Source organism: Desmodus rotundus, chromosome 2 (assembly GCF_022682495.2).
Source record: "Desmodus rotundus isolate HL8 chromosome 2, HLdesRot8A.1, whole genome shotgun sequence".
NCBI lineage: Eukaryota > Metazoa > Chordata > Mammalia > Chiroptera > Phyllostomidae > Desmodus > Desmodus rotundus.
Genome location: NC_071388.1, coordinates 47,752,347 through 48,040,704, shown reverse-complemented (window position 1 = coordinate 48,040,704; position 288,358 = coordinate 47,752,347). Strand labels below are relative to the sequence as shown.

At 40.5% G+C, this 288,358-nt stretch overlaps 1 protein-coding gene and 1 pseudogene across 1 annotated transcript; both read left to right on the top strand.

Annotated features, from left to right (window-relative positions):
* The first annotated feature begins 9,306 nt into the window (after positions 1-9,306).
* LOC112301032 (U6 spliceosomal RNA) lies at positions 9,307-9,399 on the top strand (annotated as a pseudogene).
* A 101,357-nt stretch (positions 9,400-110,756) lies between these two features.
* P3H2 (prolyl 3-hydroxylase 2) lies at positions 110,757-257,987 on the top strand. Its single transcript, XM_045192071.3, has 15 exons — positions 110,757-111,471; positions 229,804-229,956; positions 230,894-231,083; positions 235,843-235,974; positions 237,287-237,429; positions 237,751-237,840; positions 239,722-239,762; positions 241,299-241,393; positions 244,804-244,931; positions 245,427-245,522; positions 246,138-246,288; positions 247,086-247,203; positions 248,114-248,189; positions 252,368-252,508; positions 256,983-257,987. Exons 1-15 carry the CDS (start codon positions 111,010-111,012, stop codon positions 257,073-257,075), a joined length of 2,109 nt encoding a protein of 702 aa, XP_045048006.2. The 5' UTR covers positions 110,757-111,009; the 3' UTR covers positions 257,076-257,987.
* Positions 257,988-288,358: the final 30,371 nt, after the last annotated feature.

Sequence of the window (288,358 nt, the reverse complement as noted above, 5' to 3'; positions counted from 1 at the left end):
ATTGTGTTCAGGTCAGGATGACATTTTGGTGCTTTTTTGACACGACCTGTTTAATAACTCTTTCTCTCAAATCCCTTATTCCAATCTAGTTTGATATTTACAGTATAACTATCTCTTCAGATACTGTGACATATAAACCTATATTATTACCTTCTTCTGACCCATAAATAGATAGAAGTGGAGGGTTTAGTTCATGTGAAATATCAATATGCACTAGGACGGTGAATCTTCTGGGAATTCAATGTTACTGGACCTAATAAATTGCACTACAAAATTAAAAACAAAAGTATGTGATTGTGCTGCAGTGAGCCATCTATTTATCTGTAGTCCTTTCAGGAACTGGAACAAATGCATCATATTATGTGCACTTAAATAATGTCTCCACATTGGACCATAGAGATATTTATCATTATATGGTTGCATTGTAAACTGATAAAGTTGGCTCAGCTCTCTTTTGCTCACACTGTTACTAAAGTTAACTTTTTATAAAAAATAATAACCGAAGAATCCGTTGTCAAGATTCTGGCTCCCTGCTGAGGACTTACCAGACAACAGCTTGCCAAGGGCAGGTCTGGTGACTGCTGAGCTCTCTGGGCCGCTCCACTTCACGCCCCTTTAACGCAGGGGCAACTGCGTGCAACAAGTCTGCAGCCTTTCATTTTGGCTCATAAATTCCTGTGCACCACACCCTAGTCTCCACCTTGTTTCTGACACTTGGAATTTAAAAACTGAAGTTTAGACGGGCTAATTGGCTCTTCGCAGAAATTCACAAAGTACTTGTCAAGCATCTAATGACACATGCATGCACACACACACACCTGGCAATTATTACCATAACTGCTTGCTGTGGTAGCCTTCTCATTTTTCTGAGTTAGTCTTTGTAACTAGTAAAACAATACTAATTTCCAGACTAAAGAGATAGCCAATAGATGGCTTATTGTGTAAGTCCTCTGTTCCTTGGTTACATAACTTGCTGTTCTCTCCTGTACCTCCTGATGACAAGAACCAAAAACAGTAACCATGGTAACCCACAGCAGCAGCCAAGCTCTTTCCTCCTTTTCCTCCAATTGCTGGCTACCCTTTCTTACTTATTAATAACCGGAGGAACAATTTCATTAAGCACTCAGGGGTTATTCTGAGTTGTGTCCTTAGGGTTCTGCAGAAACTACAAAACTAACTCAATCAGTTAAAATGATTGAAGTTGCTCACAATAGCTTCTTTTCTCTTAATTCTCAAATATAATCTGTCAGTAAGTCATGCTGATTTCATGCTGATTCTTCTTTTTCTCCTAAACATAGCTCAAATCAGTTATTTTGCTCTGCCACTACCTTGGTCTAAGCCACTGAACTATTTCAATACCTCCAAATATGCTCCTACCCTCCATTCATTCCCACTGTCTTTGCCAGTAGTAAGACTTAGCTCTCAGATCCGTCCCACCTTTTCATGTGCTGCTTGACATTGTAGGAGAGGCTAAACCTTGTAGCTGTGATAATCAGGCTATTTGTCAACTGACTTCCTGCTGGTTTTGCTAATGGGAGACAGTGGCAGGGGGCTGGAGGATGGAGGAAGAGAGAAGCAAGCTATTTCCTTCTTCCTTTTCTACCCGCAGCATCTCTGGCACTGTCTGAACCAGTTCCATCTCCCATGGTTCCTGCTTCTCCTAGGACACTCTGGACACCAGGTATTGGTTTACTACCTTCTTCCTTGGACCTTCTTCCTTGGTCCCTCCAGCCTTGGTGTGTTAGATACTTCCAGGTGTTGCTGACTATGAGTTACCTAGCTGTCACCTGTTGACATTTAATTACTTCATCAACTATCAATTGTCAACTGACTGTTCCCAGATTGGAACTGTCAGAGAGAGAAACCGGACAACTACAGGGTGAGGCAAAAGTAGGTTTACTGTTGTGAGTATACATACAAAACAGAGTTTATGCTTGTATTATTATTGTATGATTTTCCATACAAACAACTGTACTTTTGCCCCACCCAGTGGAACCAAGGAATTTCAGGGTCCAGCACCATTTCCTAGTTCTCAAGACCAAGATGAACTCCAATGGCACAAAATAACAAAGCTGTCATTGTGGATTATTTGATGGATGTTGTGTGAAAGAGCTAAGACTATAAGGCCACCAAGGAAACTGAATTCTGCACATCATCTAAGAAGGAACACAAAAAGTACGCTGGCTATGACCTGTTTATTCCCCACATAGACCACTAATGATTATTTATCATGTGGATTCTCTCTGGCTGTTTAACTCTTTTTTTTTTAATGTGATGATTGTTGGGAGCATCTGTATCTGGCTAGACAGGCTGCATGAGGACAGATGCAGACACAGCGATACACAAATGGGGTGAAGATGAAAGTCTCCGTGGAGGAGGGCCTTTTCTGTTCTGTTGTTTGTACAGTTACTGAGCGAAGAGTGCTAGCATGCAGCTCCTCTTTAATTGCCGGGTTTCTCTGCTGTGCACACAATTCCCTTTCTGCAGTCATAGCAGTTTCTCAGCAATGCTGGTGGCCAAAACTCCCTGGATGGTCTAATCCCTTTGGACCACGAAATAGGTTAAAATATACAGGCTTTTTATATTTATATACCATGAAAATCATACTTTGGGTCTGGCTAGGTCTCCTTTCCTTACAGACTTCATTTGCTATAAACTCATTGCAACTTAACTGAAAGAAGAAAAGAGGTTCCAAACTATATTTCGTATAATGTTTATAATTTGATACTTAGGAGAGAAAAAAAACACAGTCTTTTATAATTGGGGCTCTGCTTTTATTACTACCTTCTTTTCAAGTCGAGTTTTTCAGAAAAAGAAACACTTTTCCCAAGAGGTACTTGTATCATTAGTTTTCTAGGTGAAAATAAATTCATCCCAGTGTTTGCCTCTTCATGGTAAGGCAGTACGGGGGAAGAGCGTGAACTGAGTCTGAGAGACCTGAATTGGAGTCCGGGGTCCAAACATTAGCAGCAGTGTCAGCTGAGGTAAACTGAACTCCCAGTGCCTCAGCTTCCTCATGTCTACAGCAGGGGCAACAATAGAATTATCATGAGGAGTAATGGCATATTTGTCTAAAATGCTTACCAGAATGCTTGACACCTAAGGAGTCTGATATAGATTAGCTATTCTCATTGTTATTTTTATTCTTAACATGTCTACTTATTTTGTATGGATTTCATTAGAAAATGTCTGCTCCCATTCCAAATAAATTCCTCCTTCAATTACTAAGCATAAAAATCAAAATTAGGCTTTTTATAGTAATCAACTGAACGTCCGTACATAATTATTTTGTGAAGGTCATATACACTGAATCTAATATAGGAAAAATTATTACTCCTCTTCAGTAAATATGTACTTCAAACCAAAGACTCCCACCAAAATTCATTTTTTCCCCATTCCCCTGTGTGATTGATTTAATATACAGGAGAGCAGCCCAAAAAGGAATGAAACCGTCTTCTTTCCTGTTCTCTCTCCCCCACTGCAGGCAAAGTCCTCCGCGTCCTCTCAGCTAGCCACGTGTGTATTGTTTTCTCCCCAGTGACTCTCTACCTTCATCAGCTCCCATCTTCTCACTCTTCATTTACTCTTTAGTTTCAAATAATTTTATTCAATTTAATTAGTGTCAGGAAAATAAAGATATAATATTTCGAAAACACAGTTCAGCTTTTTAGAAGTTCAAAATTAGAAAACTTTACAAATGTCGATGCCCAATTATGAAACAAACAGTTAAGAAATACAAGAAATAGGTTGTGAAGTTGCAAAGAACTGAAAGAGATTACATCTTATTGGAGGGATTTAGAAAATACTTTATGGAGTAACTCTGGAAGATGATTATGGTTTCATCATGAAAAGATAAGAATAACGTACACAAAGATAACCCAGGAATGTCAGGGGTGTTTTGGGGGATCGTGAAATAATCTGATTGCCTCATAAGTAGAGGTGTAGCTAAGAGTGAAAAAAGATTATTTGGACTATTTGGTAGAACGTTTAAGACATTAGAATAAACAACATACACATGACTAACAATAAACAAAAAAAGAAAATTTTAAGGCAAGATAGCAGTGTTTAATATTGTAATTTTATATGTTGCCATTTATTTTTCTACCCGGATTCAAACGCTAGAAAATTACACATGAAATATAACTCCAGGCAAAATATAAAATTAAAGCATAAGCTCTAGCCAAATTCCTCTACTTAAAAAGCATGCATTTGTGTTATTACCTAAAGATTTCAGCAAACAGTGCTTTTTATGCTTTAAATTCTTTAGGTATGAAAATATATTCATACCTGTGTGTTTGCTATGTGCTTAGTCTCATTAGAAGCCACGAGATATGTCAGAACAAATAAATTGCATTCTCTTGCTTCTTGTAAACATAGGAAGAATCCAGGCATTTGGGTTCAATTCACTTGATAGACAGTTGGGGGATTTGTCCTTTTAGGAAACTTCAAGGATGAAAAAACTACTATGTTCTATATTACATGTGAGAATATTAAGGGAAGAAAAATACATATTTTATCAACAATTGAGAATTAATAAACAGTCTCATTAAAAAATCCAGTTGGTGTAGTAAATCCCTGCAAGGAAAAGTGGGTCATTTATATAAACAACTGCTTTGCAAAAACATATATTTGCTAAGCCATGTTTGCAGAGATGCTGCTATGATAGCAACCTTTTTCCTTCATTCTACCAGCACTACCTGTACAATCACTGAAGTCAAACAAATCTATTTTCCTTCATGCCTTTTCTTTCCCTTGATAATCTTATCAAAAATTAGCCATGTTATTAGTCTTTTCCAACAATCAACATTTGACTTTTTTGTATTCTCTCTACAGTATACTTGTTTCTTATTTCATTCATGTCCATATTCTTTGTTCTATTTAGATTTACTTGTTATTCTTAAAAAAAAAAAACTTCCTAATGAGCTAATGCTGATTGATTTTCTGCTTCATCTCTTTTCTAATACATGAATTTAAAGATAAAATTTTTCTCTAAACACAACTTTCCCTGAAGCCTCTAGGATTCAAAATGCAGTATTTTTGTTATCATTCAGTTAAACCTATGTTGTAATTTTAATTTTTACTTCATTGTTCTATGGGTTATTTTAAAGCTCATTCTTAATTTTAAAAGGTTAAAATTCTTGTTCTAGTAATTAAAAATCATTAATTTCTATGTAAATCGCATTTTAGTCAAAGGACACACTGTGATGCCAGCCCATTGAAATTTGCTGAGATGTACCTCATGGCATAGAATATGGCCAATTGTCGCAAATGTTCGGTGATTGACAAGAAAGTATATTCTGAAATTTGGAGTATAGTGGTTTAGGTATGTTAATCAGATCAATTTTATTTACATTTTAAATATTCATAGAGGAATTGATCTTTATTGTTTTGTTGAAAAGCTTCTACTTTATCTTATACAGTTTGAGTCTGTGTTGTTAGTTGTCTTGTTCTTTGCATACAAATTTAGAATTATAACTTCTTTTTGAATTAAATCTTTAATAATTTTGAAGTGACCCATTTTATCTTTAGAGATCCTTTTTGCCTTAAAAATATAGTTGTCTCACATTATAATAGCTAAACTGGTATTCTTTTGGTTAATATTTGCATTTGAGTAGTGTGATTTTTTACCATCCTTCTGATTTCATTCTTTCTATATCCTTATGTTTTAAATGTCTTTTGTCAACAGTATAAAACTTTTGTTTTTTTCATTATGATAATTTTTATCTTTTTGTTGGAATATTTAGGCTTCTAATTTTAAATGCAAATTTAAATTTAATGTCATTACTGATATATTTTGTTTAAATGTCTGTCTTACAATTCTAATTTTTTGCATTAATTTTTCCTCTTTTATTTCACTTGCATTAGTTTTTACTCTATTTTCTGTCTATATTAGCACAAAGTTATATACTCTCTTACTCTTCTTTGAGATACTGTAATATTCTTTTATAGATTAAGACATGATTCCTGCTTTATTGTCTAATACTCATTGGCTCTTTAACTTTTGCCTTTGCAAGAACCAAAGAACTTTTTAACTCCATTTACCCCTTTTCTGAATTAAATTCCATTGTTGTAATATACTGCAATCTAACTGTAAACTCAGGAAGACACTATTAATTAAGAAAAATATTCATTTATATTGATCACAATCTTTTTCAAATTTTTGTGCTTTTTTACTTGTATCTAGAAACTTTATCTTGAAATAATTATTTTTTTCTGTCTGAAGAATATCTTTTCATATCTCCCCTAGTACAGATCTGCTGATTTTTAATTCTGTAGGTTTGTTTTTGTTAAAATGTCCATATTTTTATCTTTATTCTTGAATGATATATACTTGCAGATTGGTAAGTATTTTCTTATAGAATATATTGTTATTAAAAAGTCAACTGTTAATGTCTTTAAAGATGATCTTTTCTTGGTGTTGTTGATTAGGTTTGTACTCTGTTTTTTTTTACCCTAAAATAACAATAGATTTAATTGTCAGTAATTTCTGATTTCAGATTTTAAGTGATTGAATGTTTTTCTAGTTAAACTCTTGAACCAATGTCAGTGAATTGTGAATAAATACCATAAATGTTCAATTGTGACTTTGCAATATTTTGCTCTAATGATCTTATATATAATTAATTTGTAGAAATGCTAAATGCTTATTCAAAAAGAATGCCTATTATCTGACAGTACAAATATCAGTATGTATCTGTTTAATCGTTTCAAATTATTCAAATTCTTTTTAGTCTCATTTAATCTTGTTTATTATATCAGACAAAGTCATCAGTCTTTCATTATGATCGTGATGTTATATAATTTTAAAAGGTTTTGCTTATGTGTTGTTCTAATATGATTCCATTCATAAGGGTTCAGTCTATTCACTGTAGATTTAATATTTTTCAATATAAGATGACCATTTTTGATCCAGTACAATTCTTTTTGACTTGAATTCTCTTTATTTTCATTATTATTGTTACCTCAGCCTCCTTGTTTGGTAGTAGTTGAAATGATTATCATTTTTATCTTTTTATTTTTATCTTTTGTATAACATGTTCCTTTAAGTTGCACTCCTTGTATAGTTGGACTTCAGTGTTGAGTCTTTGTTTCTTAATAAGAAATCAATCCATTCATATTTTTATTATTGCAAAAGCATATTATTTCCACATAATGTTAAATCACTGATAGGTTATTGTAAAGTAATATGAGTTCTTAAATGCCACATGCTGTTCTCAAAAGGGGAAAGGCTAAATTATTTAATGTCTAAGGATAAGTATTATCCTATATACAATAATACTTCTATATATTTGTATGGTAATATGTAATTTACAATGTATTTGTATAAACATATTAATAATTGTATAGAAAGCAAAAGGTTTGTTACATACTCAGTATTAATTACATTTTTATAACATTGCATTGAAATGTATCAAAAGTTCTTCCTAAAACCTCAGAAATAAGTAGAACAGATCTTATCTGATAGTATAAAAGAAGATGCTGTTCACAGAAGTGGCCTTATTAGTACAGGATTATACATCTTTTAATAGGAGAGATTGAACTTGAACCCAATTCCAAAAACTTCAGGTACATTGTTTTACCTTGAATTCTAAATTTCAGTTCTATTTCTGTAGTTTGCATTAATGCAAAACAATATACTAATATAATCTCATCATTCAAATTTAAAACATAGGGAAATCACTGTTTCAACAACATTATACCATAAAGAGGCCTAGATAAAGCTTTTATTGTTTCTTAAACTTCTATGAATCTAGATAAAATTAAGATATATTCTTTTCTAGCTTTTGTCTCTCTCAGTTGAGTGATTCCACTCTACTCCAAAACATTGGGAAGAATATAATGAGTTATAAATGTCATCTGGTTATGGCTTAAGGAAATAGGATGTCGTTTTAAAGGAAAGGACCTTTCTGAGCTGCATCCTTAGCCAGGCTATTTAGGGAGGTGACTGGAATCATCCAGCCTGATTACAGGGGGTTGGACAGGAACTGGCCTGGAGTTTTGTGAAAGGACAATAACAAAGTGGCAAGCTTTATGAAGCTATAGAAAGAATTCCATAATTCCATGCACTCTAATTTCCATAGGTCAGGCATGCACAAAATCATTCTAAAAATGATGAATTAGAGAAAACCTTCAGTGATGAGTATCAGCTAACTGCAATACTAATATATGTTGAACATATAAACAAGCAGATGTTCTAGTTGAAATATTTAAGGACATTAAAAGCCTCTTTCTTTTTAGTTCAGTGCTATTTAAAAAAAAAAGTTCTCTGTGACAGCTGGTCAGATAAATGGAGAGAAAAATCTTAGCTCTAAAAAGCATGGTAGAGTTAGAAAATTTCAATGCATTCTCGTTGGCACTAATGCTAAATGCATAGTGCATATAACTCCATTATACTGGTATTCCATAAAAGGTCCTTGAGGAAATGCTAATAGATATTCTTATAAAAATTTAATACTTTAATTTTAATATTATATTAAGAAGTATCAGACATATTTTGTTTCTTTTCATTATTTAAAAAATGCAGTATCTTACATGTTTGTTTTCATTAACTAAGTTATACAAAAAACATTTCTGTGGCTAAAAGGAGAAAACTAAAGATCTTGTGGTTTTCAACTATAACCAAGTGAAATTTTAAAAAGTCAGATTGAACAACTGTGCTTTGTTTTTAAAAAGTTAGTAGGGATAGTGATGATCTATACAAGATATAAGCCTAAAAACATTGGAAATAGCTGAATTCAAGATTAACAGTTTGTTACTGTGTAGTTTATTTTCTTTTTATTATAACGAATATATATAAAATAGGATTTTCATATTGAATAGCACACAAAATAAAATACAAAATATAAAATAACTTGAATTCTCCATTTTCATTTGTTATAAAGTTAAATGCATCACATTAGAAGACAAATTTTTATTATTTCTTATAACAATTCAGGTGCAAAATCATTTTTAGATGTCTACTACATTCAAACTGTTTATTATAGCTTTTGATTCTCTGTTGGTTTTCTACTAATGCATTATAACTTAAAAATATTTCTATGGCCTGATTAGTTAGGGTAATATACCTAAAATATTGAGAGGCATTTATATATGGATGAGAAAGAAAAAAATTATATCTACCTATCCGTCTGTCTGTCTATCTACCTATCTGTCTATCTATCCATCTATCTATCTATACTTTGGAATCAAAAAGCACTAGATTTAATTCTTAGTTCTTCTGCTAGTAGCTATATGGCCTTGGGAAACTAAATGTATGGACTTACTCAGGGACCCTTAACCGTACAAGGAACACCACGGTGCTGCAGCTCGCTTCGGCAGCGGACATGCTGGAACTGGAGAGGGTTAGCGTGGTCTCTACACAAGGATGATACACAAATTCGTGAAGCATTCCATATTTTTAAAAGAAAAAAATACTACAACTGGGAGCGCTGGCATGGATGCTTAGAACTGGAAGGAGCATCAAGATAAATATTCCAATACTATGAATTGTTTAAAAACACCTATGCTTCAAACAGTGCTGCTTGAAGTTTGTTAACAGACACTGTCAAGCATCTATCATATTGAAAGAGATGTGAAGAAGAGAGAATATTCGTGTGTAAAAGAATGAGGTAAGTATTCAATATATTATATTATCCAACTTTCACAAAAATGATATAAAATATACTTTTATTATTATGCCTGAGGCTCAGTAAAGCTAGAATACTTGCCAGAAATCACAAAAGTGATTTCTGAGACTGAATATTCAAATGGACAATGGGCAGACCGTATGAAAAACGGAACTCTGATCCACAACCTGCAGCAACCAGCTCAGGAAATCAACTTCATACCTACAGTAAACAGCCCAGCAAGCCAATCTGCATAACTGAAACTTCCAAGAAGCCAGATTTCTATCCCTAATATTCTAACAATCCAAAAAGCTAAACGGTAACTCCTGTAACAACCAGCCCCAAATGTCTAGGACTTGATTATTAATTGACAGCTTCCCTAATTTACTTTTAACTCAGGACTGGAGAAATTAAAATATGACTCCTTACCGATCACATAGGATGCCTTGCTTCCAGTTAACCTGCCTATAGCATCCTCAGGACACCAGCCTCTAATCATGGTGCCCCTGAAGGCTTCCCTGTTTCCACTGTACATAACTCTTTCCCACTCTTCTGCCTGCCTTTGAGTCTCTGCCAAAATACAGGTGATGGTGACTGGCCCCTTTGCTAGCAAGCTATCAGTAAGTGGGGTTTGTCTCTCTCATTCAGTTTAACTTATTTATATCTACAAAAACTGGTAAACATGGGATCTAAGAAATTATTGTATTGAGCAATAGGCCACGTGTACAAGAATATTCGTTGTGACACAGTTTATGACAAATGCCCATTGATAAGAGAATAGTGGCATAGTTATACAATGAAAATTGAAACAATGAAAAACCTTGCAGTGATAAAAATGAACAAATTACATCTATAGACAGCAATGTAGATCGATCTTCCTTTCACAGAAAGGGTATCTGTGATTATTGAAAGGGCCATGCAGGGGAGTGCGGCACACAAGCACCTGTATTTATTAACCTGGCTGAGAGGACATGGGTCTCCCTTGATTCTCAATCCAGACTCTTTTGCTGTAATATATTCCTTTCCCAGGATAAAGGTGACAATTGTTTACTGAAATTGAAGTTGATTACAATAGTTATGGGACACTTGTAATTTCTGTGGGATTGATTCTTGCTCTATGCTGAGGAAAAAAAAAATTTCTCTCCCGGGAGCATGAATTCCCTTTAAAATTCACTTATACATTTCTGCTTCAAGCCAGGTTTGTGTACCTCCTACAGGGACAGCCAGACTTTTCTGCTCACAGCTGCTGAGAAAGAATGACACTTACTTGCTCTGGAGTTTTACTGGATTTTTAATGGAATTCTTGCCCATGAATGCAGCAGGCAAGGAGTGAGGAGTCGTTCCTTAGTCTGTGACCAGGTTTCTCCTTCCTATCTAACCTCTTTCTTAACCCATTAGGAGTCAGAAAATTATCTCTGAAATTATATCAGAGAAGTCCATATCTCTATTATATAATGAAGACTTATGGGGAAAAGGACAAATGACTTCTGGTGGGGTCTTGGTGAAAGTTTCATGGAAAGATAACAAGAGGGCTTGAAGTTATAGCAAGTTTTTTATTTATTTATTTATTTATTTAAACATTTTAACATGTCAAATGGCCTCTTTAGCCTTTCACTGTTTTCTTTTTACTTTTTATGTTGAAATAACTTTAGACTTCCAGGAAAGTTGCAAAAATATTATACAGATTTTCTACAAAGCTTCATTCAGAGTTTCTTATATTAACATCTTAGGAATATATGCACGTATGCTGACCAAGCATATACTCACGTTATATTTACATTTCTGTATCTCTATGTTTGTGTGTGTGAAAAGCAGGAACCCATACTGATATCCCTGATTCTAATCCAACACTACAGGACTAAAACTTCTTGAGGTCGGGGGGAGAGGGAGGAGGGGAAATAGTAAGATTTTAATGGCAGAAGAACACTTTAAAGTAAACAAAAATATAGAGATTCAAAAACCTTAGTTCTACTGAAGGAAATGGTCAGGTTTTGCATTGTTTAGGTGGCAGAAGGAGGGTTACACTGTGAAAAATGCTGCCAGTAGAAAGGGCAGGGAAGACCAAAGACTGATAGGTGTACCGATATATAAGGCAGAATGACACAGTTAAACCCATATATCATATCTGTTTGACTTATTATTAAACATAGGACTGTAACTAAAGCTACATTCTAATATTGAGCAATACTTGCCTTATTGGGAATTCAGTCTCAATCATGCAAATTTTTTTCCTCCTTACCCATGATTCTCACCTCCCAACTGCATGTTTGCTGAACACTCAGAAATGTACGGTCCTGCTTCCTAAGAGCTGGAATGGGATCAGCTAGATTTGATCCATTTCCTCTCTCATGACCTTGGCAGCATCTGGGATGTTCTCTGCCAAAATTCCAGTCAGCTGTATAAAACCTGGTGCTTGGAAATGAGCAGACATGTGAATTAAGTGTGTGGGTGCTATTGTTTGGTGAAAATTTATAGGTTTCCCTTTTGAGTTTCAGATTTATAAACAGCATGAACAATAACCTGTTTGGCATAAGGTTGTAATTTTATTCAAGAATGCACATCTAACACTGCAAAATATCAGTATGCTTTTGCATTGAAGAAGTCTCCTTTATGATTTATGCAATTTTTACAGTTGGGAATGTTTACTGATTCTGCTGATTAACCTGAGTGTACCGGTTTCCTGATGTGTGGGACAGTTTGTCCTTTTCTAATGACTCAACACTAATATTTCACAGTGTGTCAAGCCTCTACACTATTCTGCTGGGCATAAAACTGAGAACAAAGTTGAACAAGGTACAGCACTCATGTGACTCTTCCCTATACCATTCCATATCGAACGACTTCTGGCTTCAGCTCTAATAATAAAAAAAACCTTGGAAGTCACCACTCTTGTCCTTGAAATGAGAAAAAGGTGGACAAGTTGAAAATCAATCATTTTTCTTGGATCCATTAGTGAAGTGAGATTGCAGGGCAAACCACCACCTTAGAGAGACAGATGGAAAAAAGATTACCAGTGCATTATTCCACTTGGGGGAAGGGCATTCCTCCTACTTCTGCCCTTCCGCTTCCCCACACTTGACCAGCACACGAATAGGCTCCAGCGTAGAAGCATACTCAGGGAAACCCGAAGTCAAGATAGGAGACAGAAACACTGACAGAGCAGGAATCTGAAGCCTCTAGCACTTACAACTACAGCAAATATTAAAAACAGCCCTACTCCCAGGCAGATTAACATAAATCCTTACACTAAAGTCTTATTTACTTCCTTTCCTATCATGTGATACCTCATATCCAGCTTTAAACAAAAAATTGTAAGATGTGCCAAAAGGCAAAAAAAAAAAAAAATACACAGGCTAAAGAGGCAAAGTAAAATCAGAACCAGACTCAGCTATAATACAGATGCAGGAAGTACCAGAGAATATAAAATAACTATGATTAATATATTGGGATTTTGATGGAAATGTAGATCACATGAAGGGACAGATGGGTAATATAAGCAGAGAGATGGAAATTCTAACAAAGAATCAAACGTGAATGCTAGAGATCAAAAATGCTAATGAAATGAAAAATGCCTTTGATAGACATTACCAGTACACTGGACAGGACTGAGGAGAGAATCAGCAGGCTTGGAGATATAGCATTAGAAACTTCCCAAACTGAAGAGCAATGAGGAAAAACAATAAAATAAAATAACAACAACCCCAGAATATTCAAGGCCTGTGGAACAATTTCAAAAGTTGTAACAAATACATCAGTGTAATACCAGAAGGAGACATAGGAGAGAATGGAGAAGAAGGATTCAAACTGTGACCTGGCAGGATGGGTTCACACCTGGGGAAGTAGATCGAGATGCACTTTAACTGCAACATAATCAACAAAAGAGAAAAGCAAACAAAATATAACCAGAGATGTTGAAGTTAAGAACAATCTAACAATAGCCAGGGGGGAGTGGGGAGGGGACAGTAGGGAGAGGGGTTTACAGGAGCTACTATAAAGGACACATAGACAAAATCAAGGGGGAGGGTGGAGGTGGGGGAGGGAGATGGGTTTGGCTGGGGTGGGTTGGAGGGATGGGGAGAAAATGCAGACAACTGTAAATGAATAACAATAAAAATTTTTAAAAAAAAGAAAAAAAGATGCACTTTGGGCTGGAGGAAGCCACAGAACCTTAATGAAACAGAAACAAGACAACAGGTCAGAAATGGGATCAAGAAACTTGATCAGATTTCTTCATTTTTCAAGCCATTCCAAAATCTAATTTTCCCAGCATCTGGGTACCTGGAGAGGCCTCTTCCTGTAAGAGTCAGAGATTCTCATCATGTTATTTAAAGGTCATCCCAGGCAGGTATGGGGCACAGTTTTTCAGCTCTTTTTGTGTCACCATCCTGCTACTTACATCTCTTCTCCTCTTGGATTTTCCCCAGGAAACCAACCTTCTCCAGAGACAAAATCACAGCACGGATGAAGAATAAAAGAAGCTAGAGCAACACATACCGTCTTTGGTCCTTTCTCAAGCACCTATGACATCCTGTCCTTGGTTTACAACACATCCTGAGGCATACAGTCCGTAAGAAAGCATGATGTTTTTCAATATTATGATAACCTATATAACATTTTTCTGTATCCAAATCCCCATCCTGGCTTTCAAGGCCCACTAGGCTAAATGCCTTTAACTTCAACTAGGAGGTTAGCATAGGTAAAAGGCTTTTCAGTGGCATTGCTGAGTGTGCTTTTAGGGAGACAAGACTGGTGGCAGATCAGGAAATATAGAACTAATTCATATGAAGATGAGGAGGGTCTGAACTGAGACTCGTGAAGTGGAGCAGAAGAAGACTAATTTGATGAAAGAGAGAGGACTTGGGGCCCAAATGCAGGTTGGGGAGAGAAAGAAAGAAAAGCTTATATTTGAGGAATATATGAATGGAATATAATGCCTAATGAAGGGACATTATTTTTATTTTCTGTGGGAAGCAAATTCACAAATATGAGTGGAACAATGAAGAAATCAGCCTAATGAAAATAGAGTCTGTGTTTTTAAGAGATAAGTTTTCAAAAAGTAAGGGAGGCAGGTTATGAAAAGCCATGCAAGTTTGACATATTTGGAAAGGATATCACAGACAAGAAGGAGCCAATGCAGATTCTTGAATAACATCATGCAAGAACTTGAAGGGTGCATGGGAAGGGGAGAAATGGAGGTAGAGATAAAAAGTCTTTGCAAGATCTCAGGCATGGTGTGAGTAGCACTAGAACCAGGTAAGGGCAATGAGAACTTGGAGAGGTCCCCATGTTGATCAAAGGCGCACAACATATACCTCTACCCTTGGGTTTCTCATCTATAAAGGAAGAATAGTAATCCTATCGCCACATATTTATCGCAAAGCTCAAAGCTGCCGTCAAGTATAATGGAGATGAGTACACAGTTTGAAACCAGACTTTGTGGATTAAAAGCCCAACTCTGCTACTTACTGGCTGAATATTCTTGTGCAAGTTGCTGAATACCGTGTGCCTCAGTTGTTCCATCTGTAGAATGGAACTTACAATAATACCTACTTCATAGGCTTGTGTGAAGGTTTATGGAAAACATACACACAAAGAACTCTATTCAGTGTATAGCAAATGCTATATAACTGTTTGCTATAATTACATATATGGAGTACCTCACTCAGTACCTAACACAATGCTCAATAAATAATATGACTTGTATTTTAAAAATATAATTGTTTGGAAAAAGTATAATAAGTGTGGACTTATTAAAGTCCATCTAATTCAATTCCATGTAAGACTCAGCATCTACAACTTCCCTTACTGCATCCTTGCCCTGTAGTCATCTAGCCTCTGCTTGAACAATTCCAACAGCAAGGAGCTCAGAAAGACATTTCATGGAATATGCAGGACTTCAAGGTAATATTTACTGTCTCAACCTCTCTCTAGCCACTGACAAATAACCATGAATAACGTTTGCTGGGGTATTCTCAATAGGAATCATAAAACCAAGGCAGTCAGCGAAAGGGCTCTGCCCTTCCACCAGTGGTGCACTCCTATTTTCTTTAGTCTCTGGCTCTCCATAAGGCACAACAGGAGCTGCTTATTTCCTTTTCTCTGGCCAAGTCTTTTGGACACTGGATTTTATTCTCTATCACTTTTCACAACTGTATGAGTATTATAGGCTTCCATATCCTTGTCCAGGTTAAGTAATTTCCTGCTGCAGTACTTGGTGGAAACATATGTTAAAAAAACACCCTAAAATTTGGTAATTCATGTAATTCAAAAAATATTTATTGAACATACACCAAATATCAGGCAGTAAGTTGGAAGATGAGAGTAAAAATAAATCAAGTATCAATCTTTACTTCTAGGATCTCAAGTCTGATTGGAAAAACAGACTCACATGAATAAATAAAATGTAGGACTGAGTATAAAATCATTTTTAATAATAATAGGCTACTAGAGTTTCCCTCCCGAGACTCCTGGTCTTCACTTCTTTTGGTTTATTCAAACAATGGCCATTCAAATCCCGGAATAAGTAAAGTTAACAGGGTTTGTCTGAGAATTTGAATATTGGCGAGAATATTCATGGTGGCTTTTAGCTTGGAACTTTTAGACATATGATTATAAAAATGATAATATATGTACAGATACCAAGGAATTTAAAAATTATAAGAAACTTTAACCATGAATTTGAAGGCTGCATTAAATACCTGCAATAATTTCTTCTACCATCTAAGTTAATTTGTGAGAAAATTGAAACCAAGACCAATGGAGAAACTGGCCTGAATCTGTGGAGGTTGCATGCAGGAGCAAGGAGAGGTGATGAGTTGACAATGGAGCATTTCCAAAAAGATGCCTTACGAATATTTGGAAATCTGCAATTAGGGTACAGGGCCAGCCATGGAGACTATGAAGACATTTCTTGAGCACTGACACAGTTATCCTGCTAATGGGTTAAATCTCTACAGGGTCATTGTTTAGAGAGAAGAGATGAGAATCAATTGCCAAGTCATGCAATAAATAATCATGGCTTAGTAAGAGAAGAAAAACCAAAAAAGTAGAGAGAAAATTTACTTGTAAAATAGAAGAGAACACTGTCATAGAACATCAAATAGGAGGGTTTCAATTGAAAAAGAATGGTCAGCAAATTTCTATCTTCTGGATTGGTCAACATAATTGGCCAAATGAAGCCCTTAAGAAAATTTATAAGAAGTGATTTCTGAAGAGTAATGACTGCGGAAGCCAGAATTCAAGGTACTAAATTGGGGACTGAGGCTTAATTGTCTTATTATCAAGTGCTATTATTTATTTTTGGGTGGGCAGGGTAACTGGTAAGACTGGAGCAGTACCCTTGACCTTCTGCTATCATGGGATGACTCCTCTAGCTCAAGGGGAGAGATTCAGACTTTATAGAGCTTGATACTGCTCTGAGCTCCACCTACTAGATTGTACAACCTTTTATTTTAAAAGATTCCTGATTATTGTGTCTAAAGTTAATGTGTTTTATTTTTCTTGGAGGCTTCCAGCCAGATGCATATTTTCCACCACCAACTGGTAGTATTTATTGGACATGGGCTACTTAATCTATGCTTTCGTACTCAATTAATAGCCCTGGGTTGAGCTCTGTGTGTTAGGGCCGATACCATTGTGTGTCACTAAAGATGGAGAATCACATGAGGTATATTCCCTGCCTCATGGGGAAATGATACACAACAAATATCCAATGAGTTTGCAGATACATACAAAATATTGAGAGAACACAGAAGAAGCCTAATTACCTGAAAGTTTGTCAATAGAAATTATATTTTTCTTAGAGTAGTTCCCAATCCTGGGCCCCTTGCCAGCTCCTCTTTCCCCTTTTCTGTCCACATTAAGCTGTATTAGTTTGTGGGTAGCAGGTGGGAAGACAACATTTTAGGACTATGTTCCTGATTCTCTCGGCTTGCCAGTTAAGGCTCCCTCTGACTCATGGTGCCGCGGTATTTATTGCTCAACAAGTCAGGTGTGATGGCCCTGGAAGATTCAAATCCCACAACCGTAATGAGGTTTAGAATGCTCATTTGGTAAACAACTTGGCCTGTAATTTTGGTTTTGTTTTCTTCCTTGATTGAGCAGTTGCCTGAAAAATATAGGCTTTTAGAAATACATCTTGTACTTTACATTTATTTCTAGAAATTGTGCCAGCTTAATTGTAAAAATTGGAATACATTTACCTTCCTTATTTTCTTAAATATCTAATTAGATCTGGTGTTTTTTAGAATCTTCTAATATTTTCATAGGAGCAAACCTCAAAAATGATCTAACCTGGGCTGCTTATCTGATTCTTGCATCAGCCCTTCATCACTCACGCCATGTGGACATCTAGCCTTCCAGACCCTCAACAGCGAGCATGTGACTATACTATAATCAGTCCACAACACCATTTTTTTTTGTTTTGTTTTGTTTTGTTTTGTTTTACGAAATGGCCTATTATATATTTTGTGTTATCTTTTCTGGTTTTTAAAGCAGAGACCTCATCATAACAACCTTATTATCCTAGCATTGCGCAACTTTCAAATTGCTTTCACTTGCATTTCCTCATATGATTCGTACATTGCTGTGAGGAAAACAGAACAGTTATTATCACCGTATCACCAGGAGATCAGCCACCCAGATCTCCAGTCCTGGGTTATATTTACTGCCTCAGTACATAATGACTATCAAATCTTTTTCAACACTCCCACATGACTGTCTCAGGGACCTTTTATTATCACTTAACTTACAACATTACCAATTCCTCAAGGGCAAATGTGTCATGTCCTAAAGTTCAAATTCTGTAGTTGTTTGGAGTCAAATGGAACAAAATTATAAACTAATAATACTATAGTGCTTCAGTATTGTGAGTAATATACTCCTATTAATTTTTCCACTTAGGAATAAATTTAGATCCTTCAAGATGTCGAATCACTTTTTTATTATTGATTGATTTGAGAAAGAAACGTCAATTTGTTGTTCCACTTATTGATGAATTAATTGGTTGGTTCTTGTATGTGCCCTGACAAGGAATCAAACCCACAACCTTTGGCATATCAGGACAAATATACCATGTCATAGATTCTGTTAGTATTTCTTCCTTTAAAAAATTCCTCACCTGTGGATATATTTTCACTGATTTATAGAGAGACAGAGCAGAAGGGAGTGAGAGAGTGAGGAAAATATCAGTCTGAGAGAGAAACATCAATCAGTTGCTTCCCATACGCACCCCAACCAGGGATTGGACCTGCAACCTAAGTATGTGACCTGACCAGGGATCAAACCTGCAACCTTTTTGGTTCATGGGATGATGCTCCAACCAGCTGAGCCACCTGGCCAGGGCTATGGTAGTATTTCTTAAACTGTGGCATCCAGACCACCTGCATTAGATTATATGAGGTATTCATCAATCAGTCAGTTTCTTGGACATTTTCCAAGGCTACAGAATGGGAATTTCTGGAGACCTGGCTCAGGCATCTTAATTTGGAGTGCTTTCATTTGGAACACTGATGTTTGAGAACCGCTGCACTCAGCCACCCTCCCTCACAGACACTTCGATAAGGGTGAGGTAAGGGTGTGGAAACGTTTTGAACTTCATTGTACGCCATGGGTGCTGCCAGATGGTAACTGCTGGAACCAGGGTTTCCTGATGCTTGTAGCCATCAGGAGGGTTGTGCTTGGCTGTTTTGACAACTGTGCATGGTGGTTTGAATCGAGAGTTTGGCAGAATTGGAAGGTGAGGGGCTTTTTCTGTTTTCTACCTTTATATTTAGAGATCCCGAGGATACATGAAGACAAAAATGCTCAGAGCTTCCTGTCTTAGAAAAAAGTTGTATAGATTTCTAAATAGCATCACTTTTCTCTGTTCCCAAGTCTCGGTATGTGTGTTATCTTCCTGGGCTGTTCCTGCCACAGTGCTTTCTCCATGAATGGCACAAGGACCATGACTAAACGTAATTGCACGAAATAATAGAGTTAATGCCAGATTCAAAATAGTGACTTAAATCTCCAAACTGATGGTATTTTCCCCATAAGGAAACCTCCACTGGAAAAAAAAATCTTCAAAGAGGTATGAAAAGTATAAATTCCCATTGCTACTGCTCTCCACTATTGATATAATTATGCCTCCAGTTGATCTGTTTGCCCCTTCTCAAACGCTGATGCTCTTTTCAGAGACTGCATGAAAATAAACTGTAAAAGATGTCTTGCTTCTTAATGTTTTGAGAATAAAAGTATGAAACCTGCTTGAGGGGCTAGATATTGTTTTTATTTCTTTTCTGTGTGGGTGGTCCACTGCCATTCCCAAGACCACCACCATTGTGGGGCTGGAATCCTGGCTAATGGTGCTCTAGGGAATTAGGAGCTATTGTTTTGCCTTTCAAAACAACAGCTGAGCTAGCCAAGTTCCAGGTCAGCACACTCACACACACACCTGCATAAAGAGATTAGCTGCCAGCGTCAACCTCACCCACTCAATCCTCTCATCAAAAAGAGCCCTCTTGCCTTTCCAAGGCTCCCACTTCCATCTACAGACATCTAGAGATGGAGGCATGTGGGATGTGAGACCCCCAGGGACAGCAAACAGACGGAATCCCCTATTCAGTGGTCCTGTTTTCTCAAACTGCAGCCTAAGCAGAGAGCCAGAGAATTTATTTTTCTCAGTGTGTGTCTTATCTTGAAAATTAATCTATCCCAGAATCAACTCCTGCCTCTCTGTCCTGAGGCTCCCTGTATGCATTAGGAGCAAAACAACAATTCCACTGCTCATAATTACATGCTTCTGCCTGGCTATTTTACATGTGTCAGGTATATTCAGCAAATCAGAGAAAGACTGGGTCTGCCCCACCTCTGGGCTCTAATTTTCATATTTCAGTCTAGAACTTTCAAAGCATGTCACTACGTTAAAGCAATCCTCTTGGTAAATAATGTCTCTCAGTTCCCAGAAGATTACCAGGTTGCTCTGGGAGTTAGCCACATTTCAACGTTTCAACTGGAGAATGACTAACCAAAGACTAGTGGAGGTACTTCAGATGTGTTGGTTTTAGATAAACTTGAATTGAAAAAAAATGCAGTTGCATTTTCCCTTCCTTTGTTTGCCCCAGTGAACTTTTGTTCCGTCAGAAATGTTCTTCTTCCCAATCTGGCATTTGCTGCTCAAACCACTCCCTCATGCTCAGACATGTTTACGAACTTTTCTCAAAAAGTTCTGATGTTACCTCTCTGAGACATTTTGCTGGAAGTTTTGCCTCGTGGCCATGCCCTGATGAATTCACAACTTCTAGATGCCCAGGGTCTCCTTCAGACACTGCAGTGAATAAGGTTAAGGTGGTCAATCTCTGCTCTTTAAAAAAAAATAGGTGTAGGAATGAAATGATCTTGCAAAATCAGCCTGGTGCCCATTTGTAGGATAATCTCCCATGAAAGGTACGGCCTGTTGCTTAGATACCCTCATCCTACATTTCAGAAATTCCCCTGGGAATGAGTAGAGGAGGAGAGTAGCCTCAAAAGGTCATACTAAGAGGCTACTGGGAAAGGTAAAGATAGAAACATAGCGAAGAGGAACAGATGGAAGTGTTTGGGGAAAAAAATTAGCAGTAGGACTTACACCAAACAAAAGGCAGAGAACTCATGCTTGTTAAATAGCTATTATATCTTAGGTCTTCAATAAAGTACTTTAAATACATGATCTTATCTAATTCTCATCTTATAAAGCAGATTGAATTGCGTCTATCTAAGATTCACATGGTGACGTCTTTTAACTCCTGGTCCCTCAGATTGTGACTTTATTTGGAAATGGAGTTGTGGCAGATGTAATTAGTAAGATGGGGCCATTTGGATGGACCTTAATCCATCATGACTGTTTCCTAATTTACAAAAAAGGAATCTGGACACAGACAGACACCCTTAGATGGGAAATAATATGAAGTGACACAGGGAGAACACAGCCATCTCCAAGCTAAGAAGAGAGGCACTTACTGGAACTCTAATATTTTTTGAGTCTTCCTGCCTGCCTGCACTGGCCCAGATAAATGCACGAGCAATACAGAAAGAAAAAATTAGTTTAATATTGAATTGGCCAATATGGAGGCAGGGAGCTAATGCTTCTAAAATCCCCACTCCTCAATGACATGTGGGTCACATATTATATTACAGAGAGCAAAGTCATAAGACACACTGGGTTAGAGGTCTCAGGGTCATGCTGGGAGCTGATTGGTCTAAGGAGAGGTAAGGGTATTAAGTCATTTCTTCAGGTCTTTAGAACAGGTCTGAGATCTTTTCCAGTGTCTCTCGGTCTGTTCATGGGAAAGCAGCCAGGGGGTATGTTCACTTTAGGACTCAGGAACTGAAACATAACTTAGGTCAAATGTTATCTTTATCCTGCCAGAGGTCCGGGCCTTGAAACCATAGTCAGGCCTGGGCTACTGTCTTCTGCTGCCTCAGGGGTTGCGGGTTACCAGGGATGAAAGGCTAGGTCTCTGATGGGTAGATATAGAGAGAGAAATGTCATTTCTAGAGGCAGGATTTAAAACTAAATGTAATCGAAGTCATAAGGGCTCTCCATTTCAAGACCTGGAATAGGTTCTTCTCTCACAGCCTCAGAAGGAACGAACCCTGCTGACACCTCTGTGAGATTATAAATCTCTGTTGCTTAAGCTCAGGGGTACTTTGCTGCTCTGTAACAGCAAACTAATGTAGAAGATGCTGTTATTACCATTTCATACATGAAGAAATCAAGGCTTGAAGAGGTTACTCAGGTTCATCCACCGCAAGTGGTCATGGGCGCGAACACAGACCTGCTAGAGGCTTTTACTTGCTACCTGATCAGAGCTTGTTGCTGGAATAAAATATGGACCCTTTTGAAAACAACATGATAACTCTGTAGTTTTCAAATATTTTGGCTAGAAGCTTTTTTGTCCACAATATCATGAAGAAGTTTACTGTAAAACAGATAGGGACGGAGATGTTCCAGCTGGAGCAGGGATGGACGGAGCCTGTGGTCTCACCCACTTATCCCTCTCCCCATCACCACACTGTGGTGTTCCTCAGAAGGCCTCTGAAACCCACTGTTACATGGAACATTGCTTGACAATCACTGTATATAAAAGGAAAACTACATGGGCACTAACAGAGTACTTACATTAGGCATAACACTAGTGAGCAAGAAATGGCCATTATCAAATGTTACAAAATGCATCATATAAAAAGCAGAAATGATACCCCTCCCTCTGGAGTGCATAATGGATGCAAAGCCTTGAAAACATATCCCCTGTCAGGTTGCTGGATTATGGCATAGAACAGCACTGGACAGGAGTATGTGCCACTTACTAGCCCCATGATTTGGGACAAGTTCATTCCTCTTCGACTCTGTTTCCCTGTCTCTAAGGTGTAGATCACTGTGTCTGCCCCACTTACCTCACAGGTGCAGTGAGATGACAAAATAATGGATGTGAAGGGGACTTTCAAATAGTGGAGCCAAGGGCCCCAACATGATGAGGATTAGTCTCTTGCTAAGTTCTCTAATCATACAAAAAATTACATAAAGGAAGATACTCAGTTAAACACGCTGAGGAATCAGGGAGGGACCTAGGGGTGAAGGCTCCATGTCTGGGAGAATCAGCGCCCCATGAAATTAAAAAGTGTGATCATTAACTGGGCCGTTCTGCACAGGCCTTCATCTCTGCATTCAGTGTGCTCTTTGAAGTCCATGACCTTCTATGTGTCACTGAACTGCTGAATGACTCCTCGGAGCTGAATTGAGCATCCCAGCTCACCCTGCTGATGTAATCAGACAGGGTTCACTCTGCACAGCCGGGTTTCGTGGTTAGCATTCATTCCAGCAATTCAAGTGAAGCACTCGGGGCTGGTGAAACACAAGGCCTGCATTCAGGCATTAGCCATTGACTTCGGGAAGAAGAATGAGTAACCTATGGTCTGTTTTTGTTCTTCTAGTCCTGCTGGAACTCTCAGAGACTCATTTGTTTTTAATGGGAAGTTCAACTAATACTCTGCTAATAACAATGAAAGGGCACAGTTTCATTTTATAGCTAAATTTCAAAAGTGCCAGAATGTCAGGAAAGGAAGGGGACTTAGAGATCAGTTGGCCCAACCTTCTCATTCTATAAATGGACGAACTGAGGCCCCCAAGAGGAATATTGACTTTTCCTTTCCAAGTTCCCTCCACGGGTTAGCAGGAGAGCAAGTGTTAGAACTGAGATCGATTGTCTTGCAGCCTGTGCTCTATTTATGGATTGCCAAAAGAATGGACATATTAGCACTAAAGGGATGCTGGGGAGATGGGGATGACATCCCAATTCTACAACGTATGGGAGGCCTCAACAACAACAACAAAGACACATGAAGTACTTAATTGTATGTCTCGGTGATGCACATAGAAATTGTAGGTTGTGTTAGCTAAGGTAGTTGTAAAATAATGTTCGCAACATGCATGTGAGGTAGATGCATACGTCAACAAGGTCAATGTAACATATGAAACAGCTTGATATCAATGCATGTATTTTCATAAACTGTCAAACCTGATGCCTTAGTTTGTAACTTCCAAACTTTGATAAATCACATGAGTAAAGCCTCTAAGATATTACAGGTATTCTACATGAATTATATAAAAATCACAGTGTGTAATTCATATCAGTAATAGCTTCTGTACATCTCTATAGCACTTCAGAAAAACCTTTATAAAATAAAGTTTTATGTTTTTCATATTTCATTCCAAGAAATTGAGATGTAAAATGACATCCAGTTCTCACACTTGCCGGTTGTGAAGGGGACGGTAGATTATTTAGCTGCTCTGTGCCTCATTGTTTTCATGTGTAAATAGGGACAGTAACTCCATGCACCTCATAAGATTCTTGTGCTAAGTGAAGTGAAATGAAATATGTGACGCACTTTTGAAGCATTAATTTCTGTTATCACCGTTCATCAGTTCACACAGAGGGGAAGCTGTGACGCTGGGATGAGAGTCCCTGGTTTCCAGCTGCAGTTCCTCTGCTCTCCCCATTGTTATTCTCCCCTTTCCTCTTTCTCCCACTCGTATTTTGAAATCCTCAGTGTTTTGTGGGTATTTCTTTTCCCAAAGAATTTCCTCTTTTAAATTTCAGGTGCCACTTCCTCCTCATTTTTATTTTATGTTAAATTTACTTTATTTTTAGGAGTAGTTTGAACCTTCCCAAATATCTAAATAATTAAATTTAGGTATTTTCAACTCTCATGGTGCCTTTATCAATCAATAATCTCAATTCTTGATATTTCAAAGGGAGTAATAGTTTACTGTTGTAGAGTACATTACCAATGCAAGAGTACAATACCAATCCATCATTTAATGTGATTTTCAGAAGAACATTGTGAACAGCACACATTGTATGGCTGAGTACCTGAGGCTCAGAAAAGGAAATAACAGCAAAATATCAAGTAATCATAAGTGGCAGAGGGAAGATGAGAATTTCGTTCATGTGTCATGAACTCAAATTCCTATAAAGGCTGGGCAAGAACACTACAACAGGGACTAAAGAAATTTGTGGAAAAGTAGGGAGGTTCAAATGTGGAAACAGTGGCCCAATATTTCCTAGCCTCCCTATTTTTTTCAGAGAAGCTGGAAGTATTTTTATGTGAGATCCAAATTTTTTAAATATTTCAAATTCCAAACAAAACCTATCCTCGGTCCGCTTGTTTGCAACTGTTGATTTAGATTAATAAATTTTGGGCCACATGTGCTTCTTTCTACTGCTCAGACTGAATTTATTTCCAAAGAAATTACGCTTGTCAAAATGTTTCTTTTTCTCTCTGGCTAGAATAAACCAAGTCAACGTTTTTCTAAACTCAAAAACTAGACTCTGATGTCTAACAACCAACTCAACCTTAACATAGTTAAAACAGAACTACAGACTTGTTTCTTCCAAAGCTATGTATTCCTAAATCCTCTTAACCTCAGTGATGATAACACTGTCCACCCAGTTGCTCAGATCCACATTTTAGGAGTCATCTATGATTCTTCTCCTGCCTCACATCCACATCCTATACATCAGGTGGTTTTATCTCCACTCCAGAGGTTTCTCCACTACCTAAACTGTCTGTATATATTTTTTCTTTTTGCCACCCTGTTTTTTACTCTGAGAAATGTCAAGGAAATGAAAAAAGGAGAGAGAACAGTGTAATGAATACGCTTAGCTCCATACACTAGATTGGATAATTGTTAATATTTTGCTGTATAAGCATCATCTATATTTTTGTTTTGAATGAAGTAGTTTAAACTAAATTACCCATATATATAATGGAATTTTGTCCCTGCTACATATTTCTAAAAAATAACTATATTCCCCTACATAACCACAATACCATTAGCACACAACAAAATTACAAATAATTTTTTAATATCACCTAATACCCAGATCATCTATATTCTGCCAAGTGCTACAATGATTTCATTTATATTGCACTTGGTTTGTCTAACTGGGATCCAATCAAGGCATTGCCTCTAATGGTTCTGTCTCTTTTATTTTAAAACATTGTCTGTTTAATGTCATTACATATTACTTTATTTATTTATTTTTATTATTTATAGTATTGACTTGTTGAAGAGACAGTCAGTGTCCTATAAACCGCCCATCCTCTCAGTAGCCTAAATTCTTCTTTATAGACCTTTGGTTTGTCCCTTTATCCACCGTATTTCCTATGAATTGGAAGTAAGATCTGAAGGCTTAATTACACTGATATCAAAGTGCCTTTATTTTTGACGATAGAAATTTGCATCCATTTTTCTATTTTAATTAACTGAACAAAATCCTGAAAATGGCCTTTCAAGGAATAGTAGGAAGGAGACAGGAAAGATCAGCAGGTGTGTGAGAAGGAGACGGGCCCACTTCTATCACTGCATCCCAGGATTTGGCATTTAGCGGTGGTCCTCAGAACTTGAATGCATTTAAAGAAACATCAAAAAAGTGTGAAATACAAACATGAATATTACCTTTATAATTTATAATGCGATGTTTAAGCATTAAACCAACTTGAATGTTACCATTTGTATGACTACTGTATTCTCCTCCCATAGACAGTGGTTTCCAAGCCTAGTTGCATGCATATTAGCGTCACTTGGCACTCTAAAAAATACCACCCCTATAGATTCTGATTTAATTGGTCTTGGGTGGGGAGTGGGCATTGGTATTTTTTAAAAGCTCTCCAGGTGGTTCAAAAATGCCAACAGGGCTAAGAAACACTGCCTTAGGCAGGTATAAACCAGAAGCCAATTTGTCATCAGTAAGCTGTTTTGGAAATACAGACCAGAGCTTGGGATGTTAGTGATATGAATAAAGAAAGGCGAAGAGTCAGTACCAGTCAACGTGTTCAAACATCTGTGAACATAAGAGTCAGTGGGATATACTTAATTAACAAGCAGTACTGACAATAACAACAACAAAAACACTGGATCCTTCCCTGCTTTCCACTTCACTCTCATCTTCACATCTCCTTTGAAATTGTGATTAAAGAACTCTAGGATGAGGATCTAGATGCGATTTAAATAAACAGCAATGGTGATTCTGACATAGTTATTCCATGGTCCCAGCGAAGGAATACTAGTGTACATCCTATTGGATACACTTGCTTTGAGGAGTAGACAGACTAGTGTTGCCCTGAAACAGTACACTGCGTCAGATTGAGCTACAAACACAGATGGCTTCACTCCCAGAGTTTCTGATTCAGTAGGTTTGGGGTGGAGCTCACAATTTGCACTTCTAGCAAGTGTTAAATCAGTGGTTCTCAGCCAGGGAAATTTTGCCTTCAAGGGAACATTTGGCAGTATCCAGAAAACTTATTTTAAGACTTTATTTTTTTTGGAACAGTTTCAGGTACATAGCAAAATTGAGAGGAAGGTAGAGAATTCCCATACACTTCCTTCCCCCCACACAGGCACAGCCTCCCCCATTACCAGCATCCCCCACCAGCAACTATTTTGTCATTTTAACCTCCTCTTTCCAATTGTTTCATTTACCTCTTAACTATCAGGGCACTTCGAAGATCACTCTTCTATTTCTTCTTCATTGGAATCCTTTAGAGAATTTTTAAATGTTATGAGTTTTGTTTTTCAGGTACTTAACTTTGCAAGCCATCTTCTTTATAAGTCTCAGCCAGGGAAAAATTACTAGTTTTTTTATTTTCAGAACTGTTTGAAATGCTTCATTTATACAGCAATATGGGAATTAACTTAAAATTATTTAGAGACAATAATAGAATGCATAACACTTTATTTTTAATTTTCATGAGTTTTTTCTTATACCACTTATATCACAAAACTAATTTTTTAAGATAAAAAATCTTATTAAAGTCTTGTACACATAATCTGTGGTATTAGAGCAGGATATTAGGTTTTATGAAATGAGAAAGGGAGGAACCATGTGAAGTGAAGAGCTCTTTTCATAGAGGCTGGAGAACAAGTCCTACAGGTTTGGAGGCAGCGCCTGGGGTATCTGACATGCGCAATGGCGGAGGACCACGCTGTTTGAGAGCTATAATTATGACTTGGCCTCGCCAAACTGCATAAGCAAGGCCTCACATTTCTTTCATAACCTTCAGAGAGTTGTTCCCATTCAAATGGTGATTTATTATCTCACCCATGCGTTTCAGAATGAGCAAGAAATCGTTATTATAAGAACTTGAGAAATCCCACAAACAACGAAAAAACAATCTAGTAAAATAGATCAATATGTGGCCAGCAGGAGAGACTGACAGTTACACAAATCACTCTCAAGCAGGCAGAAGAGCCAAGTGCTCTAGTAGAGACAGAGACTCTGAATTGTGCTTATATTTGATTTGAGTAATCAGAGAAGGATTCAGAAAAAGAAAAAGACAATCTTGAATGTTGCTCAAGGTTTAAAAAGGTAGAGTTGGTGAAGAACATTTCAGGCTGAAACAATACTATAGGCAAAGATCCTTGAGCCACTGTGGGTAGATAGAACAATAGTGCAAGAACTAAACAGATCTTGTAGGGCTTTGGGGGCTCCCATGAGGGACAGAAAGACCTAATGGAGAATAAAATGGAATTACTCATTAATAGGTACTAAACAGAAACAGTCATGTGGGCATTAGTTCTCATTTTGAGAATGACTCTTGAAGAGTTCCTCATGCTGAGGATTTCCATAGGTATCTTCACTTAAAGCTTTCTAGAGCTTGTTGGCATCTCCTGTGCTTCATCCTAAGAACAGACAGGAAGAGGGCGATATGTTGTGGGCATAGGTCTCTCCACTCTGGAAAGCCACTTGAGCTTGTTTTTAAGGAACATATGGAAGTCTCGTATCTGGATAGGATTGCAGTTGGCACACTTGGTATGCCAGGAGGACACAAAGCACAATCTCAGTGTCTTTATTTTTTTCTGTGAGCTTTTCATTTTTGGTTTGTATTATTTTTTAAATAATTTTTGCTCATGTATGCATATTATATTAAGGGGAGTGTGACTAATCTCCCAGTTCTCAGCTGTAAATAAGTCACTGCTAATGAAACTTTTCAAACCACTTTCTGTTGACTGCTATCCCAAACATGATTTCTGTGTCAAGGGTGGGAATCTATTAAGAAAGAGAAAGTTGGAAGACATCCAGCAACATATTTCAAGCACTTCTCATAAGTGATTGAATGAGGCCTTTACCTTATAACATAAGCAGAGTCTGTGTTCTGATACCACCTTGAGGTGCCCAAAAGAAGCCCAGTCAGCCACGAGGTTTGAGCAATTCCAAGGGTGGCACCGTATAATAGTGGTATTCTGATGATGAGATCAGCCCACAATGAACTCCCAGAAAGATCTCAGAAAGACTGATGTCATGAAGACCTCAATTATCAAAGTAAAAGAGGAAGAATGTGACGTGGGAATTTCCTCTGTCATCTCCTTGGCACAGACTCAAAAGGTAGAATGTACCACAAAAGGAAGCAGTTCTTCCTCTGCTTCTGTGCTGTTTCTTGCACCATGAGTCAGGGTTATGTGAGTGGAGACTTTAGATAAACTAGTGGATCTTTAAATCAGAATTACTGGCAGTTGGATCTGGCTTCAGAATAGGTCCTCATGTACGAAAATTCCAGAGAGAGAGAAATGAACAGAAGAGGTGTGTGTTGGGAGAAGCACAGACTTCAGAATCAGAAAGGCGACGTTTAAATCCCTCAGCTGCCACTCCCGGCTGTGTCACTCTGGCTGAACTTCTTCAGGTTTCACTGGAAAACGGGGTGTGGGGCAGGCAAGGTATTAACACTGTTTTCAACAGAATAGTCTCAAGAATCAAAGGGCATGTGTATCTGAAATTGTCTCACAGGCAAACGAGTCCCAAACATTCATATGCGTACAACTCACTGGGGAATCTTGTTCAAGTGCAGATTCTATAGGTGTGAGGTGAGGCTGGGGACTCTGCATTTCTAACAAGCTCTCTGGTGATGTCCCATGCAGGGGTCCCTATAGCACATTTTGAACAACACGGTGGTAAAGAGAAAATTGTCAGCCAGTAATTGACTATTATTAGTCTATTTTAACAAGTTTTCAGGGAAAGATATTCTTCAGTCTTTACATTTTAATTTTTCCTCTCCTTTACCAACTCCTACCCTGACCCTTCTCATCAGCCTATACATCTAATAATTTCATAACTGCTCACTTAATATAGTGAATCGTGCTCAAAAATGACAACCCATACTTTTACTGATGTGCAGGTTTAGGGGAAAATAATTTTTTCTGCAGGCTTTTACTTACAATGATTTAGTAATTATCTCTGTGTACATTGGATACTTGGGGATTGTGATGAGGCAAAAAACTTTTTAAAAGTGCTTGATAAGTTGCAAGAGAGAATTGGAGGAAGCTTTATAAAAGGATATCTCGGAAATAATTATACACCTATTTATATAATGTGTGAATTTCTATAATATTTTATATATGTAGCTATTTTTAGGACACTTTCATATGTGTGGTCTCATTTATTCTTTATGAAAAGGTCAGGTGGGCAGGTTCATTAAGTCCTGTTTCGCAGATGATGAAACTGGAACACAGAGAGAGGAAGTGAGTTGCTCGACGCCATAGTCTTGCAGTTGCTACAACACAAAGTCCAGTTCTTCTGATTCCTAATTCAGTGTTCTTTCCTTTGTCTCCTTGTCCAAAGTGCTGACCACCACACTGACTCAGAAAATGTCTTGGTTGAGTTTGTCAAACCCTGTTAGGCTCCAGGTACCAGAATGTGAAAGGTAGAAGAAATCACAGATTTCTTCTGGGGTTGGTTACTGTGGGCACACCATCAGCAAGGAGCCCGTGAATGTGAATATCCCTCAAACTAATCAGATGAAAACCTATTCCAACCCTGAATTTCCAGATGATTCATTTGCAAGCTTCATTTCCAGCCAAGAATACAATGTCCTATTCCTTTTGGAATGTTTACAGATGAGAGTTAGAGGCTGTGGGTGGAGGACATGTTGATTATTACAATCATCCCAAATGGGTGCCTAGTTTTCTACTCTCTCAAAATATTTTTCTTACCTTCTCTGTGATATGTCCCTGACCACTCAAACTCATAGTGATCTTAATCTCTCTTTTCCTGCTCCTACTAACTACCCTATGAGTAACACTTGTAAGGCACTTGGCATCATATACTGATATTTTGCCTGTAGTGAGGTTTCACTCTGCCATGTATGTGGGTTTTCCTTGCCAAATGAAATCGAGAAGTCTTTGAGGGCAGCAGCAGACATGTTCCATGCTTCATCTTATATATTGAGTGATGGAAATAAAAATGGAGGTGCAGAATGAAAATTGCATTCAATCTGGAGTCAGATAATCTGGATCAACTGCTCATTGGTTATGTGACCCTGAACAAGATCCTGAAACTCTGAGCTTTTCTTGCCTCATCTAAAAAATGAGAATATTAATACCTATCTCATACTATTGCCATAAAATGTAAGTGAAATAATATGTGTAAAAGTACTTTGCAAACTCCTCAGAATGTACAAAGGTAAAGAATGTATTTGTACTTTAAGAATAATATACATTAAATGGGAGGAGTTTGCTAATAAACTCTAGTCATATACAATTGTATCTGCTTCCTCTTCAAATACTTTACATTTCTATGTCCTGCTATGCAAAGTTAATATAACCACACAGAAACAATATTATTAATTTGTTTTTGCAAAAGTGGGACATACAAAATAGCATGATTCAAGAAAAGCTGATATAATCCAGATGCCAAAAGGTTCAACATTGTGGTCTCATGGAGCCGACACTAGGAAATTCCCTTTTAAATTCTCAGTATTTTTGTGGAAATATTAAGTGAAATGGCATAACTACCGAAGCTTCTAAGTGGAGAAAAATGATTCACTCTCTGAAAGGGGATGCTAACACAAGCAGAACACACATATCCACCAGCTCCTCTGAAAGTGATCCTAAAAACCCAAACCCAACCTTCCCTTCCTATTTATCCACTTTCTGTTTGTACCACATCAACGTGCTTCCTGTTTCTGGCTTCAAAACCAGTCCATAGCATTTCTCTCCTCTGATACCCTCATCACGCACATATTTCATACCTAGTGAGCATCAGGAGCTGCACTGGTGATAGTCATTATCTGTAATCTGCAAATACATCTTGCAAAAAGATCCCCATTGTTCTGATTTTACAGAAATCCAGACCTCGAGAACCTTAAGTACGCTGCATGCAGTCCTGTGGGTCGGGGAGAGCCAGAAGTCAAACTAGGTCTCTGTGGTGCTCTGTCTCTGCTCTTGTCAATCGGCAGCACAGCCCAAGGCTCCTCTCCTTCATTCTTTCAAAAATATTTTACTTTAATCATGTAAACTATTTTTAAATGTTTTTAATCATTTGGATCCATAGACATTTTTCAAATGAAAATTTAAAAATAGTGAACATCCTCCAGACAAATACTTTTGAATTACTAACTGAAAATAATAGATAACATGTAAATAAGGGTTTGAATAAGAATGTACATGATAAATTGAGTAGAACAGGCATGTGAAACCAAAATTTACTTTTTTAAGAAGGGCTTGATTTCATGAAAAAAAATTTACTACATTATGAAGCAAAACCCCAATTTGTAGTTGTTACTGTATAACAAACTTTCTGTGTGATAGTGGGCACTTCTTGTCTCCTGTAGACCTCAGATTTCCCATTTGTGACATGAGGAAGTTCTATAAAATATGTCACTTACATTTGGTCTACAATACTGTGACATCAGCTTGTCTGGCTTTTGTCCCCCACCTTTCCACACTAAATCCCCCTCACTTTTTCCCTCTTCTTCCAATCTATCTTTTCGTGTCAGAATCTTGCTTAGGTATGCTTTGTATTGTCTTCCAATCCACACTGCTTTAACTTAATGTTATTCTTTAAAATAGTTTGCAAAACTTTATCCTTATTCTAACCATGTTCATGAATTCACAAGTTTGAAAGGCAATTTTTTTGTTTTGTTTTTATTTTTTAATTATATTTTATTGACTATGCTATTAGAGTTGTCCTGATATCCCCCTTCCCCCCCTTGCCCCTTTCCACCCAGCCTCCACCACTCCCTCAGGCAATCCCCACAACATCGTTCATGTCTATGAGTCATGCATGTAAGTTCTTTGGCTACTCCATTTCCTGTACTGTACTGTACATCCCCATGGCTATTCTGTAACTACCTTATTTGTACTTCTTAATCCTCTCACCTCTTCATCCATTTTCCCATGCCCCCTTCCCAACTGGCAACCTTCAAAATGCTGTCCATATCCATTATTCTGTCTCAGTTCTTGTGTGCTTAGTTTCTTTTTCAGATTCAGTTGTTGATAGATATGTATTTATTGTGATTTTATTGTTCAGAGTTTGGATCGTCTTTTTCTTAAATAAGTGCCTTTAACATGTCATTTAGTAATGGTTTGGTGATGATGAACTTCCTTAGGTTTTTCTTTTCTTGGAAGCTCTTTATCTGCCCTTTGATTCTAAATGATAGTTTTGCTGGGTACAGCAAGTTTGGCTGTAGGTCCCTGCTTTTCATGACTTTGAATATTTCTTGCGAATCCCTTCTAGCCTGCAAGGTTTCTTTTGAGAAATCAGCTGACAGTCTTATGGAAACTCCCCTGTAGGTAAGTAATTTCTTTTCTCTTCCTGCTTTAAGATTCTCTCTTTATCTTTAAACTTTGGCATTTTAATTATGATGTGTCTTAGATGGGCTTCTTTGCCTCCATCTTGTTTGGGACTCTCTGTGCTTCCTGGACTTGCATGTGTATTTCCTTCAACAAATTAGGGAAGTTTTATGTCAATATTTTTTCAGATAGCTTTTCAATTTCTTGCTCTTCTTCTCTTTCTGGCACCCCTATGATGTGAATGTTGGACCATTTGATGTTGTCCCAGAGGCTGCTTATACTATCCTCACTTTTTTTTTATTCTTTTTTCTTCTTCTTGTTCTGATTGGTTGTTTTTTGCTTCCTTATGTTCCAAATCATTGATTTGATTCTCAGCTTCATTCACTCTGCTGTTGTTTCCCTGTAAATTGTTCTTTATTTCAATTAGGGTATCTTTCATTTCTCACAGGATCTTTTTTATGCTGCTGATGTCCTCACGAAGTTCTATGAGTATCCTTATAAATAGTGTTTTGAACTCTGCATCTGATAGATTTTTTATCTCCTTTTTGTTTAGCTCTTTTTCTGGAGTTTTGACTTATTATTTCATTTAGGCCACATTCCTTTGTCTCCTTATTTTGGCAGCCCCCCTGTGTTTGTTTCTAGGTATTAGAGAGAGCTGCTTTGACCCCATGTCTTGGTAGTGTGGACTAATGTAGTGGGTGTCCTGTAGGGTCCAGTGGCATAGCTGCCCTGTCACCCAAGCTGGGTACTCAAGAAGTGCCCTTTGGGTGGACTGAGTACACCCTCATCTTGTAATTGAGGCTTGGTTGCTGTTGGCAAATCAATGAGAGGGATTTACCCAGGCCAGTTGCAAAGACTGGCTCTGGCCACTAACCACAAATCCCTGCCCTCTGTGGAGGATCAGCTGAGCAGGGCCAGGGTGGTGGTGCTCCAGTGTGGTCTGTAGCTGTCCACTGGGTGTGTTGACCCTGGGATTTCCTGGGTGGTGCAGGCCAAGGTCAGCACCCACCTGTGTTTCACCCAGGGCTACCCAGCCTGAGCTGTAAAGCAATCTGAGGTAGCTGTTACTTGTGTTCGGATTGGAGATTCCCAAGCAAAGACAACTTGTGAATCTAGGCCTGCTTGCTGCTAGTACTGGGACTGGGGCTCATTGTGTCCAGCTATTGCTTGTTTGAGAGGATTTAGGAAGATGTGCAGCATGAACCAAGACCAGCCATTTATATGAAAAAGCAGTTTAGGTGGGTCTATAATATGGGTGGGGTAGAGTCTCTGGGGATCCCCAAAGTGGGTTAAACAGTGTTAGCCAGGTTGATGGAGCCACAGATAGGGCATCAGCTGGCTAGCTCTGTGGAGGGAGGATTTAGAAAAGGAACAATAGCCTTGCTCACCTTGATGTCAGACACTTCAGTTTCTCCTTTTATGCCACTGGTACCTTTTAAGCTGCTACCCTGGTGCTGGAGCTCAGAAGGAGTGAATCTGAGTAGGTGAGCCTGTGTGTGGGTTCTTCAGGAGGAACTGCTTGGGGCTCCAGAAATTTCTTCCACTGATTCAGTCACTGCTGGTTTTTACAGCCAGAAGTTATGAGGACTCTCTTCCTAGCACTGGAACCCTAGGTCGGGGGGCCTGGTGTCAGGCTGGGACTCCTTGCTCCCAAGATATCACTCCCAAATTTTTATGCACTACACATGGGTGAGAGACCAGCCTGTTATGCATCTGTGCCCCTCCTACCAGTCCGGTTGAATGTGGTTTGCTTGATTCCGTAGTTGTCAGACTTCCATTCAACTCATTTTCTGCCGGTTATGAGTGATGGTTGTTCTATATTTAGTTGTAATTTTGATGCAGTTGTGCAAAGAGAGGAGCCATGTCTGCCCACACCACCATGTTGACCAGAAGTCTGGCAATTTTTTTCTAATACTCATGAAATTTAATGCATGACTTAAAAAAATTTATCCCTGTACCCAAAATCTTGAATATCATCAATTATAAACAAATCATACTTTTCTCAAACTCAAATTTTCCAAAAGTTCTTGGACTCCACAAGGAAACCTGTCCTTACCACTGATCACTCTTGACTACCTTCACTCTCGACCTCTTTGATTTTTATCTTTACACTGTCCAATTCACCAGGACCACCCATCTACTGCATCCTAGAAATCTTCTACCACCATCCAGCCTCACCTATTTGAACCTTTTTCAATGTCTTATTTGTAGACAGATTCCCTTTCACCACCAACACACATAAAAGATTAAAAAAAAAAAAAGCAGCACATTAAGTAGTGGCTTAAAAAGCATAGTTTCAGTTATACTCAGTTCACAGTCTCCTTAATGAAGAAGGTACATTCTTATCTGGACTGAATACTGTTCTTCTGAATATAGAACATTTTTCACTGCTCAGCATGGTCCATCCAACCACTCCTAGAGGTCACTCTGGATTTGGGTCCACGAACATTGTGATGTTGAGAAAGACTTGGTTTTCTCTCTCTGGTTTCTTGGTTGTGTGGGGGAACAAGCACAACTGGGTTACAGTCTTAAATCTGGCTGTGTGCCACGAATAAGTGACTTAAGAGTTCTATGCCCCAGTTTATTTACACATAAAGGGGGGAAACAATACAAAGTGTTTTTTGTGGTATTTAAATGGGGTGATATGGGTAGTATATCCATTATAACATAGCCGGTATAGTGCAACATTCTTATAAAATATTACTTTCACTTCTAGTGTTTGAAATATAGTTATTACTGTCTGGGTGTTATTGTCAGCTCTACTCTTTAAGAACACTTGGCTTGTCCTGGCCGGCATAGCTCAGTTAGTTGGGGTGTCAGCCTATAACCAAAGGGTTGCTGGTTTGATTCCTGGTCAAGGCACACACCCACATTATGGGCTCCATTCCTGTTTGGGGAGGCAACTGAACAGTGTTTCTCTCTCACATCAATGTATTTCTCTCTCTCTCTCTCTCTCTCTCTCTCTCTCTCTCTCTCTCTCTCTCTCTCGTCTCTCTCTTTCCCCCTCTCTCAAAAGTGAATTAAAAAACCGTTAAGAAAAAATGAACACTTGGTTTGTTTAGGTAGAATTAAACTACATTTGTGAGAAGCACTGGCTATGTAAAGGCCTCTATTCCTCATGTCAGCTCTTGTGGCAAGCGCTTCATATAAAAAAACCTGACTCCTTGGGACCTTCCCACTTTGTTCCTGTTTCTGATGTGTGGGAAGCTGATTAAAAGCAGAACGAATTCTTTTCTGATAATCTGTTCAAGTATACACCACCACTCATAAGGACAAAATAACTCATATGTTCATTGAGATAGCAGTCATTCAAATATTGGGCAAAATGTTGATACTTATTAGCAGGTACATAACAGGCACATAAAGGTTCAGGACACTGCTCTACTTTGATGTAGGTTTAAAAATGTTTCTATTAAATGTAAAAGAAAGATTTCTTCCATAGGGTTCCAAATTGCCATTTGAATCACTCTGAAACTATAATTGCTTTTCATCGCTCTTATCTCCTACTATCAAAATACCTTGCTTTGCCCCAACTCATATTTTCTATTTTGACCAGAAAAATTACTTACCTTCCTATGTCAATAAAGCAGTTAAGCTCACACATTTGCCTCCCTTTTGCATGGCATGCTGCCCACTTTTCTGTCAAGTAAGTCAAGCCACTTTTCTCCTGAACATGCAGTAATGGTTGTTTCTATGAACCGAGTCTATCTCTGTGCAGTCACAGCTGTTTGAGGAGGTATGCAATGCTTCTGTGATAGCCTGTGTTCCTTGTCTGCCCAAAGGTGCTGGTTCCACCTTTAATTTAAGTTCCTCAGGAACAAAGATATTGTTTTCCACTTCCCTAATAATTTGCCACAAAGCCAAATGCAACGTCTTTTACAACGTCAGCCCTGAAGACCTGAGAATTCAGAATTTTATTTTTTCTGTTTAGAGATCTGGAGAATTCTATGACTTCTCTAGGAAATCAAAGTGATGAATTTTACATAATTAAGGCTAATATGAGAAGGAACATTTTCTGATTTTACCCTTCCTTTTACTTTAAGTGTGGAAAATTTTCAATTCTCTCGTTATGATAATCACCCCTTTTTTCTTCCTTTTGCTCCCTACTGATTTAATAGCTGTTAGCAGAGAAAAATAGCTAACACAAAATGATAGTACCCTGAAGGGGCTTAAGAAGTATTTGTAGAGCAAAGAATTGAATTACCATTACCACCACTTCAGCCAAAAGTCATTTTTTTCCTTTGAGGAAAGGTAAGAGCCTTGTGAAATAGCATTGAGAGGAAAAGCTATGTTCAGTCTATTGGTTACAAAGAGAACAAACACCCTTTTGAAGAGGAAGAAATCAGTAGACATAGTTTTAGAAGAGAAAGGAAAGAAAACTGCTCTTTCTCAAGGCTCCTGCTACATACCTAGTCAACTGAGAAAGCACGATTTCGGATGAACCCTGAAATACCTAAGACTTTGGTCCTTGAATCCCAGGCAGAAGGGACTAGAGACAACAACATCACCTTTCAAGTATAAAAGTCGTACTCTAACAATTTGGTACTAAAAACTTACATATTTCTGTAGTTTTTCTTTTAATTATGAAAGGAGAAAGAAGAAACAAGGAAAAAGAAACAAAAAAATAAAAGAGAAAGAAATATCTGAAGAATGGTATAGAGAAATTGGCTTCTCTGCTGAAAGAGAAGAGAGAGAAAGAGAGATGAATCTGCTTGAGTGATGATTTGTTTTAAATCAATTAATTAAGTTTTAAAATTGTGTTCAGGAGAACCAAGATGGCGGCGTAGGTAGACACACTGCGCCTCCTCGCACAACCAGAACTGACAGAGAATCGAACAACAAGGGGGACCAACACCAAGAAAATAGAAAATAACCATTCATCCAGACTGGTAGGAGGGGCGGAGACGGGCACCGGGGTGGAGAGGACTCGCGCGGCTGTGGCGGGACTGAGACTGGCGGAGTGTGGGACAAATGGCGCAGGCAGTCTGAGCACTAGCAGACCCTGCGGCCCCACATCTGCGCAGATAAACCGAGAGGGCCGGACTCAGAGTGGCGGAGAGTGGGGCAGGCAGAGCAGCGGGTAGCACCCTGCGCGGCACCAAATTCGCCCACAGATAAACCTGACGAATGGCGGGCAACAAAGCAGACTGTGCAACCCAGGGCTCCAACTCCGGGAAATAAAGCCTCAAACCTCTGATTGAAAGCGCCCCTGGGGGTTGGGGCGGCAGCAGGAGAGACTCCCAGTCTCACAGAAGAGGTCGTTGGAGAGACCCACAAGGGCCTAGAGTGTGCACAGGCCCACTTACTCGGGAACCAGCACCAGAGGGGCCCAGTTTGATTGTGGGTATCGGAGTGAAAGATTGAAATCCGGAGGAGAGTGAGGCGGGCGCCATTGCTCCCACTCGGCCCCTCCCCCACGTACAGCGTCACAGCGCAGCGACCAGCATTACCCCGCCCTGGTGAACACCTAAGGCTCCGCCCCTTAAAGTAACAGACGCGCCAAGACAAAAAAAAAAAAAAAAAAAAAAAATGGCCCAAATGACAGAACACTTCAAAGCTCCAGAAAAAATACAACTAAGCGACGAAGAGATAGCCAACCTATCGGATGCACAGTTCAAAGCACTGGTTATCAATATGCTCACAGACTTGGTTGAATCTATTCGAAAAACAGATGAAAAAATGAAGCCTATGCTAAGAGAAACAAAGGAAAATGTACAGGGAACCAATAGTGATGAGAAGGAAACTGGGACTCAAATCAATGGTGTGGACCAGAAGGAAGAAACAAACATCCAAGCAGAAAAGAATGAAGAAACAAGAACTTGGAAAAATGAGGAGAGGCTTAGGAACCTCCCGGACGCCTTGAAACGTTCCCACATCCGAATTATAGGGGTGCCAGAAGGAGAAGAGGAAGAACAAAAAATTGAAAACTTATTTGAACAAATAAGGAAGGAGAACTTCCCTAATCTGGCAAAGGAAATAGACTTCCGGGAAGTCCAGGAAGCTCAGAGAGTCCCAAAGAAGCTGGACCCAAGGAGGAACACACCAAGGCACATCATAATTACATTACCCAAGATTAAACGCAAGGACCTACATCCAAGATTACTGTATCCAGCAAAGCTATCACTTAGAATGGAAGGGAAGATAAAGTGCTTCTCAGATAAGGTCAAGTTAAAGAAGCTCATCATCACCAAGCCCTTATTATATGAAATGTTAAAGGGAGTTACCTAAGAAAAAGAAGATCAAAAATTGGAACAGTAAAAATGACAGCAAACTCACAGTTATTAATGGCCACACATAAAACAAAAATGAGAGCAAACTAGGCAAACAGCTAGAACATGAGGGTTGTCATTAAGGGAGTGGGAGGGGGAGAGAGGGGGAAAGGTACAGAGAATAAGTAGCATAGATGATAGGTGGAAAATAGACAGGGGGAGGGTAAAAATAGTGTAGGAAATGTAGAAGCCAAAGAACTTATAAGTATGACCTATGGACATGAACTATAGGGGGGGAATGTGGGAGGGACAGGGGTGGGCAGGATGGAGTGGAGTGGGGGGGGAAATGGGACAACTGTAATAGCATAATCAATAAATATATTTTAAAAAAAAATTGTGTTCATGTGGCTCCACCTAAAGGCAGAAACATTATCTCTTGGATCTTCAGTCATTGAGGCCCTTCCAGGGGCAGTTGGTTTCCCAGAGTTCAAGACCTGGGGTAGAGCTGAAGGGTTATATTATTCCAGGAAAATGTGTTCCAATCTGCCTTGAATAAAGAAATGAACTACTTAGCTTATAAATATTAGAGATCTGTAAAGGATCTTGTATTATTGAGATAGTAATAAAAATTTAACAAGACCATACACTGTAGAGTGCATATTAAAATACATTTTGTTATGATTTCTTTGGAGTCTATTTTCAGCTGGGCTGAAAATAACCAATAATCATAGATATATACAACAAAATTAGGTCTTTTATAGAATAATCATCTTCTAAAGAATTTTTTATTACTTAATCCATAGAATAAGACAGAATTAAAACACTGCAATCTTTTTAAATGGATAAATGTCAAAATCATGACACAGATATGGACTATTGTACTAATTTGAATGCAAATTAGTGCGCTGACTGAGGTTCAGGTATGACATTGAAGAATCTGAAGTTCTAGAATCAATCCCCTTGGAATTGCATGAGAATGCCTGAAAGGTTTCTTTCTTCCATTTCTGCTTGTGAAAATTCTAATGATACATCAAGCCTCCAATAAATTACATTCTTTCCATCACATTTTCCTGATTTTCAGCATAGTATGGTAAAGCCCCACATGAATGTTTTGGATAATGAATTAAATAACTGCTGATGCGTGAATAAGCCCATGAAGGAATAATTTCATCAAAGTTCAACTGTAAAGAAAGCAATTTAAGGCTCCGAGAAGGAAACTTAGGTCAAAGAAACAATAAAACGATACTGTATGAACTAAGTGGAACTCAGAGCTAAAAGAAAATGTGAAGGTATGAGGGAAGTAGGTTTAGGTTTACTCAAAGAGTAGGTCAGATCTGGGCCTGGAAGTGAAGGGCCTGAGCCAGGAAGGGCATTCTTTTGCTCAAACATTGCACAGCATGACCCGATTATCTTGTTGTAACCCTAAAACTGCTCTAAAAATTAAAGTCTCAGGAAAAAAAAAAACACTCTCTACTAGTAAATGAGCAGTGTGGTAGCAGTCTGTTTAGTCTCGGATTGACACAGTAAATCAAAGCATTTCCTTTTGGTATCTAATAAATATCTCCATGTTAATAGGTCCCCAAACATACCCTTCATTCTCCATGCCCCAAACCTATTTCTCCTCCATTTTTCCTATCACAGTAAACTGTATCACCATAGACTCAATTACTCAACTGTAATATCTACAAATTCTCTTTTCCTCTTGCTCTATGTTGTTTCTGATTAATCATTGAGTCCTGCTAGTTCTTATCTCTAAACCCATGTGCTTCTGTTCCTTCTACCATCATCTCAGTCCAGCATAGCACCATCTTATGCCTGGACCAATGTTATGCTCTCCTAACTGGTAGCCCAACTTTCAATTTGTCCATCTCTGATTTATCCATGGTTTATTGATTAAATTATCAATGATTTATCTTTATAAATCAGTTGTCTTTCTAAAATTATATCAGAGTTGTCATTCTCCTCCTTGCAACTTCTCAGTGTTTCCTCTAGTGATGTTGGAACAAAATCTGGACTTCCTGAGACATGGCCTGCAATTCCTATAGCAAATGACTCTGGCCTATCTCCAAAAGCAACTCTACCATACGTTTCCTACACTCTCCATAAGGCCCTACGTCTGTCCAGTGAGTGTATCAAACCCTTTCCCAACTCTAGGCTGCGTCATTTACCTAGAGTACTTCCCCCAAATCATTGCATGTGTGTTGCTTCTCACTTTTGGTTTTCTAGTTTTTAGTTACATGGTTAACCAATTTGATAATAAACTCATGGTTTGTATTTTCCTTCTACCTTGTTTATTTTCACTGGTCCTTCAAACTCCCTGGAATCAAACATCAATTTAATTTTTGACTGTACTGGTAGGGGTTCTCTAGAGAAACAGAAATGTTTTCATTTAATATTATGTCTTGATAACTTCAATTGCCATTAAATGTTCTTCAAATTTATTATTTTATTGATGATGCAATGTTGCAGTATGGCAATTTTTCATAATATCTTTAAACAATTTAGATATTCCTCAGTTTTAGTCTTATAATTGATTATAAATTCCACTGTTCACATTCTGGTGACATTTACAAGATAATTTTCTTCAGTAATTTAAATTGATTCTAATGTTTTAGGTTAAAAATTTTTGTTATTTTTATTTCATTTTGTTTATTAGGAAGACTGAAATTTCATTTTATATGTTTAATAATAATTCATATTCCTTTTTTGTGAATATGTATTTTTTATTATTCAGTTGAAGAGTTTTATATTGATTATATTATTATATCATCCATCATATGTGTGACAAATACTCATTTCTAGGATTGTTTTCTTTTTACTTGCTAAAGTAATTTAGTACTTTTATGCTTTGTAGATCTTCCTTTATCCTGTAAGAGTAAAGGCAGGACTGTTTTGAAATATGATTAAAGACAATTTTAAGATAAATTTAAAAGTTAAGTTAAATTTGAATAGTGTGGTATTTAAAAAAACAAATAGGTTAATGAAATACAATAGAGAATTAAGAATAAAACTCATGCATTAACATTTTAAGTCAATGGAGAACATATGGACTATTCAAAAATTTGTTATCTATTTGAAATAAATGGATTTATACTTAATTTAGTATTCAAGGACAAATTCCAGATGCAACTAATATTGAAGTAGCAATAATAAAAGTAAACTTTCAAGCTATTAGAATAAATTATAGTGAAGTTTATTATGCTTTGGGGTAGAAAATAAATCTTTCTAAATAGCCATAAAGATACATGTACTCAAGAGAGAATTGATATACTTGCATCAATTTTCTTTTTCTTCCTAAATGTTGTTTTATTGTAAAACCGTAAATACAACACTGACATGAAATCATTTAAGCAACTGATCTTCTCTAAGCATTGGAAGGATGTCTTTTTGCCTTGGTATCAGCCACCGGGGAAATAGTGTTGTAAGAATTCAGGGGGTAGAGGGATTCTGCATTCTGGGCTGGGGCTTTTGGCGATTTAAGGAACCAAGTGGAGCCTTCCTCTTCTCCCTGGGAATGTCCCACTTTTGGACAAGAACAGACAGTTAGAAACAGTAACATGTAAACAGCACAGTATTACTTGGTAAAAATCTTTTCTTCTGTTCTTTCCTCCATTTGACATCAGTAAAAGTTTGGAGCATAACGAAATCGATTTGGCTGTAAATGCAGAAACACTACACAAACAAAGCAAAACGAAAAACCCAAAGGACAAACATAAAACCCTTAAATAAACCCTCATGTTTGGTCCTGGGGGCTTACGCCTCACACATGAACCGTGAACTCAACCTCCCTGCAATGTGAGTGCTTGCAGAGCTGCAAACAAGGCCTTCTCTTAATTAGCACAGCAAGGGTGACACTGGGTAATTCCTTTTTTTAAAAATAAAGTACATGGTACACAGGGTCCCAAGATAGCCCTGAATAAACCCCTCGTGGAGACTTAAGCCAAGCACTGACTGTTTATAAAAATATTATGTTAGTACAAAAGTATAAATTAATGCAACTGGTCTCAAGAAATATTAAACACATGAAACTGATAAGGATTAAGAAAAATATTCATTAATACCTGTAGAGAACTCTGGCCTAAAAAGGTATTTTTTTGTGTGGGGTTATTTTTTGTAATTTTGGGGGGTACTTTTTAAAGATTACTTGATTGGGACTTACCATCCAGGAGACAGAAGCACTTGCGAGGCTGAAGGCTCAGTCCCACCAGGCCACAGGTCCAGGGCCGTTCAGATCCCAGGCATCAGGTAATCCTTTTGTTCAACCACCTGAAGCAGAGATGTATTTTCAAAGTATTAATTATTTTCATTTCTCTTCTGATCCTACCTTCTTTTCCTCACAACTTCGCATCAGTGATTCTTTCATATCAGGGAAATCTTGGGAAAGCCGTGGTGGTCCCTCCCTCCAACGCCTCACTCAGTAGTCACGTGCACGCACCCCCATCCTCTCTCTGTAGTTAAGACGTTTATCTAGACGATACCATATCCGACTGTGTCTCTCTGAGTGCAAGAAACTCAACATTTAAAACGTGAATATGGGAAAGAAACTATCAGTTGCCATATTTTTCCCTCCTAGCTGACATTGTTTTTCTTTATAGCTTTCTATTGGATTCCTCTAGTGCTTCTTTTAATTTTTCTTTAAATCCTGAAAGATAAATATTCTATTTTCTATTTTGTAGTATCTAACCTTAAATATTTTGCATACACATTTAAAACCATTTAAACAAAATCTTAGTCATCACTAGCTTTATCCAACCCTATGCTCATTATATTTAAAAGTTTACTTCTCCCTTGTCATTCAAAGCTAATTTTTAATCAAACAATACTTAGATTTACTGATTTCAGTTATGGATTTTTTTCTTGTGATTCCTTCTTATGTCTTCATATTTATTATTAATTTTTATTTTTGATGGACTATATGAATGAGTTGCCCTTTGAGAGGGTCAGTGAATTATAAGTTTAGAGTCCTTGCCTGTCTAAAATAAATGAATAATAAGGTTAATAAGCCAAAATAGGTGAGCTGGGTATAGAATCCTATACTCAAAGTTATTTTATCATAACAATATGAAGCTATTGTTATTTTGTCTTCTTGAATACAGTATTGCTGACCTTATTCTATTCCTCATTCCTTTGTAGTTTATTTTTCTCTTCTGCTTAAAGTTTATCTTTAGAAGTTAATTTCTTTTCATTATATTCTTAGGTATCATTTTGTTTTTTCAAGTTATGAGTATTTGTTCTTGTGTTTATTTTTTAATCTTGCTTGGAAGTTAGAGGGCCCTTTTAATCTTAGGAGTCATGTTTTTCTTCACTTTTGGAAAATTCTTGCTATGTTTCTGAAATATTATCTTCTCTCCATTCTCTCTATTCTTTCTTTCTGAAACATTTCTTTAAAAAGCTGAATATTAGGATACTTGACCTATTCTTGTTTTTACATTTTTAAAAATATTTTCAATATTTGGGGACATGTTTGGGCAATTTCTTAGCTTAGCTTATGCAGCACATTTTTTAGTCCTTCTAGTGAGTTTTTAAATTAAAGTACTTTTTTAAAATTTCCAGAAGTCTAGTTTGTTCTAGAATTCTAATGTGTTCTTCTTCTTTATCATAATATTTGGTTCTTGCTTTTGGAAGCAAGGTTTTTTGGTTTTTTTTTTTTGGAAGAAGTTACTTCCCTTGGCTCTTTGAGATGGTTACATATATATTACTTTGAAATCTTTTTTAGACTGCATTATTATCTCTACTTACTTGGTTATAAGTTTTTTGGTGGCTGAGTTTATTGTTTCTCTGTAAAGATACTGAAGTTAATTTAGCTATTTTGTGATTCTTGGATATTTGCAAAGGAATTTTTTTCACATGCTGTGATGAGAATTTCTTTTCGAGATGTGGCTTCACAATTTTGCAAACACTAACTTTGAGACTTATTTGATCAGCAGAGAAGCCTCAGACTTTGCTTCTGACCAGTACAACCCTAGTTCCAACTTTATGGTAGTAAAGCAGCAGACTCTGAGGTCATGTTCAGTTTGTTTAACCCTTTTAGGAATGTCTCTCTGATCCTGATTCATAAAGAGTTCTCTGATTTTGAGTGTGGCCAAAAGTTAGTATATATAATTTTAATGAGTTTTGTGTGGAGAGAAGATATTTTATCATATTTCCCACCTGCCATCTTGAACTTGAAAAGATTTACTTATATTTTTCGTTTTCTAAAAGGTTTTATCAGATAAGAATTACATTGAACACATATCCTTTCAGCCATAATCCAGGTGAATATTGCGTCCTCTGTGTGATATGTTACATCAGTGATCCTCAAAGAAGTATGAGCATCTCAGTAGCTGTTTGCCTGCTTTATGTTAAAGAATAGTTTCACAGTTTTTGTAGGGTGTTTCGTATTTTTCTGTTTTGTTTTCTACTTCCTCATTTTTTGGAAGTTCAGTCCACTTAAGTTTAGTATTAGAATTTATATAATATGAGTGGATTCCCTAGATCTGTTTTTATCTCCAACTAATTACTGGGAGAATATTTCTCCAACTTTAACCTTTTACTCAGACATTAGTCGGAAGACCTGGTTGATGTGTAAAACATTTAATTAACTTTCTAGAGTTTTGTTGTCATTTATCAAGTTTTTTTTCCCCTAAATTTTCTGGCTTCTTTAGAAAAAAAATTTTTTCTTGCTTTTCATGTAGGGAAATATGTTCCTGAAAAATTTAGAACTAATGATTATGTTTTAATTGAGTAATGTATTTTTTTAACTATGATACCATTTTTTAAAAGGACCATTACTTTGCTCTAGAAGTGTACAAATCTAACTTTTATTTACTTCTGTCTATGAAAATATTACATTTCTGTGTGTATAGACCTGAAATAAATGTGGAAAATGCAGAACTTACTAGGGGCCTAGAGTGCTGACCTCAGCCTGCAGCTCATAAAGCTTTGCAGTGATTTCTTTACAACCCAGAAATGGCTTTATCGCTTCAATTCAGCAAAAGTTCCATATCCCTGAGGAAGGCATGAAAAGGAGTGTTGAAATCTTACCACTTCCCTAATTCACTTTGACATTTTGCTCCATGGATATTGTTTTAATTGGTACTGCTAAAAATATCCAGTACCGAAAAAAGCACAACACAACTTAAATACAAAAACATTTATCTGCTTTTGTAAATTTCCCTTTTGCTTTTACTTTAATAAATGTAGACACATAAACGCATGCCCATGTCAGGAAAATAACCATTCTTCTTTTTCCTTCGATACACATGTAATCTTCTAAAACATGATTTAATAAATTATAACTAAGTTATATCTAAGAAATGTCCAGTTTCAGATTTTTAAAAAATACCTTTTAAATCCCCACCATCATAATGTGCTAGTAGAAGAGCCATTGGTTAGGTATTAAAATTATCCAAGGCTCTTCATGCTGCTAGATCAACACATGATCTACTGGTCACAGGCCTGTGGCTGTGCATTTATAAAGTTGTATTCTTTTGTCTGTGGGATTCTACTTCTCTATGTGTAAGCTGCGTCTATATTCTACCCATGGTTCTTCACCACAAAATTAGGAAGAAAAATGACATAATGTCTGTAAATGTTAAATTTCTAGAACTTACTTTCCAATGAGTATAAAAGACATCATTAGGCATGCAATATTAAACAAAAAATTGTTTCTAAATCAATGAAACAAAGGGGAGAATAAGGAAACAGACTATTTACTTCCATTTATTTATTTACTCATTAATTTATTCAAAATGTCATCGAAAGCTGACTGTATCATAGCCATTGTATAAAGGATTGCGTATGTGAATTGCAAAGATAAAAATGGTATGGTCCTCTAAGGAACATGGAAGAAAAACAGATGCAGGCACAAGGAGTTCTGACAAAGCACAGGAAGTGATAAAGGCTGAGAGTGACTATCAAGGGTTTAGGGTAGAAAAATGTCAATGTAAGAAGGAAAGAGGGAAGTAGGAGTTTTTGTAACTAACTTTTATTTTCATTAAGCTATTGGTAACATTCTATAGTGTTTACAAACTGCTCTAAGAAATAAAAAGTTTTAAAGATTATACCAGCACTATAATATCAGCATCTGTTAGCATTTTTAAATTGCTATTGCATTGTAATTACTCTTAATTAATTTTTCTTAACTAACATAGAAAGTTTCTATAAATGTATTTAATTATGCAAAGTTAGCAGAACAAAAGGGGAATCTTTTTTCTCATGCCCCTAGTTACCACCCTCCCCCCTCCTCAGGGGCACCCACTGGTATGGCTCGGCATGCATTCTTGCAGTCCCTTCTATGAACTGACACGCATGCTCAAGTAAATTACATGCCTATTTCAAAGACAAATGAGAAACATTGTTATGCATTTTGCTGTTTTTAATTAAAATTATTTCTTGGAAATTTCTGTTTCATATCGATTACCTCTTCTGTTAAATTACTATTGTGTAGAATTCTACAGTAAAATTTATCTTGAGAATGGAGTATGAGTGCGTACATAGCCATTCCAGGAATATATGTGAATAGAGAAAAAAATTGATTTCCAGATCTTCAACTTTCAAGTGTGTTTTTCCCTTCAATTGCTTTGCCTGAGAATGTTCCTGTAATCTGAATGATCTCCTTTCCTCCGTCCATTTTCATAATCAATGGATTATTATTCTCTTAATAGCAGAAAAGCATACTTCTCATCAATTCCTGTTATTTATCTAGAACAATAGTAAATAATAGCCTCAAGATATAAAAGATTTGGGGGTGCAAACCAAAGGAAAATTAGAGAATGAATAGCTTTGGGGGGAAGGGACCAAAAAAGAGGGACCAGATGCAGTTTTAACATATTTAGGGGGTAACACTGATTTTATGCAGGCAACTGGATTAACTTGGAATTAACTTTTGAAAGTGAGATGGTTGTCCTGGAACAGATATTTGACACAGTATTTTTTGACACAAATATGAGGATTGTCATTGCTGTTTGGATTCTACGGCAGACATTATCCATAAATTGAGTGAGCAAACTGACAGCACTTAAATTTGTATCAAAATATATTTAAAGCATGTGCATAAAACATTAAAAGCCTTAGAAGCTGCCTTTTTGCAATAAATCATTATGATTAAAATACAGTTGATGTCATAGTTTCTCAAAGTTCTTTTGAGGACTACTTGAAAAAAATTTTAAATACAATTGCCTTGTGATACTTTCTTATTGATGGATTTTTAACATTTCTTCATTCAGCAAATACTGAGAACCTACTGTATGCCAAACAACTCTTTTACGAGCTGAATGTACATCAGTATATAATAATAAACAAAATTATACAACTAATCAAACAAGAAAACTAGGCAAAAAATAATCTAGTTTCAGGAAGCATAAAATAAATATATGAATTCATAAAGCATAAAATATATACTACGTCAGATGGTAATGAGGAAGTGTACAATTTTAAATAGGCTGGTCAGGAAAGGTTCAATGAGAAGATGACAACTGAGTAAAAGCTTAAAATAGGTGAGGGAATAAGTGGAGAAGTACAAGAAGGGGAATGGTAAGTGCATGTGTCCTATGTCAAGGTTATGTCTCAGGGATTTGAAGATTTCAAAGGAGGGCAGAATGTCTTGAGTAGAGTGAGTCAGGACAGAGTGTTGGTAGGTAAGGTGAGAAACATTGAGGGAAAGGAGCTTTGGGAGGAGAGAGTAAAAATGAAAACAATGTTGAGTTATGATTTAAAAATTATTTTTAAAATTCTGGCTTTTACTCTGATATGGGAAACCAGTGGAGAATTCTAGGCAACAGAGACTGAATCTGACTTTCGTTTTAAAAGAATCACTCTTTCTGCTGCACACTATTCCATCGTGTAAATGTACCACAGTTTTTTGATCCACTCATTTGCTGATGGGCACTTAGGTTGCTTCCAGCACTTGCTATTGTAAATTGTGCTGCTATGAACATTGGGGTGCATAGGTTCTTTTGAATTGGCGTTTCAGGGTTCTTAGGGTATAGTCCCAGCAGTGGAATCGCCAGGTGTAAAGGCAGTTCCATTTTTAATTTTCTGAGGAAATTCCATACTGTTTTCCACAGTGGCTGCACCAGTCTACATTTCCACCAACGGTGCACTAGGGTTCCCTTTTCTCCACAACCTCATCAGCACTTTTGTTTGTTGATTTGTTTATGTTGGCCATTCTGACCGGTGTGAAGTGGTATCTCATTGTGGTTTTAATTTGCATCTCTCTGATGATTAGTGATGCTGAGCATCCTTTCATATGTCTCTGGGCCCTGTGAATGTCCTCCTTGGAGAAGTGTCTGTTTAAGTCCTTTGCACATTTTTTGGTTGGATTGTTTGTTTTCTTGGTGTGGAGTCTTGTGAGTTCTTTATATATTTTGGAGATCAAACCTATGTCCGAGGTATCATTTGCAAATATATTTTCCCATATGGTTGGTACCCTTTTCATTTTGATGTAGTTTCCTGTAGCCGTGACAATAACCACAGGGGAGGTAGGAGGGAATAATGGGTGGAAAAGAGGGAAGGGTTGTCAAGGAACATGTATAAAGGACACATGGACAAAGCCAAAGGGGGATAGGATCAAGGGTGGAAGGTGGGGATGGCTGGGGTGGGGGGAAAATGGAGACAACTGTACTTGAACAACATTAAAAAAAGAGAAAAAAAAAGAAGTCACTCTACTTGCTCTATTAAAAGCAGACCACAGCAGGATAAGGTGAGTGTTCAGAGACCAGTTAAAAGGCTATTTCATTCATTCAGGTAAGAGATGATGGGGGCTCAGAACAGAGTACTGAGACTGGGGGGAATGGGAGACAATTAGTCTTCATATATCTTTAAAGCACAGCCAATAGTAAGGCTGCGTAAATTGCTGACAATTTGCATGGAGGAAAGGACAAAATGTGATTTCAAATGTGTTGACATTTTCAGTAGCTCAGGATTTTGGCCTGAGCTACTGAAAAGATGAAGTATTTATTTACTAAGATCTAAATGATTAAAGTCAAGACCAGGTTTGGAAGAGAAGATCAAGAGTATTTTTTTTAATTGTTTGTGCGGTACATACTAGAAATAGAAAAGACGTCCACAGGCAGATAGGTAAATGGATCTAGAGGCCAGAGGAGGAATCTGAGCTAGAAATGGAAGTCGTCACGTGGAGAGCAGTGCATGTCAATCAGAGAATGCTGAGACCAGGTAAGGTCACCAAGGAAGTGACTACAGACAGAGCAGAGACGTCAGGACTGAGTCCTGGGGAACTATAACGTGAGGACGTGGCGAACATGAGGAGGAACCAAGAAGGGAGATCTAGTCTGGCTGGCCATAGAGGAAGGGAGAAAGCCAGGAGCATGTGGTGTTTTGGAAGACAAGTGAAGAAAACCCTTTCACTTTAAAGTGTTTTCCATTTTTCACTATTATTTTTAAAAATAAAGCAATGAACACATATGTGAATATATGTGAATATTTACTCGGGATTCATTCCAGACGTAGGATTGCTAGGTCAAAAATATGTGAATTTAACAATTTTACAGATTCTGCCAAACTGCCTTCCAAAACTGCTTCAACAATGTATCACTTCTAGAGTGTTTGAGAGTGCCTGTTTTCCCACATTATTACGCATTCTTGATATTACCAAACTTTAAAGTGAATAAAATATCTTATTTTAATTTGCATTTGTCCAAACAGTGTTAAATTTGAGGATCTTTTTTCAGTTTTTTGGCCACCTATAATTCCTCAGGGACTCCCAGTCCAAATCACTTGCCCAGTTTCTCTTGACTTCTTTTCTTACTGATGTGGAGATGTGGAAACACTTTTATATTCGGAATGTAATTTCCAGTCTGTCACTTGCTCTTCAGCTTTGTTTATGGTACCTTTCGTCACAAAGGAATCGAAAAGTTTTATGTGGTCGAGTGTGTCAAACCGTTTTTTGTGGCTCTGGGTCTGTGCTTTGTGTAGATTCTCCCTGCCTTAGGGTTGCAAACATTATCCTGCATTTTCTTTCGAACACTTTCATAGTTTTGTTTTTTGCATTTAGCTCTCTCAGCCATAAGGAATTTATACTGGGATGTGGCTTGAAGCTGAAAATAATTTTTTTTTGCAAACGTATAACACATTTTGACAGCACCATATACTGCATCCTTGCTCTTTTCTCCGCTGATTTGAAATGATGCCTTAATTAATCAACAGCTGAAGTTCAATACATTTCATGATTCTGTCTCTGGACTCCACGTACTATTCAATTGGTTTACTTATTTATTTCTACATGGTTTTATATCTTTTAATGACTGTTATTTTAATACTTCAAAAATAACTTAAGTATGTTATTTCTTTATCTTGTTCTTTTTGGGGATTGTTGTTTCAAATTTTCCTTTATTTAAATGTTAGAGCCAATTTATAATGTCACGATATACAAACAAAAAAATCTTTTGGGGTATTGCCTGGGATTTTTTGAATTTGTAACTGAATTTAGAAAGACAATGCATATTTGTAATAGTGAATATTTCTTCAATAAACGTGGAATAGCTTCATTATTCTGTGTTTATTGGTAGGGTTCTGTCATTTTCTTAATAACTATTTTTCATGTCATGTTAGGTTTATTACTAGTTAATATATATTTTTTTTTCTAGAATTGCATAACGAAAAATATTCTGAAAGTGTGCCCAATCTCAACTTTAAAAGGAAGGCTTGCCTCAAATTTTTATACCTATAACCCTATTGACTGGCCTCCAATATTCACATAGCAGGTACCATAATTAAAATGTGTCTTTGGGTAAATTTTGGTTTCGACTTTTCCAGCATGATAAAATTGAACACTAGATGGCGGAACAAGCCACCTTTCCTGGACTCGTGTAAACGTTCAGACTGGAAACTCAAGTGAGGCAAGACTTGTGGGGGGAGGAGCATATTTTGTAAAGTATGTAAAGGTCTAAGCACTGTGCCGTACACCTGAAACTAATATAAGATCGAATGTCACCTGTGGTCGAGAAATTACAAATTGCAAATAAATCTCCAGGTCACAGTTTCACTAAGAATAAACTATTTTATAGTCCACGATAAACCAGAACACACTGGTAATAATATTGATCTTCAAAAAGTCGGTATAAAATAGATCAATGGTTTCTGACTCAAAAACAATTGCCATAAATTATACTTTGGTAAATTATCATAAAAACATGTTTTTATGCTCTCTCTTTAATTCTCCTTAGTCCACTGCAGAACTGTTGTATTCTGCAGTTTATTTGATCTTATGCTTTGCTGTGCTTGTAACAGGGTGCAGCCAAGCGGGGGAGGGGGGGGGCAAACAGGGATTTGTAATGGGGTCCAGAACTCAAGGTGTCCAGGAAATATTAGAAAAATATATATAGGGTGTCCTCACCCCCACAAGCCTCAGCTGGGGGAAGGGACTCATGGAGCACGGCCATTAGGAGCTGTTTTGTACAGCAACAGCTGTGCAGCTAACCTCTGGCATGGTTATTTAACATATCTATAACCTTTAACTAGTTTCACAGGTATGTTAAAAAGCTGTGGCCTTGCTTTGAGCCAGGGGGATGGGAGTGACTTCCACCCAAGCTGTAACTGGGAGGCAACTCCCCCTGGTTACAGCGCCTGTGTGAGAGCTTGGAGATGATTGGCTCCACGCCATTGGGCCGCCTGTCCAGACCTACTATGGCAGCCCAGTAAAGCTGGAAGAATACGGGAATGCTGGCAGGTGTAACTGATTGTAGCGGGAGTCGGAAATGGGGCTGCAGAGGAAGACTGGTGCTGGGATTTAAACCCAGGTGCAACAGCCATACCCAGGGAGAACCACGTGGCTTTGGCAGAGTGGGGACCCAATGGCTTTGGCAGAGTCAGTACCACGTGGCTTTGGGGTGCTCCCTTTTGTCACGTGGCTTAAGAAGCAGGAGAGACTTTGCCTGGAAGAAAAGGGGTGAAAGGACTTTTTCTGGTGGTCCATGAGAAGGTGCCACATGGCTTTGGATTAACTGGAGATCGTGGCAGTGACACAGCTGATGGTGCCGGGAGCCTGAACCACGGACTTCTACTTTTCCTGAGATACGGTACCCCGGACTGGGCAAAAGGGAGAGGGAAGGACTGTACGTTTGTGGGTATTCTAAAGAACTTTAGTATTTTAATGAAGACATTAAGTCATTACTCTAAGCCTGTATAACTTTTAAATAAATAATTCCTTTCCTTTTCACCAATCTCTGGCATTGAGAGACATCTTGCCTCTGGCAGTGGGCAAAGCGAACCTAGTAGGTGGGGGGAAACCCCGGGAGAAAAAGAGGGGTCCTTTTGGTAATAGTATATCGTTCACCCCCCTGGGTCTGTTCTGTAACATGCTCATCTTGTTTTTCTCCCTCTGAACAACTTATCTAACGCAAAGTTTCAACCATCACCACTGTGGCCAGAACCCCCAAACTGCATGCATGCGTCTGAACTCACTTCAATCCTCAGGCCTGCTATTTTTAATAGTGGACTGACATGTCCCACAGGCCACCTAAGTCCTTCTCATCCTCTGGGAACACAGATTGGTAGCATGCACCTCTCCAGTGATCTCTTGGTCGATATTTTTCAAGCAACAAGTAGGTTGTGAAATCAATTTAGTTAACTGCATCCAGCAATATAAAATAAAATATAATGTAGTAGCAAAAGGTCAGAGTGCGATGCCTATAGTAAGGACAAATATTCCTTCTATGGGATATTAATATCAGCTAAATATGTGCATCTATATGAATATGTGTACTGGTTTTGAGAAAAAAATGTATTTTTTTACTGTGGGTCATAGTCAAAATATTTTTTAAAAAAATCTCACTAGAATCTCTCACTAGACCCCATTTTACCTATATAGTGGGGGATCCCACCTCTCCACTTTCAGAAAGGGAGACCAGCTCACTTTATACAATAGCCCTTTGGTCTTAGCACAAATATAAACTATTGTTCTATGCTTCTAGGCTGATAGGACTGTGAAATCTGTCTTAAGTGTTGTAAGTCCAGCCTCTCCAGAGGTGTGTAGAACCAAACGAAAATAGAGTCACTTACGTCAAGGACAAAATGGAGACAGCCAATGCAGGTGCGTGTATAGTAAACTTAATCTAACCTTCCAGGAGTTTACAGCTGTTCTCAAAAGTTAGCAAGTACACGAGCCAATCAGTCCCCAAATGCCAAGACTGTTCAGGCCGTCTCTGGACTTCCTTGCTCCTCTGACTTAGCTGCCCGCATCCAAACATGAAGAGACCGCTAGGCAATGAATCAGCTGAAAAGCCACTCACCATTCCGCTTTGTTTATTCAGTGTGCAGAGTTTGGCTTTTGATGGATGCTTATGGGTGTCATGTTCTTCCATCTCTCCCACCAGAATTAGCTTCAGAGTACCTGCATTCTCTCCTCTAAGACCTGCTGAAAGCTGTATCCTCGCCTGACATTTTTGCAAGAGCATGTCTAAGCTTTATCCATTTTTGAAATCCCATTGGACATCCATTTACGTGTTTTATTGTCATTTAAAAGTGAACACATTTGAATCCTCACCCATTTTCTCTGTTTCAAATCCATTCAGTTAGTTAGCATTTCCAACTCTCAGACTTCCTCATCTGTAAAAGGGAAGTGATAATAATGCCTATGTTACAGAGTCATTGAGAAGACAATGCTGTAACACTTTCAAAGCACTTAACTGGCAAATGGTTAAGAACACGATAAATGTGAACTATTGTTTTCAATAGTAGTAGTAATAGTTGTTATTATTGTACTAGTGGCAACATAAAGGAAAGAAATCAACAGAACCTTACTAAATACTTCACTCACTTTGATATGATCTGGATTCTTTTGAGTTTTTTTTTTCCTCCATAATACTTAGCTTAATGTCTAGTATTGGGTTGGTCAAACAGTGCATTTAGTTTTTTCTGTACCATGGCTCTAGTAGTGCTTAGTTGTCTTTAACTTCATTCGAAACAATTTTGTTAGATTGTATTGTGACAGCTGTCATATCAGTGTGCATTTAAAAAAACGTATCAAAACTGGTGAATTTTTGTGCAGCCATTTTAATATTGAAGATGGAAGAAAATACACACCATTTTTAGCCTGTTATGCTTTATTATTTCAGGAAAGGTAAAAACACAACTGAAACACAAAAACAAAGATTTGTGCAGTGTATGGAGAAGGGACTGTGACTGTTTGAACATGTCAAAAATGGTTTGCGAAGTTTCTTGTACTATTGACATTTTGGCCAAATAATTCTTTGCTGTGGGTCTGTCTTATGCATCGGAAGATGTTTAGCAGCACCCCTGGCCTCTACCCACTAGACACTAATAACAGGAGATAGCTGACATACTCAAAATATCCAAATCAATAAAGTTATTGGTGAAAATGAAAAATGTGTCTTTCATTTTATAGAAAATTTCTAAACTAACTTTTTGGCTAATCCAACACATAAAATTCACTCAATAGTAGGGTATGTCTGTTATCTGAACATTCTCCAATTACTCATTTTAGTTATCTAACTAATCTTTCGATATTATATTCCTTAGTACTTACATTTACCATTTATAGTGGAGAATGTATTTTTGCTAAAAATGCTGTTTCTACTCCACAATTTTGTAGTGAAATTGTGAGATATTAGTATTACTTTTTTAAAGGAGAAACTATGTAAGTTGTATGTTTTTAAAGATGAGATTAATAAAATCCATTATTCCTCATTACATTAACTTTGAGTTCATATTCTTGGTGTAAAATGGAAAGAGTCGGAGCCTGAATGTTGGGGTACTACTCTAAAATGACTTGAGGTCTCTTTTCTCAAATATTTCATGTTTGGAAAATTTAAATTATTTTTCCTTGACATTTTCATGATACCCTGGCAAGAATATACCTTTAGTGTAGTAGGGAAAAAATATGATCTTTAAAAATATTTTGTTCCCTGCTTTATTTCTATACTGAATCCAGTGCTTGGCGTGGTGCTCAACAATATTTACTAAGGGAAGGAAGGAGAGAGGGAGGGAAGGAAGGAAGGAAGGAAGGAAGGAAGGAAGGAAGGAAGGAAAGAAAGGAGGAAATAAATCAAATCATCACTTGCAAATTAATATCCGGTAGTCAGTCAGGTTATGGACCTCTAACCTTAGTTTTACTCTTCTGCAAAATGGGGAAAGTCTACCTTTGGCTTTGTCATCATGTAAAACAAGGATTACATAAAAGTGTATGACAGGTGAAATTGATGGAATAATAAAACTTAACTATCCAAATGTCTAAGTTAGTCTTTTTTTTAATTTATTGTATTTTTTCCATTACCCTTTAGTCCCCTTATACTCCTTATACTCCCTTATACTCCCTCAAGCAATCACCACACAGTTGCCCATGTCCATAAATAAGTCCTTTCTCCTTTTTGCTCAGTCCCTCCACCCTCTAACCTCTCCCCTGCCCTACTAGTTGTCATCTGCTCTCCGTCTATGAGTCTGTCTCTGTTTTCCTTGTTAGTTCAGTTTGTTCTTTAGATTCCACATATGAGTGAGATCATATGGTATTTGTCTTTCTCTGACTGGCTTATGTCACTTAGCATACTGTTCTCCAGGTCCATCCATACTGAAGCAAAGGGTAAAATTTTCTTCTTTTATTTTTTTTTTTACGGCTGAGTAATAAATATCCCATTGTGTAAATGTCCCACAGTTGTTATACTCAGTCATCTACTGATGGACATTTGGGCTGCTTCCATGTCTTGGTGATTGTAAATAAATAATGCCGCAATGAACATAGGGGTGCTTATGAGGTTTTAATGTTTTGGTAAGCATATAACTGTATAGGATACATTGTAACAAATGACTGCAAGTTAAACACTGAATACTACTGTGAGTTCTAAAAGGGATTTTAGGCCCTTTCAACCTATTGCTTCATTTTATAGGTGAGGAAACAGGCACAGAAAAACAGTTATCTTTCACAAGTTCCCACAGCAAGTCAATGTCTGCAGTGGGACTACATTCTAGGTTTGTTTTCTTTTAATTTATATTTTACTGTTTATGCTATTACTGTTGTCCCAATTTTCCCCTTTTGCCTCCTTCCACCCAGCCACCCAGCCCCATTCCCCCAGGCAGTCCCTACACCATAGTCCGCGTCCATGGGTCTAGGTATCTTAATCCCAGCACAACTCAGGGTAGTTTTCTTTCTCTCTTCCTCTCCTTCCCTGTTTCCTTTCTCTCTCTCTTTCTCTCCCCATCTCTCCCTTCTCTCCACCAGGCAGCTTTCCAAAGTTAGAGTCAGATGATTTTGGGCCAAGAGGGACCCACCAGAGAAGACAGCAAGACAGCAGGCAAAGTTAAGACACAGCATCTGTTGATGTTTTATTCTTATGTTCATCATCAGCTAGAGACTAAGGACGAGCTCTCTGGGGTGGCCAGAGTTGGGCATCACCTGCAGCACCGGCCATTCACCCACCCTGACCTTTGGGACGTGGGAGCACGGAAGAGCAGCGAGAGGGACATGCCAGAGTCAGCAGTTAATCAAAGGGCAAATCTGCGGTATGGATGAGAAATCAGGCCTCTCTTCTGAGCGATCAGGTTGAGAAATCTAACTGGCCCCACTTCATGGATCCCTGGCATCCTGCATACAGTAAATATTTAATTCTTGCATTGGTTAAGTACTTAGATATTTTACCAGCTATTTCTTCAAAAAGCATTTTATATTTACTTGTATAGATGTTCATTATTGTACCTATGTGTCCCTAAATATTTTCAAAATGTATTTTTATACATAAAAATAAAATTTACAAAGAAACTAGCAATTATTTCTATACATTTAAAATTTTAATTTCTTATAATTGCATTGATATTTTAATTGAAATATTTCACTGATTTAGCCAGCTCCCTTCTTCAGATTTTTTTTCAGAAATACCTTGGCCTTTGGCAAAAAGGTGTTAGTTAAGGAATAAAGTAATTTAACATTTCTATTTTAAAATAATCAATAGTTTATCATAGCTTTAATTGCTTGGAATAAGTAGATAAAATAAGTATCATGTTTTTGAGAACTTTTAATTTCATTAGGAACTGAATTTGTTCAGATCCAAAGAAATGGAATTAATTATATTTCAAAATGTCAGCCACTCATTCATTCAGTCATTTGCTGAGGGTTTCTACTCTCCAGCCCCATGCTAGCACTTTCTTACAGTATTACTGTCACAACGAAGCTTCGCAGGAGGTACTAGTCCCATACGCCCGATGAGTAAACCGGGATTTAAAGAAGCCCAAGTCATATTACTAGTAATGGGCAAGGCTGGAATTCAAATCCAGGGTATTTGGCGCTTCTTTCACTGTGCCATTAAGTCTCAATAAACTAACACCATTAGGACTTTTTTAGTGGTGGCCACATACTAGACATCATTACACACATTGTCTGTTTTCCTCACACCACCTCGCACATGGGCAAGTAATGTAACAACCAGAAACAGAATTCCAGGAAGCTCACAGCTGCTTGGTGCAGAGAGATGCTGAAATTTGAATCTCAGTCTGTTTGATTCTAACTCCCACGCTTTCCAGGGGTTCTTAATCAGGAACATAGGAATAGAATTCAAGGGGCCTATTAACCTGGATTCAAAAACAGTTGTCATTTCATATTAAACTTGAGCAATTTTTCAACTATGAATGGTGACAAAAATAAAAAATAAAAAACACAGTAGTGTTAGAGGCCCAAGGCAGCCACAGGCATCCAGCTTATAAAAGAAGGTTAAGATTCAAAAACTTCCATACTGCCTCTCAAAGTCAGGAAATGCCTGCCCTGTCCCTAGCGCAGTGTTTCATGAACCGACAGAAGAACACCACCCCTCGTGAGCTCAGGAATGTGTGAAGGAAATAGATAAACGTGTGTACATTAAATTTATATATACATAGCATTGAAAGGCCATGATAAAGGTGGTGAGACCAACCTTACCCAAGAGAGCTCCACGGGAATAGAGGCAATCAGGAGACACTTCTGAAAAGAAGAGCTACTTGAGCTGCATCTTCAAGAATAAGAACTCCCCTTGCAAGAACAGTTCAGAGAAGAAGAGCAAGTTGTCAAAAGAACAACTTATGCAAAAGCTGCAAAATAGGAGAGGCAGGGTGCAATTAGAGAACTCCAAACAGTACAGGCCAAGTGGGCTGCAAGGTTTATGTGAGGAGGTTCAGAGGCAGAGGCTACAGAGGCAGGCAGGGGCCAGTTTGTGTTTACTCTGCTGCAATATAATTCTGAGACCGGGGAAGAGGGGACACGTTTTGAAAAGTATCTACCTCCCATGGGAATAAGGAGCACGTTTAACAAATAAGTGATCAAGGGCTGACCTCTACACACCTTCATTATTTCCTGACTTCCACCTTTGGAAGGCTGCTCGCTTCAATCCCGCCTTAAGCACTGGGTAGATGATTTCTTAGGGATGTGGTAGACACAGCCGAGGTTGATGAGATGCCCTTCAGTGAGCAGGAGCTTCTCAGGGTGGGGCCTGGGCTCTGGAGTTTAACCTGTTGTTCTGACGGAGCCCAGCTTGTTTCCCTTCTGAGCATAGTTCTCACTTTACCAGGTTCACTCAGGTCTACGGCTTAACACAGAGAGGAAAGGAGGGCTTGCATGGGTTGTCAGAAACACGAATTCAAACCTTTACTTCTGTTCCAGAGACTAGGGCAGGTCTTCCCACACTGCTCTGAGAGGAGCTACAGCTTCACTTGGAAAAAAAATTAAATGACATTTTCTAAAACTTTTGAGCAGCACTGGCTGGACTAAAGTTGCAAGAGGATGGGCTTGAATACCAATAGGGGCCAGATAGAAAATTTATTACAATAATTGTTGTCGGTCCCTTTCTGCATGTCAAGCACTCTGCTAAACATTTTACAAACATTAGCTCATTTTTTCCTCACAGTAATCCCATGAGGTAGGAATTGCTTTTTCCTATTTTACTGATTAGAAAGCTGTGTTTAGTGATGTTGAGTGGTTTCTCAGACTTCACCTTACCGTCACCTGTGTAAAAGCCAAGATTTTTCACTCAGGTCGGGCCTATGCCAGGGCCCGAAGGACGAACTTTTAAGGGGTCAGTCTGTGCCTAAGTTCTCACTCTGCAATTTAATTTGCTGCAAAATGTGAGTTGTCATTTACTCTTTTTCTTCCTTGCATGCAAAATAGAATTAATTATAATTTTATTTACTACAGATATTTGTTGTACAGATTTACTGAGTTTATGTATATAAAAGGTTTTTGATGTTGTCAAATTTTATGTTAGAGAATTCACATATTTTTATTTCTTTCAAAGCCTCAGTTTTATTGCCTATAAATGTGGGATAATTCTGGTCTTGCGTAACTCACATAGATGTTGGAAGAAACAACTAAGATGATCTATAAGGAAGTACTTTATAAACTGTGAAGTATTATAGAAATGAGGTAATATGCAAGCAATCACCTTATAATTCTAATAGACCATAAAGAATTATAGCGATTACAGTCAGTTCCTCTGAGACTAATAACATGTATCACTACTCAATATTCTTTCACTTTTATTAGGTTCCTTCTATTGCTGTGGCATATATTTCCCAAGTAACTTGGCATAGAACTTTCTCCTATCCCTTTCTCCCCCTCCTAGCCCCTGTGCTGCTATGAAACACGGTGACACCATTATCACACTGGCAGCATGCTCTTTGAATGGCCTGCCCAAGTCACGGCCTCTGTGGGGCACATTCTAAGATCTGCACATGCATTAACACTATAAAAGAGGTTTTGTGCAAGACAAATACAAACACCATGAGGTCACTTCTTCCAGAGTATAACAGGATGCAGACTCTTGGAAGAAAATAGTATAAATGTCTTTTTGGAAAATTTTGTCTCTGAGCACAGAACACATTATAAGTTTTCCCAGAACCCTACAACATACAGTACATCAAACAGCGTGCCTTTTCTTTCATTTCTCTCTCTCTCTCTCTCCACCCCCCTCTATCTCCCTCTCTCATAGTTCTATTTTAAGAAAAAGGAGGAAAATAGTTCTATTTTCAGAGAAAGGAGGAAAATAGGTCTATTTTCAGAGAAAGGAAGAAAAAGTTGGGAGGGAGCTTTTAGTTACTAATGATTTTCAAAGTCCATTTCTGCTCTTAGGGCCCTGGTCTGTTAGCAGAGAGGGCAGGGTAGTGAATCCAGCATTGAGGTGCCAGTCCCATTTCCCCAGCTGGGTGAAGAGTTCCGTTTTCCAGTCATCTTCATCACCAAGGAGGGCAGTATGACACAGAGTTAAATGAACAACAAAGTAGAAACCGGGATATCTGGGCTCTTTAAATAATTGTACAAGTAATTTACATCATGACAAAATAACTACTTTTAATAATGTCTACTAATTCCTGGCACCACTTGGCAGAGGCTCAGTAAACAGTTGTTAAATGATGAAATATATATTAAAATATATACAAATGTATAACATATAATAATATGTATAAAATACTCAGTAACCAGTAAGCAAAATTTCACTGGAGGCATTGTGATCATTATACTTCTAGACTTCTGGAGGTGCTGGCAGTAGCGTGTAACTGGGTTTCGAGCACCAGGATAACTCCAGAAGCTGTGAGTTGAACTCAGGTCTGTTGCCTTCACTCAAATATTCTAGCTCTTCTGATGAATGAATTGCCCTCTCTGAGCTTCACTTCCATCTATAAATATAGTTAAACTAGATAATCCATAAGATCACCTCCCGTTTCATGAGTCCACTCCTATCATGTAGTACATAACAAGTAAGAACTCTAGACTTAGAGCCCTAGCTGGTGTGGCTCAGTAGACTGAGGGCCAGCCTGTGAATCAAGGGGTCGCTGGTTCAATTCCCAGTCAGGGCACATGCCTGGGTTGCAGGCCAGATCTCCAGTAGGGGGTACACAAGAGGCAACCACACATTGATGTTTCTCTCCCTCTCTTTCTCCTTCCTTTCCCCTCTCTCTAAAAAAATTAATAAATAAAATCTTGTAAAATAAGTAAATAAATATCTTAAAAAAAGAACCCTAGACTTAGAAAGAATTTTCAGTACATACCCAGAGCTAAGTCCCCATTCCCAGAAGAATGACATCAAGCACGCAAGAAGTTCTATGTCTCTTCTTAGCGACAGTAGTGCCATGATCTCCTTGGTGTCTTACTTGAAAGCTTGGCTACTTAGTTGACTGTTAACCCCACATCCAGAAACATTTAGTGGCTGCTTGACATCTTTTATCTGAACCTTTCTCTTTATTAAAAGCCTCAAAGACAACAACTCGCAAACCTGCCACAATTCTACTAAAACTTGGGGAAATTACAGCACTTTCCAGAGGAAGTCAGCCCTTTTTCCCACTAGCAAATTACAGCAGTTTCCAGCAGTTTCCAAGACCAATAATTAGAACGTCAGTTTTGAAAGTTTACTAGCCCCAAGCTTTCTCAACTTTTGCACTATTGACATTTTGAGTTAAATTATTGTATGCATTGTAGGATGTTTTGCAGCTTCCTTGGCCTCTACCTACTAGAGGCCAACCCCTCTTCCCCATTGTGACAACCAAAGATGTCTCCAGACATCACCAGATACCCCCCAGAAGGCCAAGTTGTGCCTAAACTAGAAGCAGTGGCGTAGATTCAGGAAACCAATGAGAGTGGTGAGGGTAGGAGACGAGGTTCATGGCTCTGACTTGGTTATTTGTGTGGAGGATGGTGGTACCTTGAACTGGAATAGGGAATAAAGGGGGAGTATAACCTTGAGAAGAAAGACAATAAATTTAGGTTTGTGGTGTGGATTTTGAAATATCCAAGGGCCTTCCCTGCATGGGTAGAATATGGAGAGTCATTGGAGGAAATGCCACCAAAAGACTAGAAGCAGAGGATCTCTGGAATCACTGTAACTCTGAGAGAATGTCACAGAACTGGGTATCAGAAAGAAATTCTTTTAATTTGTTTATTATGTTCCAGACACTTCCTAAGATCTATTATAAATGGCTGTCATTCTAGCTAGCATGACCCTTTTACTGATGAAAAACTAGATTGAGAGAAGCTGAGTAATTGTTCAAAGTAAAACAAACAAACCAAAAAAAAAAGAAAAACATCAAAACTCTTAAGTGGCTGAATTTGGCCTGTCTCTGGAGTCTAAGGGCTTTCTATAATTTCTTTCTTTCTTTCTTTCTTCCTTTCTTCCTTTCTCTCTCTCTCCCTCCCTTCCTTCCTTCCTCTTTCCTTCCTTCCTTCCTTTCTTTCTCTCTATCTCTCTTTTCTTTCTTTCTCTCTCTCTCCCATCCTCCACCTCCCTTGTTTTCTTTCTTTATTATCAACTATAAATGGTGCCATGTACTACATATACATTAAAGTAAGGAATAGGAACAGTTTTTGTTCCTTATGGAGCTTTCAATCTAACATCAAAGATAGAAAACTTAAAAAGGAATAATAAACTGTTAGTTATTATCCAAAAAATCATTGTGTCACAGGATGACAAGATCATTTCTTCCAGTCTTATCTCAAAAGGGGAGAACAGAAAAGGCTTCCAACAGAAAACGACATTTAAACTAAGATGTTACTGATGAGTAAGAATAGAAGAAGAGGAGGGAAAGAATGTTCTATGGGGTCTGTCTGGAAAAAGTCCAACCATTGTTAATATAATGAGAACAGTTTGAGGGACATCAATGTAACCTGGAAGCCAAGGAGAGTAGGCTGGACTGTGCATGTGTGAACAATGACAACTTCACTGTACTAGTCAGTGGGGCAGTACATGCTGTTGAGTGAGCCTGTGTACTGTGTGGCCATCACATTCAAAATGACAGAGTGAGTAGAACAATGAATCTGCATCCAATTTTGTGTTCAGTTTGAACATTCTCCACAGAAACTGTTCAGATGATTCAGAAGGCCATAGCTATGGGCAACTGGTGATTGGCAGCTTCATCATGACAGCGTGCCCATTCATGCATCATGTCTCATGCAGAGATTTTGGTGAAACATCAAATCACCCAGATGACTCAGCCCCCCTACAGCTCAGGTTTGGTGCCCTGTGACTTCTGGCTTTCCCCCAAACTAAAATCACCTTTGAAAGGGAAGAGATTTCAGACCATGGATGAGAGTCAGGAAAATACAATAGGGTAGCTAAATGGTGATTGGGAGGATCATGTGAGGTCCCAAGGTGCCTAGTTTAAAACAGGCTGAGGTGTCATTGTACTATGTACAATGTTTCTTGTATCTTGTGTCTTCTTCAATAAATATCTCTATTTGTGATAGTACATGGTTGGATACTTTACAGACATACCTAGTAATCTTAAGTCTGAATTTTTATTTTCTTTAATCTTTAAAACCAGCGATGTCTATATCAGTTTGTTAACAGATAAATTCATTAAACCACATAAGTATGTGATTGTATTTATTGAAAGTACCTTTATCTATATTTCAATTACATTGTACCAGGAGAGGCACTATAGCTTGGTGAAGCTCTGAAGCTTAGATTCAAATCCCAGATCTGTAACTTTCTAGGAGTGAAACATTAAATAAAGCATTTTCATCCTGAATTTTACTTTTTTTTCATTTGCAAAATGGCAATGGACTATTGTACATATCATAAGATAACATATATGGAAATGCTAGGTTCTTATTAATAAATGGACTATTATTATGCCACTCAAAGGATCAGCATAAAATGTGAACACAAAAGGGATATTCAAGAAAAAGCAAAAAATCCACATTAGCTGGAGCCTTGAGATTTTATTGCAAAAAGAGACTGAAAATAAGTTTAAGCAGTATGTAAATGGGCCTTAAATAGCGGGAGGAGTAGCTTACTGAATTTAGTAGGCCATTCATCCCATGCAGATTATGACTCCTCACTGCCTGACACCAGAGCAAGAGCCAATATTCCCTGGGGATCTTTATAGCATTTGGCAATTTCTATGAAACTTTTATAAATAGCAACATATATGCTGTCGATTTCACAACTGATTCAGGAGCAGTTTAAATATTTTTTCAATTTCTAAGTATACCTGGTTTGAAGTTGGGCTCCAGAAAGCTGTTTACAGATGGAATAACATTTCTTGGGTACAGAAAAAGAAATATAAATATTAGTCTAAATTTAGAAATGTCTTAGGATTTTCCGGAATATGGCATGTAGTTGTCCAGGCAAGAGGCTTCTGTGTGTATGGGGGAGGAAAGGGTCACAACAATCAGAGAGATGCCTCGAGGACCAGGAATGTGGCTTTGATAGATGTGCGCTGATGCAGCACAGGACCCAGAACTGAACACTGGCAATGGTCTTGAGAAAGCAACGGAGAGTCGTGTCTCTGGAGAGAGGACCCTGGGGCCATTGAGTGCCCTGGTGTCAGACACACACAGAGGATCCCACTTAGAAGACCACTTGAAAAATGTATAATTCAGGAGGGAGACATTGCCAAAGATTCTGGAATAGGTCTGAGAGGTCTTTCTGAAGAGAACAGGAAAGCCTCTAATTTGTATAAAAAGCCTGGGTCCAGAAGGCAGAAGACATGGTTCTGAGGCCCAGTAAGCAGCTATTGGATTGAATCTTCTAGAAGTCACTGCACCTCCCTTTTCATTATCTGTCAAATGGAATAAAGTTAGAGCCTTATTCATAAAGTTGCTGTTGGGAAAAACAGATAATATTACACTTTAAAATATTTCTATTTATTTATTATATAAAATATAATGCATAAAATGTTAGTCACAGACCAGAAAACTCAATAAAAATGTTACAGGCAGTGATTAATTTTTTCTTAGCTTTTAGATAGCATATATACAGGGGTAGACCAAAGTAGCTTTACAGTTGTGAGTACGAGAAACACAGAGTTAGAAATGCTCAGTGTGTATGTAGTCCTTGCACTAAGTGTGGTTTAGAATTTAGGGTTCTCTTCCTAATGGGAGAAGCAGAGAAGAGCCTAGAGTCCAGGGAATATTTAAAATTCACTTTAAAAAACCTTTCCAGTCCAGGGACCTACCTTCTGCTTCACTGCTTTCACTGGGAAATGAGTTTCTGGGACAGTCAGAACATGGGGCCACAGTATTTTCCATCTAGAAGCTAAATACCTGAAAGTGGATCTTCTGAGATAAAATGATATAAGACATTTATTAAGGTTTTACATACATAGTTAAACTGTCAGTAGAAAGCTTTGTGTATTTTAAATTCTCATTAGTAGTCAGTAGTACGGAATGTTCATTTCCTCACTGCATTGCCAGCATGAGATGTTAAAAAGCTTTCTTTTAATGTACAACATCTGGTGTGGCCCAAGAATTTTTAAAACATGCAATACCTGACTATTTAGTCAGGACACTGACGTCTTTTCCCTTAGAATGTCAAATAAAAATGACAACAGCCAACACAATAATAGTCGTCAGTGTGAATGAATCAAAATTATACCTATTTCTTTTCAGATCGGTATAGCATATAATACAGTTTGGGTGTGCCACGGAATTTTAGTAATTAATTAATGTGTGCCGTGAGATAACAAAGGTTGAAAATCACTGTTTTAGAGTATAGACAGCATCTTACTATTGCATTTGGCATTTCTTTGAAAATAGATAAATGGATTTTTTATCTTAAGAATTTTTCTCAATGATGTGAAAAAAACTACTTGATTAGCAGGTAGTTATATTTTCATTTATAAAATATTCACAAATCTTTCTTTATAGCCTTGCAAATTATATGAAAATGTCATTTCCATTAATACTATTATATTTTTCAACCTTCACCTCAAATCTTTAAAAATATTATAAGAAAATAGTTTAATTTCTTTCTTTAGTTGGTATTTGAAAAAATAGATAAACAGTTATAAAAATTAACTTACAAGAAACAATGAGGAAGAGAATTAGGCTATCTGAAGAACAAATTAATGTCTGGGGTGAATAAGGTAAAGGTAAAATTAGATGGGAAGTTCAAGCTGGATTTAAAAGCAAGAAAACTTTTTAAACCGAGACACAAACATATAGTAATATAAGGAGCAGAATTAAGGAAATACGAAAGCAGAATTAGGAAAAAATAAAACTGCTCATAGACAACTCCTATGTTATGTGCTCAATGACCAATAGAAGAAAGGCATTGCACAATATTTCAGGGCCTTTCCTTCTTTCCTGCCGGGTGCCATGCCACTTTCCATCTTGCACTTAACCCTTGATTTCATTTCCATCTTGTGGCCTCCCTTCTGCCCTTGGACTTGGCACAAGCACTTGGAATCCTTGGCTTTGAACTTTGTTGAACACTATAGACTTTGACTCATACTCACTTTTCCGATTTATTGTTCTTAGATCCCTTGGGTATTATCTTTTGGATCCTGACCTGGCCCTTATTTCAGATTGCAAAGTTCATGTGCAACACTCAACTGAGGTGCTGTTTGGGTATATGAGGATAGTTTGGGTAAAAGAGGTGGTGATGAGTAAAGGTATGGACATTCTTGATCTAAGAGATTACCTGAGCCTTACATCTTTTTCTCAGTCGTGTATGTGTGTGTGCATGTGTGTGTATGTATATATCAATGACTTCTAATAACAATCACCTGTTATAATCCCCAAGCATGGCTCTGCGTCTTTGTTACATGCTATTCCAAATGCAAACAGAGCCTTTAAACCACTCATCTACTCGACTAGCTCTTTCAAGATATAATTTGAACATTACCTCCTTTATGATGCCTTCCTTGATTCACCCACACTGCTTGCCAGTTGTTCTGTCCTCTGTCCTTCCATAGTAGTTTGAAGCAACAAACAGCAAGTTTCACGTTGTTTTGTAATGTTTCCAAGTAAATATGCATCCCCATGGCCATACTATGAATTCCCTCTGCTTCGCCAAACCCGGGGAACAGCTCTGCATACATCAAGCCCTAAGTAAATCCTTCCTAAATATACCCTTAGTGACACCCGTGAAGAAAGCAAAACAAGACATTTGACCTTCACTCTATAGAATAGATGAAGTAATTGAGGAATAAGAGACAAAAGCCCTGCCCAGGGGTGACCCCAAGAGGTAGTATCAAAGCTGGGACTCTTTGATACTCTTCAAGTCCAAATTCTCTGAAATTAATCATAGGATTCTTTCCCTTCAAAATATCATCTTCAAGTGAAAATGGGATGATAGACTTGAACAGAAGGAGCCAGATGGCCAAAATCTTAGCAATGTAGCATCAAGGTGTAAAGAGTTACGGGTTTGCAATCTCAAAGAAAATGTTTCTAAGGTTAAAAGGTGAAAGATTTGTACGTTCTGAAGAGAAACCAGAGTATGTTTCTAAGGTTAAGAATTCACTTTTTCTTTTTTTTAGTTACGTAAGAGGAAACATTATATTCTTCCTAAGCTTATGCTGAGAGATGGGCTAGTAAACAGTTTATAAAATTTGTGGCATCAAAGAAGTTCCAGGCTGGTGAAACATCTCACTGATTAGGATTTATTTTTTAAGTTTTATAAGTCTGTTGTTATGTGTCTATGGTCATGTTGAATTTGCACCATGTTTTATGTGTATTTTAAGTGGAGGTTCCTTAGGGCAGATGTGCAAAGTAGTTTAATATAATATTTCTCCCAATTTTCAAATCAAAAACTCAAAATACAGAGGCTATAGAGCAACTCAGGGGCAGAGAGTCCTCTGTCTGCAGACGTTTCCTTGGCTCACTGTACCAGATAACAGGACAAAGAGCCGTTTTAGGGCTAAGGCTTCTTCGGCAGACTCTGTTCTGCGTAATAAAGTTTATTTACTCAGAAATATCTGTGGAACATTCACAGCAGAACCGGTGGTCTCAGCGTGCCTTTAAAGAGCAACAGACTTCCAGCTTTCGGAAAGCATTCTCTCACCTACTGCTGAGAGGTGGTGACCCGTGACTCCCCCATCCCAATGCAAGTCTTAAATTCTCTGTCCCAGTGAACTCGCCATACCCAATGGTTGTCTCAAGATCCAAGTTAAGTGCTGTCTTAGACTTGTTTTTCCAACCCATATCCGATATTACATCAGGTCTCTTGCTTCTTAGTACTAAACTTCTTCAAGCTGTCCTTTCTTCTTCCCCACTGTGACTGGGTTCAGGTCACAATATTTCTATTGGGAGCCCCTGACCTCCATTCTTGCCTTATTCTAATAATTCATACATAGTTAAGCCAGACTATTCTTCTAAATAAAAATTAGACTGTGGCTATTTGGATGCTTTAACACCTTCAATTCTTTTTGGCTGACCTTTCTCTTCTCCCCTTACCCTTTGCCCTACTCCCTTTTACCTCTTTTCTAGGGTAAAGTTCAAACACCTTAATATGACTTAGAAGGCCCTCGCGATTTGTTCCTGTGTTTCACCACCCTCATCGTTCCGTTCTTGTACTCTATGCTCTACCCAGACTGAACGACCTACAGTCCCATGAAGGCGCCTGGCTATTGTACCCACCCGGTTCTCTGGCCCGTGTAAGTACAGTTTCCTCTAATGGACACATCCTTTTACCCTATTCTCTTCTCATTCCTACTCCTTCCACTCTTAGCCTGGATAATTTCTACTTGGGTTCCTGGCCTCAGTCAACTTACCAATTTCTTCAGGAGGCCTTCCTGAGCTGTTTAAGCTGGTTTAGGGCTCATGTGCTGGGCTGGTTGACAGCTAGTGTTTACTTCTAGCTAATACAAATGGCATTGTCTTAAAATTGCACATTTATTGTGTGTTTCCTCTATTATACTGTCAGTAATTTGAGTGCAAAGACTGTGCCTTGTAATATTTGTGCAATTCCACAATAGTTAGCATAATGATTAGACATAGTAGACCATCAATAAATATCCGTTGAGAGAATAAATGATCTAATCAGTAAATAAAGAATTGATATCATGAAGTTCTTTGTAAATGAAAGTTCTTTTATCTAGAAGAATTAACATATTAATACCTCCCTAGCTCTTGCCTAACACACGTTAATAATATAGAGCAGTTTGCTCACATTATGTAACCTTTGCATGTTTATTTTTGCTGTTTTTTTTCAGTGGGAGTAGAGCTAAAGGCAACAGTGGAGCTGTGATAAGCAAAGCAGATTTTAAAGGTTCTTGACATTTGTCTCAGCTTCGCCAAAGCTCAGGCTTTATTTTAGCTTTGCTTTAGATTTTATCAGTTAGTGGAACCCTGAGCCAAAGTGATTTGGCACTGATTAAATAACCACATTTTTGTTTACTGAAAAATGAGTCAGAGTCTATAAATCAGTTGCTGGTAATGGTTGAGGGACGTGCTTCTCAAACTGAAGTATGCATAAGAATCTGTAGAAGCCTGGGAATTCCCTAGTCCCTATCCTCAAAGATATTTGGGATGTGTTTCCAGAAATAAACCCATGCACTTATGGTCAGTTAATATTTGACAAAGGAGGCAAGAACAAACAATGGAGTAAAGACAGTCTATTCAATAAATGGTCTTGGGAAATTGGACAGATACATATGAAAAGTGAAACTGGACCATCTTCTTACACCCTACACAAGAATAAACTCAAAATAGATCAAAGACTTAAATGTAAGACTCAAAACCATAAATGTCCTAGAGGAAAATAGGTAATAAAATCTCAGGCATTCTCATAGCAATATTTTTTTTTGATATATCTCCTCAGGCAAGGAAAATAGAAGAAAAAAAATAAACAAATGGTACTACATCAAACTAAAAAGGTTTTGCACAGCAAAGGAAACCATCTACAGAATAAAAAGACAACCCACTGAGTGAGAGGACATATTCATTAGTGATACATCTGATAAGGGGTTAATATCAAAAATTTATAAAGAACTCATACAACTCATCACCAAAAAAGCAAATAATTCAATTTAAAAATGGGCAAAGGACTTGAATGTCTTCTTCAAAGAGGACATACAGATGGCCAGTAGACATGTGAAAATATGCTCAAGGTCACTAATAATCAGAAAGATGCAAATTAAAACCACAATAAGATATCACTTCACACCTGGCAGAATGACTGTCATTAGTAAATCAACAAACAACAAGTGTGGAGAAAACAGAACCTTTATGCACTGTTCGTGGGAATGCAAATTGGTACAGCCACTGTGGAAAACAGTATAAAGTTTCCTCAAAATATTAAGCATGAAACCGCAGTATGAACCAGCAATTTCACTTTCGGCAATATATCCAAAGAAACTCAAAACACTAATTTGAAATAATATATGAACACCTATGTTCATTGCATCATTGTTTGTACTACCTAACACTTGCAAGCAGCCCAAGTGCCCATCAGATGAGTGGATGTAAGCTGTGGCACTTTTACACAATGGAATACTACTCAACTATAAGAAAAGAAGAAAATCTTACCTTTTGCAACAGCATGAATGAACCTAGAGAGTATTATGCTAGGTGAAGTAATCCGGTCAGAAAAAGACAAATACCATATGACTTCTCTCATATGTGAAATCTAATTAACAAAATAAACTAACAAACAAAATAGAAACAGACTCATAGATACAGAGAGCAGACTGACAGCTCAGGGGATATGGGAATTGGCAGGCTGAGGGGAAAAGGTGAAGGAATTAAGAAAAAAAATCCCTAAAACTCATAGACACAGACAATAGTATGATGATTTCCAGAGGGAAAAGTGAGGGTGGGGAGCAGGGAGAAGAGGATAAAGGGGGGACAAACGGTGATGAAAGGAGACTAGACTTTGAGTGGTAAACACACAATACAATATACAGGTGATCTACAATAGAATTGGACGCTTAAAACCCATATAATTTTATTAACCAATGTCACCCCAATAAATTCAATAAAGATTAAGAAAAGAATTTGCATTTCTCACATCTTTCAGGCGAAGCTGGTGCTAGCAGTCCACAGTCCATTGCCTACAACAGGTTAGGTAACAGCAATCAACAGTTATTTACTGAGTTTTCAGTGTGAGAAACACAACAAGTAGGGACAGATCCTGCCCAAGGAGACACAATCAAGTCCACAAATACTTGCTGAGTGCCTACTGTGCCTCCAAGTGCTGGCTTATACACGAGGATTCAGACATACATAAGAAGACTCCTCTGCTCTCTGCAAGCTCCCAGGGTAGTGCCAAGCTCTGACATTGATGACTGAGATTGGGGTGCAGACTGTGGTTGTTGAGATAAGCACTTCGACTCCACTAGAGCATGCCTGTGTGAGATGGGCAAAGATAGGAGAAGGAAGTTCAGACAAGATCATGAAGGTCTTGGAATCTCATCTTAAGGAATTTGTACATGCTTTTGTTTGCCATGGGGAAAACAGTATGTTTTAAAGGACGTGATATTAATAGTTTCTTGGATCACTGATAGCAATTTGCATGGTTATATGCATGCGCTGAGATAAGGAGGCTGATAGAGAGGTGCGTGCTGTGGTTCCAGCAAGCAGTAATGAGAGAATAAAGTGGGGAGCAGCAGAGTTACATCATTAATACAAACACATGGTGGCCTGCAGGCACAGCGGTAGAGAGCCTGGGACTTTCATACTCCTCAGGAATACTGAAGGCCATATGATGGTCTCATAAACCAACTTGTTGGCTCTTTCTTCATGTTGAAATAAAAGCCTATTTTGTTTATTAATGTATTTCTAACACATAATAAAGTTCTTGGCACATATAGTAGGTGTTAAATAAATATGTAATGATTGATTGCTGAGCTGGAAAAGGCCCTGGGTATCATCTAAACTTATCCCTTTCTTATTTTTTAATAAACAGTGAAACTGAGGCCAAAAAGTGGAGTTGGCTAAAATCATACATTTGGTTACTAGTAAAACGAGGGCTAGAATCCACATGTCTTGACTTCTAGTCCAGGTTGTTTTTTTTTTTTTTTAACATCACACCAAACACCAATCAGGCTTCCATTAAAATTGATATTGTGTTAGAGATAATGAGTTACTTCTGCATAACCTCATTGTTGTCTGTTTGTCTGCCACATGCTGTGGTCTGGCAGACAGAAACTGAGTGAAGTCATCTTCTTACAGCCAGTGGCATCCTTGGCTAAGACAATAAAATGTGTTTTTCTCCAACCTATCCCTCTTCAAGTGGTTTGTTTTTCTGGTAGTTCACTACAAACAGATTGCAATTTAATTTTACATGCCATTCAAAGAGAGGAAATAAGCGGTTTAACAAACAGTAATTGCCAAGAGATATTAAATCCTCAAACCACATCTTCAGTTTAAAAAAAATGTATCACATGGAAAATGCACCAGGGTGCCTTGGCCAAACCTTGTAAAATGTCTCTGTTGTGAATGTTCCAGGCCATGTCCCCAATAAAGTCCCTCAACATACGCATTGTTTTGACTGCAGCATGTGTGTTCTGGAGAGAACAAAGAGAAAGGGAGCAGTAGTGCCAGGGCTCCCAGAGGGCAATTGGCCAGCTTTCTACCATCGCAGTCCCCCATCCGAGCAATGCCTTGGTGTTATATATGCTTCACAGGAATATTGAGCTTCTTGTGTCTAAGATAAGGAAAAGCACTTTGGATTTATATAAATTCCAAAGTCATAGAAGTCGGTCACTTGATTCACAGGGTACGTGGCCTCAAATCTACTTTAACTCTCTGTTTTAATTTCCTCATGTTAAAGGAAATAGTAATAACTTACTGATTCATTACGACAACTTAAGGAGAAAATGAATACAAAAGTAAATGGAACATCCAACACAGTTATGTATTTAAACAGTTAGTAAGAGAAATTGATGTCCCCTGGATGATTTCTGTATGGCTTTATAACCATATTGTGGGGTATAAAAGTGGGTGATCCTTGCAGGTCATACATGTATGTTTCTTTCAAATATAACAATGACCTTTATTTACTGAGAGCTTACCATATGCTAGACACTTTATATGGATGTTAACACAACAGTGCTAATAAAATGTGGTCGTTATCTCAGTCTCACAGTTGAGGAAAGCAAAGCTCCAACAGGAAGGTAAATTACCTAGCCCAAAGGCAAAAGTTTGGACATGATAGTGCAGAAATTCAAGCGCAGTGTGTTATAAAGTCTGTTATCTTTCTTCCACCACATGACAGCCAACCTAAACCTTGCACACTGCCACATTTCGTTTACGATCAGACAAATCTGGATGTTCTAATTTTCCAGAAATCACTAATTTACTGAGTTATCTATGAGATAAAAAGAATAACATGTTAAAATATTTAAATATTTTCAGTGATCATAATATTGGCGACATTGTCATTATGGTTTTCTGAGACAATAGAATGCATACTATGAATAAAATAAATGCATAATGATTATGTATTCTAATTATATCATTGCTAATGTACTTGACAGCCAAGCTTTTTGATATGCTAAAGAAAAAAGATAAAGGCATAAGATAGAATAAACTGAGTAAAAATCTGTACTCCTAAATTCTAATTTGACATAGCAATATGAAGAAATGATATATGAATGATGACAATGTTAACCAAAATTATTTTGGTGATCATTTTGCAACATACACAGTATTAAATCATTACATTGCACAACTGCAACTAATGCTTGGAAACTACTAAATAATGTTATATGTCAATTTTATCACATTTTTAATCCACTGTTCCATTGGCGGACACTTAAGTACTTAATGCTGCAGTGGACATGGGAGCGCATATATCTTTTCAAATAGGTGTTTTTGGTTTCTTCAGATTTATTCCCAGAACTAGATTGCTGGATTATATGGCAGTTCTATTTTTAACTTTTTGAGGACCTTCCACGCCGGTTTTCACAGTGTCTGCACCAGTTTACACTCCCACCAACAGTGCATGGTGTATCCTTTCTCCACAACCTCCCAAACACTTACTACTTCTTGTCTTTTACAGTCATTCTAATAGGTGTGAGGTGGCATCTCACAATAGTTTTGCTTTGCATTTCCTTAGTGATTGGTGATGTGGGGCATCTTTTCATGAACCTGCTAGCCATCTCTATGTCTTCTTTAGAAACATGTCTATTTAGATCCTCTGCCCATTTTTAAATCAGATTGTGTAAGATTATTTGCTATTGAGTTACATAAATTTGTGTTATTTCTAAACCATGCAGTTTTTGGTGCTTTGTTTAGCAGCTTTAAAAAATGAATACAGTACTGGATATTTTTGTATTTATATAAAGTCTTGAGTTTTGTTCTGTGATTCTGCTAAATTACTTGGAAACAGTTTGATCTTTTTGAATCTTGCTTTTAAACTTCTCTAGGACAGAGCAGTATTTATTCTAGAGCTAATTTTACCCTACTACCAAGACAAGGCCCTTTTTCTGAGCACTCCACCGGATGCTCCATAAATTAGTTTTTCTAGTCTGGCTGTATACAAAGAGGCACTCCTCGACCTTTTGTAAACTCCAAGCATTGTTATTGCCAGTTTATTCAGGTTGATCTTTCCCTGTCCTCAGGTAGTTTTCTTGTAGTTATTCGCGGATCATTACTCTGCTGAATACTTAAGGGAGACTTTTTGCAGATCTCTGGGGTGATTGTGGACAGCTGCGCTCTCTGGCACAGGGCCACAGAACCCCGGCTGCCTCTGTCCTCCCTGGCTTTCAGCCCGATCTGCTCCTTCACTGAGTCTGTGGGCTCCTCCTGTGGCACAGCCCCTACACGCTCAAGCCAGTAAGCTGGGGCAATTTTAGTGCTTATTTGTCTCTCCCTTTGTAGTGATTGATGCTCTTTGTTGCTTGATGTCCAGTGTGTTCAAAAACATTGTTCCACATTTTTGTCACTTTGTCCAGATTTTTAGTTATTTCAAATGTGTGTGGCATGAAGAAGAAAAGAAAATCCAGACACTGTGAGTCCACTGGCCAGAGGCAGAATTCAATCTTTACTCTAGCATGATGGATCAACATTAGTTTTCATTATTGAGGTTTGGTTTTTTTTTTTAAATCCTGGGTCCAGGATATGCCTTTTTTGTTTTTTAATTGATTTTAGAGCAACCGAAAGGGACAGAGAAAGAGAAGAGAGTGAAAGAGAGAAAACCAGTGTGAGGGAAACACCTCCTGGTTGCTTCCTTTACGTGCCCCGATGGGGGATCAAGTCTGCAACCTAGGCAAGTGCCCTGACTGGGAATCAAACCCGCAGTCTTTGCGGTGTATGTAATGATGCTCCAACCAACTGAGCCACCCAGCCAGGGCTTCATTGCTGAGTTTTAAACACTTTCTTTCAGCTTTACAACTCAGTATTGAATAAGTCATACACAAAAACAATTCAAATGCCTTTGAAATTGCCTGATATGTTGCATGAAGTTGCATACTTTTCTGATCAAATAATTACCATACTACATATAGTGACTTATTGATGGAAAATGTAAGGTATTTGTCACGGGAACACTTTTCTTCTTCAGGCCATTTCACTGTGTCAAGGGCAATTGTGCACGCTCTTTTATCTGGAAGATCCAGACTTGTCGGGGCAAGGGGAAGCAGGTCTGCGAAGACATGGCCCTGTTGGGATATATTTGACTTGAACGCTCACTCACAGACTTGCTCACTATTGTAGTACTGCTAATGATTTATCCCACCAAACACAGGTATTATGACACATTCTACTTTGCACAGTTCCTAACCAAATAAAAGAAGGAAGGATGATGTTTTAATTGCCTAAACTGTGATATTACATACATTTCTATCAGGAGAGATTTCCTTTTAATCAGGTGTTGATGAGAATTTAAATATCTGTTTATAGCTTTGACATCTGATGTTTGAAGGAATTTTTTACTCACTGTCTTCTGGATCAATTAATGCATTTCAAACCTCGTTTTGCCTTCCAGTGCCTTCCAGTTCATGTGCTGGCTGCTACGAGACCCATTTTTAGCACAAATGACCTCTGGCTCTGTGTCGTCATGCCACATTGCTAGACAACAGTAGAAGTATTCCTGCCAATCATTCCCAGGCGAAGGTTAGCACTAGCGTAGTTCTTTTAAGCTTTTAATTTATAAATAACTAAACTTACAGAAAGGTTTCAAATATAAAAATGGCAAATGAACAACTGTATATATATGCCTTTCTCTGGATTCCCCTATTGCTACTATTTTACCCTACTTTATTACTTTTTACGCTTTCTGTTTTCCCAGTTATTTACTTATTTATTATCATGTGGGCTCATAACTTCCCACTTATCCATGTTTTATAATTAATTACTTATTCAATTATTTTGGTAATTATATTTTCCCATATGTGGGTCAGTCATTAGAGTCTCTACAAGCTGACTCCTGTGTTCTTGTGCATGCCCCTATACTTTTTGGGGTGCCTTCCTTTCTGGACTAAAAAGTTGTTCAGCAGACTCACCTTGACCTTCTCTAACACTGGTTCCATTCATTACTTGAGGATACCCAATTCCTTTCAGTGGAGTTGGCATTAGAGACCAAGACCTGTGTGCTAGATGTGCTCATTGCTACTGCCATGTAGCATTTAAACCATTTTTAAGTAATTACATGCCAATAAATATATTACACTAAACACAAACTAAATGTGTCCCCAACTCAGCTTCCCTGTGGCCACTTCAAGGCCACACTTCATGAATGAAAGTGTAGCAGAAGGGAAGTTGGAGTGAAAATTTTGTAAACTTTATAACAACATAAGACTGTAGGGCTGTAATGGAAGGACTCCTCTAAGGCTTCAGGAGGGGTCTAGGGAGGGCTTATCTTCATTAGCTCCATGGTCAAAATCTGCCTTGATCTGTTGGAAAGTTGATTTCATCTCTAATTATTTGAAGGGGATGGGCCATTAACAAGGAACCCTTGCAAAATTAACAAAAATATATTATTTAACTGGGATTTTATAAAAGTTTTTTGGTTCACATTTGTGGCTTTTTAAAAACTCTCTAGCATCAGTTTTTATTGTCCACCATCTTGACTCTTTCCAATGGGTCCCATTTCATTCCAGCTTCTTATTTCCTGTACGTTCAAAATAATTAAGAGAAAATAGATAATTTAAAATTATTTTGTATTAATCCAACTCTATAAAAATATGCTTTTATGATATTTCTGGTGACAGGAATACAGGTTTTGGGAGCAAACAGGCCTCTGAACAATTGTTGAATACCTACAGCTAATTGGAATTGAGTAGTTCAAAGCCCAAGGTTCCTGGCTAAGATGTCCATCTCTTTGCCCTCTGCAGCCTTTAGCAATAGGTATTGTCATTTTTATGGCACTAAGGGAGGATCTATTCTTCTATAAGAGGAAGATACTGACTGTTGGAATAAAGTGGTCCCTAGTTTAATCAGAGGTGAGTTAGGTTTATCCTTGGTTTCTGGGAATTCTGGGCCCATTTAAAAAATCAGTACTTTCTGAACTCATATTACTCAACATCGAAATGACAAACAACCCAATTTAAAAATGAGCAGAAGACCTGAACAGACACTTCTCCAAATATGGCGTACAGATATCTGGCCAACAGACGTAACAAAAAAGTGCTCAAGATCATTAATCGTCAGAGGAATGCAAATTACAACCACAATGAGCATCACCTCATGTTTGCCAGAACAGCTGTCAACAAGCAAGCGCTGGTGAGGATGTGGAAAAAAGGGAACCCTCATGGACTGTTGGTGGGAACGCAGACCGGTGCAACCACTGTGGAAAACGGCATGGAGTTTCCTCAAAAAATTTAAAATGGAACTGCCTTTTGACCCAGAAAACCCACTTCTGGGAATATATTCAGAGAAACCCAAAACACTAATTCAAAAGAATATGTGCATTCTTATGTTCATTGCATCATTATGTACAATAGCCAAGATCTGGAAAAAGCCCAAGTGTCCATCAGTAAATGAATAGATAAAAATGATGTGTTACATTTACTCAGCCATTAAACTTTAAAAAAAAAACAACAAGAAATCTTACCTTTTATGACAGCATGGATGGACCTGGAGATTATATGCTAAGTGAAATAGGCTAGTCAGAGAAAAGCAAATACCATATGACCTCACTTATATGTGGAATCTAATTAACAAAATAAACTAATGAATAAAATATAAACAGAAGCATGGATACATAGAACAGACTGTCAGGGGGGATGGGGGTTGGGTGGCTGGATGAAAGTAGATGAAGGCATTAAGCAAAAAAATATGTATAGAACACATAGACACAGACAACAGTATGGTGACAGCCAGAGGGAAAGGGGGTGGTGGTAGGTAGAGGTGGGAAAGGGGGGTGAAATGGGGACAGAAAGAGACTTTGCTTGGGGTGAGGGGAGCATGGTGCAGTGTGCAGATGATGTTTTGTTGCGTTGTACACTTGAAACATGTATGGTTTTGTGAACCAATGCTACCCCCATAGATTTAATAAAATAAAAAATTAATTAATTTAATTAAATTTAAGATATTAAATTAATACTTTCTAATATGACTATAAATTTCTAGTATTCTTTTAGGAAAATATTATAACCCATGTATATTCTATATAAAATGAATCCATTTAGCTTGGACACTTTGAAATCATTTATAAACTTTTTTCCTATAAGAAATTACAAAATAAGGTAGAAATTTCTTATCTAGAAATTAACATTTGGATCATTAATATATCAACACACTGATTACTTAAAAACTAACTGAACATTGATTTATACCATATATAATTTTATGAATTATTTTAAAATCTATTCAATATTAACTTTTTAATTATTCTTATCTAACAATCAATAGTATGTAGACCAAGATACAACTTAAGAATTAGGAAGTTTACCTGAGCCCTGGCTGGTGTGGCTCAGTGGTTCAGTGCTGGCCACACCAGCACTGGTTAAATAATCTGTGAGTACATAGTGACATGTAAAACTTGTCAAGGTCAGTTAGGTGGTTAATTCCCCAGGGAGGATTCAAGTAAGAAAGCAAAAATAAGTGTCCTCAGTTTGAATATCAGTCTACATCCAGATGAAAAAGAAGAAATACACAAATCATACGGACTTGCTACGTTCTGAACTCCTAGGTGAAGTCAGATATTAAAGTGATTATGTTTGATGTGATTATTTAACAAAACTAATAATCATTTTTAAATAGAAATATAAAAGCTATATTAAAAGTTTTCATAGACTTTTCTATCTTTCAAAACGGGTTTTGTTTTGTTTTGTTTTGAGGAAAGAGTCCAGGAAGTTAACTCCTAAGTGTTTTGAAATTTATATAAAAGTGAAACATTGTTTTAATCCATTCGCACTCTGTTGGTGACTTGCAAAGGGGTTTGAACTATACACGTGTCTTCTAGGACCTCCGTATATCCTCACTCAGAGCTGGTAAAGGAGGCAGACGCTCTGAGACCGTGAGCACTGGCTTGCGCCTCAAAGGTCGTGGGATCGGATCCTGCCTGTGGTACCAGCTGTCTCTGCGATCAATTGAGTCACTTCTCCACCAGTGTCGGGGGTGAACTGCATTAGTGCTCCTCAGTGCATAACCCTTAGACTAGGGTTAATTCTTAAAGTTTCTGTTACTGGTCTGAGATGAGTACACACATTAACAGCAAATCTTTACAAACATTACACAGCCCCCTGAGGGAGTAATTTTTATTTGCTGTGAAGATCTGATAAAACTTGGGGCCTATACTTTGCATACCTTCTTTTCTAGTAATTCATTTTAATTTTGTTTTTCTAAAAGTGTTAATATGTAACAGTTGGGTGTTGGGGTGAAATAAACAAAAACCTGGTCCTTTTTGACAGAAACACAGGACCAAATGATCACCAAAGAGCCTTTCTGGTTTTAGTATGTTCTACCACTTTATGATTCTGATAGGGCTCATTAGAAAGATAGCCATTGCCCAGCTCTCACTTCCCTCTCAACTAAGCGATTTATAGGAGCACAGGAAAACACAGCTTTCGCCAAAGTTCTTGCCGTTTGCCAACCTATTTTGATTACGAAAGGCTGTCTGGGCTAGCCATGTAGTAGCTGATTTGGACTTGTCCAGACAAAATCAGAAAAGCATTTATGAGGCTGGCTTCGGTACCAAGCAATGACTAGAACACGTGCTATGTTTCCAGTTGTCTCAAGAGAAACATTCTTTAATTCTAGTTCAGGAAGCAATGCCAAATTTCCACAGGAATCTACTCCTTAATGTTTAATGCAGAAAGTGAAAAGATATTTCTGACTAAATATTAAGAGACCAAGATGTTCACATGATTTGGCTTTCAAGAAATTTAATGTATAGAAATTGATACATATATGGTACCTGCTCTGAAACCCATATAAAACAAGCTTATGACTAGAAATAGTATCTAGACTTCTAGTAGGCATATGTATTATTTAACAGAAAAATCACCAGGCTGGAATTTGGAAGACAAATTTGAGCTTCATTTCTGCCAGTGATACTTGATTACTTACCTCTCCAGGACACAGAGGAAACATATGTTAAATGAGGGAATTAAACAGATAAATCTAAAATGCTTCCATTTCTAATGACCTGTGTTCCAAAATGATCTTATTTTCTGCTTCCAAAAGGGAACATTTTATCCTTATTTTTACATGTGATTGACCTAAAATACATTAGAAACCAGCAATTGTTTAAAATAATAGCAAAAAAAGTAATAACTATTTTTAATCACTATTTTTAATTCTTCTACACTTTGAAACTCGAGATAATAATATCTAATAACCCTTTTAAAATTGCTTGTGGTACTTTTATATTGGAATGACTGAGGTCTTCTAATACATTTTCAAATTGGTCAATGCTTGTGGACTGCATCAGAATTCACTGGTGAAATTTTTTTTTAAATATAGATTCCTTCTAGTTGCAATCACCTTCTGTTGTTTTCAAGACTTCTATTTAGTGGATCCAAGAACTCGGTCTGTATTTTTTAAAAAGCTACCCAAATTTTGTTAGATCATTAATTTGTGGAATCTCTCATATAGTTCAACCATTCATCTGAAGGTGAATTCACCAGTGAATATTCAGTATGAAGTGGACTTTTACCTCTGCTTAAATACCTCTACTGATAGGAAATGCTTTTATATTTAACACTGGGCCTGTTAGGGAGTAAATACTCAACAAATGTGTGAGAAATGACTGTTCATATCCAGGAAGGAAGGAAGGGTGGAAGGGAGGGAGGAAGGAAGGAAAGGAGGGATGGAAAGATTAAGGGGAGTGGAATTAAACTACCTCAAACCACGGTACCATTGAATCTGTACTACTCTTTGTGTGTTAGGGTTTGCTTTTTCTTTTTTGTTTTGTCTTCTCCATAATTTTCACCTTTTATTCCTACTTTATACAATACATTTTTAAAATAAGTGATGTAAAATTTAAGGGTTTTTTTTACATACTGCTTTTGTATCCATTGTTTTGCTAAAACACCATAAAAAATATGGGCATTTTACAGAAGAGAAAATGGAGGCTGGTTCAGAGAGATTAAACTATATTGTTCAACCTCATAGATAATCAGAGAATAGTACTTGGTCACTTAGCATAGCTAAGATCAGAAGACGACTGCTCTTTCCACTAATAATTAGAACGGATGTATATGTAGTGTTTGCTATATCCCAAGTAGTTTTTTAAGGTCTTTACTGGTAATAACCCATGAGGAAGAGGCTCTATTATTATTTCTCCCTTATCTGTGAGGAAACTGAGACACAATGATGTACTGAGTCATTAATTAATTAATTAACTTCTCAGATGTTACCCAGTTAATTAATTTGGTAGAAATTGTAAAATTTATAATGTATGAATAAAGTCCTTGAAAAGTGAAGAGAAAATGGAATTTAGTGCACAAGTGAAAATTCTGATTTTGAATAGGACAGCTCATCATTTTAACAGAAAGAATGGCACAGAATATGAATTCTAATACATGGTTTGTTGGAGGGAGGATGGCCAAGCTCTATTTAGATGGCTATTTTTATTTGGATGCATGTGAACAGCAAAGTCATATGCATCAATAAGGATATGGGGAAAGGTACAAATGGATGTCTAAAGAGAGGAGACGGGTATATGGATTGATGGGATGTAGTTAGATTGCTCAGTAGTGCTGAGGTCACACGTGAGGTCTGTGTTGTGAATCTAAAGTAGGTTGATGGTATCTTATCTGTTCTTTTCCAGACATGTTTGATTACTCAAGTGCCAACACGAAGTAATCAGAAAGGTGACTTTTACCCAGAAAGATCAATGGAGAGAGAGATAAATAAGCCCCAGAGAAATGCATTGGTTTTTGAAGCACGACAAAAGTCGACGGTGGTGCCTGTCAAGGAGAGGGTCAGTGAATGAGAAAGTAAAATCACCATCTCGCCTCCCACTTCCATCACATTCTCTACCACTGTAACCTATTCATAATAACATTATCATTAATCTTAAAATGAACCTGAAAAAATGGCTTACAAAAATGCGATTTTGAGATTTGAGGCTGCTGCTGGAAAGCAATCACATTTCTTTTCTTGGTTGATTAGAAATGAGTATATAGTCACGTGAACACACTGAATACCTCCTTTGCTCCCATATCCCTTACATGAAGCTTCTCTTTCAAATGATCAGCATAATAGTTGTTTTAAGTGGTCATTTTGTCCTTGACTTTAATTATAAATAAATTGAAGATTTTGGAAGGTAAATAATTTGCCCAAAGTTTCATTGCCAGTAATAAAAGAACTTTATGAAAGCTTTTTCTTTACTGCCCCCTGCCACCCATCTTCCAAGCTGGGAGCTGAAAGCTCTTGGCAAGACTAAGATTAATGTTTTAGATTTTGCCTCTTCCAAAATCCCTCTTTATAAAGGAAACACAGACTTTACTAACAAAACTCTGGGCTGTGAAGATGAGTAAGAACTTCTACCTCATCACAAGAGAGATGAAAACTCTCTGATTGGGTGAGATGTTAGAAACAAACAAGAACTGTAAAAATAGTGCCAGATAGCAGCCAAGCACATAACTGGTACTTGAACAATTCTCCAGGAAGCCTTAAAAATGCCAGAGTCCACCCACACACTGATGGGAGAATTACTTGTTAAGCTCTCAGATCTTTTGGGATCAGTTGAATTCCACCCACATTCATCTGGTTGGGCCCTGAACTACTGGTCTGTGCCAAATCTTCTATAGACTGGAGACCACATTTGGATCATCGGTCCCCTCAAACACTAGAAGGCACACAGGAAAGTTTCAGAGACACCTTAAAAACATTGCACTCTCTTCACCTAAATTAATGGAAGGAATTTGAAGGACTCTGAATCAGCAAATTGAACCAAACTCCTGAGTTATACAGGGGCAGGCAAAAATAAACCTACCGGTTTACAGTTGTATCGTGATATTCGTTTGAGTTAATATAGCTCTTGTAACAGTCATAACCTGTACGTCTTTTTCCATGTGAGCAACTGTAAATCTTGCTCCTGGACCAAGGGGCAATTAGTTGAGACAAATAAAGTTTACCTTCACACGAGGGCCCTGGAACCCAGTGAGGTGAGGCAACTTTTAAACAACTCATGGGATGAAGGCATGGAACTAAGGCAAGCTCAAAAGCCTCTGACTCCAGAACATTGTTCTTTCTACAGTGTGAGAGTAGAGTAGGGGTCAAAAAAAAAAAAATCCATCTCAGCCAGAGTGTCACTCACACGAGTGCTTTCAGGGTCCTTGATGGTTTATTGCAAATCCTCGGTTTTCCTGTGGAGGAGCCAACCTGCATTACCACTCCCATCAAGGTGACCCACCCTTTGGCAGGTTCACCAGATTTTTAATGGTGCAGTTACAAAGGGCCCCTGTTTACCGTAGAACCACTCAAGAAAGCTAGTTTTGCTTCACAAATAAATAAAACCCTTTTGCCTAGAGTGTTGATTATATATTTATTTATTCTTTATAATGAGAAGTAGTCGACAGAAAACTTTCCCCGCTGGGTAAAGAGCAACTTTGTGCTCTACATTTCTGGTTATTTTGAGCCTCAATATTGGCTTCTCTCTGGAGTTGCCATGAGCAGGCTAATTCTTCCAGTTTTCACCTTCAGTTTACCTTTGAAGTTTGGAGTCTATATTTATAATAGCTGATGTGAAAGCGACTTTATCTCAATATTGCCCATCATCTAGTAACGTATGATGAATGTCTATCACTTTCATTCTTGCCATTCTTCCTTCAGATTTACAATTCAATCCATCATCCATATGCCCAACAGCATTATTTTCCTTAAATGTCCCCTTGTACCCCAAACTTCTCAATACAGCATACAAGGTTCTCTACTAATTAACCCCAATTTCCAGGTCTCTTTTCTGCCATTAACCTCTACAATCCATATGATCTAATCACACAATACTAAGCACTGTTATTAAAAATATCTCTATGCTTTATATCTCAATATCTTTTTATTTGTGCTGTTCTACCTTCCAAACACCATCTCTAACTTTGCCTACTATTAAAACTACTTTTACCAGTGGACAATCTAAAATGTTCTAGTCACATTATAGTTTTCTTTTTTTATTCCCCTCACTTAAGCAACATTAATATCTCTTTTATGTTTGTTTTTGTACAAGTTTATATTTACACTTATAATTAGGTGTGTGCGATTTGCTTTATAATTGTGTTTGTGTGTGTGTTTGAGATATGGTGAGCTCCTTGGGAACACAGACTGAATCTCACCCTTGGCACCCTCTGTGTCCTATATAGTATTTGATAAATTGAATTGATACAATTTGCCAAATATTTTGACAAACAGCTTGTGATTGAATTTTCTTCTGATTATAATACAGGGTCCGGCAGAAGTAACGCCTGCTTGAAGGTAGTCGGTAGGGTAATAATATGGGTATAATAGTTTATAGTTTTAATTTGAACATTTCACTTAAAATGTCATATGGTGTGCTTGAGTGTGATATTGTTATGTTGTAGAATCACATGCTTATGATTCTGATATTAAAAAAGGGTGTTATTTGTTCTAGAACCTGTATTTGTTTTTGATTGGTTTGTTTTAATATCAATAAAGACAAAAGAAAATATATAGACAACAATGATGAGCCTACGAAACCGATAATAATATATCATATATTCTTCAGATTTTAAAAAATAAAATGTTATACATCAAGTTGTGATACCATGCCAAACCTCAATTCTGTCTCCAGATGCAATTGTTTCTGTGGATTAGGCATATATGCAAACTATATTTTTATATCTTTTCTAAATAAACATGAGTATCAATAAATAAAATATATTACTCTTCTATGTGTTTCTTTAAAATATATACATACTACCATACTGAATGTATTTTTTAACTTTCCCTTTTACTTATTATCTACAAATGTTAATTCTTATAGTTTATTTATTTTAATTTATACATTATGTCCCTTCATATAAATGTATCATAATCAATTTAATCATTCTTCAATTATTGGGACTATTTCTAATTTTTGCTTCACATTAACATTTTATGAGCATTCTTATAAATGACTTCACGTGCCCATGTGCACACATGTAAGAATTTTCCTAGGAGTTATACCCAGAAGTGGAATTGTTAGGACATTTTCTGAAGCCAGATTGTTTCAGTTCTTCAAGGGGACTTTATTAACTCTCAGTAGATGACATAGTTGTGTCTCTACAATCTTGTCACACCTTATTGTTTTTGTATTTGCCTAATTATCATCATCATCATCATCATCATCATCATCATCATCATCATTATTGGTCAGTATTATGGCTGCTTACATCCCCTTCTAGTTTTCCTGGTCCAGAAATAAGTAGTAACTGCCTGGAACCGATTCTTTCCTGAGAACAATGTCTCTCTGTGGTACCCTTTATTCATATAGCCTGAACATGTTTTGTTCTTGTTTTTTGTCTCCATAGCATTGAGGAAAACACTGAAGAATGGTCCCTTCCCATTGTCTGCTCCTAACCCTCTACTCCCTGCTGACTGTGATTGGTTATTATATATATAGTCCTTACAGTTCTACCTTTATCAAGTAGCAGATCAAAGCACCCCCAGCCACTATCCCTGGCTCCTTTTCCTTCTCTGCTAAAATGTGATCAGGTTCTTTCTGATGCTCTTCCTAGTGCCTCAGCACCAGTTCCTAAGCAACTTCCCTTCCCCCAGCCTCAAGAGTCCCATGGGATACTGGTCAAATTCCTGCCAACCCCACTCTGTGCCCTAACAGGCCTCCAGCCCTTCTCCCACCCTCGGTTCCACTGCTGTTTCCCACAGCCTTTTCCTGACCATGATCTGGCCCTCCCACACTGATTAGCTGATTCATCATCTTTTTAGTGTCTATTTTTTTAAGCCTCTTGGCTATGACCCAGAAATAACAATATTCCCTCTGCTGCCTCCACCCACTGCTAGTCATCAACAGCAACCATGGCACCTGGTAGATCCAGCCTACACAGGCTCCTGACATACTCATGCCCTGGCAGTTTAAACCCCTATGACTTGCAGGGGTGTTGGCTTTGTAACACCTGGACAAAAAATGTGGGTGGGTGGAGTGCTCTTCCCCTCAGACCAGGCACTCCCTAGGGATGATAAATAGGTTTAGTAGACAAGTTTCCAGTTACCTGCCACACCCAAAGTCCCTAGAAGGAGAAAACTTTTATTTTTCATTCCCTGGCTTACTTCTCCCCAACTCCATGACCACCACAGGTGAATATATGATCAAACATAGCAAAACCCCTTGGTAGTCATATATATTTATATGACTCATGTGGCTTGGCTTCAAAAGATTATCTAGATTATCCGTTTACTACCCCGCTTGAATTTAAAATCACCTGGGAAACTTTTAAAACATTTAGCAATGCCCAGGTACCTTCCTAAAAACAAATGTTTAATTTCCCCATGTGGGATGAGATGTATATATTTTAGTGTCCTTTCTCCCCCTGTTGATTCTAATAACAGCCAGCACTGACAATTGAAAACAGAAAACCGTCTAAAGCACACAGCTTACTTCTAAATTAGCATGACATTAGGAAACTCTAAATCAGGAAGACAAAGTTCCAAATAACTTTATTGTTTGTTTCAAGAACTATTGCCCCAAATCCATTTATCTGAACAACAGATTACTCAACTATCTCCCCTTACTCCTCCTTAAGACAATATACAAATTCAGTAGGATCCTCAGAAGACTATTTATTCAGACTCTCAGGAACCCTTGCTCCTTTGTGTCCACCAACCCTAAACTATTATGTCACAAATTTGCCTAAACTCAAGTTGGCTCCAGCATTGAAAGACTACCTTAAACTAGAGTTCCACATCCTCACGTATATCCCATTCTTGCTGTCCCTCTTTTACAAGGTGTCACTATGACTGTCAAAATATTTGTCTTGTAACTGAGCAGAAACTCTGTTTTCTTAACATGACCCTTTCTTCTCTCTGTTCGTCCACTTCCTTCCTTAATCACTAAGCCCTTAGGACATCAGATTCTGGTCAGTATCAAACGGTCTTAGGAACAAAGCTTCAGATCTGTTGACCACAGAAACTGAGTTTCTGTCAAGCTAAAGATAGCATCTTGACTTCAGTTGTGTTTCAGCTCCAGTTTCAGGAAAACAGATGACCCTAAGGATGACAGCATCAGGAAACCAGACAGAACTCTGCCATGGTTGGCAGCAAGACCTGGTATACTGATCAGCTACTGCCTACCTTGGCTCCAACCAGTCAGCAGAGCCCAGGACCCCAACTCCTTTAGCTACCATGATTAATGATGTTTTTCCGCATTCCCTGGAAGCCACTGGGGAGCCAGGTCACTAAGCACTAGCTTACCTGAGACTCCAAGTTTGGCACCATTTCCTCAACTAGAAAACCCTTACTTCTTGGCTGCAAACTCCTGCTTGTGTATAATTGGGTTTTGATGCATGCATGCAAATGGACCTCTCTAGTCTGTAATAGTCTCCCTTATTGTGTTAAGCAGTAAATTCTGCTTTCTTTTATCCTCAGCAAAGAGGTTACTTTGCTGGCCAATAAGTTATCTTGTTGGTATTTCAGGAAGTTGACAGTAGATAGAACCACTAATTTGGGCCAATCTAATTGTCTCTGTGATCTAAGGAATCCAGTTACTGTTGCAGCTGAAAGTAGGGGCCAGACTTAAGACATCATGTTATGTAGTCAGGGATCACAGTCATTCACTATTTGCAAGATTAATGTGCATTGGGAGCTGGATGACAAGGAGGGGAATAGAGCATTGTTCCAATAGAGGAGCAGCAATGGGAAAAACAGAGTGGTCTCCGACAGACAGTCTGCTCAGTACCCAGCAATCTAGCTCTACAGTATGCGACTCCTTAGCATAATACCTCATTTCCTCACTTGGAAATCCGCTCAAGTGCCTGTGGGGCTGTGACAGGGCAGGGAGACTCTGTGTTTTGGGCTTTTATATATGTACTTACTTTTGCTGCTTTATCAAGAAGTCCCTGTAGTCAACTGTTGATGTATTGAGAAAGAAATAAATCACGCTCTCTTCCCTGAAGATAGCAGAAAGCAACAGTTCTGTTTCTAATGATCTGACCCAAGCATTCAGTGATGGTATAAAGTGTATTCCGTGTTGCTAAGTCATGAGGTTCCACCTGATTGGCCAGGAAGCTCTCTCTGATTAGTTATTAAGCCCATGCAGACAAGAAACTAAATGAGAATGTACAAAAGAGGAAGCGTGAAGAAGAGGGGGCACGAAAGCATAACACAGGCTAGGATGCTTCATGGGCTCCATTTCTCAGAGTGAGCCATTGGCGGCCTGGGGCTTATAAACCAGCAGGATCTGAGGACCCGGAGAAGGACCACTCAAGTGCTCACAGCTGTTTTTGACAGACCTGACTCAGCACCTTGGCCAGCTGTTGCTCACTTAGAAAAGCTTGCCCTTGTGTAAAGAGAAATGTTGCCCCGCCTATACTTCTGATTCAGACATCCAGTCAAATTGTGAGTGAATTAAATACCCCCCGTGCTTCAAGTTTTCATATGCCAAAATCAGTGTGCTTATGTCTGGTGAGTCAAGGGGTATGTCCTTCTGAGCTGCACTGGAATATGTTAGTATAATAACATTGAGAATAGAGGAGAGTAGACCTCCCACCCCATGACGATTATTGCCCATTCATCTCTTTATTTGAGCTAGTTTATGTTCCTAGCAATCAAAAATTAGAATAATAATCTTATTTTATAGGATAATAGACATTTCTAAGGCACTTTATAAAGACTGACTGCCTTAAGCTTTAAAGTAACCCTGGGAAGTAAATGTACTCAACTCCAATTTACCAATAATTAAACATATGTTCCATTTTATTAACCCGACCAAAGTCAGATTGCAAGGTGAAGGCAGAATGAGTCTAACCCATGGCTTCATCCCCCATATTACCATCCAGACCTGCCCAGGGCTCCTTACCTTAGCAGGACCAAAGTAGGCAGGATAGCAGTTTCCCAAGGGGAATAGCCAAAGTTCCAGCAAAGCTTCACAGCAGTTCGTAAAGCTGAGCTGTGGAGAGGAATTCATGGAGAACTCTGAAAGTTAACGTTATTTTTCATGGCTGAAAACATTCCCCAAAGTTTCAGATCTAATAGAACTAAATAAATAGAACATTTCAGCTAAAAAAGGAAAAACAAATTTTAAAAAACAGAAAGCTTTTTCACTATTATTTTCTCTTAATGATTATCAAGGTTTTTAGCAGCTACCTTCTACAACTGCAGAAGGTATCCCTTTGAAAAATAATTAAATTGTTTTTGAATGTCAAGAAAATCAGTTTTCTTTTTGTTTGGGTGCCTTTCAATCCCAATTAACCTTATTACTTTTGAAGAATTTGTTTAATATTAAAATTTATTTATGAATCAAAATATACGTATAAAATTCTACTTTATTCACCTCTATGTGTATTGTAGTGTTTTATCCATATTCATTATAACTACAGTAGTTATAATTAGAGCTTGTTTCTAATTTTATCACATCGTTCAGTGTGAATACTAAATAAGTTCGTGACCTAGCTAATTTGATCGATTATGAATTTTTCTTTTCTCTCTTTGAGGCCTGGAGCATTGTGATCCACTGGAATTTTCTGAGCATAATGGGGAGAAATGGCTACCACCAGTAACTTACCCACATGGAACGGTTGTAAAGATATTTGCTTTCCTTTCTGAACACAGCCCAGTATCATTAAACATCTAGCAGAATCCAATGCTTCTTTAGTCTGTTTTTGTTACAAATTCTTAAGACTTTATTAAGAAAATATTGGCACAGTAATGTGTAAACTGTGCATATTTCTGTGCCTGGCACAGCTTTTGGAGACTTGTTGGCTCTTCAGACTTTATTCCTTCATTCACCTACCTCAGCAAAGTTGGCCATCTGCTGACAGGATCAAAAAAGCGACCTATATGATCTATTTTTTAGTGTCTAGCCATCTTATCGGTTCTCTCCGTTTGTTCGTTCATCAACCATGCTAAATTCTTGGGAACCAAAAATAAATAGATTAAGGTCCCTGGCTTAGAGGGTCAAAGGGGAAGACAAACGTATAGACACCCACTTGTAGGAACCTAGTAACTGAATTTGAAAACACGAGAAGTAGAGCCCACCTAAGGTGTTTGGGGAACATTGAGGAAGGAATGCTTATCACTGACAGAATGAATTAAGAAAAGCTTCCTCGGGAAATGTCAGTTCAGCTGACTTTTGAAAGAATAATAACAATGAACATTTACTGAGTTTTTATGACAAGCCAGACATGTTTTAAACTTTACATGTATTAACTCATATCATTCTCACAACAAGCTTAAGAGTTAAATATTATTATTATCCCATTACCTGGTTAAATAATTTGCCCCGTGTTACTTGGTGAGGTAATGAAGGAAATTAGAATGGAATTTTCTTTGCTTTGTTTTTGACTGATGCCAAGTGAGGTAAATATTTGTTTTCAAAGTGTAAGCTCTTTCCCATCAACACGGTGTTTTACCAAAAATGATATGTGATCGCGGAACCTCTTGAGCAAATGAGGAATAAAAGCAAAGAGTGCAAGAGAAGGTGGATTTGCAGAAAAATTTCTTTGGCAACATGTTCTTATGCTCTAAATACTCACCCCATTCATTTGGGGGAAGGAGACTCACTTCTTTACGTAAGGAAAGAGTTTCAAGGCAACAACTGAAAGAACACTGAAGTGTGTTTTTAAAAACTGAGTGATGCATATAGATTGTGACTACCTCTCTCCTGAGGAAGCTTTCTCCAGCTGAAAACTAGGAATTCTGCAGGACAAAGGCAGGCCTGGCTTCGGTGGCAGAGCCTGGAGAGAACTTCTGCATTGGTATTCACTCCTCAGTGGCTAAGGAAGGCTTGAATCTTTCCAAGGGTTGGTTAAAGGTCGCAGGAAAGAAAACCAAAAAGGGTCTTTTCTGGTCCAGTCCAAAAAGATTGCTTGGAAGAGGGAGAGGCAATAAGAGAAAGAGACTGTATGTGTAACCTTAGGTAACCAAGTGCTGAAGAAAGAATTGCAAACAGCCACCTGGAATAGAGATGCCAGGGAATTTAAGAGAGATCCAGCAGAACTCAAACAAACTTTACCAAGAGAAAAATTCAGCTCTTAACATTCATATTCATGGAGCAGAAAGCCACCCCGTCAAGAAATATCCTACCTATTACCTTCCCTTCTTTTCCTACTTAGACTCTAGGAGAGAAGGAAACCTAGCGAGTGGGCCAAAAAGCAAGCTGGGAGGGGTTAGAGAGCAGAAGGACCTTTCACCCTGGGCCTACCCCTTTGCCCAAACCAGACCTCCAGCCAGAAGTAGAGCAGCTTTGGCCAGGAGACAAATTAGGGGCTATGACAGATTCAGGAATTTGACTGGGCTTGGACAGAACATTACAGTGCCTAAATTCAGATTGTGTTTATACTTCAAATAACCTCAAGACTGTAACCTAAGAATTGAAGCGATGGGGTCTCTGAATGTGTCACCCAGAGTCCGGGAAAACTTACCCCCACTGCTGAAAACTTAAAGGATAGCAGGAGACACACATACAGTTATATTTTATTTATGCCATGAATTCAACATACAAGCTATACTACTAGAAGTTAAAGTCATTGTTTCCAACTCTCTTGGTCCCTGAAAAAGACATTTCCAGATGTTCCCCAGGGCAATATCAATTGACAACTAAGGGTGAATTTCCATGTTTCTGTAAGTCTGGCTTTTCTATCTAAAATTGTTTTTTATAAGAGAAGAAATACTGAACACTGAACTAGGATTAGAACAATTCCACTTAAGTCTCTTGGCACACATCTTGGTAACTCATTTAACATCTCATTTGTAAAGTAGGATAAAACTTTACCTTGCCCCCCTTATAGTGCTATTGTTGAGAGGAAATGACAGTGATGTGAGGTACTTTACACAATGGAATGCTGTGTGTGTGTGTGCACACCACTATGGATAAAATTTAAAGTATAGCATTTAAGTAAAAATAAAGCCAGAAAAATATGTATAACTTAAAATTATATTGTAATGAAAAAATAAAGTTCAGAATAACATGTACAGTATAAAATTATATAGAATTTAAAATAGCCCACACATAACACAAAAGAATACTGCATATTGTTCATGGAGAGATATATATGTATACATACATACATACATACATACATACACATATATGTACATCCATTTGAGATGCATATTTAGATATGGATGGGGAAATAATTAAAGAGAACTTTAATTTTAGTCAGAGGGTGTTCATACTTTTTATGAAGATGGCAAAACACTTTTTATTACCAGGTTATGAAAACTCAGAAATTTGCTGTTCTTTGTACTTTTTGCATTTTTAAACTTTATTTTTATAAAATCCAGAATCAGAGATGTACACATAAAGAGCAAATAAGAAAACAGATGTAAAAGTGCTGGGAAAACTGTAAAAAACTACATAAATATAAGGTGATGTTCCTAACATATAGTAATTTTCAGTTTTGAGGTTTAAACTGTGTCTAAGGCTCTTTTTAGATTTCATTAAAGTAAATGACAAATAGTTATTTGTTATTATATGCCTAAGTATGTCATCAATTGCTGGATGAGAAGTGTGTTCTTTTCATTACAGAGGCTAACATATGGTTTGTGACTTTAAAAAGTTGGGAGTCTGGGCCCTGTAAGTATTAGTTCAAATGTCTAAGCATGGCCATCTGTTTTTAAAGGGTCTTTCCTGAGTTCAAATAATTAAAAGAATCTCAAATTTTAAAATTAAGTAGAATGCATTTTTGTTCTGTTTGTAATAATCACACATGATGTATGGAAGATTCACAAAACAGTAGAGTTAAGTTTTTAAAAATTGAAGCAACCATAATTTCACTTTCGAGAGATGATAATGTCCTTGTATTTTTCTCTACAAATGTGCAGTTGGTATTATTATTTCATGTGTACTTATGTATTTTGTTCTTCTCTCAACTCTGGCACTTGTCACTCAATTTCATTCAAAGCATGTTTTCCTGTGTTACGCCAGTATGTTTTGATGCCATTGTTTATCTTACATTCTCCTATTGGTGAAATTACAGGTTATTTTCAGTTTCTTATTGTCAGGTATAACACTGTGATAGATATCCTTACTTACAAATACTTCTGCATGTTACTGACTTTTTTGTAGAATAAGTTCCTGAATGCATTATTATTAGGTCAAAAGTAGAACTTTTCTAAGACACTAGATAAATACTGAGAAATTTTTCTCCTCTCCAAAATTAAAGTCCAGGTCCACAATCCCATATACTTAGAGTCATATATGTTTTGGAATTGAGATATTTTTGGACTTTAGAAATATAATATGTTGCATTTACCTTATATTAGCTAACAACCTTCTTTAGGAATAGGGAAAAACATCAAATCACACACATTCACACCTCCTTAGCAAAATGTATTAATTTTCTCACTAAGTAGGATAAATAATAGCCTCACGTCAATTCAAGTCTGAGTTTTCCACCAAATAAGTATGAAAAACCTTTGTCCTTTGTAAGTATAGATAAAGGATTGCAGATATGTACCAATTTATAATATACTCCTTCCGGAGTAGATGAGAGTAGTAATTCATAGAATTTTTAGTCACTATTATTTTTTTGCCACTATTATTTTTAAATTTTACCAGTTTGATAAGTGAAAATAAAATATTTCAAAAATGTTAACACTTTCTCATACGTTATTCATTTGTATTTTCTTTCTTTCAGTATGCTTATTATGTCTTTTGCTCTTTCACAGTTGAACAATTCATTTTGATTTACAAGAATTGTTTACATTAATGACAATAATCCTTCGCACGTAGTATATGCTGAAACTTTTTCACAATTGATTGCTTATATGTAATTTTAATATTTAAAATATGCACATGCAGTTAAATCTATTGATCTGTTATTTTGTAACTTAGTTATTTGCTTTTGTGTTTCAGAACTTCTTCATTTGTAAATCAAATACTGACTTTCATATTTTCTTGTCCCCCTATGGCTACAGATTTTACATTTAACTTTGTTCTATTGAAATTTTATTTGGTGTACTTTATATAAGGGAGAAATTTTATTTTCATGTTTTCTCTGTAAAAAATGGAACCATTTTAGAGGATATTTAGAACTCAGTCTTGGACTGTATTGGTACGTGTGTAAACCACAGACCTCACGTGCTTTGATTTTCAATCAGTTGGAGGAAAAAGACATGTTTAATAACAAAATTTGAATGCACAGTTATAAAATATTTGCAGAAGTAAAATTCCCACAACTTGGAATAATTTACAGATATTTTTATCTTATCAATTCAAATTAGGCTTTATGTTTTGCACGGATTTGATTCAGCTAGCATGGATAACAATAAAACATTCCAACTTTACTCAAAATGTCAAAATCAATGTTAATCCTTTTCTTCCAACTCCGACCCTCAACTTGCCCTAATTTTTGTATTTTCTATTATTATTAATATTAATATCTGACTGGTTGAGTTTTCCCAGAAACAGACTCTGAATTAAGAATGTGAGAGTAGGTCGCATATTTGGAAGGTAATTCCAGTAGGAAGCAGAAGGGAATACAGGAAGGAAAACAAGAGGGTAGGAAGACCATGAAGGGTGTGTTATGCACTACATCACTGCCGTGGGCAACAGAGGCTCAACTCCACTGGAGAAGCCTCACAGAATGTAGAACATGCTGAGTTTTATCACGACACGGGCTAATTTTTCTTTTCTTTCCATTCCCTCCACCTCCTACTTTTGGTTTGTAGTGCCATTTCTTAAGCATTTGCAGTAATCAGTCATCTCACTGATATTTCTTCTTTTAGTGGTCCAGAGTTTCCCTCTTTAATACAATTATTTTTCATGCCATGGTCTAATCTTATAAATGTACAATCACTACATACAAAAGAGCATCAATATATTGTCAATGTCTATAAACAGACTCTAAACCCCGAGAATCATTAGCCTTCAAAAATTACCATCAGCCCTACTTACCAGTTATAGCTTACTGCTTCTCGTAACATGCTCCAATAAAACTGGGCTCCTTTCTGTTTCCAAAACATGTTCCATGTTTTCTAAACACGTGCATCTGTCATACTCTTTTTCTCTCCCTGAAAAGCTCTTATCTCCCCACCCCCATTCACTCTGTTGAATTCCTACCTGTCCTACAAAGTTCAGCCCAAATACTACCTCTTCTCTTTAGTTCTCTGGCCACTTGGAAGCTAATTATATGGCCTTCTGAAGTTTCTTAAAACACAAGTCACCTTTTACTTTGCATTTTTTCTGTGTGCCCTAGATTGTTCTCTTTGAGGACAGTGTCCATTAATCTATTCTTGCTCACTCCATTACATCAAGCAAGTCCTTTGCGCATAACATGTACATAAGAAATATGTATTACATTTATGCAATTCTTAATAAATTGCACTAAAGTTGGAAGGATTCAGAAACAGCAAAAGTTGTTTCTAAATGTATGAGGCGATGTCAACTAAATGGAATTCTTTATTCTATTGATCTCACAGGCAATGATTTAAAAAAATGATGGAACCAGCAGGGCTCATGGAGATTATTAACAATAAGCCTTCCCTGAGGTTTTCAGGGTTCATCTCCTCTGAATATTTGCCACCTTTTTGCTTACTTACTTTATTCATTTGTTGGTTTTTTCAGTTAATTAGTCAATTGTTAGTGTTAATATAAGTCAGGCAGCTTTCTAGTTTCTGGGCACACAGTGGGGAATGAAATATCTGATTCCTGCCCTCATAGAGCTGTGATTTATTAAAGGAAAAATACAAAAACCAAACACAAAAATATACACTGTGGTCAGTGCCACAAAAAAAATTACAATGTACTTTGCAACAGATTATGATAAGAATTTAGTATTAGAAGAACAAGAAAAATCCTTCTAAAAAAGTAACATTTATATTGATTACTGAAAAATGGGAGAATCCCCAAAAGAGAGTATTTTGTGGAAAAGAACTGAGATGCAAAGGTCTGGGAAATTTTCAGAAGATGAAAGATGTCCAGGAAAAATAGAGAATAGTAAGTAGGAAGAAATTTGTAAGAGGTAAGTTTGAGTTTGGTATTGTCCACAACGTGCATTATCATTTTTAAAGATTTTATTTATTTATTTTTAGAGAGAAGAGATGGGAGGGGGAAAGAGAGGGAGAGAAACATTAATGTGTGAGAGAAACATCTATCCATTGGTTGCCTGTTGCACACCCCTAAGTGGGGACATGGCCTGCAACCAGGCATCCACCCTGACTAGGAATCGAACCGGAGACCTTTCAGTTTGTGGTATGACACCCAACCCACTAAGCCATGATAGTCAGGGCTAGATCATACAATTATCTTTTAGGAAAATTGTCCTATCTCAACTGCAGTGGGAAATCACTGAAGAATATTAAACCGGGGAATGACATGATCATGTTTACATTATTTTAATACATCATTTTGTCTGTTTTATGAAGAACAAATTGGAAAACAATCATAAAATTTAGAAGGCCAGAAAGAAGGCTATTACAATTTACTAAGTGAGAGATTATGAAGCTTTGCTCTAGAGTGGTGGTCTGGACTAGAGAGAAAGGGAATGGATTAGAAATATAATTTTAATTTTGAGTGGAGAAAGCTGAGTGGTTAGCTATTGATTATGAGGAAAGCTGGATCTCAATAATAACTTTAGTGTTTGAGTTTGATCAACTAGGCAAACATTGGTGGATTTAACGATATGGGGAAAATTTGAAAAGGACAAACGAGACTGAGGGCAAGGCTTGAGACAGAGACACTTTCTCACATCTCTGGTGTTCCAAAAATAGTTTGGTTGGTTTTACCCAGTGGTTTGTCTCTGTTTTCCCAAGATTCCCCAACTTGCTGTTTGAATGTAAAATTATCATTCAAAGTCCATCCCTGATCTCCTGCTGAATGTTCTTTGTGTTTAGGTTCATCTTCAGACTCTGTAAATCTGCTGGATTCAGATTCAGATCTGCTGATTATAGTAGCTCTGATTGTTTCCTTGGGTATCTTGACTTGTAGCCTAGAAGTAAATAATGTCTCCTTCCATGGAAATCTGAGCACACCACAAATGCGAGGGAAAGCAAAAGCAAAAGCAACTTACAAAGTCATGTGCAGTTGAACAATATTGGTGTTTTCAACTTTGGACCCTTGAGACATTTTGTACACTTTTGCTGTTGTTGTTCTCAGGAATATCTTCTCCCCAGATCCCACCTGAACTTTTATGAGTGTGTGTTGGCTGGAAGTATGGCATATTTGAAATGAAGTTTTTTGCAAAGTTTCAAAGCAGCAGTATCTTTTTTTAATGCATTATATGCAAATAAAGTCCAAAAGCTTGGGCTGAAATGGAAGCAGGGGTTCTAAAAGGTCTCAGGGAATTCTCAGCATCTCACATAAAACAGTCTAACAAAGATTTTAAGAAAATCAGCAAGGAACAGTTCAAAAGTCAATCTTGATAAGGTTGTTCTCCTAAGAAAAAAGCTTTGTCTACCAAAGTGTGATTTCCATGCTAGTTTAGCTGCCAAATTACTGGACATTTGTGTGTTAACAAGTCACTTTCCTTTCTAGGCCTAGAGGTCTTCAGCTGAATGCGGAATCTATACTAGACAATCGTAAAAGTTTTCTCACCCTGGAATACCCTGTGAGGGTAACTATTCAAGCTTGCCTCCATTGAGGAGATACATGCAAGAGCATGTGTATATAAAGAGCATATATAACCTCTTTAACTTTCCCTTTGAATGATAAGTCAGTGTGTAGTTAGGGGAGGGGAAGGGAGTGGGAAGTTTGGATAAGTAAGCTAAGAGGAGGCTGTGTGATTTGATTTTTGTTGATTTTTTCTCACCACTGTGATTTGATTTTTGTTGATTTTTTCTCACCACTGTCGGAAAGCTGGTGGGGCCCTTCATTCACTGACTTAGTTCTGGGCTTACTGTGAGACTGGGAATAAGCAAGGCTTTGGGTCATGATCTTATTTCATTATTGGAAAATTTGAGAAGTTTTGATCTATACTCATGGGGAAAAGAGCAGAGATTATGAATAAATACATAATGTGGCCTCATTGTTCTATTCTTAAAATGGCAGATGGGAAAGTATTTTAAGAGGAATATTACTGAAGAAAAATGAATAAATGAAAAAATTATCTCTGGCTTTTAATGTTGTTAAAGCTTGTCAGAATCTTAGTCAATTATGACATAACCTTCCAAGGAAAAAGTTATGTTTTACCAATTAAAATGAGGCAGCAAGTGTAATACAGGATAATCTCCTGTTTTCATCTTTCTGTTTCCTGCAATAATACAGAAACAGATCCCTAGAGAACTTAAGACTGTGTGTGATACAAGCTGAGGTCTGGCAATCCTTCAGCTGGAGAGTGTAGGAGTTACCCTTGCTTCTTTGTGGGTATATCAAGAATGGAGTGGGAAAGAAAAATAGAGGAAAGGGTCATTCAAGAATAACTCTTTGATATATCTCAAAAATTGAAAATCATTTTGGTTACATTTATGTTTTAAGGTGCTGCAACATCTCTAGAAAGTTAAGTACATTGTTTCATTAAAATTGTTTCCATCCTAGAACATTTTCAGTAATGAAAAATATTGAGTGGGGTTGTTGAAAAAAAGAGGAATCGATTAGTATAGAGTATCTAGTCTGGACTAGATTGTCTTATGTTTGCTACAAGCAATACTAGGGGCCCAGTGAGATTTTGAATTTCTCCTGCTTTGCATTATAACCCAAAGCCTTTGTGTGGGGAATGCCTGGGAGAGCAGAACAGGGGGGAGAGACAGCTTCTTCCATTTTACATATGTGGAAGGGCTTTGAAAATAATCAGCTACTACAAAAATTAAAGTGATGTTATTTTTTATAATAGTAATTATTGTTACATATGGAATGCTTATTGATGAATTGAAAGGAAAACCTCTGAACCCTTAGAAAATTGACTTCAGTCATTGCAATATTTTTAATGTGAATGATTCATCTTCTGAGAGTGCACCTGACTCCAGGAAACATCTCAATGTCACCTTGGTTGATTCTGGAGAATGAATTAAGAAAGACTCTTTTTTTTGTAAAAAATCAGTTTTGATTACAAAATAATATGCACAATTTCTCCGCAAGTCCTTCCCAAAGCATTGGTATTACAAACGGGATCGGCATATGGCATTCCAAGGTGTCTACTTCGAAGGAAATTGACTATACAATTTCTTCTATGTTTATTTTAACAAATCAACTTCGGATGTCATGTTGCGTGGTAGAATCTGAAATCTGGTCGTCTTTCAGAGGCAGAATGGCAAGTTGGTGACCCATGTTTTCTTGTGGGTGTATTGGGACTGAAGAGGGGGAAAAAAACGGGAGGTTTTATTTATACAACTTGCATAAGATTTTATTTATACAACCTACAACCTACTTTCTCTTGAAAGTAAGAGGAGGGAGTTGTCTACAGAGTTTTTAAGCATACATACGTGTATTTTTACAGCACCTTAAAAGGAATAATTAAAAGTTCAAAAGTGGTTTGGAGATTAAGTTAATTTTTAAATATAAATTGTCCTGTCCCTCAAATATAAATGGGCCCTGGTTAGTTTATTGCTTACATTCTGAATTCTTTCATGGGGTAAGATGGCAAGAGGATAAGATTGAATGGAAGAAAGGAACTAAGATATTGGTTTGACCAATTATTCATTATGTTTCTTTTCAGCTGAGCCACTCTATCACTGCATTTGGGCCTGCCTTTTCCATTTATCAAGTTGGATGGGAAAGTGGCCAGCTGTACTTCTGGTCACTATTCCACGTAAATCCTGAACTCTCTCCTTGGGTAAAGGCAGAAGGAGAAGGCATGCTGGACAGACTGAAGCAAGAAGTTCCCCAGGGAGCTGGGGCATGTGGATCAACTCTGCTGTGCCTGGAATTGTTATTATGCTACCAGAGGCCTCAAAACAATAACGCCAGTCTCCTGCTCTACTGACTGAGGTTGGCTGACATTTCTAGGCAAAACCAACAAGCTCTGAGTAAGCTGAGACTTTTAATGACCCCAGAGGGAGCCTGAAAATTTTCTTGGGAAACGAATTTTAACTTTATCCCAGAGATAGATGTAAGGAGAGGGGCAGTATTGCTTTGAGGGACCTATGGGAATGTGATAACATTATTTTTTAAATGAAAGAATCAGAGAATACTTATTGCTGGAAGGGTTATCAGAAGTCTGGTTCCAGACCTTCTTCACTGATGGGGGTCAAAGAGGCCCAAAGAGACGTGCCTTGTGCTAAGGTATCTCAATGAGTTCATGGCAGAGCCAGAAACAGATCTGGGATGCTCTGATTTTCTGTCCGGGGTTATTCCTTGTACAAGTCTCCTTTGAAATACCTTCATTTTGTTCACTCGTTTAAATAGCATTTTCTGAAACACAGGCACAATGTTGAGATCTACTAAATCTCTTTCTTCCCGAGAGGTGAAGAGGATGATTATCACTAGGTATCTTCTTGGGTGAGTTTCCGTCTGGGCAATCTGCACATGGTCAGGCACTGCTAAAAGGTAACTTAGATGAGAACACAGCAGGAGCAGGCTGACGGTGGGGGGGGTGGCGGGTGGGCAGTGTGGTTAAAGAAACCACAGGCAGGCATCCTGCCAGGCTGGCGAGGAACAGGTGGTCAGGTAATCAGGATGCTGGACTCTATTTCCAGGGGAGTCCAAATGAGTGGTGAAGTCAGTATCTAAAGTATTCAGGTGTGAGTGACAGGTTCTCCAGCTGAGCCACATTGGTGAGTTTTATGGGTTCTGCTAATGTTTTCATTTGAATAAATTTCTTAAAATCACTATGATAAGCAAAATAATCAATTTTAAAGACACTTTTTTTTGTATTTTGCCTTTGCTAATTTTATTTTGATCACTAAGGTGTATTGAATAGTTTGAACATTTCTGGGGAAGACACTTTTATTTATTCAAAAGGAAAGCAAATTGCTTTTCCTTCCAGACTTTTTCTTTCATACAAATATGTATATGCATTTGTCTCATTATCTAGTTTCCTTTCACTCTATAGTTAATAGTAAATCATATGGGTTGTTTATCTTTGTGTCTACAAGTTAGATTTTGGTTAAAAAAATGGGGCACTGATGTTTTATAGATACTGACAATGAAACTAAAATTATATTATTATTTTTTTTACCTTGAAAGCAAATTATCCTAGATTGTCCACAGACAAGAGTGTTAATGGGACACCAGGATTTCTGGGGCTGGGAGGAAGGACTATGCATCTCCTGAGACTTGGAGGGACCACATGCTGCCACAGACGGGCTGGGCTGCTAGTACCTATCAGTGACGGGAGAACAGAACAGAAGAAGAGTCTCAACAGTCCTGGCAGAAGCACATTTAGATGCTGCCCAGGGAAGTGGGGATAGCAGTGTGCAGGGTACCAGATGAGAACATCGTTGGAGATAGTCCCAGAAGAGGGAAATGGTGGTAAGTGTGGGCAAAGCAGACGAGAATAATGAGAGAGGCAGGCAACCAACACTAACATTTCGGGGCTTGTGGTAGATTAGTGCCTTTTCTTTTCCCTGCGATCCCAACAGAAGATGAGTCTGGAAGCTACCAGAGGGAGGCTGGAGAGGTTTGCTGGAACGAATCCTCTGTCGCAGATGCTAAAAAGAATTCTGGTCTGGAGACCCTAACAAGAGAAGTACGAAATCTTCAGTAAAGTGGGCTCTGGACTCAGATTCAAGTCTTGACTTCCTGCCTTATTTTCCCTGTGAATACTTAGACTTTTTCTACCTAGATTTCTTTATTTGTAAAGTTTGTATAATAATATATTCTTAATGTCTTCCCTTCCTCAACCTTGAGGATCAAATCAAATAAAAGAATGTTTCCAGCTCAAAATCTCAATTAGTGCTACTTAAACCTAAGCCAAGATGAATGTTTAACGCTATGAGGGAGTTTAATAAAGTATCTCTACCAGACAAATAATAGCTTTATATTTCTTCCTGCGGTTTTTGTATTTGGCTTTCCATCTGGGCCCCCAACACGATGTGGGAACGGCAGCAGCCTGTGGTTTTCTTTTTTGAGATGGTACATGATACAATTCCCTTTGAAATGATCTTCTCCATTCTTTCCCCAGGACGCTGAGGCCAGGGAGGTGAGACACCTACAGCTCTGCTGTAGGGAGGACGGGCCCCAGAGCAGGCTTGCAGACCAGTCAGAATCACAGTAGACCATCCAGAAGGAAGGTCCTGGCAGCTGGTCTGAAACACTTCGGTGGGCCAGGCTCAGGGGCACAGAATCAGCGAGCAGCGGGATGAAATTCAGCCAAGCGTCCAAGGGCAAAGCAGTCAGAGTGGCTGTAAGAAGAGACAAAGGGTGCAACAGCAGGGACATGAAGCTCACTCCTAAGCATCCTGTCAGCTAGAACCAGGTGCTGGTCCAGGCTGGTTACTGTTATTAGCAACGTCTGACAGATGGAAACAGGGACTTAGTTTAGGGAAAGTCTCAGAGAGAGCAAGAATAAGCAGGGGTGCCATTCCAGAGGATGTGGGGTGATTATCCTCATTAGATAAACAGAGTGTTGGAAGGGAGCTCTTATTTTCCTTACCTGTGTTGAGGAGGGAAGTTCTAGAGTAGTGCCTCTGTAGGTCACCAGCTTGCCCTGAGAGTGGACAGGTGAGTTTGGTTTCAGGTTGTGGATGGCAGAAGTAATAAAAATATCATTTACTGCATATTTAAATCTATACTCTTCAAATCTGCTTTTCAGCAATAAAGGTAATATTTGGGTATTTATTGCTTCCACTTCTGGGTCTACCCAAGTTGTTCCAAAATTGAAGTTGAAGAAAGAGAAGTGATTAATTATATATATACCTTAATATGTCCAAAAAGGAGCAGATAAGGGTTTACATTCTAAGACAAGGATTTAGTTTCTAAGACAAGGATTTACTTTCTAAATGAGAGTTCAAAGGCAGAACAGGCCATTAGGAGAACACTAGACTTCAGAATGTGAATTCAGAATAAATTCTGCTATGAAGCATTCAGGAAAGTTGGGAAGGGGTCTCAAAGACAGGCAGGGCATGAGGGCGATCTCAGAATGATGGATTGCATATGCATACGGCATGATCTTCTCTCCCAGAATTTCTCACAGGCAGGGTTTTTCTTTGCATTCACGCAAAGCAATCTGGCATCTCTTATGCAGGAAGGAATTGGGACCTATTTACTCTCATGGTCATGACTGTTTCTTCCTGTGTTACGTCACCTCTCAATTTGAGGTCACAGTCATATTCAGCTTCTGTCTAATACACATAGACAGAATCTCTTTCTCTCTCTCTCTCTCTCTGTGTCTCTCTCCCTCATGCACACACACACACACTCACACACATACCTTGTCCACATTTATTCTGAAAAAAACGTTATGTGTATGTGACTCTAGCTGAATAAGGAACATAGAGCAAAGTTGGTGACTAAAGAAAACACATGGTCCATACTCGTTTAACCAAAGCAGAATTTTCACAGGAGCTATGAAGACACTTTCAGCTTAGAAAGAGGCAGTGTAGGCCAGTGGGGAATGCACTAAATAGGCTTCAGTCCTGGCCTTGTAATTTGTAAACTGGACTTGGGCAAGTCATTTCTCTTTTATAAGACTCAGCGTTCTCACTGGTACAATTACAATACTAATGCTTTATTCAAAGAGACCCTTAAAACTTAAATGACAAAATGCTGTGTAAAGAAATGGCTTGATATCCAGCATACAGGGTCTGCGCAACGCTCTGGATTTCAGTCTGAGAAAGTTGTGTTTTTAATTTAAATTATTTTGGGAATAATTAGTATTCTTTATTTCACTTTTTTCTTGTTCGCCTAAAATGTGAGTCTCCCAAGGAATAGAGTTAGAATGCCTCCATGACAAGAGTGTATTGCCAGAGTGTTTGTGGTGTTTTGTTTGATTTGGAATTTTAAAGCCCAAGTAGGAATTAAGGTAAGTACAGGGACAGAGCTATTAAAGAAATTGGAAAGGAACAGACAGTCTTGGAATGTGGCAGCTCCTGTTTGATTTTAAATGTAAGTTAAATATTAATTTTTCTAAAAAAACACTCTTCTTCCAGGGAGGCTTTTTTTTCTTCCTCTCGCTCTCTTATGTTGACAGACTGTTGGTGGCTTGCCTTTCACACTAACTTATTTGAAGAAAAAAAAAAGTCCTCAGATGATCCTATTTGTATAAGAGAAAAAAAAAGTCTTCAAAACAGCTCCCTTGTCGCCAGCATCAACAGCAGCTGAACAGGGTTGGGTTGTTGCGTATTGAGAATTATTCCTTTCATTTCAAAGGAATCAAAGATGTTTGGGGCAAGCAAGAGCCCTGGTTACACATGATCAAAATAAACTAGTGTTAGATTTGCGTATGGAAAGAGTCCACTATCAATGGAGTCCACTGCTGAAGTCTGAGTACACTTTTTATTGTTCCACAAAGATTTCGGAGCAAAGAGAGGCATCAGCTTTGAAAAGCTAAGCTGATTTGGGGAAAATAAGAAGCATTTGAAGATGTCTTTTCTGAATCCCTTCCTGCTGGGAGTTCCCTAAGCAAACTGGAGCCATGATGCTGTTGACTTGTAAACAGAAATCAAAAGGAAATGCAAGCTTCTGTCAAGATTCATTCCAAATATGATAAAAAAGGAAGTGATTGAACCCCTCCTAAAGTTTTTGGATGGGTTTTCTTGTGCTTTGACTGTTCTCTGAATTTATAAAAAGTGGGGAACAATAGAGAAATTATAGGCTCCTAGTTCATACCTATCTTAGCAGAAATCCAACATTGTATGCTTTCAATGATTCCTTTTCTCAAATGACCATTTCTTTCTTTTTTACTTTCATGCATATTTGTTTTCTTTCTCTTTAAAAAAATGTCACAAGACTATATCAACTGGTGCTATATGACATTCAACATACATGTTTAATATTTTGGTATATAAAATTAAGCATACTACTCCTTTCAGTGCCTAGTCATGTGACCTGTGTGCCTAAATTTCCTCATGAGGGAATTTAAAATGTAAAATGTAAAATGAGGGAATTGAATAAGATTTGCAGCTCTAAAACTATGTTCTAGCCCAGGGTTCTTCAACTTGTGCACTCTAGATACTTTAGGCTGGGTTGTGTGGGAGGTTGTCTTGTTCCTCCAGGGACGATTAGTACCATTAGATGCCAGTAGTGCAGCTGTGCTACCCTACCCTTGTTGTGACAACCAGCAATATCTCCAGGTGGGAAATCACTAACTAAAGCAGTGGTTCTCAAACACTGGTGGGTGTCAGAATCCCTAGGGAACTTGGTGAAAACATAAAGGCCCAGACTTGATTGTACTCCAAACACCAGGGCCTCTATGTTCTTATTAGTTTTTTTCATACACAGTGAAGTCTGACAACCACTCTTCATAAGGAACAGTACCAATGAGGTGGTTCCCAACGTGCGGTTCTTGCACCAAGGGCCTCAGCATCACCAAGGAACTTGTTAGAAATGCACATTTTGGGGGCTCCACCTAGACTCAGTGAATCAGAAGCTCTGAGATGGGACCCTGTTGTCTAGGAAATAGCCCAGGTAGAGAAGAAGTGCAATCCTGGTACACCCAGCAGGACATTCAGGATTGTGAGAGATCTACGGAGGACTGTCTTTCTCAACACAGCATTGGTACCGTCGGCTAGAGCGTTGCTTGAAATCAACTTCTCAGCCCTGCATCATTCTCATCAACATAATGTCATGAGCTTTGGTCCTGATTCAGGCTTAACAGGCAGATCAGATTGTCCTTCTTGGGAAGGGGAGATCTGAGGAATGGGGAGATCTCAGATTCATGAATTCTCCATAGAACCTGAAGCGCTGACCCACAGACTTGCTCTCTGAGCTATGGCATAAACTCCAGGCCAGCAGCTCTCACTCTTGGCTTCATGTTAGAATCACCTAGGGAACTATTTTTTAAAAATCTCAATGCTCAGGCCATACCCCAGACAAATTAAATCACAGTATCTCAGAGTGAGAGCCAGATATCAGTATTTCTGCCTTCTCAGGTGATTTCAATGTTCCAGAAAATTTGAGATGTTGATTGAACACTTTCTATAAAGTCGGGTAGGATTTATACAGAGGGAAATAAAGTAGTAAGACATGTAGAAGGTTCGAAAGCTCATGGCCAGTTTGCGGATCAGCAGGAAGTTTGGTTCGGCTACTGCCTGTAAGCTTTCGACTCTGTGGCAATGTCAGTTCTTCCGCTAAGTTTTTCTAGACCCTTCCATCAGAAGTCACTGAGGGCTCTGAATTTCCATAGCACTTTGAATTCAATATGACATGTGTAACCGGACAGGGGCCTGACCCTGAGTGGGCCTGCCGAGGGCCAGCTGTAGTATGTGGGTTCCTGACTTCCTGTAGGAAAGATTTCACAATATGAGTCCAGATGACTATGAGGATACATTTATTAAAGCTGGGGACAGTAAAATGAAGAAGGGCTTAGCATAGAAGAAACAACAGGAGAGGCTAGCCTGGGCTGCCTTGGCTCACTGGGAAGACAGAGAAAAGGATGGTCTGGAGACAGGCACAGGGGATAAGCCTGGGACAAGCTGCCAGCTGCCCATTCCATTGCCTTAAGTTTAGTACATGTGTTCCAGTAAAGAAAGAAGTGGGGCACGGGGGAGAAGAAAGAGAAGGGAGTGGTCCCCAGCTGCTCTCCAGAGGGAGAGTGCAAGAGCTGGGAGTTCCAGAGATGGGTCCTTTGCCTCAGGCTTTTATCTCTTTCTTGCAGTTAGCAATCTTAGGGGAGGTCTCAGCGGAGGGTTTCAGTAGAATATTCATCAGTTCTCTAGGTGTGTCCTTTCAGGGTCATGGTCCCCTCTGACTGGTCAGTGACAGGGCAGGGGGCCTTTAGTCATTGCAGCTGGTCCTGGAGTAGCTCACCTGGTTTTGCTGCTTTTCTGGGCCTGGGGCTGAAATACAACTGAGACCTAGATGTTATCTCCAGAGAGGACAGGTCAGGGGAGGAGAGGCCACCCTGAGGGGTGACATCCTGGTTTTCCCCTCTCAGGCACTGAGGACTTCCGCCCTGGTGACAATCTGCTTCTGGCTATAAATTGCTTAGCCATTGTATTCAGCTATCTGTCTCATTTTCCCTGTTGGACATGCCAAGGAATTTTCCTAGCTTCTTACTATCCTGCCTCTCATGTACCACATTCTATCTTGTATCATAATTCTGTACATAATGTTTGTTTCCTTTACAACATTGTAAACTCCCAGGAGTAAGTACCCTGGCTCATTACCTCTTCTCTCCCCAAGAACACTTATTTTGATAGTAGGCCTCCAAAGATATGAATTTAATTGACAAATATTAAATAATGTGTAAATGTCAAAGCATGTAAAGCTCATCTATGGCAAAGCATCCCCCACAGTAGGACTTCCCAACCTGGTATGCTTTAAAGCCTTCCGCGAGTGGATTGGTAACTCTGGACTCCAAAATCTTTATCTGAAAAGAAAGACAATTCCTAGAGAAAATGGGCAGATGACTCAAGTGCAAGTTCTGGAAAAGTGAATTATCCAAAGCAGTGAATACACACTGAGCTCCAAACTGGAACTTTTCCATCAGTGGAATGAGGCAAATGAGTGAGGTTTAACAGAGAAAAATAATAAAGAACTGACTCTTTGGCATTTCTGAGAGTTACAGAGCCAAGGTTATTCATGGTCAGAGTGCTTAAATTCAACAAAATGATTGAAGGGATGAGCATGAAACTCTGGCAACTTCTGGGCATAGTGGTGATTGCTCACAAAAGCCTTTAGGAAATTCACATCAACTACACGATGCATGTGGTTCTTTCCCATTGCCCTTCCCTTGCTCCCCATTCCAGTAACCAGGAGGACTGGTGACATTGCTACAGGCACTAGAAGACCACAAGAATGCCTTCAGGAGGCAGGCTGGAGTCAAGGGTCCTTTGCTTAAGCTCTTAGGAATCCTTGTGAGACTGTGGAGCCAAAGAACAGGAAAGAGGGAACATCTTGGCTCGGAAGGTATTTATGAGAAAGGAGAAGCAGAGGAACAGGAAAGCCTTCAGCTAGTCCTTTGGAGCCTGGCAGCCATTTGGTCGGCTTTCCCATCCCAAGACTGATACTCATTGCTTAAGTCCTGGGGGTACTGGATATATTAATTTCCTCTTTGTTCAACTCTTAGAAGAACATCTATGTGAAAACTATTTGACATGTTGGGGCATTTGTCTGCTGTAGGAGACACGAGGACTGAGGCTCAGTTGCACAATGTCACAGGGTGGGTGAACAGAGGCACGAGTTAAGCACAGCTGCTCCTTCCTCCAGCGATTCTCTGGGTCCTGTAATACCGCTGTCTGCATAGAAAGGAGGACTATTTATAGTTTCTCCTTAGCCCCCAACTCCCCGTCCACTGCACAGACACACACCCACACAAATGCGATGAGTAGGCAGGGGAGGGCCCCCTTCCCAAGGGTGGAAGCAGTACGCTTCGATTCCCAAGGCCCAGGGAGTGAGGTCTGTAAACTAGGACTGATCACTCTTCTCAAGCCTCCGCAACTGGGCGAACTGGCCCTCTAGTGCTCGTCTCACAGCCTGAGACGGAGCTTCAGTGCTTCCACTGAAAGTGAAGGTCCCTGCAAACTGCAAGGTCCTGTAGCAATTCCAGAAAGTGATTAGAACCCTAACCTCACTCGTCCGGACTTCCTTCCTCTCCAAAAAGAGAGCAATCATATTCATTTTGCATCTAGAAGGGGACACCACGTGTAGAGCTTCGCCCAGGTGAACCTCAAGCGGCGCTCGTTCTGTGGCTGGCACTTGGGTGTGCAGCCCTTGGCACCCCGTGGCTGCGGCCGGGAGCCGGCAGGGCGCGCGCTGAGCTCCGGCGAAAAGCTCTGGAAGGCTCCGGCAGCAGGAGGAGCGTGTGAGCTGTGGGCGTCCCTTTAAGAGCTGCCGGCGGACTGGCCTCCGCCTCCCAGTCCTCCGAGCGCCGGCGGTCACCTGGGGTTCGCAGGACAGCCAGATCGCGGCAGGACCAGCGCTCTTGCCCGCGGAGGTGGGAGAAGAGGCCGGGACCCCCGGGTGCGGGAGCGGTCTGGGGAGCGTGGCCGTCCTGCGTCTCTCCGCGGCGGAGAATGCGGGAGCGCATCTGGGCGCCGCTGCTGCTGCTGCTGCTACCACCGCCACTGTGGGGCGGCCCCCCGGACAGTCCGCGCCCGGAGCTGGAGTCGGAGCTGGGGCCTCTGCAGCCCTTTGACCAGCTCTACGCCAGCGGCGTGGCCGCCTACTATAGAAGGGACTACGAGCTTGCGGTGCGCCACTTGGAAGCGGCGCTGCGCAGCCACCGGCGCCTGCGAGAGATCCGCGCGCGTTGCGCCCGCCACTGCGCCGCCCGCAGCCCGCTCGCGCCCCCGGGCGCTGGGCCCGGGGCCGAGCTGCCCTTCTTCCGCTCCTTGCTGGAGCGGGCGCGCTGCTACCGCAGCTGCCAGACACAGCGCCTCGGGGGCCCCGCGTCCCGCCACCGCGTCAGCGAGGATGTGCGCAGCGACTTCCAGCGCCGAGTGCCCTACAACTACTTGCAGCGAGCCTACATCAAGGTACCAGAGCGCACACCTAACGCTCCCTGCGGCTCCAGGTGCTCTCTTGAGCCCACTCCACTGTTATTGCCACCTTGCTAGTTTGAGTCTCCCTTAATGTTTCTTTTTAAAAAATGAATTTATTGGGGTAACATTGGTTAACAAAATTCTATAGGTTCAGGAATACAGTTCTATAATACAGCATCTGTGTGTTTACCACCCCAAGTCAAGTCTTCTATTACCATTTAAAAATGCCTCCCATTACCCACTTCTACCCCCACTCTCCTTTCCTCTTGATAATCAACATACTGTGATTGTCTGTGTTTGTAAGGTTTTTTTTTTTCTTTTGCTTAATCCCTTCACCTTTTTCACCCAGCCCCCAACCTTCCTCCCCTCTGACAGCTGTCAGTCTGTTCTCGGAATCTATAAGCCTGTTGCTATTTTGTTTGTTAGTTTATTTTGTTTATTAGATTACATATATAAGTGCAATCATATGGTATTCGCCTTTCTCTGACTGGCTTATTTCACTTAGCATAATACTCTCCAGGTCCATTCATACTGTTGCAAAAGGTAAGATCTTCTCCTTCTCCTTATTCTTCCTCTCCTCCTCCTTCTTTTTGTTTTTTTTTTACAGCCAAATAGTAAAATAATATCCCATTGTGTAAATGTACCACAGCTTTATATAGAGGACCCTGAAGATGCCACCATAAAAATTACTAGAACTGACAGATGAATTGAGTAAAGTGGCAGGATACAAAATAAATATGCAGATACACAAGTGCAGAATCAGTTGCACCGTTATATACCAGTAACGAACTATCACAAAGGGAAACTAACAGAACAAGCCCATTTACAATTACATCAAAAAATAAAGTATAATACCTTGGAATAAATGTAATTAAGGATTAAAAGACCTGTACTTAGGAAATTATAGGACACCCAAGAAAGAAAGTGTAGAAGGTACACATAAGTGGAAGCATATAATGTGCTCAGGGACAGGATGAACTGACATCTGGAACGTCCATACTACCCAAAGCAATCTATAGATTCACCACAATTCTTACCAATTACCAGTGACATATCTCAGAGAACCAGAACAAATATTCCAAAAACTTATATGAAACCACAAAATGACCCCGAATAGCCACAGCAATCTTGAGGAAGAAGACAAAATGTAGAGGAATCAACCAAACAATAGTACAGGGCCATAGTAATTCTTTAATGTTTGTCTTCTGTTTGTGGATTCCGGTATCTGGTGGCAAGAAATCTGTAACCAACACTAGACGAGCCTGGGCAAGTGATTAGCTCCATTGCAGTTAACCTCTCTCTCAAAAAGGACTGTACTGATAAGGTGACGTTTAAAGTTCCCAATAAGCACTAATTCTTGAGACTTTCAGGACTGAGTCTACCGTAAGGTCTTCTCTTGCGTCACTTATTGGTGTAGCCTCACACCCATTTCTCTGCTGTCTCCCCTCCTTCATCCCTCCTACACACTAGGCTGCACCTCTGCTCTGAGGTTTAAAAAAAAAAAAGCATCCTCAAAACAGTGGAATTAAAAGTAGGTTCACTCTGCAACAAATCTCTCTCCTCCTCTGCATCTACAAAATATTAAGATCAAAGGTTAAAGAGAAAGAATGCTTGGAAAAGGTGAAATCTGTGTGAGGCAATCGCGCTAAGGCTTTGTGTTTCTGGAAGTAAGCATCAGACTCGGTTTTCCAACATCAGATGCCCAGTGATCTCCTTCCGTTTTTATCTCTGTCTATTCAACTTGCTTGGACTTAGTGCCAGGAGGCATATGGTGTAGGTGAACATTTTCCCCACATCCACAACTTTGAAGATCTATCTGGATGCTTCAGCAGAGAGAATTTAGCTTGTGTTCCTCAACTCTACTCCCACCCTCACTTGCTCACGTTGCTCTTAACTTGCATTTTCTCCCCCTTCCGGCCCATAGTTCTATGTCAGTATGTCAATGTGTCGTCTACAGCTGCTGGAGAAGTGGCGGCTCATGCCAGTCAATGGACCAGGCTGCTTTTCTGGGGTGGTGAAAACACACACTACGTGCAGATACCCGTTTGTGTTTTGTGGCTCCTTCCTGAAGATCTGTCCCCTCACAGGTGATAGACGGGGCGTTTGGTAGATTTGCAGTTGTTGGTGGAGTTCAGGAAATCATAACAGAGACAAACGCTTAACTCCCAGTGCTGTGGCTAAGGTGCTGGAGATCGCTATGTTATCTTGGGCAATAAATCAGGAGAGAGCCAGAATCCTTTCCAGGATTTGTCTTCTACTTACTTGTGCCTCTTGATAGACTTGCAAAGGCATGTATTAAGTAAAAATCTGACTTCTTTTTAATGAGTGGACAGTTTTTGGTGGTCTTACAAAAATCAAGTCAGTGGTAGGCAGAGAGCGGACCTTGAGTTCCTGACAGCTGAAGACATTCTAAGCTAGTTCCCAAAGGAGAACGTGGGTGGTCCTGTAGCATGCTCTTCCCAGGGGTCTCAGATTGAGGCTGGCAGTCTCGCTGATGGTTTTGTCACACATCTTGGGCAGATTTTCTTTCTTCAGGTCCTATGAAAATAAATAACCCTGAGGCAACAAAATGTGCATTTCTTCAGTTCTGTAACTAAGCTCGCTTCATTGTAAATGTTAACATTTGTCATTCCCCTGTGCCTTGGCTGGAGGTCAAAGAAGGTGAAGCCATAGGTTTAATATGCCTCAAATCATTGCAGTGAATTGATTGCAGGAGTTAGTCATTCGTGGGCACTCTGTGGTTGAACTACTAGGTGTGGTCTAATGAACCAAAGTTTAAAAGTTCTTTTAAAAATATGTGAATTAATGTAAAAAATAATACCAGGAATGTTTCTGAGAGCAGAACAAGTCTTGCCTCTTCTCCAAATTCATCCCTACTCCTACAGACAATGCTTCTTGGATACACATAATTTATAATCTCTTTGGAAATTCATTTTTGATGGTTGGAGTTCGCAGGAATATTTTTGTGAACATTGAATCCTGTGCATCATGGTTCTCTCCCCTCTTTCCACAATTTTAGCCTTTGCATGGCTTCCAAGGAATGCTACACATACACATTATCTTTTGAAAGTAAATCAAAAATCGCAAATAAGAACAGAATATCCTTGGGTTTTGACAGGCATGGATCCTAAAATACTCATTTCCTGATGACAGAATGAGGTGTTCCCTGCATGTGCTTGGATATGATCATGTTGTTGTTGAATGACTTTGATCAGTGATCCAGTTTGTACTTGAAAAAGATCATCTCGGGCCAGATTGAATTCAGTGAGGACTTTGCAGCCAGGATTTGAGAATTGCAAATCTTATAATAGAGTCAGAACTAGCAGGCTTCCTAGGGATAAGGAGTACAGTTATTCTCAGCTAGGGCTTTACAAACTGTGGAAGCTCTTTGGAGATGCTGCTTCCCCTACCACACCCCCCTTCCTCCGCCCACACATATCCCAGGTGCTAAACCACTCATGGAAGAAGATCTTTTATGCTGGTGTGTTGGAAGGGAAGAATTAAAAATTGTAAAATCTGAGTCTGGTCCAGATCAATTTCTCATTTCACAGACAAGGAAAGGGAGATTCGGAGAGGGAAAAGGGCTTGCCCAATGTCACACGATCTGATTTGAGGAAATGAGCACAGGAGTGGGATTCAGGAGTCTGGGCTCTGCCAATAACTGATTTCCATGCCTGTGCTGCGCGCTGTGCCCCACGGGGCCAACTCAGGTCCCAGAGAATGCTGTAGTCTCCAGGGCTATCTCTCTGCCAGGTTTGGACAGCTCCAGGGATGAGCTGATCCTCGTCCTGCAGGGTAACAGACACACAGCGTGTTTATCCTAAGGTCGGCTCCGTAGAATCTTCTCCAAGACCTGGCATGTTGGGAATTCATCTGAACAGCTACGAGGTAACAGTGCCACCTGGCTCTTGATGTACTTGTTTGTTTAAAGGCAAGGCAAGACTATTCAAACTTTTGATTTTTATCATTTTCTGTTGTAAGATATTAGTCATGATTCATAGTCTAAAACCTAAAGGAAAGCTTTTAGCATAGTATTCTTTGGGAAGCCTTCAGTGGTTTCCCCTTGCTACCGCACAAAGACCACGTAGTTTAATACAGCATCTACAGCCTGGCTCCCCTTAACCGAAAGGGCTCTACCTCCCCCAGCGCTGCCACCCCCCAGCCAGAGGCAACGATGGACTCCTGGTCTTATGCGTCTGACACTTTTGCACATCTGGGCTTTGTTTATGCTTCTCTGCGAGGCATGTAGGCTCTGGAATGAGATAGTTCTGGGGTTGAACTTCAGCTCCTCAATCTCTAGCTATGTGACTGTGAACAAACTTCATAAAATTTCTGAGTTTCACTCACCCCATCTGCCACATGGGGAAATGATAGGACTTTCCTGACTGGTTTGGGTTGGGTTTCAGAGAAGATTTATGTAAAGCACCCGGGACAGGGCCTCTTTCTCTCCAACACTGGCATCGTGTTTCTGCTTATCATTAGTTCTAATAGATTTTTCCTTCTCTATGTGTTGAAATGGTAACTATACTAACACAAATGTACCTATCTCTGTGAGGTCCTCTTTCATCCCCTGTGCAACTCCCAAGAATCCATCACTTCTCACTCCTCTAAATGCCCACAGGGAGCCTCTCATATCATGTTTCATTTTTAATGTGTTGTGGGGAAATTCATGTATCTTTCTATCACTTATGTGAGCTCCTTGAGATCAAGAAGTGTCTTAGTCATTGTTACATCACCTAGAGTAGGAGTTCCCAGATCTGGATGATTATTAGACAGATGATTATTATTAATCATCTGGGCATTAAAAATGTGATTTAAAATTAGAGATTTGGGTTCAGTAGGTCTGAGTTGGATCCTCAGAACCTATGTGTTCCCCAAATGCCTAAAACAGGGGGCAATAACAGTTAATGCTGAGTGTCTATTTATTGAGTAAATAATAGCTTGGTTCCTTGTGTATGACATATTGCTGAGAAAGATTGCTGTGTGGCCACCTCATGCTGGTTATTTGCTTTCCTGGTGGGGGGAGAAAGTTACAAAAGGGCTACAGACTGTTTCACTGGCCATTCTTTTCTCCATGCAGGTTCTGGCTAGTGTTGCGAACCTTCTTTCCCTCTCTCTCCCTTTGTCTTTTCCTCATTTAATTCTTATTACCTAAAACTATGTTTCAGAAAATCCTTGACACATTGTGCTTGCATTATGTACATTTGTTGAATTTAAAGGAATGAAAAGAGAGGGTTTTCTTTTTATCAGTGTGCTTTATAATCTGGAAACCTTTAACGGTTATCTGTTCTTCTGCTGTTTCAGACATTGTTTAAGAAAAAAAACAATGGAGTGCTCTTTATCTATTTATTTGTTTCACTTAGAACAAGCCTGCCCCTGCATGCTTTGCTTCCGAGCTGCTGCTCTGTGCCCTCTGACCTTTGTTTTTTCCTCTCAGGATTAAAGGGGGGAAAAAGAAAATGCAATTAAGTTAGGGAATTTTCTTTCCTTCCTATAGTCATATGTCTAAGCTCCCCCTTTCTTGACCATAATCTGTTCTATTAGTGGTCTTGAGAAAAGAAAAAAAAAGTAAGCTCAAGTTTTCTCACTTTTATTCTGTTTTATGTACTTCTGTCTCTTTCTAGATGAATGACTTAACAACAACAAAAAATTGAAACCATAGGCCTGGACTGCACAATACAGATGCTATTAGTTCTGAATAAAAACCTTTTCCAAACCCCATGTTTAAATCACTTTTTACCTATGTGTAGACTATGTGCCTTTTGCTCTCCAAATTATTTCGCATTGGAGGTTTATGTCTTCTTGAAATAGCTGTTCTCAAATCTTGCTAGATGTTATTTCCTCCGGGGATGAGGCTTCCCCCCACCCCCCTTTCTAACAATTGAGCCTTTTGGGGGGCTTGAATCATCAGAATCCCTGCGTCACCTTCTTTCTGTCTGTCCCACTCCTCAGGAAGGAAACCTGGGTGATTCTTTGTCTAGCCAGCTCTTAGGTCCTGTGGGCTAAGGAGTTTAGAGTCCCAATTGTCCCCTCAAGGGGGGGCGTCCACTTGAAGGCCCAGTCAGCTCTGTATTCATTTCAATTGCAAAAAGTGCCACTGAATTTAAAATTCAATTAAATGAGGGTAGCACCTGCTTATAAGTTTTCTCCTCTCTCAGTCTTGTGAATCAGGGATTCCTTTACAGGTTTTAATAAAAGTAAGTAATGAACTGCTTGTCTCTCTTCACTGATCCCATCTATGAGAATCGAATGCATTCTGTCACTAATATCATTTGCTCACCGATAAACTCCCAAACCATAGCCCTGTGGAAATATTTTGGGAATGTTTGATAAAATGTCGGTTTGCCTCATGGGTGGGGCTTGAGAAATTCTGAAAGGGGGGTGGGTTCACCTGAAGTGTAAACTCATCAGATTTGATGTAATAATGGTTCTTTTGTATCACTCAGGAATTGAGTAAACCGTGAGTTTCTTAGAATCAGAGATTTTGGAGCTCATAGGAATTCCAAGAGAACACCTTGTTCAACTCTTTCTCTTCAGGTAAAATAATTGCTTTTGAGCAGTGAAGTAGGGGTGAGAGAAGGAGGGATGAGTACCATAGTCTGCTCAAGAAATGTAATCTAGCAAGGGTGTGGATTGGTTAGTATTGCAACTATAAAAATGTTACAGCTCAAAGATCCCTCAGAGATCACGAAGAAGTCCATCGCTGTCACTTAATAACAAATGACACTGGCCTCAGAGGTTCCATGACAAATCAAGGTGGATCAGCAAGGAATGCTGGGTCCAAAATACAGGTATACTCTTTCCAGACTCTGCTATCGCCACGGCCACCTCTGTGTAAATGGGCGTGGCGGACTCTGCGTAAAGGGGCAGTGTGGTTACCCAGCGATGAAGCTGGGACCCACAGTCAGCCTCTGCCTTCAGAGACAGAGCAGACACAAGACAGAGCTTCCTGCACTGCCCCGCCCACCCTACATTTTCATTCACATGATGCATGGACCACTCAGCCAAGAGTCAGAGTTGTCTGGTGGAAAATTTTGCATTTCTCACTGGGAAAAATAATTTCTCCTGTCTTCTTTTTCCATTCAGCTTTTCTCCTGTCATTCTTTTTCTTTCCTTTTATTTATCCCTCTTTTCTTGATGTCTGACTTCCAAGCTATGTGATTTCCATGAGACCTGGCCCTCATTTGCCAAATGGCCCAGACACATCTTTTTAAAAGATAGTTCGGATTTAGCTTGAGTGGCACACTTTAGTGTGGTGTGTGTGATTTTCAGTTTTCAGAACTGCTGAGGGCAACAGACTACTGTTGGAAGAAGCCAATTTCACTTGACTACATTCCTTTCTGCTTTACTTAGTTTTCTATAATTGTATCTGTCTTTCTCCCTCTCCTACCCCATCCCTTGTGCTATCGGTGACCTACATCATGAAGTGACATCTGGAAAGGAGAGGCTTGAGGAGGTCAGTAGAGGGAAGAGAAATGCAGGTAGTGGTAGAGGCAACGTCAGGTTTCTGGCTCTAATACGATGCAGGCCATAGAGCTTCTTTTTCTCTATTTTTTATTGTTGTTCAAGTACAGTTGTCCCCATTACTCTCCCCCACCCTACCCACCTCCACCTCCCACATTCAATCCTTCCCCCCACTATTGTCTTTGTGCATGGGTCCCTTATACATGTTCCTTGATGACCCTTCCCCTTCTTCCTCCTGTTAATCCCTCCCCCCCTCCTCTCTGGTCACTGTCAGTTTGTTCTTCATTTCAATGTCTCTGGTTCTATTTTGCTCACTTGTTTGGTTTGTTGATTAGGTTCCACTTATAGGTGAGATTATACTGCCTTCTTATTTAATTTGATACACAGCCATTGGCATCTATGTCTTTGAAACCTTTTTGTGTCCTTTTCCTCACACGCCCGTGTAAGACTTTGGCATATGTTGGGGAAGGTATTCCCCTCCCCTCTCAGCTCCCTATCTTTCTTTAGGTGCTCCCTGCCACATTCATAGAACATGAGGGCTCCAACCACTCCATTTTATGGATGGGATAATGAAGCCTAAAAGAGAATCAAGTAGTCCACATTTATCCAACAATGTAATGCAAGAACCAAGATTAGAATTCAAGAACCCTAGTCTCTCACCTCTGTAACATTGCTGATGACCACCGCTTGTAACACCCACACTGAAAACATAGACTCGACAAAATTAAAACACATGACATGCCACTGACATTATTTGCTAAATGGAATAGACCCATCTCCTTATGCAGTGTTGCTCCTGGTGGTACTATTCTGCCTACTTCTGGGGGGAAAACAACAAAACTCAGAAAGGGGAAGCTGGTCAATGCTGTTCCCCCATAAACCTAATGAAAATGAATAAGGCAAAACCTACTTTGGAAGCGAAGTGAAAGAATAAGAGCCAGATAGAGGGAGGTCCAAGACGTCAGATTTTCCAGAAGTTCAGGGCTATCAGAATGATCCCACTGGAATTCATTATCTGTGAATAATGGATTCGATTTTTGTGCAAGCAGTGGCGCACTGCTGAAGAACGCAGCACAATTATCCTGGAACTCCAGAAAGGAATGGAAAAAAGCAAAGGATAGAATAAAATAAATAAATCCAAAACGAAACAGAGAAACTTTTAACAAACCCTGAATCATAAAGTTAATTGAGCCAATTTCGATTTATTCTTGCTTGAATGCTAGATTTTTAGCTTTCACTCTGCCAAGATCAATAGGCTTGCATGAAGAAATCAACACATAGTTAGGGCTACAGGCACAGTGAATTACCTTAAAACCAAACTTGGCTATTTTCGAAAATGATCTCACATTATAGTATCAAAGACTAATCCAGAACACCATACTAATTATTTCTCCACTGAAGCAAGAACTATTTCTTAATAATATTTTTCAGATTGAATCCAGGATCAACAATCAGCATGTGATTCGAGCACATGCCACCGGGGACAGGGACTTGCACAGTCAGTTATGAATTTTGTGGGATTACCAAGGGCTACAGTTACACTGTAAGGCTACATGTTTCAGGTCAGTAGTCATTGAAGCTGGAGTTTCTCAGCCTTGGCTTATTGACATTTGGGATGAATAATTCTTTGTTGTGGTGGGCTGTCCTGTGCGGTTTAGTGTGGTTAGCAGCAACTCTGGCTGTTACCTACCAGATAACAGTGTCAGCACCCTCTGCCCTGCTCCAAGCTGTGACCACGGTAAATGTCTTCATGCATTGCACAGTGTCTCCTGGGGGTCGAAGTCGCCCCGCATGGAGAACCACTGATTTAAACTCTTAGCCATATTTAAGATAGATGGACATTAAGGTTAGACAAGTACAAAATCAATTTTTGACAAAATATGCTAGATGGCAATGTGCCCACTGATGTGTCATGATATTTATGAGGAAGTTTGGCTACAGGTTGGCACCTTTTCTGAGGGGAAATCCATTGGAAATAGAGCCTCTTTCTCCAAGATGCAAATTGCTGGCTCATGTCACACAGCTGGCCCTCCCCTGTGACTGCACTCATTCGGCTTGCAGGAGAGCCCCGAGGGTCTGGCTTCCCTCTACCTATTGTCTGAGCTTGACAGGACTGCTGCGTTAGCAGTACAGACGAGCACCTTTTAGTCGTGAGCTCCAAACTGCAGAACTAATATAGTTCACATGTATCCGCGGAAAGCAGCTCGACTGAAACCCAAAATGCCAACCTATAGAAGCCTGGAAAGTGGTTGAAATGAGAAGGGCCAGATGAAAGAAGAATGACATAGAGCTGGGGAGAGAGGCAGAGGAGTTCTCAGTCTGCTAAAACAAAATACCCATACATAGACTGGGTCGCTGTAAACAGCAAACATCTGTTTCTCACCGTTTTGCTGCAGGAAGGCCAACAGGTGGAGGCCTGCTTCCTAGAGAGCCATCTTTTCCCTGCAGCCCCATGTGGTGGAAGGGGGCAGGAAGCTCGCTGGGCCCTCTTTCATAAGGGCACTAAATCCACTCATGAGCGCTCTGTCTTTAGGACCTAATCACCTCCCAAAGGCCCCACCTCCTGATACCAGCAGTTTGGAGGCTAGGTTGCAACATAGGAATGTTGTGGGGGATACACACATTCAGACTGTAACAGATTATGTGGTGGCAGTTCAGAGATGCTTTGTTTCAAAGCCATGGAATTAGACATGGAAAGGAGATACGATTTAAGGTGTATGAGAAATTCCATTTAGCTGGTAATTTTTAACTTTTAGTAGGAACAATGGAGTAGGAAAGAAAAAACAAGGGGGAGGGGTAGGCAAAGGAACACTAGTAGAAGACTCGTGGGCATGGACAATGGGGAGGGGCTGACTGTGGCAGTCGGGTGATGGGGCAAGGTGAGCAATGGGGAAAAAGGTGTGACAATTGTAACTGAACAACAATAAATTTAAAAAAAGAGAAAACATTGGAAGTACACATAATGGAAAATTTGAAGAATTAATTTACTCCTGAATATAGGATGTTTTAAGGATAAATTTGAGTGGTTACATTTTTTAAAATAATATATACTATTCTGAAGCTTGAAAAAATCAATATATGGTAGTATGAAATGATGCCTTTAGGGAATTTTACCTTAATTATAGTTGTAAAATACTTGTGTACCACCTCAAAGCTAAGGCCAAGGAAATTGTGGTTTTAGTGACTTCTTAAGCTTGTTAAGGGAAACGCCATTGCGCCCTTTTAGGTTTCTTTGAAATCCTAGATGTAGTTCGACCTCCCTTTTACAGTTTGCCAAGTTACCTACCCTCTTTGGGACTCAATGTCTGTCTCTGTGAAAAGATAGATAGTAATAAAACTAGTAATAATGAAACTACCTAACTCACAGAATTGACGTAAAGATAAAATGAGAAAATATTTTTAAAAGTCATGTGTGAGGGATAAGCATATAGGAAAGATGAGGAATGAGGAAGAGGAGGAAATAAAATCCCAATAGAAGACTAACGCATGTACGTAGAAGCAAAAAGAGACTATTCATCACTTCATATGGCTGCAATGTGTTAAACAATTTTCTGACTTTATCAGATTCACTTGTGAGCCTGAGTCTTATCTGGGACGGAGGGACGATACTCGTGCTGACTTCACAAGGCTCTTGTGGGAAGTTAATAAACACGCAGCAACCAAAAGACGATGTGGCTCCCGCGTCCAGCACTGACACAGAAGTACTCGTGCCGTGCTGCAGAGTGTCCAGGCCGAGGGCAAACTCATGAGGGAAGATGAAAGGCAAAATAATTGGCCAGTATATCATGATACACTGAGATAACGTTAACTCATACAGCAGGTACAGCAGACTTGGGAACACAGAAAACGAGAACTGGATCTGCTCAGTTTGAGCCACTTCCTGTTGAACTCACTATACCCTGGAGAGCATGCTGACCAGCCTCCTGTCACCATTGGGCCAAAACAGAAACCTCCTCTTAAGGAGAACTTGGTTTTTCTGTTGTTGTTGTGTCAGGAAAAGTCTTTTTGTTCTCTTTTCTACTACATTCTTCAACCCTCTGATTCACAATTTCCATGAGATCGTGGCTTCTTCTTTGTATTTTTCAAAAAATGGGACTCTGTTCAAACACATTCCAAACCTTCTTTGTTTCATGTTAATAGATAAAATCTCTCCCCATAGACCAGCACATCTTGAGTACCCGGGGCGGGGGTGGGGGGGATGGCCTAGGTTTGGAAATCAGCAAACAGCATCACAAACAGCAGAAATGAGCCTGCCTCTTATATAACAGGTAAATGGGGAGGAGCTCAGATGAAAACCTGGAGGGTCCTGAGGCTCGGAATCAAGCAGTTTAAGCTCCGGTTCTGTCACTAACTTTACCCTTAGGCCTGATGTTTCCACTGGGACAAGGGCAACGTTGGACCCGATGATTTCTAAGAGCTCTTTTACTTTGCCAGCCAGAGGTTCTGAAATACTTTAGTGGACTGGTAGAAAGAGCCAACAGTCTACTTATGGAAAAGAAAAGGTGATGAGATAATGTAGTGGAATACAAAATAGAATGGAGATAAATGGGGTTTAAAAGGCTGTAAAAAAGCAAGTACTTCCAGTGTGTCTGATGCTAGTCTTCATCTTTGGACAACAGTCAATCACTTTAAAGTAAACTTTCAAGAAGGTCACACTAGTGTCTAATTTGGTAGCAGTTTAAGAGATACAGGATAAACTAGGGCATGTTCAGGCAGGACGAAAAGAAAGATAAAAGACTCAGAACTATGTTATTTGATAAACAGTTGAAATAGGAATGAGTAGACTCCTCATTCCCCCCCTCAAAAGGAGGTTTTTTAAAAAAAATCACCATCAGAGACAGTTATTCTTGATCTTAGTGGCACCGAGCAATTGAAGAGCTAGAACCAAGTAAGAGAAATTCCAGAGAACAAGATCTTGGTTGAAATACAGAAGACTTTCCTAACCCTAGCATCTGTTCAGATATAATAGCATGTGTTTGAGCACAAGTTGGACAAATGCTAACAGGGAGGTTGCATTTAATGTTCAAGCATTAAAGCAATGTTGAAATAGATAAGATTTCATATATTTTCCAATCCAGACTTAACAGGACTCCATGATCTTATGAAATCAAAATTTGTCTTGACCCACAGATGGTGGATCATTAAAAACTATGTCACTGGAAAATACATACAATTCTCTCTCTATCCTACTTCTTAATGCTGGTTAATGTAACATTAGACCAAGGTTATTAGTAACACTCCTTATAAGTAACTCATATAATGCAAAAAAGGAAAGAGGAAAAAAAATAGTGCCACGGCCTTAGAACATATGTAAGAATACACACTCACAGAATATTTAGCAGTAACAATATCCACATGTATGATCTGCATCAGCCTTCTTATTTCTGGCTCAAGCGTCTCTGAGACGACATCTAAAAAGAATGTACTGATTGAAAGAAGGTGAAGGGAGTAGTCAAAGAGCATATATGCATGACCCATGGACATGGACAACGGTGTGGGGATTGACTGTGGGTGGGGGGTGGGTTGGGTGGAGGGGGGCAAGAGGGGGAAGGTTGGGATAACTGTAATAGCATAAACAATAAAATATTTAATATAAAAAGAATTTATTTGTGGTTACAGAGTACCAATGACTATTTTAAGTTAAATGTATAACAGCTGATCAGAATATCCATGCTTAGGAATTGAAAGTGGGTACATTTCTCTTAACAAGTACATCACAGTATACTCAGAAAACCCATTTTCATTTACAAAGTGTTTACAGAGTGAATCTAATTTGCTCTCCATTAACTATGTGCTATTCAGAAGCCAATCTAAACCCTGACCATATTCCACATTGTGGTTCAGTTTTGAAACCTTTTGCCGATGCTCATTTTCACATTGGGTTGTTAGGGAGTCTGCCTAGGACTTCATAATTAAGAATATTTAATATTAAATACTGCTAAAGAATATTTAAAGGATCCTTTTATCTGGCTCCTTCTCTCTGGGGTCCCTCCTTTACTCTCTGTTTGAAAGGGGGTGAAGGGCAGTGGGAGTCCAGGCTCTCTGCTCTACCCGCTGACCAAGGTTGGGGTGGGCATGTGTTTTAATTCCCTGGTGTTTGGCTGGAGTAGGGCAGGCATTATCACAAACATTTCTATTCTGTTATGCCTGACTTTCCTGGTCCTTTAACTAGAAAAAGCATGTTTTTGAGGGGGAGGGGAGGGTTCTCCAGAGTCCCGTCTTGAGATACATGAGGATATGAAAGACAGAAAGAAATCCCAGGAAACATACCGCTGTGTTTAGGTGCCAGATCCCTCACCATCTCTCTTCTTGCTACCTCTCAGAGTCTTGCTGTGTTTGGCTGTTGCAGTTCATCCAGAAGTTTTAGGTGTACTTAAGGGGAAGTAGAAGAAAAATTGGTTGACACCATCTTGTTCAGATCCGAAGTCTTTATGCAGACTCTTCATGTGATCTTTAAATTATTATGATGATGCTGAATATTAGTTCAAGTTGAGTAGACTTGATCTCAAAACTCTGGATTAACTTTGTTACCAATGCTTAATTGCAAAAAGCTACAGAAAAGCCTCTCTGATCTCTAATAAAAATCTCTAGACAAGTTTCACCACCACTAAACCAAACCTAAGTAGATCAGCTGGACTGTTCTATGGTTCATGTAAAGTCCTTAAGAGTATTCTTTCCTGCTCCTGCTTGCAAAGTGTAAAATGTCCCAACACTTCGCGGAGCTGCCACAGGCTGCTCTTTCCTTTCACCTGTTCATAGGTCCAAGGAGGGGAGCCTTCTGGAACATGGTGTTTTAACTGTTCACAAATAAATGAACAGTTATTCATCCTGGCCCATTTTCTCAGTAGTGTACTTAATAAAGTTTTACCTACTATATTATAAATGTGAAACCAATTAAGGTAGGATTTAAAATAAGAAAAAGAATACCCTTAAGTAATGATCCCCTTTTCTCCCTCCCATGGTCCCAGAACAAATATGACCCTCCCTTAATCAGCATCTCCTGTGTTCCAGGTGATTATGTGTGAGCCTCTGTCCCAAACATTCACGCATGGCTGACTTCAGTGCCTGAGTCTCTGCACTTGGTCCTAACTCAGTAGGTTTGTTGAATTTGAATTGTCACTGCTCCTAGAACATGAGTCTCTCCCTCTGATACTCCTCATAATTAAGTATTTTAAAATGCTGTTCTGTGCACTTGATCATACTTTTTGAGACAGCTCTTTCGTGTGGGTGCCCAGTCTATAAGTCAATCAATGTAAGAATACTAATGTGAAGTATCTGGGGAGGAATTAGGGAACTGTGGCTCCGATTCTAACTATGCCACTGACTCTGGCTTTATGATGATGGTCCTTTCTTGGTCTTAGTATCTTCATTTATAAATGTAGATTATTGGAATATATGATCTTGAAGGTCTCTACTAGCTTTAATATATTTTAAAGTTTGACATAATATTTCTTTTGATTAAAAATAGTATTAAATGTTACTGAACTATGAAACTCTCAGCAATGGAATTGTTTGCTCCTCAGTTTGGTCTTAATAAACCCTAGCATCTTGCCTATAAATGTTCGATGTGTAGACACTAAAATGCGGTCTTGGGCAGTATAAACTACTGAATATATTGCAGAAGAACGCGAAGGGGGCAAGCCCTTGGCAATCATAGAAATAGCCTTTTGTAGCACTATCAGTGGCCTGAATAAATATGTTGATCTCATCACTAAATTAAAAAGTGGTATCTTTCTTCTTCTAAACTGCATCTCTCTGTTCTCTAACTTCAGTGTAGGAAAAACTTGCTACACAGTTCTGAAGACTGCCCTCTGACTGACGTCCGCTAATGGTTTAGATTCAGTTTCATTCAAAATGGTCACTATTTCCTGTGATGCTAGATCAAGATCAGGATGCAAGTTATTAACACTGGCTGTGCTGTCTGAATAAAGCACTTTATGTGTTGGCATATAGTTGAGACCTCTTGTCTGACATGCACTTTTTTGCCACACACACACACACACACACACACACACAACAGAATGAAACCAAAGCAGTGTTCTGTTACCCATTTTGATTTCAACACATCTTGTTCCAAGACACCTATGCTGTGATTCACACATCACTGTGAATTATGCCAGAACACCAAAGTCTGCGTGGGCTTTAGTGGTAAATAAATCAGAAGTCTTCTCCTCTTGCCTCTTGCATATGAACCAATTGTCCAGACATGGTTCTCTCTAATGATTCATGCAACTATAAATCAAAATATCATTATTTAGAAGTGTATGATCGTCATTGTTCTTCCCCATTGCATTATATCATGTGATATCCTTCAGAGTCATTTGAAAATAGAACTTTGCCAGAAGCTCAATCTTCTTTCTTTCCAATTATAATATATGTTATTTATTTTTAAGGCTCTTTTAGTAAGTTTCTAAGCACTAGTATTTAATGTAATTATCTTTGCTATAGGGAGTGTTACTTTGAAAAATGCCCCCTTTTTAACCAGTTATTTTCAGTTCTAGTATCCGTTACTATTTTTGTCTCTACTATTGGGCTTCAGCGTATCACTAAGGAACCAGGTATCTTTTTATGTTGGTAAATTGGAGTTGTAACAAACAGAACAATGATAATAAAGTCACACATTTAATAATGGTAAACAACATGTAAATGGTATAAAGTAAGCAAGATTAAATGCACCTTGATAACTGCATGGTAGCAGACAGAAAGCACCGGATGCGGTCCAGCAGAGCTTCCAGGTCACGGCATTCGTAAGCACGTCATGATTTTTAAGAGTAAAACTGATATTTCTATGAAAACCATAATTAAACATAGATTACAAATTAATGTAATATACCTAAACCAAATTACTTTTAAGTCCGAAATTCTTGTTATTCCACATAGTAAGTTGTGAATGATCGATGTATTTTCAGAACCACTGATCTAGAGGGTAAATGAGATGGTATTTTATCTCCTGCAGCGAATTAAAGTCTCTGGGAAGCAGGGGTGAGCACAGAGATGTTGTGAGGGTTTCGTGAGAGGATACAGGGTCTGGCAGAAGTAGGGCTGCGTGAGTGTGGTTTGGAAGGCAATACTATCCAGTAATAATTCATAGTTTTAATTTGAACATTTTGCCTAAAATGTCATATGGTGTGCTTGAGTGTGATATTGTTATGCTACAGAATTACACATGCTTATGGTTCTGTAATAAAAAAAAGGGGCAATATTTGTGCCAGACCCTGTACATGACAGGTGCCAAGAAAAGCGCCTGGTTCATGGTATAGGTGCTCAGTAAAGAGTAATTGTTGCTGATGATACATTATTACCATTGTTGTTTTTCTAATGGACTATCTATCTACTCTTTGCAAATCCATCTCACATCTTGCTTATATGAACCAGGAAGAATTGTGACAGTTGTTCTTTTCAGACCTCATCTCTTATTTTTTAATTTTGTAGCATGAGATTAACTCTACACTGGCATTATTTAAAATGTAAATGGCGCACCGTCTGAATACAAAATAATAGACTGATTCCAAAGATCTCTAAAAGAGTTTTTAACTTCTTTGAAATTCAGTTTTACTTTCTGTAAAATGGGAATGCTACTAATATTTACTGTATCTGTAGAATGAGTTTACTCTAAGGGCTGAGAAAGAATTTTGAAAATATTCAAGTTCTATGCAAATGTAATGTAAAAAAGCAAAGTAATTTTTATTTATATAAGAATATAGTTTATAAAATTGTTGTGTCTTCTAAAATTAGTTACTATATTAATAAACATTTTATTTTTACACTACATGAAATTCTTCATTTTTACTTAAATAATCACAATATGCATACGGGCCATAAAGTTCATTAATATGACCTGAAAGTATTTTTTTCCAAATGCTTTTGAGCTTACATATATCAAATATGGGTTGTGCAGACACGAGAGAGCATCTGTGGAAGTTTCTTTTTGTCCTTGAAAATTTTAAGATTTCTCTGGCTTCCTTTAATAAGTTCCAGACCCACACATGCCTTTATCTCTGGGGGGTAGGAGATAGGGAGTGGAAGCTGTTGCTTAAAACAACACTTGGAACGGGAATTGTTTGATGAGGCCAATGGTTAGAATATTTGCAACTTCTTGTTTTGAATTCCTATGATAAGATCAGCTTCCAAAGATTATCTGGCAATTTGTGGAAAATCCAGCAACAATAAAGATTGGGCCTTCAAGACAGACTTCCTAGATATAACACATGAGGTAGAAAGCAATGGAAGAGTGTGAATGTGAGGAAGGTCTGGGCTGGCCCCATAGTGCAGAAAGTCTTGTTGCTCCGTGAGTCATAGCAGGCATGAACACAGGGCTGAACCCATGTCAGTGCTGTTCCTTCTTAGGGGTGTTTCTTCTTTTTAATCAATAACTTACTTGTTTTTTGAGTCCATCTCTTATTGACTTCTTTGTTGAACTGCACATGAGAAGCCAGCACCACTATTTTTGATTTATAAGTATGTAGAAAGAATTGTGTTGGAAAATCAGATCAATTTCTTCCTGTAAGTTGTACAGCTTGTCCGTGACGGAGTCATGACATACAGAATATGTGTCAGCACTAAGCTCCCTGAACTGGTTCTCTTTGCCTTTGAGTGGTGAGATCACAATGGGCATGAACAGAATTACCTCTTCTGTTTGTACAAGTGTGATGAAGTGCATTCGCACAACCACATCTTCACTTCCTCATGAGAGCCCTATGCGAAAGCGGAGGTTCAGTGGCCGGCACAGCCAGACGCTGAGAGAATGGAGGAGCAGTGGAGCTTTCTGGCTCCAAGGGCAATGTGCTTGCCAACATGTCATATAGCTGCTGTCCAGATTTGAAGAGTTCTTTGTAGCCACAAAGCTATACATTCTGAGTTTCCATTTCAAGGTTCACATGATGTCATTGTTCTGGGTCTTTCTTTATCTTCTGTGATAGGTGGTATTTCCAAGCTAGAGATCTTCTCCCCGTCATTTTTCCCTTTCTTTGATATTTGGGGGCTTTTGGCCCCATTGGATGTCTGTTCTCACTGATCCGTGAAAGCACAAGAAAGCTGGGTGTGAGAATACCATTTTCAGTGAGCATGGCGCGATGGCACAGATCAGTCACCCCAAAGTGCGTCCCATCTGAAGTGGAATCCACACCCCCTCTTACTTTCCGGAGCCCTCTGGGTCAAGTGTTGCAATAGCACTTCCCATTGTCCGTGTCACAGAAAGGAAATCAGAGTGGTCAGGACCTTGATTACTTTCCCAGTTCTCGATGTACGTTAGTGTTTCATTTCCAAAGATTCTCTTTGTGCCTGATGTAAACACTGGTATACAGTGCTGGCCTTCATTCTCTGATCAGCCAAAGGACTGCATGCTTTTCAGTACCTAAGGTGGTACATTGAAAGAAATGGGTCACGATTACATGTGTTTTTTGTTGGCATTGGTTTGTTTTTGTTTTGGTATTTTTATCTGTTATTTACCCATCTTTCCCTTGCATTGTAATAAATCAGAATTTTAAAAAAATTTTCTCCTAATTTGACATATCTTCATGGACTTGGCCCCCTCTCTTGTTGTAGTTCATTATGTGTGGCCCCAGAGAAATTTCAACCAAATCTCTGTTGTTAAACTTTTGGATGCGGCATGTTGCTCTTTCACAGGGGAATTAGAAGCTAAATGTTAAACATTGTATCATTTGGAGGAGTAACTCTTCGTGTTTTATAGACTTGGAGAGAGTTTGGCTTTGATACACAATTCCACTTCAAGCTCTCATGCATAGTTTTGTAACTTTGGGCAAGTTATTTAATGTCTTCAAGAATCAGCTTATCATCTTGAAAATGAGCATAAGAAGTCTCAGTTTTCCTGTCTGAATAAATGAGCAACTCCTAGCAATATTATGAGCATTAAATGAACTAATTCATATAAAGTGAGTAGATATGTGTGGCAAGTCAGAAGCATATGTTAACTTTTCTGTTAAAACTAATGGATCACACTTTGGAAAATACTCATTCTATTTTTTCAAGTAAGTTTTTGCACTTGTGATATTCATTAGACTTGGCTTGGCTATGGCAGAACTGTCTTGATACAACCAAACAATCATGGATGAACAGGCAGGAAATCCAATAGGTATCCTGCTTATTCCCTTTCTAGCTGAATGACTTTGGATAAATCATTTTACGTCTTTAAGTCTGATGTTCCTCTTATGATGAATAAAAGTGGAATACTTATATACTTGTTCTCCTTACTTTACAGGATTTTCTGGGGGTTGTTCCTTTATATTGGTGTGTAAGTATTGTACTTTGCAAATTACGAAGGACTGCATACACGTGGCTTCTTATTATCCTAGCTTTAAAAATTACTATTTGGGGTTGGGCAGAAAGTCAGAGGCACTTGGCACCCTCCTGTTGTTGGTATGTTATGCTCAGGCACAACTAAGCTGTTACAGCAAGGCGCTGGACCCCAGGTGAGCTTTTCCAAGGCCACCGTTGTCCCAGTACTTAGGAACTGTGCCTGGCTTCTCTAGAAATTACAGGGGAAACGTGAATCAGTGGGCTGCTATACTTGACTGCTAAATTTGGTTCACTGTTTCATGAATTAGGACGAATCTGTCTAGAATGCTTCTTGTTGCCACCAGCAACCAGGGCCACAGAACTGAAGGACATCAGATATGCAAGATAAATGGAAAATAACTTCCCAAACTCATTCTTTCTGCAAGAATCCCAAGGCTAGTTGCAGGGTTGAAGAAAGCTTGAGATTTCCTGTCTTGTAACTGAAAATGGATGTGGATGCTGATGTGGACATGGGGATATGGTCCAAGATTTTACTTCCCTGGGTGGAAGCAATGGCATCAGTGTTAGAGTGCTCATTAGCATCTTTTGCAATATATATAGTTCCACAGGTACAGACAGGAGAACAGAGATTAATTTTCTAGATCAGCTCATTCTCAATTCTGATTTTACATATAATTTATATTATATTACATTATATTATATGTATCAGATTGTTACCATTGTTCTGTACCAGTGTTTCTGAAATTCTCAAAATTAATCTAACTTACTTTGGTTAATGCTATACCATTTTTCTTCTTGGAGGAAGCAGTGATAATTAAGAAAGGATATGAAATCTTTATCATGTAAAATAAAACCTAAATAACTTAACTGCAATCTTTCATTGAACAATATAAACTTATAACATTTAATTTTCTATTTTCATGGGATTTTCATTGAAGATTCACGTGATGAGTTTTGCGAAACTTAAAAAAAAAAGTCCTCCAGCTTTTCAAATATTGCCAAGGGTATCTACTGCTAATCCTGATGACAATGATATTAAACCAAACCAAAAGAAAGCAGAGAAGCACTTCTTGTTGCACACTCACTTATTTTAACTCCCACGCCCTCTCATATTCTCACCAGAGCCATTTACTGACCTGCCTCCTGCCCTCTGGCCTCCCTCCTGGATGACCTCAGCCTCGGTTGCGGTTTCATCACAGTCCTTGCTTTTGTCCAGCTACCAGCCTCTGTGACTTCAGTAACCATGAGGACCTTGCTTTGTTTTTCTTTAATCTTCTCAATTTTTTATCTGATTTTGCCCTTACTAGCTACCTAGTTGTTCTGAACTTCCCGTGATGCCCTTCCTACCTATCTTTATTTACCTTTCTGTATAAAGCGTCCCCATGGCCAGTCTCTAACTCTTTACTTATACAGAGGCATGTGGGCATTTGCGTTGCAGTAAAGATTGCCATCACTCTTTCCTTTAACTTTCCAACTTGTCAAGCTTCGCCCTGTTCTCCAAACACTGCAAACAAATGTCACACAGCCATGCCTGTGAAGTCTTCTCCTAATTTTCACTGTGCGCTCACAGTGTCTTTTAGTGTTTAGTGTTAGTGTTATTGAGCTGTTGGGGCTCAATATTTTTTCCTCAAAGTTGATGTTTAGAATCACTTATAGTCCCCAGATCTGTAATCCTTCATGCTCTGCGTGACTTTATCTCCTATATTAGAAAAGCAAGTTTTAATAAGGAACAAAATTTAGGGTGGCATGCTAGGAACAGAGAAGAGAGGTGCACAAGTGTGAAATACTAAGAAGGTGAAATTAATAGGCATTTGTATCTTTTTATGGATAAGAAAGTAAATGTAAAAGAGGGGGATCAGAACTGACCCACAGATTTAGAGACTTGGGGACTGATGGATTGTGATTCTGTGAATAAAAACAAGAAATACTAGAAAGAAAGTAGAGATGAAGGATGTGATTTTTCCCTTCTTACTTCTGGTCCTCTTTGCCCTTTATAAAAGTTTGATTATTCATGCTTACGTACCTTAAATAAAATTTTAAAAAAATATTTCTTGAAATGAATAAACACATACCAGAAAAACTTTAAAAAAAAAAAGAAAGAAAGAAAGAAAGGAAGAAAGAAAAATTGCACATACCAGAAAGACTAAAAAATGTTTGGGTCCCAACTTCCAGAAAGAAAAATCAATCTTAATAAGTCAGGTTTAAGCTCCCTAATGTTAGATAACTAGAACAGCATTCTTCTGCCTTTGGAAAAGAGCTGTTAAAGGCAAAGTGCTATTTTTTGCCTTTCCTCTTTAAAAATAACCATGGAAGTGAGATGCAGCAGGTCTTAATGGGAAAACTTTCTAGCTTTTATGTCTTGCCTTGAGTGCCAGCTATTTTGCTAAGCCCACTGTCTTCTCAGAGGGTTTTGCAAGTCAAAGACTAAAAGACTAAGTGAGTTGGTAGGAAGTGACACAGGACATGAGGGCTATTTCAGTAGCAGCTTGCCCAGAATATCCCGGTGGTCCTTGTAGGCTGTTTCAGCTGAACCATTTCCTCTTTGAGAGAAATTTAGTGTGGCTAAGACTTACTGGAAACTACTGTTAGTCCAAAATCTGCCTTCACATCCATAATACATTAGTAGAAATTGGGCTCCAGATGGTTCCTAAGATAAAGCTCAGGTTTGATTCCCTCTTCCATTTTTATTGTGTTTTCCTTACTATCCCAACTTCCTTGTAACCCACCTTCCCCACTTAACAGAGATGCCAAAACGTGAGAAATAGATACTGAATTACCAACATCCTTTTGCCCTGGTTCTGTCGGAACGTCCTGCCCGTCTGTGTGTTCTTCACCCACGTCACGTGGTGTCGTTCTGTCTGCAGTGATGCAAGTGGTCTCTCTGTTGGGGTCTGGCTTTTGTCATAGCTCTTTTTAAACTTTTATAGATGAGTATTTTTTAAAACAAGCATTCTAAGGTAGGTCTATATGATAATGCTAATGCCCTCTGTAGACATTGAGATGCATCTTTTCCTAACCTAAACCATCACTTACTCTGCACGTGCTAAATAGCACTTTCTTTCTTCCCTTATTTAGGTGGGAAATAGCCTGGATGGCCTATTGTATTATTTCATTAAGTATGAATTCAGGAAAAGCATGGTATCGAGAGTATGTATTCGTGAAATCAACTTGTTGTTGAGGTAACAAAAGTGTACACTTTGTGTTTCCACTTGGCAAATGCGAATCTTAGAACCACCTCCGTCAATCTAAATGCTTCGCATCAGACAAAAAAGAAGCCATGCAGCATATACAAGTTCAATGTTGTCTCTTGGCAAACATTTCCTAGAAGGCAAATTTGTTTCCTCAAATCAATTAATAATAGTAAGGCCAACACACCTAATTTTGGGATCCTGCTTTTTTATCCATCTGAGGCTGATATTTCTCTTCATTTACCCAATAGAAAGCTAGCTTCTATATTTAATTTATTTATAGAATTAGCGTTACATACTAAACATGGCAGAATCCCTATTTTAAATGTCCATAGCTGTGGGAGAGGCCCGGCAGACACGTATTTCAGTACTGAAATGAGTATGTGAGAAAGACTATGGGAGTTCTGTTCAGCTGGCAGGTCACTGGGTGAGCCAAGGAAAACCTCTCTGGGAAGCTGACATTGAAGTGAGGCCCGTGAGAAGTCCCTGGACAGAAGACACGGGATCGGCCTGTCCCTATAAGGCAGTGACCTGGGTAAAGACTTGGAGGCATGTCAGAGCTTGATGAGGAATTCTTCTGGGTGTATAGTCCATTCTCTAAGGTAATAGGTGGTGCAGAGTTTTTGAGTCTGTAATATGCTCAGTGAGAACTGCGAAAGTTATATGTGTAAAATGTTAGCCTGTTTACCAGATTAATATTTTGTTTCCAGTAAGCATTTTACTTAACATGCTCTGTTAGTACTTATTATCTGATAAACCCCAAAAGGAACAATAAATGAAGAAGAAACACATGACATCTTCTTAAAAATTTCCAACTATTTGAGGTAACAGTGTTACTCATTTAGGTAAGACGTGTTTGGCCTGATGCAAAACAAGCAAGGAAAAGATGCTGCTGGGGCACAAAGGAGGGAGCAGTTCTGGGGACTGACTTACAAGCCCTAGGCAAACCTACCTACAGAGAGGATCCATTGACTTCGTATTCTTTCCACTTTATGGGACAGACACCAGACCACAAGTCTGTTCCCTCACCCACCACTGAGACTTTGCCAGGCCCAGAAAACTTCGCCCACAAAGGCCCCCATTCATCATTTCTTCACTCTGTGACCGAAATGTGATGAGGTAGCAGGCACTACTAGAGCTAAATATGGGATCGAAAACCTCAGTTGCACTAGGGTGGTAGCTTTGTGGTAGCCAAGTCTTCTTTAACAGACCTCACAAATTGGACACCCATCTGGTCCTGCCCAGATTTATGGCTCCGTGGGGCTGGAAGCCCCAGCACGACAACCAGCGCTTGTCTCCCAGTTCTGACGTGCTTCCCCTCGCGTGTCTCAAAGGTCTCCGGGGCTCATTCTTACAAATGCCACATCTCTGCCCTGATGAGATATAGGAAGAGGGGAGGGAGAGAATGGGGCATAAAGTAAACATTTGTGACCACCCTCTAGAGTCAGGTCAGACCACCCACGGGTCCTGTCTCTGATTTGCAAGGCAGAGGAGCACAAGGTCACACAGAAGAGGAGATTAGAGTCCTTAGTAATCTGGCTTTGGAGCAAGGGCGCTCACCCTGTGTTGCTCTTGTTTCCAAAAGCTACTTTGGTAATTTTGATCCCAACATCTGATTCACACACAGTTGGAACCTTCTTTGGTTGTTTTGTATGAATGATGGTAGCAGAGGTCCTAGGAGATAAAGGGACTGTTTTTGTGGCAGTATATATGTTAAAATGTTATCTAAAAGTTTTCATATTCATAAAAATGAATTTTATTAATAAAATTTCTTATTTTATTTAGTTTCTTAATTTTAAAAAAGTGAGAAAATATTTAAGCACAGGGATCGTTCTTTTCAGTCTTCTAATTGGGTTTCATATGTTGGGTTAATATTCATCCCAATACTGCAATTCTCAAGTATGAGCTGAGAGAAGGGTGTGATATTAGACACAGATTTCGTCCTTCCATCCCCAGCTCTGACTCATTTTGTTTATAATCAGCCCAGTCACAAGGGAGACACACATGTTTTTCTTGCGCATCAGCCTTGTAGAAAGCAGCACGTACTTAGTTCACACATGCTACTCTTCAGACCAGCGAAGGAAAATGGGACTTTTGAGAACTTAATGAATAATCTGCCTTCTCTTCCTGTCTCTAAGACATCTCAGAAGTTTCTAATGTGGTCCAGTACGGTTGTTGCACTCAGTTTTGCCAAGAGATTTTGTCCTACAGCAGGATTATCCAGATGCAACGTTAAGATGTATTACTATTCTGAGGGAATTTTTGTGGTTCAAAAAATTTTAAAGGGAATGTTCATTTTAAGGACCCAAGGAAGAACTCCTCTAAAAATGGCTTTGACTTTTATGCTTATCACAAAGTGAAACTCTAGATCTATTGAAATAAAGATTATTTCCATGTGTTCCATATGGGATTTTATGTTTGATCTCTGTTAAATTTACCTTGAACAAAGTCAAATTCAAAATCCAGCACATAAGTTTTGATAAGAAAAACCTTCACAGTGCGATCCATGTGTTGAGGAGTCAAAGGCAATTACTTTTAAGAACTTTTTAAAAACTTGGACCAGTACCTTTGTTTCTAGTATTTGTTAACATGTGAAAAATAAGAAGGCAACTTTCAGATTAGTAATCTGTGAAGCTGTGGGTGGTAGCTCTGCCTTTTATTTATGGTAGTTCAGATTATGTTTGTGTTTGTCTTCTTCCTCCCACTCCCACTTTCCCCACTGCTCATGCCCTACCCAGGAATCAGTATCAAAACTAACAAACACCCACAAAAATTGGCACTATTAGGAATTTTATAGAACTGAATTTGGAATTACAAGTCAATCCCTCATCAAATGTACCAAGATCTTTAATTTATATTGAAGAGCTGTGTAGATTGACATGACATTGACCTATCCCGGAAGAATTTTGTATTAACACCAGTGATACAGATGTGTAAATAACAATTATAGAATTTTAACAAGTATTTTATAGAGAGGTAAATCAGAGTGCTGAAAAACATGTATAGGAAGGAATTTGTTCTATCTAACAGCATTTGCAATGCTGAGACATTATAAGAGGGAGTGAACTTACCTAGGTCTGTATAGATGAGTAAGAATTTGCACAGTATTTAAAGTAGAGAAAGTAGCACAGACTGACATTTGGGGTTGCAGATTTATTAGTACTACTCACTTGTGCAAATAAGCTAAAACGTATGCTCCTTAACAGATCTAACTTCCCATACTACTAAATAATGGGGTCAGATTTGGGGGCATGGAGAGAGAATAAGCTGCTAAAGTAGGACAGTGGATTTGAGGAATAAGAGGAGGCAGTGGGTCCAAGATGCATTAGAAAAGTTAGCGTCAAACAGATTTAGTTTGAATTTGGGGATGACTAGTTGAAAATGACCTCAACATTTCTTACGTGGGTGATGAGGTACTTAGAGATGCCATTGATCAAATCATACAATTACAGAGTAACAAGTTTGGGACTGACTTTAGTGAGGTCAGTTTTGGTAATTGCCTTAGTCTGCTCAGGCTGCTATAAAAGAATACATAGACTGAATGGCTTATAAACAATAAAAATTTATTTCTCACAGTTCTAGAAACTGGAAGTCTAAGATCAAGGCATTGATGGATTCTGAGTCTTATGAGAGCCCACTTCCTGGTTCTTAGATGCCTGTGGTTTTGCTGTGTCCTGACGTAGTGAGAGGGGTAAGGGAGCTCTCTGGGGTCTCTTTTATAAGAGGACAAATCCCATTCAGGAGGGCCCCACCCACGTGACCTAATCACCTTCCAAATGGCCCACGTCCCAATACCATCACATTGGGGATTAGTTTCAACACATGAATTTGGAGGGGACACAAATATTCAGTCTTCAGCAGTAATGAAGAATGAATGTTACTTAAAGTTGTTTAGTATACTTCACTCAATAGAAGTTCTCATTGCCCTTTGTCCATTAAAACGTATTACTTTTGAAATTTACAAATCAGACTATGACGCATTATTAATCTTGTAAAATTACTGGGAATATATAAAAGTGCAGATTTTAACATTTGAGATCTACGTTAAGGAAGAAGATATCAACAGAATAAAAGCATATCATATTTTTATGATCTATTTTAATGAATGGAGGGGGACATTCACAAACATATTAAATACACCAAATAATTCAAAAGTCATTTTGGATGTAATCATTAGTATTTTTCTCTCTTTAGGTTTTCTAATCTGTTCCAAACAAAGGGTTAAAAGTAATTGTTATTGAACAATAAAAGATGTGCTACCACAGAGAAAAATGCAGTCAGCTCCAATAAGAGTAATGATTGTAAAGAGTCATTTGTTTACAAGGAGTGTGTTTATCATCTATTGTATTAGACTGCACAGAGCTACAAACGGTTAGATAATTTGTGCTGGCACTAGTCAAGCAATTGGAAAAATCCATCATTTTTCTGCTGACAGCACTTCCGTTCTCCATTTAAAAGCTTGTGTGTTTAACCACAGTATACCCAGAGATCTGTAACATCTCAGGGATACATCTTTATTGACAAAATTGGCATGTTATCATTTTGACCTTTGTGGCTACCATCATGCTTCACTAAAAATTCTCAATAAAAACAGTAGGCCTCACAGATGACTACACCGTTAGACAATACAGCTGCAATTCCTGAATAATTCCTGTGCCTCGGGAGTTACCAATGCTGTTGCAGCAGAAGGAGCGTGGGTTCTGGCTCCTTCTCTTCCCCCTGACGCACTGGGACCTCAGAAAAGTCACGATTCCTCCCTGGGCCTCAGTCCTTAATATCTGTAAGAAGAGAGAGTTCCATCAGAAGCAATATAAGAATAACCCAATCTCCAGTGTCCAAAGGTCCTTAAACCAAACCTACATAGGCTCTTTATTTAACATTTGGGATTAACATAATCCTATTTTTTTCTCCAAAAAACAACATATTTTTTTAATCTCAATAAAGTCATGGGAGAGAGATCAAATCAGTTCTAGAACTGAGGAGACTGCAGCTCAAAAAATTTAAAAGATTGGTTCTGAAGCCTGCCCCCAAATCTTGTATACTTTGCATTGTTTTATATTTTCTCATCAATGGAAAAAGAATAGAATAAAGGAATGTCATAGAGTTGATATATTTTATATTAAAATGTTTTATATATTAATGTTTTAACATTTAATGAGATTTTAAAACTGCAAGACCATTGGTCAAAATAATAATTTTCCTTTTAGCATCCATCATGATTCCTTTATTCAGTTGGCATTGGTTTTATAGTTTTCACTGTGGTGCTTCCCTCCCTGCCCATATGCCTTTAGGACTAGGACTAAAGATAAGAGTTCTAGCCCAGAGAAGGAGAAAATTAACACAAATTTCTGAATAAATTAGACTCAACAAAGACTACTTATGTGTTAGATGATGTAAAAAGCTCTTTAAATGCTGTTTTAAATGATGGAAAAGGTTGGTTAAAAAATATCATTCGGTGAATTTTTCACTCATTTTCCTTTTAGCAGAGACTTCTTATTTTTGTCGTCTTCTTATTCTGATGAAGTCAGTATGAAGATGAAGTTTGTTCGCTGTAAACACATTGAAGAGGTTTTGGTGCAAGACAAAGTGATTAAGGAGGAATTATTCAGCAACTGTAACTCTATGCACATTATCCACAATACACAGCATACACAGAGGGCTCATTTGAGCCCTGACCTCACAGGGTGATTCAAAGAAATCCTGAACGTGCCCTTTAGCTGCAGGTTGACCTGAGCTAAAGTCACTGAGGGAAGAGCCTGCTCTCCAAATTGCCGTCTCATGGACCGCTCAGGTTGTTTAGACAAACAGCTTTAGACTGTGAGACAGTTTTTTAAATTTGAGAAAATTGTTTTCAAAATAATGAGCACATTACATAGGCTTTTAACCTATGAATTGCTACTCTAATGAAAACATTCAGATTCTTATTTTCTAAAATCCAGCCAAGTCTGTGGCTATTTGTTCAGTTTTAAACAAGCTAGTTATTTTGTCTGAACACACTAGCAGGATTCTCTTATACGGAGCCCGAGCATTGCTCTTGGGTGCAACTGGCAAAGGGGTAAAAGGTTTGATGTTAATCCGGAGGCTTTCTGGAAAGCTAAACAGTACATGATTTGAAAATGGATTGGACATCTATGGGGGCCTAGGGAAATTTTATACTCAGTTAATTTTAGAGAGGACTTTTATTTAGGGCTGTTTTTATGCCTATGATGGGGCAGGCCACACCACAATTACACATTTTTAGAGGGGAGGATTCTTTGATGACAGATGTAATTTCTACCCCCTCATTTTTCCCCAGTTGAAAGATTACCATTTAAAAATCCTTTGAAAACAGTTTGATCCTTTTTGCACATGCAAAAATTTTTTTCAGTCCTGAGGAGATTTATGCAGACTGCAGTTTTTCGTGGAAAAGAACACACCAGGGAGTTGAGTCTTTTTCCTTATCCGAAATAGAAAGGGCTGGGTTTTCCTCCTTTGATGTGGGTGAGGCACACCTCCTCCCCAACACTTCTGATGACTTCAGTGTTTCCTGCTGTTTGGACTTCCTGTGAGCATCCCACCCCTTTTCTCCCTGGCTGTACCTTAAAATACCTAAGATGTTCTTCATTTCTCAAGCCAAATGTGATCTTGGATAAATTAAGTTGAAGAAGGAAGGCTGCAAATTATTTTTATAACTGGGTTTCAAAACTCTAGAAAATCAATTTTATTATAAAAGAGAGGCCTAGACACCTTGATTAGCTTCTTGGTTTTGATGACTTCAGGTGTATGCAGGTAAGTTTCATAATTCTCTGTATTATGGGATTCTGGTTACATATACATACCCACTCACTTAAACTTGGAGTATTATGTTTTTTAACCAATATATGATTACAATAAAATTTCAATTTCTGTTAAAAAATACATGTGTATGTATAATCTCCCCCTGAGGGTGATTCTCCATTTCCATTTAATATTTGTACTAGTCGTGGTAATTAATCATTCTTGAGCATTTGTTCTGTGCAAAATACTCTGCTAAGCACATATATTTCACTAACTCATTTATTCCTCATAAGAACTGTGAGATAGGCTTCATTATTATTCTTTTTTACAGACGAATAAACCAAGACTACCTTCTGCATTAGGAGAAGATAAATTCAGGACTTACATCCAGGTTCCTCTCACAACAAAGTCAATGTCTTGGACACGAGTTTGTTTAGCCTCTTCAGCCAGATGCCTTGAGTCTCATGTCTCAGAACTCTTTGGCAGTTCAGAACATTGTCATACCCCATGAATTATAATTTTATTACAATGAGTGTCCAGGTATTGTCATGTTCTCCCAACCACTGCTCTCCTATCAGCGACTCTTTGAATTACTGTGATTTTTCTGCATTTCATATTATAATGTAGTTTAAATTTTAAAGTAGAGTTGGTTTTGAGTAAAAGTCCCCTTTTAAGGTTTCAAGGAATACAATGCAACGCAAGGCGATGATGTGTAGGGCAGGGGTAGAATGCTAGCAGGTGATCTGAGTGCTTCTCCGCTAGACTAGAATGATGGGATTAGTAAGTCCCTGGACTCTCAGGACTGAAAAGGAGGAAATAGTTAAACTGGATGGTGGTTCACTTTAAGAATCAGACTCATTCCCCTGAAAAAAAATTGAAGGCCCTTTTCCCTTTTTCAAATCATTCTTTTTCTTTCCAATATATTCAATTTCAGGTTTTTAAACATGTAACACACAGCTCAATGTAGGAAGCCCTTCTATTATAGTCACTTATTTTGGGGTCAGTGGTAACGTGAAGCTATAATTTTTACCTATTATTATCTACCGAAGTAAGAAAAATCTAATAAGAAAATCCTAGACTTTTATTACAATACCCAATACTTTCTACAATCTCTGTATTTATTTCTAGTCTTTCATGTGTCAAAATGCTCTACGTACACGAACTGCCAACAATAAATGATGTCACACAACATATAAAGGCTTTATAGTTTACAGATTGATTTTTATTCATCAGATTATTTGATAATTTCTGGAGCTCTATGAAAAAAACAGGAATGTATATGCTTTTCCTCTTATGGAGGAAACTCAAGAAACTGAGGCACAGAAGTGCCAGTTGCTTGCTTGGATTCACTTGAAAGCATGAGTGTAATTGGCTGTGACTGTCAGCCCCAGCCGCTCATGTGTAAGCATGGTAATTTCAACCCTGAACTTCCTTTGAAGTAAATTATTGTCTGTGTAGGAATGAAACATCAGCACGTTTCTTTTTATTTAATTAAGAGGTTCTAAAAGGCATACGTGACTCCAACAGATGGGAAGGCCATTATTTTTCTTTCTTTCTCCCTTATTTCTCATCCCAGACGTTTTCTGGATAAGTGGTTTTTTAATGATGTTCCCTTCAAGTTTTACAGAGACCATATGTAGTGAGGGTGGAAAAAATTGTTCAAGTTGCATTCATTCCCTTCCAGGTTTGTCAACAAGATCATCTGAGGACAATGGAGTAAAGAGTAAAATTTTTAACCATGACACCCAGGTTTCTTCACACAATGCAGCCTGGCTTACATTGCAGCCTCATTGCCCACTGCCTATGCCCATATCTGATTCTGAGGCTCTAATCAAAGCAGTATTGGCATTGCTAGGATTCATCATGCTCAGTTATGAGTCTGTCGTCTTATCCATACTCTTCTTTTTGGCCATCAGGCCCTAACACCACCCCCTTAACTGATGTAAAAGACTGCATAGCTACTTCCCGAACACACTGCCTGTGAATTCCTTCACTATTTGGTTTTTTCTGCCTTTATGATAAATGTAATATGTAATCTGCCTTTCTTTACTATAATAACAGTGAAGTTATTTATTTAATAGTTTTATGATCCATGCACTATCCTAATTACTTTCCATATTATTTAAATGGTCTAACGTAAATCTCTGAAATTGCTATTAATATCCTCCCTCCCTCCTGTAGATGAGAAGACTGTAAATGATAGACAGTAATTTGAATTCGGAGTTATCTGCTTTAAAGCCAAGGTGTTTCACCATTAAAACATACTACCTTACAACTGTAATTGAATAACAATAAAAATTAAAAAAAGAAAAAAAAAACATACTACCTGAAGTCAGTGAATGAAGAAAGAGGAGGTTCACTATCTTATTCATTTGTATAGATGAGTTCCTAGCCCCATGTATGGTGGTGTGGATGCTCAGTTAAGAAGGTGGAAAGTGTGATGCAAACTGGGCAGGGTCTTTCTGTGCCTTTGGGACATAGTAGACCCTCAATCCCAGGAAGATCAGTTACTAAGGAAATAAGGTGTCGTGTGTTGTGGACATTATCCAAAGGAATGCAGCCAAATTATATGCTTTTAAAAAGAAAATTTAACTTGATTTGTTATTTATTTGGGCTTATGTGCATTAACTCAGTTCTCACAATAATCTTTTGTGGTAGGTATTTTATGTCCCTGCTATACAAATATGGATTATTGAGGCACAGAGAAGTGAAGTTCATGTTCATGCTCACATAACTAGTGTGTGACTAAGCTAGGACAGGATCATGGTGGACATATGGGCGCCAGGGCCCACACCTCCAAACACTGTGCATGCAGATATGATCCTTTCACTCTCCTACACCTCCAAGGGAAGACTCCAAGGGAGCTGTCTGATCTTCTTGCACCCTTTGGCTAAGAATATTAATTCATGCACACTGGTTTCTTTGCTGGTTCCCTGCCAATGCAAAGTCTTAGTCTGCACAAAATAGATGGTGATTTTATAAATAATACATAAAAAACAACAAATGAAAAGTTTGGGGATACAGTCAGAGCTGAGGGAACTGAGTCTGTTTTTCCTTTTCTGTAAAATTGAGAGCGAGGATAATAACACTTGAAATTGCTGTAGTCCTTTCCAGTTTGTCATTATATATGGCAGTTGGCCTCCTGTGTATGTTCTCCTGTCTCATGACTCTGCTATCCCTTGTCAGCAACAATCTCCTTTGCTAGATTATGGAGCTCCTTGTGCCTAATTCCTCTACTCACTTGCCTTTTGCAGGTGTTAATGAAGGATAAGTTGAATTAGATCGTAGTAAGTGAAACAACAGCTTCCCTTACTGAGATCCTATTAAGTGCCAAATGATTGACATATATTCTTTAATGGTATTAATTTTAATGAAATCATCATAAGTGCAATTAAAACTGTTAAAATAAGCAGTATTATAGGCCAGACTACTGAATTTCTTCTATCATTTAACACATATTTATTTTAAGTTTACCAAATACTAGGCCCTGTTCTAAGCAATTAAGATACAAGGATAATATGAAAATAAAACAAACAAATAAAACAAAAGAAAACAAAAAAAGCCCATGATCTCTGGATTCATGGAGCATAAGCTCTAAAGGCCAGAGACTTTGAGGGCTCAAGTTCTATTCTCGTTGGGAGGTATTCTACCTCCCAAATCTGGTCTGCTTTATTTTCTCTTGAGGAAGAGATGGAGAAGATTCAGAGTAGCTACCATCAGCATTTCCATGATACCTTGAGCTATGTTGGAGGCAATTGGAAGGGCCCTTAATTGATTAGCATTGGGCCAGTTGGAGTAGTTTTGAAGCATAAGAAATTGTCAGACTTATTGGCATTTTGCTTTTCCTGGTCTCATGTTCCCCATCACTGTAATCAGTACTCTCTTTAGGCCCCTGGGAGGCTCTGCTGAAGCTTGACATTCAGATAAGGAAGAGAGGAGAAGTTTCAGTCATTTCATGATTGGAGCTGTTTGACCTTAAGTGAATAATGACTGTTTTTCACAGGTCTGCTTTGTTGTGTCTCTTCCCAAACCATGCGTGTAAAGGACACTTCCTCGGCTTATTGTTAGAGTTAATACAGTTGTGTTAACTAACATCTCTGCACCAAGTTTCAAAATGCTTTATCATTTATATCTTGTGCCTCGTAAGAGCACTGTGAGCCGGATATTTATTATTTGCTTTTTACACGTTCAGGTAATCAGAGGTGAGCAGGCATTCCTAAATTCACCACTAAGTGAGGGGCGTTCCATGCTTTTTGTACTGGACAACATGACCATTTCTCAGGATAAATTCTGTTTGTTGGGGGCGGGAGTGTGCATGTGTGTATTTGTGTAAGAGACAACAAAGAAACGAGAGAAAAGGGGAGAGGGAGACCTAGGATGGGAGATAAGAAATTCAATTTCAACTGGTTTTCCAGATCTGAATCCAGACCTCAGACACCTCTGATGGCATAGAAGGGTTTTAGTTTGGGCAGAGGATAAGAGAAGGACAACCATGAAAAAGAGCCAATTGCTACAGATGACTAGGTAGAGAAAATGTTCACTGTTGCTAGGAGACCAGTTCTGCCGTCAGGCTTAGGAATGAGAACATGTCCAGTGGAGGGCACTGGGCTGGAATTCGTGTTTGACACAAATGGCTGAATCACGCATGCCAGTGGACTGAGTCAGAATCCACCAGAGCTAAAACGGGTCAAGAAAGTTTTCTTGCCTTTTATTTGTTTCTCCTCATTTTGCTTTTGTTTTTTTAGATACAAATTCTTAATTACACATTCAACAGTAGATACGGGATGCATAGAAATTTTTAGTGCCACCCTGAGGTAGATGGTAATGTATTTTAAGCCTCCATTCAGAATGAGAAATCCTTTCTCCAAAAATAGTGATTAAGCCCAAGGAGAGTTTTAACTTGCTCGTCTTCAAAATTCCTTTGAGGTAGTCTGAATTGTTGATCAAATGAATCATCATTACTGAGTTAATGGCAAAACTCTTTGCACCGTTTACAGCAAGGGTGTATCCTTACCTGTACTCAACAGACCTCCTCATTGCCTCCCGAGCTTGCACCAAATAGCCGTGTAGGCTTGCGCATGTCGTGTTTACTTTATGGGTTGCCTTTTTCTCAGATAAACGAGGCCAGAGATGTGGATTATAATACTTTATGGAATATTTGGCTCTATATGATTCCAGGAGCACAGACAAGTATCAACTGGTATCTACTTAGATTCATTCTACTTGGGTCACAAGGTAAACTGGGAAAGGGAGATTGTGTGGATCAGTAAGTAGGCACTCTCACTTGGCTGGAGCTTTGTGTGATAAGGGTACTACTTGACTATTTTGAGGAATTGACCACCATTCCATTTCCTAGAGCCAGAAAGCTACTTGAGGGAATGTTCTGGCTTTTGATAGCTTATGGTCAAACACATTCTCTTTCTTGTCAAGATTCCAGGAAGCAGGGAGCACTTGGCTCTTGAAATCCACTGTGCTCTGCCAAAGCACATAAATATCTCAAAATTAAGGACACTTGTTCTTAATTGCTACATATACATATTGTATACACACACATATATGTTAAAACTGAAGCAATGTGTATACACACACATGTGTGCATGTGTGTTTGACATCTTAAAACTTAAAATAGCTGGAAGCTACTACTGTGGATAGTAAAGGCTGATTGAGCCAGGAATAAACAAACCCAAAATTGTCCAAGAAATAGTAAGAGTAGAGAGGAAATAAAATCTTTTCAATTTATATCTAATGCCTTGCAGAGCTATGTTTAATTTCTCTGGAGGATTTTCTCTGAAAGGTAGCTAACATATCTTCAGAAGAAATGCGTAAGTTTTGGGTAGTTTATCTCATTTCGAAGTACAGATCCATTCCCATTTTTCGTCTAATATAAAATCTGATGATTTCTATATAGTAGAAAGACTGACTGCCTTAGGCTGGAATTCCAGGGGTTCAGGCTCTGACCCTGTGACCCATCCAGTCTTTTAGCCTGATCTCCCACTCCTCCTTTTCAGGTACCCAAGTACCTTTCCCCTTTATCTCCACATGTCTAATCCTACCCTTTGTTCAATGCCCTTTTCCAGTTCTGTATCTCTCAGGAAGCTTTCTCTGAGCCCTGCGGTTTGGAAGAATTCTTTCCCTTCTCAGAAACCCCATAAGATTTTTTGTGTATCCATCAAGGTGCATTTATTCATTTCCACCTTGCATGGCAGTTACTTGTTCCATGTCTTAGTTTTCTCCGCACTACCAGCCTGTGAGCTCCTTGAGAACACAGTGCCTCTCTGGTTTACCTCTGTATTGCCCACCCACGTCACACCCTAACAAGTGATTGTGGAGTGAAGAACACTATCTGGAGGATGTGCTGTTTGTCACATGCCTCATCCAGGTGAGTGGAGAGCAGCACCATGCAAAGTCAGAGGACAAATTCCATCTAACCAGGAGGAGAGGTTTTAAAATGAAGTGATTGTAGGCCAGCTGTTCCAATTGTCCAAGGGCTTGACTGTGTACATTCCTCTCTTTATTTTGCCTTCAGATCTTTCCTTTGTTAATTCTATTTGTATAAGGCATTAAAGGGGACTAAGAGGATGCATGAAGTGAAAATCACAGTGTTTTAGATTTAGATTTGGTCTCATTGGATTTAATGAGAGTTTAAGTGGTACAGTTGGGACTGGAGATATCAGGGGAACAATTTATAAAGTATGTGATTGTCTAACCACTATGCTTTACACCTGAATCTAATACAAAATATTAAATGTAAACTGTAATTGAAATACTGTAATAAAAAAAATTAAAATGTAATAAAATTAAGTAGTCCAATTATACTTTACTAATGAGTAAATTGAAACAGTACAAGATGGAATGATTCAATTAGAGTTACATATACTTTTTATGAAGACTCAAGATTAAAATCCAAGTGTCGTGAGCCATCTTTTATTTGTGTAGTACTATTTCTTAATTTAGTGATAAATCATTCACTGTATAATCTGCTTCGATAGTTGACCCACACAAAAGTGAACTGCCCCTAAAAGTATTATTTGTAAGTTATGTTTACAATTTTAAAAATTCAGGCAAAATCCTTACAGCTGTAGACATACTTCACCAGTCTTAATTGTAGCCAATTTGTGGTATTGCCTCCGTTCAAAAAGAGCAAAACTCTTCGGATGCCTTTGAACTGTCTGCTTCCGTGATTGCGAGCATCTCTTCTTTCAGCTGGCCTATGCTAGGCACTCATATGCCACTTTACCACCAGCTTCAAAAAAGAAATTCAGTTTGCCATCAGCTGAGCCTTAGAAATTCCGGCCCCACTTCTTGCACTTGTCCTACTTCTGTGGACCGCACTGCAGTTTCTGGGCACACAGCTGTCATCATCCTTCAGTCATGCCCACCACAGCTGCTGTGGCAACCACCGTTTCCAGGCCGAATGGCAGAATGCATTGCAGGCCTTAGTGATTGATGATCCTCTGACCATCTGAGCATGCCTGACGCCGATTAGCTCAGGCTTGCCTAGAGTCTGAAAAGACAAGATTGTGGCTCACTGTGAGAATTAAGATTTTATCGGGGATGTGCAGCAGTGGGCTGACATTCCAGCCGTTGTGGCATTTCTTATTGTAGCACTGAAGGAGTGAGGGGAGCAGTCGGGGTTCCTTCTAGCTCTGCATCTAGTCTGTAATAAGCAAGTCAGGGGTCAAAGGCCAGAGTTATTTTTAATCTTTTTGACTGAAATATACACACACAGGAGAGTGCAAGTTTATAAGTAAGAGTGTGCATTCATTTAACAAAGACTGTTTACCATAACTTGCAGTCTTTTCACACCACTAAATGAGATAGGTCTGTTGTTCATTAGTGCCAAATCCTGATAATCAGTGTTTTCACAGGGCTGATTATGTTACTGTATACATTGTCTCTGTATATATCATGTAATTTTGTTTTTGCTATTTTCAGAGTGATATAATTGCGGTTTTAAAATAATACAGGAAGATAGTAACTCTGATATGCGACCATTACAATAGTGGCTTAAGAATAATATTTACTTTTTTCTGGACTAATACATGTTCAGTGTAGATCCTTTGCAAAATACAGAGGAACAGAGTACACAAAGAAATCTAAGTAATCAATACTCAACATCGTCACCTAGACCTACCCATTCAAAACACTTTAATATAAACTGTTTCGTGTACACATATACCGCACGCATACATATATACACATATACATAAAATATAGGTAATATTCAAATCATATAGTGCATGTTTTCCTATAGCCTTTACTAATACAAATATAAAATGATAACTCTTACATTTTTATTTATTTTAAAATTATATTTTATTGATTATGCTATTACAGTTGTCCTGATTGTTCCCCTATTGCCCCCTCTATGCAGCACCCCCCAGTCCTCAGGCAATGGCTCCATCACTATTCATGTCCATGGGTCCTGTGTATAAGTTCTTTGGCTGCTCCATTTTCTATGCTGTACTGTACATCCCCATGGCCATTCTGCAACTACCTATTTGTACTTCTTAACCCCTCACCTCTTCATCCACCCCCCCACTGCCCTCCCAAGTGACAACGATCAAAACACCCTCTGTATCCATGATTCTGTCTCTGTTCTTCTTGTTTGCTTAGTTTGTTTTTTAGATTCAATTGCTGATAGATGTATATTTTTTGCCACTTTATTGTTTGTAGTTTTGATCTTCTTTTTCTTAAATAAGTCCCTTTAACATGTCATGTAGTAATGGTTTGGTGATGACGAACTCCTTTAACTTTTTCATGTCTAGGAAGCTCTTTATCTGCCTTTCGATTCTAAATGATAGCTTTGCTGGGTAGAGCAAGCTTGGCTGTAGGTCCCTGTTTTTCATGACTTTGAATATTTCTTGCCAGTCCCTTCTAGCCTACAAAGTTTCTTTTGAGAAATCAGCTGACAGTCTTAGGGGTACTCCCATGTAGGTAAGTAACTTCTTTTCTCTTGCTGCTTTTAAGAGTCTATCTTTATATTTAGCCTTTGAAATTTTAATTATGATGTGTCTTGCAGTGGGCCTCTTTGGATCCATCTTGTTTGGGACTCTCTTCTTCCTGGATTTTCATGTCTATTTCCTTCACCGATTAGGGAAGTTTTCTTTCATTATTTTTTCACATGGATATCCAATTCGTTGCTCTTTCTCTCCTCCTTCTGACTACCTATGATGCAAATGTTGGACTTCTTGAAGTTGTCCCAGAGGCTGCTTATACTATCCTCATTTTTTTAAAATTCTTTTTTCCTCTTGTTCGGGTCAGTTGTTTTTCTGTTCCTGATGTTCCAAATCATTGATTTGATTCTCAGCTTCATACAGTCTCCTGTGAATTGTTCTTTATTTCATTTTGTGCATCCTTCATTTCTGACTGGATCTTTTTTGTGCTGCTGAGGTCCTTAGTAAGTTCCTTGAGCATCCTTGTAACCAGTGTTTTGAACTCTGCATCTGATAGATTGCTTATCTCCATTTTGTTAAGCTCTTTTTCTGGAGTTTGGAGCTGTTATTTCATTTGGGCCATGTTTCTTTGTCTCCTCATTTTGGCAGCCTCCTGTGTTTGTTTCTATGTATTAGGTAGAGCTGCATTGATCCTGTGTCTTGCTTGTGCAGCCCAATGTAGTAGGTGTCCTGTAGGGTCCAGTGGCACAACCTCCCCTATCACGCAAGCTGGGTATTCCTGGTGCACCGTTTGTGTGGGTTGAGTACATCCTCCTCTTGTAGTTGAGACTTGAATGCTGTTGGCAGGTCAATGGGAGGATTTACCCAGGACATTCAGCTGCAAGGACTGGCTGTGACCACCGGTCACCAATCTCCACCCTCCGTAGAGGATCAGCTGTGCAGGGGCAGAGTGGTGGTGCTCTGATGTGTTCTATAGCTGTCCACTGGGTGTGCTGGCTCTGGGATTTCCTGGGTGCTGCAGTCCAAGGTCATCCCTCACCTGTGTTTGGCCCAGGACCACTCTGCCTGAGCTGTAAAGCAATCTGAGATAGCTGCTACTGGTGCTGGGCTTGAAGATTCCCAGGTGATGCCAACCTGTGAATCTAAGCTGGCTGCTGCTAGTGCCAGACCTGGGACCCACTGAGGCCAGTTATTGCTTGGTTGAGAGGATTTAGGAAGTTGTGAAGCATGAGCGAAGACCAGCTATTTATATGGAAAAGCAGCTTGTATGGGCCAGTAAGTTGGGTGGGGCAGAGTCTCTGGGGATCTCCAAAAAAGGTCAAATAATGTTAGCCAAGTTGATGGAGTCTCAGATATGGCACCAGCTTGCCAGCTGTGTCAAGGGAGAGTTTAGAAAAGGGACAATGACTTCAACTCACCTTCATGCCAGACACTTTAGTTCTTCCCTGTAAGCCACTGGTGCCTTTCAAGCTGCTGCCCTGGTGCTGGAGCTCAGAGAGAGTGAGTCTGAGTAAGTGAGTCCATGTGTGGTTTCTTTAAGAGGAACTGCTTGGGGTTTCAGAAGTTTCTTCTCTCAATCCCTGCTGGTTTTTCCAGCCAGAAATTGTGGGGCCTTACGTTTGTGGCACTGGAACATGGGGCTGGGACTCCACGCTCCTGAGATATTCCTCCCAAATTTTCATCCACCACATGTGGGTGAGGGACCGGCCCGTTCCGTGTGTGTGCCCCTCCTACCAGTCTGGATGCATGTGGTTTATTTAATTCCATAGTTGTCAGACTTCCATTCAACTCAGTTTCTGCTGGTTCTGAGTGACGGCTTGTTCTATATTTTAGTTGTAATTTTGATGTGGTTGTGCGAAGAGGCAAGCCATGTCTGCCTATGATGCCTTCTTGACCAGAAGTCCTCCCTCTTACATTTTTAAATGCTGTAGTTTAACTATTAAAGGTATCCCTTGTGCTTCACAGATAAAAGTTTACAACTTGCTGAAGACTCAGACATGGTTAGCATTTTTTAGCAATGAGATGTTTTTAAATTAAGGCATGTACATTGGTTTTTTAGATATAATGCTATTACATACTTAATAGACTATAGTATGGTACACCATAACTTTTACAATCACTGGGAAACTAAAAAATCCCTGTGACTCACTTTATTTTGATAACTTTTTATTGTGGTAGGCTGGAGTGAAAGTTGCAATATCTTTGAAGTATGTCTATATATAAATATATATAATCTATTTAATAAATACCTACTCTAGTTATTTGGGCTTTGTTCTACTTTACTATCTCACAAATATTGCTTTGGGCTCATTATTTTGTTTAAATATTCATTGCTCATCACTTCCCTAAAGTACATTCCTAGCAGTAGAATTGCTGGATCAAGTAGTATGTACACTTTAGGACATTTGGTATATATATTGCCAAAAGGTCCTTTAGAAAGTCAGTACCACCTAATCCTCTACATAGCAGTGGCTGAGAATCTGTTTCCCAGAAATACTGCCAGCTTTATAGATTATACTTAAGTTTAAAATAAGCTATGACAATTTAATGGATAAAGAATTCATCTTGTCTTATTATATTTTTTATTATCAATATGAAAAATCTTTTAAAATGTTTGCTGATAACTTCATGTCTTTAGTCCATTTTACTTGGGTATTATTTTCCTTATTTTCATGTATAATTTGCTTATATGTATATGCCTCCAAAGACCCATGAATAATTCAAGAAGATGGTGACGGTGATCTTTCCTGGAATGGAAAGTAGTGAATGAGCCCAATAGTGCTTTTAAAATTCTTCCTGAGATTATTTGGAGTAAATAAAATTATCTTTTTTAAACTTTATATTAAAAATTCATAGTGGCTGTCAACCAATATTTGCTCATTGATTAATGTACTGAGGGGTTAGTTAGGAATTATAGAAGTAGACTGGATTTACGTGTCCCTAAAATGGCCAGCAGATCTAACTGATTTGCCAGGAAAGAACTTATTGAATATTTTAGGTTGAATGTTTATTCTAGGTGACAGATTCCCTTTAGGGACTGTTACTGAAAAGCCTATTTGCTGTGGTTTGCAATAGGATATTACAAAATTAATGTAAGCCTTTTGGAGGAACCTTATTTCAGCATCTACCTAGAAAACTTTTGGATACTGTCTAAATGTCTAAAACAAATTGTGATAGCTACAGCCAATTTCCTAAGACTTTGCTTGGTTCATCAACTTTCATACAAACATGTCATCCTAGAACACTCTGGTACTTACTGGGGAAATTCGGTACGTCAGATGTGATGGGTCTCTTGGAAGCCACTGAAAATATCCTAGGATCCAGATTAGAGCCAAGATTGTCTTACTTTCTAAAATTTCTCTAATAAATTATTTTCCTTGATTTAATGTATTCTGCCTGCAAATCATTTAAGAAGACCTTGTGCAGCCTGTACATTATATGATTATGTTGTTCTGGTCAACTTAAAGAAGAACAGTTGGGACTCAACGAGCAGGAGTTAATGAAGTGAGGGCATCACGTAAGTGTGAAACGTGAAACTACAGCAAGAGGTGGGGATTTGAGGCAAGTTTGAGGTAATGGAAATTCCTGCTTCAGACACACAATATGTTTTTACTAAACATAACTTTTTGAGAAGACTGGCTGTTAATATGGCTTGTGAGAAGTAAGAGTGTTTAATGTTGAGAGTATAAATAGCTATACAGACAGTCAGGATTCATTGTCCTGTAAGCTTTCTCCTCCTTGCAGTAACTGCGGGCACCCCCTCCTCGGTGAGGTGCTCCTGATTACAGCTCCTGATTTTGCAGAAGACGGGGGAAGGCAGCATGACTAAGAGAAGTCCCAGGATAGTCTTTCACACACTTGACATTCCTAGAACTGTCACCCTGAGTGCAAGACAAGAAAGTTGAACGCTTTACTTACTGGAACCCCTTCTGTGTCTTTCAATGCCCCATGACTTCCAAGAAAATGAGATAGATGTTATTAAATGAGAACAATCTCTTCTTTCACCATCAATTCCACCAACCCATTAGCTTCTGTAGGTAGGTAGATAATGCTGTTTTTCCTCCTAGCTCAATAGTAATAATATAATAATAATATGAAATGAAATAAAATAATCTGTATATGAGATCAATATGAGGTCAAGATTTTTGACTAGTACCCTGGATCTAGCCTATTTCTCCTAGACTTCCAAAAGATTTCATGCTTGCAATCATCCTTTTTATTTCTCCTGAATCATCAGTTTCTCTGTAGCTATTGGATGATTGCCGATAGCTCACAAACCTACCTTAATGCATCCATTTTAAAACAAAGAAGTCACATTTGATCTCACTTTTCTCTTACCACAAGCTTAAAAACTTGTCTGTACTTGCTGTCTCTATTTCCACTTCCCTCATTTTCTCCAGAACTCTTGCTAAATGGATTTCCATCTATATTACCTGCTAAGAGGGTGCTCAGTGATGTCCCCAGGGTTCAGCTTCCAGCTAGGGATAATGGTCAGCTACCTGCCTTCAGCTTTCTTGCCCTCCCAGCAGTATTTCCCTCTCATGACATTGTATGTTAGAGCCCTTCTTTCTCTAGGTTTCCTTGCTCCCACTCTTGCTTGATTTCCTTTTATTTAACTGCTATTTTCTATCTCCCTTATTGGCTCTTTTTCTACTAGACCTTGGAATGGTTTTTTTTTTCAATGATTTATTTGAGAAAAACTCTGACTTCTTCTATTAAAAGAGTAGCATTAGATTTCCTGAGACAGTATGATTTGTTTGTTTTGTTTGTATTTTACTTTTTCTGCTGCAAAAAATCTATATATAGTGCTTATCATTTTTGTTTTTCATATCTTGAAGCACAGTAGTAATACCCATAGAGAGCATTATGCTAAGTGAAATAAGCCAGGCGGTGAAAGACAAATACCATATGATCTCACCTGTAAGTGGAACCTAATCAACAAAACAAAGAAGCAAGCAAAACATAACCAGAGACACTGAAATGATGGACCTTGGAATGTTGGAGTGCCTGGACATTTCAGTGGTTGAAGAGACAGGGAGAATTTTCACACACAGGGATAAAGACTATGAGGAGGACAGGAAGGAGGAAAGGTGAACACATGGTAAATTTTACAGAGAGGTTGTGCTTGGTTGGAGTGTAAGGTAGGTGAAGAGGAAAGTTACTTATGGAAGGAGCTTGAAATGCCCAATAAATATATATAACATCTACTTTGAAACTAGAAAAAGTTTTCTAGGGATTATAATTTCTCGTTTTTTTTGTAGCCCGGAAATTGGTAGAAAGTCAACAGATGCCAACTCAGTGAGGTTGGTGAGCTAATTAGGCCCCGTATTGAAGGTAGCACTTTTCTTTTATTGGAAACCAAAGTCTTAGCAATGTCCCAGCAGAGAAACCAAGAGTATGTCATCATAGGCTGTCTTGTCCTTGTTGATATACTTTCTCCAAAAGGTACTCTAGGGTCTGAAGCCAAACCACATGGAGGCCGACATTCATTCCTTAATTCCCCAAATATTTATTGAGCTGCTACTATGTGGAAAGAACTGATGGGTGAGGCTGTCTTGGATAAATATACTAGAGAATGGATTTTTTGTTGTAACTATTTAAAGTGCCACCTATGAAAATACTGACCTCATTGATATGAAATATTTTTTCCATGGTTTCTCAGGATACCACTCAGCCTGGGATGGTCTATGTAGCAATAGTTTAGAAAGTCGTAATAGAGGATTAACTCTGGTCTTTAAAAAAAAACCCAAAAAACTGTTTGCAACTTATTTGTAAAAGTCTTAGGAATTATATTTTATTTTCAGCTTTTTAGATATGAAAGCATCAATATGTAGGAGAACTGAAAATTATTGCCAAAGAAGAAAATATGTATTATGTAGATCAGCAAATATCAATCTTTCCATTAAGCAAAATAGGTGTCCCTTTAAAATAAGCCTTCTCATTCAAGAAATTCAACTAGTTTTTATAAAAGTGCCCCATGTCTGCATCTTCATCCAGGAATACTGCATTGGTAGATGGAGCAAGCAGTAGTTTTACAAAGAAAACCGATTCCTTACATAGTATTACTTTAAGTGTCTTTGCCAGGGCCTTATAAATGTTGAAGAATAGAAAACTGTTCAGTTTTGGCATCAATTAGGATTTGGAGTGAGCCCAGTTTACCAAATCTGGCATTTAAAACAAATTTTTTTGAGAGAAAAAGAGAGGGGAATAACTCGTTACCATTATCTCTGTGTCCAGTGATCTGAGTGTACCCATGTGTGGCCCAACCACTGGAAACCTACAGAGTGACCACGGGGGTTAAGGTATCTGGAGGCTTTATAATATTTCAGAGGAGGGGCAAGCTTAACTTGCAAACGCTCTTTCCAGTTCTTGTTATGTAGCTGTTGCTTTTAGTTTTGTTTGTTGAAATTCAGCCATGTTAATTTTCATCTTAAAGTCCTTTCAAAATGTTTGGTGACAATGTGTTCTCTTTAAAGTTCTTAGAAAGGGTTTTATAAGTGATTCACAAAATATATCTTAGCTCTTGTAAATAATTAAAAATCATTTTTATCAGGTCCTTGTGGGTGTGAAGAATCATAAGTAAGATCCTTAGTTAGTAAATGTGTTGACATCCTATGTAAATTCATATTAAATACCAGAGAATAACACAGGATTACAATTTATCCTAAAGAAAACCCCTAAAGAAATGAATGGTAGAAGAAATACTATGGATTTGCCTCTTTGCTTTTATGCAAGAAACATGGAGCTCAAGGTCCTATAGTGGGGATCCTAAAAGAGGATTTCACAGTTATTTATATTTGTCCCTCCTCCTTCTCTTCCTCTCCTTTTCTTTTTATTTAATAAATAGTTCCTAAATGCCATATGTCAGGATTTGCACTAAGTAAAAAGAAAGATTTGATTCAAATCACGCCTATAAAGATCTAAGAATCTGATGGTGGAGACATCTGCAAAAATATACAAATTATAGTTAAATGGAAAGATAAAGTACTTGTGAGCAAAGTGGAGAGAATTATTGTTTAGTCAGTGACCTCTGAACTAGATGTTGAACGGCAGGAGGGAAAGGCAGTCAGAAGACAGATGGGAGGAACGTTATGAGCAAAATCACAGTGAGGGCTCTTGGGTTTTTATAGGGAGCTCTGAATAGACAGGGCTAGAGATGTAGGTAGGAGCTAGACTGAGCATGAACTTGAATGGTACGGTAAGAAATTTGTACAGCAAATGATAAATCTTAAATGGATTTTAAGCAGAGGAATTTCACTATTAGATTTATTTCAAAAGTTGTATGTGGATGATAGATTGTAGGACATACAGGCGGAAGGCCACACAGGAAGCCATGCAGTAGCCCTGAAAGGCTTTCTCATATCCTGGTGACAAAGGCAGATATGATGACCAAATATTGTTGGGACACTTTATATAAACTAAAGGAAATGTCAAAATAAACCAAACTTAATGTTTCTTTTTGAATCCTATGTTGACCAAGGTTTTAGCTGGAGAGAGCAAGCCTTCACTTAAAACTCCATAGGAGCAGATGCTGTATACAGGGTCCAGCAGAAGTAATGCCTGCTTGAATGTGGTTGGTAGGGTAATAATATGGGTGTAGAAATTTATAGTTTTAATTTGAACATTTCACCTAAATGTCATACAGTGTGCTTGAGTGTGATATTATGTTGCAGAAGTACATGCTTACGATTTTGTAATAAAAAGCGGCATTATTTGTACTGGATTTTATATATATAGTACTGGACCTTATATACATATGTGTGTGTGTGTGTGTGTGTGTGTGTATATAATATGTATTTTTTATTGATTAATATAACTGGCTGTTATAAAAGAGACACTCCTAAAGCTCAATGGCTTAAACAATAAAACTCTCTCTCTCATATAAAATCCAAGCAGTGGTGGGTGGTGGTGGGGAGTACTGCTCCTATGTCACCTTCAATAAATGGCTTCCAAAGTCATCCTGGGAACTGACAGTGTAATTGGTAGACAAGAGGGGAGAGAGAGAAAGAGAGTTCAGGATTTCACAAGAGGTTTTTATGGGCCTGGCCTGGAAAGGGAATATATCACCTGCACCCATATTCCATTTTCTCACTCAGTCTTGCAGCCTGAGTTCACACAGAGGAGCTGGAAAATATGCTCTAGCTTTGTTTCCAGGATGAAAGCAGGTCTAGTGAACAACCAGGCAGCCTCTGAAATCCTGACATTGCCTACACTGATCCTGGGAGGTACTGGACTCCTTAGTGGGTTCGCGCTCTCCTGAAGGCCCTTCGCATCTTGTATTCTGGCACGAGGGGTGTTTTGGCACAGAGTCCTCCAACTTCAGGGAGCCAATCTACCAAAAAACAAAGAGCCCAGACTCTCTATGCAAAAGCAGGCTTGACCTTGAAGGTGGAATTTGCTGGACAGCCCAGTCTCCTGTTTGTGCCTAAGGAGCCTGCATTACATTGGGAATTTTTGCTGCATCTGAAGCTCGGCGGGCACAAATCAGGAAGGTTTACCTTGTCCTCTGATAGGTCACCCTGTTCCTTTCCCCTGCCAAGAACATGCTCGAGACACCTTCTTAATTTAGGTGAGATTTACAAAACTATACAGAATGACTTAAATTTTATCTTTTTAAAATGTGGACATCTTTGATTTTATAAGGACTAGACACGTTCAGACGGTCACCTCGATGAGGCTTGGGGCTGTACCAGTGTTTGCTCTGTGCCCTGTGCCTGCCAGAGTGCCTAGAACACCCTGAGTCTCAATAAGAATAGGTTAAATAAATAAATAGGTGAATGCACAAAAGCTGGCAATGCATTTGAGATATTAATTGCATTTATTCAAGTAACAAAACATTCCCCTCCTTGAACCTGTCAGCTCTCCCCTCTTAATATCCACATCCTGATGTGGCTCACCTGTCCCTCCATCATTATTACCCTGTTTCCTGACTCACCCCTCAGAAACAAAATTACCTGAATGTGTCCAGAACTTTGTTATTGAAGCTGTTTATTCTAAAATTACTTTTATTTTTATGGAGGGTGGATTTAATTCAACTGTTTAAATAGATATTTAGTTAAATATAAAGTCTCAAATTTAGCTCATGACAGCACCGGCCAGGTAGCTCAGTTGGTTGGAGCGCCGTCCCTATGCGCTGGTGTTGTGGGGCTGATTCCTATCAGGGCGCATATAAGAATCAACCCACGGATGCATAAATAAGTAGAACACCAAGTCAGTGTTTCTCTCTCCCTCCCTTTCTCTCTCTCAAGTCAATACGTTAAAGGAAAATTAGCTCATGACAAAAAGAGAATAGAGGTTCCTCCATTTTCTTCACTGTAGAAAGTAGTTAAAAAGTTAGCTGCCCCTGGAAGGCCTCTGCCTCTCTCTTCCCAGTCCTTTCCCTGCAGAACTTGGTGGTAGCTTGAGTTCCAGGGGCCGCTCAGAGGGTTTCCGTTGCTCACCACCACATAGGCTTCACTCATTTCAAGGATAATATTAAGTATAACATCAATAACCATGACAATGGGTGGAAAGTTTAGTGGAACACTATTGTTTGAATCTCTGACAAAGCGCACAGCTGGCATTTAATAAAACATTAAATGTGTAAACAGAGCCTTCCAAACTTAAGAAATGTGAAATGGAAGTCTGGAAGCAACTGCAGATATGACTTTTAAAAATAACTTTTTCACCAAGCAGTATCTGGTCTGGTTGTCTGAAAGAGAAACATTAGTCCCCAGTTTGTCCCTCACAGGATGGCCAGATGCGCTGACCAGAGCAGGGGTTAGCACAAGGCCTTTGTCCCATCAACATTTGCTCTTGCCTTCGGCACCTTGGGAAGTAGGAGTCTGTGCTGGTGCATGGAAATGATTAATTCTGAGTCTCTTCATGTCAGAATTCCTGTTTACATTGCAATAATCCGCAGCTTATGCTATCTGCAGATTATCACTGAATAACTAGAAGCAGCCTGTCTTTTACCAGTAGCTGTATTTCACACATGGCACATTTTTCATAGATCATGAAGCAATGTATAAAGCCAGGGCTGTTAACTTTAAAGTAAAATAACTCAGGAACCATTTTTTGGAAAATCCGATTTAGGTACAATATACTGGTTTAAAAGAATAATAGCTTGGCATAACTTCTTTAAATACATAAAGATCTTAATAATGGAAGCCCAGAACTACACATAAAGAAAATTATTTAATAGGATTTGTACAGAGCTCCTAACTACTGCCTGCCTAGACACTTTTATCCTTGCTCCTAATTCTGGTATTATCCCACTTAGGTTTTCTCTTCTCACCAGTTTATTTCCTCAGGGATTTGCTCCCTGTTGAAGTTCTTGGTGATGAATCAGGTAGAGGGTGGGTTTTGCAGACATCAAAGATAATTGTATCGATGGGGGAAGAAAGCATGCTTATTGAAGCAAGATATTAGCCCCATTTTACAGATGACAAAACTGGGGGCACAAAAAGATTAAGTAACTTGTCCAAGGTCACATAGTATGAAGAGCTAGAGCTTCAACACAGGCAGTCTAGTCGTGGCCATGCGTCATGATAGTACCAGGGTTGTCGTTAGTGATCCATAAGTGTTTATTAAGCCCATGACATACAAGTATAGATATTCTATATTTGAGCAACAGTAATGTATGGCCCATGGCATTTCAGTTAATAGAGCTAGTCCTTGATGGTGAGACATTATTTTATTTAGTTACTTAATTTGAATTTATTAAATGGGCTATTTCATGCAAGGCACTTTGAGATTAGAGAGTTAAATAAAATGATGTTTTCATCAAGGAGTATGGCTGGAGGGGATATGATCTGTCACATACATCTGAACGGAATCCAGAAGTACCAAAGACAGGTAAATGTAAGGGCCTCTGAGAGTCATATGAAAACATTAGGGAAGGAAGGACTTGAGAACAAAGAGACAATATTCCAGAATTTTGAAGGATGGGTGGTATTTGAGCACAATTGATAAGGACTCTGTGATGAGGGATGAAGGGCATTTCAGGCAGCTGCGGGGGAGCTTTGGGGGGGGAGCTTTGGGGGGAGGATAATTTTGCTTGACTGATGCACCTTGAGGAGTAGAGGAATGCTGAGTTTGGTAAAGTAAATTGACATGTTTTGCAGGACCTTGAGGAGAAGGAAGGTCCATTTGTCCTAGGACATATTGAACACCTAATACATGCCAGGCATTTTACACGCTTTCTCTTGTGATTCTGACAATCACAAATAGTTGTTTCCCTCTTTTACCAAGGGAAAAACTGAAGACTAGACAGACTAAGGAACCTGCCTGAGGTCCATTGGTAATATACTAGGATTCTAATCCAGGCTACAAGGGCCCTAACATATGTTCTTTCCTTTCATCATATGATGTTTCTTCTGACAACAATGAAGAATCCTTAAAGATGTTTGAGGGAAAGAACACATTATAACTGGAACCAGTTTGCGTAATGAATAGGAAAAAGGCAAGACTAAGAGGTACTGATAACCTCAAGCAGGGCATGGGCAGGGGAATGGAGAATGAGAAATGGTGGACACGACATTGTTGAATTAAACTCTGCAAGGCTCAGTATTGTTTAGATTTTGCAACAGTATGGAAGGAGGGCTTACCAAACTAGGTGACCTATTTCTGTCTCTGCATTTTTGTGGTTATACCCACATTCAGTTCCATCATCCTGCTTCTTTCTGGTCTTTGTAATTCCTGATTTTTCCTTGAGCAACCATTGTCCTCACTTCTATCTTATCACCAGAGGGTTTTTTTTTAATTAAAAACATAGACCCTATTGTACTAAGTAAAATCTAACCGTAAGCTACTGGCACCAACCTTTCAATGGAATGTGTGTTCTTATGGGACAGCAGTGCTCCCTTAGTTGGGATCAGCACACAGTACCTTCCCAAACACAGCACACGTGTGACTGCTGGTCTGAGGCCCAAAGGAAAGAGACTGAAGGGGGGATTCTCAAGCAATTGTGGCGGAAGTAAGAAGAAAGGAAAGCAGGAAAGAAGTTTCAGTTTTGTTTTTGATTCCAGCTCGGTCTCACTTCACACATGCCCCATGGTCAGAAACAGTGTCACTGGCTGTAGCGAGTCAAGGATGAAGCAGGCTCCTTGTCTCCCAAATGGGCAAGGGTAACTGTCCCTGCCATCCCTACACTCCTTATCCCTACGTTTCTGGAAAGTTAATAGACGAATTTTAGTGTACAAATCACTCTTATTTTTCTGAAGTTTGGTGGGTTTTTTTTGTACTTTTAGAGAGATTTTATTTATTTATTTTTTAGAGGAAAGGGAAAAGAGGGAGAGAGAGAGGGAGAGAAGCATCAATTGGTCGCCTCTCACATGGACCCTGACCAGGGACAGAACCAGCAAGCCAAGCACGTGCCCTCTGGGATCCGACCAGAAACCTTTTGCTTTGCCTGAGGGTGACACTCATCCAACTGAGCCACCACAGTCGGGACTCGCTGACATTGTTATAATTAGGTCCACCTATTTATGAGACAGTGGAACGAAACAGCACCAAATTACAGTTTGATGTGACAGCTTTGTTTCTTGGGATGCACTTCATCTCAAGAAGTAGAAAAGATCATAGTTTAAATTAGGCCATGGTGACTAAGATGCAGTGTATCATTCACATTAGGTTACTTAAAAAAAAGAAAGAAAGAAAGAAAGAGAAAAGATGACTTGACCCAAAGCATGGACAGCTATTTTTTAAAAACTAAAAACGCCAGTTGGAATTAGAACAAGTGGGAGGGAACTGCTACCGTGAGTCACTGCCCATTCAAAATGTCCAGGACAGTTTTCTTAAGTCTGATTGGGCATTCATGGTCTCTCTAATTCCCACAAAATTAGCGTGTGAACTCGAACAGATTTTGTGTTCACTTGCAAACTTTCAGAAACTTGGAAGCCTTGGCAGCTGAATTACAAGTTAGATAATGAACTTCCTTACAAATTGTAAGCCTAATTTTATAACTGATGCCCTAAATTAGGAGTTAGCCTTGTGCTTCATTAGTAGTGGTCAATATTGTACGTTTCTAATAGCTACTTCTTTCCCTTAACTTTTGGGCACTTTAGGAACCCCCAAAGCAGTGAATTTCAGTAAATGTGTTTCTTCCAAAGGCTGCTAAAGGGCAAATAATTGCAGCTATTTGTTACAAAACCCAGGTATTTCTCAGGCATTGGATGGGAAGTAAGCAAAATGTTTTCATCAAAATGTTAGAAATTAAGTGATTTAGATAAAGCCCATTTTTGTACAAAAATGTTCGATTTTGGCCAAAGCCTTATAATATCTCAGCAGTCCAAAATTCCTTTGAATTTTTCTTTCATTAATATGTCATACCTGGTAAAAAATTATCTTTTCTCTTAGAAATGAAACCATACCTGTTAGGGTTTCCCAGTGTAACTTACTTAGAATCATCATGGTACTCCTTGATGTTACAGGACCTCAGATTATGAGCAGAAATCCTCACTTCCACAGTGTGAAAAAGAAGTCAGACTTGTGAGCAAGGGGATGGTGTGAATGGAGTATGATTAGGGTTCTCGCAAGGATACTAAAGAAAGTTCAAGAATGTGTTCACCCTGGTACCTTGGTTGACATTCAGTTTTTCTTTCCCATCCTAAAGCACTACCAGACACAGGAGTCCAGCATTAATGTAAATAAGTGGCAAGAGTTGTTGGAGGGTGTGGGTGGAGGTGTATGGCCCTGGAGGAGGGGCAGAGCCATGAGGTAGGGATGTAATGATGAAGAGGAAAAGTCACTTTTTCCAGTTCTGGCAATTCCTGCTTTCTCATTCCCTTGGCTTTTGCTTCTTTTAGGCTGACACGATGGCTGGAGACGCAGGGGAGGGAAAGGGCCTTCGTGACTGAAACCAGTGACCTTTCCAATTTTCCATTCCCAGTGTCGGATAACAATGATGTGCTTTGATGTTGCCTGATGCAACTGTGCTGGGAGTGCTACTGTCCGGCACAGCTGTGCTGGGAGTGCCTTACTCATGGAAACTGTTTCTGTAATGCATTTTCTAAAGACATATTGAATACCTACTATGTGCACCGGCTTTATGAAAGCATAGAGTACATAGACCTGCTGCTCAAGGGACACACAGTCAGTGGTGAAGACAGATAATTATGGTACGTAATAGAGGCGTGCCCTCAGGGTAGGAAGCCACTGCTGCCACACTAGCTGCCGAGAGCAGGTGCTGCCTGTCTGGGCTTGCTCTCTGTCTCCCGCCCAGCTTTCGTTCAAGGGAAGGCTTGGGTATCAGGAGGCAATCCAGAAAGGTGTATCGATGAAAGAGTGTCCAGTGTAAGAAAAGGGAAGCAAAATCTCAATGGATTGAGAAAATGCTCCAAAGAATGACAGTTTTGCAGCTTATTTTATATGTTAGAATCAAAAGGAGGAGACATAATGGGGGGGGCGGGTTACATGAAATCTATTAGTAGTAGATTAAGGGGGTGGGAGAAAGCAAAGTGGGGAAATCTCTGGGGTTGGATGAAAAGTAAAACAGAGACATACACTCATACTGGTAGATACAGGGTAGTTACTGATTAGCATTTACATCAGGTAGAGATGGTATGTGGGGGACAAGACAACAATGAGCTGCGGGGTCTCTTGCTTTGGTGGGAAGTTGTGCCCTGAGGGATATGGAATAGGAGAGTACTCTGACATTTTATTTAAATCTTTTTCTTTTAAATTTTGATTACTCTGACATTTTAAAGTTATGTTATCTTAGATGCAAAAAAGACAATATACGGGCTCAGTTTAGGTAAAGATTGACCTTCGTCCAGGAAGCTACAGACCTAGGGTGTGACTATCCACCACGACCCAGACCTCCTTTTTACATTCAGACCATAATATGTGGTTAATTTCAGCCTCTGAGTTTTTAAGGCCACCATGCAGGCCTCTCCTGAGCTTGTCAGGGTTAGTATGTGGCCCCTTTTTTGTCCACAAGTGGTTATGAAAGCAGAACTTCCATAATCCATTAGGCTAATAGTGAGACAGGATAGTAAGAAGCTAGGAAAATTCCTTGGCAAATGGAATAGGAAAACGGAGACAGATGGTTGAACAAACTGGCCAAGCAGTTTACAGCCAGGCGCAGATGGTCGCCAGGGCAGAAGGCCCGGGTGCCTGGCAGGGGGCAAAACTAGTAAAACAAAGACCTCACCCACAAGGTAACCTCTCCTCCCCTGGCCTTTCCTCCCTGGAGATAACATCTAGGCCTCAGTTGTATTTCAGCTCCAGGCCCAGAAAAGCGGCAAAACCAGGTGAGTTACGCCAGAATGAGCTGCAATGACTAAAGGCCCCCTGCCCTCTCACTGACCAGTCAGAGGAGACCATGACCCTGAAAGGACACACCTGGAGAACTGATGAATATTCTGCTGAAACCCTCCGCTGGGACCTCCCCTAGGATTCCTGCCTGCAAGCGAAAGATAAAAACTCTCAAGAAAGATAAAGGAATATCCAGTGCCATTCCTTTCCCTTCTTCTTCCCCCACTTCTTCCCCCACAGGCACGTGTCTCCTAAACTTTAAGGCAATGGGCAGCTGGCAGCTTGTCCCAGGCTAATCCCGTGAACCTGTCCCCAAAGCTCCCTTTTCTCTGGCTTCCCAGTGGACAAAGGCAGGTCAGCCTAGGCTCTCCTGTTGCCTCTTGTATGCTAAAGCCCTTCCTTGTTTCCCTGTCCCCAGCTCTAATAAATGTGTCCTCATAGTCACCTGGACTCTGTTGTGAAATCCATCCTGCACTACAGCTGGCTCTGGTCAGACCCACTCAGGGCCAGGGCCTTGTCCAGTAACAGCAGGACAGCAAGAAAAGAAGGAGGCGACACTATGTCACTACAGAGACTCTCTGGCAAAAGCCAGTGATTTCCCCTGGAATTAAATCTGGCCTTTGTTTGGTGAGTTTGTTTGGTGAGTTTCCTTTGTGTGGTGCATTCTCTGGTCTTTTCCCAACATCCTTTTGTTGTAAGGGGCAAAGCACTGTGACCCTTTGCACAGGGTTAAAATAACAGCTGTAGCTCAAGCGAAAGTTGAATTTTGCTGACATTTTTATATTTCCCCTATAACTTGTTGTCTGCGTCAGCAAAGCACATGGGCCCTTCAGTGGAGTCTCCTTTGTTCTTTTAAATTGATATCAACATTGTTTCTATTCCCAGTCAACTCCCTTTCTTCCTCTTACTCCCACTCTGTTACCAAATTGATCCTTATATTCCAGGAAATATTGCTTCCCATCCAATTTCAGAACTTTGACTCAAACTCAAGAGTGTGTCTCTTACAGTTCCTGTGGATCCCAGCAATCTTTGCCACTCTTTTGGGCATGCTTTTACCTCCCGGAAGGTTACCAGTACCCATCAACTTCATTCACCATGAAGTTAAAAACTTGATCCATAGGAATTTGATAAATGCTACTTACCTATACACAGGAGACTATAGCATATCACTATCTTAATGGAAAAGGAGTAGGTCTTCAACAAGCCTGTTATCAGACCTGGACTGAAATCTTCTACATATAAGGCACTGTGCTGGTCCCTTCAGGGTACATGTAGAAGGTGTGCATGCTCCTCAATTATATTAAATGGAACTGCTGAGCTGATCTTGGGAATTTTCATGCTCTCCCTTGTATATTTGAAGCGGGGGGGGGGGGGGACACGTGTTGCTTAATGAGGGCCTTTCATCCTGCTTTTGATGTGTCCCAGCTGCTTCTCCATCTCTACCACCCCCATCTTCCAAAGCCAGATCCCAAATTCTTTTCTCATTTCTGACTATTTCAGGTTGAAGGTGAACTGTGCATTAGTGCTGGGAGTGACTGAGAAAGAGAAGGGAAGAGAAAGGAAGAACCCCAATGTTGACTCTCCCCATCTTTTCCTATTCCTTCATCTTTCTCTTTACTCCCATGTTGCTATGGAAAGATGCTATTCCTAGGCAAAACTTTTCTTTTTACTGAAAGGTAGATGAATTTAAAATTCTGCCTCAAAAGACCTCACACCACACCATCTCTGTTTTCACCACCCTTCAGCAACTTTGAATTTTGTCTCCTACAGGAGGATCCTGTGAGGTCAAGTGTGGCAGCTTTTTTCTCCTTTCTCAGCATCCACATTATTTACCAATAGGGAACCCCCAAAGGACCAAACGCTCGCTTCAGCTAGAGGAGAGATACAGGATTCTGTTCCCAGGGGATGAGAGAAAGAAATAGCCCTGATGGAGCTGTGGGGGGATGTCAGGAGAGAGCCATGAGAGTGATGAAAGAGTTTGTCCAGGGCCTGACTGGGGATCAGAAATGGTGGTTTCAGGTACTTCTCCCAAGACTTGATCTTCTCCAGCTCTTACACCTACCCCTTCAAACCAGTGCTCCTCAAGCTTGCATATGCATATAAATCCCCCTTGTGATTTTGTTAAAATGTGGCTTCTCTGTTCAGCAGGTCTGGGGTAGAGCCAGAGATTAGCATTGCTAACAAGTTCCCACCTAATGCTTCTGCTTCTGGTCTGAGGATCACACTCTGAGTAGCAAGACTCCAAGCTACCCATCCCTATGTGAAAGGACAAGAAGGTATTTAAAGTCAAACCTTCCCAACCTTTCAAAATTGATTTATAGGTAGTGCAAATTCCACCTCTTTCAGCTCCAGTGCCCCTCCTCCCCCTCCTCCTTGTCTGAGGTTGGCAGCAGCTTCATCAGTCCTCTCTGCTATAAGTGAACCCAAGTTACCCTGGATGAGGTCACTTTTTCCAAAGGCAAGTTCCTAGCCTGTGGTGAAGGGGGAGGGTCTGTCTGAGAGTTGAAGCCTGGGGAGTGCAGCCTGTGTAAGACAGAGCAGACTCTGGGCCTAGCACGGGTGTGAGGACATTCCCCAGGCAGAGGATGTGGGGAGGCCTGGGCAGCTGCCTGTGCCTTTCTAATCCCGTCTCCTGGACTCACGGAAATAGATTCCGGCCTGGCTTGTCTAAGGCATCCCAGTGGCTGCAGCCAGGAAAAAGTCTCTGTCGTTTCTGTTGATACCTGAAGCTTAATTAGAGTTTAAGGTTCTCAGAGAGAGATCAATTAATGCAGATCAGTCACACCTTGAAATTATGCTCCCTATAAATATGAATTTTCAAGTGTGATACTATAATTTATAAGAAATATATATTTGGTCTTTGTTCGTAGTTCCTGGTTCACAATTGCTAAAACCCTCAGAATTTCCTGGGATAAGGGCGATGAAGGTGCCTTTTATATGTTAATGAGGTGACTTTATGTAACCTGAGGATGGGGGCTGGTTTCCAGGGGAACCACCTTGATTAGAGGGTTAGAACTTTCAGCCTCGGCCTCTGGGAAGGGGAGAGGGGATGGAGATTGAATTCAATTGCCAATGGTCAGTGATTTAATCAATCGAGCTTATGTAACGAGGGCTCCACAAAACCCCGAAAGGACAGGGCGTTGAAAGCTTTGGGTTGATGAACACATGGAGATGCAGAGAGGCTGCCGTACCTGGAGAGGGCATGGAACCTCTATGCCCTTCCCAGACACCTCGTCCGATGCCTCTCTTCTCTCGGGCTGCTCCTGAGTTGTATCCTTTTATAGTAAGTTGGTAACCTCAGAAAACTCAGATTTTCTGAGTTTTATGAGCTGCTGTAGCAAATTAATCAAACCCAATGAGGGCGTCTTGAGAACCTTAGATTTATAGCTGGTCAGTCAGAAGAAGTACAGGTAACAACCTGGGCCTCTGACGAGCATCTGTACGACTGAGTCCTTAACCTGTGGAATCTGATGCCATGTCCGGGTCGATCGCGTTAGAATTAGTACAAACTGTAGGACACCAAGCTGGTGTCTGAAGAATTGTTTGTTGGTTTAAGGAAACTGCCCCCTGCCCCCAACACACACACATTAGGATTTGTCTCAGAGCTAGTTACAGAGTCCCAATATCAAATATTCTATATAAAAAGAGAGTACATAAAGGTTTCCCAAAGTTCATTTCATAAAATTCTAGTTAAAATTACATAATTTTTCCTACATGTTTATCAGGCAACTGCTATGTGGAGTCCCTGTGTGGAGTACTGGGGAATACAGCTGTGAACCAAATGGAGGCGCTAGCTGCCCTGCCGGCACTGCCTATGGCCTAGTTGAGGGAAGCATCCCTTTAATGTATTTCAGGGCACTGGGGGCCGGGGGACAGGAGGGGGTGCCATAGCAAAATACCGCAGGCTGGTTGGCTTTAGTAGCGGACGTTTGTTTTTTCATAGTTCTGGAGGCTAGAAGTCCAACCCCAAGGTTCCCTTTGATTAAGTTTCTGGTGAGAATAGCTGCCTTCTAACTGCCCTCATGTGGTCTTTCCTACTACACACACACACACACACACACACACACACACACGTGCGCGCACACACGCACAGAGCGAGAGCACACTCTGATGTGTCTTCTTATAAAGACACTAACCACACAGATCCGGGCCCCACCCTTACGATGTCATTTAGCCTTTCTCAGAGGCCCTTTCTCCATATGCAGCTTGGGCTTCTACATATAATTTTTTTTTTTTTTTTTTTTTGCCAAGGGCAGGGTGTGGAGGCATAAGCATTCAATCTACAAAACAAATACACCAATGATACCTAATTACAAAGTATGCTACGTGCCCAAATGAAAAAAGATAGAGGCCCTTTTTAGAGCTGTATTCCATGGTTTTACTTTATTATCCACCAAAAATATAAATCAGTAAAGCTAGGAGGATAAAATGGAGAATGATATTGTATTCTGTATTCCCTTTTTGAAAACCAGAGTCTATTTTATTCATAGTTGCTGCAATGCCCACACAGTTATCTTTGACTTCCTTCAAGAGAATGTGAGCCTTTTGTGAAATATAGCTATGACCACCGCCTGACTCTTGAAATGTAATTAGCAGATGCCTTAAATATCTAAGTCCTGGGCCTTTTGGTATTTAGTGAAACCAGAGAAAGGGAAAAATAACACTTTGTATCTGGCAGAAGTCACTGTCCCAGAATTTGATTACATTTTGTTAGCATTTAAAGATCCTTGTTACATGGATTGAAAACCTTTTTTATTAGTGTGGTTGTTATTCAAGTAAAAGGGGTGTAATTAAAAACACATTAATGTGAATTCCAATTTTCAAACTTAGTTTTACAAAAATTAAATATAACGTCACTCTTTGGCAGAAGAAAAATCAACTTGAAAATTTTTTAGTTTCTATCCAAACCCAAACAAACTTGGATAAGTAAGGAACCTACTGATCAAGAGACCATATATTATGTGCTCCTGGTTATTATTCCTAACCCTAACGTGCGCTATTAAAGCTTGTTTATGAGCACAGCGAGGTCAGCGTTCTCCGGTGTCACCGTGTGATAGCAGCCCTTGTTTCTTACGCATGTACGGGGCATGTGTTGGTCCTGTGACTGACTGACTGAGGCCCCTCCTTCACAGAGCAAGAAAGGTGTCTGAGAGGGGACCCCCCAAACACAGAATTTATTTATAAAAAATATGAATTTATTCTTGCATGTTAAACCTCAGTCCTTTAGACTTCAATACTTTAAAGTACTATCCATTTGATGCAATACATCTACCAAGATATTTTTTCCACTGCTCAAAACAGGTTTGGAACTTGTCAATTTTGAGGCCTTTTAGTGCTTCTGCTGTTTTTGTTTCACCTCCTCCACAATGGCAAAGCATTTCCTTTTGAGGACTGTTTTTCATCCGAGGAAACAAAAGAAGTCACTGGGGCAAGATCAGGTGAATAGGGAGGGTGGATCACAGGGGTCAAGCCATTTTTGGTTAAAAACTGCTGAGCACTCAGCAAGGGGTGGGCAGGTGTGCTGGTAAATCACCCACCATGAAATGGGAAATGTGTTGAAAGAGTCTTCAAAAAAAATTCTGAAGCAAATGCAGCCTCTCACAACAACACCAGCAGGTACACTGATACAGATGTGTTCCTAGAACACGTAGCGAAGGAAGCCTGTACTATGAGGGGCATGCCCTCCAGAAGATAATTCCAATTTTGGGGGGTCCCCCCTCATATATCCTTCTCTGATTGCTGAGAAAGGCAGAAGTGCTTAGGGATGCCTAAAGACCATAGCAGTTGGCTTTCCCACTGTACTTCTTGTGGGGCCATTCTTGAAGAATTGTGTTTAGTTTTGGGCTCACCATTTTAAAAAACATATTGAAAAAGTAGAGCTATTCAAGATGAAGAACAAGATGGAAGGGGCCAACAATTCCATAATATGAACAAGGAGGAATATTAAGCTTAGTTCTTTTAGTTCCCACCCATAATTCTGGACGTGGAGGGAAGGTTAGGGCAGTACCTGAGAATGTCTTCATCTGCCTGATATCCAGGGAGGTAGAAACCATGTGGGGCTTCAAAACTTAGATTAATAAGTGAGTGTTTCAGGATCACAGAATCGCACAATGTGAGGAAGAGCTTTAAAGCTGTTAGGAGTGCCCCGTAGCAGCCCATAGGCAAATGGGCTGCCTTGGGTAGAGGAGGGGGTGAGATTGGGTTCTCTGTAGGGGTCCAGTCAAGCTTCCTGACTGATTGAAGACCTTATACTTGACAAAGAGGGCCTTGAGGTCAAATAGGTGAACTGTAAGCCCAGCAGTATCAGTCCCAATGCTGAGATTCAACGATCTCCCCCCTCCCACATACACCCCAAAGAAAAGACACATATGCCCCTTTTCTTGTGAGCTCTCCGATCAGACTGAGCACTGTCAGTGACTTTACCAGATCTTCAGAAACGAAGCCAGTTCACTTTTAGATTAGTCAAAATTCAGGTTCCTCTTTTTGGAACCTGGAAGAAAGCCAGATTCTTTCATTGCCTAAATTGCTTTACGGATCATGCACTGAGCATTTACAGATTAAAGCATGGGGGCAGCTCTGACAGGACATTATTTCAGTGCCTTCCTGGTTGCACGAGTGGCCTCAGAGTATAATGTAGTGTAGAGGTTAAGGACGGGAGAGAACAGAGTCCAGTGATAGTCTCCCACGTATGTGGTCAGTAGATTTTCAATTAGCGTTCCATGACAATTCAGTGGAAAAAGAATGTTTTTTTCAGCAAATGGTGATGGAAAAATTGGATAATCATGTGCAAAAAAATTAACCTCAATCCTTACATCACACCATATACAAAAATTAACTCAGATGAAATGTAAAACTAAGTGTAAGAATCATAAGTTTAAAAGTTCCAAAAATAAACAGGAGAAAAAACTTCGTGACTTTGGATTTGGTGGTTATTTCATAAATAGGGAATGAAATGCACAAATTATAAAAAAATAAGAAATTAGGTCCTATCAAAATATAAAGGGATTGTTCCTAAAAAGACATTTATAAAAATACAAAGGCAGCCATGGATAGAAATTATTTGCAAAATATGTGTCCGACAAAGGAAATGTATCTTGAATATATAAAGAATCATTACAACTCAATAATAAGATAACCCTTTTTAAAAAACAGGAAAAGATTTGAACAATTTACTGAAGATGATATATAGGTGGCAAATAAGTATATTAAATGGTGCCCAGTATCATCAGGGAAAGTAAAGACTTTTACCTAAATATTTTTAGCAGCTTTATTTGGAATGGCTAGAAATCAGAAACAACTATCTGTCAATGAATGTATGGTAAATAAATTGTAGTATTGCCACACAATGGAATGCTGTTCGGCAATAAAAAGAAATAAATTATCAATATGTGCAACACAATGCTTGAATCTCAAATATTTTTACTGAGTGGGAAAAGCCAGATTAAAAAAAAGTTATGTGCTGTATAATTTCTTTTATATAAAGTTTTTTAAAAAATGTATACTAACCTATAGAAAGAAAACTGATTAGTGGCTGCTTCAGAACGAACAGCGGAAAGAGGTGGATTACAAAGGGGTACAAGGAAACTTCTTGGGGAGATGGATATGTTCATTATCTTGATTGTGGTATGCTTTCAGGGTCAAATACACGTGTCAAAACTCCTGAAATTGTGTTTTTCAATTGTGTGGTTTGTTGGTCATCAGTTATACCTTAGTAAAGACTAAATATAAACGTGTACACACACATGCACACACACATGCACACACATATGTGGATATATATGTACAAATATGTATATTCACACATATACTTCTATACACACACACAGCCAAATGTTCTTATTCAGGTTAATAACCTCTCTGCCCTCACTTTATATTTGTGTAAAATGGTGACAATAAAATAATACTGGGTTGTCCAAAAAGTCCATTTAGTTTTTTCCGTAAGAGACATATTTTTCATCTTCGTGAATAACTCTATTGATTTGGATATTTTGAGTATGTCAGCTATCTCACTTGTGGTATAACATTGATTATTTGCAATTAATGTCTTGATTTGATCGCTATCAACTTCAACTGGTCTACCCAACCATGGAGCATCATCCAGTGGGAAATCTCCAGCACAAAACTTCACAAACCACTTTCGACATGTTCAGTCAGTCACAGCACTTTCTCCATACACTGCGCAAATCTTTTTTTGTGTTTCAGTTGCGTTTTTACCTTTCTTAAAATAATAAAGCATAGTATGCCAAAAAGGTTGCCTATATTCTTCCATCTTCAGTACTAAAATGGCTTCACAAAGATTCACCATTTTTGATAAGTTTTTTTGCACACTGGTATTACAGCTGTCACAATACAATCTAACAAAATTGTTTTGAGTGAAGTTCAAGACAATTAAATGCTACTGGAGCCATCTTGAAAAAAGCCAAATGAACTTTTTGGCCAACCCGATATTATTTCCCTCCTGAGAACAGCAGTGCTGAGTACAGAGCAAGATCTCAATAAATGTTAGTTAGCTACAATTATTACTCTGCAGTAATCATTTTACACCTTATTGGTTTGTTTATCCCACCTCTCTGTTTTTTCTTTATTTTTGAGAGTGTCTGTTACCAGGAACAAAATCGTGTTCCCTCAATAACTTTTTTTTCTTTTTGGGGTGCAAGATTTGACCCCTGTGGCAGCATAAGTAGAACGCGTGGGAGATGAAGCCTTTCAAAATAGCATTCCCAGGCCTGACAGGGGAAGACCTTGTGCTCAGAAATTTTCCATCCTCCTCCACAGCTGAAACGCCTCCTTGGCTGAAATGCCTCCTTCAGCATTTCTCCCTTGAACTTCCTTTCTTGGGGGATCCTAACCCAGCTGCAAGAATTCGCTGTAGGCAGAAACCTGGCAGATTAAATCTTAAGGAGGGAAAGTGATTTGAAAGTAATTGTTGTCCTTAGAATGACAAACAGGTGTTGCAGATTTTCATTATTTTTTGTGTTTCCATTAAATTGTTGGGGATTTTCCAGATCAGCAACAATAAGACACTTGGATTTGCCTAATGGGAGATTTCTGTTGTTTCTTTTAATTTTTTTCAAAAGAAAGTAGACTAAGCTATAAATTTTCAAAGTCAGCTGCTCTTTAAGTAAAATCACCCAGGATTTGTGTCTATTTTTTTTTAACTGAGGAGTCCAGTGATACAGAAAGTTGAGCAAATTGTTTAATTCTTTTCATATTAAATCATATTGTTTGAACAAAGTCTGAAAGGACATTGTTTATTTTGATGCCATAAAATTCTGTTACCTCTTTTCCCATTTGCATTTTTTTAGTAGAGAAAAGAACAAAAACAAAAGGCTTGTTGTGGACTGGTTGCCTATTATGGTGACAATGCTGATTTTTTCTTTAGTGCTTTCTCTCCTGTCATTGGAAGTGATCTCTCAACTATTGACCGCCTACTTGCTTCAGAGACTTGGGAGTTACATCACCCAGGGTGTCCAAACTTTTGGCATCTCTGCACCACACTGGAAGAAGAGTTGTATTAGGCCACACATTAAATACAGAGACATGTAATCACAAAATATCTCATGATGTGTTAAGTAAATTTAGGATTTTGTGTTGGGTCGTGGGTTGGACACCCTTACTCACATCAGATTACATGATGGTACTACTGCTGATGCCGTAGATGGCGAATTAATAACAACTGCATTATCTACATCAATGAAAAGTAGCTGCTTAGATTTGCAGATCAGGAAAGCACTACAGATTAATATCCTAATCTCAGAAGGCATTTGACAGTATTTTTTATTATATTCTAAATTCATGACTAGCTCCAGAAATTATTCCTGATTGGCATCATGTTCATTTGTAACTTGAAAGGATTTCTGTGGTATCAATTAATGAATTAGTATTAAACTAGAAGGACTCTAGTAGTGACTTTCAGAATAGCGCACCCCGTTCTCTTAAAATGATGAAATTTGCATGAAACTGAGATGACTTTATAAAATAACTGAGAAAAGACAACCAGTTTTATTGTACAGAAGAGTCTCCCTGATGGAAGACAAATGGAATCTAATGGACTTGTGTTCTCCTAACATTCCCCCAAAACTCATGTATGTTCACACATGTTTAGCCACAAAACTTATGAGAAGAACTCAAAAGTTTTAGCAAATTAATGGGAGCCAACAGTAAGGCATGTCTGCCAGACAAAAACCAGTGAAATCTGGGACCGCATCTATGGAAGCATATCTGAACTTCTGTGTTCATTACGGGGTGTCTTCTCTACCTGAGACATTCAGATTCAGAGCATTAGAGCATGTAATTTGACACATTCATTTTAGAACTGAAGCGGTTTTTTTTTTCTGTAAAATAGAAGACTGTGGGAATAAAATTGTTGCCTTAAAATATCTGAAGGGCCATAGAAAAAAGGGACTACATTATTCTTGTTTTTGCTCTTCCAAAATACAAAACCAGGAGCAGTGGTAGGAGTTATAAGGAAGTTGATTATGGTTCAATGTTGGAAAAATTACGTTTGACTTAGATTTTGTGTTGGACAGAATGGACTTTTTTGGAAGGTAGCTATTTTCTTCACACAGGGAAAGTTCAGCCAGAGACGGTACAGACACCTTGGGTTAATTTAGAGTAGCGTTTCTCTCAGCAGGCCCTGCAGATCACTGCCTCTCAAAGTATCCCCAAGACTCCGAGTCACGCAGCTTTGAGGGACAGTCTGTATAGAATAGTGCTCGCCTGAACGTCCAAATGTGCACCAGCATTTCAGGGGCTCTGACTGTCCCACAAACAGGAAGCACGTTTAATGTGGTCTAACCCAGCATTTCTCAAATTTATTTAATTCCTGATGACTTTGATTCCATGAAACCACTCTCTCTGTATTTATTAACATATCCACATGTACATTTACGTATGTGTGAGTGTGTGTCCCTGTAACATACTTTTAGTGATTAAACAATCCTTTCAGGATCCCAACTGCCTCAAGAAAATGACAATTCTTAGCTTTCCCTCAGGGGGGTCACGAAGGCCAAATGTAGTCATCACACATCATCAACGGCTCATCAACAGGGCAGCAAGGCTGTAACCCCAGAGCTACTTCCTTCATTTTCCCCCTTCCTCCTCCCCTGCCCTTTTGGCAAAAAGCCAATTTCTTGAATGTGTGGTGAGGGAGGGCAAGAAGATGTGAGAGAATACAGGCTTGAACCACATCTTAAGCATCTGGTTTTATTTATGTGCAAGCACCATGCTGCACCGAACTTAATCAATAACCGTGTGTCTACTGAAACATTAGGCAAGCCTGATCGTGCGTATTTCTCTGTCCTAAACACTCGGACCCGTGCTCTTTATCGTACTGTTGGGACTTAGTTTGGAGCAGGAGTTATGAATGTGCAGAGCAGTTTCTTTTCCTCTTCTCTTCTCTTTGTTTTTCTGCAGTATTCTTTCTAGAAAACTACTACTTTGGCAAGGGTTGAGGACTGAGTCATGGACATGCCCTTACTCACGTCTTCTGTAATTTGACGCCAGGATCTGAAGCAAATTCCAGCACAGCTACAGCTGTGACAGGCAGCTGTTTAGCTCTTGAAATGCTGTCCACACACATATGCACACACCTGCAAAGCCATTTTTCTTGTTGCTCTGGAAGGATCAAGGGCTGCAGGACATGTAGATAGGAGGCAGCAAGGAGAATCCTTTTCCTGTCTCTTACAGAACTTTTTTCCTTTAACTTGTGAATGACGTGATACTGATAAGAAGAAACATTGCTTCCAGAATATGTTGCAGCCAATCTCCAGCTGTTGTTCCTATAGTCCAGTCAGTCACGGAAAGTCTGCAAATCGGATAAGCTGCTCCAGGAGAATGTTTGGGTGAATATTTTATGAAAATATTACATACCTCAGTACAGTTATCCAAAGAGATGGAAAGGAATAGCTTTGAATAGGCCAAAGACATATTAATAAGCTCAAATCTCCTGCCTGCCCTCCACTTACTTACTAATGTTAGAGTCCATAAATATTAATAACCTACCAAAGAAAAAGGATCTAACAAAATGAAGCAAAATCTAGTGTCATTATTTTCAAACCAGTTTTCTTAAGTTAGCAGAAGCCATTTTTCCAATTAAAACTCTTGAATAATTGTGACTTTTTTAAAGAAAAAAGTCAGTAAATGAAGAGAGTCGTGTTGGTGAAACTGCCTCATCGGTGTTCTGCAGCCTTTGCGGTGCCTGCGGGGCACTGCCGGGAGCTCCGCGCCGCAGCCACTGCTCTAGAACGTGGGAACTCGGGACGTGTACACACACGGAAGGAGAGCGAGTTTTCTGTGATGCAGCATAAGGCAAATCTAGATCAAGAACCGCCTGCCAAAAATCCTGTTTTTGAATAATATGATATCGTATATATTTTGTTTTCTTATGTCATTGCATTCCAAACCAGTGAACCATACAAACATATTCTTAGGTCAGATTTCCCAAGCAGTGCTGTACATTGGGGTCAGCTAGAGCTTTTTAAAATACAGGTTCCTAGTTCATAGCCCTGGAGGCTCCGAATTGGTAGGTCTTAGACTGGGCCCCAGCATCTGAATCCAAAAAATTAAAATGATTAAGAAGATCCCACAGAAGGTGAACCTTCTGTGCCCACAGGTTAAGGAACTGCTCTAGGTTACTTTCGTCCTCCCCACAAGGGGATTGTCTCTTATAGCCACTGGACCTTTATTCCCAAACAGCCCATTCTTTTGATTGCCAGCATGATGCTGATATTGGAGAACTAAGATGGAAGGTTTAGTCTTAATGTCTGTGATTTTTTTATTTTATATTCTAGATTATTTCAGTTCTATTCAATATTTATTGAATGCCTACCATAAGAAAAATATGAAAACTGTAGGGTTTTGCAAACCAATGTACCCCAATAAATTCAAATTAAAAAAACAAGTAAAGGGAAATCTAGCTCTAAAGAGGAAGATGGCTTCCACTATCTAGAATAAAAACAAGCTGTCTTAAGTACCACAGTAGAGTGAAAATACGATTCTATGAGGGCTTGATGGGATTGGCCATAATTAGAGGGAACTGGTCACTCTGATGAGCTATTCTAGCAGTAGCACCCTGGACTAGCCTGGCCCGCACATCCAACCTAAATTTTTACTTAAAATAAACTGATTATGGACTTTAATCACATTTACAATATCTTCACAGAACATCTAGGTTAATGTGTGATTAGGAACTGTAGCCTAGCTAAGCCAATGCATAAAACTGACCATCACATTTTTCTCTCTCTCTGCCTCTCCATCTGTCTTTCTCTTTCTCTATGCCATAATTGGAACTAAGATTTATGAAGGAATTTGGGGGTGGGAGGCAAGAATAAAATCCAGTAAACAAGAAAGTAAGTTAATGGGAAGAAGAAAATTTGAGTTGATTTTTTTTCTTTTCTTAGATGCCTTTATAACAATGACTGCCCTATTTTTCCTTGTTGAAAGGGAAGCACATTTAGAGATCTTAGCAGTTAGGAGGCTCCAATATAACTGTAAAGCCCAATTTCATTACTTTTTCTCTTCATTTAGCTATAAATCCAAGTTCCTCACCTTGGCCTACAGTGCCGTAGATGATCTAGTCCTTGCTTGCTTATTCAGCCTTACCTGATATTATTAGGTTCCGGATATTCCAGCATGTTTTTCTTTTCTTCAAAGATACCAAAGAGCCTTTGCACTATTTTCTTTGCTTTGAATATTGTCTTCTGAGTCTTCTCTCTCCTGGCCTTGTTACTGAGGTCTCAGCCCAGATATTACCTCCTTAGAAAGGCCTTCCTGGCCACTCTATTTAAAAGATAAATATTAAATATTTCACTCTCCAATTTTAATTTTTATAGTGAAAAGAAATATCTATAATAATTTTATTGCTTTAATAGTTTTCTTAGTTATCATATATCTCTACTTATCTGCATCTTTGAGACAAAAAAAAATCTTTTTTTCCCCACTAAATCACAGTGACAAGTCCCTTACTTGACATCTAGCAGGGCTTCACTCCATACTTGTGGAGTAAACAGATGCATTGCAATTTACTTTCTGGGTACAATTAATCACATGTGTATAATACATATTATATATATATATATATATATAAAACACTTTATATTATATTTTGTCCTTCCTTCTAACACTTGTATTCTTGTTCTATACATTTTTATCATAAGCTACCTTACAATATTAATTTTGGAAGTTGTATATATTTACCCTGTTGCAGAATTAATCAAGTATCCTTGGTGTCATGCTCCAGTCCTGATTACAATATAATGTATCTATGTCTTAAGATTCTTACTGTGACCACAAGGGAGGCAGTTGTCAGAACTGTGCTGGTGTGTGATTCGTTCTAGGAAGAGGTGTGGCAGCTGTGAGGGAACTGAGAGCCCAGGGGATGTGCCTTGGCCGAAATATGCTTATGCTGTATCATTCCACCACGCTGACTGCTCTGTACTGTATAACCATTTGGCATCTGGTTCGGCCAAAGCTAATGTGTTAGAATTATGAAGTGTGGTGAGAAAGCAGTGAGTATCTAGGGAATGACTTCTACTTCTAGCTAGTTCTGAAGAATCATTGGCTGATGGTTTTCAAACTATCTTGGGAATGGAGTTGGGCATTTATTCAATCCTTTGTGTGTACTTTTGTTTTGTTTTTATTTTAAACACATTTCTTTGACCCTGCATGTATTTTAACAGATATACAATATGCTGCTAAAGATAAAATGTAAACAATTTTCTTTTTGATGTTTTACACTTATTTTTTGTGTTTATTTTTATCTGGGAAGTCCAGTAAGGCAAATATTCTGTTATTTGTTTTGATTTGATTTTTCCCTAAAATTCATACAGATAACATTCCAAACTCTTATTTTAATAACAAAGACCTGATTGTAAAGCAGATTCGTTAGAAAAAAATTTGTTTGTTTTTTTAAAAAGGTGTGTTCTTTTTTGCCACGATCTGTGAGTTCAAAAAATGAAACCTGGGCACAGCAAGGGGGAGGGTTGGGAGGGCAAATGGACACAACTGTACCTGGACAACAATAAAAAATAGAAAAAAATGAAACCATTTTGTGGGCAGATTATAATTCCAAAGTTTGAATGTTACAGCTAATAGATATTATGAAGAAAGTTGCACTCAATTTTCTCTATTACCTAATTGTTCTCCTGTCGAAGGGACATGAACTTACATAAATTATTAGGATATCATTTAGGCTGTTTTGGCAATGGATTAATGATTATGTTCCTCTCGAGGAATTTCTGAGTCAGAAATGCGCTGCTCAGCATTTCACCACTTCCCGCTCTTACAGTCATGGAAGGTGTGCGTGCGGCAGGACAGGCAATGACACCGAGCATGACAGCGCTCTGAAGAGATGCTGATGTGGCCTAGGGCTATCAGAAATGGTCCTTGTGGTTTATGATTGCTGCCGTACAGCTGTGAGTGTCCCAGTGTCAAAGAGAGTTTCCTCAAATGTCATTTGCTTTTGTGAAGACACTGTGGCAAGAATATAATTTTCTGTTTGTCTCTCAGTGCACTGAGGCCACCTATACTGTCAGTGTTATTTCAGTTATGAAATAATTTAATTGAGTGGGTTTTGTTTCTTTCTGGAAAATTTAACTAGCATAAAGGCAGGCAACTCATTTATTTACATGTGCTTATTATGTATGTGATTGACCTTGACCTATGTTCAGTAGCTTTGCTAATGTTGATAAATTATAAAAGAGATGTTTCATCTAGCTGAAGTTGGTTTAGTAAGTTGTAGACCTAAAATGATAAAGAGGAGAAATGTTGCAAATGGAGATCCAAATAGCAGTGTGTTATAGATTTTTGGATCACCTTTGGACATGACGAAAAATTGTTATCAAATGACTCCCCTTCAGGTGTCCTGGCTCAGGGGTTAGATGGGATCCAGAATTGGTTTTGTGGCATCACACTAAGAACCAAACACAAGTCGTGGTGGTTGCCAAAGGGGTGGCGGGGGGAGGGAGCCGGAGAAGTCATTTAGCTCTAAAAAACAGGTAAGTTTCCCTTGGAGGAAAGATAGCGTAGGCACTGGAGAGCTCTCTTCAAGTTCTGGAATGACTGTAAGTAGAAGTATGACAGGACTTCTTAGAAATGGCTGGAAAAGTCCTAGCCAGCACAAACGGGAGGATGTCACAGGGTTACAGCTCAACCAGTCAAATCTCATCCAGGGAGTTCACACAGAACTCGTCCAGTGGCAGTGTGGATGCAGACACACGTGAGAAAAATGACTGCAGTGTGTATAAAGCCCCAGACTTGTTTTAAGGCTTCACACCTCCCTCAGGCACTGCCATTTACTGAGTGTTTAGTAAATGCAAAATACTGTCCCAGCAACTAGGAACAGAATATATGCATGCGTTATATCCTAGTTAAACTTTAGATAAGCAAGTACGGAAAACAGAGGCTTAGCATTCTGCCAGTAGTTGATAAAACTGGGACCCAAAGGGAGGCCTTGTTGGCTTCAAAGCATATTTTGTTGGTTTCAGTTTTTGTGTTTTTCCCCTGCTGTCAGAATTAACTTGCTGACTTAGAAGTCCAGTTAATTAGATTTCCTTATCGCCTACTTCCTCTTCCTACAGTTGCTAGAGAACTAAAAGGGAGCCTGAGTGCAGTGGAAAGAGGGGGTCAGAGAAGCTGAGTTTTAGCTCTGATTTTGCTATTGACACTCAAGAACCTTGAACATGCCTCCCACCCCTACCCCAGGGTGGCCTCTCTTTCAGTCCAGACTGTGTCACTCTGCAACCCCTGGCTTCTCTACCTAGCTCTGGGAGAAAAGAGTCAGGACTTGTGAAACATGTTGGCTCAAGGTTGACCATTATTATTCTAATAAGCACTCCAAATCATGATATATAAATGCCTTCTTGATATCAAAAATAGTATAAGGGCTTGATAGAGGTGTATCATTTTCCTAATATGATCAATTTTCTATATAATGAAAGTTTACCTGCATTCTGCCATTCTCTCTTCCACCTGCATGAAGTCTAGTTCAAGGACACTAAGAAAATGCTGAGAGCTGTGAATTACCCGCAGCACATAAGAATTCTTTCTACTCATCATCTCCATTCATTGGGGTGTTCTACATGGTCTTCTGGGTGTTAGGGACACTAGTTACTTAATTTTGATCTGTTGCTTTGGGTCCTCGAGGATGAAAACTGCCTGCATTTCCTCCATGAATCATATAATAAGCCTCGCGTGAGATTTTACCATAGTTAACTGAAAATGCGATGAATGCAGTGCTCCATCAAAACACACACACAGTGTATCTGGTTCTGTTCTAATATTGGAGAATATTTTTGGAAAGCATATATAATGCCCATCTCTAATGCTTACATTTCAAACAAAAAATATCTATCTGCCTTTATTTTCAGCATTAGATGAGGGTGCTCTTCTTTCCTCTTCTGGCCTCCTACCAAAGTATTCCTTTTCTTTTTTTTTTTTTTGAGTGGAAAACAAACATAAGTTTTCACCAGTTTTCTCCAGAATGTGGAGCTCTGGGGACAAAGTTTCCCTGCCTCTTGTTACTAAGCATAGTGAGCATGCTGGAATCTCACTTACCCTTTAAAACGAACAGCAACTATGCCAGTATAAAATCGGAACCGTTTCTTTGATTTCAGGCCAAGAGGTTTAGTTATAAGGACTGGAAATGATATAAAATTGAAAATCCATGCTGTATTTTTATCCATACCACTGTTCTGAAGAAGATGCTACATTAATTTTTAAAAATCAGTCCTCGCAAATGTAACACACTCTCCCATTGCTAAGGAGGCTGGAAAGTTTGTAGTCTGCTTTGATACACTTTGACAGAGCCCACAGTACACCCATGAGATAGATGCCAAGATAGAGGATGTTCTGACCAAAGACACACAGAGTAAACAAGTAAAAATTTTTTAACACTGGACTCTTTCTGCTATTTACACTGCAATTTCATGGACATTTGAAACAAAGTTTATGGGCTGGGTCAGCTAAAAATAAAAGCATCAACTATACCAGTTCCCCAGCCCCCATCACAGTTCACAATCTGAGATTCCTATTCAAGTCTATTAGGTTAGTAATGCATCGGGGATCCTGCCGAAAGATGTTCAACAAAATGAATAACTTTCTTCCTCCCTGCCTCTTCACTCCTCTACCATTGCATTCAGACAGGAAGGGCCCGTTTAGGGTATTAAAGGCAGCAAATTGCCTGATGGCATTGAAGCAATTACAGACTTCAATCATTAATAGACTTTAATCATTGAAGCAATTATAGACCTAAATCCTTTGGGGGAATATCTGTGATTCTAAACTGCGAAACACTAGTAAGAAAACTAAAGTGATTGCTTTCTTATATGTGGAGAAATTTCAAAAAGTTGAACTTCTCATGACCATGAATTTTAAAGTTTGGTTTACAGTATTTCTTTCCTCTCAACAATTAAAAATTATCTGTGTGGCTATTAAAGACAGATTGTGTCTCTCCATGTACTGGGGGACATATAAAGCCCTATAAAAGCAATGGGGATAAATTATTTAATTTAAGTTGTAAAATGTTAGTAGAGGGCAAACAACGACCAGACCAGATGTTGAGCTTATTGACCTAGGCTTATGCAGCCTTTCAGGTTGTAGAGTGGCTATTGCAGTCTTTAAGCGCTTGCTAGTCAGGCGTGGAAAGTTTTCCGCAGGCTCTGACAAAAGTGCTGGGTTTCATTTGTAATTGCACTAAGTAGAAGCCAGCTGTGAGCCTCGCAAGACTCTCTTATTGAACTGAGATTTTTTAAACATTTTGCTGATTAGGCAGTAAAGTTTTTTTGTCTGCACTCCTACCCTCTTTGTGAAAACACTCTTAATAAGCTTAAAGGAAACAGGATATGAAAAAAATAAATGAAGAACTTGTGTTGAACACAGATTTTATTGTTTACCTAAAGCTCACATAACCCACCATATGGAACTTAATTATGACTATTATGTGATGGCTTTGTAGTAGATGCTCAATAAATATTTGTTGAATGGATCATGTCATTCAGTCCAGTTTTTACATATAATAGAAATATATACAATCTATCTGAAAAGCCACTAGCTTTCCACAGATAGTATTAGTTCAGCTAAGGGAGGGCCACTTTGTATGAGGCCAACGAAGTGAAATACGTGAATGACTTAAGTCAAAACCATCACCAACCCTAGAAAAACGTTACTTTGCATATTCATGATTATGAAGATAAATTATTGCCTTTTTAGGCTATGGATATGAACTTTTTTTAGCCCATATCTATGGCGTCCTTAGGTAACCATTTAGATCAGATTCCACATACAAGATTTTGATTTGTAAGAAATATGTTATTTGGTCATTCAGATGGTGAAATATGTATTTCTCATAAATTTGGTCGTCGTCCAGGGTTCCTCTCTCACAGCTCCCCAAATCCTTGGAATTTACTGAGTGTTAGGAGTAATGGGATCATCTTTCATTATAATATTTGGTCTCCTCACTTCCTAAAATTGCTTCAGAGGCATAAAGTTGAAACGAATGTTCTGTCTTGTTTTTTATAACAAGCCTCTTTCCACCAAAACTGGGTTTATGTTAATAAAGATGATTTTGGGAAAGCACCTAAGGATAAGGGCTGGTTGCTGGGGAAACCAAAGATGAATAGAGGTTCACCACCTAATTTCTGGGGAGGGAAGAGGGATTAGAGATTGAAACAATCACCGATAGCCAATTAGTTAATCAATCACACCTCTATCTTGAAGCCTTCATAAAAATCCAAAGGATGGAGTTTGGAGAACTTCTGGGTTGGTGAAGATGTGGTGCTTTGGGGGGAGAGTGGTGAGCTTGGAGAGAACACAGAAGCTTTGGGCCCCTTCCCCATACCTTACCCTATGCATCTCTTCTACCTGGCTGTTCCTTAGTTATGTCTTTTTATAATAAATGGGTGATCTAGTAAATAAAATGTTTCTCTGAGTTCTGTGAACTGCTCTCGCACATTAACCAAGCCTGTGGAAAGGGTTGTTGGAACCTCTGATCTGTAGCCAGCAGGTCAGAAATACAGGTAACAACCTGGACTTGTGATTGGTGTCTGGAAGTGAGCAGTAGGGGAGGGGGAGATCAGGAAGGGAGTTTTGCGGGGCTGGTCTTTAACCTGTGGGATCTGACTCATTGTCCAGGGAGGAAGTGTCCTAATTGAGTTGAATCATAGGACACTCGGCTGGTGTCAGAGCATTGCTTGTTGGTGTGGAAGGCCCCCTCCTTCCCCACCAAACACACACATTTGAACTGGAATGAGAAACGTTACCATGTCTTGTGAAAAGATAGTCCACATGTGTTTTGACTCTAACGGAACAGACTGATTTTGCGGAGTTATTCTATAAATGGCAGATTCAATAACCATTAGTTGGCATTCTCTTACAAGCCTGAAGTAAGCTGTTTTTGCAGACACGTTTGTAGACTACATGAACAACACAATCATTTATAGACTCAGTAAAAACTATTTCAGTGTGCTGGTAGTGCTTTGCAAACATTCCCATCCCAGAGCTTTCAAACTTCCCCAGAATCCACGTACAGAGTTGTCTTATAGTTGGTGATCTCCTGAAGGCCCTTTGATGAAGTATAAGACTATGGGCATTATGACACACAGGGATAGGCAAAGGAGGCTTACAGTTGCAATACAATAAATAATACAATAATTAATAAATGATAATACAAGAAGAAACTCTGCGATTCCCATGCCCACAACTGTAAACCTGCTTTGGCCCGCCCCTGTATGTGCTGAGTCATCACATGGTAAAGGATTAAAAGCTGAGTATCCCTTTAAGAAACATCTAATGCAGCTGTAGTCACTGTTCTCATTTTTGTGTAGTCCAGTGAGTTTTTGTTCTGTTCCTTATTCTTAGAGTACAAAGTACTCATTTTAGCTATGTCATATAAGGAAATAGAGAAGCAGACAACTTAATCTATTCACTTTATTTTTTCCAATCAACAAGTTCTGAACATCTATAGCATGAGGTCTGTCCAGAAAGTATTCAGCCATATAATACAAAAATACAGACATTCACAGAAGAAGATACAAGATACAAGAAACATCGTACACATGGCACTGATGCCTCAGTTTCCTTCAAAGCAGTCCCCTCGGGACCTGCCTGACACAGTTCTCCCAGTCACTGTCAGCTGCTCCGTCATATTTTCCTGAATCTCATCGATGGTCTGAAGTCTCTTCCCTTTCAAAGGTGATTTTAGTTTTGGGAAAAACCAGAAGTCACAGGGTGCCAAATCTGGGCTGCAGCGGTCTGAGTCTCCTGGATAATTTGATGTTTCACCCAAAAATTCTGCATGAGATGGGATGCATGAGTGAGTGTGTTGTTAGATAAAGCTGTCAATCACCAGTTTCCCATAGCTGTGGCCTTCTGAATCATCCAAATAGTTTCCACAGAGGAATGTTCAAGCTTAATGCAAAATTTGACACATATTTGTTGCTCTACTCACTTAGTCATTTTGAATGTGGTGGCCACAAAGTACACATGCTCACTCAATGGCATCTACCGCCTCCAATGACTAATATAGTGAAGTCATCATGTTCACGCATGCATATTCCAGTCCACTCTCCTTGGCTGCCAGGTTACGTTGATGTCACACAAACTGTTCTTGTTATATTAAAATGGTTGGACTTTTTCCAGACAGACCTCATATTTTAGGCTCTGTGAGGAAATAAGAATGAATAAGTCTTATTTTTTACCCTTGACAAGTTCACTATCAGTAGTAAATAAACTCAAGTAATTTCTTATGTTAATTTCTCCCTCCTGGGAGTCCCATGCCGTCCTGGAAGCTTTTCTGGAGATTTACTGTAGTCTGTCTTTCTTTAGAGTCTTACGTGATTTGTTTGTCTGTTTGTTTTTCATGCTCCTTGGTCGATTTAGAAGTCCTATAAGGCAAAGACTGTATTTCTCATCTTTGTATCCCCGGTCCCCAGTATTATTGTTCTTAATATATTTTATGAGCTTAACATGTTTTTTAAAATGAATGAATGATCTAATGACTTTGCCACTAGCAACCTATGAGACATTTAGTTAGTAATCTAGTACCTCTGGGTCTTTCTTCCTCATCTGTAAGTGAGGAAGTAAGGATAATGCATGTTATAATACATCTCACAAAGTTCTGACACCAGAAGTAGAGTCATTCCATTATGCAAACTGTGAAGTACTCTTATTAAAATTACATATGTGCTGTCATTGGACCCGTGAGTTGCAATTTAACCACAGCTGATGTGTGAGGGACTCTAAGGGGCTGTACTATTAGAGGAGAAGTCCACTATATGTTCCATAAAATTTGTATTTCCTACAATGCTCAATTGTTTAAAGAAAAGTAAAAAGTATGTGCTAATGAAGCATACTAAGTCTAGTTTATTCTTCAAAACTTTTAACCTCTGTTTCGCCCATAAAATGTGAGTTATTGTGGCCAATGGTTCTATTCAAGGTATGATGAATACTGTATGTACTTAAGGAAGGAAACTATAAGGTTTGTTCCTGGCTTGTCAGGAGGAAGAAATAAACGGCCTATTCAGTCATTTCTATTTTTGGTTTCGGTGATTAACGCATCCTAGAGGAACAATTTCCTTTACACTACAATGCCAATTTTTATCCTTATTTCATCCTTGGAGTTTTAGATGGAATGTGAACTGGAAATAAAATTAACTTTTATTTTAGATGACTTTTCTTTTTCTACTCTTGCTTATGTTTTTCACATTTTTCTTTTTTTCATTCTGGAATGGCTCATCTTCTTTTTATATGTATGTTTTTGTCAGGAGGACACTCGAGTCAATTGAGATCATGCAGGGCGCTAGTTCCAGCAGGCTCTGTGTATCTTATCGTGTCGCTCACTCTCAGCCTTCTGTAGGCTCAGGAACAATCAGGATTACATGTTAGTTCCAGGTCATGATTTGGTGGGTCTTTAGGTGCAGGAGATGAGCATCTTGTGAAACCATTTGAGCATGTTTTGTGTTCTTTCATGAGATGATTCATCAGGTACAGCTACAAGGGGAGACACAGGAAAACAAATGTTATTACATTCACAGGTCCTACAGGGAGAGTCACAACATGACGGACAGTGAGAGGGCATACTGGGGGAGAACCAGGGGCGCCTGCTTAACCGAGCAGTGGAGGAGCTAAGAGTGCGAGGACCCAAGGACAAGTGAATTTATTGGGGGTCAGAGTGGAGTACATGAGCAAAAGCCAGGAGAGGATTTCATTGATGTGTTTGAATGTCACTAGATCACAGTTAGAGAGCAAGAAGGGGAACTTGTGTCAAGGGACAACCTTGGCCCATTGGTGCACATGGACACCTGGGGGGGTGTTCAAAGCTTTTTTTGTGGGGATGGTAAAACATCAAAAATAGAAAGTTTTAATATTCATAATATGGATTTGGTGTCAACAAAGATTTGCTGTAATTTGTTTCTAGATTTAAATGTATCTCAGTACCAACTCTAAATCATTTTAATTCTTATTTCTTAAAAAGATAGTTTCTATCACCAGTGTGAGCTACCTATTATCAGGTGTTTTCTTAGATTTTGGAGGTCTTTGGGTTTAGTGAGGAAGTGAAAGTTTAGCAAAGCCTACAGTATGACTTTGTTATGAGAACAAATTTTGGTTATAACATAGATAATATTATTTGAACCCACTTTTGGGGATTTATGTTGCTGTAGAAATAATCCATTCTCTTAATTATTAAAAATAATGATTTCATTTAATAAACATTGAGTGTCTGCAATATGATACTGAAAGAGATGCCAAAAATTAGAAACAGTGTCTATAATTAAGTTGCTTATAATTTGATTTTATCAAATTATCATACCATGGAATCATCAACATTTGCATTTCCAAAGATGAATGTGCATTAGTAATTTGAAATTACCTTTAAGAGCATGCTGATTGTTTGATTTCCAGTCAAGATGGTGGCAAACATGGCTCATCTCCTCACATAACTGCATCAAAATTACAACTAAAATATAGAACAACCATCGCTAAGTACCATCAGAAATGAAGTTGAATGGAAGTCTGACAACTATGGAATTAAAGAAACCACATCCATCCAGCCTGGTAGGAGGGGCAAAGATGCACAACGGGCTAGTCTCACATCCATGTGTGGTGGGTAAATATTTGGAAGGGATATATTGAGAGTGAGAAGTCCCAGCCCCACACCAGGCTGCCCAGCCCAGGGTTCCAATGACAGGAAGATAAGTCACCATAATTTCCAGCTACAAAAGTCAGTAGGGATTGAGTCAGTGGAAGAAACTACTGGAAGCCCAAGCAGTTCCCCCTAAAGAATCTACACATGGACTTATCTAATTAACTTCCTGTGATCTCCAGCACTGGGGTAGGAGCTTGAAAAGCACCAGTGGCATATGGGGAGAAACTGAAGTGTCTGGCATCAAGGCAAGAGTTGGGAGATAGCTTTCTCCCAGACAGAAAGATGGGCAGAGGCTACTGTCCCTTTTCTGAATCATCCCCCATCAGAGCCACAGAGCCTGCAGGCCAGTGCCATATCTGAGACTCCATCAACCTGGCTCACACTGTTTGCCCCACCCTGGAGATCCCCTGAGACTCCCACCCAAATTATGGGCCCACCCAAACTGTTTACCATAACTTTTCCACATGAATGGTTGGTCTTGCTCATGTTTCACAACTTCTTAAACACTATCAAATAAGCAAGAGCCAGCCTCAGTAAACTCTCAGCCCCCATACCTCTTGCTAAGTGTCCCCAGGTATGGCACTAGCAGCAGCCAGCCTAGATTCACAGCTTGACTTCTCCTGGGAATCTCCAATCACAGCACAAGTAGCAGCCATCTCAGATTGCTTTATAGTTCGTGCAGGATGCCCTGGTCAGAACACAGGTGGGGACTGACCTTGGACTACACCACCTGGCAAACCCCAGGGCCAGCACACCCGGGGTACAGCTACAGACCACCTTGGAGCACCACCTCCATGCCCCTGCACAGCTGATCCTCCACAGTGGGCAGAGGGTGGTGGTCAGTGGTCACGGCCAGTCCTTGTAGCTGAATGTCCTAGGTAAATCCCTCCCATTAACCTGAAAACAGCAATCAAGGCTCAAATACAAGAGGAAGGAATACTCAACTCACAAGAAAGGTGTACTTCAAGTACCCAGCTTGCGTGATAGGGGAGGCCATGCCACTGGACCATACAGGACACCTACTACATTGGGCCACACTACCAAGACACAGAGTCAAAGTAGCTCTACCTAATACACAGAAACAAATACAGGGAGGCTGCAAAAATAAGGAGACAAAGAAACATGGCCCAAATGAAAGAACAGATCAAAACTCAAAAAAAAAGAGCTAAACAAAATGGAGATAAGCAATCTATGAGCTGCAGAGTTCACAATACTGGTTATAACGATGCTCAAGGAACTTAGTGAGGACTCCAACAGTGTAAAAAGATCCAGTCAAAAACAAAGGATACACTAATTGAAATTTACAGGAAACAATTATAATTTACAGGGAAACAACAGTAGAGTGGATGAAGCCAAGAATCAAATCAATGATTTGGAACATAGGAAGAAAAAAACAACCAATCAGAGAACCACAAGAAGAAAAAAGAATCCAAAAAATGAGGGTAGTGTTAGCAACCTGTAGGACAAACTTCAAGTGTTCCAATATTCACATTATAGGGGTGCCAGAAGAAGAGAAAGGGGAAAAAAACTTCCCTAATTTGGTGACGGAAATAGACAAACAAGTCCAGGAAACACAGAAAGTCCCAAACATGGTGGATGTAAAGAGGCCCACTACAAGACACATCATATTTAAAGTGCCTAAGTTTAAAGAAAAGAGAGAATCTTAAAAGCAGCAAGAGAAAAGAAATTAGTTACCTACAGGGGAGTTCCCATAAGAATGTTAACTGATTTCTCAAAAGAAACTTTGCAGGCTAGAAGGGATTGGCAAGAAATATTCAAAGTCATATTGAAATATTCAATATGAAAAGCAGGGGCCTACAGCCAAGATTGCTTTACCCAACACAGCTATCATTTGGAATCAAAGAGCAGATAAAGAGGTTCCCAGACAAAAGAAATGTAAAGGAGTTCATCATCACCAAACTATTATTATATGAAATGCTAAAGGGACTTATTTAAGAAAAAGAAGAAGATCCAAACTCTGAACAATAAAATGGCAATAAATACATATCTATCAGCAATTGCACATGACTCATGGACATGAACAATAATGGTGGGTGTGTTACTTGAGGGACTTGGTGGTTCTGGGTGGAAGGGGTAAAGGGGGAAAAATTAGGACAACTGTAATAGTATTATCAATAAAATATAATTTTAAGAAAATGAAATTAAAAATTACAAAAAAGAGCATGCTAATTTAGAATTACATGAAGAAAGCAGTACTATGCAAATTGGATGCATAGGTCTAGGAGACTGAGGTATTGAGAATGAGGGAAGAGGATTGATGGAGAGTAAAAAAAGTCTTTTTTGCTAAAATCTGAGATAAGAAATCAGTTGCAAACTAACAGAAAGAGAAATTAAGAAAACAATCCCTTTCACAATTTCTTCAGAAAGAACAAAATGCCTAAGAATAAGCCTAACCAAGGATGTAAAAGACCTGTACATGGAAAATTATAAGACACTAAAGTAAAATTGCAGAAGATAAAAGTAAATGGAAACAGATCCGTGTTCATGGATAGGAAGAATTAACATCATTAAAATGTCCATACTACCCAAAGCAATCTATAGGTTCAAAGCAATTCTTATCAAGATTCCAATGACATATTTCACAGAACGAGAACAATATTTCAAAAACTTATATGGAACCAAAAGAACCCCATATAGCAACAGCAATCCTGAGAAAAAAGAACAAAGTTGGAGGAATTATGTTCCTAATATCAAACTATACTATAAAGCCATAGTAATCAAAACCACATGGTACTGGCATAAAAATAGACACATAGACCAATGGAACAGAATAAAGTGTCTAGAAATGAGCCCACACCTTCATAGTTAGTCAATTAATATTTGACATTGGAAGCAAGCACATACAGTGGGCTAAAGATAGTTTATTCAATAAATGATGTTGGGAAAATTGGACAGAAAATGTAGAAAAATGAAACTAGACCACCTTCTTATACCACACACAAGAAAAATTTCAATATGGATCAAAGACTTAAATGTTAGACCCAAAACCATAAAAATTCTAGAAGAAAACATAAGCAGCAAAATCTTGAACATTGCTCATAGCAATTTTTTATCAAATATATCTCCCCAGGCAAGGAAAATAGAAGAAAAAATAAGCAAATGGGACTACATTAAACTAAAAAGTTTTGCACAGTAAAGGAAATCATCAACAAAATAAAAAGGCAGCCCACAGAATGGGATAACATATTTGCCGATATATTTGATAAGGGGTTACTATCCATAGTTTATGAAGTACTTACAAAACTCAATACCAAGAAAACAAACAACCCAATTAAAAAATGGACAAAAGACCTAAATAGACACTTCTCCAAAGCAGACATACACATGGCCAATAGACATATGAAAAACTACTCAACATCACTGATCATCAGATAAATGCAAATTAAAACCACAATGAGATACCATCTCACACCCTCCAGAATGGCTATCATCAATAAATCAACAAACAACAAGTGCCGGCAAGGATGTGGAGAAATGGGAACCATTTTGCACTGTTGGTGGCAACGCAGATTGGTTGTGCCACTATGGAATAAGTGTGGAGATACCTCAAAAAATTAAAAATGAATCTGCCTTTTGACCCAGTGATCCACTTCTGCGAATATATCTGAAGGAACCCAAAACACTAAGTTGAAAGAACACAAACACGCCTGTGTTCATTGAAGTGTTATTTACAATCACCAAGATATGGAAGCAGCCAAGTGCCCATCAGTAGATGAGTGAATAAAACAACTATGGTACATATATACAATGGAATACTACTTGGCCATAAAAAAGAAAATTTAACCCTTTGCCACAGTATGGATGGACCTGGAGAACATTATGCTAAGTGAAATAAGCCAGTCAGAGAAAGTCAAATACCATAGGGTTTCACTCATATGTGGAATCTAATGAACAAACAGCATAACAAGCATAAAAAAGACAGACTTGTAGATGGGGAGCAGGTGACAGCTAGAGGGGGAGGGGGGAGGGATTAAGCAAAAAGGATAAAGGACTCATGGACATGGACAACAGTGGGGTGATTGCAGTGGGAAGGGGGGTAGTAGGGGACTAAATGGTAATGGGAAAAAAGGCAATAAATACCTAAAAATAATAAAAAATTAAAAAATTAAATCTGAGATCACTTATTATTTCCTGCAAACTCTATCCAGAGCACTTCAATTTTCCCTTGAAGTCCACAGTTTTGTTCAGGTTTAGGAGTGGTGGGGCATGTGTATGAAGTCTGTAAAATTGTATGCGGGAGTGTGTGTGTATGAGCATCCTTCTGGGAAGGAGTCCAAAACTCACTAGATTCTAAAATAATAATCTAGTAATACTAAGAATCACTGATGCATATTTTGATTTGTAATTTGCTTCTCCTTTTAGGGAAGACACTGTAATTGGTGGAAAGATCTTAGAAGTGGGGCAGAAAGGCTTAAATTATAGTCCTTAATTTTTCCTTTCGAGCTGTGTGCCCGCAAAGAAATCACTGAACTATAACATCTTTATCTTTGCAAAGGGCCATATACTCCCTTTCCTCTTGAGAGTCAAATAAAGTAAAAAGTGAGAAAGAATTTGGAAGAAAAGGGAGAGTCATGTGGTAAAAAAAAGAAAGAAACTAGCACTTAGCATTAGAAAACAACAGAGGTAAGAAGTAACCAGTGGTGGTAACTAGGACTTTCAGAAGTAAATTTTATTCTGAGTGTGGGAAAATGGGAAGCCAAATGATTTGGAAGGAGAACCGTACAGATAGTGATTGCAATGGAATAACATAATTAGTAGGAAATGCTCATCTAACTCACAGATACTTTCCAGGGACTCTTCACTGCAGTTTACTATGTATGACTTACACTGAACTACTGACAATCGGGCACACGCCTGATGGACCTCTTGTTCGCTGCCCCTACTCTAAACCTCACTGCTAATTAGCAGCACATGTTTAGGGAAGGTCGAAAAGACATTCCAACATGAGATCTGGGTTTGCTTCAATTCCCCATAAGTTCAACAGATGGTGCTTGGCTATTTGCTTTTTGTTTAAATGGGAATAATTTTGAGTTACCAATAGGACAATACCCCCCATTCTGCTGTCTTTTTAGTGAAAATTAAGGCAAAGGGCATGATAACAGTATCAGCAAAATAGCAGAATGAAAAGGGAAACCCATAGGATCCTTGACAGGTGACAGAGAATTGAAATATAGATCATAGCTGGTAGATCAAAAGGGAATGACAAAGAGGATATCCTGAGAAATGAAATGAAGCCTTCAAAAGAGAAAAAGTTCTGTAAGGATTAAGACTGTAATCTTTAGGGACTTGAAGCTTTATATATATATGTCTTTACTAAGCTCTATATTCATATAAAATTTAATTCTTCTAATAGGATGCTATATAGATTAACTCAGTTCCCAAATACTGCAGAGTGGGTAAAGTGTCAGTTATCCTTATACCAGTTTTATATATAATAATCCACAGAAGTTAAAATGTTTCCCTAAAGCAACAAATTGTATAGAAGAAGTCAAGGGTCAAACGCTGGTCCTCTGATGTCTAGTCTTTTATTCTACCAATTATTCACATTTGCCGAAGAAGCAAATTAAAAACAGGGAAAAGATACTCATTCAGCCAAATATTTTCAAATATTTAAAATGTATTTGTTTATTTTTAATTTGCATACAGTAAAACTCACTCTTTTTGTGTACAGCGCTACTACTTTTGACACATGGAAAGAGCAGTGTAACCACTGCCACCAGCATTAAGATACAGTGATCATCGCCCCCAATTTCCTCATGCTGCCCTTCAGTAGTCAAGTCCTCCCCGGCGCCCAGGCCCTGATCAGTGTTGATCTCATCTTTGTTTCTCAAGTTTTACTGATTCCAGAATGTCTGTGCATGAAATCAAACAGTTTGAAGCCTTTTGAGGCTTCTTTCTGTTTTTCAAATGTTTTACTTCAGTGATTGGAATCATATGGAAAATATATGATTTTTCAAATTATTTTATTTACATCTGGAACTGTGCCATCTTGTAGAAACTGCCAGATTTCTATATTTATTGTAAAAACATGATGCCCAAACTCTGAAGCAAATCATTGTTTTAACTTGCAGCACTTAAAGTCTGTATTAATATGCCTATGCGGATAAATACCACCACTGAAAACACAAGCCTGTCACTTTCTGTGAGCATCTCCATCATTATTAAGTACAACCCTCAATTACAAGTAGGAGGAGTAAGCATTGATATGTAATTACATATATTGACTACCTCTTTAATCGGCCCTCTGCACAATTGCATTTATAAGAGATCTGTGCCAATGTTTAGATGCCTTCACATCATATATGTAGTTTTATGTTGCCACTACATTAAGTAATTTTAGAACTTTTTGCTAAGTTTGAATATTTGCTTTAGAAAGTATTTTGTAACGTGAGTTTGAGTTTGTCAGTAGACCTGTTTCATCTTGAGTGATAGATTATGAATATTCTCCCTTATGCTTAGAAAAAGAAAAAAGTGGAATTTCAGGATAGATGGGCTTCTGCAGTCTTTTGTAAATTGCTTAAATCAAGGGGATTAAAAAGCAGAACCAGGGACAGGTAATTCAATTAAGAATAGTCTTTTTTCTTGGGAATTTCTAGAGTTAGAGCAGGATGGTTTGCAGATGAAAAATGGAAATGTTCTTACCAGAAAAAGATGGAATGGATGCTGGGCAGGGAAAGCAGTAGACAAGTGCTGAAAGCACCATAGCAACTAAGGAAAGATTTTCTCTTAAAAAAAAAAAAACACACAAATCAGATGATTTACAGTCCAGGAGTATGAGAAAAGTACCAAATTGGACTAGACACTTATTTTCTTGAATAGATTCCTTTGTATGCCTTTTATAATTTTTAACATCAAATGTTAATAAAGATTTATATTCTGGTTGTTTTGATTAATAAAAGGTAAACTTCACATTATTCCTAGCTTAGTTTATCACACATATTAAGAAAGCCATAACTTAATACTCTATCTTGGTGATTAGTTGCCCTCTGTAATCTAGTGATAATTAATCTAATTGTAGGCAATGTTTCTAGGAGGAAATAAGACAGCCTCAAATTCTGACCTTGCAAATCCAATGCTCCAAATGTACCATGTGAATGCTAATGTTATTCTACTCTTTTCTCACGGCTTCTGAGTTAGTGTCCAGCACTTTTATATGTTTGAGCCTGCCTTCCTTCCTTCCTTCCTTCCTTCCTTCCTTCCTTCCTTCCTTCCTTCCTTCCTTCTCTTCCTTCCTTCTCTTCCTCCTACTCCTTCTCCTCATCCTTCTTTTTCTTTCCTTCGTGTTGTTACCAAAACCTTAACATTTAATTTTTGTTCTTAATCTCTCAAGGCTAAATCACAGAGATTGGGGAATTAAAATCTTCAAATGGTACTTTAGAACAAAGAATTTAGAATCTCCCCAAAATTCTAAAGAAATCTATGTATTAAATTATGTACTTGAGCAGATGAACCAGCATTTTGATACCACACCTCAGCATTTATAGTGACATGAAATACTTACTTTACCTTTGAGAATGACTAATGTGGACCAGGGAGTTCTACCATAAACATTTCTGGAATTGAAGAGATTACAAATACTTTAAAAATATCCCCTTCAAAATAGAATGTGGGAAAGAAGTACATTCCCCGTCACTGGACGTAGGTTTCTGGGACATCAGCTAATATCAATTAAAGACTTTTATTTCCTCAAGAACAGGGAACTTGTCCTTACTACTCTTGTATCCCCACGTATAGAAGTAGGCTTGGCATTTAATAGGAGGTCAGTAAATGTTTTCGAATGAACTAAAACAGAGCGGCAAGGGAAAAGCGCAAGCATGGGAAAAGAAGAGAAGGAAAGAGGAAGTATGATAGTGTCTCACAGCCTGTTAACACGAGGTATTCAAGTTCTCATCTGACCACGCTAACTCCCAGTGAGATTCGGTGTGTAGCCACTGAAGTTCTCAGCTTATCTGAAAAAGGAGAGTCTTTAAAAAAGATTTGTTCTATATTTTGTTAAAATTTTCTTATGGTTTTTATAATGAGCTACATTTCATTTTAGTTAAATTAATCGACATCCTCTTCCTGACCCACAGCAGTGATGGCAGTGTCCTTTATTTCGCACCAGAAGCACCACAGAAGTCTCTTAGGCTGCACTAGAAAAATATAAGTTCACATTAACACTTCTTGGGGTTTAAAAATTAGTATTTGTCCTTATCCTTGAAAAATTATAAAATGTCTCTTTCAATATTTTGCAACTTCTTTGTCTTCCACTTAAAAAATGTATTGACACTTTTTTTATTGACTATGGAAGTAGTATTGGCTCTTTGCTTAAAAATGAAGAAAACAGATAATTCCTGATGATAATTTTGTGGTAGATTTAATTTTATTCCTTTTTCTAAGACATTCATATATAGTTTGTAATTCTTTGATTCTTATGTAACCGAGCTAGTTTTTTCCTCCCAAGAAAAATTTTGATAACATAAGACAATTTTATTATGCTTTCTTTCATCCCTTTTAGACAAAGGACAATTTAATTTGGAAAAATATTAGAATTATCAAAATCTAGCAAAAACACTATGTCCTTTACCCAGTTTCCATGTTATCAGCTTATATATCCATGGCTCAATGATCAAAACCAGCAAAGTTATGTGATGCTGTTATTTAAGTTTAACTACAGAACTTACTTCATTTGCAGCAGTTTTTCCACTATTGGTATTTTTCTGCTCTGAGATCCAGTCCAGGACCCCGCACTGGACTCAGTAGTTGCTGTGTCTCAGTCTCCTCAAGTCTGTGACAGTTTCAAGGTCAACACTTGTGTTTAATGGCTTTGGCATTTTTAATGAGTCCTGGCCATTCAAGTATTTTTGTCACAAATCTTAGCTGAAATTTTAAATGTTTGTTACCAGTCTGTGTTTGTTCCTTTGTGAATCATCTGATTATTTATTAGAGTTTTAGTGGTTTCACTTAAAAGTTACAGTTCTTTATATATTAAAATATTAACATAAATTAACATTTGTTTAAAATATCTTTCCATCATGAGTATATCTTTTAAAGTATTAAGGGTTTATTTTTGTCTTATTTTTCTAGTTTATGTGTATTTCCATTGACAAACTTTTTTCCTATATGCATTGACAAGTGCATATAACCTTTTAATCTATCTGTAGTTTATTACTTCATATGATATCAGGCTAAGATCAAACTAATGTTTTCTAAATAATTAACCAGTTTTTTCTACCATCATTTATTGATTTCATGTAGATTGGTATTTTCTCATTTTTCTACATTTTCTTTGTATCCTAAGATCTGTTTATGGTCTATTTAATTAGTTCCATTGATTTTATGTTCAATTTTTCTCACTGATTAATTATTTTAATTACTGTGGCTTTATTCTAACAAATATACCCCTATTATTTTTAATTTTTCAAAATGTTATCCCTTTTGCCTTCTAATTTTTGATGTGAATATCAGAATCATTTGGTATAGTTCTAAGAGATTCTCATTGTATTTCTAATTATTTAAATCTTTTAGTGAAATTTTATAGTTTTCTTCATGTAGCTAAAACACATAACATATAAAAGCCATTGTTTTAAAGTTTTGTCCATATAATCTGTAGAGGTTATCTTTTCCCATTGTATATTTAAATTGCTTAATTGAGGAATATAGGAGAGCTAAACTTTCTTATGTAATTATTTTTTAATACAGCTACTTAATTGAACTCTTAATAAGCCTAATAATTCAATATTTTGGGGGGTTTCAAATAATGATAAATTTAGCTCTTTCTTTTCTAATACTTTTTATCATACCTAGTTTTATTGATCAAATTTCTAAAATAGGGTTAAGTAAACTGAATAAGAATTTCTCTAATATTTTGTCACTAAGTATGATTTTGAGTCAGAAATTATGTTGAATGTAGGGCACAGATCAAACACTTTAATAAAAAAAAGAAAAATATAGCCTTGGCTGGTGTAGCTCAGTGGATGGAGTGCTGGCCTGCAAACCAAAAGGTCGCTGGTTCCATTCCCAGTCAGGGCACATGCCTGGGTTCCAGGCCAGGTCCTCAGTAAGAGGCACATGAGAGGCAACCACACATTGTTTTTCTGCCTCTCTTTCTCCCTCCTTCCCCTCTCTCTAAAAATAAAGAAATAAAATCTTTAAAAAAAAAAGAAAAAAGAAGGAAAGTCACCAATTTCCTTTTGCTTATTGGCATTTCCGTGGAGTTATCAGTTGTGAGAGACTGACCACAACTTGACATGTAAATATAGTTTTCACTAAATGAAACTGTCAAGTCGGGGATATTAAAAATTGAATATGGGTAAGAGTATTCAGTTTAAAAAAAAATCTGGATGCCTTTGATCTCCTAACCATCTTTGTGATTATCAGCAAGAGATTAAGTAAGAAGTCTAGCTCTGATATAAGGACTTAATGGTGAGTAGAATCAGTGGTCTCAGTTGCTGGGATCACTGGCTTCTATGCAGATATTGGGAGTTCCTTTAAATCAGATAATATGTACATGAGCTGCCAGCAAGATGCCAAGTTCACAATAGATGCTCAGTAAATATTAACCATCTTCACTCCAGCTTTTAAGAGATCAAATATTTACTAAAGAAACTTAGGTCAGCACTTTAATAAGAGTTGGTCAGAACCTGAAGAAATCCGAAAGGCCTGTGAATGATTTTGTGAGTCAGTTGTAATTCAGGCGTTCTGCCTTCATCGTTGCTTCTGGAAACTTCTCCCATGCTTTTCTCACTCTCCTCTCTTTAGACTTACTTAACCTATGTCCAGACACATCATCATTTGTTTCTCTTATATTTAGCAGAGATGCGTTTGGGCTTTTAAAGAATAAACCTTGTAAGCAAACTAAGAAAACCAAACAAAAATGAAAATAGCAATAAAATTACTATAGAACACGGAGTCTTCATTCCAAGAATTCATTCTGGCAATTAATTCAATTGCCAGAATAAATTAATTCTGGCAGCGTTCATGAGTGTCAGTCTCAGTGGACGGCGCTGCAAAGATTTGGTCTGAGCTGTGGCTGCTGAATGGGGATCTGCACCATTATAAGGTCATCTAAGCAACGATCATCCTCTTCCAATTGGGTCAACTGGAAGGAAGAATGGAGGATTTCTAGACTCCAGTGGTTAGCTGGAATAGCTCTCGAAGGTCAACTTTCCTGTTCCCCCAAATCTTCCCTTTGCCTTAGGCCCTTAGCCCTGTCTTTGCAGTCTACCAGAGTAAAAGTGAAGTGCCAATCACCTGTTTTTATGTTGGGCTATCCTGCGTGAGATGGCTTTCCTATTCTCTTGATAAAGATAGTAATCATCCCATTAAGGATAGGTAACATTTAGTATTTGTCTCTTATTGGGCAGGATACTATAAATTGGGTTCCAGATCCTGGGAAAGGTAAGAATGGTCAGTTGCTCTTCTAGGAATGTGAGGAAATAGAGGGACCTTTTTGTTAGGAATAGAAAAGCCACTCTAATGAAAGGCCAAGGAGTAGAATGCAGAGGGCTCAGGCAATAATATAAACAGAGAAGGAAACATAACCTGGTCTTAGAACTGTGGTCTGTAATGCTAGAGAGGAAGCTGGATGCTCAGACCCAGCACAGAGGACCTCCTGTGTGCAAAACCCAGGTACCAGCATGGAGGTGGGGTGGGGAGAAGAGCAAAGTAAAATCCTGAGCAGAGAATGATGAATGGAAATTAATAGTATATTAGTCCATTATGTGTTTAAAATTCACTAAATATTAATAGTATTTTATATCTACTTTATTGAGATGATTGTTATATTTTAGTGACGATACCACTAATATTTACAAGCAGGTTTTTAGGTTAACTAATGACCTCTTTCTCTATAATTGACCATTTTATTATCAGGTCATAATTCCTCAGAGGGAATTCTTTTATTCTAAGGTTTTTCGTGTACCCCACCACTCTCTCTCACCTTGGTTAAGAATGGATTTATTATATTTTACATAGTGGGGAGTTAGCTGGCTATGATACCCTTCCCTGGTTGTCCTTATGGATAGAACAGAGAGGTAAGTCTATATCATCCCTACTTCATAGCAAGTTATTACATGTTTGGGAGTTTCTCTAGAGCTAAGTGGTAAGGATTTAGTTAAGCATCATAGCTTAAAATTACATGCCTCAGAACCAACTGCTTGGGTTTGAATTATGTTCTCTATGTTCTCTGTTATTTCTAAACCTATCAGCTTGGGCAAGTTCCTTTTACTTCTCAGTGCCTCAGTTTCCCAATGTGTAAATGAGAATGACAATAGTATCTAAGTTATAAGACTGTTATGTGGATCAAATGAGTTAATATTTGTAAATCACCTAAAAACAGTTCTTGGCTTGTAGAAAGCACTGATGTTTGAAATCAAATTTAGAGATTTTCTCCCAGCCTAAATTGTTCATCCTATTGCTTTATACACCCAGCAAATTTCCATTGAAAAAGCAAACCCAGATACTGGAACAACTAATATCTGTGTGATATGTTCAGTCTACAAAGCTCTTCTCATTTCAGTTTAATTGTTACAATATAGCATGAGGAAGCATGTAAGAATTCTCAAGAGTGTAATTTTTAGGTAAAGAGTGTCAGAGAGAGTAAGTCAATGCATAGGTGGACGGTGGATGGACTGGCAGATGGGCAGCTAGGTGGATAGGCGTCTGGTGGTATGAATATTACAGATTGGTTCAGTGTAAGCTTTAAGTCTGGACTTAATTTTCAAAAACTGGATGAGAAAGAGTTTACATAATCTAGGAGTAAAATGTTTGCAGAGAAGAAAAAGTTACTGTTTGGAAAAAGGATATTAAGAAAGAAAAAATGTGTTTGGCTTGGATTAATGCATTCTAACAGTGTTGACAATCTAATTGTTATAAAACCAAAAATCAAAAAGGAAGACTTCAAAAACAAAGTGAAACAGGCCAATTGAATTTCACTCTTCCAGGTTTAAGAAATGCCAAAAACACAAACAGAGACAGAGACAAATCATTATGATTTTAATGAGCTACAATGATGCATATGAAAGGGAACTACTTTTGTGCTTCTTGATTGTGTTTATTTCTCCACCAGATTAAAATATTCACATAAATGGTGTGAAATCTCTGAAACCACCCAAATGTTTATTGTTGTATATTAACTTTTCAATCCAAATTTCTGATTGTTTGGAAACACCTCGTGTTGAGTGTTGTTACACGTAGGTTTCCAGATGGGTGTAATTTGGTGTTATTTACATCTGGAAGACTCTAGCCTGGTGTAAAGCAAAGATGGTTAGTTTGGGTCCTGGAGACTGATGTTTCCCAAGTGACTTTGGGAGAATCATTTCCCCATTCTGGATCTCACTGTCTTATATAAAATTGAGGGGTCGGGACTAAAGCATGCCTAAAGCATCCTGCAGTACATAATCTGCCAATTTTCACTGTAGTGTTTTAACTGGGGCTTTGTAGACATTACTTCCTTTTCTTTGGCATTTGTGATGGAGTTCACTCCTCCTTGGAAAGTGACTCCTTAGGAAGCTTTAGGCCCGTTAGGCTTCAGGCACTTCAAGGGGTTTAAAATAACCAACACATGTCTGTGGCACCCACCTAGCCAGACCACGCACAGGAAAAATCACCCCACCCCTGGATGGGCTTCACACTAAAGACCCACACTTAACTGTGACCCTATTTAATTTTGCTGTGTATCTGGGACTGATGAAACATAGACGGCTTTCATGAAAAGGGGAAAAGTTCTGACTTTTAAGATGAGACCTGGAGGGCAGGCCTGTTCAGCCATAAAAAAGATGCTTATGAGGGAAAGTCCTTGAAGGACTCATCGTGGCTTCTTTGAAGTTACTGCTGATGCTATATAAATAAATTTAAAAAGAAGGAAAAAAATGTTGGATTAAGATGGAAAAGAAGAGGCAGACTTGGCTATTAGGAAAAGTTTTCCCACTCTACCTCAAAAGGCATATTTTAATTGGTTTGACTTTTTTTTCCCCTAAATCTTTTTGACTTTTCTATTATCAAGATGACATATTTGTGTGCTAAAATCTATCCCTGATTTTATATCCAGTGCTGTTGAGATATCTAATGCAGATTTCTTGAATCATGACCTCTGTTTCCACCAGAAACCTGGTGTTGAATGCCTTAGCCTTTCTGGAGGTTGCAGCCAGCACAGCTAATGGAAGAAACTTTGAAGTACCTTGATAGCTTCCTACTTTATTACAGAAGTAAATCAGCTGTGAACCTTACTAATCACAGCCCTCAGGCTTCTGTCTCCTCCTGCTGCCAGTGATCATGACTACTGGCAGAACTGTGTGCACTGGGCAAGGCATGTTAAATTTCATTCTCATCAATATCATTTACATTCACCAAAGTTCTACCCTTCCTGAAATCCCAAGATAGCAAAAAACACAAGTCCTTGTCATCACAATGGAAAGAACACATACTTAAACAGAAATAATTACACTGACACTAATTGTAAGTTTGTGGGTCTGTGTATTTTTTTGTGTTTTAAGTAATGTCACATAACAGCAACCCTTTGAGGTAAATCAACCAGGGATCATCATTGCTGTTTTATTAATACGGTTATTAAAATGACTAGAAGGGCAGTGCTGTGACGTAACTGAGGTCCTACAAGTGGAAGACAGACCCAGGGTCATGTATCCGCTTCCTACATTAAAAGTGCAGAGTTAATGGTATTGGAAATGACCATGAGCATTCTGACATGGATTTAGGAATAGATGTAGGAATAGAGGGACATTTTCGTGTAAGAATAATCAAAAAGTCACGGAGTCAATACCAGTGTGTTGACCACTACTCGGTTCTAGAAACTAAGCTCACCATGTTTGGGTATTCTGAGTATGAAGCTCTCACATTGTACTTTTGGATTGGAAAGAAATACATTATATTTGGGCATAACATAGGCATTTATTCTAGGTGAATATGTGCTTAAAAGTAACATCAGACTCATTAACTTGCATTGTCTGAGAGGGATCTACCTTTGCAGATACTATGAGGGCCAGTCCTCTTTGGGGTTTTCCCCTCACTTATTGAAATGAATAGCAGTTCTCTTGGTTTTCTCAAGGGAGGCTTGATCAAACTGTGTTTCAAGTCTTCCACATGTGTTTTGGACAAGGATGAAGGTGGAGGGGGCTCAGCCCGGAGGGCCCCCCCTCCCAGCCACCAAGGATGTGAATAAGTCTACCAAGATGTGATCTGCTTGGGGAGGGAAGGTGGAAGATCTCTTAAAGGAGAAGGGCCAAGAGCCTTTTCCTCAATGGGCTTTTAATGGGTTCAATTTGCACAGGAATACAGGTGAAGCTCATCAATCATTGTCAGGCAGTAAGGATCAAACAATAGATAACAAACAAAGAACTCTGAGGGCTTATTCTCTCAGTCAGGGTCAGTTAGTTAAAGGGATATAAGACTTTGGGAAACAAACTCATTTCAGGCTTGGACCCTTATCATTTAAATTGAGGGTATTAGCAAAGCAGGTTTCACAGGATTTTATGCATTCTTTCGTAGGCCTGATCACCCGGTGAATCTGCCTTTCTAGCACAGGACTGCACCGCCCTCTGTCATTGTTTCAGGCATAAGTCAAGCAGGGGAAGTCAGGCAGCCAAGAGATTAGGAGACTTCTTGCAGACAGAATGAGGACTCAGGCTCTGTCAAAGCTGAGGGGCGAGGGGCCATCACCCCCTTTTTCTATAGCCCCCCAAGTCCTTCCCTGTGGGCCTCTTCATGACCATGACTGTCTTAGGTCATCCCTCCCTTGAGGAATCTTACCTGTCATTGGCTAACCGGTCAGGCTCGGGGCCATGCAGGGTAAAGTAAAGTGGGCAGGGGCAGCACCCCTGCCAGGGAGATAAGCTTTGTCTCCTTAATGGCTTATGGTCCCAAGGTCTCTGACTCATCCTTAGCCGTGGGGGGTTACAGCTTCTGAAACCAGGCAGGGCGGTTCCCAACAGATGAATGGTATAGAATCCAATAGTTCCTCCTATATCAGTTACAGTGGCATTAATATCTCCATATGTATTTCCATAATAGTTTGTTACATTACCAAATAAGGAGTTTGCAGATGTGTATATTAGGGTGAAATGTAGAAATATGTACTCTGTCTTAAAATAGTGAACGATGTAAAGAGAGGCATACAACAACCTCAAGTAATACATGCAGAAATATATCCACAACCACTTATAGTTCATTCCTTCCTTATGCACATATAAAAATAAATTAACAGCATGAAGTAGTAGAGTTAGAAAGACCTAAAATATTTAACTTATGTAAGTTGTGTTCTTCTCACCTATGAAATGGGACTATTGGCACCCACCTTGTAGTGTTGTTGAAAAAACTAAATTAGTGATAATGTATTCAAAGTGCTTAGCAATATAGTACATGCACTAACTATTATTATTATCATTACTTTGTAGAAATGTGCATCTGGATGCAAGGGAGGTTCACTGGTAAGGAAATATGAGTAATGAGTTCAGCAAGACAGACCACAATGACTGAGAAAATAAAGTAGGTGTCCTCTTATTAGAAATCATCTTTACCAAGCAGAGCAACACTTCGTTATAGAGATTCATGTAATTATTGAGTGGCTGCATGTAAAACCTTTCATTATAAGAGGATGGATTCATGAAGAAGTGCAGATAGAATTGGCCAATCTATCTTCGCTCACATGACAATCTGTGAGAAAGAGAAGTTAAACATATTTACTTTCACCGACTTATTCAAAATCTGTTACACTTAGGTTACTTATGTATGTGTATATCTGGAATGTATGTGTGTGTGGCCTAAGTAAGTTTTCTCTGACATCAAAGCACTTTTCTGCTCTCTTGGGACCAATTTTCACCATTCCAATGTCCCAAGTAATGTGGCTTTAATTACAAAGACAAGATCATTCAAGTCAAAGAGAGAAATTTTTCAGGAAATATACTGTGGAGAGATAGAGTGTCCATCTCTTTGCTTGTGGATCCACAAACAAAGCTTGCCTCCTGTTCCAAGACTAACAAAGGCCGTAGCATCAGCAGCATTCAACATCTTGTACCACATGCATAATGCATTGTGGCCTAGGGGTGTGGCGCAGTGGCAGCCACATAACTGTGTACTGCTGGCACTGAGTGGGCTAAAGAGAAATCCAGAGGAGAATTTCTTTTAAAGTCCATTTCCCATTATCCAAGCTGTCTTGGGGATTTGTTTTGGTTATTGTCAGGAGTCAGATGTATTTACCGAGCTGTTGCTGGCTCTATGCAGTCAACAAATCTTGTATATCCCATGTGTGTGCTATTTAGCCTCTGGAAATAATATCTCTTTTTGAAATATTTTTTGGGATGATTCCCAAACTTTTGTAACTGGAGAACCAACAGTAAAATACTTTTCTTTTTCTTTCCTGAGAGAGCAGCTGAGGTGGCTTAAATTTAAGCAACTAAGTAGAATTTCACTGCTCGAGTCACGGCTACCCAATTTATGAAGGAAAAAAATCACATTGCCATCTGACACACTGCTTCCTTGAACACAGTTCTTTAGGATATGTGGAGACCATTCCTGATGGATAGGGCAGCTGGGAAGGGACTAAATGCAAGGGAACATGCAGAGAAGAGGGGGCAGTTTCCGCGATAGAGAGAGTTCTTCCACCCAGCTGGCTTCAGATCTACGATGTACAGGACATAGCCCATGGCAAAAATATTCTTAAAGGAACAACATTTTCTACCAAAAGGACTCATTAATTTAGTGCCCCTATGTTTGAAGGGCTCCTTTAGATCTATTTGGAATGGCTATGATGAGTGAGTTGAAGACCAGCTGGCAAAAATTCTAACAGAGATTCTAGTTAGCATAAGACAGGATGTTAGAATAGCCAAATCTGTCCAAAGCTGGAATGGGCTACTTTGGAAGATGGTGAGTTTCTTGTCACTAGGGGTATTCAAGAAGAAGTAACATGACCATTGACAGAAATTTTCAGAAGATTCAAGCACCAGAGGAAGGGGTGGAGGTTTGGCCAGGTTTGTTCTCTCAAGGTCTCTTTGATCTCTGAGATTCAATGGAAAAAGTAGTGGGAATGTAGTAAAGTTATGTTTGACTTGTAATTAATAAACTTGTAACTTTTTCCACAAATCACATCCAGATTAAAAAATAAAATGAATACAAAATAATATAGAATGTAAACTGTAAGTGAAAAATAATACTTTTTTAGTATTAGTATCTCACAAATAAACTAAATATAGCATTTAGTTTTAGTATTTAGTATCTCACAAAGCCATATCTGTTGGTCACCTGTCTACTTTTATCTCAGAAAGAGTAAAAATTATATGAGTAATTTTTATTTTATTTTTTAAAATAAAAATCAAGCATGGCTATAATTCCCATTATGTACATGAGGCAATTAAATTAAGAGAGATTAAGACTTACCACATACCAAAAGCAGCAAAAGAATAGGAAATTCCCTCAATGACTTTATATCGTGATTTCTTCTCCCTTCACGATAAGCCACCCATGGGTACAGGGCTGATGATGGAGGCAGAGAATTGAGAGATGTACCATCTCTCCCAATGCCTAAACTCTAGGGAAAATATTTCGTCATGATGCGGAATGCAGGCACTGCCACTCCACTCCCATGACACATGTCTGTTTACTTCCAGTGGACCATTTATCTCCAGCCCTGTCCCTTGGGAAAAGTTTCAGGCTAGGCAACAATGTAGCAATTATGATCTTGTTCAAAGCAGTACTCTGAAGGTACAGGCTGAACCCTAGCTCATTCCCGGAATACCCAAAGATTGAAGTGTTGAGGGACCCCCTCCGCCCTCTCTAGGATGAGCCCAGGGTGGGCAAGTGCAGTGATGCTCAGCTAAATCAGAGCCTAATGATACCAGCTTGGGAAACAGCAGAAATGCTGGATCCATTCTCAAGTAGATCTTTTGTCTTGAAGAGTAGTTCAAGGATGGTCAAAGGGGGATGAGCAAGGCAGACAAGGAAACTGCATGTCAGACTCCTAGATTGGTGCTGTTTCTTCTGTACAACACAGTCTCTTATTAGCAAGAAAGGCAGGTCTGGGGTAAGAATGATTTATCCTTCACTGAGTGAAGCCAGGTAGGCAGAGCCAAAGTGTCTCTGGGTAAGGCTTGTTGTAGACTGAAGTACCATTTCAACATTTTCACACTGTAGTTTTTTTAAGTGGATTAAGCTGATTATGCTATTTATGCCTTTCATTCCTGGAATGTATGTAATCTATAGCAAGCTGGAAGTCATCTTAAAGATCACCTGGCCCAACCTTTCACTTTACAGATGAAGTAGCAAATTCAGAGATGTTGACTGGCTTGTTTAAGGTTACTCACCAAGTCGCCAGCAGAGCCTGAGCTAGAATCCATGTCTTCTGTGCCCTGGTCTCACACTTTTCTCATTACCCGAGTGGAGAAGACTCAAGGCCCCAGGAATGGTGGAGAAGACAGTGAGCTCTTCATTTTGGGTTCAATCCACGGAAGTTGTGGGCTCCAGGTTGCTGTCAACATTCATTTGAGTACATTCACAGTATAAATTTCTCATCCAGCCTAATTTCCCAGTCTTGCCAGTCAGCCTCAGCCGCAGTCAAGCAGAACTTCTCTCTCAGTACATAACCCGTGCTTTTAGGGCACTCAGCTTTTGTCAGTTACATTACTTCACCGAGAATACCTTTTCCTACCCAGCTTCCGCTCTCCAACCCTGTTCATCTGCCGAGGTTGATCCCAAGTGTCACTGCTTTACAGAGTCTTACTTTTCTCTCCCCAATAATGTGCTTTCTCACAAAGCCATATCTGTTGGTCACCTGTCTACTTTTATCTCAGAAAGAGTAAAAATTATATGAGTAAAATTGGAGAAAGTAGTTTCAATGACAAGAAAATACATTCTCTAACTTCATAAAGGCCTGCAGTAGGCATTCGTTCATTCATTTATTCTTCCTTCACTCATTCTTTTGATCTTTTCGTTTAACAAACCTTTGCTGAGAACCCACTTCTCATATCCAAATCACATCTTTTCCTCAAAGACCAGCATAAACATTGTATTCTTCATGAGTCTCTCCCTAATTCCTCACCTGTAAGTAATAACTGCTTCTTATAAATCAGCTATTTATTATCTATATTTTGCAACCAAAAGTTTTTTTCTTCCCCCAGTAGACAGTAAATTCCCAGAAGAGTATTTTTCTTGGGGAAAAATATGAAGGAAATATGAATATAACACATAACTTTTCCTATTGTTTTTAAAATAAGATTGAATCAGATTTTACTGATTGTCTACCACACTAAATTCTTAGTCTCGGTGCAATAATTCATATCCACAAATGATGAGGTGATGATTTAATTGACTCTCTCTCTTTTCTTTCCTTCAGAGGGGATTTTCAAACCATCAGTACTTGGCAGCCAGGACTATTCCACTTACCCTCTGGTTCTGGAAAAGATATTTGAAAATCCAGCAGCATTCAAAGCTAGGGTTGTTAAAATCATCATTTCCCCAAAGGATGTCAGAAATCATAAGGGGAAATATTTACAAGGAAAAATCTGTTTTCTCTTTGGAATTTACAGATTTTATTTGTCTATTTTTCTCTTCTTCCATGGCTCACCCTTGCCTCATCCCACGTGGCAGGAAGACAGGTCCAGTTGTCCCTCCAAGGACAGATCTGTCATCCAGCAGCCGACTGAAAGCTGTGCCTGTTTAAGTAAATGATTTGCAGTTAATCAAAGTTTGCTAACATTATCACTAGTTCACTTCAATTTTTCAAAAGTGATTAACAATGACTTAGTAGTTCCAGTTTAACCAAACTTTTGACAAACGTTATGCAATTTTTAACTAGTTCCTACAATTTTAAAAGCTCAATGATGTGATAAATGGCATCTGTGTTGAGATGTGTTCTTTCTCTGTGCCCCACACCAGTCTCATTTGCACTCAACTCACGATTTGATGATTGTCTGTTCACTTGCTGTAGCCCTCACAATGCTGTCATCTCTTACTATATTGATATTGATATGGACTGAGGGACACAGCCGTGCCCATCAGGTGTAATCAGTGACTAACCCGCTGTGACACATCAAGGGCTCTCAATAAGTGTTTGCTGAGTGGACAGGTACATGAACGGCCTTTTATCAAGTTCTTTATTGACACCCAACATGTCAAAGAGGGTTAATCACCAGTAATCCAACAGCCAATCAGAAGACATAGAAACACAGCTTTTTGTGAGTTAAGTATAATTTCAAATTAAAAACGAGAAGATAGTTTTGTTTTTCTACAAATGAGTTATTTTATTATTGTTTTGTTTTAGCTTGCAACATCTCAATCTTCTTCTGTGTGCTGACAAACAATGTCTTCAGAACTCTGCCCCCAGAGAACCAACGGAGCGCCCCGGCACGTCAAAGGGTGATCGTAATGCTCTGAGGGAGGCGCTGTGCCGGGTAGCTCATGGGTTTAGCCAGGCATGTGGGAATTGGGTGTTCCTGGCAGACACAGCAGAGGAAATGATGTCTGATCAAACTACTAAAGATGATTAAGAAATAATGAGGCAAAGACTGGGAGGAGAGTTTTCCAAGGAGAGGAATACTGCAGACTCTCAGAGGGGAGAGAGCAAACAGAACTGAGACAAAATCCACCAGGAGCATAGTTTAGAAAGCAACAAAAAATAGTGAGCAGAGAGTCCAGCAGGTAAACTGGGACAAAGCAGACAGCAGCTTTTGAATTACTTAAGGAATTTGAACTTTAGCCTCAGACGAGGCGGGTAGTCTTTGAAAGGTCAAGTCAGGGAGGGATAAGATCAGATCTGCATTTTAGAAAGATCATTCTGGCTTGTTTGGTAAATAGACTAAGGGGAGCAGGAGTTCACAAGGAAGTTTCCCACAGCTATGTTCCTTTGTGTATTTAAATATGGCACCCTTCGTGCACAGGTGTGTCCTCACATGTATACAGGTGCATGCACACAGCTTTTCAGAATTTCACTTGTCTTATTTAAATTATATAAATAAAATTCACTGGTGGTATTTACAGATGTTTTTTAAAGACTAAGCTCCTCCTGAAATGTGTATACATGTGTGTGTGTGTGTGTATATATATATATGTATTTTTTTTATTCAGGAAATCATAATAAAGCATGATTCTTGCTTACTTTTTCATTCTATTTCCACTTATTTCTTTGTAACACACATATTCCATATGTTTGTTTTTTGAAAATGAGAAAGCAAGATAAAATAATAATAAGTAAGTCCTAAATTAAGTCCCCTGCCTCACTTGAACACAGCTACTATTAATATTTGATGTACATAATTGGGCTTATACTATACATAGTGTTACACAGTCTGCTTTGTTTTCAAGAGTATATCATGAGCCTCTTTGTGTGCTTCATTAGTCTCAGTGGGCATATAATACTCTACCGTATGATGTGCTGTGATTGAGCTCATCCCTGTTATTAGAAACTTCATTTTTAATTTGATCAGATCAGAATTTATATGACTCTTAGAAATTCTTTTTCACAAAATTGAGATGACACTTCCAGACAGACTTCTGTCTGATTGTCTGGTATTATGGGTTGTCATCATTTTTCGGGGACTTTACCACTAATTTAAGTAATGCCAGGGAAGCACTATCCTTTGGGGAGTTTTCTGCATTAGTGAAACCTTTTACATACAATAAAATGTGAGGATATACTTAAAGGAAGGATCTTGATCAAACTCTTTTTTAGGATAAACCAAAAATGGTAGGCTTATGTACCATTAAATAAAAACAAATTTACATTCCAGAATGCCTGGAAGAGAAGATTCATTTGCCTTGAATTTTTTAGTCTTATCCTAAGAAACTATAAAAGAAACCAGGTATTTTAATTTTCATTTGGGACTCTTGTTTTTTTTTTTTCTTAACCTGTTTCCCAGCTAGTTTGAATGTCTAATTCCATAATACTTTTGTACAAAGAACACTGAATTAAAAGTGAGAATGTTCTAATTTAGTTGCTAGCATTGTCATTGATCAGTTCATTCCTTGAGAGAAAAGCTGGGAAATTAAGGGCCCAAGTTCTGGTAAGACATCATTGGATTCAAAGTCAGATTCAATTACTTACAGTTTTTAGTTTTCTTAATTGTAATTGAAGTTAGTGATTCCCACTTCACTGTTAATTTCATTTTTAAAAATGTGGTATGTTAGTTCAAGATTAAGGTGTCTGTAATATTGGTTTCTTCTGAGGCCTATCTCTTGGCTGGCAGATGGTCATCTCACTGTGTCCTCACACGGTCCTTTCCTCCGTGTGCCAGCTCCTGGAGCGTCTCTGTGTGTCCTAATCTTTCCTTATAGAGGCACCAGTCAGATGGGATTAGGGCCTACCCTAAAGGCCTCATTTTGCTTACCACTAAAAGTCCCTAGCTGAGGGACGTTCAAATACAGTCACGTTCTGAGGCACTGGGAGTTGGGGCTTCAGCGTATGCGTTTTAGGGAATATAATTCAGCACACAATGTAATATATCTAAAACATTTATTTCAGTTCTCTGACATATGATGCTGCTATTACTGAGCATCAATAATAGTAGCAACTATTCTTATCCTCCCTGAGCTTCATTTTTCTCATTGCGAAGTTGGGACATTAATATCTACCCAGCCTGCATATGATGATGCTTTGAGATAATTTATGTTAAATTTCTTTGTAAAATACATGGTAGGAGGTTGTTGTTAATTCCTGAAAGAGAATAAATGCATACTTATTCTCTTCTCTTTGAGAATATGCACATTTCTTCCAGGCATTTGCTCTTAGCTTCTTTCCCATTAGAGCTGGGATTTGGAAAAGTAGGATTTAGGCTCCCATTCTTCTCCATTTTATTCTTTTTTTTTAAATATTTTATTTATTTATTTTTAGAGGTAAGGGAAGGAGAAAGAGAGGGAGAGAAGCAGCTATATGTGGTTGCCTCTCACGTGCCCCCTACTGGGGACCTGGCCCACAACCCAGGCATGTGCCCTGACTGGGAATGGAACCAGCGACCCTTTGGTTCACAGGCTGGCACTCAATCCACAAACCACACCAGCCAGGGCTCTCTATTTTTATTCTTATAGGTCTCAGCATTCTTACTTCCTAAACAGGAAAGCATAGGTTAATAATTACCAAGTAATACAGCCTTTCCCATAGAGACTCTGCCCATACAGCGCATGAGGCAAAAATTAATGAAAGTGTAACAGAACCTCTCCCAAGTGCAGGCAGGTGAGAATTCTTCTAGTGCCTCATAGGAGTGTTTTCAAACAAAAGGAATGAACACTGCTTATATTATTTTGTACTAGGACCACATGTTCTCCTGAGTAGAAAGAGTAGAGGTGGCAACTTCCAGATGGAAGGCTATGTTCATTTTAATGACTTGGCTGGGATTTCTCTCTAGTTGAAAATTGGACTTGCTACGGAGTCTTTAAAATATAAAAGGTTTTAGATTGACAGAAGTTGAGTCTCCAGAAATGGGAACTATGGCATTTTAGCACTTTGTTGGCACGCCTGATGGACTTTTGGAGTGTATGTGGCGGCCTTGTTCCATACTGCTCAGGATTCAAGGCCGGTGGAGACCTGATTGCAGACTGTAGGGTGCACTGGCACCCAGAGCGTAGTGGGGTTGATCTAATTTGCCTGTCACTACAGATAATTCTACATTGCTAGTATAACACAGTAATTTAGACTTCTCTCCAAAGAGACGGAGATGTTTCTAGAAGAGAGTTTCAAAAGATCCAAGTCACTGCATTGCTCTGAAATGTTCCAGTGCCCTCCCAAATATGACAGCATATTTGCTTAACTTCAAACCCACCCTCCTTTGGCACCAAGCCTACTTGTCATGTATTCTCAGCTTCTCTAAACCCCACTCTCGACATTTGTACTCCTAACAAACTAATCTTCACATGTGGATGGCAGTTTTTCTCAGTGTCTTGCCCATGGTGAAATGCCCTCCCTGGAACCTCTGTTAAGAGCCCATCCATCTTTCAGTGTTCATTACAAATGCCATAGTCATAATAAGACCTCTAAGAAGGCTCTCTAGATCCAAATTCACCTATTTAGAAGTGCTTTTCTTCCTACGTTGAATCCTTGTAGTATTTGTTTTTACTTCCTTTATGACCCTTACTTAATCCTGAATTATAGGTGTTTGTTGCATCCCCCAGATTAGCTACTAAAAAGCAGGAATTATCTCAATTTCTTAGCCCCATCCCTGCCCACCCAAACTTAGCACAAGACCTTCATTAAATGTTGGTCAGGTTGAACTGAAAGACAAGGAGAGTAATCTGAGCCTCAGGGACCCTGGAAATACAGAGTTTGTAGTACCCTATGCAGATGAAGTGGGAATGTTGGACTATATGTGTGGAAGATCATAGTGGCAATCTTTTCTTAGTACAGATCAACCAAACATGCAGCTACTAAATTCTGCCACAATATTACATTTCAAGGAGAAGGAAGCCAATGTAAACCACAGTATGTGCAAAGTCAAAATCAGAAGCCCTGAGTGTTTTAACCACTAAATATAATTTTATAGTCTATTTGATATGATTTTTCTAGGCTGTGGTTCAGTTCAAACAAGGCTTTTCAACTGAACAATCCTAATTCTCTTCTGTACTCTTTAGCAGCCACTTTTCAACTTTAACTTTGGCTTATTCTGGGTGGCACAGAGAAAAATATTCTTTTATGACTTTTGGAGAGATATATGTGGGTGTAACTTTTTGTTATGCACTTGTCTAAAATGGTCTATTCTTTATTTTCCTGCTGAATAAGGAAGATTGGTCTCCTAGTCTTAGGCACAGTGAAATTTATCAGAAAAAAATCATTAACTTTGGAATTAGAAAATTAGGTTGTAGGTCTCAGTTCTTTTGTTAGGATCCATGTGGCCCTGAGAACAGTTTCTTACTTGTCCGTGTAAGTGTAGGAGAGGAGGGAGTCTTATACCAAATGATGTCTAAGGACCATTTCAGTCTTTGCACTTAGGGATCACTTATGATGATTTAACAAGTAATGTCATTCTTTTATCAAAGTTAATGCAATTTACCAAAAGAGCAGGTTGCCGTATATATACCAAGAAAGTTGAGTTTCAGAAAGATAATTAGTCTTTTGAGCCACTCTGAAGCAGAAAAGATAACTCTTTGGTCAAAAAAAAAAGGAAAAATGTAGAATAAAATATCCCATTCATGGAAATTAACTATTGGAGTAGCATATCAAAGATTCTAAAATATTATCATAAGTATGTTTAACTTTTAATATAGTTTATCTTAATTAACTATAAAAACTTCATTTTTATTAACCTATAACCATCTGGGGAATAAACTTCTTAGCAAGATAAAGGCTAACTACAAACCCAAAGACATTTCCCCCTGTCCCTCTGTGTTGCTCTGAGCAATTGGTAATAATTTATAAATGATGGACATGGACAACAGTGTGGTGACTGTGGTGAAGAGGGGGATATAAAAAAAGAAAAAATATGTAAATGAGTATGCCCTCATTCTGGAGTCTTCTCTTGCTTTCTCTGAGCCAAAGATCCCAAGTGTATCCAAGTGAAGACCTTGCCTAACTCAAGTCAGGAGCCTTTACTACTAAAAAGATGTATTCCTTTTCATGCCTTCTCATTATATCCACATAAACTATTTCAAAAACGAAGTGATTATTTTTTCCAACCCACAGCCAAATTTTGGAATCACCTAAAAAATTATTGATTTACATTGCTGTCTCCATTATATTCTTAATGGACTGGTTTTGAAAATTTAAGGATGTCCTTAACTTTTACATGCCCTTTGGCTAATGCTATGGGCTGAATTGTGTGCCCTGCACAATTTTATGTTGAGTTCTTAAATCTCAGTGTGACGGTGGTAGTATTTGCAGGTGGGGCCTTTGGGAGGTAATTAAGTTTAGATGAGTTCACGAGGATGGGCCCCTCACGATAGGATTAGTGCCATATAAGAAGAGACGACAGAGAGCTTGCCCATTCTCTAACATGGGAGTACACCACGAGAACGTGGTCATATGCAAACCCAGAAGAGAGCTCTTGCAAGAACACTCTCATGCTGGCACTCTGATCTTTGACGCCCAGCCTCTAGAACTGTGGGAAAACAAATATCTGTTCTTTAAGCCACCCAGTCTATGGTATTTCATTACAGCAGCCAAAGCTAAGACAATCAGCTTGGTTTTTTATTTATGTGAGATACAGGATTACAGTGTTTTCCAAAAATTTTGCCTGTTTTATAGTCCACCCTTACTGGTTATTATAAGATACAGTCTATCCTACAATAACCAGGCTAACCTTTCCACAAGAGGATTATCAAGTTGATAATATACCTCCATTTTCATACCATTTTTCCTGCTGAGAAATAAAAATTATTTCAGACTTCTCGTCCCTGGTTCTGCTTATAAAAAGCTTGGTGTCGCCATTCCATCCTACCAACAAGTAAAAAGCTGAAAAACTGAAAAACCAATAACTTTTCTAGAATTCACTGAAAGAAGTGAAGACATAGTATTTAAAACAAAACAAAACAAACCTGTCTGTGGAAAACAATTTCAAGAGAATTAGAAGACAAGCAACAGACTAGGAAATAATACTTGCAAAAGACACATTTGAGATACGGAATTGTTATCCAAAACACACAAAGAGTTTTTATACCTAAAAAAAACCCCACCTTAATTAAAAAATGGTCAAAGCCTTAAAAAGACACCTCATCAAGGAAGACATACAGTTGGTAAATAAGCACATGGAAAAAATTTTCCACATCATATATCATCAGGAATGTGAACTAAAGCAATGATATTCCACCCCACATCTATTACATGGCCAACATCCAGAATACTGACAGCACCAAATGCTGACGGGGGCGTGGAGCAGCCAGATCTCTCATTCATTGCTGGTGGGAATGCAAAATCATGAGGCCTCTCCAAAAGACAGTGTGCAGTCTAGCCCCCTACGGATTAAACTGCTCTTACCATCTAGCAATCTCACTCTTTGGCATTCACCCAAAGGAGTTGAAAACTTACGTTCACGATAACCTGTATATGAATGTTTATAGAAAGCTGTATTTGTAATTGCCAAACTTGGAAGCAATGAAGATATCAATGAAGGTGTCCTTCAGTAGGTAATGGATAACCTGTGGTCCATCCAGACAATGGAAGGTTATTTAATGCTAAAAATTGATGAGCTATCAAACCATGAAAAGACTTAGAGGAGATTTAAATGCCTATACTAAGTGAAAGAAGACAATCTGAAAAAGCACAATACTGTTTAATTCCAAATATGTGATATTTTGAAAAGGGCAAAACTATGGAGAGAGTAAAAAAGATCAGGGTTGGGGTGTAAAGGAATGAATAGATGGAGAACAGAGGATTTTTAGGGCATGAAAATGCTCTGTATGACACTAGAATGATATGTACCTGTCAATTATACATTTCTCCACACCCGCAGAATGTACAATAGCAAGAGTAAAATCAACAAACTCTGGGTGATTATGATGTGCCAATGTAGGTTCCTTAACTCTAACTGTTGTATCCACTCTGGTTGAAGATTTGATAATGGAGAAGTTATGCATGTGGGCAGGATGCATATTGGAAATCTCTGTTCTTTCTTTTCAATTTTGCTGTGAACTTAAAATTGCTCAAAAAAAGAGTCTTAAAAAGTTTTCTGGCCCTGACCCAGTACCTCAGTTGGTTGGAACATCGTCCTGTCACCAAAAGATTGTGCGGTCGATCACCATTTGGGGCACATACCTCAGCTGCAGGTTCAATCTCCAGGTGAGGTGTGTACAGGAGGCAACCAATTGATGTTTCTCTCTTGCATCCATGTTTCCCTCTCTATCTCTCTCTCTTCCTCCTTCTCTCTCTAAAATAAATTAAAATATCCTCAAGTGAGGATTTTGAAAACAAAGCTTTTTTGTAGCTACCTCAAATATTGTACTTCTTACTTTAAAAATCCTTTTGGAATGAGGTAGTGGACATTTTCATGACTCACTTACATACATGTACATGTAGATACATCTGTTTCTCTTTTTCCAAGAATAAAAAATCAAACACCTCAGTTTAGTGTTCAAAGGTCTCCACAATCTGGCCCTGTTCAACCTTGTTTTCCATTACTCTGCGATCTAGACCTTCAAAATGAGCCAGGTCAGCCCAATTACCATTCTGTAAAAACATCTGAGTCATTCTATTTCTCCCTTCCCTGCCTATTCTGCATCTGAGACATCCACATAGTTTATATTATTGAAGACCCAGTCTCAGTCCCACTTTCTCAATGAGACCTTCCTTGAACCTTCCGGGTGTCAACTAATAGGTGTTGGCACCAATTAAATGCCAACAGGAATCACAAATTTAGGGTGTGGTGAAAACCACATGGCTGCGAAATAGCTCAATTATAATATAGCATGGCTGCGAGGCAGTTCTGGGGCCAGTTCTCACTCTGGCTGGACAGCTCAGCTCTGCGCTGCTCTGCTCTGCTCCTTGCTGGTCTGCTCTGCTCTGTGCTGGCCTGCTTTACACTGCACTGTTCCTGCTCTGCTCTGCTCCAGGTAGACATCTGTGGTGTGTCAGCTCAGTCAGGGAAATGTAGTCTTTGGTCTTCAGAGGAAAGGGGAAGTAAGTTTCCAGAGCAAGGGGGAGCTGGCTTATACAGACAAGTCCTTGCCCTGGTCTCAGACTGATCTGTCCTCATAGAAATGCAGCCTCCAAATCCTCAGTTTGATTGGTCCAAAAAGCACTTTCCTAATTGGTCAGAATGGGGATGCTTTGATTGGTCTGTGAAGATGTTGATGGAGATATAGCTGCACAGCTCCTATTGGATGGGGTAAGGCTCAGTCCTCTTGGTTGAAACAGGTCTCCTGGAACTCCTTTAACAGGACTGGCACAGATGGCAGAAGCACAGTGCAGGCAGGGCGTTTCAGTACAGTGCAGGTAGTTCAGTGCAGGCTTCTCCATGAAGTAAGGTTTGTGTGAGAGGCCCTCATGTAGAAATGGCGGCTAGGCTCTGTTCCTCCCTTTCCTTCCTTCCTTCCTTCCTTTTCTTTTCTTTTCTTTTACTTAGAGCCCAGTTAGCCATCAGCAATCCTTAATAGGTGTGTTTTCCCTCAGGAACCACAAAGGCCACTGTGATTTCAAATTTCTCACAATTTCCATAGCACCATGTTGCCTGTTAACCACTCACTCTGCCCTCTAATTCTGTAGAGCCTAAGTTCTTAAGATCAATAGTTTGTGTATATCTCCTTGTCCTACTGGATTGTGCATAAGAAAAGGTCAAGGACCATATTGCAAATATTTTATATCTTCAGAGAGCATCTATCATACTTCTTTCTAGGGCAGAAGTGATCAGCAAACTCTTATTACATGGACCAGATGTATACAAACACACTCACTTCTACTTTGAAATAGTAGAGTAAAATTTGTGAATGTTTTAATAAAAGATATATATTGCACCCATAGTCTTAACACTAATTTTCTGTGTGAGTCCTTCCTTCACCTGTAAATGAGGCAGTGATACCAGATGATTTAAAGAGAAGTTCTAGCCCTGGTTGCTTATGGTTAATGAAGGTTAACATTCAGAAGACCAATGCAAGTGCCACAAAAATTACAAGAATTAATGCTACGTGATATGTTTAAAAGTAAGTGGATTTTGTCCAAGCTTTAACCTCCTCACAAATTCAGATGGCCCAAAACTTCTTTCCAGTACAGTCCATTGGCTAAGGTACAAAGAAAATGTTTGGGTTTATATTTAACCTGTGGAGATGGCAGGGATATTTAATTTACAATACAGCCTGAAGGCTATTGCCAAGGCTGAATGCTTTAAAAGTACAGAGGTGATGCCAGAGGAGCTTATGAAACTTTGAAAGAACGTTGTCATCATAACTACCTCTTTAATAAGACCATGTGACCTGTCAGGTTAAGAGTGTCCATTAGTCAGCTTGATGGGTTAAACACTTGAAGGGACTTCAGTCTCTTCTCAGAATCCCCTGCAAGGGAGTCTTTAGAGTGAAACCCCCTTTGCCTTGTAGCCATGGTGCATTCCTTTACATGAGCTGAAGTGAATGTTTGGAAATACTTTTTGAAGTAAATCCTCCCACCCTTATAAGAGCAAGAGAGAGTTTGTATTTCATAGGGGAACATGGCATATTTTTACCAAAATGGTACAAGTGGAAAAGCTTTTGATTTGCTTGTTTACTTTTCTTATATTTCTCACAGTGAAGTGATTTGGTGGAGTGTTAACTTCGTTTCATAAACACAAAATAGGAGACCAAAACGGAAGGGAGATACTAGAAACAGGAATGATAGCTTTTTTGTCTATATGCTTAGTAAGCCCTAAAGTCCTCCCCAAATCATGGGTTTTGGCCAGCTATCTCCAATATTAGCCTAGCACTGTTACAATTTTTAACAAGGCAGGGCCCAATTTATCTTTTCTTTTCCCTGACCCACATGCCTCCATCTGTAAACCACTGGGGAAAATGGGGGCTTACGAGAGAAATAGGAGAAAAACCTTCACTTTGGTTCTCAGTTCTCTGGCTTTGCACTCCTTCTTGCCTATGACAAGCATTTTATGCCTGTCTTTTTAGTTTATAAACCAGTGTTGCAGACACACAGTATAGTTTTGAAATTTTTATATTCTCAAGGTTAGAAAAGTCAGTGTTATATCTACATTAAGCTATTACTATGGGGGGAACAGGGGGGAGGGTTTTCAGGAACATGTATAAAGCACACAGGACAAAACCAAAGGGGGGGAGAATCGAGGGTGGGAGGTGGGGATGGCTGGGGTGGGGGGAGTGGTGGGGAGAAAATGGAGACACCTGTACTTGAACAGCAATAAAAAAGAGAGAGAAAAGAATATCTTAGAAGCAGAAAACCCAAATCTACAGTTAATTGTCATTTGGCGATCATATTTGACAACTGAATTCAAATGATTGCAACTCCATAGAGTGGGGGTGGGGGAGGGAATGCTGCCTGGCTGCTAGTGGCTACAGAGACGTGATTCTGGTAGTGAGTAATTAGGGAGCTGGTTGTTGGCTCTAGAGAAGCGATGGCCAGATAGAACTTTTTTAATGGGTCACTAGGGAAAGACAACATTCATCTCCATTTATCATAATGAAAACCAGACAGAAGCAAAGCATGAGTGAATGGTTAGAAAAACAACATTTGTTTTTGTACCATGAAGTTCATTAGGGGCGACTCAGTCCATCCCAGCACTAGTTTCTAAGTGAGGTAAGAGTTCATTTTCCAGCTCTTTGAAAGTTTTTACAATAGGAACTGAGTAGACACTCAATAAATGACCATTTTTTATTAGTAGTATTGTAAAGTGTTTTATAAACTCTACAGCAATATACAAGTGTACATTCTTATTAACTTTATGTACAAGATCAAGATCACGGTCACCAATATGAGTGTCTCAAAGGAGAGGAGTATAATTCTGGGCTTGCAAAGAGCGACATTGGATTTCTATTTATTTATTTTCAAAATCAGACACCAATATGACTTTTTTATGTGTTGAAGTGATGACTACTGCAGTAGTCATGGGAAGCTGGCAAAACTGGAGTATGAACTGAGTGACATCTACCTTCCAAAGAAATTTTTTAAGAGAATTAAAGCTGTGGTTTCAAAAACAGTAGCAGGAAACAAATGTCAGACAGGTCTTGGCACAGACGTTCTTTTCGGTAACCGTTAGTCAGCCTCCGACACCTCCAGGGAGACTGACTTCTGGACAACACCGCAGAGGTTACGGTGCCTGCCCAGTTGTTCCTTCTCACCCAGTCCTGGTGTTTAGAACCAAAAACAATAGAAACATCCGATAACCCCCACACACTAATTTCATTTGATCCCTGGCACATATGACTTGCCCACATTGCATCGCAAAGATAGTGTTCTCTCTTCCTTGCACAGCAGACATTCAAGTCTTGGCTGTTTTCTTGTTAGGAAATTAGACATTATCCAGATGGCTTGAAGGATTTTGTCCAATTAAGCACACACTTATTTTCTGGCTGATACATTGAGGTTTTGTTGTTTTTTTCTTTCAAAAACTTCAGGGATTTTTTGTTTTAAATAGTCTCTAACCTGAAATATCATGTTTAAAAAATTCTGCCTCTTCACCTTATTTTTTTTTCCTTACCCAGAAAGAATGTTTTTATTTAGATAAGAAAACTTCTAGCAGATTTAGCTGATAGAATCTCTTGTTCCTCTATGCTTGTAAGGATAACCTCATTCGACAGTGGCTAGTCACCATCAGTGTTTAACCTTAACTTGTAAACATCAGATTAAAACTTCACCAGAGTGTTTAGAAAGAGCAGGAAGATATTAATCAGGCTTAGGACCATAAGTAATTGAAGAAAAGAGCATGAACAGTTTGGCAAGAGAAAGTGCTTTAAAAAGACATATTCTTCCCTTCCAATTTATTCCATAGAGAAAATGTTCCTCTTTAGAAATGCCATTTCCCATCTAATCCTTACCAAATAGTAATGTGAAAGCTATAAATATTTACTTATAACCATGGCTACATCTCAGACGAACATTCCATAAATACAAAGATAATTTTATTTCTATATTAGCATGCATGCTTAACTTGTGAATTAATAAGGGTTCTTTAAAGCTGGAAATTTCTAAATTTTCTGCATTGAAAGATAGGAAAGAATTTAATTACTAGAAGTTTCCTTACTATAAGGATTTGTTTTTTTTAATAAATTGTCCCTTTCCTGTGTCCAGCAGGACTTTGTGTTACCTTGCTAAAACAATTGTTTGTGTAGTTAGATTTTTGAAATGGAAACAAAAACAAACAAAAAAAACTAAAAAGAGGGGAATATGCCAGCTTTAATACAACTTATTTCTGAGCTTTCTAGTAGTCAAGGTAAAAAGGACAGCACAACATGTTATATGGTCATCAATGTACGGTAAATGAATTTTATAAATCTGTTAAGTTATTTTCCATAGCTGAATCATTAAATAATTTAATGCATGTGTCTTTTTGCAAGTTATATTCATAGCATAAAGGATAGTCCCATCACCAGAAATTGTGAAACACAAATGCAAAGTTGTTTTTCATATGGCTATTTTTTCTTTTTCAGTTACATTAGATATTCAGTATTATTTTATATTAGTTTCAGTTGCACAGCATAGGTTAGACATTTATATAGTTTATGACATGAAACTCCAGTAAGTCCAGTACCCACCACATAGTTACTGGAGTATCATTGACTGTACCCGCTATGCTGTACTTTATATCCTGTGACTACTCTGTAACTCCCAATTTGTACTTTTAATCCCTTTACCTTTTCCACCCAGCCGAGCAACCCCACCCCTCCCATCTGGTAACCATCAGTTTGTTCCCTGTATGTGAGTCTGTGTTTTGCTTGTTTGTTTATTTTATTCTTTAGATTCCACATATAAGTGAAATCATGTGGTATCTGTCTGGCTTATTATATTTGGCATTATACACCCTAGGTTCACCCGTGTTGTCACAAATGGTAAGATTTCATTCTTTTTTATGGCAAAGTAATATTTCACTGCATATACGTACCACTACCTCTTTATCCAATTCTCCATTCATGGGCACTTAAGTTGTTTCCATGTCTTACCTATTGTAAATAATGCTGGTCCTAGGTGCACTTGAAAAAAAAACATATACTCTAGTGCTTTGGGGTAAAATGCTCTAAAAATATCAATTAAATCTATCTGGTCTAATTTGTCATTTAAGGCCACTGTTTCCTTGTTGATTTTCCATGCGAAAGACTTATCCATTGAGTACAGTGGGGTGTTAAAGGCCCCTGCCATGAATGCCTCCCACTGGTCTCTGTCTTTATGCCCATTAACATTTGCTGTATATATGTAGGGGCTCCTGTGCCGGATGACAAATGTTTATAAGGGCTGAATCCTATTGTTGGGTTGATCCCTTTGTCGTTATGAAATGTCCTCCCCCTTTGTCCCTTATTATCATACAGCTATTTTTTGACGCTCTAAACATTTGACTCCATTATGTAGAAATCATTAGGACTTCTTTAAAATAAGATTGAATTTTGATTAACTAGCCTGGTGGTTACATTTGAAACACTACTATTTATAGAATTTAGTTTAACTTAGTAGTTCAAACTGCTTCCAAATTTTGTTTAAAATTTTGATGGGTCCTCATTTTTAGAGTATTTTATAATATGTGTTTAATTTTATTTTAATTCAAGAAATTAACTTTGAGCTGGCAAAAATTTAAGGTAAATTTGAGGACATTAGCATGTACTAAAATATCTACAAAAATGTCTGGTATAATCTTTACTAAAAAAAAAAAAATGTTACTGATCCGTAAAAGGAAGACTGAAGTTTTTAGACCATATATTTTTAGCATAATGTACATGCTGTAATTTGGTGAACTTTCTTTCTCTCCAGCCAGTATGTTTATGCTGCTAAGCAGACTTAAAAACTTCTGCTTAGAAACCAACTGTCTTCAGTGTGTCCTTGCATGCTGCACAGTATGAAACCTCATATGCGGTTAAAAATGGCCGGAAGTCGCTACATTGTGAAATTTACCTAGAGTCAAGGCAAAAATTACAGCATTTTATCAAAATGTAATGCATAATATTGGATGAATTCCAAATGTTAGAATGAGGAAAATAGAGAAAGAATTCCCTTCTTTACTGAAAATGTTGATGCTCGAGTAGAACAGGAATTACTTTGGGCTTGACATTTCACCATGATTGTATAAAAAAGGCTTCAGAAGATAGAAAGTGATCTTAAATATTCTTTTTTTCAGAAGTATACAGTGTTCTTTACATGTTTTAATGCTTTAGGATATCTTTTTTCCTTCCTTGCACATGTCCTACGAGCTGTTTTAAATTTCTAATTCAAAGTATTTGAGCTTCATGTTTCTTCTAATTCAGAAGAGAGGGAATTTATATATTTTCCCTCAATATGCTTAGAAATTTTATAATTGTTTTCTTTTGTGCTGTATGTTTGCCTTCTGAATTAAGAAACGTTGCTATAGCAAGGATGAAGAGCATAGAAAGGAAGGGAAAGAGAGACGGGGTAAAAAGGAAGGATTCTGACCTATTCTGTCTTATTTTTATTTTAGGAAGTAAAAACATTATCTCTGACTTGGATTATTACAGTATTCTCCTGCCTGCTACCAAAGATCTAGTTTTCAAATAGCAGACTGAATTATTACTTTAAAATGCATATCAGATAATGTTCAAAGTCTTTACTAGTTTTCTCCTACATTTAGAACAACATTCAAACTCTTTACCATTGCCTACAGGTGATCTGTTGTCCAACTTCTCAGCTCTCCCTCCTTAATCTCTGCTCTGCTTTTAAAAAAATATCAAGACTTTTTCCACTTCAAGCCCATTTCACTTGACATTCTTTTGTCTGGAATGCTCTTCCTCCTGTTCTGCTCATGACTGACTTCTCAAAAATGTAGGTCTCACCTCAAAAATCCTTTTGCAGAGACACGTTCCTTGACTAATTTACCTACATGAGTCCTGCTTTCATTCCAACCCCCAGCAGGCTCTTACAGTATTTTGTTCATTTGTTTCCTCGTAGCACTTAGCACGATCTAAAATCATTTTTATCAATGATTTACATACCTGAGACTTGTCTCCTTGGATGAGACTGTAAACACCTAGAAAGCAAGGTCTTTGTTTTGGTCATGTAGGTATTGTCATTGATTGTTACAATGTCTGTCAAAGATTCTGTGCAAAATAAATATTTGTTGACTAGGTGAATGAGTTAAATAAAGAATTTGGGTATGCCCTGGCTAGTGTGGCTCAGTGGATTGAGCTCTGGCCTGTGAACCAAGGGTTGCTGGTTCGATTCCCAGCAGGGCACATGCCTGGGTTGCAGGCCAGGTCCCCAGTAGGGGCTGTGCAAGAGGCAACCACACATTGATGTTTCTCTCCATCTCGTCCTCCTTCCCTTCCCCTCTGTCTAAAAATAAATAAATAAAGTATTTAAAAATAAAAAAGAATTGGGGGGTGTGACTGTAGTACTGAGCCCATGGGTGTTTTCTTCAATAGGAAAATGGTAAATTAGAAAACTTCTAGAAGTTCTTCTAGAACTTTTTTGGGGAAAAGTTTTCACAATGATAGATAGGAGGAAGTTATGCTAGAAAGTTAAGGTAAGGGCCAAATCCTGGACATTCTTGAGTGCCACAGTACATGGTTTCTGGAATCTCTGTTGTGGTCAGTGGGTAGCTACTGGAGGTTTTTCAGTAGTCTATGTGTACTTCTGAAATGCTCCTTTGTTTTTAGCCATGGAAAATCATTTGTGTCTCAGAGGAGTCTCATTCACTCAGCAGTGGACAGGGTCACTTCTGCATGCCAGCAGGGTGTTGATTTAATCAGCACTCATTTCTTTTCCATGAGGCATGGCTGCCACGTATAGTCGTGGTGCTTCTGGGCTGGCAGGAGAAAGTGTTTGCTTCGTTCTTCATAGCCAGAGGTGAAATAAATGGCCAGTGCTTCCTGAAGGCATTTCTTACCCCATTTCTTACGTATCAGTAGAACGTGGGCTCCTTAAAAGTGATACAATCTTGTTAAATCATTTCCCTCTCTCCAGTTCTTTATTTTGCAACTTGTTTTTCTAATGCATAGAGTTACCCTCACATTAGAGTTATCCTCTCCTGCGCTTTGTCTTATTTTGGTCTTAAAAGAAATCCAGTTTGGAGCCTTTAATACAGTTTGCTTTTGTTTGTTTTAATGGAGTAGTGGGTAGATCCTTCCTTAGCTGAAACCTGGTACTTGCAAGGCCTTGTAATAATCTCTGGCCAATAATATGGCATTATGTGTAGCATACACATGCTCACCCGGACCTCTCCTACCTCTTCAGATGTGTGTATCTAATTTCTAAAATGAAGTACAAAGAGACAAGCTTCCAGTTAAAGTAATGGTCTGTTTTATAGACTCTGGCAGCCAGTACTAGTTTCCTGAACTGGTTCACAATAATTTAAAAGCCTTGGCCTGTTCATGAATAAGTTTTATGGTTTAACTTTAAGTCATGGAATCTTTTTATACGAAGATTGAGGGTGATGGTATTATGTTCAATACCAGGTTATAAATAAGGAAAGCACCAAATAAGGATAACCCAGTGTGGTCAAACTTAAGAAGAAGAACCAGTATATTAACATTGTCTGACAGTTTTCAAAAGCTACTGGATCGCATTCATAGATGGTAATCACTATTGGAAACTGTCGGTGGGAATACTGACTTCTGAGATGTACTAAACTTACACCTTTTAGTATATTACAGCTTATGAAGCACACGCACATGTGGTACACTAATATGCCTTTGGTTTGTGTGTAAGAGATGTACTTACTAGAAGTTCCTTTTTCTTTCCTTAGACATGTAATAGACATCATCTATGTGTAAAGTACAGAAAAAAAGATAAATAAGTCATACGGTCCCTTCCCTCAGAAAGCTCTACTAGAAGAAACAAACATACTCAGGTAGATACAATGTACAACAGCATATTAATGCCAGTAGAGGAAAAGGGACAATATTGTAATGTTTGACTATAGGGGCAGGGTTGATAAGGATCTCTTAGAGAAGACCGAATTGAATTTTGTTTTATCGGATATGTTAGATTTCAATAAGAAAAGACCAAGGGAGAAATGACCTCTAAGCCAGCGAAACAGTCTGAGCAAAACACGAAGGCAAGAAGATGAAAAACATAAATGTTGATTTCTGTTCCATCAACAATAATGGCTGATGCCATAGAACCCGAGTATGTCGCTGCTGATCTGTTTTGTTCACAGCTTTCAGTTTGCCTCTTAATTGGAGGCAGTTTACACCAAACATTAGAACCTTAAGAATCCTCATCAATTATGTATCCATGAAAGTTACAGACTATACCCATCATTAAGGAGAGCATATTTACATCCTTGAAACTGATAGATCACTTATATGTCATAGTCTATTGTTTATTTTATTAAGGTTTTAGTGATTTCTGAAGCACATTCTTATATATATTACACAATTAATTTTTTCCAAAATCTTATGTAGTAGATGGTGATGTGGGGATTTTAAGGGTGTTTTTCTTAAAGGAGAAATGAGGCACAAATGCTCAGATGACATTTTCCAGGTTCACTTGGTTAATAAGTGTAGACACACACCCAATTTACAATCTGTTCTTTTCATCTATACCTATATGCTTGTTACTTTGTAGATGTCCACAAAACTCGTGTTTGTGTTGGTGTGTGTGAGAAATTGAGAAAATTTAAGAAAGAAACTGGTCCAAAATTAGTGGTTTTGACAGCCAAACTAATTCTGGGAGCAAAGAATTGAGAACAAAGGTAAAAGTGGCAGGGAAAGCTGATTTTAGACCAGTTTTGATGGAAGGGGAATGTTATGGTATTATTAGACAAAGTTAAGGATGTCAAGTCTTAAAATAGGGAAGGTTATGTTTTCTGTGGTGAGGGTTAAAATTCTCTATATACCAGAAGACGGCAATAACTAGAGACTTCCGGACTTACTACTTCTTTCTGTATCTTCCTCATACTTGAGTGTCCAGACTGTCAAAAGCATCCTCAGTTGAATTTTATATGGTGTTCCGTGATTGTATATTTACTTGTTCAGGAACAATGAGTTTTTATGTTATATTTGAAAACAGATGAAACATAATTTAAATTTAACATGACAAAGACTACTAATATAAATGTTCAGTTTCCAGATACAGGGCAAATCAATCTATCTACAGACATTCCTCATGACTAAAGCAAAGAGAAATGTCTTAAATTGAGTAAATTTAATTTCATTTTGTTAAAAAGTACATTGCTGCGTGTTACATGGAGAGCAATGTATTAAGTGGTTTAGGAGACGATTTACAGTGTCTATGTAGTGATTATTAAAAAGTCTTTTTTTTGTTAATGACAATCAGAGTTGTAAATTTAGAATTAAATACTGCAATCAAAGGAGTGTGGTAGAACAATGTCTGTGCTGTATTTAGCATCTTTTACTGGAATAATTTACTCCTTCTAACTTTGTATTTTTCACATTCTAAAGCCTGGTAACAGGCTTTGGTGGGGTGGGAGGTATACCCAGTCCCACCCTTCGGAAAGTCATAGGTTAGTTTATACTCCCATGGTCAGGGTCAAGGCAAAAGGAATAAAAAGAAATGAAGAGACAATGAAAGACAAAGATGTTGAAAATATGAATTAGACGTAGCACAGCACTGGCACTTCCTATTATGCTTAATTATAAAACAAACGGAAGCATATAGATTCAATTTCCCAGACACAGATGGCTTAGAAAATAGGGGGAAGAGAATGAACTTGGAACAAAGTACATGTATCCATTCTCGCTAAAGTTGAAATAGCCACACACCATTTTAAGAGTACGGTTGATGTACCTCCTGGAGGTTATGTATAGTGAATGTGAACTGGAACCCGACCCTGCTACTTTCAAACTGTGAGACCTTGGCCTAGTACTGAGCCTGGCATAGAAATACTTGTCTTTAATTCATCCTTTTTTTCTTTTTTATCCATAGCTTAACCAGCTGGAAAAGGCAGTGGAAGCAGCCCACACGTTTTTCATGGCCAACCCTGAACACATGGAAATGCAGCAGAACATCGAGAATTACAGAACGATGGCTGGCGTTGAAACATTCCAGTTGGTAGATAGAGAAGCCAAACCACACCTGGTGAGCTCCCTGCGCTCCTGCCAACCATGTGGCGCTAAGTGCTCCTAAGTTTTATTTGACTCAAAGCAGATTTCTATGAATGGATATCGCAGATTTGGTTCCTGATTTCCAATACAGTGACATTTTTATACTTTTGGAGTTATTAATGAAATGTTATAATGATCAGGGTTGAAAAAATTGAGAGACAATGAGAATTAATTTAGAAAACCAGTATGACATGGTGTAGAGTAGGATGTAAATATCTGTAACCCTTCCTGAGCGTCAGCTCTCCCTCCAGCGCTTATTTTACACCTAGGACATGAAGCCAACGTGAATTGCGCACTTCACACGGTACTTTTATAGCTCCAAGTCCAGTGGTTTTTCCATTGTATCAGTACTTTCAAATTCTGGTTGATTTTTTTTAAGCCACGCAATTATTTGTTGAAACGAAATCTTACTTAAAATCATATGTTGAAAGGGATTCTTTTACAATTTGAAATGTTGCTATTTTTAACATGTGTCCTCCAAGATGATTGAAGAAAATGATAAAAGAGGAAGATTTTAAATGGAAGCCTTTTTTTTTTTTTTTTTTGAGCCAGGCCTGGAAATGGTTGTCAGGTCCACCCACATCAATCCTCCTATACTGTGTTGCATGGCCCTACCTACATTCAAAGGGGTTAGAAAGTGTAGTCTTGAGTGTGCTTGGGAAGAAAATGACATTGATTGGTACCACAGTAGCTGGCTTGCCCAGTAAGTCCTTTCTTATGTACAGTTAGCGGAAGCCAGAGCCCTCACACTTTATCTCCCAGTGCAGCACTTTTTTTATCCTTTCACAGCACAAGAGTCCGACACCCCACCTACCTAAGTGATCCAGAGTCTGCCTGAACCGTGCTATTCAAGTGCCCTGCGGGCTCTCTTTTTGAAAGAAAAAAAAAAAAGGTTTCCTGTTTCTTTGCAGGAGAGTTACAGTGCAGGAGTCAAACATTACGAGGTGGATGACTTTGAGCTAGCCATCAAGTACTTTGAACAAGCTTTGAGAGAATATTACAGCGAAGATGGGGAGTGCCGAGCCCTGTGTGAGGGGCCTCAGCGATTTGAGGAGTACGAGTACTTAGGGTATAAAGTTGGTCTCTATGAAGTCATTGCAGGTAAAGCTTATTTTTCTTTCATTTATGTTATGATTATAGATATACTACATGCAATCTGTAAAAATATTCCAACAATATGTTGTAGAAATATATATTGTAAGAAGTGAAAGATTTTCATATATCTAAACAATCCTACCTCCTACAGATAAATTTAAGTAGTTTTAACTTTTAGTGACTATGCTCCCAAACATTTTCATATGTATATCTAAATATTTATGTATTTATTTATGATAATTTTATTTTTATAAAAATAGGACAATACTATAAATACTGAATATCGGCATATTTTTTGTTTTGTTTCATTTTATGCTTAACAATATATTGTGGACTTCTTCTCATGTAAGTACATGTGGATCTACCTTATTGTATTTAGTGGTTGTATAATGTTCCATTATGTGTGGGGATGACACAGTTTATTTGACCAGGACTTTACCAATGCATTATTAGGGAAGTTCTAATTTATTATTATTATAACAATGTAGTAGTGAATCCCTTTTTATTGTCTTTTTTAATTATTTAAAAGAGTATTTTATTATATGTGGGAATTTAATGTGTTACAAAATAGTATTTAAAATAGTAGGTAATGTGTGCATTCTACATTAATTGAGGAGATCAGCTAGTTAACCGTTTGTGGGAGGAAGTGAATTTTCTGCTGCATATGAAAATATCAACATGCATTCTTTTTATATTAATAATTCCAGTGTAAAAAACAATTAGAAGAAAATGCAGGAGAGCATTTGTATAATATTAGGAGAGGAAAAGTTCTTTGCTTGACAAAACAAGAAATATGAAGAAAAAGACTTTAATAAGACTTATAAACACAAAAGATACAATAAATCAAACTTATTTATGAATGACAAGTTGAAAAACTGCAAAAAAACTTAGAGTTAATTTCTTTAATGTTTAAATGGAACATGCAAATTATTAGTAGTAGTAATTTCATTGTCATTTGCCAGTAGTAATAATAATAACATTTATTTAGCAATTACAGTATAGAAAACTGTACTTCTTTATATCTTTTTTAATGCTCTAAACAACTTCTTATGGAGATAATAACTATTGTTATTCACTCTCTTCTTTTTTTAAATGAGGAATTTGTACCCCAAAAGTTTAAATAGTGCGATTAAATTGAAACCTGGAATCAAAGTTAGGCTTCCCTCACTCCGGAGCCGGCAGTTCAAAGGCCTGTACAACTTAAAACTGGACAAAGGGTAATTTATCAATAATAAATGTTTAACAGATAACTGTGGAGTATACATTATGCTCCACATTGTAAATATATGAAAAACAGTGATCGACTTCACATGTACTTATAGAAATGCAAATTAATGAAGTCAATACGCTCTCCCCAACTTCCAACATTTTCTCTCTCCATGAAAAGTACCACTCACCTAGTAGCTCAAACCAAACCTTGAGAAGCTGTACATCTTTCAATCCAAAATTTCCCTAAATTCCTGCCTCCTCTGATTTGTTGCCAGACTTTGATTGATGTTACCTTCTAATGGCACTAAGCTTTCTGGGTTCTCTCCACCCCTTTCATTACCATCCTGGTTCAAATCAACAGTATATTTCAACGAAATCATTGTGTTCTCTTCATGTTTCACTCTGTAGGCAGGCAGAGCAGTCTTCAAAAAAAATGAGTGTCTGCTCACACACGTGGTGAAAATCCTCCACTGGCTCCACTGCTCGTGGAATAAGCCCCCAAACCTTTAACAAGGATTTCGTGACTGCACACTCGTGTACGTTTTCCTCTTTACCCCTTTTTCCCTCTTTGTGACCCATTCCTACGGTAGTTCTTTTAATCCCTTGGATATGCCAAGCTCACTTCCACTTACAGACCTTCAAAATATTCCCTTTCTCTATCACTGGGCGCATGTCCTATCTTGTTCAGTGCCCAGTCCTCAAAGCCTAAGTACAGTGATTGGCAAGTAGTAGGTTCTAAGTAAATGAATGGGTTAAATGACCAAAGTAGAGGGCATATCCATCAATTACACTGCAGAGATTACGATGGCTAATAATATTCTGTATTTGTGAAAATGTAGATCGAAAATTGTTAAGGTCCTTTAGCAGGGCAATTGGAGAATATCCATTAAATTAGACAAGGAAGTTAGACTGAGAATCAAGTTGTCAAATGACCGATTTGCCACACACTTAGTTACCCTAAATCAACTAAATGCACCTAAAATCAGTACCAATATCTGAATTATTGAGGACTCCTGCCCCCAAAGTTGTGTTACACTGGGCTTCTGTCAGAGCCATTTGCCTGCACTTTTGTGAGCATTGCTCATTTGAATGTCAGGGTCACGTGTTTTGCATTTCCATTTGCTGTGCGTTTCTCTAAAGAGAAATACTTTTCCTTTGTTACCATTTACTATCTTGCAGTTTTGTGGGGATATGTGTCCTACCTCCACTCCCACATTTGCCTCTACACCTGCCTCTACCAGTGGCCGCTAAACAGCCGTGACAAATGTCCGAATACTAGTTTGGAAAAATTGACTAACAATTACGCACAAGTTAGCATTTAGCAATTTGCTCAAGGTCACCACAGCATGTTGTCGCTGGCAGAGAAGAGCTCTCCTAACTCAGACTCTTAATACTGAACACAACTTCCAACACCATGACCCCCACTTTCGATAAAGAAAAGTGATTTAAAAAGTCATAGTCCTTTAAGTTCAAGCCAAATGTTATGTATTATAGAAATATGATGTCTTCTTGGGAATTTGAAACCTTCAATTTTCTATGAGATGGAAATTTTAGAAAGTACTACTACATAGTCTTTTGGATATAAACTTATTAGAAACATATTAATTGCATGAGATAAGATTTGGTATAGAAAGGAAGCAAAGAATACAACTAATAAGTGATATTATAACTGTGAATTCTTGTTTGGTTCACAACTGTGCTTTTTGGTTCAAAACTGTGCTAAATTTGGAGTAAAACTGGCTTTTAAAATACAAATATATTTAGAAAGTCAGAATATTTGAATTTTACTGTCAGAAGACCATTAAAAACTAGAGAAATATACAAATGGCTTCTGAATGCCATTATTTATTACTAGCCATGCTTGTTGAAGCCCTAAAATATATTACTGTGTTACATTTATTTTGCTGCTCTTTATATCTTGCTTTGAAAAACACTTTTAATCAGATTTTGATTTCCTGGCAGGTGTGTTTCCCACTTTTTCCTTTTGCTTGTCATTTGGAATTAGGAGGAGTGTGTGTAGGAAGGTAAATGGCCTGCTAACTAGGAGAAAACAGTTGAGGGTTGTTTGTTGTTTTTTTCCTGAGAAATGAAATAGCTAGCTATTTATCTCTCATATGCTAATCAGGTAAACAGAACTCATTCTTCCCCTCACATTTCCCCATTTGGAGTTAAGAATCTTTGAACTGCAGGGATTCTATTAGCTGTGCTATATTGGATGGAATTGGCCAGGTTATGTGACAAATGGCACCTTTTCTTACTAGAAAATGTATATTCCATTCCAGCTGTGTTTTGGGGTTCTTCTTCAAGGTCATCAGGTGCCATCTGAGCTCTCCTACCTGTTGAAAGCAGGCAGTTGCGGTGAACTAAACGGTGTAGTCGTGAAGTGAGATGGTTTTACCATCCTTCTCAGGAGAACCTGCTCACTCAGCATGAGCACAAACTATTCTCTTGCTGAAAAAGAGACCTCCATCTTCATTGTCAAAACCAAAGTTGGGGCAAAACATAGGAAGTGTTTTTCCCCCACTTCTGGTTCATTAGTCACTTGTGTTTTCTCAGCTCATGCTCGGGAGAGCTAGAGCCCAGAGCTGAGGGGAGCATGGAAACCCCTTCACTTCAGCATCTTGGCCTGTTTGCAAGCAAGGAGAATGGGAATAAAGAAAGGGGGACGAGGAGAAAGAGGCAAAGTGCTTATTTAAATTCTTCGGCTTTCACTCTTTTGGCATTTTACCAGTGCCCAGCAGGGGTGTCTAACCCGAGGCCCACGGGTTAGCCCAATACAAAATCATAAATTTACTTAAAACCTTTTTTGTGCTCATCAGTTTTTGTTAGTGTTTGTGTATTTAATGTGTGGCCCAAGACAACTCTGCTTCCAGTGTGGCCCAGAGACGCTGAAAGGTTGGACACCCTTGCTCCAGGATTAGGATTTAGTGCAGTTCAATTTTGTCCAGGTGGTGGACTAATTTATCATTGGCCAAATAGGTTTCTAATCAGTAGGTGTAAAGGAATATTGTTTTTATTTCCCCTTTAGGATAAGGTAACAAGCAGAAAGAGCATTCTAGTTTACTTCTCTGAAGTGAACTCCCCACCAGGGCAGTTCCCTTCTCTCAACCGATCTTTAACAAAGCCGGACCTAACCTTCTGATCCTGACTCTGGGACGCTTCAGGCTATGGAAATATCTGAAAAGAGGCTCTGAAGTTGTTAAATACAGGGAAGTCAGCTATCTGGCTGGGTGTGAGTGGGGTGAGGCCGCCTGTGTCACTTTCAGGAGGTGTAGAAAACAGGACACATGGAAGGGAAGAGTGCAGTACACGGGAAAGACCAGGAGTCCGAAGATCTGGAGTCTACTATTACTAACTCTAGTGAGCACCAGTTAGGAGGCCCTGGCAAGCCACTTAACTTTCTTGGTGAAAATGGTTTTTGGTCATGAAGTGAGGATAACAGTGACGTGTTCTCAGAGTGTGGTGGGGCGAGGAACGCCCTGCGTGACGGCTCTGACTGCGAAGTCTGCACATTCGGCTGACTGCAGGCACCTTCTTGTCGGCTCTCGTTTCCCAGATCACTACGTGCAGGTGCTGCTGTGTCAGCATGACTGCGTGAGGGAACTCGCCACCCGCCCCGGCCGCCTCTCTCCCATTGAGAACTTTCTTCCCCTGCATTATGACTACCTACAGTTCGCCTACTATCGAGGTAAAGCGTGGGTTATCCGCCAGGACCTCTGCGGGAGGGGGTGGTGCCCATCACTGCAGAGTTGCTCTCTCATCTCCCATTGCCACAGCTCAGACCGGGAAGAGCAGCAGGGGAAACTAGGAATGGGCAGATGCTCTGACAACGTCCTGAAAACTATACTAAGATTGACGTTTTATATGATTTGTTGAAGTGACTTTTTTCAACTTAATTTTAAAACGTAATATATTCACAGGTTCAGAGACCAATCATCATAAAGGCCTCCCTCTCTTCCTTTTTCCCACAACCTACTTCCATGTCCTGCAACCAGGTTTTTTTATTTATCCCTCCAACATTTTTATACAGAAATGACACACACACACATTCTGACTTACTCCTGCATCTTGCACAAAGAAGACAGCATATTTTTTACACTCTTCCCTACATTATTTTCTTCACTTAATAATACATATCAGGTGTTTTTTAGTTAGGTTGGACCTACAAAATTACCATTTGCTCAGGTCAAATTTTGGTAATTTTATGATTCAACCTAATTGTATCAGTACAGAGACCTTACTCGTGAATTCTCTTTACATCTGCATGTCTTTGTACTGTAATTTATTTCATGTGACCCCTTTCTGGTGGGCATTGTGCTGTTTATAATTTTTTGCTATGATAATCAATGAAAAAAATGAATAACATCATTTTCCATTTGAACATAAATATCTGTAAGATGGATTTCTATGAATTAAATGGTTTTGTTCTTTTGTAATTTTGATAGATGTTGCCAATTTTTTCTTCATGGAGTACGTTTTTAATTGCTCATCAGCAGAATATATTATCAAATTATCAGATATTCACCAATCCATTAGGTGAAAATTGTTATCTCAATATAGTTTTACTTTCCATTCATCTTATTAAGAAAGAGAGAGACTGAGCATCTTTTCTTATATTTAAGAACAATGAGTAGAATTTGGATTGCTGAAATTACTCTTAGGTATCGTGTTGTCAAACTCAGTACAACAATCAGAATTAACCCCTAAAATTCTACTCTGTGTATCTGTATCAAGTAATGTCAGTTGTCAACATACATCTTCAGGCGGAAACTTTTGATAATTTGTGCAAAACACATAGCACCAAAGCAGACCAAAAGTAGTACCTTTGGAATACCTGAAGTCATGTTCTTTCATCTACCTGTAACTACTTCTGATTGCTTAGCTTCCCCTTCTCTTCCCTTATTGATGTTTAATGCTGACCTCTCACAGACATGTTGAAGTTCAACATCCTTTAGGTGGACTGAGGCTGACTCTCATGCTTCAAGTCCTTGGTCTTTCAGTTGGTGAATATGTGAAAGCCCTGGAGTGTGCCAAGGCCTATCTTCTCCTCCATCCGGATGATGAGGACGTCCTGGACAATGTGGATTACTATGAGAACCTGCTGGGTGACAGCGTGGACCCAGCGTCCATTGAGGCCAGAGAGGTGAGACCAGTGTCCTCAGAAGAAACTGAATTCTGCTACGTGCTCTGGGGAGAGTTAGTAAAAAATACAACCCTGCACTTAAACGTATATAACAGTTTAATAAAGGTTCTAGAACTCCGTTCTTTCAAACTTTAGTAATGCCAGAAGCATATTTTTCTCCTGCGTGCTAGCTTGTAAGACTCTGTTCAGATGGAGATGTTTTTCAGCTCTGAATATGTATTTTTTTGCTTGTTGTCTCTGTGTAATGAAAACTTCCACTCGAACATTTGCCATATCTCTTGGCTGAGATTTAAATGAAAATTTTTCATTTTTGTTCTCTAGGATTTGGCAATGTTTGTGAAGCGTCATAAACTGGAATCACAACTAATACAATCAGCTGCAGCAGGCCTGGGATTTTCATACACTGAACCAGTAAGAGCGAAGAGGGAAAAGAAATGTTTTTTAAAAGAACCATTCAGTGGACTCTTTTTATTTATAATTTTATTACCCAGCCTCATTTGTTGACGATTCTAACCTCCTGCCTTAACAGAAACTGGAGATGTGTGTGAGTGCGTGGCGGGAGGGGGGGGCTGCTGTTTACCAGTATAAGTGGTAAGCTTTAAAAGATTTGGATCGCTGAGATCCAAAGTCAAAAGCAAATATATTTGGATGGAAGAGAAGTATTGTGTACATGATGCATTTGCCTCGGGTTTGTTTTATTTCCTAAATGATGGATGCAACATTTTGCATTTTCTCTTAAACATGTAAAACACTGAAAAGACTTCAAACAGAACAAAATCAATCACAGTCATACAACACGACATGCTGACTTTTCCTTCCTTCTCCGTGCTGCCTTGAAACCTTCCTCATGTGAAGACGTACCTTTGGCAGAACTAGTGCTGTAGTATGTAGATCTTTCTGTTTTGATTTTTATTTCAGAAACCATAAACAACTTTGATACTTCTACAGCTTCTAAAATTATTTTAGCTACATATACATAGTTGATATACGATAAATAAACTCTTCTTCTAATGTTGAACATTTGATTTGCTTTCTCTTATACTTAACACATTAATCACTTTTTCTCTCTTTCAAGCTACACTGTTTGCATAAATTCCCAGGAGTAGGATTACTCTGCCATCAAGGGATATGAGAAGTTTTAAAATTCTTAAAATTGCTTTTCTAAGACAGTTTTCTGCCCCCTTTACTGCTCTTAGCAATACATAAAAGTACCAGTTCACTACACACATCTCAGCAATGAGAAATAACATTTTAAAATCATTAGTATTAATCTTCCCTGGCTGGCGTGGCTCAGTGGCCTGAGAAACAAAGGATTGCTGGTTCGATTCCCAGTCAGGGCACATGCCTGGATTGTAGGTCTGGTCCCTTGTAAGAGGCATGAGAGAAGCAACCACACATTGCTGTTTCTCTCCCTCTCTTTCTCCCTCCCTTCCCCTCTCTCTAAAAATAAATAAATGAAATCTAAAAAATTAATTAAAATGAAATAAAATCTTTAGTTAATATATTACTAGTTAATATATTAATCATATATTAGTTAATATATTAATCATACATCATTTAAAATATGCCACATCATTGCTACTTTATTTTGCATTTCTTTGATGACCAGCAAAAACAAAACTTTCAACATATTATTATAAATTATTTTTCCTCTAATTTGAATTTTCTGGACATATGTTTTGTTCATTTATCTCATGTTCATAAAAAGCACTATTTGCAAAACATCCTATTTGTAACATACTTTAAAAAAAATTTCTGCCTTAGTTATATCATTTTATTGGCACATTTTAGAAATTAAGTTAATTTTAATTTACCAATTCTAGTGTAACATTTCTAATGGTTTTATCTGACTCTACCTAAGATTTTTTTTCAAAACTGCATTTTCCCAAGACACCCCAGAAAAGGCCACTTGGCCACTTTATTGTCCTGTAGAGAAGTTCAGTCAAGCTGGACTTTTCGTTCGTTCGTTTTATTCACAAAACATAAGGAGTTAGACTGAGTGATTTTTAAATGCCCTCCCAATAATAAATTCTAAATCACTTTCTTGGACAAAAGAAGGGGCGTCCAGGATAGTTCCATGCAATTTTTTACAAATCTGTGCATTATCTTGTCTTTTTCAAAATTGTGTCAGCCTTAACCTTTTTTATTATTTTTAAATAAAAAATGTATGTTTATATATTATACAAGTTTCATAACATTATGGGTCTTTTCGGGATTTTAGGGTCATTCTATTTATGTAAGTGATGTTTTAGTGTCAAAACTATTGAGTTTCTTTTTTTAAATTTAAAACAGAATTATTGGATTCGGTATGGAGGACGACAGGATGAGAATAGGTGAGTTCTCCATTCAGAACACCAACTGTTTATTTTTTAAATTTTTTCAAATATATCTCTAACTTTTAAAAATAATTTTCATTTATGGTTGCCAGATATGGGATTGGGGGGATAGGTGAAAAGGGGGAAGGGATTAAAATGTAAAAATTGCCAGTTATAAAAACAGTCATGGGGATGTAAATCCCAGCACAGGGACTGTAGTCAGTAGTGTCACAATAACTACACGTGGTATCAGACGTGTAGCAGATTTATTGGGGGGATAACTTCATTAGTTATGTAAATGTCTAATCACTATGTTGTACACTTGAAATTAATATATTATTGTATGTAAACTGTTTATTATTTAAATTTTTTCTAATCATAATAGGGTTTATTTCTTTTTTATTGTTGTTCAACTGTTTATTTTTAGTGAAAAGAAATGCTAAGAGTCATAACTCTTATAAGGAACTTAGCTCTATGAATAAGCTAAAAGATATAATTCAGAGAGTTCCAAACTGGGAATTAAGAGCTCTGCACCCTGCTCTCAGCTGTTCCTGTTACTTCTGTGTAACCTTGAGCAATTTATTTTCCTCTCTGGGTCTCATGGTTTTTCTCAAATTAAGGAATTGGATCAGGTGATCTCTGAGGAATAAATGCTCTGTAATTCTAAACCATACAAAATTGGATTTTAAAATGCGTTAGTATAATAAAACTATGACATTTTCTTGTTCATGCTGAACTCCCTCACTGTGTTTATTTGAAACAAGAAGCTCAGAAAGCTTTACTGCAAGTTAAAATATTAGGTGTCACTAACTCAATTAAAAAATGAAGATAATGTGTATTTTGAAATGATAGAAGTCAAGAATCGATTTACATATTATGAGCAGTTCAAGGAATCATAGCATGTTGGGGTTGAATGCCCGAGATCGCATGGACTGGCCTATTCATTTTCAAGTTCTAAAGCTGAGGGCCTGATGGGGCAAAGGACCCTCTTAGAGTCCCACACCATGAGGGACTGGCACATCCGGATCTTCTTACTCAGAATCTCGTGGTCTTTCACTGGACTTCAGGGACGCAACCTCAGGGTGGCCTAGAATTATTGTAAGAGATCCAAGAATGCATAAGCACATTTGGATGTGTTCAATCGGTGTATCTTTTAATATACATATACAAAACATATAATATGCATATACAAAAACATATACATACACAAAACATACAATGTAACACTATGAGCATAACACAGATGCACATGATAGTTGTTTCCTACTCTGTTGTGATTCAAGGTCTAAAATTAAAGGGGTTAAGTTATGGATACAATTAGCTGTAATAAAGGTTGCTAAGAAGATTTAGAGAAGTAAAATAGAGCATGCTCGTTGAAAAAATGGAAAAGAACTTCATGGAGGCAGTAACATTAAATTTGATTTGTAGATAAGTGTACTTCTGTACAATGAAAATATAAAATGTGGAGTCATAGTCTATCTGGATAAGGTATGCTCTGCCTTTGAATGTTTTATTCAATGGGAAATTGCTATTTCAACTTATTTGAATGACTAGGGTCCCTTCAGGAGTAAACGTGGAGGGGGCAGAAGTTCATGGATTGTCAATGGGGAAAAAGTCATCACTCAAGATAGACCGAGACCTAAGAGAGGGTAAGTATCTGTGCACTTTTACTCTAAGAAGGAGGGTGAGGATAGGATAGGACTTGACCAGTTCTTACTCAGGTCTAGGCAGAACCCACTTTCTCTGGGAAATAAAGAAAAGGACTAAGCTACTACAGTTAACAGAATTCTGAAAGCAAGGCTTAAAAACAAGAATATCTCAGGTTTGTGTATCATCACCGTTGGTTCCCAAGAAAAGGACTTCTGTTTCCCACAGGAGTCTCGTGAGCCGGGCAGGGATGGTACGGTCATCCCATTCTCAGTTGAGTACCTGAGGCTTAGAGAGGTCACATGGCTTACTTCTCTCACATAGCAAGTGAGTAGAGGTAGATAGTATGGAATACAATGTGTATCAGAGGCACTTGAAGAGACCATTGTGTGGGATATTGGATTAGTTAATCTAAGATGCTCCAGGCACGTATGTCTGAACAAAGCTAGGAGAGAAAAGTAGAATTTAGGTCTCGAATTGATAGAGATGTAGAGGGAGCCATTCTAATGGATAAAAACAAATGGAATAAAGGCATAAAGACAGAGCAGAGTATCATAGGCCTACTTAAGTAAGATCAAAATTAGTGGAGACAAAAGTAGTTTTTAAATAAATCCAAGTATTTGTTATAGTAATGAATTATTAGCAATAGTAGTACTGATTGCATAATAATCCTTAACAATTATTATTTCTATGTTTGATAATTTTTCAAGCAAATTTCCTTTTTTAATTATTTAAAAAATTTTACATTGAGTATTGTTTTGTGTTAGTTTCAGGCGTACAGCACAGTGGTTAGAGGATCAAGCACCCTGCGACACAGTCCCTTTTAATACTGGCGTCATGTCCCGTGAGAAAAGTGCCCCCACTTCCCAGGCAGGAACAATGAGGCTCACAGAGATTCAGTGACTTGTCCAGAGTCTCACAGCTCATCATGGGTCGAGCAGCCATTTAAACCCAGGCGTTTGAATACAAACCCCATGTTGTCTTTACCTGATGATGGGCCATTGAAGCGTCTAGATATTCAAAATGTACCCGATTGATTAAATAATTGCAAACTCAGAAAGAGGTTTTCAAAAACCTGCATTGAGAAAAAGTACAGTACTCCTTTCCCAAACAAGAAGCTTGTCAGCACATTCTTCTAGCTGATTTGAAAACTACTTGCTCTCTACAGTTCATATTTCCCAGCCCTTTCCTTCCTTAGCTTCCAAGTCAGTGGAGGCAGTAAACAGGATAATATGCTCATCTAATTTAACCTGGACCTTAATGTGTAGCTACGATGCCCAAGCTGTTTCACAAGTGCCAGAGAGCTTCATGGTCAGCCAGAGTTCGTGTTGCTTTTTAAGCCGAGAAATCACCCAGGAAATACGTGACAATAAGCCAGAACGTTGTTGTAAAGGTTTGGGAAACTCCAGGAAAGGTGCCAAATGTCAGAGCATTGTTTTTTTCTCTGGCTACCAAAAAATCTGATGTCCAGTGACTGACTAAGAAGATTAATGGGAAGAGTTGAAAAGATTACACAGGATGGAAAAAGGTTACCGATTGGCAGATTACCAAATTCTATCATTTCTGCAGAGTTTACTTAGTTTAATTAGGCTAATGGATCTTAGGATGTTCTCTGGGAATCCACTGGAAAGCTTTCTGTCCTGTCACTGGAGACTTAAATCGTGTCTAAATTAAGAACAGTGGTAGACAGAGGCAGAGTTTCTAATCAGGAAACACTTTCCTATCTTAGGCTGAAAGCAGATGTCACGGAGACAACAAAGGATGCTTGGCTCACAGAGCAGAATGTATTCCAGCTTTTCTTATTTTCCACAAAGAGGTGGTCATCTGCTCTGGTTACCTAACAGTAGTTAGTCATATTCATATTGGATGGCTCCCAAGTATTAACATGGGAGTGGCCCAGGGTGACTCCAGTCCACGGAACATACATGTCTACTTCCAGAAAAAACAAAAACAAAAACAAAAACAATCTGTCACTTATCCATTCTCCTTTCAGCCATTAACTTTCCAAAGGTCCTGCTCCACAAAAATCCCAGAGCTACCAGAGGCTCACTGGACACTCTAGTTATCACTAGAGACTCAGTCTCCCAGGGCCCTATTCCCGTCATCTGTAAAACAATGACAAACAATGGCAGCAACTGTTGGAAAAGATGAGTGTGAAAAGCCTTTTGTAAACTTTAAAGGTTTGTGCTCATAGAAGGGCTTGTGAGTCAATATATGAGTCATGACCTCATGCCATTGCAATATTTACAACAAAATGACTTTCTAGCTGTGAGCCACACACAATAAGCACAAGGAGTATTTTCCTAGAGGATCCCTCTCTATTGCAACTGGAGAGTCAGAGCCAGGCGCATACTTTATGAATGAGAAAAGAATTAAGTTGTGTAACCAAATCTCCTTGGGCTGTGGTTAAGGGTTGGCTGAAGCTGTCAGATCAGGCCCCAGGAACCACAACTTATTGGACTACACTTTTATTTTTATTTCAATGCTTTTCTCGGTCTGGTGTGCTACTGGTCATTTGTAAGTCGGTCAGTTTGTAGTTTTGAGTGGCAGGGTTTGTTTTTCCTCCTTCCTCCCTGCCCCCCGGTTTTGGTTAGTGAGTGGGTGGTTAGTTGTTTTTTGTTAAAAGTGTGTGTGGGAAATCTCTGTATAAAACTGCGTAATGGTAACTGTGTCAGCTACGTGAAGGCCAGATTTCTAGTCTAGACTCTGCCTGAACCTGTCAGGGTTTAGGCATTTAATACTCTATCTGTACAAAGAAAGTCATATGAAGGTGTGCCCAGAGAGCAGAGTAGGACAAACATCCCAAAAGCAAGACCGCAGAGTTAGGCAGTGGGGGAAAGAAGAGCAGGAGGGAAGGGAGCTGGGTGACTTGGGTGGGACTATCCTGATGGTGTGCCTTCGCTACCTGTATTTCCCGGTGAAGGCGTGGCTCTCAGACCCTTGATGCTGAGATGTTTACGTCGTGCCTGGGGACACAGACCTGTGGTCAAGTAATTGCATGTGGTGGTATAGCAGCGGTAAGAATCAACCGCTGTAGGGAAGAATGGGTCCAGTTGTTGAGAGAATTCTGGGAAGTCTTCCCGGAGGAGAATCCTGTGAGATGCCCAGTCTGCTTTGCAGGATCATCACTGGAATCAAATAAAAAGATAGTTTATCAAACCCAAGATACTGCACAAATGTAATATATTATCATGATGTTTTGGAAAAACCTGGTAGTCAGACCAACAGCTGCCTTTTTCCTGAATCCGTGTTGTGTTTATCAAATTCCAAATTTGTCATTTGCCTTAGCATTCCTAAATATTTATGAGGAGACAGACTCTCCTGAAGTGCCCATTGCAAGCTGTTGGGTGTTCTGTGCTTATTTCCTTTGGGACACAGGTAACAGAGAAGACAATGTGCTCTGTCCCTTCAGGTGGCCCTCTGCTCTATGAGAACATCACGTTCGTCTACAACTCGGAGCAGCTGAATGGGACGCAGAGGGTTCTCCTGGATAACGTCCTGTCAGAAGAACAGTGCCGGGAGCTGCACAGTGTGGCCAGTGTGAGGACCGGGGAGGGCGGGGGCCTGGCTGTGCTGGTCTGGTGTGGGCTTGGAGCCAGAGAGCCAGGCCTGGAATGTCACTTTCTTTAGGAGAAGGACACTGGTTGCGGAGGCACTTTTGTAGCCTTTGGTTCGAGATGACCTTAGTTTTTTCCAGATCTGGATCCAGCTAGTGGATCTGAAATAGTGGCTTCATTTCTAGGACAGCAACTGTCCAGCATGTGCCCTACCTACCATATAAAGTTGCTGAGAAAGTCCCAGTACTTTAATCAGTAATAAGCAATGTATATCTACAAAAGTGGTGGTATTTTATAGTAAAAATTAAATAACTATACCCTTTTGACTGGAAAAATGAATGATACCAGGTCCTAGAACAAAATGGGGGTGGTTCTGAGTATCGACTTTGGTTCTTAGCTTTCTGGCAACCGAGGCAGAGAGGGAGACCTCGTGAGTCTGTAGTTGTCACTACGAAAATATCTTGTATTGTGCTTCCAGGGAATCATGCTTGTTGGTGATGGATACAGAGGAAAAACTTCACCCCACACACCCAATGAGAAGTTTGAAGGCGCAACTGTCCTGAAAGCACTCAAAGTAAAGTCTCACTGGGTTTGGGGTTCAGGTTCCAAAGTGCCAGTCCAGGACTTTCTGTGAATGGCAGACCCAAGAAAGAGCAGAGCTCAGAATATAGTTTTCCCTGGAGCTCCGGTGGCGTAATCGGTTAGCCTGTGGTGCTGATAAGAATATAGTTTTATCAGGACAGTTGAAAGGGTCACATACGAAATGGCACCTGCATTGTTTTTAATTCTTCCTTCATTCCTCCATTCGGTCATCGATTCATCACATTTAATGTTTCCTAAATTCGTACCTGGGCAATAACATGTAGCTCTTGCCCTGTCACCCCCTTCTCAAGGAGCTCATGGTCCATGGTGAAAACATACCCTAAAAAGTAATTATTCTGTATTGCAAGCAGTGTAGTTAGAGAGGAATGAGGACAGGGCTATGAGAGAAAAGAGTGATTAGCTTTTCAGGTTCTCTCAGTGATTAGGAAGGCTTATTCCAATGGTTCATTTTCCTAAGCATGTAGTAGTATTCCCACCAGTCAATACCGACATGACCATTGTATATTGGCGTAGTGAAACCTAGCATCTGTTTTTCTCAAGCTCCCCAATCAAACCTATTGTGGCTAATGTTCTCCTTTTTCTTCAGTTTGGTTATGAAGGCCGAGTCCCACTGAAGAGCGCCCGTCTGTTTTATGACATCAGCGAGAAGGCTCGGAAGATTGTAGAGTCCTATTTCATGCTGAATTCAACCCTGTATTTTTCCTATACACACCTGGTCTGCCGAACAGCCTTGTCTGGTGAGATTTCAGAGTCTGAACTTGTTCCCTTCTATCCGCAGGGAAATAAGAAAGAAAGCAAAGCTCTATTACGTGACAGACAAATGGTTTAGAAGAGTTCTACGTTTCTACAACAAGAGAAACTTACTCTTATTTTCCCTTCCCTCCTGTGTTTCATTTTCACTCCTAAATACCATCAGTCTGCCTAGTTTCCCTTTCAGATCAATTTCTACTTTCTAAAGTTACACAGAAAAATGCTTTTCTGCCTTAGGGCACTAGGAACCTGGGACTTGCAGTGTCCTCTTCCACCCACAGCATCCAGTGGTAATGGAGAAGGAATAGTTGAAATAAATGTTCTTAAAAAGCCAGAGACCTGCCCCCGTTACTCCCTGCTGTCATCATTTCTTCCCTAGATCTTCTCTTCTCTACCCTCCTGACTAGGAGGGGACAGATAATGTCACAGGGAGGGACTTTGACACTTGGGAAAGTCTCAGCTAACTCAGACCTAATTTTTTTTTACATTTTCATTTCATCCTGCTATTACTGCTCCACATGAACTACAACCCATGAAATGCATGGAATGTCTATATGTCTATTTGTATCAGTAACTTTTATAGCTGAAGCAGCAGGTGTGGCTTGCTCACAGTTTTACAACAAGCTCATAGCAAAGTGGGGCCGGAGTCTCTTGACTGCTTGCCCAGGGTCCTTTCATCTGTTTTGCTGGGCTTTCTGTCTCCTCCAATTTGCAACGGCACAAGGGCTGCTGTTGGAGGTCAGTGCCCTCCTTCTCTCACTCTCCCCTGTCCCTGTCCTGGCAGGTCAACAGGATAGAAGAAATGACCTCAGTCACCCCATCCATGCTGACAATTGCCTGTTGGATCCAGAGGCCAATGAATGCTGGAAGGAGCCTCCTGCTTACACGTTCCGGGACTATAGGTACAGCCCGCACCTGCTTCAATGCCAGGCTCTTGCCCAACAGTTATCAAAAACCCTTGGACTATAGAAAGCAGACCTTTTTGCTTGTTACCACATTCATCTCTACAAAGCAGAGATTCTCAAATGATCTTCTGAAGCCGCTGTCACAACTGAGAAGTGACTTCATCATCTCATATTTTTATCTTAAAAATCCATGCGTGTTTTTTGTCTCCTATTCCACAAAATGTCCATTTTGTTTTAATGTAAAGTTTTTATATATACTTTTTATGATCACTTAGCTTTGACTAAAACATATCTTTTACACATAGGAATCTTACCACATCACTTATCTATGTCTGCATTTTATACACTAGGAACTGGAAACTCAGGAGGGAAAGTGTTTTCTCTGATTGAACGATATTTGAGTGTGTAAAGGGAAGAGTCAGGAGTCTGAGTCGGCAGGTGTAGATGATAGTGTGTGATAAGTATTCCGGCTCCCTCTATACAGAAACAGTTATTGAGCGCCCCCTATCTGCAAGGCTAGGCTACACCCCTTGGATCTCTGCAGCTAGTTAGGGAAAAAATACATTGCTTAGTTATTTGTATGACGGGGAAGAAGAGAGTTGTAAGTAGTGGGGGCAAGTTCAAAGGGCTACATTAAACCCAGTTAGGTATTCTTCGAAGGAAGTCAAGTGCAAAATAAGCTGTAAACTATTATTAAAAATGTAACATAAGAGAAATAAATACTTCAAGAATATGATCCAAACTGTATGTGATCTTACTCTTGAGGGTTAGGGGGACGCTTATTTCAAGGTCTAGTTCAAAGGAAACTTACTGATCATGCTGGTCAGTTCATCACCAGTCTTCAGTGTTCTGTGGTCATTTGCTGTCACCATGTGAGAGTACAAATAAGTCCCCATTCTTCTTACAGTGCTCTGCTGTACATGAATGACGACTTCGAAGGAGGGGAATTCATATTCACTGAAATGGATGCCAAGACTGTGACTGTACGTAAACCTACTCTTGCACATTTATTTAGTATCTGTTATCTCAGTCTTGCCACTTTCTAAGGACTGAGACTGTCGGATTTCAAATATTCCTGGGCTCGAGAATTCAAGAGGTGCAAAGAGCCTCAGTAAATTTATACATCATAAAAGGGAAGAAGTGAAACCACCAATAAAAATCTCTTAAATCATCTTAAAGATGGGTAAATTAAAGACCAGAAGTATTAAGCGTTCGCTAATCCTCCTATAGCTAGTTCAGTTAGACTTGGAACTAGAACCTAAGTCTTCTGACTGTGTGTCAGATAATCTGGTGGAAACATAAAAACACTAATCCCTAAGCCACCGAGCCCTAGGACAAGTCAAACGACTCTGCAGAGTGGCTTTCAAGTCACCTAGGATTGCACATGTTTGGATTGGTCCTTGGCCTCCAGACCTCTCGTTCTCAAAGTTAGCATGTATGTGTTCATGTGTGTGCATGTGTGTATGTAGATGTGTGTGAATGTGTGGGTGTGTGTGCATGATTGTGACTGCAAGTGAGACCCTGAAAATAGTTATGTACACATTCACATACACGTAAGTTCGTGTGTGTGTGTTCACATGACATGTTTTGGATGAGATTCTAAACATAGCTTCATAGGTAAAAATCAAAAGTTAAATTCAGCCACCATCTTTCTAAGCAAACTGGTGCCTTTGGAAACCAGCCTGTGGAGCATCCTCTGGTCTTTAATCCAAAGGGGATACTTAGGGTAGAAAGGCAGGTTTTCCTGTGGAGGAGATAATCGAATCCTAAATAGATTAGGAGATACCTCTTTCCTCCATACAAAATCTAAATAGTTGGGAGATGCATGTAATAAACTTCAAGATTTTGTATTATAGAAGCTATTTCCACAACATTTTCTTAGTGTCCTGGTTTTCTCCTTATATTTTTGCATCTTTTCTTAACAGTGAAATAGCCATATGTTATTCATGACATACCACTGGAATGTAAGCAGATGATATTCAAAAACTCTATGTTACTATAGAAGAGGAGACATATGGAGATTCTGATTAAAATTGTTATAATGAAGAAAAAACATTCTATACATTTTAATACAACAGTGTGTATTTAAAACGCTATGATGCCTATACGTTTTGGTAAAAACCTTAAATACTAACATGGGAGTAGTTAGATTAAGACTGGTGGCGTGGGTTGGAATTTAAAGTCGCTATACAAAATATATTCACTTTTCAAAGAAGAGCCTCTGGGCAGAAAGGATTTGATTTCTGAGCTCTGCTAACACGGAAACTGAGATTCAAAAATGCTTGCGTCTTGGCTCAGTGGGAAATTCAGACAGGTGCTTAAAAATATTTCTTTGCTTCTACTCCACCTAGTGGCCAAATTTGGAAATGCTCAGTGTTTGAAAGTAATTGATGCCTGGAATACTATGTATGAAGCAATCAATAATTCACAAATGTTGAGTGCGAGTTAACTGGAATTCTTTTTCTTGTATTGAGGGATTTTATTTTTATATTTAAAAGATTGTTATTGGATTTATTGGGGTTATATTGGTTTAAAAATTATATAGGCTTCTCGTGTGTACAATTCTATAATACATCATCTGTATATTGTATTGTGTGTTCACCACCCCAAGTCAGGTCTCGTTCCATCACCATTTATCCCCCCTTTATCCTCTTCTACAGTCCCCAACCCCCATCCCTAATCACCACACTGTTTTTATTCAGAAGCTCCAAGTTGGGAGATTTACTTTCCCAGATTATTTCTATTTCTGATTAATTTATGTGGTAGTGTTCTCAGGGCACTGTTTGGATAATGAAATTCCTAGGTAACTAGTCTCCATGACAAAGAGAAAGGGGTAGTTTTCCTTTTCAGCATTCCCTTCTTTGACTCTGGAGGGACAGAGGAAGCAGGGGAAGAGCCCAGTCTGAGGCTACATAAGGAGGTAAAATCTTCCAGATCCTTTGTTTCTGAAAAATCTGGAAATTATTTAATTAACTGAACAGTTACATTTATTCAAGAAAAGTGTAACACAAAGGCTTATCTGATGTTTCATCATCCATTGGACGAAAAGCACACTTGGAAGCTCCATGGATTATTTCAACAGCAGCATTTATTTGTGAAACATGGGTATTTAGGGATTTGGGTTTCTCTGTGCAAGTTTCCAAAAGATAAAATGTAATGAGTTCCATTTGCTTCATGAAAAATTAAAATCACTGTGGAGCTGTGTTCGTGAGCGTGTCATCTGTCTGCATCAGAGGACAGATTTCCTGTCGAAGCCACGTCAGCAGTGGGGCTTGTTCCCGCCTCCTCGCACCTGATAGGTAACAGGGGAGGCCGTCTGTAGGGTCAGATTAGTCCTACGGGCCCTGATTGATTAGACACCTGTAATCAATTGCACCCACTTCAAGCAGTTGATAGCTTCTTTTCCTACACTTTTCCAAAGGTCTTCACATGTGAAAACGCTTTCCATTCTTCCAGTTTCATCCATCGTGCCCCTGCCCTTTCTTTAGTGTTGTCAGGTGCTGTTGCCATGGTTCAGTAATCACACAGAAGCGACCGCACCAGCGTGTGGCTGAGTCCCGACCAGCACCAGGGAACGAGCAGCAAGAAAACTTGAAACGAGTTCCTAAAGCCATGTGCACAGGAAGGCTTTCCCATCCTATGTCGTATGTGTCAATTATTGTTCATCTTTTTGCTGTTTTATGTGGAATGCACAGCAAAGTCCTTTGTTAGAAAGGCTAAGTCAGATTGATATGGAGGCCACCAGGAACTACTGAACTCCCTACGTTTACATCAGAAAAGTCCCCTCAGTGAAGCTACTAAACAAAAGCAACTCTCTAGTGACAACTCACTCCTCCTCAGTTACTGTGAATAGAAGAATAACCAGGAACTGACTTATCTGCTCTTTCCTTTAACACACACACACACACACACACACACACACTCACACCTGCCTGGGTCTCAGACTTTTTGATTCCTCCACCTACTTTCAATTCCAGCCTTCCACATGTCGGTCACACAGCCTGGGAGTACTTATGCTAAGAGGCAGCCAAGGACTTCAGGCAACTTCCCGAATATTTTTCCTGAGACTGTCTTTGAAAATACTTAGCCTTCCCATTTTATGGTAAAGGAAACCAAGGCGTCTTCTAAAGGGCATCTAAATCGATTCAGAAACTAGCTAGTTAGAATGGGCCCATATTACCAAAAAGGATGGTTGGTACCACTTTTTTGCTTTTACTTTTCCAAGCTCTACTATGGAATGAGTCAAGTGTCTGTTTCCCAAGAAAGGAAAATTTACTTACATTTAGACATTTCTTTTAACATGTAACCAAGGCCCACATCCGTTCCAACTTGAGCTTGCTCGATTTGGAAAGTCTGCTTGTTTGATCTAATGTCCTGGCTCAGGGCCGCCCCAGCCACATCTCTTCCCTCCTATCCTCCTCTACCTAAACGTTCCTGAACAGCTCCACCTGAATGATGCGCAAGTTTGGGAGGACTGTCAATCATTTCAGAGCCCTGGACACCATGCAGTTGGGTCACCCCAAGAGGCAGTGTGTTCTCAGGACTGGAGGTGTTAAAGCATTGGCTAAAAATCACTGGGCAGGAATATTATAACAGGAATTCAATGGTCATATGGGATTAGACTTGACTTTTAAAAATCTTTGTATTATGAAAAGTTCATAAACCCTGAATATATGTTTAAGGAATTAGAAAGGGTACATACACCTGTGGAACCAAAATCTGGATCAATAATAAAAATTTTCCAGCACTCTAGGTGTCCACTTAATTTGTTTTTGTCACTCACGGATAGTGAACGCACATCTACGCAGGCCAGATGCCGTGTTAGTGCCAAAGTCGGAGAAGTAAAGTAGAGGGGAGAGCCTTGGCTTCGTGGGGTAGGCAGCTACCAACGCAGCATGTATTGAGCAGCCACTTCCTGCCACGACTGTGCCAGTCATTTTACCTGGATAATGTCATGATCTGAGTTAGATGTTATTTTGACTTTAATTTTGTTTTCCAGATGAGGGTATGGAAATAATCTATGTCTTCTTCAACCTCAGGATTCCATTATTCGTTGATTCAAAATTTGACCCAAATAATCCTGCAGAAGGATAAAGAATGGGGGTTGTAGAGATGCTTGTGACATAGGAATTGAGAGTCTTAATTTTCACTTTTTTCTCAGGCCTCCATCAAACCAAAGTGTGGACGAATGATCAGCTTCTCATCTGGAGGCGAGAACCCGCATGGGGTGAAGGCAGTCACCAGAGGCCAGAGGTGTGCCGTGGCCCTGTGGTTTACCCTGGACCCACTTTACAGAGAACTGGTGAGTTTCTGGCCCACCCAGAAAGCCAATTAGATGCCCCACAGACCCGCTTCATAAACTGATTTATCTGAAAAGTCCTATTACGTTGATTCATAATGCTTCATAGATCATGGAAAACAAACGGACAAAAAACATTTTATAGCTTTTATAGAACCCTTTCTCTCTTGTTTCTGACACTGTTTTTTACTCAAGAACAAATAAATTTCCTGATATCTAATGTTTGTAGTGTGAGGATGTGGGAGAGAAGAGGGACTATGAAGGCAATTCTTAATCACATGGGCTCTAACAAGGGAATGTTTGCAGAAGTCAATACTTGAGTAGTAGTTGGCGGTCCTTAATTAGCCTTGACCTTTATTAAAAAACTGTAGCATCAGGAGAAAGGAACCACTTTCTATGGGTTACTAGGAAGAATTATTTGTTTTCTCAACAAATCATTAAAAGCAGCACTAATTTATGAAACATGTACAAAAGATCAGGGAACCTGAAAATTCATTATTATGTATTACGATTAAATTAAATCTTAAGTAGTAACATAGTGTTCTGATTATATGGGAAGTAGCTGAGGACAATTTAGCCTGAATAGGAGACCATGATCTTGCCCTTGGGTAGAGGTTACAGTCTCTACCTGTGAGGCTGCAGAGGAGTGGATTAAGACCGAAGGATAGAATTCCCTAGAAGAAAAATTGGGGCTCAACATCAAGAATAACTTATCAATCATCACTACTGTTTGGTGGAATTGTCTGCTTTGGAAGTAGTGAGCTCTTCGTCACTACTGGCTCCAGTCAAAGGCTCAGCAAGTGCTTGGCATGGAATGCAAAAATCAAAGTGGAAACTTCATAGCAAGGCCTCAACTGGATAACTTGAAAGTCTCCTCCAGCCCCAAGTGTTGATGAAGCTAAGGAATTCTAGTCTTTAAAATGACACTCCATCCAGTTTTCCTCTTTGGATTCCTAAATTCCTGAATCGAATTGGATTAGAAACTGTTTAAAATTAATCCAGGTTCTCATATACTTTTACCATCAAACCTAACTCACACATCCCCTGAGCATTCTTTCCTACAATTACCAAATGTTTGCAGCAGAGCCCCTGCTGTGCCTGGGAAACTCTGCTAGGCAGGCCCGGGGGTTGCGGGGAACAAAGCGTCGTCCCTGACCAGGAGGCGCTCCCAGAGTCCACAAGGAAATGGACGGTGAGAAGACGGCAGTGTAAGTTCTGTTCCAGAATCAAAAAAGGCATATCAAAGCACGGTCCTAAAAGAGAAGATGACAGCGAGGCCCAGAAAGAGGAAGAAAAGGTCCTGACTGAAGGAGCAGAGCACAGAGACTTCTGAGAACTGCTGAGAGTCCCAAGCAATCTCCTTCATCTGTAACTCCTTGCTTTCCTGTGCTTCTCCACGTCCGATGCCCCCACAGCACTCTGTACTAAGGAACCTAGATAACTGAGCAGACAGTGAAGACAACTGGTTAAAAAATCGCCTTGCTATTTTCTTGTAGTGTTCAATGCCACAAAGGGTTAATCTGTTTATTACTTAGTACCTTAACCCTCTCTTCCAATATACTTTCTACCAAAATAAACGAACACAAAAAAAGTTCTCTTTCCTCCCTTAACCAGTAAACATCAGTGCAAACGCCCCTCCTCTGAAGGACAAGTACTGGGAATTGTCTCCAGGCTGGGCAGTAGCGACATCTAGTGGTCAGAGACCAAAATGACCAGAGACTCACAACTGCTACTAGAAAATTCAGCCTGCGATGTGATTCCCAGACTTTGATCCACATGGAATCACCTGGGGAACTTTCCAAACCACTGACACCAGGCTCCCGCCCCCAGACATTCTGGTTTAATTGATATGGGGTGTGGCCTGGGCATTGGGAGTTTTCAAAGTTCTCCAGGTGATTCTAATGTTCAGCAAAGTTAGAAAGTCCCCAAATTAGCTGCCTCTTCTCGGTTTGAATCCCTGAGCAAACAAAGTCAACCTATGAATAAATCAGCAGAGCTGGCAATTTCCATGCGTGTTATAGGTTATTTTAAAGGCATTTAAAATTCTTAAGGAGTATTTCACACCATAAACTCTTAAAGGTGCCCAATATTGGGAGCTTCAGTCCCTTGCATATGGAGTTCCAGCTCTTGAACTTCTTTCCCTTCAGGCGAGACCAGCTGCAGGGGTCTGTGGCGGTCCAGGGGGGAAGTTTTGTGTGAACATCAGTTTGTTAGGCAGGCATTGTACACGGACATTACAACAGCAATTCAGATTTCTGTTGTTTAGTATAATTGGTCCTTCTAGTTGTCTTTAGATCAACATCATTTTCCATTGCAAGCACTTGAATAAAAGGGGCTTTGTTTTCAAGTTGCAAAATAGTTATTTTCATAGCATACTGTGTGAGGCATTGTGCCGGGGACTACCTGTAGGGGATAAGAACCAGGTAAGACATAACCCCTCTTTTCAAGGAGCTTAAAGTCAAAGTGGAGTGTTAAGCCAGACACCTGAGTAATTAAAACACAAGGCATAGTTTGGTAAGAACTCTTAGAGGCAAAGGCATGGTGTGTAGCGGGTATAAACAGGAAACTCGGAAAGGCTTTATGGAGGAGATGAGGTTTGACATGAGTCTCAGAGGATGAGCACAGCTTCCTTAGGGAGAGAGAGTGTAGACAGAGCACGTCCTTTGTTCACTTTACACTCATCCATCACATAGAATGGAGGCCTTGCTCAATGTCAACAGCTTTTCTGCCCACTGGAAATACAGCCGTGACCGAAAATGACAGGATGCCCTGTGTGCATGGCACTCTCCTTCTAGTGGAAGAAGACAGACAACAAATAAGTAAAAGTAAATAATTGAGAGTCTCAGATAGTGAGAGGTGGTGTGTGGGCAAGAGGAGAAGGGAACTGGTGGGAGAGTGTGAAGGAAGGCGAGGCGCACTGAGGGCCCTCCGGACTGGAGACACTGGAGTTGCCACCTGAATGACAAGAAGTCAAGCCCTATGTACAATAAAGGCCTCGGGAAGAGAATTCTAGGCAGAGAACATGTGAGAAAGGCCCAGGGACAGGAGGGAGCTTTAGGGCGGTCAGGAAACAGAGGAAGCCAGTGTGGCTGAAACGTATTGAGCAAGCTGGAGAGTAGTGTGAAAGGAGGCAGAGTTCAGACCCCACAGGCCGGCTAGGGAACGTGAACTGTACTCTAACTGAGCGTGTGGGGCGGGGGAAGCTATGTGCCCTACTCACCTGGTCTCCCCCCAGTCCTGGAGAGTTACAGGATTTGAAAGGGTAACAGAATGACTTTAGCTAACATGTTGCAGACTAAATTAGTTAGCTAGAAGATGAAAAACTGGGGAAAGTTTGAGATGCTGTTGAAGATAGATCAACTGGGCCTGCTGATTGATTGCTGTAAGGGGTGAGAAAAAACACAGGATATAATGGGAACATCTGGAGGGGCATTTAACCTAGACTAGAACTGGGGACTTCTTCTGAGAGTGCTGGATTCAGAGACCTTGAGGTGAGTTAGGAAGTTGGAGTGTAAGATGAGGTGAGAGGGGACAGGTGAGCCGAAAAAGAGAGAATGGTGTAAATAGCTCCTCATAAGCACATCAAGAAGACTGGAAGCAATAGGAATGCACGTCAGGGTTGTGGGCAGTGAGCAGGAAAGTTACAGGGAAAGTGACCAGTTAACTGTGGGGCAGGGGGGTGTCCATTAGAACCATGTGGGAGTGAGGTGTGGAACAGCTCAATTTGGAAGCTGCTGTAGCAGTTGAGTTGAGAGATGACGACAGTCTAAACCCTTGGTTTTCAAGCAGAAGCTGTTTTCCTCCTATGGTACATTTGACAATGTCCAGAGACATTTTTGGTGGTCACAACTTTCAGGGAGGTGTTACTGGCCAGGGTTGCTGCTAGACATCCTACAATGCACAGGACAGCCCTCATGTAACAAAGAATTATCTGGTCCAAAGTGTCAGTGGTGCCAAGGTTGAGAAGTCCTGGCCTAAGCTAAGGCAACAGTAATGTGCACTGAAAAGAAAGGGACAGACACAGGAAGTAGAACAGAAAGAACTAGGTGATTAATCTGATCCCGGACACCAAGGTCAGGCTGTTAGGGGCAAGGGTTTGAGCAGTGGTGGTCTTCCGTGGGAGAAGAGATTTGTGAAAAGGAACAGAGTGGAAGAAAATGGTGAATTCAGCTGGAAGACTGAACTGGAAACTGACTTGGAAACGTCTATAGGACCACAACATAGAACGGGTAGTGAGCAGTTGAATATATGAGACTTCTTGGCAATAGAGAGATCTTGGAAAGCAATTGCTTAGGACACAGGGAAGTGTCAGGAGAAGGCACTTGTGTAGGGATGGGATGAGGTGAGGTTCAATCCTTAACTGGATTTAGCGCTCATTCTACGTACAGATGGATGCCTGGAAGTGTTTGGGAAGCATCTGCCACTGGGACTGATTGTGATGCTTATGACAAAAATGTGCCAATTGCCTTTTTTGCAGGAGCGAATACAGGCTGATGAAGTGATAGCAATCCTGGATCAAGAAGAACAAGGGAAGCATGCACTGCATATTAACCCGAGAGATGAGCTATGAAAGTGAGAAAGTGTTCTATCAGATATTTATTTAAATTGTTAATCTTATGAGAACCTTTTTATTTTTGTACAGAGCCGTGGTATAAATTAACAGGTTAATACGAGTCACCGTATCTCCCTTCTGTTCCTAAGGATGCTTGCTTGCTTTGCCTCACTTTGTCTGTCTGTCGTGGTTTTTCATCAGCTCATTCATCTCTCACAACTCAGTCACCCGCTCCCCAACACACACACACACACACACACACACACTCTGTCTGCATTGGCTGCAGACCCAAAAGCTCAAGCAGAAAGAGTGAAAGAGTAAATCCGTTTTGGGCAAAACTACGCTCCCACGCATGCTGTTGTTCTAAAGCTAGTGCGTGATTGGGTCTCACAAGGCCTTTCTGGCTCTGAGCCTTTCTGCCACCTCCTCTCGCGGTGCTGATGGCCGTGAGTTTGAGTCTGCGGTGCCTGCCGTATCACTGGGTGGAGGGTCCCCAGGTGCTGAGCAGGAACCGCTCTGATGAGTACTACAGAAGATGGAGCGCCCCAGCCCTTCCAGGGCCTTGATGGAGTTGTTGGCTCTGGAATTTTCACCAGAGAGCACACTTACACTGGAAGCTTCGATTCACCCTCCACAGTGCTACAGAAAAGACGCCTGGGAGTTGTGTCACTAAAAAGGTTGTTTGGGGGCTTCAATGGCTCCTCACCGCACTGACTTTGAAGAAGAAAATCTTGAATCCTGAGTTGGGCCCATCATCTGAGAGTGGAGGCCACGGGTGAGAAGGAGCATTCTGCTCCGAAGAAAAATGGACTTGTGGTGGATTTCAGTCTTCATCTGCACAGAGTTTTGTGGCCCCTCCTCTTTGCTGCTGTCCAGCATGTGGACTTGTTCTTGTGTCTGATTTGTTTAATAAAGGGAGCCTTAATTTAATACCTGGCATTTGTTTTCCTTCTCCCAAATGTTTGAGTTTCCCCGGGGTAGTGGTTCTGTGGGACAACACAGGGGCAAAACTGGGCCATGACTAGTTTTCCTGGCACATGTTCTGGGGCTGCAAGGAAGGGGGGACATCTGCTTTTGGAGAAACAGAAATGGTTGGCAAACAGGTGTTCACGCAGATGGCGCCTGGTCCGTGGGACACGTCTAAGGAAGACACTGCGAAGTCATCATTTGGCTTGGGGCTGAGGCTGTTCTAGCCTAAAGGCACCGCTATCCTAGCCAGTGGGACACCACCTGCCTCTGCGCCAGGCAGTGGTAGAGGTCGTAGCCTTTCCGAAAAGCAGCACGTCAAACATTCTCCTAAATATCATATTTACTTTCTGCCACTTAGCATCATGTTAGTGGTAAGAGCACTCATCCTTTGAGACTGAAAACATGAGTCACGGTGATTTACGAGCTGTTTTCCACCCAACCTTCTAGTTGTGTTTTCATCGTGGGAGAGAGGGCAGAGCATTAGATTATAGTCCCAGCCCCATCAAATATGCCTGCTGTGTGACCTGGAGTCGCTCTCTTCCTTTCTGGGCTTTGGTCTCCTCTGTGGGTGACATAATGGGTTGTGCTGGCTTCCAAAAGCCCTCCCTCTTGCTCTCTGTCCAAAACAAAGCAATAAAAAACAAAAACCAAGCTGACTTGGGATTTATTCACAAATACAACCACAGTAACTTCTACAAACATTTTGAGACTTGTGAATGGGTTCATTATAGGTACATGTGGGTTTAAAATGTTAAGCCCAATTTTAAGGCTATAAAAGTTCCTGAGCTTTGAAAAAGTAGATTGCTATTTGTTTGCTGTCTGGCTGAGAAGTGTTTGCTGGCACTCAGATCTGCTGATAGGAAGATCTGGGCAAGGATCTAATTTCTGTTTTCTGGCAACAAGGCATCAACAAAGAAAACAGCCTTTGGCTTCTTGCAGTCCCACTTCCTGGGTGCTCCAGGAGCCCCGGGAGAGGCAGGGGCTTTGGCACTGATTCTGACATTCAGCCCCACAGAAAGCGGGTGAAGGCCTCCATCAGTGTCCTTTTGGTCGATCATATCTTGTGCCTTTTACCAACAACGGAGGAGTTATTCCTGTTTGGTGGGTTACCAATATTGTTTTACACCTGAGACATCACATATACAGTAAAGCATTTATGTTTTTAATCTGTTCCACATCAAACCATATACATATTTTCATTCAAATAGCTAGGGAGTGTCATCAGATGAATTTTAAAACTTGAGCTCAAAAATTACAGTCTGTGTGCTAATTCCAGGAGCCCACTGGAAGTTTTGTGGCTTTCAGAACTGGAGGTGTGAAGAAGGCCATTGAAATCACTGTCCAGTTCCATCGGCTCAGAAATCAGAACCGGGGATGACTCACTCCCCGGTTACAGACTTTGAGTGATGCGAGAATGCCTGGCCCAGGGGGCTTGTGGCGAGGGAATCTTGGCTCAGGTCAGCACCCACTAGACGAAGGGCTGCCTTTTGGTTTTCGGCAAAGGTGGTGCTTGCTCCCCAGGCTGTGGACCTGCAGAGCCGTGCCTGTCCAGAGGGCTGCCTTTTCTAACTCACTCCCCAGTACTGCATGTGCTTGAGGAAGCCCAGGCTACTCAGCCCAATTGTTAGGACTTCAACTCTAGGACTCTCCATTTATAGCTCTTGGGAAACTGTCACTTGTCATGTGACTCTGCAGCCCTTGTGTACAAAGTCTGGAGTTCTACCAAGCGTTTATTTTCACTGATATGGGTGCACTGAATGCTTATCACACACAGCTTGTTCACACAGGGATGGGAAGCCCTGGGGGGACTCTGGGCATGGATTTTGATGCCCATTTTGCACGTGAGGAAATGGAGAGACTGTAGTTGGTGAACTCAGAGTGTCCATATCTAAGACAGAAGCACGGTCTTTTGAACAGGAGGGGAGAACAAAGCACCCGCTTGTTTGCTCTCTCAGCTGTGCTTCCAGACATATCCAGTAATAAATAATGCATTAATGTAAAGAAAAATGGGTAATTTTATAAAATCCACACTTCTTCTCTCTTTTATTATCCTGCTGAGTTATGTGTAAAGGCACATTCGCCCTTCTCCTCTGAGATATGATGAATATGGGTTGCCTAATTCAATTAGATCAGCCCCATTTTTGAGCAAATTCAGTGAGTCAGGCACTGCTTTCATAAAAGCTCACAAAAGGAAAGAAGATTCTAGTCAGGACTCATTTCCCTCTCCCTTTGAGCAGAAAGAACCTGGAACTTGAATTTCCTCTTGAGAAAAAACAACTGACACAAGACAGAGAGGTATTTTGGGATATGTAGCATGCTTCCTTCAGAGCCCTGGATGTCAATTGTTTGACAAGGAAGTTTTAGTTTAATGCAGTCTGTGGACATAGCACTTTCTTTTGGCATTTACTCAGCTGGGGAGAAGCCATGGAGTCACTACCATTTAATAATTTATACCTATGAATTTTAATTGAAGCACAAATGCTGAATTAGTTCATGTAAGAGCCACAGCAAACAACTCACTAACCGATGTCAAGAAAGGAGGTAATGGGGGCCACCTCACCAGTCCTTTATGCCAAAGGATAAAAATTCTGAGATGACTGACAATGGTGTGACTGAGAAGTGGGAGAAAATTGAACTGTTGCACATCCGGAACTTTGGGGAAACCAGAGCCATTTGGCAAAAAACCCTAAGCCATAAGTCAGATTGGGCCCCCGGTTATGGTCCCTCTCTGGCTCCTGCCAAGAAGCCTGGGATATAAAGTGGCCCAGCCACATAGTCCCACAGCCCACCCACAAATCCTCCATTCCCAGGTAATTCAATGTTTCCAACATGAGACATAAGGGCTCATTTTGTTTTGAGCCTGGTTGATTGCTTCTGACGCATGGAGACTAGTAACATCAACCACTTCTGAGCTCACTGCTGGACTGAGCTGCAGACTCATGCTGTCAGAGCTCCCCCATTTCTCCTCCCCCTGGTAAATCAGTGTTTTCTGTGCCCGCTGCTGACCTCCGAGGCCAGACGACGTCCAGTCTGGAACAATCCGATCATTGATTCTGCCTTGCTGTGCAATGGATGACATCAGCCGTGTGAAAAGTTGGCTTAGTGAGTCACCTCTTCCTTCAGAGATCTTGTTAAGGGCTCACAGAAAAATAACCAAACAAAATGTTCCCGCCCTCTCTTTTCCTGACACACGCTAATGAGGAGGAAATGTGAATGCTCATTCAGTCCATACACAGCACATGTTTTCTCCTGGCCACTTTATGTGATTTACCTGGGGGGCGGGGCAGGGAAGAAAAGGTGCATGAGAGGAGTCTAGCCCTCCAAAGGTAGGTCACCACAGAGAAGGTCGAGGATACAGTAGAGCTGGACGACCTTTTCAGTCCTTGTCCCAAATCGACTTCTGCTCTGGAATGGCTGACCAACTGCCTTCATCGAAGTCTCCACTTCAGAAGTGAATTGGATACCTTTGATCTACCTGGGAACTCTTGCCCTCGGCCCCTCCTGTCAGATTTAGGTGCTTTCCCTGTTGATGACAGGGTGATGGCATAGGTCCTGGAAATTTTATCTAGACCCTACTTAAACCCTCTTCGCTCTTCCCAAGTTGATGTTTTTACCTCTGAATCACTGTATGATGGTGGGTGGGGATAGAAATGAGAACCAGGCAAGAAGCATTACCTGCTATGTCTCATCTTTTTCCACTTGTAAATCACATATCCCATTGTTTCAAAGGGTTGTAATCATGGTTGGCATTTAGTAAGTTCTTTTATGGTCTTGAAACACTTGACTATCATACGTAACTGCACAATTATCTTGAGAGACACCCCGGTGCAGCCTGCATGCTATAAACACAGACAATGAGCGGTCACGGGGAGGGTGATGTAGTGAAGCTCTGGCCATTCACGGATGAACTCTTCCGTCGGTTTCCGAGTGGCTACTCAGTAGTGGTTTGAGGGAGGTATTCAAAAATGACTAAGGCGTTAATCTTTTCTTCATGGAATTCAAAGTAAAGTGGGGAAAATAGATGTAAACAAATGAAAAATATAAAGTGAGGCAAGCGCTGCAATTGAAAGGTTATGGCAGAGGCAGGTACGAAATAGGCCGTGTGAGTTCAGAGAAGGGAGTGGTTGGAGACGGGGCTTCGCCGAGCAGATGACAGTTAATCTGGGTGTCGAGTGCCGGTTCTGCCACCAAAATGCAGAAAGAAATGGGCTATATGATCTCTCATTTCACCCCAGTATCCTAACTGAAAAAGTGTTGAATCTGAACTGGATGATTTCTTGCATTCTACAATAGTAAGCTTTCAGAATAGTTGGGAGAGCTCATACTAAAATTGGTCTTTTGGAGGTGGGGTGGATTGGGATCTTTACTACAGATTGCCCCCAAGAAAAGCACTGTAATGAATGCTGTGAAAATCCAAGTAAATACCAGTTTAAAAATAAAGTTTTGTTCTCCTGTGAGGAGGTATAGTTAGGTGGGTGGGGAGTAGCCATAAAAGAACCGTGCTTCTTACTAAGAAGCACATGAGCAGCAGGTGTCAGAGAAAGCTGAAGGGAACCCCCTCGTTCAGACTGACGTTAACGAGCTCTCCCAGGGGCATTTTCTTCTGCTGCCCGCGAGTCCAAGAAACTTCACGTGCCCTGGAACCAGTCTGTTCATTCAAACCCTTACACGTTCGTCTCAGAAATGGAAATAATTAAGAGAGTCTTGCCACCTAAGGATATTCAGGTGTGTTGTCTGAAAAGCCTAAAGAAGTTGGTAACATCAGTCAAGCTTTTATTAAAACCAGAAAGCTCTGTAATGTTTTAGTAAAGACATCACTTCCAATACCAAATGGAATGGGGTGTCAGAAGCTTTGGGAAAGCTTAGAGGCAAATCACCTGCAATAGGAGTTAATGGGGCAAACTTGCCTTATGTAGAACCAGACAGCTGAATAGGACACCATGCAATAAGTGTGCAACACACTTACTATGTTTGTTCTCTGTACCTGTTTTTGGTTTGTGAGACTTTGAAAATGCCTTTGAAGGTCTTTGGTAATCATACTGCTTAGATTTAGAATAAATATGGAGTCTGAGGCTTAGAAGCCAACTTCACTTCTAGTCACGAGAGTAATGTTCTGGGCTTTCACGATGTTCCCGTGTTTAGCAACATTTACTCAGCAGATCCCAGCATTTCTACTGTACTTGGAGTTCAGAGTTTTGGGATATGTTTTTCTCACAAGATAATATGGATTAGAATTCTATTTCCTTGAAGTTAATATTGAAAACTAAATAAAAACTATTTAGTTGTTTTCTCTCCTCCATATCCAAGAAAAAAGTGTACAACATTTTGTAGCAAATTGCATTCTGAGTGGTCTTAATTTTCAATTTATTCTACCTGTAGCTGCTTAGCACCAAGTGAAGAACAGGCATGAGGCATTGACTAGAGACAGCCAAGATTCGTAGAACAATGTCCCATGTTCCTTCATTGGTCACCGCTAAGCATCTCACAACAGCCAAGGGAAAAAGAAAGCCAGAGTAGATGAACAAATTGACTTAAGTCAAAGTTACAGGGTGGATGTGTTTCCAGAGTAAAATAAATAAATAAGTGGTTGTACACGCTAAGGATATTTTACAGTTCTGACCAGTTTTTATGACTGGCTAGAAGGCAGGAGGAATTAGTATAAACTTAAATGACCCCAAGCCTCCACAGTCCTCCACTCATCATTATACATACTGTTTAGAACACATGTAAATATAAATCCTGTAACTTGTTTGGAGTGTTAAAAGTAAACAGGAAACAATGCTTACTTAGCTCTTTTAGAATTTTCTTTTTTGGTTAAATCTTCAATTCTTCAAGCTCATTACAGAGTTTCTGACTAATACAGTTTATGCAGATTTCATAGAAGCAGCAAAATGTGGGAAAAAGAGCCCAGACCTGTAAGCTCAAAGGGTTAATATTTAGGATTGAAACCTAGTCCCATGCCCCATGTGAATTTGTAAAAAATCAGTTAATCCGCTGAACCTCAGTTCCTCCATCTGCAATCCCTCTACCCAGAAATAGCTCCGAGTAGCACTTTGCACAAATGTATATACATATTAAACAAATGGGGTTTTACGTTAATTATGCTTTTGAAATAATGCTTTATTTCCTTAAATTACATTGTAACTATTCTCCATGTCATGTCATATTCTTCTACATCACTCTGACATTGATTACATACAATTCCTCTGAATGGATACACCCAGAATATATTTTTTCAATCCTCTGTTGATGGATATTTATTTATTTATTGCCATTATAGATATAAATATTGACTTTTTATTATATTTATTAACACTTGAATTGCTTGGTTCCACGGAATGCAAAATTATAAAAGACCTCTATGTGTTTTTCTCTCTCTTATCTTTACTTTTTCTCTAATTCAACAGAGGGGAAGATAACTGCTTGTAGAAGGCAGGAATCAGACTTTGTGTTTCTCATTTCCAAAATCGCTTTATTAATCGATGTTACAGATTCACAACAGGCTTCCCTTACCAATTGGTCTTCACTCCGTGGAGAACGGCGGTCTCTGTCACCATGTCCTCGCACAGTCTTACCCAGCCTGTCTTTGCTTTCATGTCCCTTGATATCATTTTCTCCCACGATGAAGAAACCTTAGCGTATTCTGAAAGGTCATTTTCTAGAGTGCATTTATACTAGTGAAGCTGCAGTATAGTGAGACCTCCATGGAGTTAGTGAGATCCTTGATTTACATAAACGTCACTCATAAGGAAGCAAATCATTGGCTTCACATAAACATCCATCATGACATACGAGCAGATCAGGAACAGTGGAAGGGAAGGTTTTGATTTTGTGTCTGTGCAATTTAGGGAGGACTTCCTGCGTGTTCTTTCCTGGGTGAGTGCTGTAGATTTCATTACTTGAGATTACAGGCATATTCATATAGATAAACTATATAATTTGTAGCCTTGTCATTGGGTTTCCCTACCATAGATATTGCAGCAAACACATAAAGTGAGTCTGGACAAGGATGAACTGCTCTCCCCTCTTTCTTCTCTTATGGACCTGAAACTCATCTCATTTATCATTTTGTTGTTGACATATATGGGTACCCATCTAGTTTTATTGAAACTGAAGCCGCTTGTGGTGATAACTTCGCCTGAGAAAGCAATTTTACCGTCCTTGCAGCGTGCTGTGAATCGGTGGTTATGAAATGTATCAGACGACGTGGCCTATTTAGTTTGGGCAATACATCTTCATGTCCCCCTTGCACCATTGTTCGTTCTTAAATCGCCATTCAAGTTCTGTAAGCTGCAGATTGCATAGTGGTTTTTGGTCAGAGAGCATCCAATACAACCCAGGGGTTCCTAAGGAATGTTTGGAGGTTGCTGAAGAGACATCTCCCAGTGAGAAACTTCCGCTGCGCTGCTACTATGCCAGAGGCAGAAGTTTCAATAACATTTCCCCAAGTACTGCTCCAATCAACCCGAGGCCTTGGGTTTATGCCAGTGGCTAGGCGGCCCCAGCTACCTGTGTAGCTGGAAACCATCCTGGGGGCTCTGTGAAATAAATTTATAACCGAAGAGTTCCCCATATCCAAGCACCACAAGATTCTTTGGTCCAACATAATAAAAACAGTCATTGAGCACCTGCTCTGGGTCAGGCACTTTGCTCTCCAACTGAGAATACATAGATCGCAAGATACAGCCGCTGCTCTTAGGAAGCTTATAGTTTATAAGAGGATAGACATGAACAGAAATAACTAATTTGGGATGCCACTAGTATGCACACTGATGTTACTTCATTCTTCTCATGAAAATTAACTGTTTAATGAACAGAACTAGCTCCCTAGTAGCTTACTCATGTAAATCATAAAGGTGTTTATTAAAGCAGCAGAGTAAGCAGGAAAAAGAGTTAAGACCTAAGTAAGAGACCTACCACCTAAAGAGCTAGAGCAACCAGTCCTGAAGGAGAGAGAGAATAAAGGTAGAGCCAGAGCCCTGGCCACTGTAGCCCAGTTGCTTGGAGCATTGCCCCATGAACCAAAAGGTCACAGGTTCGATTCCTGGTCAGGGCACATGCCTGGGTTTCTTAGCAAAAGGGCACTTGTGAGTTTCAGGTTCAGTCCCCAGTAGGGGCCCAGACAGGAGGCAACCGATTGATGTTTCTCTTTCACATTGATGTTTCTTTCTCTCTCTCTCTCTCTCTCTCTCTCTCTCTCTCAACCCCCCTTCCCCCCCTCCTCACAACCCTCCCTGAAATCAATAAGCATCTTCTGTTGTCACTTGCTGAAAGCTAAGCACACTCACTAGTGAAATTAGCAAAAGGGCACTTGTGAGCTTCCATACAGGGTGTAGAGAAAGTTTGATTTTTAAATGTTTAATCATTTCTTAAACATATTGCTCTTTTTCCAAAATGTGGCCATGTGTGATGGTTTGATTTCTCTCCCAACACCACTTCATCCCTTCATTAAACTTGGAGCCGCATCAGGTAGTAAATCAGTGCTATTCCTTTGACTAATTCATAACTAAAATACCATATTTCTTTAAAAAATCTTCTGATTTTCTCTTAGTATTTTAACCTCTGAGAGGTACAAATTCCAGTCAATCAGTGGACCATTGATTTTATATTAGAACATACACAATAAGAGATGAAACAGAAATTGACAGCCTGCTTTCTGATCAGAATTTTTGTATGTCTTACCTCTCTAGAGTACTTGTAATTAACAGGGACAGTTTTAGCTGTCAAGATTCCCCCCCCCCCAAATGAATATGCATTCTAGGTATTAACACAATATGTGGAATCACCATTTATGGAATATTTCTGGGGTTGGGGTTGGAGGAAATCAGGTAGGAAAGTACAGGGGGATGCCTCAAATTTGAAGCAAGGAGCTAAGAGATTTTTATCTTTAGGTGTATAATTGGTGCCTTGATCTCCATTAATCTATAGGATAAGGGACAGAATCAATCTTGAGTTTCCTCCAATCACACCATCAAAAATACATTTCATTTAACTAAATCACACCCTATGCATATCTAAGTATTTATAAAGGCATCACAAATTCCAGCAATTGAACAAGAATTCATTCCCATTGCTATCCTTCAGAGCAGCCTACTAGTTTTGTTGGAACATGTTTATTACCAGTTGCTAACCCGGGTGTTGTATTATTGCTAAGCCTCGATGGAACATTTATGGACTTGTTTTATGAGTTGCTAATCTGTGCTGTGAACCCATCAGTCTGTTTGCAGTGGGGAGGCAGTGCGTGGGGGTGGAAAGAGGGAGGATCATTTTGTTTGATGTGTTGGTGGGAGGGAAGTTGGTCATGAAGTTTGAACTAAGATGTACCAAAAGGGTTCCGTGTTCACCCTTGCACAAAAATAAGCTGTAATCAATAGATGTTGTTTATAAGTAGGTTTTTCAGTCATCATACTGTTTTTTACGCTTGTTTATATTTTTCTTCAGGGGAAATCGCTCACGTCAAAGAGATTAACAAGTCTTGTTTAGTCTTACTGAAAGGACCATCCTGTAGCACGGAAGCAGGCTGAGTCGTGGCGTGTACTTTGTAGCTCTGTGTTGTCACCTGGAACAGAGGACCTTAGAACAAGATGTTGCATGAGCAAAGGACCTGAACTGTTCTTCCTCTGTGTGCCGTAAGGCATTGCCATCTGCAAGGGACTCTACCATGTCAATGCCTCCATTTCAAAATGTGGTCTGGTTACTTCTTCCTTGTACTAAGCTGGATCTGTGTCTTTTCCTTTTTATCAAGTTCAAGTGAAGTAAACCTTTTACTTCCCACCCCCTTCTCTCTCTTTCTCTTCAAGCTTCTGCTAAATACACAGCTCACTGAAAATTCAGTCAATGACAAACTGGAAGAATTGTGAAAGGAAAAAAAAAAGTATTTATCAATAAGTATAAATATGGCTTCACATTTGCCAATCAATCAATTAGCACAGGAAGTTTCACCTCACCAATGTATTCACAGTTACCGACAAGCTCATATCTTCGTCCATTGTCTGTACATTCTCAGTTAATGTTTCTTGCATTTATTTTTATACCGTATTTAAATAAGAAACACCTTTTACTCCAAACAGATTAAAGTTGATTCCTTCTCTGTAAATTTGTGTATGTTTATATTGTTGTTTTACCTTTCATTAAAAGATGCCGAATCTCGTTGCTTTTGTAACTTTTGACATTTGTCAGAACTGAAACAGAAAAGGCTTAGAGAGCATCAACAAATGTAGAGTTGCAACAAATTTGAACTATTGCCCTGGGGTAGGAGGGTGGAGGGTGGGAGGTGGGGGCAGGTGGAGCGGGGAAAAATGGCGGTGGGAAAATGGAGACAACTGTATTTGAACAACAACAACAATTAAATTAAATTTTTAAAAAAGCACAACTATCACCCTGGAGGTTCAGTTCAGGGTTTCAAGACAAACTTGGCTGGTGCAGCAACCAGGAACAGATCGAAAGTGTCCATTTGGGGGGCCCACCCAGGTCCAGGTGCATCCTTTTTCTCCTACGAGGAAAAAAAAACAACACAAATCGGGCTTCCGCATTTTCAGAACTATCTACAGGTTGTTCTGTATTGTTATGAATATGCATCTCAATGTTTTGCTAATGAATGTTCTATTAGAATTAGGTTTTAGTGTGATTTCCCAACTCAAGAGCAGATTTTTTTTTAAGTATAATTAAAAATCCCTTAGGCTGGTGGCTATTAACTCATTGATGGTAACAAATCCCTTTGAGAACTTGATGGTAATTACTAACATTTGGTGAGTACTTCCCAAGTGCCTGCCACTGTATTACGGTATCCAAGTGCCCATCAGGTCCTCACATCTAATCCTCACAGCCACCCCTATAAGAGCATGTCTGTAATTTTGAGAATATTGAGGCAGGGAGAAGGTAAGCGACTTGTTCAAAGTCTCACAGCCAAGGTGGGGGGCAGGGGTTGGAGTAGAATTCCAAGCACTCTGATCCCAGAGCCCACTATACCACGCCAATCCACTTACACCATACACCTTCTTTTAGTCAGTTAGGTGAGAATCCATGCACACTGTTACACTGGAAACATTTGCACTGAATCTGAGGGCATTTCGCAGAGTTCCATCTCTGAAACTCATCCATGGACGCAGAAAAGGAACCTGATTACCTTTAAGGTTGGACCAGGGACGCCACAGGTTTTCCAGCCAGGGTGTGGATCTCACCGGTTTGCTTTTGCGGCCCCCAAGGCATTGCAGACTCTGGTTATTATTTTTTTAAAGAGGTCTGTTATTAATGTTTATTAATGACCAGGTAAATTTAAATTCTTAAAAAGTATACCAATGTTGGTGGGAAATCAATAGTGGAGTTTGTTAGCTAGCTTATAAAACTGCCACAAAAATGGAAGAAACTTGGTAGGAGAAGTTTGTACATAGGTTATAATTTGAACACTAAATAGTTTCAGAAAGACTTAATTGTATGTGCATAGGTCTTTTTAAAAGGAATACATAAAATGCAAATAAATCGGAGTTTATACATGTACTTTTGTAAGAACACCTAATTCAAGACAGCTTTGGGCTAGCACTGTAGCTAGATTGAAACCCTAGCTTAAAGAAACATTACTTGGAAGAAAATAATAACCCTATTCGAAGAATATGGTGCATAAGCAATGATCCTTGCACAAATATGATTGGTCATTCTGGAGGCAACTTTTCACAAATTGTTAGTCCCGAAAAACCCATTGTTACAGACTATTTCATAGATTTATACAGAAATGAAGGCAACAGAGGACAAAGAAGAGAAACCATCAAGCAAATATCCCCAAGTCAGGAGCTTCTAGTAAGAGTATGAGTCAGTTTCAGGGTTCAAAAACTCAGTTGTGAAGCAGTAGTATTTCAGGAGAAGAACATACAAAAGTTTAGGAGTTAAACTTTTTTGGCAGTTAACTCCAGCATGGCAACTATCTCCCACCCCATCTCGGGACAATGTGATATCTAAAGCACAGGTAAAAATCTCTCACATTTCTAATAAATAAACTGGTTAAGAAGAAGACTTAAAGCAATTTAAACACTCATCCACTAAAGTAGTGGCCCGGACTTTCTACACTTATACTGTAAAACTATTTAGTTCATCCACTAAATGGCATCAGCCCGCTGCTTGCCTTCAAGGTGCCACAGTTGTTCCCTACAAAGGATGCTATTCTTGAATCAGAGCACTAGAAACAGCAGCCTCGCCCCAGCTGTCTCCTGTCGTACACCAGGAAAACAAATGAGCGCAGAATCCTTCCCTCTTCTTTATGGCAAATGTGTGAGTGTATCTTGCTACTCAGGAATGGCAAATTCATCTCAGATTCCCCTGGCTGAGTGCTCACTTCTCTTTGAAGGTATGTGATAGTTGATGAATAGCGTTGGGGTATGAACAAAAGTAAGTCTTGGACACTTGAATAAATTTAGTCCAACCGACATGCACTAATTATCTGTCCACATGGGACTCTGTGTCCTTAAATACACACTCGAGAGAGCACGTCGAAACATCCACAGATTTTACTACGACTATCTCTTTGCATACCGAAAGACCCTCTAAAATATTACCATGAGATAAAAAAGGTACCAACCCATCTTCTAAGTCATTGTAAGAGATAGTTAAGTGTAGGGAACAGTTCCACATGTGGGAAGTGTAGCCACGTCCCACTCAGAAAAGCCAGTGGGAGCGAGTTTCCGGCAGGCAGGGCCCACGAGCATGCACGGGTTCTCCCATGGTGAGTCAGGCCTGCATTGTATCTAGGCTGCTATGAGACTGGCTTTTGCTAAAACTCCCTAACCCTGGATTGAGGCAGCAAACGTTTATTGGGTATCGTTAACTTCCCAAGGTCTGTGCCAAAACACCCATGTATGGAGTGTAACCAGTTCAAGCACGTTCCCACTGGACCTGTAATACCCCTCTCTTTGAAGTAATTAGCAGCATTTCCGAGTGGGAGCAGGGCTACATTTCCCCCATGTGGAACATTTCCCCATACTCTCTCTTGGCCAGAGGTCCCTGGTTCTTCCTTTTTGCACTCTGCCTTCATGCGGGTGGGAGACATGCTTGGAAATGTGGTCTCCAGAAAAATGTGTGGTCCCCTGGACAGTAGGGAAAGCATCCAGTTCTATGAACACAGTCACAGTGACCTCATGAACCTGGAACGATGACTCCGGAGTGGGGGACAATGTCCCTAGGAAGGGACGCATTGTCTGTGGGGAGGCTTCTGGTCAGAGAGGCCCCATACCTGGCCCTCAGCATGCCCTGAAATTAGCTAGCCATGTCTTTGACAAAAGCTATCTCCAGGGAGCCTCCTCTGTATTTCCATCCATAAGAGAGTCCCCTTATGGATGGAAAAACAGAGCTATCCTCACAGTGATGAGGTCTGGAGTGGAGGATCCATGTAGTTTCCCAGAAGTTAGGTGAGAGATGCACATCTGGGCCCGTGGGATCCGGCTGCTGTGGTGGCAATAGACCCATTAACACTGACTACAAAATTCGGGGGAGAAACAGGGAGGGCATGGCCACTCTGTAAGTGAGAGGGTGTGAGGGTCAGAGAAAGCCCCCCGAGAAAGCCCTCCCCCTGGTGCAGAACAGTGGCTGGCAACCTGTCCCTGCCCCAGGTCCCTGGTTTTTCCCTGGGAACTCTAAGAATGAGGGGGTGGGAGACTTGCTCAGAAGTATGGTGTCCAGAAAAACGTACATCCTCTGGAAGGAAGAGAAAGCGTCCAGTTCCACGGACACGGTCCCAGGAACCACGGCAACAGGGCTGACACATCAAGGATGGCAACTGGCCCCGAGGGAGAATTCTGGTGGGACAGTAGGCAACACCCCTGACCAGCCCAGCTTCTTGGCCAGAAACGAGCTAGCCCTAGCTCTGCAACAAGCCATCTCCTAGGGGCCTGCCCCTGTTCTTCCATCCGTAAGGGGGGACCCCCTTACGGATGGAAGAACAGGGGGATCTTCGCAGTGGGGAGGACTGGACTGAGGGGTCTGGGGCTTTCCCGCAACTTAGGCCAGGTTCTCGCACGCTGGCCCCAGGGGCCCGAGCCCCAGGGAGGCAGAGGGCCGCTTATAGCGCGATGCAGGTGTCCTGTGAGGGTCAGGGGATGGTGTGGGCACTCTCCGGGGGACAGAGGGCACCTGAGCCCCAAGAGAGCCCCCGGGAAAGCCCGTGGCCTCCCTGAGCTCCTGCCGTGGGGCCTGGTCCTGCTGGCCTGGGGCCAAGTTCACCGAAGGTGAATGCCTTCTGCTGACACAAAGGACAGGAGCCCGCCAGTTCCCTCACGGGGAAGGGGGCGTGAGCTCTGGGGGACTGAGGTGGAAGAGGTCACACTGGATTCCTGGGTGGTTCAGCACAGACTTTGTGGAGAGTTGAAGCCCCTGGGTCCCAGTTGGCGGCCTCGGAGCAGGGTGGGGGAGTATCAGCCAAAGCCAGACTCTAGGCCGCCCAGGTGGACCACAGGCCTGACTCCCCAAGGGAGAACCTGTCCGTGGGCGAGGGTCCCGAATGCCGGGCCCGCTCTCCCATGCACGGAACCATGGCTGGACCCAGACCAGGCCCCAGGACCCCAGGTCATCCCTGGGAATTCTGCCTCTGTGAGGGTGGGAGACCTGCTGGAAAAGGTGGGCCACAGGAAAACTCGGGTTGCTCTGGGTGGCAGGGCCAGCATGCAGTTCCACGGACACACCCAAAGGGACCCTGGTAAGCTGGCCATTTAACTCCAGGGTGGGGCACGTTGCCCAGAGGAAGGCTCCTGGTGGGGGGGCCACCCCTGCAGCGGCCGAGACTCGCAACTCCGCCCAGAACAAGCAGGCCGCCCATCAGACAAAAGGCATCTACTGGGACCCTCCCCCTTGTTATTCCATCCATAAGGGGAGCTCCTTTACGGATGAAAGAACAGGGGGATCTTGGCAGTGGTGGAGATGTGACAGAGGGGTCTACGGGTCTGCCCTCACATAAGCCACTTGCTCACACCCCTACCCCATGCCTCCGAGCACTATGGAGGCAGAGGGCCGCTTATCGCGGGATGTGGGAGTCCTGCGGGGTTCAAGGGATGGCGTGGGCGCTCCCCGGGCCAGAGAGGGCTCCTGGACCCGAGAGAACCACGGGAAAGTTCCCCAGCCTTGGCCAGCGTGGCTCCAGTGGCCTCCACAGGCTCCTTCCACGGGGCCTTGTGCTGCTCACCAGGGCCCGGGTTCTCCCCAGGTGAATGCCTTTTGCACACACCAAGGAACGGAGGCCGCGGATGTCTTGTCGGGGCGGGCGGGGGGGGATTCGACCTCTGGGGGACCGAGGTGGTAGAGGTCACAGTCCCATCTCCTGCAGGTTAGACCAGATGGGACAGAGTGGAAGTCGCTTGGGTCCAAGTTTGTACCTTCGGGGCAGGGTGGGCCAGTTTGAGTCCAAGCAAGGCTCTTAGGCGCCCAGTAGGGGCCCAGGCCAGAGTCCCACTGGGAGAACCTATACCTGGGCGTGGGTCTCCTCCACCCAGGCCCGCTGAACCGTGTCCGGCCCACTGCCCGGCTCCCAGGTCCCCAGGTCTTCCCTAGGCACTCTGCCTCTGCGGGGGTGGGAGAGCTGCTGGGAGGTGTGGTCAACGGGAAAACCCGTGGTCCTCTGGGTGGCAGGGAGGGCTTCCATTTCCCCGAGAGGAGCCCAGGCAACCTGTGAACCTGGTCTGATATCTCAAGGGTGGGGTACTTTGCCCCGAGGGGCGCTTCAGTTGTGAGTGCCTCCCTGCGCCTGCGCGGCCCTGCTTCTTGGCCCCAAACCAGCCAGCCGCAGATCGGACAAAAGGCATCTCCTGGGGGCCGCCCCCCTGTTCTTCCATCCGTAAAGGGGGAACCCTTTACGGATGGAAGAACAGGGGGATCTTCGCAGTGGTGGGGATGGGACTGCGGGGTTTACGGGTCTGCTCTCACATAGGCCATATGCTCACACCCCTACCCCATGCCTGCAAGCCCGATGGAGGCAGAGGGCCGCTTATCGCGGGATGTGGGAGTCCTGCGGGGTTCAAGGGATGGCGTGGGCGCTCCCCGGGCCAGAGACGGCTCCTGGACCCGAGAGAACCACGGGAAAGTTCCCCAGCCTTGGCCAGCGTGGCTCCAGTGGCCTCCACAGGCTCCTTCCACGGGGCCTTGTGCTGCTCACCAGGGCGCAGGTTCTCCGCAGGTGAATGCCTTTTGCACACACCAAGGAACAGAGGCCCAGTATGTCTTGTTGAGGGGGGGGGATTCGACCTCTGGGGGACCGAGGTCGTAGCGGTCACAGTCCCATCTCCCGCAGGTTAGCCCAGAGGGGACAGAGTGGAAGCCGCCTGGGTCCAAGTTTGCAGCTTCGGGGCAGGGTGGGGCAGTTTGAGCCCAAGCAAGGCTCTTAGGCGCTCAGTGGGGGCCCAGGCCTGAGTCCCACGGGGAGAACCCATACCTGGGCGTGGGTCTCCTCCACCCGGGCCCGATCCACCTGGCGCTGAACCGTAGCCGGCCCCCTGCCCGGCTCCCAGGTCCCCAGGTCTTCCCTAGGCACTCTGCCTCTGCGGGGGTGGGAGAGCTGCTGGGAGGTGTGGTCAACGGGAAAACCCGTGGTGCTCTGGGTGGCAGGGAGGGCTTCCATTTCCCCGAGAGGAGCCCAGTCACCCTGTGAACCTGGTCTGATATCTCAAGGGTGGGGTACTTTGCCCCGAGGGGCGCTTCAGTTGTGAGTGCCTGCCTGCGCCTGCGCGGCCCTGCTTCTTGGCTCCAAACAAGCCAGCCGCAGATCGGACAAAAGGCATCTCCTGGGGGCCGCCCCCCTGTTCTTCCATCCGTAAAGGGGGAACCCTTTACGGATGGAAGAACAGGGGGATCTTCGCAGTGGTGGGGATGGGACTGCGGGGTTTACGGGTCTGCTCTCACATAGGCCATTTGCTCACACCCCTACCCCATGCCTCCAAACCCGATGGAGGCAGAGGGCCGCTTATCGCGGGATGTTGGAGTCCTGCGGGGTTCAAGGGATGGCGTGGGCGCTCCCCGGGCCAGAGAGGGCTCCTGGACCCGAGAGAACCACGGGAAAGTTCCCCAGCCTTGGCGAGCGTGGCTCCAGTGGCCTCCACAGGCTCCTTCCATGGGGCCTTGTGCTGCTCACCAGGGCCCGGGTTCTCCCCAGGTGAATGCCTTTTGCACACACCAAGGAACGGAGGCCGCGGATGTCTTGTCGGGGCGGGGCGGGGGGATTCGACCTCTGGGGGACCGAGGTCGTAGCGGTCACAGTCCCATCTCCTGCAGGTTAGCCCAGACGGGACAGAGTGGAAGCCGCTTGGGTCCAAGTTTGCAGCTTCGGGGCAGGGTGGGCCAGTTTGAGCCCAAGCAAGACTCTTAGGCGCTCAGTGGGGGCCCAGGCCAGAGTCCCACTGGGAGAACCCATACCTGGGCGTGGGTCTCCTCCACCCGGGCCCGCTTAACCGTGGCCGGCCCCCTGCCCGGCTCCCAGGTCCCCAGGTCTTCCCTAGGCACTCTGCCTCTGCGGGGGTGGGAGAGCGGCTGGGAGGTGTGGTCAACGGGAAAACCCGTGGTGCTCTGGGTGGCAGGGAGGGCTTCCATTTCCCCGAGAGAAGCCCAGGCACCCTGTGAACCTGGTCTGATATCTCAAGGGTGGGGTACTTTTTCCCGAGGGGCTCTTCAGTTGTGAGTGCCTGCCTGCGCCTGCGCGGCCCTGCTTCTTGGCCCCAAACCAGCCAGACGCAGCTCGGACAAAAGGCATCTCCTGGGGGCCTCCCCCCTGTTCTTCCATCCGTAAAGGGGGAACCCTTTACGGATGGAAGAACAGGGGGATCTTCGCAGTGGTGGGGATGGGACTGAGGGGTTTACGGGTCTGCTCTCACATAGGCCATTTGCTCACACCCCTCCCCCATGCCTCCAAGCCCGATGGAGGCAGAGGGCCGCTTATCGCGGGATGTGGGAGTCCTGCGGGGTTCAAGGGATGGCGTGGGCGCTCCCCGGGCCAGAGAGGGCTCCTGGACCCGAGAGAACCACGGGAAAGTTCCCCAGCCTTGGCCAGCGTGGCTCCAGTGGCCTCCACAGGCTCCTTCCACGGGGCCTTGTGCTGCTCACCAGGGCGCAGGTTCTCTGCAGGTGAATGCCTTTTGCACACACCAAGGAACAGAGGCCAAGTATGTCTTGTTGAGGGGGGGGGATTCGAACTCTGGGGGACCGAGGTCGTAGCGGTCACAGTCCCATTTCCCGCAGGTTAGCCCAGAGGGGACAGAGTGGAAGCCGCCTGGGTCCAAGTTTGCAGCTTCGGGGCAGGGTGGGGCAGTTTGAGCCCAAGCAAGGCTCTTAGGCGCTCAGTGGGGGCCCAGGCCAGAGTCCCACTGGGAGAACCCATACCTGGGCGTGGGTCTCCTCCACCCGGGCCAGCTGAACCGTGGCCGGCCCACTGCCCGGCTCCCAGGTCCCCAGGTCTTCCCTAGGCACTCTGCCTCTGCGGGGGTGGGAGAGCTGCTGGGAGGTGTGGTCAACGGGAAAACCCGTGGTCCTCTGGGTGGCAGGGAGGGCTTCCATTTCCCCGAGAGGAGCCCAGGCACCCTGTGAACCTGGTCTGATATCTCAAGGGTGGGGTACTTTTTCCCGAGGGGCGCTTCAGTTGTGAGTGCCTGCCTGCGCCTGCGCGGCCCTGCTTCTTGGCCCCAAACCAGCCAGACGCAGCTCGGACAAAAGGCATCTCCTGGGGGCCTCCCCCCTGTTCTTCCATCCTTAAAGGGGGAACCCTTTACGGATGGAAGAACAGGGGGATCTTCGCAGTGGTGGGGATGGGACTGAGGGGTTTACGGGTCTGCTCTCACATAGGCCATTTGCTCACACCCCTCCCCCATGCCTCCAAGCCCGATGGAGGCAGAGGGCCGCTTATCGCGGGATGTGGGAGTCCTGCGGGGTTCAAGGGATGGCGTGGGCGCTCCCCGGGCCAGAGAGGGCTCCTGGACCCGAGAGAACTACGGGAAAGTTCCCCAGCCTTGGCCAGCGTGCCTCCAGAGGCCTCCACAGGCTCCTTCCACGGGGCCTTGTGCTGCTCACCAGGGCGCAGGTTCTCCGCAGGTGAATGCCTTTTGCACACACCAAGGAACAGAGGCCCAGTATGTCTTGTTGAGGGGGGGGGATTCGACCTCTGGGGGACCGAGGTCGTAGCGGTCACAGTCCCATCTCCCGCAGGTTAGCCCAGAGGGGACAGAGTGGAAGCCGCCTGGGTCCAAGTTTGCAGCTTCGGGGCAGGGTGGGGCAGTTTGAGCCAAAGCAAGTCTCTTAGGCGCTCAGTGGGGGCCCAGGCCTGAGTCCCACTGGGAGAACCCATACCTGGGCGTGGGTCTCCTCCACCCGGGCCCGATCCACCTGGCGCTGAACCGTGGCCGGCCCCCTGCCCGGCTCCCGGGTCCCCAGGTCTTCCCTAGGCACTCTGCCTCTGCGGGGGTGGGAGAGATGCTGGGAGGTGTGGTCAACGGGAAAACCCGTGGTCCTCTGGGTGGCAGGGAGGGCTTCCATTTCCCCGAGAGGAGCCCAGTCACCCTGTGAACCTGGTCTCATATCTCAAGGGTGGGGTACTTTGCCCCGAGGGGCGCTTCAGTTGTGAGTGCCTGCCTGCGCCTGCGCGGCCCTGCTTCTTGGCTCCAAACCAGCCAGCCGCAGATCGGACAAAAGGCATCTCCAGGGGGCCGCCCCCCTGTTCTTCCATCCGTAAAGGGGGAACCCTTTACGGATGGAAGAACAGGGGGATCTTAGCAGTGGTGGGGATGGGACTGAGGGGTTTACGGGTCTGCTCTCACATAGGCCATTTGCTCACACCCCTACCCCATGCCTCCAAACCCGATGGAGGCAGAGGGCCGCTTATCGCGGGATGTTGGAGTCCTGCGGGGTTCAAGGGATGGCGTGGGCGCTCCCCGGGCCAGAGAGGGCTCCTGGACCCGAGAGAACCACGGGAAAGTTCCCCAGCCTTGGCGAGCGTGGCTCCAGTGGCCTCCACAGGCTCCTTCCATGGGGCCTTGTGCTGCTCACCAGGGCCCGGGTTCTCCCCAGGTGAATGCCTTTTGCACACACCAAGGAACGGAGGCCGCGGATGTCTTGTCGGGGCGGGGCGGGGGGATTCGACCTCTGGGGGACCGAGGTGGTAGAGGTCACAGTCCCATCTCCTGCAGGTTAGCCCAGACTGGACAGAGTGGAAGCCGCTTGGGTCCAAGTTTGCAGCTTCGGGGCAGGGTGGGGCAGTTTGAGCCAAAGCAAGGCTCTTAGGCGCTCAGTGGGGGCCCAGGCCAGAGTCCCACTGGGAGAACCCATACCTGGGCGTGGGTCTCCTCCACCCGGGCCCGCTGAACCGTGGCCGGCCCCCTGCCCGGGTCCCAGGTCCCCAGGTCTTCCCTAGGCACTCTGCCTCTGCGGGGGTGAGAGAGCTGCTGGGAGGTGTGGTCAACGGGAAAACCCGTGGTGCTCTGGGTGGCAGGGAGGGCTTCCATTTCCCCGAGAGGAGCCCAGGCACCCTGTGAACCTGGTCTGATATCTCAAGGGTGGGGTACTTTGCCCCGAGGGGCTCTTCAGTTGTGAGTGCCTGCCTGCGCCTGCGCGGCCCTGCTTCTTGGCCCCAAACCAGCCAGACGCAGCTCGGACAAAAGGCATCTCCTGGGGGCCTCCCCCCTGTTCTTCCATCCGTAAAGGGGGAACCCTTTACGGATGGAAGAACAGGGGGATCTTCGCAGTGGTGGGGATGGGACTGAGGGGTTTACGGGTCTGCTCTCACATAGGCCATTTGCTCACACCCCTCCCCCATGCCTCCAAGCCCGATGGAGGCAGAGGGCCGCTTATCGCGGGATGTGGGAGTCCTGCGGGGTTCAAGGGATGGCGTGGGCGCTCCCCGGGCCAGAGAGGGCTCCTGGACCCGAGAGAACCATGGGAAAGTTCCCCAGCCTTGGCCAGCGTGTCTCCAGTGGCCTCCACAGGCTCCTTCCACGGGGCCTTGTGCTGCTCACCAGGGCCCAGATTCTCCCCAGGTGAATGCCTTTTGCACACACCAAGGAACGGAGTCCGCGGATGTCTTGTCAGGGCGGGGGGGGGCATTCGACCTCTGGGGGACCGAGGTCGTAGCGGTCACAGTCCCGTCTACCGCAGGTTAGCCCAGACGGGACAGAGTGGAAGTCGCTGGTGTCCAAGTTTGCAGCTTCGGGGCAGGGTGGGGCAGTTTGAGCCCAAGCAAGGCTCTTAGGAGCTCAGTGGGGGCCCAGGCCAGAGTCCCACTGGGAGAACCCATACATGGGCGTGGGTCTCCTCCACCCGGGCCCGATCCACCTGGTGCTGAACCGTGGCCGGCCCCCTGCCCGGGTCCCAGGTCCCCAGGTCTTCCCTAGGCACTCTGCCTCTGCGGGGGTGGGAGAGCTGCTGGGAGGTGTGGTCAACGAGAAAACCCGTGGTCCTCTGGGTGGCAGGGAGGGCTTCCATTTCCCGGAGAGGAGCCCAGGCACCCTGTGAACCTGGTCTGATATCTCAAGGGTGGGGTACTTTGCCCCGAGGGGCGCTTCAGTTGTGAGTGCCTGCCTGCGCCTGCGCGGCCCTGCTTCTTAGCCCCAAACAAGCCAGCCGCCGATCAGACAAAAGGCATCTCCTGGGGGCCGCCCCCCTGTTCTTCCATCCGTAAAGGGGGAACCCTTTACGGATGGAAGAACAGGGGGATCTTCGCAGTGGTGGGGATGGGACTGCGGGGTTTACGGGTCTGCTCTCACATAGGCCATTTGCTCACACCCCTCCCCCATGCCTGCAAGCCCGATGGAGGCAGAGGGCCGCTTATCGCAGGATGTTGGAGTCCTGCGGGGTTCAAGGGATGGCGTGGGCGCTCCCCGGGCCAGAGAGGGCTCCTGGACCTGAGAGAACTACGGGAAAGTTCCCCAGCCTTGGCCAGCGTACCTCCAGATCCCTCCACTGGCTCCTTCCACGGGGCCTTATGCTGCTCACCAGGGCCCGGGTTCTCCCCAGGTGAATGCCTTTTGCACACACCAAGGAACGGAGGCCGCGGATGTCTTGTCGGGGCGGGGGGGGGGATTCGAACTCTGGGGGACCGAGGTCGTAGAGGTCACAGTCCCATCTCCTGCAGGTTAGCCCAGACGGGACAGAGTGGAAGTCGCTGGTGTCCATGTTTGCAGCTTCGGGGCAGGGTGGGGCAGTTTGAGCCCAAGCAAGGCTCTTAGGCGCTCAGTGGGGGCCCAGGCCAGAGTCCCACTGGGAGAACCCATACGTGGGCGTGGGTCTCCTCCACCCGGGCCCGATCCACCTGGTGCTGAACCGTGGCCGGCCCCCTGCCCGGGTCCCAGGTCCCCAGGTCTTCCCTAGGCACTCTGCCTCTGCGGGGGTGAGAGAGCTGCTGGGAGGTGTGGTCAACGGGAAAACCCGTGGTCCTCTGGGTGGCAGGGAGGGCTTCCATTTCCCCGAGAGGAGCCCAGGCACCCTGTGAACCTGGTCTGATATCTCAAGGGTGGGGTACTTTTTCCCGAGGGGCGCTTCAGTTGTGAGTGCCTGCCTGCGCCTGCGCAGCCCTGCTTCTTGGCCCCAAACCAGCCAGCCGCAGCTGGGACAAAAGGCATCTCCTGGGGGCCTCCCCCCTGTTCTTCCATCCGTAAAGGGGGAACCCTTTACGGTGGAAGAACAGGGGGATCTTCGCAGTGGTGGGGATGGGACTGAGGGGTTTACGGGTCTGCTCTTACATACGCCATTTGCTCACACCACTCCCCCATGCCTCCAAGCCCGATGGAGGCAGAGGGCCGCTTATCGCGGGATTTGGGAGTCCTGCGGGGTTCAAGGGATGGCGTGGGCGCTCCCCGGGCCAGAGAGGGCTCCTGGACCCGAGAGAACCACGGGAAAGTTCCCCAGCCTTGGCCAGCGTGTCTCCAGTGGCCTCCACAGGCTCCTTCCACGGGGCCTTGTGCTGCTCACCAGGGCCCAGATTCTCCCCAGGTGAATGCCTTTTGCACACACCAAGGAACGGAGGCTGCGGATGTCTTGTCAGGGCGGGGGGGGGGATTCGACCTCTGGGGGACCGAGGTCGTAGAGGTCACTGTCCCATCTCCTGCAGGTTAGCCCAGACGGGACAGAGTGGAAGTCGCTGGAGTCCAAGTTTGCAGCTTCGGGGCAGGGTGGGGCAGTTTGACCCCAAGCAAGGCTCTTAGGCGCTCAGTGGGGGCCCAGGCCAGAGTCCCACTGGGAGAACCCATACGTGGGCGTGGGTCTCCTCCACCCGGGCCCGATCCACCTGGTGCTGAACCGTGGCCGGCCCCCAGCCCGGGTCCCAGGTCCCCAGGTCTTCCCTAGGCACTCTGCCTCTGCGGGGGTGGGAGAGCTGCTGGGAGGTGTGGTCAACGGGAAAACCCGTGGTCCTCTGGGTGGCAGGGAGGGCTTCCATTTCCCGGAGAGGAGCCCAGGCACCCTGTGAACCTGGTCTGATATCTCAAGGGTGGGGTACTTTGCCCCGAGGGGCGCTTCAGTTGTGAGTGCCTGCCTGCGCCTGCGCGGCCCTGCTTCTTGGCCCCAAACAAGCCAGCCGCAGATCGGACAAAAGGCATCTCCTGGGGGCCGCCCCCCTGTTCTTCCATCCGTAAAGGGGGAACCCTTTACGGATGGAAGAACAGGGGGATCTTCGCAGTGGTGGGGATGGGACTGAGGGGTTTACGGGTCTGCTCTTACATACGCCATTTGCTCACACCCCTCCCCCATGCCTGCAAGCCCGATGGAGGCAGAGGGCCGCTTATCGCGGGATGTTGGAGTCCTGCGGGGTTCAAGGGATGGCGTGGGCGCTCCCCGGGCCAGAGAGGGCTCCTGGACCCGAAAGAACTACGGGAAAGTTCCCCAGCCTTGGCCAGCGTGCCTCCAGAGGCCTCCACAGGCTCCTTCCACGGGGACTTGTGCTGCTCACCAGGGCGCAGGTTCTCCGCAGGTGAATGCCTTTTGCACACACCAAGGAACAGAGGCCGAGTATGTCTTGTTGAGTGAGGGGATTCGACCTCTGGGGGACCGAGGTCGTAGCGGTCACAGTCCCGTCTCCCGCAGGTTAGCCCAGACGGGACAGAGTGGAAGCAGCTTGGGTCCAAGTTTGTAGCTTCGGGGCAGGGTGGGCCAGTTTGAGCCCAAGCAAGGCTCTTAGGCGCTCAGTGGGGGCCCAGGCCAGAGTCCCACTGGGAGAACCCATACCTGGGCGTGGGTCTCCTCCACCCGGGCCAGCTGAACCGTGGCCGGCCCACTGCCCGGCTCCCAGGTCCCCAGGTCTTCCCTAGGCACTCTGCCTCTGCGGGGGTGGGAGAGCTGCTGGGAGGTGTGGTCTACGGGAAAACCCGTGGTCCTCTGGGTGGCAGGGAGGGCTTCCATTTCCCCGAGAGGAGCCCAGGCACCCTGTGAACCTGGTCTGATATCTCAAGGGTGGGGTACTTTGCCCCGAGGGGCGCTTCAGTTGTGAGTGCCTGCCTGCGCCTGCACGGCCCTGCTTCTTGGCCACAAACCAGCCAGCCGCAGCTCGGACAAAAGGAATCTCCTGGGGGTCTCCCCCCTGTTCTTCCATCCGTAAAGGGGGAACCCGTTACGGATGGAAGAACAGGGGGATCTTCGCAGTGGTGGGGATGGGACTGAGGGGTTTACGGGTCTGCTCTCACATAGGCCATTTGCTCACACCCCTCCCCCATGCCTCCAAGCCCGATGGAGGCAGAGGGCCGCTTATCGCGGGATGTGGGAGTCCTGCGGGGTTCAAGGGATGGCGTGGGCGCTCCCCGGGCCAGAGAGGGCTCCTGGACCCGAGAGAACCACGGGAAAGTTCCCCAGCCTTGGCCAGCGTGGCTCCAGTGGCCTCCACAGGCTCCTTCCACGGGGCCTTGTGCTGCTCACCAGGGCCCAGGTTCTCCGCATGTGAATGCCTTTTGCACACACCAAGGAACGGAGGCCGCGGATGTCTTGTCCGGGCGGAGGGGGATTCGACCTCTGGGGGACCGAGGTGGTAGAGGTCACAGTCCCATCTTCTGCAGGTTAGCCCAGACGGGACAGAGTGGAAGTCGCTGGTGTCCTAGTTTGCAGCTTCGGGGCAGGGTGGGGCAGTTTGAGCCCAAGCAAGGTTCTTAGGCGCTCAGTGGGGGCCCAGGCCAGAGTCCCACTGGGAGAACCCATACCTGGGCGTGGGTCTCCTCCACCCGGGCCCGATCCACCTGGCGCTGAACCGTTGTCGGCCCCCTGCCCGGCTCCCAGGTCCCCAGGTCTTCCCTAGGCACTCTGCCTCTGCGGGGGTGGGAGAGCTGCTGGGAGGTGTGGTCAATGGGAAAACCCGTGGTCCTCTGGGTGGCAAGGAGGGCTTCCATTTCCCCGAGAGGAGCCCAGGCACCCTGTGAACCTGGTCTGATATCTCAAGGGTGGGGTACTTTGCCCCGAGGGGCGCTTCAGTTGTGAGTGCCTGCCTGCGCCTGCGCGGCCCTGCTTCTTGGCCCCAAACCAGCCAGCTGCGGCTCGGACAAAAGGCATCTCCTGGGGGCCTCCCCCCTGTTCTTCCATCCGTAAAGGGGGAACCCTTTACGGATGGAAGAACAGGGGGATCTTCGCAGTGGTGGGGATGGGACTGAGGGGTTTACGGGTCTGCTCTCACATAGGCCATTTGCTCACACCCCTACCCCATGCCTCCAAACCCGATGGAGGCAGAGGGCCGCTTATCGCGGGATGTTGGAGTCCTGCCGGGTTCAAGGGATGGCGTGGGCGCTCCCCGGGCCAGAGAGGGCTCCGGGACCCGAGAGAACCACGGGAAAGTTCCCCAGCCTTGGCGAGCGTGGCTCCAGTGGCCTCCACAGGCTCCTTCCATGGGGCCTTGTGCTGCTCACCAGGGCCCGGGTTCTCCCCAGGTGAATGCCTTTTGCACACACCAAGGAACGGAGGCCGCCGATGTCTTGTCGGGTCGGGGCGGGGGCATTCGACCTCTGGGGGACCGAGGTGGTAGAGGTCACAGTCCCATCTCCTGCAGGTTAGCCCAGACGGGACAGAGTGGAAGCCGCTTGGGTCCAAGTTTTTAGCTTCGGGGCAGGGTGGGCCAGTTTGAGCCCAAGCAAGGCTCTTAGGCGCCCAGTGGGGCCCAGGCCAGAGTCCCACTGGGAGAACCCATACCTGGGCGTGGGTCTCCTCCACCAGGGCCCGCTTAACCGTGGCCGGCCCACTGCCCGGGTCCCAGGTCCCCAGGTCTTCCCTAGGCACTCTGCCTCTTTGGGGGTGGGAGAGCTGCTGGGAGGTGTGGTCAACGGGAAAACCCGTGGTCCTCTGGGTGGCAGGGAGGGCTTCCATTTCCCCGAGAGGAGCCCAGGCACCCTGTGAACCTGGTCTGATATCTCAAGGGTGGGGTACTTTGCCCCGAGGGGCGCTTCAGTTGTGAGTGCCTGCCTGCGCCTGCGCGGCCCTGCTTCATGGCCCCAAACAAGCCAGCCGCAGATCGGACAAAAGGCATCTCCTGGGGGCCGCCCCCCTGTTCTTCCATCCGTAAAGGGGGAACCCTTTACGGATGGAAGAACAGGGGGATCTTCGCAGTGGTGGGGATGGGACTGCGGGGTTTACGGGTCTGCTCTCACATAGGCCATTTGCTCACACCCCTACCCCATGCCTGCAAGACCGATGGAGGCAGAGGGCCGCTTATCGCGGGATGTGGGAGTCCTGCCGGGTTCAAGGGATGGCGTGGGCGCTCCCCGGGCCAGAGAGGGCTCCTGGACCCGAGAGAACCACGGGAAAGTTCCCCAGCCTTGGCCAGCGTGGCTCCAGTGGCCTCCACAGGCTCCTTCCACGGGGCCTTGTGTTGCTAACCAGGGCCCGGGTTCTCCCCAGGTGAATGCCTTTTGCACACACCAAGGAACAGAGGCCGCGGATGTCTTGTCGGGGCGGGCGGGGGGGGATTCGACCTCTGGGGGACCGAGGTGGTAGAGGTCACAGTCCCATCTCCTGCAGGTTAGACCAGATGGGACATAGTGGAAGTCGCTTGGGTCCAAGTTTGTACCTTCGGGGCAGGGTGGGCCAGTTTGAGTCCAAGCAAGGCTCTTAGGCGCCCAGTAGGGGCCCAGGCCAGAGTCCCACTGGGAGAACCTATACCTGGGCGTGGGTCTCCTCCACCCAGGCCCGCTGAACCGTGTCCGGCCCACTGCCCGGCTCCCAGGTCCCCAGGTCTTCCCTAGGCACTCTGCCTCTGCGGGGGTGGGAGAGCTGCTGGGAGGTGTGGTCAACGGGAAAACCCGTGGTCCTCTGGGTGGCAGGGAGGGCTTCCATTTCCCCGAGAGGAGCCCAGTCACCCTGTGAACCTGGTCTGATATCTCAAGGGTGGGGTACTTTTTCCCGAGGGGCGCTTCAGTTGTGAGTGCCTGCCTGCGCCTGCACGGCCCTGCTTCTTGGCCCCAAACCAGCCAGACGCAGCTCGGACAAAAGGCATCTCCTGGGGGCCTCCCCCCTGTTCTTCCATCCGTAAAGGGGGAACCCTTTACGGATGGAAGAACAGGGGGATCTTCGCAGTGGTGGGGATGGGACTGAGGGGTTTACGGGTCTGCTCTCACATAGGCCATTTGCTCACACCCCTCCCCCATGCCTCCAAGCCCGATGGAGGCAGAGGGCCGCTTATCGCGGGATGTGGGAGTCCTGCGGGGTTCAAGGGATGGCGTGGGCGCTCCCCGGGCCAGAGAGGGCTCCTGGACCCGAGAGAACCACGGGAAAGTTCCCCAGCCTTGGCCAGCGTGGCTCCAGTGGCCTCCACAGGCTCCTTCCACGGGGCCTTGTGCTGCTCACCAGGGCCCAGGTTCTCCGCATGTGAATGCCTTTTGCACACACCAAGGAACGGAGGCCGCGGATGTCTTGTCGGGGCGGGGGGGGGATTCGACCTCTGGGGGTCCCAGGTCGTAGAGGTCACAGTCCCATCTTCTGCAGGTTAGCCCAGACGGGACAGAGTGGAAGTCGCTGGTGTCCTAGTTTGCAGCTTCGGGGCAGGGTGGGGCAGTTTGAGCCCAAGCAAGGTTCTTAGGCGCTCAGTGGGGGCCCAGGCCAGAGTCCCACTGGGAGAACCCATACGTGGGCGTGGGTCTCCTCCACCCGGGCCCGATCCACCTGGCGCTGAACCGTGGCCGGCCCCCTGCCCGGCTCCCAGGTCCCCAGGTCTTCCCTAGGCACTCTGCCTCTGCGGGGGTGGGAGAGCTGCTGGGAGGTGTGGTCAATGGGAAAACCCGTGGTCCTCTGGGTGGCAGGGAGGGCTTCCATTTCCCCGAGAGGAGCCCAGGCACCCTGTGAACCTGGTCTGATATCTCAAGGGTGGGGTACTTTGCCCCGAGGGGCGCTTCAGTTGTGAGTGCCTGCCTGCGCCTGCACGGCCTTGCTTCTTGGCCCCAAACCAGCCAGCCGCAGATCGGACAAAAGGCATCTCCTGGGGGCCGCCCCCCTGTTCTTCCATCCGTAAAGGGGGAACCCTTTACGGATGGAAGAACAGGGGGATCTTCGCAGTGGTGGGGATGGGACTGCGGGGTTTACGGGTCTGCTCTCACATAGGCCATTTGCTCACACCCCTACCCCATGCCTGCAAGCCCGATGGAGGCAGAGGGCCGCTTATCGCGGGATGTTGGAGTCCTGCGGGGTTCAAGGGATGGCGTGGGCGCTCCCCGGGCCAGAGAAGGCTCCTGGACCCGAGAGAACTACGGGAAAGTTCCCCAGCCTTGGCCAGCGTGCATCCAGAGGCCTCCACAGGCTCCTTCCACGGGGCCTTGTGCTGCTCACCAGGGCGCAGGTTCTCCGCAGGTGAATGCCTTTTGCACACACCAAGGAACAGAGGCCGAGTATGTCTTGTTGAGGGGGGGGATTCGAACTCTGGGGGACCGAGGTCGTAGCGGTCACAGTCCCGTCTCCCGCTGGTTAGACCTGACGGGACAGAGTGGAAGCAGCTTGGGTCCAAGTTTGTAGCTTCGGGGCAGCGTGGGCCAGTTAGAGCCCAAGCAAGGCTCTTAGGCGCTCAGTGGGGGCCCAGGCCAGAGTCCCACTGGGAGAACCCATACCTGGGCGTGGGTCTCCTCCACTCGGGCCAGCTGAACCGTGGCCGGCCCCCTGCCCGGGTCCCAGGTCCCCAGGTCTTCCCTAGGCACTCTGCTTCTGCGGGGGTGGGAGAGCTGCTGGGAGGTGTGGTCAAGGGGAAAACCCGTGGTCCTCTGGGAGGCAGGGAGGGCTTCCATTTCCCCGAGAGGAGCCCAGGCACCCTGTGAACCTGGTCTGATATCTCAAGGGTGGGGTACTTTTTCCCGAGGGGCCCTTCAGTTGTGAGTGCCTGCCTGCGGCTGCGCGGCCCCGCTTCTTGGCCCCAAACCAGCCAGCCGCAGCTCGGACAAAAGGCATCTCCTGGGGGCCTCCCCCTTGTTCTTCCATCCGTAAAGGGGGAACACTTTACGGATGGAAGAACAGGGGGATCTTCGCAGTGGTTGGGATGGGACTGAGGGGTTTACGGGTCTGCTCTCACATAGGCCATTTGCTCACACCCCTCCCCCATGCCTCCAAGCCCGATGGCGGCAGAGGGCCGCTTATGGTGGGATGTGGGAGTCCTGCGGGGTTCAAGGGATGGCGTGGGCGCTCCCCGGGCCAGAGAGGGCTCCTGGCCCCGAGAGACCACGGGAAAGTTCCCCAGCCCTGGCCACCGTGGCTCCAGTGGCCTCCACAGGCTCCTTCCACGGGGCCTTGTGCTGCTCACCAGGGCCCAGGTTTTCCCCAAGTGACTGCCTTTTGCACACACCAAGGAACGGAGGCTGCGGATGTCTTGTCAGGGCCGGGGGGGGGGGGGATTCGACCTCTGGGGGACCGAGGTCGTAGAGGTCACAGTCCCATCTCCTGCAGGTTAGCCCAGACGGGACAGAGTGGAAGTCGCTGGTGTCCTAGTTTGCAGCTTCGGGGCAGGGTGGTGCAGTTTGAGCCCAAGCAAGGCTCTTAGGCGCTCAGTGGGGGCCCAGGAAGAGTCCCACTGGGAGAACCCATACGTGGGCGTGGGTCTCCTCCACCCGGGCCCGATCCACCTGGCGCTGAACCGTGGCCGGCCCCCTGCCCGGCTCCCAGGTCCCCAGGTCTTCCCTAGGCACTCTGCCTCTGCGGGGGTGGGAGAGCTGCTGGGAGGTGTGGTCAACGGGAAAACCCGTGGTCCTCTAGGTGGCAGGGAGGGCTTCCATTTCCCGGAGAGGAGCCCAGGCACCCTGTGAACCTGGTCTGATATCTCAAGGGTGGGGTACTTTGCCCCGAGGGGCGCTTCAGTTGTGAGTGCCTGCCTGCGCCTGCGCAGCCCTGCTTCTTGGCCCCAAACCAGCCAGCCGCAGATCGGACAAAAGGCATCTCCTGGGGGCCTCCCCCCT

Coding starts and splice junctions, on each gene's coding strand:
- P3H2 (XM_045192071.3), top strand. CDS start 111,010: ATGCGGGAGCGCATCTGGGCGCCGCTGCTGCTGCTGCTGCTACCACCG. Junction 244,932..245,426: donor AGCTGCACAGTGTGGCCAGT/GTGAGGACCGGG, acceptor TTGTGCTTCCAG/GGAATCATGCTTGTTGGTGA. Junction 247,204..248,113: donor TACACGTTCCGGGACTATAG/GTACAGCCCGCA, acceptor TTCTTCTTACAG/TGCTCTGCTGTACATGAATG.